A 203,172-nucleotide genomic window follows, 5' to 3' on the forward strand; every position below is an offset into this window, starting at 1 on the left:
GACTTTCTTCAAATTATAAATTTCACATGCACAAGAGAAAAAGCCCTAGAGAATCCCACCTTTTTTTTTTTTTTTTTTTTTTTTTTTACTAAGGCTTACTTGTGAAACCCAAATTTTAGATAATGACAAGCATGATAGCATTAAAACTACTTTGAACTTTCATATAATAGTCTTATCAAACTTTATAACTTGAAAGAGGCTTGGTTATAGTGAAAAATATTATCAGATAACAAGCAATATCTTTATATGTGTGTCTCACTGGCCATGGAAATAGCATCCATAAGGAAACATGGCATCCATATTCAGTGTTTAACCTGTAAAAGAATGAACAAGAAATCATAAATTTAAAAACAAAATATAAGTTTTTTTTTGTGCAATCACCATTCATTAGAATGGAATGATGGTTTAGAGGACTGTTAACTTAGAACCAAAATTCTCACGATATTATCAGGTGCAAAATCTGCTGTAATAGTCTATCCCAGTTTAGTGTGCAGGGTTTATACAGCGCCCCCTGGTGGCTGTAACTAACCGGAACAAACATCCAAGAGCATACCTTTTTCTTCCTTTTACGGGTAACATTAGATTTATTGCTGCTTTTCCAAATAGATCTGAAGGTGTCCGAAGAGATCTGAGGGGTGACTGTAACTTTTAAGACTGGGAGTTTACCTGAGAGGGGGAAGAACATAATAGTAAATGGACAGGATATCTCACAACTCTCCATTTGATGGACTGAGTCGTAGGCTTCTGAAAGGGCCATTCTCCCACATTATTTTTTAATAATATGTTTTTATTGATTTTAGAGAGAAAGAATGGAGAGAGAGAGAGATAGAGAGAGAGGGAGAGAGAGAGAGAGAGACATCGATCAGCTGCCTCCTGCATACCCCTACTGGGGATCGAGCAACTGGGGAATGTGCCCCGATTGGGAATCAAACCAGTGATCTTTCAATGCATGCGATAACACTCAACCAACTGAGCCACACCAGCCAGGGCTCCCACATTCTTATTAACTGGGAAACTTTCATCACACTTAATACCCTTTCCCTAGATCTTCTTGATGTGAGTGACCCGTGACAATTTATTTCTGTAATAACTCCCACTAGTCCTCTCTTTTCTTTTCCCACTGTCTATATATTTTATCTGATGAGGTAAAATATATAGACAGTGGGAAGCCTTCTAACTGGACTTCCTAACCCCAGATTTCCCAATGTCAAATCCATCCTGGACTCTACTTCCAGTTTAATCATCTGAAGCAAAATTCTGATCCTGGTATTCATCAGCTCTTTATTTTTAGTGGATTTCTCTTGTTTTTGCTTGTCCAGCTTCCACTTTAGCTTCTTTCTTGAGTTTTCTTTGGGGTTCCACTCCCCTGCCCTCCAGGGGTGAGCACATAACTCAGAGCTGGCCACTTCCTGTATTTCTTCTCCCTGCACAGTGATTGGTAACAGGTGTGCATGTGACTCATTATGGCCTAATGAAATCAGGAGAAAGGCTCTTCCTTGAGTTTAAACTAGCAGAATGTAAACTTCTGGCTAATGCTACCCAACTTGTCACTGTGTGGGAAGAATTTATCTGGGAATAAAGTCAACACAGATGCAAGTCTTCTAGGAGATAGAGGTAGGTAGCATTATTTGAAGCCCTGAAACCAGCTGGACCTATAGCTAGAAACACCCCTGGACTTTTAGTTATAAGAGTCAACAGATTTCCTGTTTGTTTGTTTTTTAATGTTTTTAAATTGATTTTAGAGAGGAAGGGAGAGGGAGAGAGATAGAAACATCAATGATGTGAGAGAAGTATTGATCAGCTGCCTCCTGCATGCCCCCCACTGGGGATCAAGCCTGCAACCCAGGCATGTGCCCGGACCAGGAATTGAACCAAGGCCTCCTGGTTCATAAGTCAACGCTCAACCACTGAGCCACACTGGCCAGGCTCAACAAATTTCCTTTTGTACTTAAATCACTTTGAGTTGGTTTTGTATCACTTGAAACCAGGAGTTCTCACTGATTTCATATAAAGGCCTGTGATATCATGATTTCTAAGATGACCAAAATATATTTCTCATATATATTTGGCCTTAGTTCATGGTTGGGAGCTCACAGCTCCCCAAACCCTTGGAATTTCCCGAGTAATAAGAGAAATGAGGACAGCTTTTGTTATGATACTTGGTCCCTTGTCCCAGTTCCTAAAACCTGCTTTCAGAGCCATAAAGGTGAGATGGTGTCTTGTTATACATAACAAGCCCCTTTCAGCCACAACTGAGTTTATATTAATGAGGTGACTTTTGGAAAGCCCCTTTAAGAATGGCTGTTGGGTGCCAAAGGAACCAACCATGAACAGAGGGTTGGAACTTTCAGTCCCACCCCCTGATAGAGGATGAGCCAATCACCAGTGGCCAGTGATTTAATCACTCATATCTCTGTAATAAAGCCTCCATAAGGACCCTAAAGGATAGCGTTCAGAGAGCTTCTAGGATGGGAACCGGGATGCTTCCACATGCCAGCACCCAGGCCCAACTCCACGAGGACAGAGCTCCTGTTTGGAATCTCACCGAGGTATCGTTGTTTGTTGATTTGTATCCTTTAATATCTTTTGTAACAAACTGGAAATCTAGTGAGTAAACTGGTTTCCTGAGTCCTGTGAGGGGCTCTAGCAAATGAACTAAACCCAATGAGGGGTCATGGGAACCCCTGATTCATAACCAGTCCATCAGAAGCACAGGTGACAACCTGCTCTTGCAATTGGCTTCTGAAGTGGAGGGCAGTCTTGGGGGACAGAGCCCTTACCACGTGGAATCTGATGCTGTCTCCAGGTCGATAGTGTCAGAAGTGAGTTGAACTGTAGGACACCCAGCTGGTGTGAATAGCACAGCAGTTCGGAATGAGTGGATGTGGACAGGTGGAAGGGACACAGACTGAAAATGCTCTACCTGTCTTTCTGGCTCTCAGTGCTTCAAGTATGTCAGCAGCAGCCATTTCTCCCAGGACATTGTTTCCAAGGTCAAGTTCCTTTAAGTGGGCAGAGTACCGGATCAGGCTGACCAAAGAAAATGACAAAACAAAATGGCGCTGTTCCAAGCATGGTTATTCAGAGAAACTCACTCTGGTTATTTTGGAGTATGAGCTTTCTTTTTAGGTCCTCTTCACCCTCCCCTACCTCCCAGCCCCCGCCCGCTTCCAAAGATGATACACTGACCCAGTTTGAAACTAGAGACATCCTGAATCCAGTTTTTTCCAAATTAACCTCTAGTTAGTCTATTCTAAGTAAGTTGGTAGGATAAGGGTTCTTGGTTGCCTTAAATCTCCCATTTATTTATTTATTTATTTATTTATTTATTTATTTATTTATTTAAAAGGTATGGTATAGTATTGTCAGGGCTTCCTAGTCTTATAGATTTTACACAACAGTAAAATATTAAGAAACAAACAAACAAACAAACAAAACAAAACAAAAAAATCTTGGGAGGACTGACAAAGATCAGTTTGGCAAATTTTAGTATGTCCAATAAATTACAACTCTTACCTAGCAACACTATAAAAGAACAAATATTTTTACATGAAATTATGAAGCCATAATCTTGAAATAAAGGATAGTTTTTTTTAAAAAAACAAAACAAAAACATGCTTTTATTGATTTTTAGAGAGAGGGAAAGGAAGAGATAGAAACAGATCAGTTGCCTCTTGCACGCCCCCTACTGGGGATGGAGCCTGCAACCTGGGTATGTGCTCTGACTGGGAATCGAACCAGTGATCTCTTGGTGCATGGGTCGACACTCAGTCCACTGAGCCACACCGGCTGGGCTAAAGGATAGCTTTTTAATTTTTTAAAAAATATATTTTATTGATATTTCACAGAGAGGAAGGGAGAGGGATAGAGAGCCAGAAACATCGATGAGAGAGAAACATCGATCAGCTGCCTCCTGCACACCTCCCACTGAGGATGTGCCCACAACCAAGGTACATGCCCTTGACCGGAATTGAACCCGGGACCCTTCAGTCCGCAGGCCGACGCTCTATCCACTGAGCCAAACCGGTTTCGGCAAGGATAGCTTTTTAAAATCAAGTAAGTTTAGCTTCATGAAAAATGAACATTCTACCTGTCTTTATTTTTCGAATTTCATTGAGGATTATTGAGCCAACTTGTCTTTGGGAATTTCTGGCATCATGAGCGGACGTGGAATCTGGGTGAAGGCCTGGGTTCCTAGGCAGCTTCTATCGTTTGTCAATCATGTGATCATGAGCAGGCCATGTGCCTCTTGGGCCTCACTTTGCTCATCTCTAAAACTGGCCGGAAAAGGGCTATTCTGCCTATGTCATAAGGTTGTGGTGAAAACAGAATGCAGCAGTTCCTAAGAAGGCATCTTGCAAAATGCAACAGCAAGAATGCTATTATAACGAGTGCATACTTACTACATGCATATTCTTATGTGCCTAACACTGCAGGGATGAAAAGGAATTTCACACATGGCCCCTACTCTTGAAAGAAACTGGGACTAAAACAGTTTTGAGTTCTTACCGTGTGTAGGGATAGAAAATTTCGGTTAGGGTCAGTAAGTGAGTACAAGGCCATCCTTTTGCTCCCTGTACACACTTTCTGCTGATTCCGCAGGCAGAATTCAAGGTCAGGGCTGAGTGATCCCGCCAGACTCTCCCTCCTGAAGGCCTTGCTCCCAAGGATACAGTCCGTCTAATCAGGACTTGACCAACTTTGGGTTTCTGAATGGCCTGATTGTGTCCAAGTGCTTCCTACAAGCTGGGGGAGAACAGGCTTGCTTCAAGGAGGAAGCACGGATGCACAGAAGGAGGGTGGAGAGTGTTGAAGACAAACTTGCCAACTCCACAGTTCTGCACCTAGGTCTGATATCAGAGGCCCCGGGTTTAGCCACTACTCTACACAGCCTCACGTCAGCTATGGTTTCACAGAGCATTCACTATGCATCAGATGTGATCATGGCCACCCACACGCCTAAGCCTGTGCCTGGCACAAAGGGCCTTCCAAGGGTGTGAGTGCGGCTGAAATCCAGGTCCTGGGCCCCGGAACACAGATCTGGGAGGGGCAGCTTCCTCGGACTCACTGGCCAGAGGTGGTGCCTTTTTCAATTCCTCTGCCCAGAGCGGCCCTTTTTTTCCAATTTGTATTAAGGTGCTAGCTGGCACTGTATTTAGCACCCTACATGCACAATCTCATTTAACCCTAAAACAACCTCTTGAGTTAGGCACTATTATTATCCCCATTTTTACAAATGAGGAAACCGATACAGAGAAGCTACTGAACGTGCCTAAGATTATACTGCTGGGAAAGCGTGGAGCCAGAGCGTGAACCAGGCAGTCTGCTCGAGAAGAACCATGAAGTATGATTCAAATATACCAAGAAAGTGTTTTAATCCCCAGTGTTCCTCAATGATGATGCTTTCAAAATGAGAACAAAAGGATTTAAGTGTTCAGTGTCAGAATTAAAAGGACCTGGGAAAGGGATTGCCAGCGCTGGTGCCCATTAGTCGTGTTACATTCCCCGGCACACAGAGCCGGCGGTCAGCTGCACAGGGCCCCATGCTCAGACGGGCTCCTCACGCGGTTCAGTGCTCCGCGATTTTCAACCTAAAATTCTTAATATTGAACGAGGGCTCATGAGTTTGCCTTTGCACCGGGTCCCCACAAATTCTTTTTTTTTTTTAAGTATATTTTTATTGATTTCAGAGAGGAAGGGAGAGGGAGAGAGAGCTAGAAACATCAATGATGAGAGAGAATCATGGATCGGCTGTCTCCTGCACACCCACACTGGGGACTGAGCCCACAACCCAGGCACATGCCCTGACTGGGAATCGAACCGTGATCTCCTGGTTCGTAGGATAAAGCTCAACCACTGAGCCATGCCGGCCAGGCTGGGTCCCCACAAATTCTGTAGCCAGTTCTGCTGTCATCTGTAGTGTGGCAGAGCAGAAAGCAAAATGACGGTCCGCCATGCCATTTCTGTGAATGTCGGCCTTCCCTTAGGATCTCATCCCAAGACCAAGATGGGTTACTGCTTCTCTCCCAGAGAGGAAAAACCTCACTTAGCACTGTTAACAAGGTGCAGTTAAATAACTGTCCCCGTGGTTTATCCCAAGCACCTAGTTTTGGAAGATAAACAAATAAAATCTCTCAATTTTCTACTCACCATGTTAAGATTTGAGTGAATTCCAACAAACTGTTTTCTCCTTCTTTTCCTTTTCCATCTATGCCATTATCTGCCAAATACAATTTCACTAACCAAGGACCAGCTTCAGTCAAACCTTTAATTTTTTTCTCGATTCCTATGAGAAAATTTGTGTTGTATTATTTTTAGACAACAGTTCCCCCGTTTACCACTGGTTTTTAAAAACCATACAGACTTATTTCACTTGTGTGGGTAGATGCATTTTGTCATACAGTTAAGGAAATACAAGTAATTTAAAAAACACTCAGTACATCCTTTGTTCTTTACGACAGCAAGCTCCAAATTGTCTGAATGAAAGGAAATTTCATTGAAGACTGAGATTGCTTCCTTTACTTTTGCTAAAGAAGAAAATCAAGGTCTCTGGATTTTCTTGACAGAAGAATGAGTTGTCCACTGATCCTGGGGAAGTGATAGCCCATACACGGGGTTCAGTCTTTTAAAAGAGCCTATAAAGTTGTCACTTTTTTTTTTGCTCTCTAGAAAGACACATTCGAAGGCAAAAGAACCATTCTGCCTTCACAGACTGCATGACTGAGGCCAGTGGTCCTAGAGTCTGGTCCACCTTTGTCAGTCTGTCCAGCTGGCATCACATTCAGTATCAGTGCTGTGGAGTGCATCATGTACACGTTTAATTAACACCAGGTCAAGTTTAGGAGTTTAGCAGAGAAAAAATACAGGACGGGGATGGAGAAAGAGGAACGGCTCATCCACTCAGTAAGTGTGAGATGGCAGAGCTGAGTCTCCAGTCCCAAAGGCAGGTTGCTTTGGGGGGCCCGGCGGGGGCTCCAAGTGCTTGCAGTTATATGCTTTGTGTGCAACAGGACCCTCTAAACACTAGCCAGCTACTTCATCCTGGGGCTCATCTGGAAAACAATAATCTGTTCCAAAGCCAGGAAGACACCGGGTGGGACTTGGAGATCATATATCTACATGTGGTTTTGTGGGGGCAATTTAAGGGATTTTAAAGGCTCGCTTAGCTATGCACTAATTTTGCCTAACATGCAAAAATCTATTGATTTGAGAACATAACCCCAGGGCTAGACAGGAGTCTTGGACTTGAGTGCATTCAGCAGGCATATATATATATATGTGTGTGTGTGTGTGTGTGTGTGTGTGTGTGTGTGTGTATTATATTTTTATTGATTTCAGAGAGGAAGGGAGAGGGAGAGAGATAGAAACATCAATGATGAGAGAAAATCATTGGTTGGATGCCTCCTACATATCCCCTACTGAGGATGGAGCCCACAACCCAGCCATGTGCCCCCAACCAGAATCAAACCCAGGACCCTTCAGTCCACAGGTTGATGCTCTATCCACTGAAGCCAACCAGCCAGGGCTCAGCAGGCAATATTTTTGAGCTCCTATTATGTGCTAGGCACTGTTCAAGGCAATGGGAATCCAACAGGAAACAGAACTCCTTGCCCTCATGAAGCTGACAGGAAGTGAATGCTAACTAGTGAGAAGAGAGAAGAGTTGGTGGTAATAAGTAAGTCTAAATTTTCAAGTTAGGAAAGAGAACTTTAATGTTAGGGAAAGGGACATTGGGCCACTCTAGTTTTGCCAGTTATTTTTTTTAAAGTATGTTTAAAAAAAAGATTCCATTGGTTTCTTTGGATATGCATCTAATCTGCTGGATTATTGAATAAGAGTGACAGGATTTCTTTGCTTCTAAAACACAGTCGGAGGGAAGAAAACTAGCCTGTCCTTTGGTTTTATTGGGGATACGCCTAATTTGTCCAAATTTCATTTGTCCTTACATCCAGGGCATGGGGATGATAGCGAATGACAAACATGAATCATACAACGGTGCTAACATACTAGAATAGTATCTGGCACCTTTTAGGTGTTCAATAACTGTTCGTTGAATAAATGAGTGAGTCCATGTGTAATAGGAACAGAATGCAATCATACTGTGGAAACTTCTATCTCACTGTTCATTGTTTTTCCAAGTCCAGTGTAGCTAATGATGCCTTGAGATTCATGAACATACATAGAATATGATATTTTTTTTATTTTTAAGATTTGTCTTTTTTCTTTCCTTGAAGACAAATCTTCACAGTGCTTAGAATGATCTTTTTATTAATTATTATTATTATTTTTTTGTTAATCTTCACCCAACGATAATTTTCCATTGACTTTTAGGGAGAGTGGAAGAGAGAGGGAAAGACAGAGAGAAACATCAATGTGAGAGAGACGCATTGATTGCCTCCTGCATGAACCCCGACCAGGGCCTGGACCAGGGAGGAGCCTGCATCCGAGGTACGTGCCCTTGACTGGAACTGAACCCAGGATCCTTTGGTCTGCAGGCTGACACTCTATCCACTGCGTCAAACCGGCTAGGGCAGAATATGATATTCCTATTTATCCAATCTCTTCACGAATATAAATGTCTTTGAAAAGTTAAGGTTACGATAAAACACGAGGCGAATGGGGCCACGGCCAAAGGCCACATTCCTGTGCAAGGAGAGAGGCAGCCTCAGCCAGTCTACGCCCCAATGCAGCCAGCCTGGCCCCAACGTGTGCCACTGGAGAGGGAGGGAGCTCCCTGGCCTGCCATTGGCCTGGTGCAACTCACATCCCCGCGGGAAGAACAATCCAGACCTCCTCCAACTGGGAAGGGAGGGAACGACGTCATCTTTGTCCATGGGAACTATCGGGTTGGAAAATGCTAGTTCAAACTACTCTCCGCCAGCGAGTCACGTGCCCTATGAGAGGGACCAAGGCTGGTGCTGCTCAGTACAGTGACTTCCTCTTCTGGGCCTTTCACCAAAGTCCAAGCAGAACCAAATCCTTTTTTTTTTTTTTTTTCTGGATGGAAAACAACTTCCTTGGAGTAAAGGTGAGTCCATGCTCAGCCCCTGGTAACACTTGATCCACTCCAGCTGTGCACCTCGACCTATTTTTACCCAACCTTACATTTCTTTACTTTAAAACGAAAACAAGCTCACCCACAGTGACCACTTTCATTTATTCCCCTGTCTCAGAGGACTTGGCAGTGGCATAGCAATGCCAATTGTGCCAAGAGGCACAGTAAAATGGGCAGAATCTCCGGGTTTAAAATCTCTCTGGAGAATGCTGTGTGACTCCCCAGAAAGTCACCGAACTTCTCTGAACCTAAATTGCCTCGTTGCCAACACAGAGATCGTAATACTCACCCTTAGGTGCACTGTGAAGATGGACTGGGAGGCGTGGTGAAATGACAGTGCAGAGGCCCTCAGAGTGCAGTAAATAATACTGCCCCACTCCCCAGTTTCCTTTCTGGACTTTGTAAGTCACTGAAACACTGGAATGGGGACAACCTGGTGAAGAATCTCTATGTGTAAGGTGTCCCCCCTTCTGCCATGGGCTTCCTGAGGATCAGACATATACTGCGGACAACGGCACGTCTTCCCTGGAAGCCACCCATAGATCCAATATGAACTCTCCCAACTCTGTGCTTCCCTCCACTTGCTCTTTGGTTAATTGCCAAGATCCCCCATTTGTTCCTGACTTCAGAATCTTTCTTACCATCCTCACTGAACCCAATACCAGCTGCTGTCAATTCTCCTCCTAAATACATTTGGACTTTGCAGCCTCAGCTCTGTACTCTATCCTCTCTTCCCTGAACTGATGTAAAATTCTCCAAACTCATCTCCCATTGTCCAGCTGTCCCTCTCTCTAAAATATATTCTGCAAAGCTGCCTGAGGTTCTTTTCAAGAGTCTAATTCTCATTATGTCACTGCCTTGCTTCAAAAGCACTGCGGCTCTTCCTTTGCACACAGGAGAAAGTCTAAGTTCTCAACGGCATTCATGGCTTTGGCCCTGTCGGTCCACCGGCCTTTTCAGTGACATCCCTCGTCATTCTCCTAATGACCCCTCTTCGACGGATGCCACACTTCCCACATGTCCAGCCCTCCACACTCCGGGCACTTGCACCTCGGACCTTTTGTCCTGTGGCTCCCTTTGCCTAGAATGCCTTCTCTTTTCCAGTTGATGAACCTTTTCTCATTCCTCCCAGAGAGAGCTCTTTTTCCTTCGTGGACCAGCATCCAAAGGTTAAGTATAAATTTTCATGGAACCGGAAGCTCCAAGAGAAGACTCCTCAGCTTGTCCTTCCTTCTCTGGCCTCTTCTGGGACTGCCAGGATAGGTGGGCATCACACCTTTTGGTGGGCATTGGATTGTTTTGCTTAATGAATCCTCAAATGTTCATCTGTGGATGCCAAGTCCCGGTAAGATCTTCTTCTTGAGGTAGATTTTTTTAAAAAAGCTTGTTAAAAATAGCTTCCCCTCCTCCCCACATCAACAAGAAGCATGTGTGACTGCTTGTGTAATGACCAGAGATTTATAAACCAGAACATAAATTTGCATTTGCTTGATTGCAGGTCTTAAGGAAGCAAAGCATAATTAGTGCTGGCTGATTCACACCTCAGACCTTGGAACCTGTCCACAAAGGTTTCCACCGTTTTGTATCACCCCAGGATAAAATCCCAAGTAAAATAATTTCAGGGTTATGACCAGTAACTTCCTGGTTTGGAACTAATAAAGTTCTTTTGAAGATTACATCTTGACTTTAGAACTTGACCTTTGAATTCCTTAATGCTGTTAGCATGCCTATGAACTGTGGCTATGATATAAGCAGTAATGCCTTATTTTGGGGGAAGTGAATTTGCCACTTGGGCGGCATTGGTACTCTAGTAAATGTCTAACAATCCCAGGCTGTGGACTGACCATTTTATGGTTGGATTTTGCTGCCCAGTCCTAAATCCTTAAGAATGAAGACAACCCTGAGAGCTATGGTGTGGGGCTTGGGCTGGGAAGCAGAGCAGGCATAGGTGATGGGGCACCCCCGGGTCTTCCAGGAACGTTTGGGGCCTGAGGTGACATGGCAGGACTGGCTGAATGGGGCTCAGGGAAGATAACTTATCTGCAGATGACTGTTCCTGATGACCTTGCAGTGACTTCCAGTCTTGAGCCATCTTCTGGCTCTTTATGGGCTGATGGGCCTGTGATTAGGCATAGGCCAAGCCAACGTCACTCACTTGAGTGCTGACACCCTCAGGCCCAGGGTCCCTAATTCTCATAGAGCCCCGGTACAGAGCCATGGGGCTCAGAGGTGGGCCAGATGGGGTCTAGAAGAGACAGAGAAGCCAGAACAGAAATGGGCCTGGGCCCTGTTTGTTCTGTGGCTGCCATGGCAGAGAAAAGGCATCTAGGCGCTTCCCTGTGCCTCTGATTTTCTTTACTGAGCAAAAGAAATAGAAAGGCAAGCTGATTTTCTTCCAAGGCTAAAGCCGTTGTGGTTCTCAAAGTCAGAGCCTGGACTAATAGCATCAGCATCACTTGGGAACTTGATAGAAAAGCAAATTCTCGAGCCTTATCTCTGACCTACTGGTTCAGACCTTGGTACGCGGGGAGCAATCTGTGTTCAGTGGTGCTTTGAGGCAGAACTGACTTGGACAAACGGACGTTTCACTTCTAGAAGCATAGAAATGGAATCCCTTGCCTCTTCTAATCTATAATAATAAAAGGGTAATATGCTAATTAGACCAGACATCTTCCAGACGTCATTCTGGACGTCCTGATGAAGCCGGGGCCAGAGGGAAGCAGCCCGGTCCTGGGTGTGGGAGGGAAGCAGGCGCCAGCAGCCAGGGGAAGGAAGGCCTACTCTTGCATGAATTTTCATGCATCGGGCCTCTAGTAACTTATAAATGGCTGCTAAATGTAATGCTGTCAAGTTCTTGTAACTATGCATTTGGAGGGGACTTTTAAAGGGTGTCAGGCTTCTGAGTGGGGTTTTGATTCGTACAGTGCTGTGAGTTCATCTGTCCAAGCAGCAGGCCCAAAGCCTGCTGCCCACAAGGAGCGAGCATAAAAATAGTTTGTCTGTTTCCAATTGGGGCCAAATGGAAACCATCTGGACTCCTTGAGCAGGAGGCTGATGTGTAATAGTTGAAGCTGACCCTTTATTTTGAAACAAGTAGAACTCTTCTACCAAAGGCCAAACTCACCCCCAACCAAAGACCTTCTGACTTCAAAAGCATCTATCCAATGTGAGGAACTGTGTTTACACTTGCTTTGCATGAAAATGGTCTGCTCTTGTGAGAAACTATAAAATAAATATATACTCAATACAAGTTGTTCCTCTTGATTTGAGGCACAGAGTCCCTTGGGTGACAAAAGACTTTAATGGCTCCCATTGTCTACTGGGTTAAGTCCAACTCTTCGCCTAACATGTGAGGTCCTCTTTCATGTGCCCCACACCTCCTGCCAGGTGCACCTCCCCATCCTCTTGTTCCAGCTGCACGGGGCTGGGGGCTGGCCTTGAAAAGGCCTTTCTTCCTCACTTAGGTCTTTCCTCATTAAGTCCTTTCTTTCTTTCCGCATCAGGTGGGTTCTTGGCTCGTTCACAGAAACTTCCCCCCGGTTCTGTACCTGGGGGAGAAGGCCCTTCTCTGAACCCAGGGTCCACGTTTGGCCCTTGGCAGATGCTGCTTTGTGTTGTTGTTGTTGTTGTTGTTCCCTAGGTGTGTATCCTGCTTCTAAACTACACGCTGAGTTGACTTTTGTCTCCTCCCAGATTCACATGTTGAAGTCCTAACCCCCCAGTTCACCGGCATGTGACCTTATTTGAAACAGGGTCATGGCAGATATAATTAAACTAGATGAAGTCATATCTAGATTAGAGTGGGCCCTAATCCAATGTGACTGGTGTCTTATAAAAGGGGGAAATCTGGGCACAGGCACACACAAAAGGAGAACGCCAAGGCCAAGGTTGGGGTCATTTCAAGCCAAGGATACCAAAGGTTGCCAGCAAAGCACCAGAAGCTATGAGAGGCATGGAACCCATTCTCCCTTCGACCCTCCGGGAGGAGCCAACCCTGCCAACATCTTGATCTTGACTTCCAGGCTCCAGCACTGTGAGGCAGTGTGTCGCTACTCTTTAAGCCACCTGGTCTGTGGTACTTTGTTATGGCAGCCCTAGGAAACTAACACTGGTATACCCCTGAAAGGCAGGAGCTCACGTGTGCCCCACCAGAGCTGGCACGTGATAACCATCTTCAGTTGAGGCAGCTCTAATGACCAGAAGGTAAGCTCCTTGGGACAGGAACCAGGGACATCCCTTACTGCATCCCTCACGCACCAGCTCAAAATGGCCTTGAGGACAGTGTCTTTCATCAATGTGACTGAAAGAGTGACCCTAGGCAGCCGGCAGTTCTTCAAGGCCTCTAACCGCTTGAGTTTTTCTGTTTGGGGTAATTACTGTAGCAGTGGACGTGCACAGCCCATGAAAAGAGAAAGTGACTTCATGATGAAGGAAGTGAGAGGAATAATGGAAACAACAACAAAAATACCTTTTTTTCTCCTCTTCTTCCCTGAAGTAGTTTTCACAGTTCCAGTTCCAGATGACTTTGTCATCTGGTTCAAAGTTGAACTTCCTCTCTGACTGGCTGTATGGAAAAAAATAAAGGATTAAAAAAAAAGCCTGTTCAAAGATGCATGGATGGGTTTTTGATACACTTAGATACCTATTGGCTTATTGCCTTCATTTTACGTACAATTTGGGCAGAGAGATTTCTCAGAAGAGAGAATTATCCCACCCATTGTCAAAATTGCATTCACTTCAGTTCAGTCCTGTTTTTTTCATGTTTATTTCCTCAAAGACTTGAGGGGAACAAGCAACCAAGTAGGGCCCCAAGAATCTTCCTGCAAGGCCTCCCATAGATGCTTCACATCCCACAGCTGCCCTCTGTAAAATGGCTCCAAATCTCTGGGATTTGTAAGAATATAGCAGAGAGGAACATATTTTTTGAAATATTTTATAAAAAAATATTAGTGCATTGTCACGTTGGAGTCATAACAGCCTTCTTCTGTCTCTTGCACCCCACACCCCATCCATCAGGAAATGGTACAGATGTAGAAGCTGACCTCTCTCTACTACCCTCATCTCACCTGGTAGGCACCCCTTACGTGGTTGAAAACAGCCTCCCAATAGGACGCCCTCCCCCCGCCCCCTTCCCCACCCAGACAGTTTGCCACACAGATGGAGGGTTTCTTCTCAAATCTAAATCCTAACGACTCTGCTCCCTCTTAGCTAACAAGGCCCTTGACCCCGGGTCCCTGTTATCACCCTGCTCGCTCCTTGCTATTCCTTGGGGCCTTGGTGCAGGCCATCCCCTCCACCTGGAATGCGCTCCCAATTTATCCTCAGGCTCACTCCCTCACCTCTAGTGTCTGTACACAAATGCTACCTTTTCTAGGAGACCTACACTCAACCATGTTTGAAATCACACCCCACCCATCCTCCTTCCCCAGACTCCCAAACTTGCCTATCTCGCTTGACGTTTTATTTTTCCATGGCAGTTATCACCTTCTAACGAACTGTAGCCTGTATATATTGGTTATGCCTTGTAGAAACTGTCTGGCTCCCACCCGCCCCCCGCACACAGACACCCATGCAGCACACACACGGGCAAATGCGCTCCTAGCCTCTCCTCTGGGGCAGGCTCTTTGCTTCAGGCACTAATGTCTCCCAAGAACCAGTACTTGGCACACACAAGGAGGGACACGCTTGAGCACAGACACGTTGGTGAAGGAAGGAAGAGGGGGAGGGAGGAAGGAGCATCATTACTAAGATTACATATTACACATGATAACAAGTAATTAAGAAAAACTGGTCTTTGGATCCTGAGGCTGTCATGCCTCTTTGTCAGCAACAGAAATCAACTGTGCCTGACTCTGGTGGGAAGGAGAAGTTCCTGGGAGGTCTGGGAGTAACTCACAGAAGAGGAGAGAAAACCAAACATTTGGGCCTTACAAAGCAGTGGCCTCAAAACATTACTGCTTTGCCCTAACCGGTTTGGCTCAGTGGATAGAGCGTCGGCCTGCGGACTGAAGGGTCCCAGGTTCGATTCCAGTCAGGGGCATGTACCTTGGTTGCGGGCACATCCCCAGTAGGGGGTGTGCAGGAGGCAGCTGATCGGTGTCTCTCTCTCATCGACGTTTCTAACTCTCTATCCCTCTCCCTTCCTCTCTGTAAAAAATCAATAAAATATATTTTAAAAAAAACAAAAACATTACTGCTTTCATAGCACCCAAGGGGAATATTGAAAAGCTACCTGGTACATTTTGAAGTTGGAATTTAAACTTGGTCATCATAAGTTTTAAAATTTCAAAGGATGAGATTTCTAGCAAAGATGGCACATGCTGACATTTAAAAATGAAATCTGTCCTACCTTTCTCTTTTTTTTTAAAAAAATATTTTATTGATTTCTTACAGAGAGGAAAGGGAGGGGATAGTTAGAAACATCGATGAGAGAGAAACATCGATCAGCTGCCTCCTGCACACCTCCCACTGGGGATGTGCCTGCAACCAAGGTACATGCCCTTAACCGGAATCGAACCCGGGACCCTTCAGTCCGCAGGCCGACGCTCTATCCACTGAGCCAAACTGGTCAGGGCCCTACCTTTCTCTTAAGTGTATCAAATGGAATCTAAATTTCCAAGCGATCTGATAGCCACCATCCTCTATTGAAAAATTCCAAACAGCCCTAGCTGGTTTGGCTCAGTGGATAGAGTGCCGGCCTGCAGACTGAAAGGTCCTGGGTTTGATTCCGGTCAAGGCACATGCCCAGGTTGCAGGCTCGATCCCCGGTAGGGGGCATGCAGGAGGCAGCTGATCAATGATTCTCTGTCTTCATTGATGTTTCTGTCTCTCTCTCCCTCTCCCTTCCCCTCCGAAATCAATAAAAAATATTTTTTAAAAAATCCCAAACAACCGCCCTGGCTGGGTAGCTCAGTTGGTTGGAGCGTCCTCCCGATGTGTCAAGGCTTTGGGTTTGATTCCCGATCAGGGGTCATACCTAGGTTGTGGTTCAGTCCTGGTCAGAGTGCGTATGGGAGGCAACTGATGGATGTTTCTCTTCCTCTATCCCTTCCCCTCTCTCAAATCAATCAATCAACCCCAAACAACTCAAAACATGAGCAAATTCTTCTTTAGTGATTTAAAATTTTACATTAGTCCCCTTTCTTCTTGTGCTTTCATTTGTATTCACGTTCTGCTTATTTCACAGAATTTTATATTTGAAAGTCTTCTATAGCTCATCCTGTAACACTTCTCTGTAATAAAAGTGCTACATTTACAAAAATTGAAATTTTAAAAATGTCTGGGATCATAAGGCTCTAAAGTATTAAAAATGTTTTCTGCAATTATGAATCAATTTTTAGGAACATATGATTAATACAACATATGTATTTTATACATTTTGACAAATCCTAATTAAATACAAACATAAAATTTTATTGAATGCCTATCAATGAGGTAGATGGTGCTGTTTTATATATTTGTCTTTATAATTAACTAGAGGCCCGGTGCACGAAATTGTGCACAGGTAGGGTCCCTAGGCCTGGCTAGTGATCAGGGCTGATCGGGGCCTTCCTTTCCCAGCTGCCGATTGGGGCTTCCTTCATTCCGTGTTGCCCCCTGGTGGTCAGTGCACATCATAGTGAGCAATTGAACTTCTGGTGTCCCTGTTGAACTCGTGAGGGGACACTTTGCATATTAGCCTTTTATATATATAGGAAAATATTCATGTATTCATTAAAGAATATTACTGCTAAAATGAGGCAGACACCACATCAATGCTATTTCTATTCTTCATTGTGATAATTGTAAATGCTGGAAAATCTTGTTCATACAGATGGAAGTGGAATAGGGTTGCCAGATGTAATCTTCCTTACCCACCCCCTCCCTGCCCCAAATACAGGATACCCAGTTCAATTTAAATGTCAGAGAAATAAAGAATAATTATTTTAGTTACTATATCCCAAACATTGCATGGGACATGCTTATAATAAATTATTTGTTTTTTTAAAATCTGTAATTCAAACTTAGCTGGGAAATTCTAGAATGATTTTTATCATAGCAATATAATTCAATTCTGTGAACACCTGAGTTATAGGCTAAAAATCACATATGGTCAATTGAAAAAAAGGTTTTTAATAACTTGTCAGTTAATGGTGATTATGCCCTCCTTAAATTACATTAAAAGCAAAAATTGGAAGCCAACCGATGTGTAAAAAGTGGTTTGTCACTGATTTATTAGAGTCACTCACTTTCTTAACACTTACATTAATAGTTTGAATTGTCTCTTTGTTTTTGCTCCCTAGGGAAGACGCTCCGCTCAGATACTGGATGGGAAAGAAATGTGCCTTTCTTTGGCAAAGTAAAACGATGATGGTGACCAAGGAAATTAATCATAGGTATCAGGTCCTGGAAGTTGAGAATCTGGACATTAAAAAACAAATCATCCACACCCTCTCAAACTCACCCCACTGGAAGTTTCCAGGTATTCCGTGTCCTAGTGCTTTGGGGGTGCTATGACAAGATCCCATAGACTGGTGGCTTAGAAACAACAAACATTTCCTCCTTACGGTCTCCCAGCACCGGCAGACTCAGTGTCAGGTGAGAGCTTGCTTCCTGGTTCACAGACAGCTGTCTTCTCGCTGTAACCTCACATGGCAGAGGGGGAGGGAGCTCTCTGGGGCCTCTTTTATAAGGGCACGAATCCCATTCAGGAGGGGTCTGCTCTCATGACCTCAGTACCTCCCCAAAGCTCCACCTCCTAAAACCATCATCTTGAGAATTAGGATTTCAACATATGAATTTTGGGTGGACACAACAGTATGTAACACCCTGTTTCAAGACAAGGGTTGTAAGGCACCAGAACTGGGGCGGCTCCAGGGGTCTGGCAGGATGAGCTAAAGCACAGGTTGTTGGGGTTGGGGTACCAGGTTCCTTGGCTCAAGAATCACATTTTAGGGTGGCAAAGTCCAGCTGGTGGGGCTTACCCACTGTGGTCAGGAGAGAGGGCTGGTAATAGACCACAATCATTTTCTTGCCTCATGTGCCCCCCCCCACCCCCTTTTTCCATTTATGGCTAATCCTGTTGGCAAAGAAGTAAAATCAAGATAGGCAAACTAATTTGCCTGAGCAGAGGTGTATTAGTCCAGCTCTGAAGTGGCAGGCACTTTTACTCAGTGCTGCTGTGTACGTTTCTACTATAGACAGAAAGTTCGAGTCCTCTCAGAATTCGTATGTTTAATGCCCAGATGGCTGTATTTGAAGATGGGGCTAAGGGGGAGCAAAAAACTTTTTTCTACTCTCAATGTCCTTTTGGCTGGTCTAATAATCAAATAGACATGAGACAAATTAGCAAGAGAAAATAACCAAATTTAATCACATACATATGTATAGGAAGCCCACACACATGAGGGGTTCAAAGACAGATAGCAATAATGAGATCTTTTTATTTATTATTATTATTTTTAAAAATCTTTATTATTCAGATTATTACAATTGTTCCTCTTTCCCCCCCACCATAGCTCCCCTCCACCTGGTTCCCACCCCACCCCAACCCACCCCGTGCCCTTACCCCCGCCCCCACTGTCCTCATCCATTGGTGTATAATTTTTGTCCAGTCTCTTTCCGCACCCCCCACACCTCTTTCCCCCCGAGGATTGTCAGTCCACTCCCTTTCTATGCCCATGATTCTATTATATTCACAAGATTATTCTGTTCATCAGATTTTTTTATTCACTTGATTTTTAGATTTACTTGTTGATAGATATGTATTTGTTGTTCATAATTTTTATCTTTACCTTTTTCTTCTTCTTCTTCTTCTTAAAGAATACCTTTCAGCATTTCATATAATACTGGTTTGGTGGTGATGAACTCCTTTAGCTTTTTCTTATCTGTGAAGCTCTTTATTTGCCCTTCAATTCTGAATGATGGCTTTGCTGGGTAGAATAATCTTGGTTGTAGGTTCTTGCTATTCATCACTTTGAATATTTCTTGCCACTCCCGTCTGGCCTGCATAGTTTCTGTTGAGAAATCAGCTGACAATCGTATGGGTGCTCCCTTGTAGGTAACTAACTGTTTTTCTCTTGCTGCTTTTAATATTCTCTCTTTGTCTTTTGCTCTTGGTATTTTAATTATGATGTGTCTTGGTGTGGTCCTCTTTGGGTTCCTTTTGTTTGGGGTTCTGTGTGCTTCCTGGACTTGTAAATCTATTTCTTTCACCAGGTGGGGGAAGTTTTCTGTCATTATTTCTTCAAATAGGTTTTCAGTATCTTGCTCTCTCTCTTCTTCTGGCACCCCCATAATTCGGTTGTTGGTACGCTTGAAGTTGTCCCAGAGGCTCCTTACACTATCTTCATATTTTTGGATTCTTTTTTCTTTTTGCTTTTCCGGTTGGGTGTTTTTGCTTCTTTGTATTTCAAATCTTTGACTTGATTCTTGCGATCCTCTAGTCTGCTGTTAGATCTCTGTATATTTTTTTTTTTTCAGTCAGTGTATGCTTAATTTCTAGTTGGTCCTTTTTCATATCCTCCAGGGTCTCACTAAATTTATTGGCCTTTTCTAGAAAATTCTTGAAAAACCTTATAACTGTGGTTTTGAACGCTGTATCCAGTCATTTGCTTTCCTCCATTTCTTTCATTTGTGATCTGTTTCTTTGTCTCCACATTTTGGCTGCTTCCATGAGTTGATAGAGTGGCTTTGTGTGCTAGGTGTCCTATAGGGCCCAGAGGCTCAGCCTCCCCCGTTACCTGAGGTGGACACTCTTGGTGCACCCCTTTGTGGGCTGTGTGCATAGTCTTGTTGTAGTTAAGCCTTGATTGTCGTTGGTATCACTGGGAGGAATTGACCTCCAGGCCAATTGGCTGTGAGGATCAGCTGTGTCTACGCTGGGAGAACTTCTGTGCTGGAGACACCCTTATGAGGCAAGACTTGCTTCAGTGGGGCTTTGGTGATCACTGATTCTACCCCAGAGTGTGTCCCTTATGGATCTGAGGAGTTGTAATCTGGATGGTCCTACTCGGACCCCTGGGTACACTGGCTCTTGGATCTCCAAGGAGGTGCTAATTTAGCCTCTGCCTGAGGCCACCCAGCAGGAGCTACAGAGAGTTCTGCAGATTCCTCTTCTTTGTTTGTGTTTTGGAGGTGCCCAGATGAGGCCTAGGTGTGAAGCAATGCAAGCTGCTGTGGGGCCTTGGGCCTTCTTTTGGATGTTCTGGGTCTCTCTGACTCAGCTGCAGTTTGATAGTTAAATTTAGATTTCAAAGGACCAGGCCATTCCTATGCAAAAGCCTCTGCGCACAGCTTGAATGGGATGGAGTCTCAGGGCGGAGCAAACAGCAATTGCTTCCCGTCAGCCCTGCCTTAAGAGGCCCCCGTGTCTTAGTGTCCCTTGGTAATCGCTGCAAGCACCTCTGAGAGAAAGCTGCCCTTGAGTTCCGCCCACTGCCAGACAATCTAGTTTCTCCCCGTATGAGTCTGAGTCCCCCGAGTCTCGCCCAGAACTGGAGTTCAGAGCAGTCGGGAGCTTGTGTCTCCCTCCAGCTTGAGAAAGCCAGCAGCGTACTCAGTTGCCAGCCCTCTCCACGCGCATGCCTCTGTATCTCTGCCTCCTGTAGCTCCTCTGAGTCTCAGTGTGCTTTTCTCTTTCCTTCTAGTTGTAGAATTTCCACTTAGCCAGTCTTCCTGTGGTTCTGGATGATGTCTGTTTTGTCTTTTAGTTGTATTTTTGAAGTTGTTGCACGAGGTGGCAAGTTCAGATGTTTACCTATGCCGCTATCTTGGTTTCTCTGAATAATGAGATCTATATGACACTCTGAGCTAAGGATCACCTTGAGGCTTCAGAGGGAAGGAAGGTCATTGCAGGACAAGAAGAAGAGCAGATGTTCAGTAATTAGTCATTTGTCCTGCCCTACAGATAGGTCAAACAAAGGTTATCTCTAAAAATCTCTTATTTTGGTCAAGGCCCCTAATTCAAATTCTCCTAGATAGTTAAGATGGGGTAGAAGTTTCTTCTGAGCTCACAAGGTCTTGGTGGCCTTTGGTTAAAAGCAATTCACATACCAGGTACATCTTGGGGCAACTCATTCTGAACCCCTACTGTCCTCTTAGGACAGGGGTGGGGAACCTTGTTTCTACCAATGGCCATTTAGGTATTTATAACATCATTTGCAGGCCATACTAAATTATCAACTTAAAAATTAGCCTGCTATATTTGGTCAAACATTTACTTAACTCACCCCTAATGCCTCAGCAGGGCCAGACCAAATGATTTTGTGGGCCTTGTATGGCCTGCTGGTCGGAGGTTCCCCACCCCTGTCTTAGGAAGTAATTAAGGTTTAAATGAGGTCATAAAGGTGGGTCCCTGATCAGATAGAATTAGTGTCCTTATTGGAGAGAGACCAGAGAATGCTGCACGTGTGTGTGTGTGCGTGTGTGTGTGTGTGTGTGAGCGTATGTGCGCGTGTGTATGTACCCAGAAAGGCCACGTGAGGACACAGCAAGAGGGCGGCCATCTGTAAGCCAGAAAGAGAGCTCTTAATAGGAACTGAATCAGCTGGCACTTTGAGCTGGGATTTCCAGCCTCCAGAGCTGTGAGAAAATAACTGTGTTCTTTAAACCATCCAGCCTGTGGTATTTTGTTATGGCAGCCCGAGCAGACTGATACATTACCCAGAAGAATGCAGAAGAGCTAAAATGCACTGGATGCACTCAACAAAAATTAAGGTTCTAGTGAATGTAAATGTTAGAGCCTGTCACAGTCAGCCTTAGAGGAAGAGAAGAGCCTAGACATGTACTTGGTGTGGGTTTTGTTGTTGCGATTGCTAAGATCCTGAGTAATGAGATGAACTTACAAGAGGTTCTGTGTGCCAACCACTGACCTCAGGGCATGGCTCAGCGGGAGCAGTTTGCACCCTGTCCAGGTTGCTGTGAAGAATGACAGGGCAGGCGCTCTCTGTGGTCAGCTCTGACCCTGGCTTTTGTGGCTCTCAAGGAAAACAAATCCAGAACCCTAAGACTAAGCCTTAATGCCCCTTTCAGCAGAAAACTAGTTGGAACAACCAGAATAGATCTTCACATTTCTTCCCTGCATCCTTGTCACTTTTTAAAAAAATCTTTACCAAAGGATGTTTTCATTTATATATATATATGTGTGTGTATACTCACACACACACACACACACATATATATATGCATATATATATATATGCATATATATATATACACATATATATATATGCATATATATATATATATACATATATATATATATATGTATATATATATATATATATATATGAGAGAGAGGGAGGGAGGGGAGAGAGAGAGAGAGAAAGATCAATGTGAGAGAGAAACATTGATCAGTTGCCTCCCACACGTGCCCTGACTCGGGATCAAACCCACATCCTAGGTATGTGCCTTGACCAGGAATTGAACCCACAACCACTTGGTGCACAGGATGATGCTCAACCAACTGTGCCACCTGGCCAGGGCTCCTGGTCTTCACTTTTCCAGTCCCACACTTCTCAGATCTGTCCCTGCCTGCCACACAGCAATCCCTTAAAAGGGTGCTTTTACATTTCCAATGATTTCTTTAAAAGAAAATCACAGATTCACTTAGTTATTTAGAAACCAAAGTTACAATACAGGACTTCATAAATCGGACCATGGCTTCTTAAGAATCTTGGTAGAAAATAGCAGAGGGAAAGTAATATTTGATAGCAAACATTGTTTTTCAGCTTCCTTTTGTGTATTTGTTGGGGTGACTGAATTATCAAATTCAACTAATAACCTGTATAATTTTGATACCATGAAAATACCTAAATGGGGGATTACCATTGTATTTGTGAATCTGTGTTCATTACAAGTTCTTTGAGCTCATTTCCACAAAGTAACCTTGACTTCAGCTCTTTTTTTAAATAGGGCACGTCAGTGAATAATTTTTTTTTTTAAATTGAGATACAGACCTAGCCAGTTTGGCTCAGTGGACAGAGCATTGGACTGTGGACCAAAGGGTCCCGGGTTTGAGTCTGTTCAAGGGCACGTACCTCGGTTGTAGGCTCCTCCCCAACCCGGGTCCTGGTCAGGGCGTGTGCAGGAGGCAACCAATTAATGTGTTTCTCTCAAAGCGATGTTTCTCTGTGTCTTTCCCTCTCTCTTCCACTCTCCCTAAAAATCAATGGAAAAATATCCTCGGGTGAGGATTAAAAATAAATAAATAAATAAAAGAAATTGAGATACAATTGACATATAACATTATGTTAGTTTCAGGTGTCGAACATAATGATTTCATATACGTATATATTGTGACATGATCACCACAGCAAGTCTAGTGCACTGGGAGAGGAGACCAACCCTCAGAAGGGAAGCAGAGTGATGAGCAGCAAACTCGGGTTCTCCTGATGACGTGGTCTGCACCCCTGACTGCAGCCATCTCTGAAGACCACACCACCTGCTGACACGCCAGTTATGTGAGCCAATAAAACCCTAGTTAACTTTAATTTTGTTTGGGTTGCTTTCTGATTTGCATGCTGCACTAGTTTCCTATTGCTGCTGTAACCAATGACCACCAACTTAGTGGCTTCAAACAACACAACTGTATTATCTTCCACTGTTGGAGGTCAGAAGTCTGAAAGGTCTAAGAGGCCAAAGTGAAGGCATCGGCAGAGCTGCGTCCTTCTGGAGGCTCTGGGAAGAATCTGCTTCCTAGCCCTATCCAGCATCTGCATTCCTGGCTCATGGCCCCTTCCTCACGTCACTGCCACCTCTCCTCCTACTGTCACCTTTTCTCTCTGACTATGACCCTCCTGCCTCCCTCTCATAAAGACCCTGGCAATTACACTGGACCCGCTCAGCTAACCCGGGATAATCCCCTAAGCAAGAGCCTTAATTCGCTCACATCTGCAAAGTCCCTTTTGCCATGAAGGTCACATAGTCACAGATTCTGAAGATCCAGACAAGAATATCTTTGGGGTCTCTTGTTCTGGTCTCACGCAGCCTCAGGAAGCAGACTCGCGATGGACCACTGGGAAGGTCACTCAGTGGCAAAGCAGTGTCCTTCTAGTTCTCCAGCGCTTACCTGGGAGTGCGTGAGGGGGACCGCTGGCGTCTGGCGAGGCTGTGGCTGGCGGGCCTCTGCCCCTCATCTCGGCATACTCTGCTATGGGCCTGAGGAGGGCCAGCGCTCCGGAACACTGCAAGTAATTGCCATCAAGGTGCAGCTCGCTGGGGAAGGGGCCAAATACACGGCTCGTTAGATGTTATTTCCACTCTCTCAGATCAGGATTTGAGGTCTCCACCTCATAAAATAAAATGCTAATATTTAGACCTCGTTATAAAATAATAAATAACCACAATAAATAATAGACCATGGCATAAAACATAGACCTGGTGGCCACGTTATGGCCAGAGACATGCATTGAACACGACATCCCTGAATCTCAAATGTAAGTAGAGGGTCTTTTTTTTTTTTTTTTTTATACATTTTATTGATTTTTTACAGAGATGAAGATAGAGGGATAGAGAGTTAGAAACATTGATCAGCTGCCTCCTGCACACCCCCTCCTGGGGATGTGCCCACAACCAAGGTACATGCCCTTGACCAGAATTGAACCTGGGACCCTTCAGTCCACAGGCCGACACTCTATCCACTGAGCCAAACCGGTTAGGGCGTAAGTAGAGGATCTTGCTCTTATCATTAAGAAGAAGAAAACACAACATAACGAGAGGAGAGAAAAAGATGATTAGAAACATAATGAAAAGTCAGGGGAACTAGTGGGCTCTGTCAATAAGCTGGTTATATAATTCCAGACAGAACAGCGCCAGGAGGCAGGCTGGGCGACAGGGGACGCCTCTCACCAAACGGCACTCCGGCAGATGACAGAGCCCAGGCGTGGCCCGCTCTGTGGCCCCAGACCACAGTAGCGCAGGCTGAGGCCTTGAAGGCTGTGGTTGTTCTCCAGGCCTGAGAAAATGCTCTCAATTTCTTCACTTTCAAATCTGAAAGGAAATGACAGAAACAAATTAGTGACTTTTAAGACCTATGTACCCACTGGATTAGTAATTTTCAAGCACCTCTAGGGCAGTTAGAGGCACTTTTGCTGATCCTTGATTTGGGCTTCCTGAGCCAGGGCTGGCTCTGGGTGGGCTGGGTTAACAGAGGGGGCTGCCTGTGTGTGGAGGAAGGGGGCCTGGAGTCTGCCTTCTGAGCAAAGAGCAGTGGATGGTTTGAGTAGCCATTCAAGGGAGCAGATGGAGAGCGAGCTCTGAACCCTGCGGTCAGGAGAGATAGCCCAGCTGGCAGGGCCGAAGGAGTCTGGGAAGGCTCAATGGTAACAGGACTCTGTAAGGAGGGGCCTTAATTTTTTTTTTTTAATTGATTTCAGAAAGAGCAAGGAAGAGATAGGGAGGGAGAAAAACATTGATGAGAGAGAAGGAATCATTGATCGGCTGCCTCCTGCACCCCCTCCTGGGGATCAAGCCTGCAACCCAGGCATGTGCCTTGACCCAGAATTGAACAGCGAACTCCTGGCTCATGGATCGATGCTCCACAACTCAGCCACACGGGCCAGGCAGGAGTGGCCTTTTAAAATTTGTCCAGAGCAGGTTCAGGGAAGTCCAACCTCCCAGTCCTCCTTCCATGACCCTGGGTTGTGCCTCCCCTCCCATTGCACCGTCCCTAGAGGCTGTGGTTTCCCTTAGCCACACGACCGCTAAGCTTTATATGGACATCTTTTGTGCTATTCAGCGTCCACCTTACATTTTGCATCATCAAGAAGAGCACGTCTCCTCTCCGCTGCTAGCCTGAGGGCTCCCTCGGACAGCAGCCTCACCCTGTGTATATTTGCATCTTTCTTAGCAATGAGCACAGGGTCTTGCACAGACAGGCCTTGGACAAATATTTGTTGAAAGAATAAATGAATGAAAAGGCTCTTTTGTGAGAACCCTAACATTCACTCAGGAACATTAACTCCAAGGCGGTTTTACAGTGTCCTCTTTCAATGATGACTTGATAAGACGCAAGGAAATGGGACATTGCCCTCCCCTGCCTTCGCCTCCCCCAGCTGACAGCAGTCAGAGCCTTACTTGCAGTAATCGAGGACAAGAGAATGCAAACTGCTGAACTGCAGAGCCTGCCCAAGCCTCCCCAGAGACCACAGATCCATCTTGCAATCAATGAGTTCTAGGGTGGTCAGTGGGCAGGGGGTGTGCCCCTTCAATTCCAGAAGCAAAGCCTGAGAATGCAAAGTAAAGGGTTCCTATGTAATAAAGATTAATATGTTCTGTGTTCATGTTACTTAAAAGTCAATTATCTTAAATACCTCAACATTTTTGCTTCTAAAATAACTTTCTACTTACCCAAGGAGAAAGTGGCATGCAAACAGAATAATTTCCCTTAAAAATGAAGACTCATCAAAGAATTATATAGGAGCCCTAGTCGGTTTGGCTCAGTGGATAGAGCGTTGGCCTGCAAACTGAAAGGTCCCAGGTTTGATTCTGGTCAAGGGCACATGCCTGGGTTGTGGGTTCCATCCCCAGTGGGGGACCTGCAGAAGGCAGCCAATCTATGATTCCCTCTCATCATGGATGTTTCCATTGATCTCTCTCTCTCCCTTCGTTCCTCTCTGAAATCAATAAAAATATATTAAAAAAAACACACACGTATTATTTTTTTAAAAAAAGGAATTATATGGGAAACACCAAGCTTTATGATGAGATAAGATATGTTGTAGCATATCTTTTAGATGTCATTAAGGGCTAAATGGTGCCCCTTCCCACTTTCATATGTTGAAGTTCTAATTGCCAGCACCTCAGCATGTAATTATATTTGCTGAGGCAGTTCCTTTAAAGAGGTAATTAAGTTAAAATGAGGTCATTAGGATGACCCTAATGCAGTGGTCAGCAAACTCATTAGTCAACAGAGCCAAATATCAACAGTACAACGATTGAAATTTCTTTTGAAGAGACAAATTTTTATACTTAAACTTCTTCTAACACCACTTCTTCAAAATAGACTCGCCCAGGCCGTGGTATTTTGTGGAAGAGCCACACTCAAGGGGCCAAAGAGCCACATGTGGCTCGCAAGCCGCAGTTTGCTGACCACTGCCCTAATGGAATCTGACTGGTGTCCTTATGGGAAAAGGAAATTCGGGCACAGACTTGTGCAGAGGGAAGACCATGGGAAGACACAGGGAAAAGATCACCATTTACAAGCCAAGGAGAGAGGCCTCAGAAGAAACCGACCCTGCTGGCACCTTGGGCTCAGACTTCTAGCCTCTAGAACTGTGGGAAAACACATTTCTATTGTTTGAGCCACGCAATCTGTGGCACTTTGTCATGGCAGCCCTAGCAAACCAGCACAGGTGTTCATAGTCTGACCAACACGTGTTTATCCTCCTGTGGTGGTGTTCTTTAAAGTAGAGAAGTATTGCTGTGCCAATCTTACACTCAGATAACGTTATAATAGTTAAATGCTCTCACCAATGATTCATTTTCATACTTATAGATATTACCAGGATTTGGGGGTCTGCTCAGAACTAGGCTGTGCAAATGCAGGAACTAGGTGCTGCTCACATTGACACAGCTGGACTGGGGGCGACACGTGAGCGTTTGGAGCCATCTCCTGTTCCCTGGGTTCCTGAATGGAGGGGTCAACGGCAAGGTCGTTTCTTGTGGTAACAAATGATCCCAGTCAGTTAAATCCCTACCTTCCTGACAGGAAAGGGCCATTAAAGCTACAAATCATGAAGGCCCCCTTTTAGCAATAAGAATCACCACCACCTGAGGATTCCTTCCGTTCTGAATTTAGGCCTAAGAGAGGCCGTGGTGAGGTCTGGAGGATTTAGGGTTTTTTGAGCTAATGACACGTTGGTCAGAGATAGGATTCCAAATTATACCTCGGCTGAGAATAAAAAAGCACTCGCAACCTCGACCTTAGCGCTGTGCCCCCGGCCTCTTTAATGAGGGAAGGCCTGGGCTGAGTGCTGATTGGATTTCTCACGCTGCTTCCGACAGAGGATCCCTTGCGGCACGCACGTCACTGCCTCTGGTCATGTTGGTCTGTGCAAAACAGGCTCTACCAGGTCCCAGAGATCTGAACCAGTGGTTTGCCGTGTCCCTCCCGGGGCTCAAGCCCTGCTGCGGGCAAGACCACAGCCATCTACAGAGGACTTTCTCAGCAGCCGCCATATCGCCACGAGGGCCACGCTTTCCGGAACTGTGAAGCGTCACTTTTAACATCAGGGACAGCGCTGTATTTCCGACTTGAATGGACTGGGTACCCTGACTGGCCCTCTGAATGAAAACAACTAAAAATTCTGGTTATATATTTCAAATCGTCGTAAATTGTGGTCAAATACTAGTACACATAACATAAAATGTACCATCTTCACCATTTTTAAGTGTGCAGTTCAGTGGCGTTAAGTACATTCACACTGTTGTGCAACTGTCAGCACCTTCCGTCTCCAGAACTTTTTCGTTTTACAAAACGGAAACTCTGTGCCCAATAAATCACACTCATTCTCCGCTCCCCCGGCCCCTGGCAACTAACTGCCACTCCTTCTGTCTCTGAATCTGACCACTCCGGGGACCTCATGTAAGTGGAATGATTTAGTATTTGTCCTTTTGTGACTGACTTATTTAACTTACGATAAGTTCTTCAAGGTCCATGCTGTAGCATGTGTCAGCATTTTTAAGCTGAATAATATTCTATTGTATGTATATACCACATTTTTTTTTTCCATTTGCCTGTCCATTTGGATTGTTTCCACCTTTGACAATGTGAATGTTGCTATGAATATGAGAGTACAAATATCTCTTTGAGACCCTGTTTTCAATTCTTTTGGCCATATACCCAGAAATGGAATTGCTGGATTGTATGATAATCCTATTTTAATTTTTTGAGGAACCTCTGTACTGTTTTCCATAGTGGCTGCATCGTTTTACATTCCTACCAACAGCGCACAAGGGTTCCAATTTCTCCACATCCTCATCAACATGTTATTTCCGCTCTTTTTTTATAGTAACCACCCTAGTTTACATGAGGTGGTATCTCATTGTGGTTTTGACATGCATTTCTACAGTGATTAGTGGTGATGTGGAGCATCTAGTGTGTATTGGTCATTTGTATATCTCCTTGGAGAATGCCTACTCAGGTCTTTTGCCCATTTTTAATTCAGGTTGCTTGTTTTGTTGTTGGTGAGGTGTAGGAGTTCTCTGTATACCCTGGCTATTAACCCTTTATCAGATATGTGATTTGCCATCATTTTCTGCCATTCCACGGGTTGCCTTTTCATTCTGTTGTCTGTGCCTTTCGATGCATAGAAGTGTTGAGTTTGGGTGAAGTCAATTCACCTAGCTTTTCTTTTGTTGCCTGCGCTGTTAGTGTCATATCCAAGAAATCACTGCTAAATCACTGCTAATCCCAACACCATAAAGCTTTTCTTCTAAGAGTGTTAAAAAATACTTTTTAAAAAAATGTGCAGACTGACTGGCAGGTTAGTGAGGAATAGCCCAAGGTCCATGAATGAGACAGGTGGGAGCCTGGAGGAGGACGTGGGCATGAAGCCAGCTTTCCCTCTGAGAGCATCATTAAAGCAGAGGATTGTGCCTCTGGGCAGTGGATGGGGGAAGAAGCGAGATGAAGCTTAGCTATTGTATTTGTAAAACTCACAATGTTTATGCCTTAATAAAGTATATTTCACAAAATATACAAGGATGTCAGTTCTATTATTTTCTGTACTTTTATCTGTTTGAAATGTTTCATTAAAATACATTGTTTCTTATTTCTTTTTTAAAGAAAACCTTGGAGTGTATCAGTCAACAACCAAATAAATGATAGCTGGAACACATGATGTAATATGCTTACTGTCAATTTTAAGATTAATCAAATAAAGTTTTTAAAATGCATGACTCACGAGTCTGGCAATCTCCGGGTTGCTCAGTTGAAGTCCCCAGATGCAGATCTGCTTCCCCAGCATGTAACACTCATCTCGAATTGTCATGAGCAAAGGTTCCAAAGAAATTGGTAGGGTGCTTGGCTGGGAGTCATCGGGTTTTACAAGTACAAACTGGTGTAAGAGAAAAACCACAGGTGGGTATCATAAAGAGACATCCAGCCCTAGCCGGTTTGGCTCAGTGGATAGAGTGTTGGCCCTAGGACTGAGGGTCTGGTTCGTTTCCAGTCAAGGGCATGTACCTTGGTTGCAGGCTTGGTCCCTGGCCCTGCTGGGGATGCATGCGGGAGGCAACCAATCGATGTGTCTCTCTCACATCGATGTTTCTCTCTCTCTGTCTCCCCCGCTCCCTTCCACTCTCTCCAAAAAATCAATGGAAAAATATCCTTGGGTGAGGATAAACAAAACAAACCAAAACCAGAAACAATAAAGAGACATCATGCATCTGAATATGTGGAGGAAGAACACTGTCATTAGACAACATTAGAAGAACATTTAAATAGTTACTAATTGTGGGACAGGAGTGCATTGGTGTGCATGGTGTGCACTCAACACAACGTATGAAGTTACTGCCATACCCAGACGTCCATGAAAAGACCTACAGGGCAGAGATGTTTCCAGCAGGTTACTACCCATTATTGGGCCAGGACAGTGGTCGGCAAACTCATTAGTCAGCAGAGCCAAATATCAGCAGAACAATGATTGAAATTTCTTTTGAGAGCCAAATTTTTTAAACTTAAACTTCTTCTAACGCCACTTCTTCAAAATAGACTCGCCCAGGCCGTGGTATTTTGTGGAAGAGCCACACTCAAGGGGCCAAAGAGCCGCATGTGGCTCACAAGCCACAGTTTGCTGACCACTGGGCCAGGAAATCAATTTCATTTTTTTTCTTTAATGAAGCAGGAAAGAAGAAATTATCTGAATGTATTATAAGCAGTAAGAAATAACTGTCTTATGAGACTTTTCATGATATTCAAAATCAAAATGGAACCCAACCAAAGCAATCCAGCAGTTCTTATATACTGGGTCAGAATGTTAATTGTATTTCTAATGGTGATTGTAATTTATTTTATTTACTTATTAGAGGCCCGGTGCACAAAATTCGTGCATGGGGTCAGGGGGTCCCCTCAGCCCAGCCTGCACCCTCTTCAATCTGGGACCCCCTTGGGTGATGTCCGCTGCCGGTTTAGGCCCGATCCTGGGGATCGGGCCTAAACCACAGTCAGACATCCCTCTCACAATCCTGGACCACTGGCTCCTAATTGCTCACCTGCCTGCCTGCCTGGTCGCCCCTAACTGCCTCCCCTGACGGCCTGATCACTTCTCACTGCCTCTGCGTGCTGGCCTGATTGCCCCTAACTGCCTCCCCTCCATTGGCCTGGTTGCCCACAACTTCCCCCCTCTGTTGGCCTGGTTGCCCCTAACTGCCCCCTCCCCTGCTGGCCTGGTCACCTCTTACTGCCCCCCCACTGCTGGCCTGGTTGCCCCCAACTGTCCCCCTCTGCTGGCCTAGTCACCCCTAACTGCCCCCCGCCCCAGCCAGCCTGGTCACCCCCAACTGCCCCCTGCCCCCGCTGGCCTGGTCGCCCCACACAGCCTGCTTGTTCAGTTGTTTGGTTGTCCCTCACTAACCCCCCTGCTGGCCTGGTCATAGGCAGCCATCTTGTGAGGGTGTGGTGGCCAATTTGCATATTACCTATTTATTATATAGGACTTTTGTTAATCCTTACCCGAGGATATATTTTCCATTGACTTGTAGAAAGAGTGGGAGAGATGGAGGGAGGGAGGGAGGGAGAAAGAGAGAGAGAGAGAGAGAGAGGGAGAGAGGGAGAGAGGGAGAGGGGGAGAGAGAGAGAGAGAGAGAGGGAGAGAGGGAGAGGGGGAGAGAGAGAGAGAGAGAGAGAGAGAGGGAGAGAGAGCGCGCGAGAGAGAGAGAGATTTATGTGAGAGAGACACATTGATTGGTTTATGCCTCCTGCACCTGTCCTGACCTGGGCCTGGAATCGAACCCACAATCCTTCAGTGCGTGGGCCAATGAGCCACAGGGCGGTGATTATAATTTAAAATGTTTGGAAAACATTGCTGAAGGGACTATAAATCTGAACAAAATTTATAATTAACCCCTATGGTTTAGTAGTGGAGGCTAATTATAAAAACTCCTCCCTGGGGATGAGCAGGAAGTAGAAAGACCTGGGAGGGGAGAGGGGGAAGAGAAGAGTAGGGGAGGAGAGAGGGGGAGGTGAAGGGAGAGGCAAGGGGCAGCTGCCTGGGAAATGGAAGTTCAGGTGAAAGAGCGAGATGGCTGGAGAGGAACTTTAGGAGGTTCTTTTTGTGTGGAGTGCAATGTGGTCATCCTCCCATTCCCCTAAAAAACAACCAGGAAACATATGGGTGGGATGGATTTGGGTCAAAGTCACCTAAATAAGGAACTTTTAATTTTTTCTTAAGTACCTAATTTTGTTTAATGTGTTGTCTTGTTAGCACTCAACATTTTAGGAAATCAGTAGGTATTTGATTATTGAAACATGGACTGTCTTTCTGCGCTGGTGACCATTTAGTTTCAGTGTCTCTTTCCCCTCACACCCAATCCCTAGGTGTAATCTCAGAAAAAAATATGGCATTAGATTTTTTTTGAAAACCCAGTGCTTTTTGAATCAGAATTATGTGTTTGCTGACCTCACTCCAAGTGAGATGAGAGGCATGGGCGATGCAGGTCTGGCCTGATGATGTGGACCCGTCGGCGGTCAAGGGAAGGAGACACTGGAGGAATCGAGTGGGGTAGCTGGAGTGCTGGGGAGGGAGGTCCTGCAATGAGGACAAAAATGATGCTCTGGGGCGGGGCTTTCCAGATGTAGAGTGGGGGAGGGGCAGGTTGGTCACTCCTATGTGAAGGGGTGTGAGAAAAGGCAGGCCTGAAGGGAGGACTGCGATGGCAGCTTTGGCAGTAGGAGTGGCAAGGTAGGAGACGTGCTGAGCAGGCCCTTGGTACCTGAGCCAGGCTCTGGTCTTCAGGCAGGAACACAGAGGGGGTGGCGCCACCAGTTTGGGGCTTCGGGGGCCGAGGACCCATGTTCCTTGGGAGTAAACTCTAGTCCGTTCATGTCAGATAAGAATGAGGAGAGGAGACCATCCGCTCACCTTCCTGAGAATCTGTTCATTGTTGATGCTGGTTTTCAAGTCCTTTCTGATGGCTGGGCACACGGACGTCTGCGCCTGTGCACAATGCTTCTCGTAGGTTTTCAGGAACTTTTGAAGAATTGGAACGACGGGCAGGGGTGCTCCTTCACTGCTGTATTTTGCCGTCTTTTCTCTTGGCATTGTTTTATAGTGTTAGATTCCACTTGGATTCTGAAAACAGTAACTTGCCCTGAAACCCAACACACAGATATCTAATTTTTAAGGAGCAGCTTACACGTCCCCCACCCCCCAAAACTGGCAAATATTGCTGCACACCCTTCTCTGACAATTTTAAGGTGCTTCATTTGTCTTAAAATGGGAGTGGGAATTAAGATAGAGATAGCCAAGTGGAATTTTTCCATTTCCAATTTCTATATTCATGGATCCATGTTCTCTCTTTTAAAATGAGGGCAGTATCCATGGAACTCACTTCTAAAGGAACGCAGTTAATCTGAATAGTGGGTACTAAATGTTACCAAGGACGTATTTACTTAAAGTTGGCATAGTTCTCTTTAGGGACATAACTCTTGCCAGGCAGTGTCACAGTGGTTAAGAACACAGGCTTTGGAGGGAGCAGGCCTGGATTTTAGTCTTCTCTTCACCACTTGACTTACCGGGCGGCCTCAGAGGCGTGATGAAGTCTCTTCCAGCCTGTAGAACAGCTTTTGGTTGTCAGAAGGATTAAGTGAGATTATAAAGCACAACATCTGGCACATCGTGGAGTGCTCGGTAAACTTTATTGTTATTAATGATTTATTATTATTCTGCTGGCCCAGGACGTTACCCAAGCAGCCCTGCTTTGGCCTCTGAATTACCCAGTCCCAAAGGGTCCCTGCATGTGATAACTTAATGGTTGAGTCTCTGAACTGGGTTCACAGAGACAAAGTTTATGGCAATTATTAGAGTTTCACCAAATGGGAAAGTTTCCAGCTACAGATTGTCCAAAAATGTATTTGTTCTTTTCCATCAAAGGGGACTCCCCTTGTTGAAGCGAGACCTGGTGAACCACCCCAAAGAAACTGGAAGGAGGCAGGGGCTGTTCAGAAAAGCAGACATCGAAAAGAATACCACTTCTTTGCTACCTCTACCATCACTTTCCACCTGCACCTCAGGTCTGTTCTCCAGTTGCCAGAATTATGATTTTCAAATGTAAGCCAGATCATGTGCTTCTTCTGCTTAAATCTCTACAATGGTCTCCTATTACATTTATCTTTACAGAATTTTATGTACACTTATTCTATCACTTATTGAGAGAGGTATATAAATGTGAATGTCTACTTCTGCTATTAATTCTATAAATTTTTGTTTTACATATTTTAAAGCTGTTATTAGATGCCCACAATTTTAAAATATGTTTTTATTGATTTCAGAGAGGAAGGGAGAGGGAGAGGGGGATAGAAAAATCAATGCTGAGAGAGAATCATTGACCGACCGCCTCCTGCACTCTCCCTACTGGGAATCAAGCCCGCAACCCGGACATGTACTGCCACCAGGAATCGAACCATTACCTCCTGGTTCATAGGTCAACGCTCAACCACGAAGCCACACTGGCGTGGCAGGTGCCTACAAATTTAGAACTGATAAATCTTCTTGGGGGAATCTACCCTTTTCTCATTCTTTAACATTCCTCTTTATCTCTAGAAATGCTTCGTGTCTTAGAGCCACAGCTCCAGACTGTACTGAGGTGCTTGGAGGTGTTGCAAACTTACAGGGTGCTTTAATTATTTGACATTTTTTCTTTCTTTCTTTCTTTCTTTCTTTCTTTCTTTCTTTCTTTCTTTCTTTCTTTCTTTCTTCCTCTCTTTTTACTGGATTTATTGGGGTGACATTGGTTAATAAAATTATATAAGTTTCAGGCGCACAATTCTATAATAAACCGTCTGTATATTGTATAGCGTGTTCATCACCCCAAGTCAAGTCTCCTTCCATCACCAAGGATATTTGAAATTTTCAAGAAAAAATAGCAACATCTGTTAGATGCCATGTGAGCTACATGGGGTAGTTCACAGTTGCAACTTGGATCACACTTGTATTACTATCCTATTGCTGCATAACAAAATTACCCCATCATAAGTGAAAAATATTTTAAAAAGAGAGAATGAACCCAGCAGAATGCAGACACTCAGGGACCTGGGGCAAAGGAAAAAAATCACAAAATCATAGCTCTGGTTGGGACTTTACAGATTGTCTAATCCAGGGAAGCCATCGTTAGGATAACCAGCTGTCCCAGGACTGTGAGTGCTAACACTAGGAAAGTATTGGACAACCAGGATGGTTATTCACCCTACCACCCCCTCTCCACGGCCATCACCCAGCTGTGGCCTCAGAACTCTGCTCACTGCTATGCTCCAGGAAGCTGCTGCAGAGCAACCAAACTTGGCAGCTACCTAAAACCTATTTGCCATCTCAGGGGCACTTGTCTAGCTTTTTGTTTGACACATAACAAAAATGAGCCCCCGGAAGCAAAGAAGGGACTTACTCTGGCTGAGAACAGAACCAGGCCTGCGGACTCCTGACTGCTTTTAGTAAGCATCCCAGGTGATGTTATCATCAGGCAATTGGCAAACACTGACAAGGCAAACAGGTGGGGAGCAGGTGGACAGGCTTTGGGTCAAAAGGAACCTGTTTGAATCCTATATTTGTTCTGTCAATTATTGGTGGGGTGATTATGGGTAATCAATTCACTTCCTCGAGTCATTTTCTTCATCTGTAAAAAGGGTGGAAATATTACCTCTTTGGCATTTGTGAGGATTAAATGAGATAACATATGTAAAGCTTTTTCATCAGTAACATGGGGATGACGATGGTAAAGAATCATTATGAAGACGAATGAGTTAGAATGACAGACGCTCAGAATAGAGCTTGGCACGTGTTAAATAGGAAATGCTTGGGTGGGAAACCTGAGGCACAGCAAGGTTAAGGGATTTGCCTAAGGACAGACACTGGTAGGTGGTGCAGCCAGTCTGGTTCCAGAACCCAAATTCTTAAACATTCTGAGGTACCACCTGTAAGGTAGTTATGGACTGAATGTTTGCATCCACCCAAACTTGTATGTTGGAGCCCTGACCCCCATTGTGGTGGTGGCTGGAGATGGGACCTGTGGGAGGCAATTAGAATTGGGTGAGGTCATGAGGGTGGGACCCTCATGTTAGGATTAGTGCCCTTATAAGAAGAGACATCAGAGAGCCTATTCCTTCCCTCTTCTCCATCCTCCACCTCCTCCTCTCTTAGCCTCCTCCTCCCTCTTCCTCTTCCCATCCCCAAGCTGTTGAGATGACCACCAAGAGAAAAGGCTCCAAAATGAAACCCAACGTACTGGCATCTTGATCTTGGATTTCTAGTCTCCATAACTGTGAGAAATAGATTTCTGTTGGTTAGGCCACCCAGTCTACGGTATTTTGTTATGGGGGCTGAAATGGACTAAGACAGGTACTGTCCACAATATTACTGTCCATGATACAAAGTATTTCTCTCTAGCCTTTTCTGGGCATTTACAGAAGCACAGAGTATACACACATACCTTCTATAAAAACTCTATGACCCTCTTAAATATTGAGTTTTCACTTAATATTTTCTCAGGAGCATTTCTTGATGTCATTTCCCTATACTGTAATGTGTGGCCCAGGTTGGAAACTACCTAGGTGCTCAAGGCCAGCACTGATTGGCTGATTCATTAATGAATACTTATGGAGGTTTAGGGAGTAGATGCCCCAACCTATGCTAGGGTTTCTTTTCTCATCTGACTCTCCCTCCTGGAGATGGAACGGTGGTGGGGGCATAGGGTAAGGAGAGGAAGAAGGCGGGGAGGGGGGGGGAAAGGAGGGGGGAAAGAAGAGGGAGGGGGAGGGGGAAGGGGAGGGAGGAAGGAAAGCCCACCTGGGTGCCCTGCTTGTCCACCTTCCACAGCTGCTGGCTCGGCTCACCTCGCAGTCGCAGGGGACAAGGAGGGGGAGGGCAAGAGGGGGCTGCATGCCGCTCCCTTCTCTAGGGCTCTTGACGCACCCCCAATTTCAATACATTCCGGAGAGAATCCTGACTACCTACCCGAGGCCAGGACACGCCTAGCTGCGGGGCGCGGGGCGCTTTGCCCCGGGCAAGTTCGGGTGGGACCTTGTTGGGTACCTGGGGTGGGGATGGGAGGTGCGGGTGTTACCGTACCCGTGGAGCTCAGGTCCAGCCCTGTCCCGAGCAGCTGACCAGGGGCCGCACAGTTCAGGGGCACTCACCCAGGGCACTGTCTGCGTCCTCGCCCAGCCGCCTTCCCGCGCGGGTCCAGTGCCTGGAGACGGCAGCCGGGGCGGTCACGGCGGGGAGGCGGGGCGGGCGGAGGCTGCAGGGGGCAGTGGCCCGGCAGGGGCTGGAGGAGGAGGAGGGGCGGCCGCAGGAAATACCGGTCCAGGGTTTGTGGGGCTCTGGCTTTGAGACCTCCTGGTGAGCTCGCTGCAGGTCAAAGACAATGACCATATGATTTCACTTGCACGCGGAATCTACAGACCAAAAGAAACGAACAAACAAAACTGAAACAGACTCACCGAGACCTAAAACAAACTGAGGGTTGCCAGAGAGGAGGGGGGTTGGAGGACTGGGTGCAAACGGTGAAGGGATTAAGGAATACAAGTTGGTGGATAATAAATACTCAGGGATGTAAAGTACAGCATATGGAATAGAGTGTGTAATATTGTAATAACTAAGGATGGTGTGAGGTGGGGACTTTAAACATCAGGGGATCACTTTATAGGACTGTCTAATCACCAAGCTGCACACCTGAAACTAATATAAAATAATCTTGAATGTCAACTGTAATAAAAAAAATTAGAGTCGTTATAATAATTTTAACGTAATAAAAGTACTTCCGGTTAATAATAGTACATGTTCATTGTAGAAAGCTTAGAATATATAAAAATTTAAAAAGATATAAACCAAAATCAGTTGCAATCATTCCAGCCAGAGATGGCCAGTTTAAAATCTTAGTTTAGTGCTCAGACCATTTCCAGTCCTGGATCTGCCTGCCACTCCTTGGGAATTTACTTCATTTCCCTGACTTAGCTTCCTATTCTGTAAAATGGGTCCAGTAAGGCTGTGTGCACATTAAGTAAGAGAATGTGGATAAGAAATACTCAACTTGTTGACTAGTAGTATCACTGTCACTATGAAAGCTGTATTTCTTCATTCCTTGCTCCGAAACTCACAATCTCATGCATTGTTTGCCCTGAAATACCCTTTATCTCTTTCTGGGTGTCAACAGTTCTCCACACAAAACAGTTCCCCAGGAAAAGTAGGGGCTCTAGAAGAAATGTGACTTGTTTCTCCAAGAAGCAGTGAGAATTGCCAACCCATGTTTCCCCAGCCCATATTTTTAAAAACTTCCCTGACGTATTACCGATGTTATAATAATAAACATCTTTACGTGTATAACCTGGTACGTTTTGACCTGTGTAACCACTCATGAAACCACTGCCACAATCAAGAGTGAGCGTAGTCAGAACCCTCATTTCCTTGTGCCCCGTTGGCCCCCTTCCCGCCACAGATGACCTCTGACCTCCTTTCTGGCACTAGGGATTAGTTTGCACTTTCTAGAATTTTACACAAACGAACCACACAGCAGGCAGGTCTTTCTTGCCCAGCTTCTTTCACTCAGAATAGTGACTCCCAGAGCTGCCTGCTGTTGGACACGTGGGCAGTTAGCTCCTCTGATTGCTCAGCAGTGAGCCTTCATTGTTGGGACAGACGGACGGCCCAGGGTCGATGATGATCCATTCACCTGCTAGTGGACATTTGGGTTGTTTCCATTTCTTGGCTTTTACGAGAGTAAAGCTGCTATAACCCTTCTGTATACGTCTTTGTGTGGATACATGGTTCTGTTTCTCCCCATCCAGTGTTAAAAACCAGTATCTGCTCCAAATGCTGGTCGTGGTCCAGCCTTATTCTCAAGAACGTAGCGTCGGGATGCACCCTGCCTTTGGTCAGACTCTGGCCAGTTCGGTTTGGAACAGGGCTGTTCTCTGTACTCTGTCATCACAGGGCACAGGGTGCCCCTCGTTCTCTCTCTTGAAGTCACTTAGGTCAGTAGGATTTTGAGGCAGGAGAGTTACAGCAGCCACTGAAGGGATCTGCTGGTAAGGATCCCTCCCAAGGGCCTGGCTCCAACCCAGATCCAGGGCCTGAGCCTGCAGCTCCCCTACAAGGCAGAGAAACCAGGGGAAACTGAGGCACAGAAAAAGCTGTATTATTTGAGGTTGCTGGGCCAGGCACCCCCTGCCAGGACTGCCTTCCCTTTCCCACTGGCCTGACCTTGCCTTTTATTGAGAAGCAAGATGCCTGGAGTGATGTCACCTAAAAACAAGGACTGACACATTGGGGTCTTCTTAACTGGAAGGGCATGTCCACATGATTTACCGATTAACTCCTCCCTCCTCCTTAGGGGCAGTGCTTTCGCCCCAGGGTTCTATAATCACGTACAAAATATTTCCACTATCATGATGCTCACCCCAAAATAAATAAATATCAGCACCCCCCACAGATGTTTCCTTATTTGCTGAAGGGAAAAGAAGGCAAACACAGTTATTGTGACTCATAATATTTGTGGAAAAGGCACCACACTAGAGCCTTCCCAAGTACTCCCAACAATAATATTTTGGGAACTTTAATTTTTTTTAATCTCTGATGGCTCAATGCCACTTTGATTCAGCTTCGGGCTTCTCCCTCCCCCGTGTTAACATCGAGGGGAAGTCAGAGAGGTTCGGGGCTTCCAGGAATCACCTTCTCCCCCGGAACCTGGTGGCTGGTTTCTGCTTTTCAGCAGTGTCGGGGGGCACCCAGAATCCACAGCCCCCGGAGACCTTTGCAGACCTGCTCACAGAGGGCTAACGCAGGGCTCTCCAACTTGAGTGACTGGCACAATCCCCTGCAGGCACATGGACCTGCAGGCTGGGCCCCGCCCCCAGAGCTGTCACTCAGGAGGTCTGGGCTGGGCCTGAGCATTTGCTTTTCATCAGGTTCCCAGGTGATGTTGCCCCTGCTGGTCCTTGGACCTCACTTTGAGAACCACTAACCGAATGCTCCTCTTTCTTTCCAAAGCTGCCTAACATGTTAGCTCACAGCTGGGGGACTGCCCTGCAGAGGCCTGAGACTCTCCTCCTGGGAGTTTGCGCTGAATATGGGGTTAGTCGGAGGAGTAGGAAAGGCCATTTTGCTGGTTATCTAGGCCTGGGTTAAGTCTCAAGGGCTCAGGAGTCTGCCTAGTATCTGACAACTTTCTAGAAGGTGTTAGGTCAGAGGAATTCCAGAAGCCGATGCATGCAACCAATGGTGACAATAACAGACTAGTGCACCAGACAGATGGACACAAATGCTAGTCCCTTCCTGGAACCCGTGATGGACCAGTGCTCCAGGCAAATGGTGGTGCAGATATTGGCTCCGTTCCTGGAACCCCTGCCCGCGGCAGAAATTCCACCCGCCCTCAGCTCATGGTCCTCCGCCCTCACTGAACACCTGTATAAAAAAAAGTTCCTCAGCTTCCGCCCAGCGCGACTTCTTTGGCCCTACCCTCAGGACCAGTGAACCTCGCCCGGGAGTGCAAGATTAAAAGTTCTTCCTTTTGACTGGCCTGGACTCTCTGTCTTTGTTCCCTGCCCCGCGAACCTCACAGAAGGTACCTGGGTTTGTTCCCTCCCTGAGAAGGACTCTGCCAGTCCATGGGCTGCCTGCGAAGTGTCTGCAGGCTGGGTGCAAAGCTGTCGGAGAACCAGGCATTGGGAGCAAGTGACGCGTTGGTGAGTCCAGTGAGACAGACCTGCGCCTGGAGGACCGGGGACAAGTGCACTTGTCAGGAGTCACCCTGAGGAGCTGAGCAGGGTGTGGGGAAATGAAGGTGGAGAGGGCTTGAGGGCTGGGGTGACTCAGGTCCCGTCCCCACAGGGCCCCGCAAATGAGGCCCTGTGCAGCTCTCAGGCCTCATGGGGCTCACCCACGGGCTCCGGGTGCTGCCCTCCTGGCTCCCTGGCTTCTGTCCTGGGCCCCTGGCTGTGACGTCTGATGCTCCTTTCTGTGGTTATCTTCCATGCACCCCCTCACCCCCCACCCTCGCCCCCAGCTCCCTGGGCTCATACAGACCCCATCTGAACACATTCCTGGATTGTTTGGTGTCAGACCTCCCAGGGGCCTTGTCTACTGCTTCCCATTTCCTCATCCAGTTTCCCCATCCCTGGTCCTTGATGCCCCCTCTGGGCCCCTCCCATTTGGAGGCTGCACCCTGTGTCTGGGGCTCCCTGGTCTGCTTTCAAGTCTTTCCAAGCTGCACACTCTGGCCCCCACCCACTGGCCTGCCAAGTGGGGCAGGTCTGGGGCTACAGTCTCCTCCTTGGGAAGGTCACTGCGCCTCTGTGGGCCGCAGTCTCCCTTTGTGTCGGGACTGTTGTGAGGGTCACGTTAGGAAAATGCTCATAAAATGAATATAACTGTGCCCCTTCAGCCCCCATACCCTCTTCCAGAACTGTGGTCCACCTTGACCCAGGGTCTAGCACCAGATCCTGCCCTCCAGCTGGAGAGCTGCAGCTTGGACTGAATGTGGGGCTAGGGAGGCGGGGGTAGGGGGGTGGAGGTGTACATCGTGGCAGAGCCGGGTGAGGCCGGAAGGGTGGTCTGGGCTCCCCCACTCCTCCCTCCAGTCATGAAAGCTCAGGTGACGGGGGGATTGAAAAAGGGTAGATGTTCTGAAAAGGTGATTCTTGGGATGTGAAAAGATTGAACAGGGAGGGCCCTGGGACTGGAAGGAACTGAGGGGCATTTTCCTACGCTGAGTTGAGCCGATTCTGGTGAACCCCAGGCAGGTCATCTTTTCTGTTAGAAGAATGTAAAAGGGCCTTGGAGCCTCTCTCCTCAGCAAATCTACACACCACCATTCTTTGTTGTTAATTCTCACCCGAGGATATTTTTTTCATTAATTTTTTTTTTTTTTTAGAGAGAGTAGAAGGCATGAGGGCGAGGAGAGAGAGAAATATCAATGAGACATCAATTGGTTGCTTCCCACACACGCCCTGACTAGGGTGGGGGATTGAATCTGCAACCCAGGTACATGCCCTTGACCGAGAATTGAACTCATGACCCTTCCGTGCACGGGCTGACACTCTAACCATTGAGCACACTGGCCAGGGTGACACCGTTCTTTATCCATTATCTTTCAAATGGGGAAGAGTAGATAACAAGAGTGGGTGTCCCCTTGCACAAACTGAGATTTAAGGACCCAGGGAACAGTAACCAAACCTAACACAGGCATCATTTTTTTCCTGTTGACCACATACTGTTGACCCCATATATCCAAGTGGGACTGGCTTAAAGAGGCAGGTCCAGGGGCAGAGGGTTGAGGGAGGAAGAGGAAGAAGCTGAGGCAGGAACGCTTGCAAAGAAATTTCCTCCTGGCCTGGAGCCACTGTCACACATGCCTCCCCCTCCAAGGGGTTCTGCCCATCAGGGCTCACCTGGGGTCAGATCCCTCTTCTCCAGGGAACCCTTAGGCATTGTTCCCCAGGTCCAGGGCTGCCTGCAGTTCTTCCCAGGGATGGTGTGGAGGTCTTGGGCTGGGCCTCAGCCCTCCTGCTGGGTGACCAGCACAGCTCTTGGTATTTCAGTCAAGGCCAGTTCACCCAGCACAAAGCCACCTTTGCTGTGCTGAGGAAGTGACACAGAGAGTAAGACGCTAGGAAAATTCATTTGCACGAGGAATGGGGAAACCGAGACAGATAGCTGAACAAACCGGCTGAGCAATTTCCAGCCAGATACAGAAGGTCCCCAGGGCGGAAAGCCCCAGGTGCCTAGCAACAGCCAAAGCTGGTGCCAGACCTCGCCCCCAGGTGGCCTTCCCTCCCCTGACACATTGCTGCTCATGCAGTTTAGACCCCCTGACCTTTTCTCCATAAAGATAACATCCAGGCCTGGCTGCATTTCAGCTCCAGGCCCAGGAGAGCAGCAAACCAGGAGGACCAGCTGTGCTGACTCATGACACTGCACCTGGCACCGGCCAATCAGTAGAGACCTCGATCCTGAAAGGACACACCTGAAAAAGCTGATGAATATTGTATTGAGATCTCCCCTAAGACGGCCCCTAAACTCCCAGCATTTTAAAACCATCTAAATGAAAGTCCCAGGGCACACTCTCCCTGCCGGGAGCACGCCCTCACCTCCTGCCCCTTCTCTCCCCACAGGTGTGCATCTCCTAAACTCTAAGGGTCCCCACAGACTTGCCACCCGGAGAGCAATGAGCAGCAGCAGCTGGTCCCGGCCTAACTCCCTGAACGTGTGTCCAAGGCCCCCTTTTCTCTGACTTCTCAGTGAGCCAAACAGTCCCGCCTCGTCTCTCCTGTTGCTTCTTCTATCTTCCTTGTTTCACTGTCCCCAGCTTTAATAAACGTCCTCTCATAATCACCTGGACTCACTGTGAAATCTTCCCTGCACCAAGTCAAGAACCCGAGGCAGATCCGCTTCTGCCCAGCCCCTTTCTGGTGACAGCCGCAGCTCCCAGGAAAGGAGGGGTTTCTCTGTGGCTTTTGGATGATGCCAGCGTGGTTCTCTCAGCACAGTGGAGATTCCTGCATGGACTTCTCACCCCCAAGGGTCTCCTTCTCATGTCTGTGCATGACTATCCCTACCATTGACCAAGGCCCTAGAGAAGAGAGGTTGTGGCCAGAGCCAAGGCGAGGACCTGGCGTCCCGAGGCCCTGATCTTTTAAAACGAGGTCCCTACCTCTGGCTGAGCAAAGCAGGGTCCCCGTTGGAGAAAACCCCCAGATTGAGTTGTTGTCGCAGGGCTGAAGGAGGTACCCCAGTGTTTTGAGCTCATCTCCTGAGACTGGGTGGCTTTAGAGTAATGATCATGTAGACTCCATCTCTGAACCGCTCATGTATGTGGGGTCTCTGACCCTCCCATGTATGCAGGGTTCCCATACATACACATAATTACATTCTCTCCTGCTAATCTGCCTCATGCCTATTTGATTAAACCAGCTCAAAGGACGAGGACAGAGAAATGTTTCTTCCCTCCCCACAACGGCACTTACTTTAGAACATCTGTGTGCATGAGTGTAGCACAGGGCACGATAGCACGGACCGCAGGAGCCTACCTGTGTGGCCCTCCAAGGCGCTCAGCCATGAAGGAGTAGCTGAGTCTGAGGCTGGGATAGGCCAACTGTCATCTTAAGATGACAAGCGAAGGGCTCCAGTGGAGAGGCTGCTACAGGAAAAGCGCTTCCTCACCCCCATCGGGTGCGGCTGAACTGGAACTGCAGGAAACTACTGGAAAACGGGGCCTGGTTTTGAGAAAACACCCTTCAACTGCAGTTGGACACTTGAATCCCACCGCGCTCCCCACCCCCTTTGGCTAGGATGGCGGAACAAGTTAACTGAATTTGGGCACTTTTACAAATACTGCTGTATAGGATTTAAGATATGCAGGTTATATGGCTTACTTCCCTACCACATTGTAGTGGTCAGTTTGTAAAGGTTTTCACGTATTTTGCGATATGTGGATAAAATACTTTCAAACAGTGACTGGGTTCAAGCATTTCAAGCTCTTAACTGAACAAGTCTCTTTATTTCCTTAAGCATTTGAATAAAAGGCATCAACAATTTCCAAGATATAAGTAAATAGGGAATTTAATTGTGAAAGTTAGAGACTGAATGATTTGCTTCATTTTCTTGCTACAAATGTTTTTGAAATCTAGCATTTTTAGCTGTTTTAAACACACACACACACACACACACACACACACGCATGCACACATGCACACACAACGCTGCCAACTGAATCCCAAAATGATCATTACACTATTATCGGTTATAGGTTTTTGTTAGGTCTGATCAAATAATTGAATTGATACCCCTTCCTCCGCTGGGAACTGACCTTTAGACCACTTCACAAGCAACATTCCATTTTGCTTAGACCACATTCCATTTGCTAAGACCATTATCCTTCCCCTCCGAACCTTCCCAGGATCTGGACCCGCCCAGAGGATTCCCCACAGAAAATGCCCACCTAGAGTCCTTTAAAACCCCCGACTCCTGTCCCTGGGTGCTGGCACCATTTTGGGGCTCAGCCCATCTGGTTTTCCAGGTGACCTAATAAAGTTAGAATTCTTTACCACTTTTTGCTTCATGTGTTCCTCCTTCGGCCACGCTAACAGTTTTACTTTCCTGCATGTTCCCCATAAATAACGAGGGGCTTCCTGTAAGAAACAAAGCCAGCCAGAGGAGTGGGAAGTGCCTGGATCTGTGCCTCATCTTCTTTGATCACTGAAAGGGCCAATGATCACCCCAAACGTCCTCTGTGACATTAGAATGCGCTGTCAGTCCCTTCAACTCCTTATTAGAGTCCAAATAAAAACCACCTTCACAGGTCGGTGCCAGCTTTGCTGTTTTAAGGCAGCTTTTTGTCTATGAATTGTTAGAAGATAAACTGAGGCATATTAAAAACATTTGAGAGGTGATTTAAGCAAAAATCAGTCAGGCAGTGTCAAGCCAGAGTGAGTAGGAACTCTTCGCCCAAACAAGCCAGGGAGACGTATAGAGATGGCGCAGAAGAAAGGAAATTGGTTGGCTATAGCTTACAGCCTAGTTGGCTGGCTGTGATTGGTGGTCCTTAGCGTTTGATTTCATATCCTTGAGACATTTACAGGCTCAGATTGTGTTTTTTTTGCAGATCTTCACAGCATCCGAGTCACCTCCTTGTTCAATTAACTTAACACCTTGGCACAACGGGTGCTGGGCTCTTTCCCACACCAGGCTGTTTCATTATTTCATTAATGACCAGGACTCTATTGATTTCCCTATGGATTATGGGAGGAGGATGAGAATACGATTGTACAGGGCCTGACAGGGTCAATGCTTCTAAATTGGTCCAGAGTTGTGGCACTTCAGAGGAGAGCTGGGAACATGCTGCCAGGAAGGGCCCCCTGAAGGAACTGAATTATCTACACACAGAAACTGGGAGGGACCCTAGGAGTGGCCTGGGTATTGAAGTCGTAGAACCCTCAGGTCACTCTGTCCAGTCTCTAGCTTGACCATGAGCAAGTGGAGGGCAGCAGCTCAGGGCTCCTGGGTTCAGCAGAGTGCTTAGTGAAGAGCAAGGGCCAAATATCTTGTTCTTGAAGACAGGGAAACCAAAACCCAAAGGGGTTACCTGACCAAGATCATAAAGGTAATTTCTAGTGGAGTCGGGACTCTCAGCCAAGGCCTTGCTGCTCCTCCATTGGCCACAGTATGTCATTAATTCATGGAGCAGGATTGTCTTCCTCGTCTAAGGGCCAGGGGCTCTGCCCTTGGAGCCATTTACAATCTAGTAAAGGAGAGCTGAGAAATGTGTAAAACTAGATGAAGTATGTGCGGGTACTTAGGGATTTAGATGGGCCTGGTCTCCGGGAGTTACCAACATGGACACACGCCTCCCTTGTCGCCATGTGCCCTCCTTTCTTCCAGTTGCTTGGGCCACTGGATCTTCTTCGACTTTCCTTCTTCCACATTCCATTTGTCAACAAGTCCTGTTGGTTCTGCCATCAAATATAACCAGAGTCTAACCGGCCTCATTCCCCGCTGTACAATCACCCGGGACCAGCCACCGCTCTCACCCCGTTAGATGCCAGCCCACCCGGTCTCACACGTCCTCCTATGCCCTCTGAGACTTCTCCCATAGCAGTCAGAGCAACCCAGAAGGTAAATGGATCATGTCACTCTACTACTCAAAACCTTCACCTCAATCTCCTATCTGGCCACACACATCTTGTTTTGAGCACACCATACATTTTTTTTTTCTGCTTAAAAAGAGTTTTCTCGCCCTGGCTGGTTTGGCTCAGTGGATAGAGCATCAGCCTGCGGACTCTGGGGTCCCAGGTTCGATTCCGGTCAAGGGCATGTACCTTGGTTGCGGGCACATCCCCCGTGGGGGGTGTGCAGGAGGCAGCTGATTGATGTTTCTCTCTCATCAATGTTTCTGGCTCTCTCTCTCCCTTCCTCTCTGTAAAAAACCAATAAAATATATTAAAAAAAAAAAAAAAGAGTTTTCTCTACATATCCTTATGACTCCCTTTCCTCACTTCTTCAGATCTTGGTTCAAATATCTCCTTACTAGTGAGGTCTTCCCTAACCACCTAGTTTAAAATTCCATCCCCACCTCTTCTAGTCCCATACATAGCACTTCCGCGCTCCTTTCCCTGCTTAGCTTTGCTCCACTGCACTTATTACCATCTGACACAATACTTGTTCATTTAGTTTTTCTTCTCACCCCAGAATATAACCAGCCTCAGTGATTTGGGCTGTATGCTTATGACTGACACATAATTTAGTTTCGAGTTTAGGACTGAGAGTTGGGGTCGGTATTTCCCAAACTTTAAAAACAACTGTCCCACAGTAACACAAATATCTCAGGCTCCTTGTTGGAAAAGGCCTCCAGGTAAAAATTAAGGTTTCACCTATACATTTGCATGAGTCAAGATTGTGTTGAGCTTTTTTGTTGTTTGAATTACAAAATTAGGTGTTGGATTGAATTTTTAAGTGTAAAATTGTAATAATGACTATGACTTTTTAAACTGTATACCTTCCCACCCCTGAGCCCACTATCTTCTTAGGAGATGCTGATATGCCTCTCCAGGGGTCACTTACCCATCCTGTACTGAGAATCTGTCTAAAATGGTGGGTCTTTTTTTTCTTTTTTTAAAAAATCTTCACCCAAGGATATGTGTATTTTTTAAAGACTGATTTCAGAAAGAGAGGAAGGGAGAGAGTGTGTGAAAGAAACATTGATGTGAGAGAGAAGCATCGATCAGTTGCTCCTGTACATGACCCCACCGGGGACGGAACCTCCAAGTGCGCTGACGGGACAATGCTCCAACCAATCAAGCCACCCGACGAGGCTTTTTTCTTTTTTTTTAAAGACAGTGCAGGCAGTGTGGCCTTCTCAGTTCTGGGAGGAACTGAGGAATGTGTTAAATTTGGAAAACATTCAATATTGTTCACTCCAGACAAAAGAATTCTTTCTTGATGATCAAAAATTTTGTGTCTAAGACTGAATTCCATGTCAAAAGTAGATCAATACAAAGAAAGTACAAAGGTTTTGATAATATGGAACAAAGAGGACCTGAAACACAAGGCAAAAAACTAAATAATAGGACTTTAGTAATTAAACAGGTTACAGCAAAAGCATGTCAAACTCAAAGGCTAACATGGGCCAAATAAACAAGGTTTAAGTTTATGAGGGCCGCAAAAAAACAAAAGCTTAAATTTTCATAGAAACGTAAGTTTATTTCGATAGAGACAGGCTGAATACAAAGGGCTGAACTGAGTCATCGTTAACTAACATAATACATTTTAATAAAAATTAGTATTTTTTCTTGAACATTACCAGACACTAACTGCACAAATTAATAAGCGTAACGCAAATAAACCTATTTTTCTTGTTCTCCAAAAGCGAAATATTTCCTGTTGAGCACACCAAACAAGTCAGTCCAAGACCAATGACATGGCAATCGGCTGCTAATATTCGCTGCTAGTATTAGTGGAGAGAAATGGTGCGCCTGCGCATAAGGCAAGTAAGGGAAATGAATGCAACACAATTACAGTAATCAGTCATTAGCGAATGTTGCAGTTCGTTATTAATAATTATGTGTAACAGGATATTGTAAAAATTAAGTTATGAAATTTTTATTAAAACGTTTCTTACATACCGTTACATTGGCTGGGCCGCAAAAATATTCGTTGTGGGCCGTAAGTTTGACACGCTTGGGTTACACCTTCTCTGCTGTTAATATAAAATATAGGCATAAGCTTAAAAAATGGTAGCAAGTGGTGTCACCAAACTAAGAAGTCAAATGCAAAATGACATGCCAAAGAATGAACCTTTTGGCCAGAAAAGACCGAACCTCAGGTGAGGATGTGTATGAGAAATCAACTCTCTAAAGACTGGTCAGTTTATTTTGAAGCATGTCATGTCTACCCAAGACAGGTTCTTCTCTAAAAGGTCAGCACTGGCCATTGGCCTAGAGTAGAAGAGAAACAGCAGAGACCAGAACACAGCAGTGCCAGGCTCTGTGTACACATAAAGGGACCCTGCTTAGCCTCAGTTCTCTCTCATTTTGGAATCACGCAATTTGGAAAGGAAACCCAACTAAAGTATGACCCCCTTTTTCTTCAAAGATATAGCTTGTTTACATCGTGGAGTGGAACTCTAATTCTTTAATATTTCTGACAAGTTCTATTCTAATAACATGGGCCAGTCTGAGCTGGGATCTGGTATTTCAATACAAATAAGATCCTTAGAGATTCAGAACCTTATTCTTTCCTCCTTATTAACCTTAACCTCTTCTGGAGTCATGTGGGCTGTTTTATGAAGGTTGATTTAGAGATGCTCAGAGTGATATTGAGGTTCTACTGGGAAGGATTCTTGTCCCTCACCTTGGGGGTACAAGAAATTGACTGACCGGCATTTGGGGCTGTCACTCTATGTTCTCTAGACAAATCAGCAAAGTGGCACGACATGATCGAATCCCAACACCCAGAAGGATGCACTGAAAGTTGAGCTCCGTTGCAGGCTCACCTGCAGAGTCGGTGTGGCACCTGAGTCACCAGAGACTATGGTGTCGACCTTTTTCTGAAGAGTAGAACATGAGATTCTTCAAAAAGGCTAACATAGGCTGAACACTCAGCTCTAAATTATTTACCCAGACAGGAGTAAAATATATTCCTGAACACCAGGCGTGCATGGCTCCAAGGAATGACAGGGCCCTGCACGGCACACGATAGGCCCTCAAAACAAGTCTGTTGAATGAATAACAAAAAATGACCACAGTCCATCAAACATCAGCCTGGTTAAATGCAAGAATACTGAGCCCTTTCCAAACTGCTTCGTTTTCTTAGTAACTGAGGGTTCCTCACTTCCGATATTCCCTTACTAGTAAGTGAGGTACAATATTTTAAACAAGAATTCCTAAATCAGTAAGAAAGTAAGGTCTCACAAAGAACGGACGGGCTTCTTGTAATTTATTTGAGTTATTTCCAAGCAACAGTTACAAAAGTTTTTAATTTTTATAATACTCTTGATAAGAAAATAAAATTTAAATAAAAATACATTCTCAATAATACAATATGGTTACACAAATGCACTACATTAAGTTTTGATAACTTACATTTTAAAACTGGACACTTTAAAAACCGATATTTACTAGCAACGTATTAATTTCCAAGTTATAAAAATGGAAGCAAATAATATCAATCAAGGCTGGTAATTTAACTTGAGAATAAGTCCTGTATTTTTCACATCAGCAAGCACACCTGAAAAGCTCTGTTGCATTCTGTCTTTACAGTATGTACCGTTAGAACAAATTAAAGGTGCTTTTACTTTTAAAACAATCTGTTTTCTAAAACCTGGTATGAATGAGACTTTCTGATAAATGCATGAAATTAGGCTTCAAAATCAGAGACAAAAGCCACAGCATTTGTCATTTTTTTGAATAATAAGGAAAGCCTCGTTTGACACTTAACCGTTACCTGTTATATTATAAACAGATTTCTTTGGCAAATAAAATCATTCAGTTTGATAAATTATATTCCTGGGAGTGAAAACTTTGCTATTGCCCATCATCTTATTAAATGAATATTAAAACACAAGGTTGAACCAAAAACAAAACAAACAATAACAACAAAACAAGTAAGAGATCACCTCAATTTCAACTGATGGAAGTGGCTAATCTAAGAACCAGAACTGGCATTTATGGCAAGAGTAGTCTATATCGTTCTTTTCTCTCCTTCTTGGGGTTTCCAGGTTTTTAGGGTGAAGTGAGCTGCCATATATTTTTTCAAGTGTGGAAAAGGCAGAGAAAGCAGATCAGGTAGTAAAAATCAAAGTACTCATAGGTAACAGCAGAGGAATGAGGCCCTTGGGAGCCAAACAAAAAAAGCACTACTAGCCAGACTTACATTACTAAGTCACAGTTTTAAACCGAAACGTGTAAATACTCCAAGGTTCAAAGTACCACATTTAGAAAATGTTTCAATTTAAAAAGACAAAATAAAAGTACCGTGGTTTTTAATACTGATGAAGCAAAGTATATCCCTCTTGACTTCAAGTTGGCAACTTGCTTCGATTGCTTATTTACAGTTACGGTTTTTAGGATAAAGGTAAATTAATAGGATAAAAGAGGATTCAAACAGTTGCTTGCCCAAATTCCATTTGGCTAGCAGGCAATAAAGAAATAGCAATGAAATATAAACATTTTCAGGAAAGCACTATTTCTAGACTTAAACACCGATCATTGAACTGATCATAAGGATTAGATACCACAGAGTATCTAAAGCATAATCTGGGGCTGGGAGCCCAGATTATTAAAGTGCGCTGGGCGACTGTTCTGGAGTTGGCTCTCAACTTGGTAACAGTCACACTTGGAGAGGGCGTCCTGATGATGGCCCTTATATAACACAACATGGAACAGCAGGTGAAGTCGAGTGATTTTCCCACCACCTTCGTTCACTGTTTACTCTCTCCTTTTTCAGAAGAAATGTCCTTAGAAGTCATGTTAACCTGAACTTTCAAATCAAGAAAATGAGTACCTGATATTTAAAACAATGAAAAAAAATTTAGTGGTCTCATTTTATTTCATTTGCCACCATTCATCCCAAATGTAAACAAGATGCACCCAACAGTGCATGTTCCCTGGTTCCTCCTATCTGAGTTCTGTTTGCATCTTTAAACAGGCAGTTTTCTAAAGTTTCTGTTGCTGCTCTTAATGTAATCTGTAAGACTAATGGACCAAAGGAAAATCTTGTATTTTTTTTTTTTTTTTTTTTTGAGGCAGAGGGTCTGAACTAAATAATGGAAAGCTCTGAGTTATTGGCTGGGATTTTCTAGAAAAACAACACAATGTTGGCAGTATAGAGCAGGCACTAATGGTAGTGAAAAGTTCACAGAACACGGAGTGTGTTACAAAAAGAGATGGTACGGAGGAGTTCTCCTTTTGTTACAAAGCTTCTTTAGGAAGATTCTTTCTATTTAAAAAAGTTGCAGAAACATGGCTTTCAATACACAGATATGAAGGGAATCTTGGATTTCAAATTCTATAGCAATACATCAATACGGGATCCCCAAACAGTTAATTCCAATTATTAAATATTAAATACAAAATGAATGCAGGTGACACTGAAGCCAATGTTCATTCTTAAATACTATAAACAAAACATATGTTGAATTGAAAAACTCCAACAAAAATAGTATTTTCCAGTTCTGAATCAATTGGTCAAACTCTAAGATGCTTTCCCACCAATTGGATTTTCCCTAGAAAAAAATAAGAGAAAATCATTTTTCAAAAGTTAAAAAACATACCATTTTAAAAAGTGACAAATATCGCGAAGTATCTATTATTTATAATTTTCCCTTGGTAATCTCTTATGCCAAGTCTTATTTCATAAACTCAGCAAGTATTTGCTGACCACCTAACCACCTATTAAATGTCAGGCACTATTTCAGAAGCTACAGCTACAACAGTGAACAGAATCGACAAAACCTTTTGTCCTCCTGGAGCTTACATTATGGGATAAGGAAAATAAAATGAACAAGTAAAATATTTAGTACAAGAGGGACTGGTATTTCTTGATAGAGAAAAATAAAGCTGGAGAGGGGCATAGTGTGCGTGTACAAGGGGGGCCTACTAATTAAAGATGGCCGACACCGGTTAGGGCTCATATGGAAACTTCCTGGGGCTCCAAAACCACATGATACTGTTGGAAGAGAACCGACTACACTAATGTAGAAGAGACAGGATTAGGATGTTTACAATATACTGAGCCTTCGATCCAGGGAGAACATAAACATTTATATCTGTCAAACTGATTTTCACTGTTCAAAAAAGCACAAATATAATAATCTGCATAATTTAAAAAACACACACACCTAAAGTGATGGGGCCAGGATTCAAAGTCCCCTCACCAGTCAGCTGTGTGACCTTGGGCAAGGCACTTCTCTTGCCCGAGCCTCAGTTCCTTTAGCTGAAAATGGGATTATAACAACGTTAGGCTGATGTGAGGATCAATGAGAGAGTGTACCTTGTGGCACACACTTATTTGCTGGTCTAAGGACTGTCCCCTCCCTATTTACTTCTGTGTAAACAGAAAAAAGATTCCAGTGCTAGTCCGGACAGTCCTGCAACCTAGGGGAAACTGGGGTTAACGTTAGATAAGGTTCTTTTCTCTCAGTGAGGATAAAACAGCTCCTTTTACCTCTGGACACTATTATATAAAAATGTGAGGCTCTGAACTATTGTAGCCCATCTGTGAGCACGAGGGGACAGCTGGGGACAGAAATCACCTGTTGAGGAGGTTGAGTGGCTGGATGCACTTTGATGAGAGCGCTGAGCTGGTGAGCTAAACAACTGTAGAAGTTAGGACTCAATTTGTGAGATTAAAAGATTTCTTATTGGTTAGGACTTCAACTGGGATTTTGTGTTACTTGCTGCTAAAAACAATCTAAGTGATCTGATGTAAAGTACTGGGCACAGTACCTGGTGCTAGAATAAGCTCCTAATAAATGTTAGCTGTGTTGTTATCCACTGTAGTATCCATCTACAGCTGAGATGGATCTGAAAATCCACTATAAAGTACTCTGGCACTTTGACATCACATTTTTTTTTTTTTTTTTTGGTACATAGTATGTATAAGGCACTGTGGGAGATACTAAGGAGGATGAGGATCGGTAAAAACAAAACAAATAACAGGCTACTGAGTATTCAATTTAATGGATAACGTTAGGATATAACATTAAAAGTAGAGATGAAGTACAGCACCAACATGAGGAAATGATACCAGAACTGAAAAGACAAAGATCACTGGCCAGGGAGATTCTTACACAAGAGGAAGGTTCTGAGCTGGGTCTTGAATGATGAAGGTAGGAGGCCTGCATTTCAGGTGTGAGCACAGAGCAATCTCAAACTATGTTTAAAAAGAACCTTAAAAATACTTACTTGCTCCCATATTTTGCACTACTTGATCTTTTCTTCCTATACTTTTCATGAGGTTCATCTAGCTTCTCTATGATGCTTTTTATTTGCTGAATTGTCTTAAAGGTTGTTACAGAATCCTCGATAACAAAGTTAGAATAATCATCAGGCTCTTTCTGTGGTCCTTGATATACCGCTATAGTTCCACAAGCCTCTACAAGGAGCAGCAAAATCTCTGATCAGACAACTATGTTCCATAAATGTAATTAGTAGTAGAAATAAGAACTTTTTAAGTGTCTCAACCTGGGGAGATTTCCCCTGGAAATGCACAGATAACCAAAATACATTCATTTTATTAATTATGATACTTACATTTATGCAAAAATAGCACTTTTACTTCATGAGTATCTATGAGAAATTCTCCCCCCTTTGACAGTTTGTCAACTGCCATATAAGTAACATTTTGGTAAATATGATTATTTTCAACTTTAAGATAATGCCAAAGCAATACTTCAGGAATTGGTAATTAAGGAACATGGTTAAATAAAAATATTTTAATCATACATTACCTTCCATTTTCTGTAGCTTAAGTAAACTGAGGGTAAAAAGGGAATAAATTCTTTCTGTTTCTCTGTCTTCATCAATATCTATCTGGATGTCTGCAGGGACACCTCTACGGTAAAAATGAAATTAAAGACATTGGAAAAATTTCACTTTGTTAACATGCCAAACACTTTTGACAGTTTGAGACTAAAAAACAAAACCACAGAATTTTGCAGAAGGAACCTAAGAAATCTAGTCACATTTGGTAATTAAATTAAACAGCGCCAACAGAGGTTTGGTTATTATGCAACTCGAATCAAAAGGAGAGGAATTTAAAAGTGAAATCATTTTCATAACCTATGCTTCATCTCAATAGTAACACATTACTTCTTAATTCAATAGCTGTTCTATACAATCAAAAAAGGGAGTGCTTAGCCCAGCCAGTATGGCTCAGTGACTGAGCACCGACCTATAAATCACGGGGTCATGGTTCAATTCCCAGTCAGGGCACATGCCTGGTTTGCAGTCTTGACCTCTGGTGGGGGGCATGCAGGAGGCAGCTGATCAATGATTCTCTCTCATCATTGATGTTTCTATCCCTCTCTCCCTCTCCCTTCCTCTCTGAAATCAATAAAAACATCATAAAAACATTTTTTAAAAAGAGAATGCTTAGCCCTTCTTCCTTGATATCTTGGCTCAAGTTTACGTGACCCTTTTTTTCTGACTTGTGCCAGCCACTATTAATTTGAGAGCATTTTTATCACTCTAAAAAGAAACTCTTTATCCATTAGCACTCTCCATCCCTCCTGCCCTCCCACCCCATGCTACTGCTAATCTACTTTCTGTCTCTATGAATTAATCTATTCTGGATACTATATAAATATTATCATAAGGTATATGGTCTTTTTGTCTGGCTTCTTTCATTTAGCATGTTTCCAAGGTTCATGTGTATTTGTAGCATATAAAAGTATGTCATTTCACTTTATGGCTGAGTAATATTCCATTGTATAGATAGACCACATTTGAAACATTACTTTTTAATCAGGAAGAAACTTACGCAGTACATGGCTTGCAGCCGAGAGCATTTTCACTGGTCTCCTGACAGCAGAGCCAGCTGCCATTTAGATATGCAGAGGGATGATAAGAGCTGAGCCTGTTCTGATTGCACCGGCTCACCCTGCAGAGTACGTCTATCCATTCATTAGCTTCTACACAATTATTTGCCTGGACATAGAGTGGTTTCTCCGTATGAATTACTTGGAACATCTTTATAGGCAATTAAGACAAAAAGTTAGTGACAGTCTAAAAGCTAACACATAGTACAAAACAGAAAAAGGTATATCACAGAAATATAGTTTGCTTGGCTAGATAACTGTTGCTGAAGTAGCTTATGAACTGTTACTTTTCAAGCAAGGACAATCTGAGTCACATGATACTAAACTGTATATAACTGTATAATTTTTAGAAGCCACATATGGCCAAAGGAACGGACTATCATATAAATAGGAATAAAGGGAGGGAATTTCAGATGGAGGAAAAAGTATAAATAATGGCAAAGCAGTGGGAAATAGAGCAAAACAAGGAAATCACCTTGGTTGGCTGGAGTATAATGGTATGTACTAAATGGCAGCAGAAGATAGGATTGCACAGATTGGTTGAGAATATATTACTAAAGACTTAAGTGTCAAGCTGAGAAGTTTAATAGGGTAATATTGAGAAAAGTGCCGTTAACTTAATAGGCTAGGCAGACTCTACCAAGGCATCAACAATAACGGACAATTTTAAGACAGTTCTAAACACCAATTATAAAATATTAATGATTAATGGCAAACACTAAAATGACCAACCTCTGGAAAATTTTCAACTAAGTAATTATAAGCAGTTTAAAAAGCTTTAATTATTTCTGTACTTACATTTTTCTTGTTGAAAGAGCTATCTTCCAGTTTTTCCACAGCAAGAATGTTTTTCACTGGAATTGTGTAAATTGCATCTTTGCCTAAAAAGAAAAGTACAACAAAATTAAAATAATTTCCTCAGAATTATAAAGCTAAGAGGCTAATTCTGTAAGGTTTAAGTTCATCTTCTTGATGGTAGGAGTATAAGTAACTACAGATTTCCAAACTGAACACACATATAAATATTCTTTGTTTTATGGAACAGATAACTTTTGATTGTTTTCTATAAAGTGACTTCCTCTTTACTTTTTTTCAGTATAAAATTAAAACATTTTCAAGGAAAAATGTGGAAATAAATTTGATCTCTATGTAGAAAATAAAAATGTTATAATTATTTTTTATATATCTAGCATTATTTTTATTTTACTGTGAGGTCATACTAAAAAAGCATTCTTAGTTGATTAGAACAAATTCTCATAAATCTTTTCTTAACATTCAATATAATTTGGTAAAATGTTATAATAGTTTGTAATATTAAATGGAGACTGAAAAAAAATACTTGGCGGGGAGAAACCAAGATGGCGGCATAGATAAACACCTAAACTGTTGCCTCGCAGAACAATTTCAAAACTACAACTAAAACACAAAATGGACATCATCCAGAACCACAGGAAGGCTGGCTGAGAGGAAATTCTACAACTAGAAGGAAAGAAAAAGCACACTGAGACTCAGAGGATCTGCAGGAGGCAGAGGTACTCAGACGCGCGCATGGAGAGGACTGGCAACTGAGTACGCGGCTGGCTTTCTCAAGGGGAGGGAGACAAAAGCTCCCGACTGCGCTGAATTCCAGTTCCGGGCGAGACTCTGGGGACCCAAACTCATACGGGGAGAAACTGGACTGTCAGGAAAGAGAAAAGCACACTGAGACTCAGAGGAGCTGCAGAAGGCAGAGGTACCGAGGCGCGTGCGCCGAGAGGGCGGGCAACTGAGTACACAGCTGGCTTTCTCAAGCAAAAAAAGCTCCCGACTGCACTGAACTCCAGTTCCGGGCGAGACTCTGGGGACCCAGACTCATTCGGGGAGAAAATGGACTGTCTGGCAGTCAGCGCAACTCGAGGGTGGCTTTCTCTCAGAGGTGCTTGCAGCGATTACCACGGGACACTGAGACACAGGGGCCTATTAGGGCAGGGCTGACGGGAAGCCAAGGCTGTCTGCTCCACCCTGAGACTCCGCCCCATCCAAGCTGAGCACAGAGGCTTTTGCAAGTCTTGTCTTATAAGTGTGTCTCCAGCACAGAAGTTCTCCCAGCATAGACACAGCTGATCTTCACAGCCAATTGGCCTGGAGGTCAATTCCTCCCAGTGATTCCAACAACAATCAAGACTTAACTACAACAAGATGGTGCACACAGCCCACAAAGGGGTGCACCAAGAGTGTCCACCTCATGTAACTGGGGAGGCTGAGCCACTGGGCCCTATAGGACACCTCGCACACAAAGCCACTCTATCAACTCAGGGAAGCAGCCAAAATGCAGAGACAAAGAAGCTGGTCACAAATGAAAGAAATGGAGGAAAGCAAATGACTGGATACAGCGTTCAAAACCACAGTTATAAGGTTTTTCAAGAATTTCCTAGAAAAGGCCGATAAATTTAGTGAGACCCTGGAGGATATGAAAAAGGACCAACTAGAAATTAAGCATACACTGACTGAAATAAAAAAATATACAGAGATCTAACAGCAGACTAGAGGATCGCAAGAATCAAGTCAAAGATTTGAAATACAAAGAAGCAAAAAACACTCAACCGGAAAAGCAAAAAGAAAAAAGAATCCAAAAATATGAAGATAGTGTAAAGAGCCTCTGGGACAACTTCAAGCATACCAACATCAGAATTATGGGGGTGCCAGAAGAAGAGAGAGAGCAAGATACTGAAAACCTATTTGAAGAAATAATGACCGAAAACTTCCCCTACCTAGTGAAAGAAATAGACTTACAAGTCCAGGAAGCGCACAGAACCCCAAACAAAAGGAATCCAAAGAGGACCACACCAAGACACATCATAATTAAAATGCCAAGAGCAAAAGACAAAGAGAGAATATTAAAAGCAGCAAGAGAAAAACAGTTAGTTACCTACCAGGGAGCACTCATACGACTGTCAGCTGATTACTCAACAGAAACTATGCAGGCCAGACAGGAGTGGCAAGAAATATTCAAAGTGATGAATAGCAAGAACCTAGATTACTCTACCCAGCAAAGCTATCATTCAGAATTGAAGGGCAGATAAAGAGCATCACAGATAAGAAAAAGCTAAAGTTCACCACCAAACCAGTATTATATGAAATACTGAAAGGTATTCTTTAAGAAGAGGAAGAAGAAGAAAAAGGTAAAGATAAAAATTATGAACAACAAATACATATCTATCAACAAGTGAATCTAAAAATCAAGTGAATAAAAAAATCTGATGAAGAGAATAAACTGGTGAATATAACAGAATCAGGGGCATAGAAAGGGAGTGGACTGACAATTCTTGGGGGGAAAGTGGTGTGGGGAGTGCGGGAAGAGACTGGACAAAAATCGTACACCTATGGATGAGGACAGTGCGGGGGGAGGTAGGGGCAGAGGGTGGGATGGGAATTGGGTGGAGGGGAGCTATGGGGAAAAAAAGAAGAACAATTGTAATAATCTGAACAACAAAGATTTATTAAAATTAAAAAAAAATAAACATTTGAAAAGCCAGTCAACCACAACCTATACCAATAAAAAACAAACAAAAAAACCCCAAAAACTTAGCGACAGAGGCCTATTCGAAACTTAATTTTCATTCATGGAGTTATTACCTGAGCAGTGAATCTGTCTGTATCTAGGTAAATTTTTCTGGTTTTCCAATATAATTAAGGGGTAACCCTCAAAATAATGACTTTTCATTAAAAAATTGTTCATTACTATCACATGTTGGCTGGTCAGGTGACTAGAGCTACCAAATTTACTCTAAGAGATACAGGGAACAAAAGTAAAAATTTTATTTGGTATAGTGAATCTTTAACCCAATTTAAAAATTTGGAAATTTGAGTTTGCTAAAGAAGCTCCAGTCCTGGCTGGGGTAGCTCAGTTGGTTCGGCATCATCCTGTGTACCAAAAGGTTATGGGTTTGATTCCCAGTCAGGGCACAAGCCTGGGTTGTAGGCTCGATCCTGGGGGGTGAGGGGGGGGGTGGGCACGCTTAGGAGCCAGCCAATAGATGTTTTGGTCTCACATCGATGTTTCTCTCTCCCTCTCCCTCTAAAAAAAGAAGCTCCATAATAATATGGCATGAAGAATATGATGCACTTCAACTTACAATTTACGGGAGAACAGACTTGATCTCATATAATCATAGGAACTATAAACAAGTAGGATTATGACTTTTTCTGGTCATTTTGTAATGTTGTTCTTAGAAAGTCAAAGCTTTGTTTTCTTTCCCCAAACTTTGTTTTAATGACATGTAGATTAAAGTGCTAGAGGTTAAGACCTTTACATTTTACATTAGTCCATATAATATACAGCTTTTTGGTCAAAGGCAGTTATTTGTTTAATAAAGGCTTTCTGTCTTAAACAGAGAGGTTAATATAGACTATTTGCTAAGCCTGGTTCCTATTATAAAATCTAAAATTTGTGTAATTCAAGCAGATGTGATATATATCACTTAATTCAACTATTGTATTGAATGTGTACTATATACCAGACACTGTATCTCACTTGGGACTAAGCAGTAAGCAGAACATAATAGGCCCCTAATGAAGTTGACATTAGGTCTGGAAAGACTGAGATAGAAAAATACGTATTAGGTGGAGATGAATGCTATAATGAAAATTACCTGAAGTGATGTTATAGAAATTGGGAAGTTATTTTGAATTGGGTGGTTAGGGGAAACTTTTCTAAGGAAATGACATTTAACTTAAACAAATACAAACTGTAAGTGCACAGGATGATAAGAAAAGATTAACAGTAGTGTCCTGAAAGCAGACAAGGTCAAATTTATGGCAGGGGAAATGGGGAGGGAAGAAACTCAAGAAAGCCGCAGGCGGAGCTACATATAGCGTAGAAGACATCTGCAAAAGTAGGACTGGTTAGAAGACAGCTTTAAGCCAGAGTCAACAGACACACTCAGACATACATCAGGATGATTAGTCGGTGAGCTGCATCTGGAACAGCTGGGCCAATTAGGTCCTCATCTCTCCTTCTCCCACCCCCCACAGCTTATGCTAAGCATCAGTCAACAGAGGCATATATCCTGGGCTAAAGCAGCAAGGATGCATACTGGGCTGTAGAGCGGTGCCATGCCACAGGTAGTTGCTGGCCCTCAGGAGGGAAGAAGAGCACCCACACCAGGAAACAAGCACTAGCACCCTTGCCCCTCCCTCACAATCAAGGGCCGTAAGCCACTGAACACTCGAGCAGTGATCAAACTGTAAAACACAAATATGAGCAAATTACAAAAAAATCACCAAAAAGATGAACAAATATGAGCAAATCACACACACAACACAAAATCACCAAAGAGATGAGGAAATCACCAAACTCTAAAGGAGAGACACACGTAGCACAACAAAGAGAGGAAATCGGAGGAAACTGTGTGACAAATTATGGGGCAGAAGACATGTCTGTGGGTGCCGATCTACACTACAATGGGCACCACAGAGGTTACAGAGAATTTAAAAATTTTGCAGGAAATTTCTATTTTTAGATTTGTTGAATATACAAAGCATGCACATACCCTAGGATTGCTATATTTGTTAATTTCTGGACAAATTATAGTATGGCATACACAGAGAAAGCACACTGCTCCCAGGCTCATATATTGTCATGTCATCAGAGTTAATTCACAGTAAATAGAATTTCAAATAAATTATTAAAACAGAAGACTTTACTGAGGACTCTCTAAAAAATACGTACAAATAAGACAAAGAAACTGTAAGTAAAAAAGTTAAGAGCCGCAGTGGATGGATTTAGAAGTTTCAATAGCTGTCTAATAAGAATTCCAGATACAGAAGAGAAATAGTGTTCAGGAGAAAATTACCAATGAAAATGTCCAAGAGATAAAGGGAGAAACCTTCAGACAAAAAAGATCCATCAAATACTGAGCAAATAGAAGCAAAAAGGCAATACCTATACAATTGACTGTAAAATATCAAAACTTGAAAGCTAAAGGAAGTCTTAAGTTTTTAGGAAGAAGAATCAAGATTGAGAATTAGAGGACTGACATAAAAATTCTCACCAGCAACAATGGAAACTAGCAAACCATGGAGTATTACCTTTTTAAAAATATATACATATTTTTATTGATTTCAGAGAGAAAGTGAGATAGAAACATCAATGATTAGAGAGAATCATTGATCGGCTGCCTCCTGCACGCCCCCTACTGGGGATCAAGGCCGCAACCTGGGCGTGTGCCCTTGACTGGAACCGAACAGCCCTTTAGTCCCCAGGCTGACACTCTATCCACTGAGCCACCAGCTAGGACTCCATGGAGTAATTTCTTAGAAGTTCTGAGGAAACATAATGTTAAATTCAGTCTAACTATCATTTAAGAGCAAGGGTAAAATAAACACTTTTTAAAAAATATGCAAGGACTCAGACAATTTATCAGCCATAAAGCTTATCTGAAATAATTCCTGCAAAATAAATAATAAATCCAGAAAAGAGAAGTATGTTATGTAAGAAATATATAACATTTCTGGGCAGGGTGGGTTAGGAGGATCCTGCCTTTTTCTCTCACTCTTGATATCTGATCCTCTAGCAAATCCTGTGAGTACTATCTTCAAAACAGACCTGGAATGTGATCCATTTTTACCACCTCCATTGTTACCAACTGGCCCCCTTTCCCCACTGTATTACTGCAACAGCCCCTTAACTGGTCTCCTTGACCCCTGCATTCTACTCTTCTCACAGCACTCCACATGACGTGAGTGATTAATCCCATTAAAATGTTATTCCTCTACTTATAACTCTCCAATGTCTTTCCATCTTAAGAGTAAAAGACTTCCAATGGTCTACAAAGCCCTATAAAGTCTAACTTCCCCATGATCTTTTGACATCCGTTTCTATGATTACCCCTTGCTCGTTTCCTTTTCCTTAGCCGCAAGAGCTTTCTCATGTTTCTTGAATACTCCAGGCAAGCTTCTGTTTCAGGGCGTTTGTGCTGGCTGCCATTAGTTATGTCTGCATTATTACTACCCCAAATATCCACATGGCACATTCCCTCATCATCTTTAGGTCTTTGCTGAAATGTCACTCTTAGGACATTTAAAAATTTTTTAGTATCGCAGCTCTACTCAATAAGCCCATCATTCTATGTTCCCCTTCTTTTTTTGTCCATCTCATTTATAATCACCCAATATACGACATACTTTCTTTTTAAATCCTCCCCCAAGGACATGCTGAGAGAAAGAGAGAGAGAGAGAGATCGGCTGCCTTCCATACTGCCCTGACTGGGAATTGAACTGGCAACCCTTTTGGTGCACAGGTACATACTTTTTTTAAAAATATATTTTATTGATTTTTTACAGAGAGGAAGGGAGAGGGATAGAGAGCTAGAAACATCGATGAGAGAGAAACATCGATCAGCTGCCTCCTGCACACCCCCCACTGGGGATGTGCCCGCAACCAAGTTACATGCCCTTGACCGGAATCGAACCCGGGACCCCTCAGTCCGCAGGCCGACGCTCTATCCACTGAGCCAAAACCGGGTTCGGCAGTACATACTTTTTTGTATGTATTGTCTATTACTACTAAATAGTAAGATCCAGAAGGGCAAGGATTTTGGTATGTTTTATTCACTACTGTGTTCTCCAAGTCTAGAACAGTGTGAAGATTAAAAAAAAAAAAAAGCAGGTGAAAATCAAGTCAACCCAAATGTATTGAGATTTCTGTTTAAAGCTTCATGGAAATTTCTTTTACACTGTCCACAAGCTATATGAGCTAGAACATTTACTATCACATGGAAGTTGTGTAGGCTGTATGTATGTACCTGAATATGTCAGGTCTCCCAAAAGTAGATAAGATCTAATCAAATTTGGAGAACACAGGATAAAATTTCAGAGGTTAATTTGTTAATCTATTATTACTATGCTTGGTGAACAGTTCAGAAGCCTAGAGCAGTGGTTCTTAAAATAATTAAGATGACAACATATCTAGAAGATATGGCCTTCTTTGAAAAATACCATTTATTTAAAACATTTACTAATGCATTAATGAAGGTAGTAAAACATGGCCCTAACCACTAAGGATTTTAAAGACTAGAGGAAGAGAGAAAAGTAAGGACCACCTATGTAACAGAAGTGATCACTAAAGCCTTAAAGAAACATAGTAAAGGAATAGCTCAACTGGGGTGGCTGGAGGCTTATAAATGACTTCTGTAAAGACGAACACTGGATTTGATGCTAAAGGACAGCAAATTACACAGGTGAAGAAAAGGGGATTTCTATGTAGAGCATATGCAAAAGCACAAATATAAAAGAGTACAAGTTAATGAACTGCAAGAGTAGTCCGGTGAAGCAACATAGGGAGAATGCAAAAGGAGAGGCTGGGTGAGACAGGAAGAGGCTGGAACACCAATAACTCCCCAGGTCCCGCACACAACGAGGAAAACTTCCACGTGTAGATGACTGCATCACAATACAGCAATATAAAATCATAATCCAAGCACACAGGCCCATAAAAAATTGTCAATGTAAGCATGACTGATAACTGATCGAGTGACCGCACACAACGAGGAAAACTTCCACGTGTAGATGACTGCATCACAATACAGCAATATAAAATCATAATCCAAGCACACAGGCCCATAAAAAATTGTCAATGTAAGCATGACTGATAACTGATCGAGTGACCCATAATATTCATTTGCCACACATTAATTTAGTTGTATTAAAGGTTTGTTGCTTACTATTGCTTGTTAGTAATTCTCTAAGCAGGCACCAAATTTTTAATAACTTATTTGAGAAATACCCTTAAAAATGAGAAAATTTCTATTAATTCCGTTCCCAGTAATTTGGGAAAAGACTATATTGTTTGATTCTAAGTGGCAGAAAAATTCAGAATACTAGTTTCCAGTAAGAGGATAGAGTGAGACTCAATGATTCAGAGCTATGTTATAGGAAATTTGGGAGGCACTCTTTCAGACACCAAAGTCACGTAGTAAGTGCAGCAAGAGATTTAACTAGCAGCTGTGGCTATCCAGAAAGCAGAAAGGAAACAGGAAGTAAACAAAACATTTGCTTAACAACCAAACAAAGAATCCAAAGCCCATGTATTTTATTTATAGAGGAAATTCCTGAAGTCTTTCATCAAAGACTTTTAATCTTATGCATAATTTTAACAAACACAGAACCTGTATCCTCACTCCTAGTATATTAGCCTTATAAAATGGAGGTGGGTGATGGAGGTGGAAGTGAGATGTTACGTTATGGTTCACTGACAGCACAAGAAATTAAGTGACAGCCTAAACATAAAGAGAATAGAGAAAAATTATATAAAGCAAACACAGGAACACAAAAAGCGACAGCAGTCCAAGGCATTTAGCTGGGGAGTAAACAGCTGCACACACTCATAGCAGCCCTGAAAACATCACTAAATCAGAGCATTATATAATAATTAATATTATCACTGACAGACCCAAGTCATCCAGAAAACGTTAACTTACGTTCAATGAACTCTTTTTTAGAAGGCAGGAAAGCATGTAATACATTTTGAAAAAATCCATCAAAATAGTTAAGGCAACAAACATGGATGCTTAAAATTGTAGCCTTTGGTAAACTTCATATAATAGAGCTCACTCCTCCACTGTCATTCCAACATGTTAAGGCCTGAAAACAATGTAACTTCTAATATGTCTATTTTATACCTAGAGCAGCCTAATCATTCTACACAATTTTATGCTCATAAGATCACTGGATAGAACAGAGGTTCTTGAGAACTGTGAATAGACTTTGGGTCTATGAACTCCCTGAAATTACATGCAAAGTTTTGTGTCTAGTTTGTATGTGCATTTTTCTGGAGGGAAGGGTCCAAAGCTATCATCTGATTCTCAAAGTCTAAAACCAAAAAAGACTTTACAATACTGGCTTGGATTAGAAAATACTTTGAATGAAAAAAAAAAAAAATAGCTAATTTCCTCATGGAGAATGACTCACCTTAAATTTTATTTCAATGTACTGTTACTGTAAACATAATTGGCACATTGTGACAACTATTTTAAGAATGCTGCTATGTATGTGAGAACATATATATAGTATTCAACATAAACTATAACTTCTAAATCCCTTGAAGTATGCTTAGCATAAAAAAATGCTGTCTGGAAGGGCAAGTATGTAGCCTATTGATCTTCAGTCATATTTATCTGCCATAAAAATTATCTGGGTGCCTAAAAATAAAATGCACTTGGTTTCTTATGTCTTACTAATATATTTGGACATATATAGTCTTCTGGCTAGGCCATTCAAAAATTATGAAACAAAACATTTTTCTTATCACTCTATTCTTCAAAAAAACCCACTCTACTTGGCACTCTACATTCCCTTAAAAGTAACCTATGTTTGGTATTTGTTTTATCACTTCAGAATTTATAGCAGAAGCTCTCTTACTTTACCTAAAAGATTTGATGGATTGACTGAGACTCCCCATTTCCTCTGTAAAACATACTAAATGATGCTCATGGGATGCTAAATGCTGGTGGTTGCTAGGCAACTATCTATTAAGCCTGTATCCTTCTGTTCCATTGGTTCAGCTTCTTTGTTTACGAAGTCTGTTGGGTTTGTTCCCAAACCTATTTATGCCATTTTCCATGTTGTAATTATAATTTACTGAAATATACTTAAAGTGTCTGTCCCCTACGAACAGATTTACTATTTCTTTGAAAATTAGGCAAGTGCTTTGAAAAGCTTCAAAAAAGGAAACCATACATACACAAATAAGGTTGATTTATATGGGGTTGAGATAGCTGTAAAAGATTAGGGTGACTATCCTGAAAATCTAAAAGAACTTATATACATATATGCATAACCCATGGACACAGACAGTAGTGTGGTGAAGGCTTGAGGGGGAAGTGTGATGGGAGGGGGGAGGTCAATGGGGAAAAAAGAGGGGACATATGTAATACTTTCAACAATAAAGATAATTTTTTAAAAAAGTGTTCTGTACTTGGATTATTTTTCAAGTATTTAAGTTCTAGCTCCAGTTTGGAGAAATCAACCTGAAAACTGATGCATTAGAGGTATATTTGCACAAGAAAGACAAAGGGGAAATTCAATCTATAGAACCATATTCAAAGAAAAGATCTTTGAATCAGTCTAGAATGAATCCGGTAAGTTTACAGGAATCCCGACCTATGGTATAACTGTGAGAATTTTTGAGTGATATTAATCATCATACCACTGAAATAGTCTCATTTATTAGATACTGACTCTTACCAATTTGGCTCTGAGAGTTAAAGAAACTTCCAAGTTCTAAGAGGTCTTAATGTTGTTTCTTATTGATTATAACAGCAGGGATTTTTAAAAAATAGAGCATGTGAGAGAAAAATATAATTTACATGGTGTTACTTGCCAAATATTTATTTCATTCTTAGTGTGTGTGCATCACTTGAGAAACTATACACTATAGTATTAGTGAAAATGTTCATAGAGTTACATTAAGCAGCAAAAAGAAACCTTTACTGAGAACCAGGAAAAGACCCCACAATAAAGCATAAACACAACTACCTGGCTGTTTGTGGTAGGTGAGCTCTCTGCTTGTTAAGCAGAACCACCGTTTCTTGAAATTCTTTTTTCCAATCCGAGTTCTTCCCTGAGCTCTTTTATACATCTCACTGCCAAAACAGATGTAAACATTTAGTTACAAATATTGAAAGTTAATCCAAAACAAAAAACTGTCCTTTCATTTTAAATAATATTTATAACTGTGCCATCCAGAACTAAAAGGGCCAAATGAGTGATTTTCCCCCCTTAACTTTCTTTTTTTATTTTGTTAATAAATCTTTATTCAGATTATTACAACTGTTTCTCCTTTTTCCCCCCATAGCTCCCCTCCACCAGGTTCTCACCCCACCTTCTGCCCTTACCTCCCCCGCACTGTCCTCATCCATAGGTGTATGATTTTTGTTCAGTCTCTTCCTGAACCCTCCCATACCCCTTTCCACCTGAGAATTATCAGTCCACTCCCTTTCTATGCCCCTGATTCTATTATATTCACCAGATTATTCTGTTCCTCAGGTTTTTAATTCACTTGATTTTTAGGTTCACTTGTTGATAGATATGTATTTGTTGTTCATAATTTTTATCTTTACTTTTTTCTTCTTCCTCTTCTTTAAGAATACCTTTCAGCATTTCATATAATACTGGTTTGGTGGTGATGAACTCTTTTAGCTTTTTCTTATCTGTGAAGCTCTTTATCTGCCCTTCAATTCTGAATGATAGCTTTGCTGGGTAGAGTAATCTTGGTTGTAGGTTCTTGCTATTCATCACTTTGAAAATTTCTTGCCACTCCCGTCTGGCCTGCATAGTTTCTGTTGAGAAATCAGCTGACAGTCGTATGGGTGCTCCCTTGTAGGTAACTAACTGTTTTTCTCTTGCTGCTTTTAATATTCTCTCTTTGTCTTTTGCTCTTGGCATTTTAATTATGATGTGTCTTGGTGTGGTCCTCTTTGGGTTCCTTTTGTTTGGGGTTCTGTGCGCTTCCTGGACTTGTAAGTCTATTTCTTTCACCAGGTGGGGGAAGTTTTCAGTCATTATTTCTCCAAATAGGTTTTCAGTATCTTGCTCTCTCTCTTCTTCTGGCACCCCCATAATTCTGATGTTGGTACGTTTGAAGTTGTCCCAGAGGCTTCTTACACTATCTTCAACTTTTTGGATTTTTTTTTCTTTTTGCTTTTTCGGTTGAGTGTTTTTTGCTTCTTTGTATTTCAATTCTTTGACTTGATTCTTGTGTTCCTCTAGTCTGTTTTTGGGTCTCTGTATAATATTTTTTATTTTAGTCAGTGTATCTTTAATTTCTAGTTGGTCCTTTTTCATATCTTCGAGGGTCTCGTTATATTTATCGGCCTTTTCTAGGATATTCTTGAAAAGCCTTATAACCGTGGTTTTGAATTCTATATCCAGTCGTTTGTTTTCCTCCGTTTCTTTCATTTGTGATCTGTTTCTTTGACGTCACATTTTCACTGCTTCCCTGAGTTGGTAGGGTAGATTTGTGTGCTAGGTTTCCTATATGGCCCAGTGGGTCGGCCTCCCCAGTTAACCTGAGGTGGACACTCTTGATGCACCCCTTTGTGGACTGTGTGTACAGCCTTGTTGTAATTAAGTCTTGATTGTTGTTGGTATCACTGATCCTTACACTGTTGGCTGTAAGGATCAGCTGTGTCTACGCTGGGAGAAGTTCGGTGCTGAAGACAGCCTTATAGGATTAGACTTGCCAAATTGCAATAGCCTCTGTGCTCAGCTTGGATGGGGTGGAGTCTCAGGGCGGAGCAGACAGTCTTGGCTTCCTGTCAGCCTTGCCCTTGTGCGCATGCGCGCGCGCCTTCAGACCTCTGCCTTCCCCGGCTCCCGAGTCTCCGCCCGAGAGTCCAGATTCCCCCCACAAGAGCGTGGGTCCCCAGGGGCTCACCTGGAACTGGGGTTCAGTGCAGTCAGAACTGGGGCTCAGTGCAGTCAGGACCTTCTGACTCCCTTCTGCTAGGGAAAGCCTGTGGCAACCTCCGCAGCCTTTGTGCGCATTGGCATGTGCGCGCCTTCAGACCTCTGCCTTCCCCGGCTCCCGAGTCTCCGCCCGAGAGTCCAGATTCCCCCCACAAGAGCGTGGGTCCCCAGGGGCTCGCCTGGAACTGGGGTTCAGTGCAGTCAGAACTGGGGTTCAGTGCAGTCGGGGGCTTCCTTCTCCCTTCCGCCAGAGAAAGTCAGCCAGGCTCTCAGCTGCCCTTCCTCTCTGCGCGCACAAAGACCCTTTGCCGTACCTCCAATTCTCTGTGAGCTTTTCTCTTTCCTTCTAGTTGTAGAATTTTCACTCAGCCAGCTTTCCTGTGGTTCTGGATGGTGTCCGTTCTGTCTTTTAGTTGTAGTTTTGAAATTGTTGTGCGAGGCAGCAGTTTAGGTGCTTACCTATGCCGCCATCTTGGTTTCTCCAGTCCCCCCTTAACTTTCAATGATAATACTACTTTAAGACTGAATAGTACTGTTACTTTTCCAAAATAGTAACTCTAATTTGCTTAATACCCATAGTCTTATTATATTTGCAAAACAATTCTAGGACTTTATAGACAAGGAGTCATGCCCATCTGACAAAGTTTATAGGACAGTGGATGACTTACCTGATGGATGTTACTTAGGCAGTTGTAGCTCAGAAACCACCCCCTTTCCCCCGATTTCCTCACTCCCAGACCCATGCCTTTTGTACTTAATTAACGTCTATACTAAAATGTGACTTTAATGTCTAATTTAATTGAATTACCCTTCTTTCAGGTGCACAGGCTCACTCGTACCACTGGACTCTTTAGTTTCAGTAGATGAAATTTCATCCAAGAACTAAATGGGCAAATAGGCAAATATTACACTTTGTGATATGATACATCATAAATTCAGCTTATTTTAAATGTCACTCATAATACTGTAAAGTTCTTCAATATTAAGAAATACACATAATTGTAATTTATAAAGCAAAACACAATTAATTGTAGAGTAATTAATAAATGGTAGATATTCTAAAAAGGTTATTCTTTAAGTTATTTAAAAACCAGAATAAGCCCTAGCTAGTTTGGCTCAGTGGATAGAGCGCTGGCCTGTGGACTGAAGGGTCCCAGGTTCACCTCTGGTCAAGGGCTGTACCTCAGTGGCAGGCTCCTCCCCAGCCTGGGCCCTGGTCAGGGCATGTGCAGGAGGCAACCAATCGATGTGTCTCTCTCACATCGATGTTTCTGTCTTTCCCTCTCTCTTCTACTCTCCCTAAAAATCAATGGAAAAATATCCTCACGTGAGAATTAAAAAAAATAAAAAATAAAATAAAAACTGGAATTTATTTCCCTGTAGAAAGAATTCAATCTATAATCTCTTAACTGTAATTTTGATATCTCTAAAGCTCTGAATACAGAGAGTTTTTTTGTTTTACTTCTGATTTACAAACTCATTTGGGGGTATAACAACCTGAACTGGGGTAAGGCTACTTATAATCTGTATTTATTTATTTAGTGTGAATATTCATACTTTGTGCTATATAAATATTGATGTGTTTGATATCAATAGTGCAACCCCAGACCCCACTGGGGGTGGGGGTACTATATAAAATATAGCATATCCCATACACAAAAATAAACTCAAAATGGATAAGGACTTAAATATAAGACAGGAAACCATAAAAATATGAGAGGAATCCACAGGCAGTAAAATCTCAGACATATGCCAAAGCAATATCTTCACCGATACAGCGCCTTGGGCAATGGAAACTAAAAAGAAAATAAACAAATGGGACTACACCAAAATAAAAAGCTTCTGTACAGCAAAAGAAACCTTCAACAAAACAACAAGAAAGCCCACTGCATGGGAGAACATATTTGCCAATGTTATCACCGATAAGGGTTTAATCTCCAACATTTATAGGGAACTCAAACAACTTAACAAAAGAAAGATAAACAACCCAATAAAAAAATGGGCAATGGACCTACCAGTAAATAGATAGTTTGAAAGAGGACATAAGGAAAGATAAGAGACATATGAAAACATGCTCAAAGTCACTAATCATCTGAGACATGCAAATAAAAACAACAATGCGGTACCATCTCACACCTGTCAGAATGGCTATCATCAACAAATCAATAAACAAGTGCCGGCAAGGATGCGGAGAAAAAGGAACCCTCGTGCACTGCTGGTGGGAATGCAGACTGGTGCAGCCACTGTGGAGAACAGTATGGAGTTCCCTCAAAAAACTAAAAATGGAACTCCCATTTGACCCAGTGATTCTACTTCTAGGAATATATCCCAAGAAACTAGAAACACGAATCAGAAAGGATATATGCACCCCTATGTTCATAGCAGCACAATTCACCATAGCTAAGATTTGGAAACAGCCTAAGTGCCTATCAGCAGATGAGTGGATTAAAAAACTGTGGTACAGCCCTAACCGGTTTGGCTCAGTGGATAAAGCGTCGGCCTGCAGACTGAAGGGTCCCAGGTTCGATTCTGGTCAAGGGCATGTACTTTGGTTGCAGGCACATCCCCAGTAGGAGGTGTGCAGGAGGCAGCTGATCAATGTTTCTCTCTCATCGATGTTTCTAACTCTCTATCCCTCTCTCTTCCTATCTGTAAAAAATCAATAAAATATATTAAAAAAAAAATAAAAAACTGTGGTACATCTACACAATGGAATACTACGCTGCTATAAAAAAGAAGGAATTCTTACCATTTGCAGCAGCATGGATGGAAGTGGAGAGCATTATGCTAAGTGAAATAAGCCAGTCAGAGAAAGATAAATACCACATGATCTCACTCATTTGTGGGATATAATGAACAACATAAACTGATGAACAAAAACAGATCCAGAGACAGAGAAGCATTGATCAGACTGTCAAACCTCAGAGGGAAAGTAGGGGAGATTGGGGGTAAGGGGGAGAGATCAACCAAAGGACTTGTATGCATGCATATAAGCCTAACCAATGGACACAGACACCGGGGGTGTGTGTGTGTGTGAGGGCATGAATGGGGATGTGGGGGGGGCAATGAGGGATAAGTATACATATGTAATACCTTAATTAATAAAGAAAAAATGAAATAAAATACAGCATATAACTTTTAAAACTATGAAAACTGAATTCTGAAATACTTCTGGTCCCAATGATTTTAGATATAGGTTTGTAAACCTATATTATAGGTAAGGGATCTTCAAACTATGGTTCTTCGGGCCAGATTTAACCTACAGCCTGTATTTGTAAGGCCTGTGAGTTAAGAAATTTTTAAAATATTTTTAGAGAGTTGTAAAAACAAAGACAAAAATGAAGAATATGTGGCAGAGCCCTTTTGTGTCCAGCAAAGCCTAAAATACTCCTCTCTAGCCCTTTTCAGAGAAGAGTTTGCTGACTTCTACTATATACTAGAGGTCCGGTGCATGAAAATTCATGCACTGGAGGGGGAGTCCCTCAGCCCGGCCTGCCCCCTCTCACAGTCTGGGAGCCCTCAGGGGCGGGAGGTGAACCAGCAATCAGGGGAAGGTGATGCCCCCATCACACCTCTGCTGCTGTCACTGCTGGCAGCGCAAGCCTCGGCCGGCCCTGGTTACCTGAGCCTCGGGCGGCCCTGGGCAGCTGGGCAACCAACAGCTGAGGCTTGCCTGCTCCTCAGGCCAGCCCTTGTCAGCTGGGGGGCTGAGGGGACTGGGGGACTCTGGAGGCAGGCGCCTGGCTGCCCTGGTGGGGCTGAGGGGACTGGGTGCCGCCATCTTTGAGGGCGTGGTAGTCAATTAGCATATTCCCTCCTTATTGGCTGTGGGCGCCACCATCTTTGTGATGGCGTGAGGGTCAATTAGCATATTCCCTCGTTATTAGATAGGATAATTGACTTTAGCCCTGACAGTACTTCACAGGAATGACTGAAGTACAACTGAGTTCTCTGGAATAAGCTGAATCTAATCATAATTGATAAACTCCCTGTGAAAAATGTGGGAATGTGGTGGCTCAGGAAAATTTAAAGTACCCATCTCTAGCAATGGCAAGCCACCCAGTGAAGAGCATTTAGCTTTGTAAATATGCTCTCGCCTTGTCAAGAGTTTCTTGGCATGTGGCTTTCATGGGAAAGGCAAATTAGTAGTTCAAGAAATAATTCTTGTTTTTAGAGAGGAATCCTATTGTGTCCCATAAATGAACTATATGTTTAGTCCTTGCCTTTTAACTTTTTAAAAAAAGATTTTTTATTAATTTTTAGAGAGACTGAAAGGGAGAGAAGGATGGAGGGAAGGAGGGAGGGAGGGAGGGGAGGGGAGGGGAGGGGAGGGGGGGGGAGAGAGAGAGAGAGAGAGAGAGAGAGAGAGAGAGAGAGAGAGAGAGAAACAGCGATTGGTTGCCTCCCACATGGTGCTCCACCTGAGCTGGGGATTGAACCTGCAAGCCAGGTACATGTCCTTGGCTGGGAATCGTACCTGAGACCCTTAGGGGCCAATGTTCTAACCACTGAACTACACCAACCAGGGCAGTCCTTACTTTTTCCTTTGTACTTTTCTATGTTGTCCCATTTAGAACTTAAAAAAAAATAAACCAAAACAAAGTACATTCCAATAAGGATGATATTGAGGCACCAGTGCCTAATGTAAAGTAGAATTTGTGGGAACAGCCATTTTCTCCTAAAACTGGCTGTGAATTACCCACCAGAACTCACATTCTTCAGTGGAATGTTTATTTCTAGTTTGCTGGAAGGAAATCTTGGCAAGTGAAAGAATGAGGTCAGAGTTTCTCCTGCATTACAAGTGTCCTATCACATCTTTAGTTCTCACCGTAGACCACCCGCTAATGGAGTGTAACAGACTTATCTGAAGGTTTCATTTCTTAATTTTGCCTGAAGGCACTGACTTATTTGACAAATATTTATGATAATTACATTTACTTGTTATATACATAAGGAACTATGGGGTAAATACAGTTAGACAAAGTGAAAGGAAACAATAATTAAGATGGACTATAGGTTCCAGTGTGCTCAGGGCTATCCTTGTCTATAATTGTGGTCCCAACATAGTCAAATAGGATTCCTTTTTACTCTTGAAAGTATCCAGGTTTGGACATGAAATTATATGGTCATTTGTTTATAGACCTATCCAGGTTCACTTCCTAAACTCTGTGGGCCTAGCATAGGATTCAGAGTTATAACCTATTCTTTTCTGGAGCAGTGGCCAAGGTCACTAGTGAGAATAATACAAGTGAGAAATTTGGGTTTATAAACTTTTGCACCTTATAGCACTGCACATATCCAGACTTAGCTAGTGAATAATAAAGAAAACTCCTATATCAGGGCAAAATGGCCTATGCTAGCTTAGGAACCTAGAACCAAATCTGTGGCAGGAGATAGGCTATGGTGATAGCCCATGAGAATGTGAGTGGGTGACTCAGGGCAGACGGGGAACAGACTAGACACCTGGCACCCTTACATACTTTCTCCACTGACCTTATAAACTCAACACATTCTGATTATACCAGGGAAAATAAAATCAGATGCTGCTATGGCCTAGGTCATAAAAAAAAAAAAGGAAAAACAACTGTAAAACAAACAAACAAAAAAACGCAGATCATAATCTTGCCAACCAAAGTCTGCCTACACTGTCCCACAAATGTTTAAACCATGTCCCATAAATAAAAGGGCAGCTTTTCTCTGCCTATTCTTTTGAAATACTTTCTCCTCAAAAGCCTTCAATGGTTGCTTAAAATAATTTTGGTTGAGCTCGCACTATTCTAGATGAAAAGATTCCAACAGGCTTTAATTTTTTAAATTATCATTTTCATTTACTGAGTCCCTGTATGAATTTTAAAAGTACAAAAAAAGTACCAACAAACTTCTATAAAATATACTCTTGGCAATCAGCTGTGAATTATGTTGCAGAAACTGAATGAAATCTTTAAAATTTGGCTTTGCTAATTTGAATTCACTAAGTTAGAACTGTGAGAAATAAGATATAGTACTTCCTTCAAGGCAAGTTTAGATATATACTTCAAAGCAACTTTTCTTAACCACTTTTTAGGATATTATAGTAATGCTACATTTTGTTTAGAATGATTCAAAACTAAATACTTGAGAAACTGTAGATCCTTTCAAAACATTTTCCGTTTCTAAGTATAACTATTTTTGTATATTGCTATCATAAGCCTATATTGTTTATAAAATGTCGAGTAATTCATAAATTTTTTACTACTATATATCAGACACATACTAAGTCTTTACCCCTAGACCAGAGGTTCTCAATCAGAGGCAATTTTTGTCCTTCAGGGGTCATTTGGCTGTTTAAAGACATTTTTGGTTGTCAAATTAGAGGCATGTTACTGGTGTCTAATTGGGCCACGGGTGCTGCTAAACATCCTAAAATGTACAAGATAGCCCTTCACAATCTAGAATTACCTGTACTAAATTGCCAATAGTGCTACTGTTGAAAAGCCCTAACTCTGGACACTTATAATTTGTGTTATTAAGACACTGGCAATAGTAGCTATTGCCAAAACTCATTTAGGTGTTTTCATAGCTAAAAAACCCATAGTTTTGAATGGGAGGAGAAAGGGGGGCAAAGACAGCCTTGTTATAGTTGATGGATAGTTTTACATTATTTTTTTAAACTAAAGATTAACTCTTAGGAATATTATGAAATGTTATTTCCCAATGCTCTATGATAAGAAATGTTAATATTTCCAGAGTAAAACAATCATACCTTTTTAACTGCTAGGATGTATCCTTCTTCTTGAAACATTTTGAAAAATTCACACATGAATGTCTCCTTGAAACTTGACTAAAGAAAAAAACCCACAGGATTTATATATATTAAGTAGAGAACTAAGAATACAGTGGACTATATTTTTAATAAAGCTGAGGATTAAGCCCTAAAAGCAGTCAATCATATATCTTAAGAGAGTTATAGGGCTTGGAGCTGAAGATTGCCTCAATAGCTGTTAGATGATTATGGTGCAGATGAATAAACAGGAGGCACTAGCATCTATTTACCAGACCCGCTCCCCTTCGTAGAGATATTAGTTAAAATGAATCTGTCTTTAACAGGTGACTAAGACACAGAATCTACCCAAAAGCTATTGCATCTGTGCATACTATGCATTTTTGGTTTTGCTCTGCTTTTAATTTAGAAGGGAATGAGTTGAGAGAGAAGGAATCAGAGGGTAGAACTACATTTAGAAGTGTGAATACAAAGCAAGAGATGGAAAGACTCACCTTGCTTTTGGACAAACTCCCCCAGCTTCCCAAAGTCTGAATGGTTTTTGAGATGAGAGTTAATGTTCTAATTGTCGGTGCATCCTAGAGAATGTAAAAAAGATACAAAACTCCCGTTAAGTTTAAAAAAAAAAAACCCACCAGAATTTGTATAAAAAGTAGAACAGAGTGAATGGGCTACATTGCTCTACAAACAATGACTCAAAAATGTTCATTCAAAGCAATGTAGTTAGAATCTAGCTAAGGATGGGCACAATTCATTGGACTAAGGAATAAAGAGACTAAAGAAGCCACATGTAATAGACAATTCCTCCAAAAGTAATTATATTTATGATGTGTCAGTTTTGAAAGCTATAATTTAATCAATATTATATATATGTTATTTTGTATAGTATGGCAGCTTGAATTACCTAACAAATTGTATTCACTTTTGAAATGTCAATAGCATCTACTTTTTTCTACCTTATAACTTAAAATGGTAGTTCCCAATCCACTTCTAAACATATTCAATAATTTATATGGTTTATGCAATCAAGACTTTCCACCTGGAAGCAAAGACCTAAATTCAAATTAGGCAATGAGAAGTCACCTACTTCATATCGGATCTAAGCAGAGGGTAACTATTTGGGTTTATTATCCAAGGTGGAAAGAGTGGCCTATTGTGTCAATGTTAATATAACCCATGCTTTAAAATTAGTGTTTTTTTAGAAATTATTCATTCATGTGTAACACATGAATACAACACACATGTGTACATGCCTGAGTGCCCGTGTTTTAGAAGCAGTCCTAGCTCACTTTTGATACATTTCTTAGTAAAACTACACTCACCTATTTATTCTTTAATCTTCTGCAATCTGATTTTCTTCTTCTCTTTTACTATACTAAAACTGGCTTCTCAAAATTCACAGAACTTCTAAATGTAAAATCCAATGAACTTTCATTAGTTTTCCTCCCCAACTACTCTATATATTTCAGTACTGGTCTTGACAAGGTCATCACCCCAGGTTCCTGGGGTCATCACTTGCTCTCTATATGTATAGTATGAATTGTCTATACTGCTTACCTGGTGCTAATAAGGTGTTAGTTTTAGATTTATATATGTAGCTTTAGATTACATACCTTATGTATTTGCCCCATTTCCCCAATTAGAATGAAAGCTTCTTAAAAAGAAGGGATAAGGTTATACTTAAAAGTAAACAATATATGCCAGTATGAAGCAGACCTTCTGGCATATGAAAAGTGATCTAAAATAACAAGAATTTATGCTTAGAAGGACTTTATTGCAACATCTGTTACAGGAATATGCAAACTAAAGTCTGAATATAAGGCAGGGTCATAAGCTCAGAGGTAGGAGTTCCATTTATGTCCAGAGCACTGTTGCAAAGCTTTTGCTTCCTGAGTTCAGTACAGCTTCAGTGACAGAGTCATAGACAGAATAGCATGTGAACAAAAGGACATTGGCCCTCTCACTGCTGCAGCTACTCACAGACCGTTTGTTCTTTGACAAGAACGGAATGTTGCTGCCAAGGCAGCATGGTCCATTCAGTTCTCAAAGTTAAATGAGTAGCCAATGTCAAGAGGAGGAGCTGCCCTCAGAGCCCAGTTTAACCCCCAAAACCACGGGTCCCCTATACACCGCATCAGTCAGTGAGTTTCTTAAGGGCAGGGAGGTCTTTCTCATCATGGCCTGATGGCCAGTGCTGAGCAGTGTTTGATACAGTATAGGTGCTCCAACATCTGACTGCCTAAGAGGGGTAAGCTCACACACTGGGAAGACTGACTGAGTCAGAATTTGGTTTAATTCCATTCAAACTGAGTGAGATCAAATAATAATTTATTAATTGTTCGACCTTGGAGATGTTACTAAATTGTGATTTGCTTATCTGCAAATGGGGATGATAATAGAATTTACCTCACAGGGTTATTGGGAGGACTAAGTTAAACATATAAAGTACCCAGAACAAAGCCTAGTACAAAATAAGAACTAAATAAAATTTGGCTATTATTATTTGTTATACATATCAACAACAAAAGCAATCAGATAAGATTATAAAATATTTGGGACATAAAAGGTTAAAGAATTAGCAGAAATACACTGTATGAGAATGAAACACAAACAGGAAAAATAAGGAGTTTTAAAGCGTTAAGAGATGTACATCTATGTGGTGCAGACTCCTATTTAAGTAATTAAATAGGACTTCCCAACAAAAAGATTATATGCTTTAAAAAAGTTTTAAATTACATAGTTACAATAGCATCTCAGGTGAATAAAAAGCAAAAATATGGAGATATGAAAAAAATTATGTTCCAATAAAAGTTTCTAAACCTTTTAGAAATGAGCCTCTTTAAATTTCTGTAAGATTTAAAAATATCTGCAAGGTTAAACTAAACATATAACTAATTTAAAAAACTACCCTTGTATTATGGAAATTTACAAACATACACAATAGCAGATGGAAAATGTAATGAATCTTCTTTGTATCCATCACCAAGCTTCAGTAATTATCAATATTTTATTACTCTGTGTAATATGTTTTAACAGCAATAACAAAAATAGAATTTTCAGCCTTCTCTACAAGATTAAAATGGCCAAGAAAAATGCCCAGTGAATTTAAGTATAAGAAAACATAGCTAAGTGAAAGTGGCCTATTTTACCTTTTCTTCATTTTAATAAAAATAAATAAAAATGGAATAAAGCTTTGAGAAGAACAACACTTACTGGATGGTGAGGTCGCAAATGAAAAGTATGAGGTGATACTACGGCTACAGCAAAGAAACGAAGAAATACAAAGCTGCTCACTGCAGAATATTGAACATGAGGGTCATCTGCAGGAAAAAAATGGTGAAATGTCATGCACAAAAACACTGAATTAAAAAACAAAGATGACAAAGTAAAAAATATTGAGAAAACATGTAAACTAAATAGGAAATCAATATAATTTGCCTAGTCAGGACTGAATTGATGAAATGATAGTGATGATTATGACTAAATTAAAGGAAAAATCCTATGACTAAAAAAAGAAATCTAAAAGCACTAATAAAATGAAAGGCAAAGCTGCTAGGTTTTCAGAAATATTTTAATTTGGAAACACTTCTTTCCTCAATCTGCAAGAAGAGACTCCTGAAATTACAACAAAAATAAAAGTAGTATCTAGCACTACCTAGTGGCAATACTGAATCCCTGAAGACTTGGATAGGAGATTTTCAGTTTTAGGTTATTGTTTTAATTTTCCCCTCAAAAATCTAGATAATATCAAAGACTATGCCATTAAAACAATTAAGCTAAAATCTTTACTTTTAAAAAACTATCCATATTCCATACAAAACCGCAAATGAAATGGAGACAACTTGGGTTTGATCATTAACCTACAGTTTTCGTTTCAGACTGGACTCTATACTTAACCCAACAATCAGATGGGAAAGAAGCAGGTGGGGAGAGCAAGAATGTCTGGATTTGGTTTGAGTTTTAATTCTTCTAAGTCACTCAAAAGGCAGTCACGGACAAGTCATTTATTTGTAATTCTTCAATACTACCTGCTCCCCACTCATTGCTTCTCCCCTTCCCAACCCATCTTCTTCCCAGAGTGATGAGGACAAATGAGAAACTAAAAGTACTTGGTAATAAAAATATCACTACTGTAATCAACTGAGGATATGAAGACATTAATATTTAAGCCAACAACAAATCAGTCAAGGAGATACTTTTGCTCTTATGAAAAATAAAAAATGTGTTTTAGATTATTTACATAAATAAGAATTAAACAGATAAAGCATGTTTTAGGCTAAGATCACTGGGTAGAGTACTGTGACTAGTGCACACTTTGGAATAGACTAGACCCAGGTTTGAGAACCTGCTTGCCCACTGGCCATGTCATGGATCTTGTGCAATTTACTTAAACTTCTCTAAACCTGTTTCATTGTCCACCTAAGGGGACCAATACCTGCCTCATGTGGTACTGTGTAAATGAGAGTAGGAGATAATATAGGCTAGCATGTGTCTGTTCAGTCATTAAGCATTCAATGTGGTTACCATGATCTAACTCACCAAAATGTAATTTCAGTCAGTATTTCATCTTTCCATATGTTAATGTCTCTGCTCCTCTTATTTTTGTTTCCAAGTACTTAGGAGAGGTTAAGTGTTTACATCTTCACTATAATTAGTAAAGTCATCTAGGTCTTAATTTATCTACATGCTAGTTGGACAATTCAGCCCCACCACTTTAGCACTGGGTAAATTTAGTGGAAGGTCAGGTAATTGCACACACATGTGTACACATTCATACACTTAAAAGAACACGATAGGCCCTAGCTGGTATGGCTCAGTTGGTTGGCGCGTCGTCCGGTACACCAAAAGGTTTCAGGTTCAATCCCCAGTCAGGGCACACACAGGAGGCAACTGATCAATGTTACACTCTTAAATTGATGTCTCTCTCTGTCTCCCTCTCCCTCTCCCTCTCCCTCTCCCTTCCTCTTTCTAAAATCAATAAAAATAACATCTCTTCAGATGGTTATAGAAATAAACTTAAGGTTTCACACAGCTGGGTAAGACTGATAATTTAAGTAGCTGCCTTATCTCCTCCCCCTTTGCCCTATTCCAGGTAGATGGGGAAAGACAGTTATAGCAAGTTTACTTACTTATTAGATATGCATATAATTAGAATACTTCCAAGTATTGACAACCAGAGATAGCAACTCTTAATTTTATAAAATGTTTCTACTAAGCAAAGCCTTGACACTGCTGCTGTGCAAAATTAAAATGCCAGTTACTGACATATGTACCTCAAAATTCTATGTATATTACAACAGAGATGTTTTTAATGTCTAAAACCATTTCTATAAAAATCTATCTCCCCCAAAACCTATAATTCTCAAACTGTCAGATCTAGTCAGTTATATGGAACTAAAAATTCTCACTATCTGAATGTATGCAAGTAGAAAAGGGAGTTGGTACAAATAACAATGGTGTTTTTGTTTTTTATACTTAACAATCTTATAAGCACCTGGTATAAAGGTTTATTTATATAATGTTATAGTTCTAAATTTTGCCTTTCTTAAAAAGAATGCTGATTTCGATTTTTATAAAGTTGTCATTATATTAAAATAAAACATAATATATGTTGTGAGATTATAAGAAAATTAAATCAGATGTTTCATTAAAAAACAAGAACTATTTTGAAAAACTAAATAAGACTGTACCTATAAACCATAAACCATTTCACATAAACCAAACACACAATAAATCTACAAAAAATCAAACACTGAAAAAGAAAGGACATGTTTTAGTAATACTAGGCACTTACTAGGAAATCTTTGAGCAGCCATTTGCCGTAGAGAGTAAAAGATATCACACATTACAGTGGGGCAGCTCATACTTGATTTTATAATTGTACTGAATAACTTGTCTACATAGTATCGCAGATTTTCCTGTAGGATTTAAAAAGGTAAACATTAAGATTTCGACTTTTACACATCTTCAACAGCCTTCATGGAAAAAAATGCAATGAAAACAAGCTCAATTAGGCAGTCATTATCTAGTATTCTAGAGCTCTGCTTCCCTTCTCTAAACTCATTCAGTTAAAGGACAATTTACATCTTGACCCCATTTAATATATTAGATTTGGACTAGGTAGACATAAGTGATGTATGGACTAAACTGCACAAGAAGCAACAGAAAGTATAACGATCCCAGGGGAAATTAGGAAAACTCAGATATGCAGGCACATAGACATTGTGGCACTGTTATCTGCTGCAATGAAAACTTGTGACTCTTCCCAGAGGCAACTTTAAGTGCTGGCTGACCAAGACATCGTGCTACTTAGTTTGATCAGTTTGAACCTAAAGGACCAACCAGAATGAGGCTGCAACTAGATGTAGCCTTATTCCACTACTATTACTAGAGCCAAAAAGAGACAATCAAGAACAAAAATAAAGTGAAACTTGATGAAGAGATAACATTCTAAAAACTAGACATAGGAAATGCTGCTAATGGCATAGGCATTATGTAAAGAATAAAAAGCCCTATTCCCTCCACATAATATTACTACAACATTAAGTGGGAGATAGGTATACTTTTAAATCCAATTTTAACGAAATTATAAAGATAACAAGGGCTTACCTTATTATTTTCTACATTATCTCCCTCTTTCAATCTAATAGGATCAATTTCACAAGATTTTGAGGATTCGCATATCTGAAGAATAGATTAATTTTTCATTTAATGCTTTTTAAAATATTTGGCAAAATGAAAATATTTTTCTGATAATACAAATTAACTGTAAAAATTAAAACCATAAACAAAGTTTAAAACCCCCATCCAGAGATAATATGTACAATATTCCTGAAGAATTATATAGAAAAAAATTTTCATATATTTGAAAACTCTAGCTAAACAGAAATCCAATAACAAAAAAACTAATTATGTAGATTATACTGTAATGTGTCCTTTGAGTAAAATTCCACTGATGAAACAGTAGATAACTTATTTTACTTCTAAAGTGCTCAGCCTTATTCTTTCAGTAATACATGAATGGGTATATCATTCCCATCAATAGATCACTAAATGAAACAGATGCTATAAGGCCATGCAAACTGTTGTTCTCCGAGTATGTATATTCATTCCGTACCTCATCTAGAATAGGTTTTAACGTTACTTTCAGGTAGTGCCCTCCCACTATTTTCATCATCTCATCTAGACATCGAGTAGCCAAGGAATTTCCTCTAAAAATTGTGTTTGCATCTCTGAAATACAAGTAGAAATAAGGTGAAAACAAGTATACTAAACAATGGCTGTCAAATCAATAATATGAGATATCTGACTTGGTCATATACACAATCTGTATATATGTAAATTAGTAATTTTTACCATCCATTTAAAAGCTTGCTGCCATTAGGATTTTTAAACCTATAAAAACTATTTAATGAAAATATAAGAAAATAATTTAAAAAAAAGCATCGGACGGAGTAGCTCAGTTGGTTAAGTGTTGTTCTGTGCACTGAAAGGTTGCTGGTTTGATCCCCAGTCCAGGTGGGGTACGGAGGTTAACAGGTCAATGTTTCTCACATTGATAGTTCTCTCTCTCTCTCCCCCCAACCCCCCCCCCCCCCTCTCTCCCTTTTTAAGGATATCCTCAGATGAGAATTAAAAAAAAAAAAAAGCAAACGTATTTTTGTGTATAACCACAGTGTAAGACTGTGACGGGAACAGGAAGCCACCAGATTTTTTTTTTTTTATAATGTCACACCTGTGCACATAAGGGTACTACATAATGGACAAGGAAAAAGAAACTTCTGACCTGGTATATTGTAGCATGTGAATCATTATAATAAGAAGCAAAAACTAGAAACAGGAAATTTTGACACTGAGTTAAAAAAACACACACACCTGTTATTAATTGTTAATTTTACTGTTGGTGGATACTGTTTGCTAATTTAAAGAACTCCCTTTTATTACATGCTAAGCAGTTCTTTATACTATGATACAGTAAAGCTGGTCAATACAAAAGAAGATTATAGAAGCAGTTTGAAAACTAAGGTTTAAATTCAATAACACATGATTAACATTTAATATAACTCTTACTGTGTATCCTTCAAGTCTAATTCAGCCACTGCAGTAGCAAAAGGAACAAGTTTATTATGGTGCAGCAACAGTCGTACAAGGGGCAAAACAGCATCATTTTTATCTCGACATATTTCACCCAAAATGTAAGCAGCTGAGGCAGATATTGGCTGGAATATAGAAAGGTAGAAAACAGCACAAAATCAAGAAAATGTAACTAAATGTTCAATCACTAGTCAGTAAAAATAATTCAAATATGTTCATCCTATCTAATAAGGAGGTAATATGCAAAATGACCATCACTCCAACACACAAGATGGCCACCCCCATGTGGACACAAGATGGCCACCACAAGATGGCCTGCAGGGGAGGGCAGTTGGGGGGGACCCAGGCCTGCAGGGGAGGGCAGTTGGGGGGGGGCAGGTCTGCAGGGGAGGGCAGTTGGGGGGGGACCAGGCCTGCAGGGGAAGGCAGTTGGGGGCAACCAGGCCTGCAGGGGAGGGCAGTTGGGGAGACCGGGCCAGCAGGGGAGGGCAGTTGGGGGCGACCAGGCCTGCAGGTGAGGGCAGTTAGGGGCGACCAGGCCTGCAGGGGAGAGCAGTTGGGGGGGACCGGCCTGCAGGGGAGGACAGTTAAGGGCAACCAGGCTGGCAGGGGAGGGCAGTTAAGGGCAATCAGGCTGGCAGGGGAGCAGTTAGGCATCAATCAGGCTGGCAGGGAAGTGGTTAGGGGGTGATCAGGCTGGCAGGCAGAAGCAGTTAGGGGCAATCAGGCAGGCAGGCAGGCAAGCGGTTGGGAGCCAGCAGTCCTGGATTGTGAGAGGGATGTCTGACTGCCTGTTTAGGCCCAATCCCACCAGGATCCCTCCAGGGGTCCCAGATTGGAGGGGTCGGACATCCCTCAAGGGGTCCCAGATTGGAGAGGGTGCAGGCTGGGCTGACACACACACACACACACACACACACACACACACACACACACACCCCTGTGCACGAATTTCGTGCACCGGGCCTCTAGTCTATATATATAAAAGCCTAAGCAACCGTTACGACGGAATGACTGGTTGCTATGATGCGCCCTGACCACCAGGGGGCAGATGCTTAACGCAGGAGCTGTCCCCTGGTCAGCACCTCCTACAGCGGGAGTGCCGCTCGGCCAGAAGCCGGGCTCATGGCTGGCGAGCGCAATGGTGGTGGCGGGAGCCTCACCCTCCTCCGCAGCAGCATTAAGGAGTGGTGAACCAAGTGGTAAGGAGTGAGCAGGCGGGCGGTAAGGAACGAGCAGGCAGGCATTAAGGAGTGAGCAGGCAGGCATTAAGGAGTGAGCAGGCAGGTGGTTAGGAGCAAGCAGGCGGACAGTAAGAAGTGAGCAGGCAGGCGGTTAGGAGTGAGCAGATGGGCGGTTAGGAGCAAGAAGGCGGGTGGTTAGGAGTGAGGGGGTCCCGGATTGTGAGAAGGATGTCTGACTGCAGGGATTGGGCCTAAACTGGCAATCGAACATCCCCCGAGGGGTCCCGGATTGCCAGAGGGCGCAGGCCAGGCTGAAGAGCCCTTCCCCCTCCCCGTGCAGCAATTTCGTGCACCGGGCCTCTAGTTAACTATAAGAGATAAATTTAGAACACGTATAGGAATCACAGTACTGTCGTTCAGATGAACTAAATATACATATGTGTATACAGGGATGGGCAAAAGTAGGTTGAGAGTAATTAATAAAGTGGGTTTACAATAATTAATAAATTAATAATACAAGAATAAACTCTGTTTCTTGTACTCACACCTGTAAACCACTTTTCCCCACCCCTGTATATGTATTTTTTATTGTCTTAATAAAACTTGACACTCTGAAATCTTTTCCTCCTCATTTACATAACTATTTTAGCTTTTTAATATTAAATCATATACTTCAACTTTTTAAAGTACCTGAACATCTGGTGATTTTAGCAGCAAAGTTTTCAAAGGACCATAGTACTCTGAAGGAAGCACATAATCTTCTGTATAACATATATTTAATCGAAGAGACCCCAGGTCATCAGTTTTAGATGACTTGTTTCCATTGTCTCTTGGTTGTAGCAAGTACCTAAAATAAAAATACAGTCAATTCCATGTGATGGTAATGAGCTGAGCATCCAAGTTGGTGAGGTACATAAACAGCTAAGCTATAAAAAACTAAACCAAAAGTCATCTTAATATTTAAGGTGAGGACAATTCATAAGTAGCAGACTATTAATTTTCAGAGGCTTAATATTGGCTAAATATTGAACTAGAAAGCTATCAATAGATTTTTATACAAAAACAAAAAATATAGATAATACAAAAATTAAGATCTCAAAGGGTTGAATTAGAGTTTGATAAGCTTGTGGGTTTAGAAAAAAAATTTTTAATTCAATTACTATCAAAATTATTTTTTTTACCAACTAAATTTAAGAAATATGCATTTAGTTGAAATAGACAAACTACACAAAAAGGCATAAGTGATCTTGTTGTAAATTCTTTTTTCAAAATTTATCTTTATTGTTGAAAGTATTGCAGATGTCCCTTTGTTAGTTTATTTTCCTATTGACCCTCTTCACCCTGCTCCTGCCCCTGTCCCTCACAGGCTTGTTGTAAATTCTTTATGCAAAAATTTGAACTTATTTTTTAAAGAAAATTAGTGATTAAAAGTTTATAAATAGATTTTTATATTATTAGAATAACTGTGTAACTACTGAAAATGTTTATTTGTAAAAATCAGATTTACATTTTTTTTTGTTAAAAGGCAAAAAAAAAAAAAAAAGTAAAAAGAGAGACAGCTTAAGTATCCATGGAAAGAAAAATGTTTAGAAATTAAGGTGCTTATAGGACCAAAACCTGAAATCTAATAGGTACTTGCAAAATATTTCATTGTCCTACCTATTCCTTGAAAAAAAAAAAAATCATTTTTTTCAATGAGTAGAGAGCACTTCAATTTTCTTTTAAATAATATTTTATAGGCAAAGACCACTCAAATCTTTGCTGATAGCTTAAAACAAAGTATTTTTTAGTTCTAAACATATTCAAAAATATGTATGCCAAAGTACAAATTTATTATAGTACACTAGAGGCCTGGTGCACAAATTTGTGCACAGGTGAGGGACCATCGGCCTGGCCAGCGATCAAGGTCTATGGGGGGCCGGCCGGCCAGGGGGTGGGGCTGCGGGAGGTTGGCTGTGGGAGTGCACTGACCACCAGGGGGCAGCTCCTGCGCTGAGGGTCTGCCCCCTGGTGGTCAGTGTGCATCATAGCGACTGGTCGACTGGTCATTTCCATTGTTAGGTTGTTCGGTTGTTAACAGTCACTTAGGCTTTTATATATATAGGTTAGTTAAGAGCACAAACTTTGGGGTCAGAGAGTTTGGTTCAAATCCCAAATTGTGTGACCTAGAGCAAACTGCTCAATCTTTCTGTGCTTTTTTTCTTATCTGTTGTTAAATAAATGGATAATAATAGTGTCTAAATGATTTAATCCTTAGAACAACTCTAAAGAGGTTACATAAGTAAAGCACTTAGAATAATGCCTGATACACAGTAAACACTATGTAAATGTTATTTGTATATATATAACTGTTACCACTTAAATATATAAATAACTATAGATAAATGTAGTTATATTATCTATATAAATGTGATTTATTATTTTAAAACTTTGTTACCAAAGCCTCAATTTAAATTACCTGAAGGATACCTTGTAAATTAAGGAATTTCGTATAAACTAGAGCTAAAGGGAAAAACCTCAAGATTTATTAAACAGAGGCTATCTGGCATGCCTAAGGACTAGGGATAAAAAAAAGAAAGATCTTAAATATATTTTTCCTAGTTTTTGAATAAAGTTTTTCAGTTTAAAAGAATAAGAAACATGAAATAAAGATAAGTTATTACATGAAAATGTCAGTGAGTTGCTCTGCACATACTTTTTTTTTTCATTCACAATTAGAGAGGCATAAAAGTAATCCTTATGCTCTCAGGAGTCAGTAGTTTTGACAGTCCCTTAATAGACTTAAATATCAGCATTTGGAAATTTTAACCATAAGGTCTGTATAATTGAAATTGAGGTAGGCAGGCAAAACTATAATTATTTATTCATAATGCTATATAAGCTAGAAAATAACTGCTCAAAGGCAGCTCTATAATACTTGAATATTATTTCTGATTCCATAAAGATAACCATTATCAATGGATTTTTACTAAAATAGAAGATTAAAAATTAGGTGCTCAAACTGGCAAAGCAGGAAACCAACTCATTTCAAATTAAATATTAATCTACTTTTAAATATGTATAAATACATATTTATTTTCTGGGGGGAAAAAAACCCCAATCATTTGTTTCACTTACTATTTGAATCATACTTTCAAAATTAAAAGTTATAACATGAAAATATATTTATATCTGTTTTCCTTTCTTAATGTACACTTTTACAGTTTTAAATCATTTGGGTGCAAATTGTTGTACCAATCCGTATAACTTTACAATGGTTTTACACACATTAAGTTCTCTGACATTGAGGTAACTGGTGAAATATGATTAAACTAAATTCTTTTTATTTATAACATTCCAAACAAAGGAATACTGGTACCAAAAAAAAAAAAAAAAAAAAAGGATACAGAAATTCTTTATGTACTGATGCAGAATAATGGTAATGACAGCAGCAATAACTATAATGATGAGAACATGAGTTATGCCCATGGTCATAACACTTGTGGCTCACTTTAATGAACTCATTTCACTCTTTAACAACTTTGGGGTGAAGGTATTAATTGTATTACCCCTATTTTATAGCCAAAGAAAGCAAGGCAAACAGGCGAAGTAATTTGTCCAAGGTCACACCGGTAGTTAATGGCAGAGATGGATTTGGACCAAGGCATTTGGTTCCAGAGTCTATATTCTTCTTTTTGTTTTTGTTTTTTAAAGAAACACCTTTTAAAATATATATATTTTTATTGATTTCAGAGAGGGAGGGAGGGGGAGATAGAAACATCAATGATGAGAGAGAATCATTGATCGACTGTCCCCTGCACACCCCTACTAGGGATTGAGCCCACAACCTGGGCATGTGGCCTTGACCAGAATCGAACCCAGGACTCTTCAGTCCACAGGCCAACGTTCTATCCACTGAGCCAAAACGGCTAGGGCCAGAGTCTTAACCACAGTCAGAGAGACAACAAATACTTACTGAGATTCTACTAAATTGATAAGTGAAAAAAGCAAGGTACAGAATATGTCCCTTTGTGTAAAGAAAAGGAGAGAAGAATATATGTCTATTTGTCTGTATATACATAAAATATTTTCAAAACTCAAAACAGCCCTAACTGGTTTGGCTCAGTGGATAGAGCGTCGGCCTGCAGACTCAAGGGTCCCAGGTTCGCTTCTGGTCAAGGGCATGTACCTTGGTTGCGGGCACATCCCTAGTAAGGGGTGTGCAGGAGGCAGCTGATTGATGTTTCTCTCCCATCGATGTTTCTACCTCTCTGTCCCTCTCCCTTCCTCTCTGTAAAAAAATCAATAAAATATATATTTTTTAAAAAACTAAAAAACTCAAAAACAGTGGCTGCCTCAGAAGAAGGAAACTGTTTAGCTGAAGGACAGAAGCAGGTGACATATTCTGCTTTTTGAACTGTGAACCATATAAGTATATTACTTATTCAAAAAGTCAAATAAAATTCTAGTATCTATATAGGTTCAAGTTCAAGGTAACTAATATCAACACTAACAAGCTAATCTTAACATTTCATAGAAGTTTCAGAACGAAGAACACACATCATTACTATGGAATTGAAGAGCCAAGAAAGGAATGGGAAATGACTGAATCATGTTTAATTTGAGGATAAAATAAAATTGGAACCATCAAAAATCAGTTTTCAGGCAAAGATTATAATAGATAAATACTAAGTAGAAATTCTATGAAAAATCAAATTGATGCTTTTAAAGCATTACTGATCATTATTCTATATCTTTCTTAATATCAAGATTAGAAAGAACATGCCTGAAATCTTGTAAGGTAAATAAAGCTTTTCTTGAGTGTTCCTGCAGTTGCCATCAATCCCACAAGGGGATGCTATAGCTCTGCAACTGACAAAGGAGGCTAAGAGTTTAGTAATTTCTACTTAAAAGGAATTTAATTTCTATTTTATATCTATGGGAGTACAAATAAGTCAGCAGATGTCCCTATTTCATACTAGATAAATTTTAGCACATATACTTTGGCAAGTTACTTTAAAATACTATTGGCAAAAAAAAAAATCTATAGGAATAAATTTTATTTCTGTTTGTTAGTGTTCTTCCATCCTGCCAAGGTAGTTGGACAAAGTTTTGCCACATTTGGAGGGTCTGCCTGGGGATAGTCTTACTTAATATACAGGCTAAGTGGCACATTTCAATTTCACTTTGAGTGGCTCTAGGAGGCACAACTTACTTTTTATTTTATAATGAGTAGTTTGGCATATTATTTTAAAGACTTAAAAAAATTGAGTTCTAAATTTTCATTTTAAAATGTACAGTACTTTATGGAAGGTGAAAGAAGACATGTGGGGATGAGGGTGGGTGGGAAGGTAACAAATGTTTATTAATTTTTCACAGTGACTAAGTTTAATTTTTCCCTCTTCTGTGAATGCAGTTTAGAAATTATAACATACAAAACGCCACCATAAAGGCCAATAAATCTTAGATCTGTATTAGCAAGAGCTAAAAATAAAAATTTTAAGAGTATAAAAATCAGTCTTCAAGGGATAACTGCTTGAGGACAACAGAGTCCAAAGCGAAGAATGTCTGATGGCCAATCAGGAGAGGCAGGCTCTTCTAAGGACAAACGAGATTGGTGCCCATGGTAAGAAACATATAAACACTCATTTTTCAACTCCTCTTCCAGGCAACTGAAACCAAGTTCTAAAAAGTGGGCCTTAAAAGTTTATGAGAAAATCATGTTCTTTCACACTCAGCTGAAACCCAAGTCTAGCATGAGGACTGTGGGGCACCCTATTGGAAAGGACAGGCTATAGAGCTTCTAAGTACCATAAACAGAACAAACAATAGCGGCACACCAATTCTGCTAAGGAAGTGAACATCAATTTAAGGCCTAAGCATTAAGTTTAATTTAACACCAGTTTAATGTCACTATTAGAGTCATAAAAGGTAAAATAATGTTGTGACCACTGCCAACCCACCGGAGTCCTGAAAAGTGTATTAACTGAATCAGCTCAACAATACCCAGACCCTACCAGGGGTGGGCAAACTTTTTGACTCAAGGGCCACAATGGGTTCTTAAACTGGACCGGAGGGCTGGAACAAAAGCATGGATGGAGTGTTTGTGTGAACTAATATAAATTCAAAGTAAAGGAGCGGAGGGGAGAGCAAGAGAACCGGATAGAACAGCCGGATCCGGCCCGCGGGCCGTAGTTTGCCCACGGCTGCCCTAGACATTTAGAAAATAACATCAGGGCCACCTATAGTGCATTTCAATGGGGTGTGGTGAAGAACCACTGGTTAGATCCCATAAACAGCTGATTCCCTACAATAAACCCTTTGCCTTCAAACATCCATAGTTTTCATGACCATTAATGAAACTTCTCAACTGCAGATGTTAATTTGTGACCAAGCATCATCTTCCATGGGCAACTCTTATGTGATGTTTAAAATGTTTTCCATTTCCCCTTAGAGATAGGATTTAGTTTTTGAACAGAGTCTTACTCTATCTTTTTAAGCTTAGTTCCCATTATCCCCTTACATAAACCTTCTAGTCAAATTACTACGTGCTATCTTTGGACACAACTTTCTATTCTACCTCAAAATGCTCCTTCTCTGTAATACTCTCTTTTCTCTGACTTTACTAACTTAGCTGGAGCAGAGCTCATCTGGTCCACAATATCCACTTTAGTTTTTGAATTTAGACAATTCAGTACTTTTGTCTCAGTATCAGAGGTCAAGTCACAAAACTATCAATGTACTTATACACTGAGTGGCCAGATTATTATGATCTCTGAACGCATAATAATCTGGCCATTCAGTGTATATCCCATATAATAAAAGGCTAATATGCAAATTGTCCCCTCGACCAGGAGTTCGACCAGCAGGCAGGCCGGCCAACCTCCCATGTCCCCTCCCCCTGGCCAGGCTGGCCGGACCCCACCCATGCACGAATTCATGCACCGGGCCTCTAATATCTATATATCTATATCTATCTATCTATCTATCTATCTATCTATATATATCTATCTATAGATAGATATATATAGATATATATATATATATAATCACACATACACACACACATTGAGTGGCCAGATTATTATGCATTCAGAGATCATAATAATCTGGCCACTCAGTGTATTTCTGCAACAAGAAATTAATGGCCAGATCAATTACTGTTAATGATTTTGGCTTATTTCATTATGATTATTGTAAGCATTTATTTGCATGTACAGTATAATACAGAGAGTTCACTAGAATGTTTGTCTTCTTACCAGGCTTGATGAGAGGTATCATTTCTTAACACGTTCACAGGAACCTTAATCTCCCCTAGGAAGATATCTTGGACCAGGTTTCCATTGTTCCACAAGTCAATCCTGAAAATTTAAACTGGCTTTATTTGTTTGCAAACAATGCTTAAGAGAACTCACACCACCAAATAGCTTCAAATTACTTTGATTTGGATTATAGCATTAATTTTACATGCTTAAAAGAGATGTTAGCATCTTCATATACCTCACTATCTAAACTAAGAAAGCAAAATATTGCAGTAGCTTTTATTTATAAGCACAGAAAGTAACCATTTTAAATAGTCTAAAAGAAAGCACTTAAGTTTCTTAGTTTCAAAGTCTAGCTTTTATTTTAATATTTTAACCTGTAACAATAAGGACTACAGAGTTACTTTGTTGAATTGGAGAAAAGAAACTACAGTTTCTCAATTAGAATCAGTTAATGTGTAAAGATAGACAATTTAGGAAAATATACTACCTGATCATTCCAAACATGTGATTAACACATCCTTTAGATAAACACACTGTTAACACCACACCTATACATGCATTTACAAAAACTTTCCCCTTCCAAACAGCACAGGTATTTAAGATCTAAGAAATGGCACAAACTTCAAACACATGCACCTGTTGAGTTATCTTACAAGACTTCTTACCTCACTGAAATTTCTGTTAGACAGCAGATATGTTAAGAAGAATAAAAACATTATTTCTAATGTGTAAGGCTAATAATATGTAATTACTTTCCTATATATTTTTTTGCATCCATTATGCTATGATTCAGAAATTTAAGAAGCAATTAAATTTGGGAAAATTTTTAAAATATAATAAAATAGGTGAAAATTAGTTCATCTTTGTTTATAAAGACTATTTCTGTTATAAAGACTGTTCTGTCAAGAATCATATATTGGAAAGATAATTTGGATTTAAGTTAGATGCATGTTCCTCTAAGTTTCATCAACCAACTTGCTACAAAAGAGAATCTTATTAAGATTGGTTCATCTTTTCCAGTTAAATTTAGGATAATTTTTTGGCACAGAAAAAAGAAATTGTGTAAAACTCCAAGACACATACCTAATTTCTAGTTTTTCAATGTCCTCCTCTTCTACCTGGAACTGGGATTTTCTGGTGTAACTACTAGATCTGGTTACCTGTAAACAGAATATTCTAGTAAAAAATTTTTTTTGAAATATCTTTTTCCTTCATGAACTTAAAGTCATCACCTTTAAAATCTTTAATTTTGTTTATTATAAACAGAGGAAAATGCTTAGTAATATGTTACCCAAAAGCTAAATATAAAAAAGCCATGGAAGAATAAGGTGGTGTAAAAATATCAAAAGCAGCTCTGGCAGGGTGGCTCAATTGGTTGGAGCATCATCCCATACACCAAAAGGCTGCGGGTTTGATCCCCTGTTGGGCACATACAGGAGGCAACTGATGGATGTTCCCTCCCACCTTTCCCTCCCTCCCATCTTCTCTCTGAAATCAGGAAGTGTATGAGGATTTAAAAAAATTACCAAAAGCAACCTTGCCTCCATAACCTTCCTTATCAACTCAATATAAAGCAACATTAGGTTCTCTGGCTCATCTGTAATCTGTTGGTGACTCAATGAGTGTTGTATTTCAGTGAAGCTACATTGTCCCATATTTCTCAAGATCCCTATGCCACCCTTATACTTCCTTCTCACATTTTTACTGAAAATATCAAGGCCATTGGCAGGAACTTCCTCAACTACAATCCACCTGAACATGTCCATTCCCATGAAGTCCTTTCTACTTGATGAGTTTTCTCCATCCTCTTCTCAACAAGAAAATATGATCCTCCTCTTTTCTTAAACTACTCCACCCACATTCATGTAATACACAGTAAGCATTCACTTTTTTTTAAAGAGAATATTTATTTGGTGAATCACAGAGGTAGAAAAAGTAATTCCTAGAAGAAATGGGCTTCGGAAACAAATTATAGAGCAGGGGTGGGGAACCTTTTTTCTGCCAAGGGCCATTTGATTACTTATAACATAACTAGAGGCCCGATGCACGAAATCTGTGCAAGGGGCTTGGCCCTCGCAGCCCCGCCTGCCTCAGCCCTAACAGCCCCGGCTTTGTACAGAAGGTCATTCTGTTGTTCAGTCTAATTAGCATATTAGCTCTTTATTATATAGGATTGTTAATATAATTTACTTAATATAAATTTATGTTGCTATGAAAAAGCTCCTAGATTTATTGAATTTCAAGTCCAGCCTGCGGTTGCCTTGGCAGGGCCAGGCCAAATCCCACAGCAGGACGTTCCCCATCCCTGTTATAGAGTAAAGGAAGGGCCCAGGGAGTCTGGAAGTCAGGAAGCGAAAGATAAGACCCCTGGGAGGGTGGGGAGGAAGGGGAAGGAGAAGGGAAAGGGAAGGGCTCTGGCATGCTCCCAGGAAGGAGCGTGCACTGGGTCCTCTTTCCTAAGGGTTTTAAGGGTTGAGATTTTAGGGGAGATTCCAGGGGAAGATCCTAATAGAATATTCAGCAGCTTTCCAGGTATGTCCTTTCAGGGTTGTGGTCTCCACTAGTTGATTTAATTACAGCTTTCTTTACCAGTTTGTTCATGTCACTCAAGGCTAAGAAAAATTCTCCCCTTAAACTATGGTCCCTTTATCGCCTTCCTTTCTCAGACAAATATCTGAAAACTATAAACCATCTTCACAGCCTCCACTTCCTCACCACCCACTCACTACAGTAACTCTTCATATCTGACTTCCTCCCAGGTCACCCGCCTAAAACCCTGCTCTTAATCACCAAGTCGGATGATGGATTCTTAGTTCTCACCTCCACTGACCCCTCTATCTGAAGGAGCAATCACACAACTGTATCTCCTTTTCCAGAAACATTCTTTGCTTTGCGGTGCCCAGGCACTATCCTGGCAACCTTCTGTTCTCTTTGCTTCTTCCTCTGGTACCTCTTTTTCCACAGAACCTACAAGTATGGGCTTTCTCTAAGGTTTTATTTCTTATTTTGTCCTAAGAGCTGCAAGTGCGGCATAGTCAACAAAGTGCTTTCAGATCCATTATCTCCTTTGTTCTTCAGATCACCGCTCTGAAGCAGGCAGCTAGATTTATTATCCTCATCTCAAAAATGAGGAAGCTGAAGTACAGAAATGAAGAGACGTGCTCCAAGTTGAATACCGACTGAGTGCCAGAACTGCCTGTCTTCACTTTCCTCCTTTACTGTGTACCTACCTCTACCCTCTGCCTTTCCTGCCTCTCTGTAAGCAAGTCTGGAGTCTTTATTTGCACCTATCCCCCATCTTAAGTTTCAGTCATAAACTGCTTATTGAATTTTACATCCCAGACCTCAAGCCAATTTTATGCCCCAAAATGAACCACGTCTTTTTTCCTTCTCTTAATTTTCCTCTTTCTCCAGATATGACATCATGAAGACAACAGTTGACTCCTCACTTTGTCTTTTGTTCTATAACTAATCCACTATCTTGCCTTTGTCATTCCTTTCTCATCTGTCCCTTCTTCTCTATTTCCATATTACTCTCTTGGATCAGATCCACTTCCTCCCCTCCCCGCTACCTTTTTTAATCACAGTCTCTTGATCTCTGTTCTCTCTCCCTCAGCCATTTGGTCCACAGATCATGTTTAATTCTTCCCCAAACACTGCATTACTCTTACAGTTTCCAGGCTCAAAAACATTTAATGGCTAGCATTTAAGAACCTCAGGTAGGCACCCAGGCCTTTGATTAGGTCAGTGGTTCTCAACCTTTTTAATGCTGCGACCCTTTAATACAGTTCCTCATGTTGTGGTGACCCCCAACCATAAAATTATTTTCGCTGCTACTTCATAACTGTAATTTTGCTACTGTTATGAATTGTAATGTAAATATCTGTGTTTTCCGATGGTCTTAGGCGACCCTGCTAGCGGTTCTCACAGATAGGTGGTCTTACTTTTTTTTTTTTTTTTTTTTGGGTAATCAACACCCGAGGATATTTTTCCATTGTTTTTTAGAGAGAGTGAAATGGAAGGGGGAAGACAGAGAGAGAGAAACCTCGATATGAAAGAGACACACCGATTAGTTGCCTCCCACACGTGCCCCGACCAAGGCCAGGGATCGAGCTTGCACCAAGGCACATGCCCTTGACCGGAATCAAACCAAGGACCCTCCAGTCTGTAGGTTGACGCCCTATCCACTGAACCAAACCGGGTAGGGTCTTACTCTATCTTTTTAAGCTTAGTTCCCATTATTCTCTTACATAAACCTTCCAGTCAAATTACTACTTGCTATCTTTGGACACAACTTTCTGTTTACCTCAAAATGCTCCTTCTCTGTAATACTCTTTTTCCTTTGACTTCACTAACTCAGCTGCAGCAGAGCTCATCTGGTCCCCAATATCTACTTCATTTTACTGCTGCAGGTACACTTGCATGTGTGTTTTGTGTCTCTTGCTCCACTAGCAGACATTGAATCTTATCTTTATAATCAGCTCAACAAAGTGCCCTTTGAATGAATGTTTCAGGTCTAATAGGTATGCTTGGATATAACAAGCAGGTCAGGTCTTGACTTTCAGAGGGCCATCTGCTTGCTCCAAGTTGCCCCTTCCTTTTCTCCAGGCTGGATGTAACAACCATTAATGAATGTAGAGCAACAGAACTAAGTTGTTCTGACTTCACTGTGGTATTCAAACAGTACTCTGCAGAAGAGTCCTGTGGTCACTGTCTGTCAGGGGTGTGTGGGAGGGTTGGGTGAGCTGGGGGGATGTACAGAGAAGGGTATGACATTGAGGATGACTGGGAAGTGGGTGTGCCCCTAGAACTCCCCATCCCCAAATCAATCAGGGCTCTGCCTTCATTTGTTTTACACATTGAGCCTCAACTGCATTGCACCATGGCTCTCCTGCTTTCAGAAGAGAACTGTTTAGTTGCATTAGTTGGTGAAATGATTACTATGGCAGTAATTTGAAAAAAGAAGTAAATCAACATTCAGTATTAAATGTTAAAATTTATATAAAACAGAAAGTTACCTCAAAATAAAAGATTTCATTAAACTGTGGATTGCTTGTTTTCTTCTTTACTTTAGTCTTCTTTTGGTCATTCCTGTTCCAATGTGGTAGAGTTTTACCTTGTAGAACTTAACAGTACACAATTATAAAACATGCTATTTCCAACCAGGGAGCCTGACCTCTGTTTAGCTGTTAAGATGCCTCAGAGAAGACTGCAGTTTTAAATATTACTTGAAGGAGGGGGGGATGGTGGTGGCAAATGAGGTGTCTAAAAATTCAAATCAAAGAATACACAAGTTTTGTGTATCTGATATATAGCAAAATTGTATGATTTTCTCTGTGGCTATACCAGATTGACTGCCAAGCTTATGTCAGAGGATTTAATAACACATTCAAATATATAAGCAACTTAGAATAAATGGCAGAAGGAAGACAATGAGATTCAGAGTGCCTTTACCTATGTTTAAAAATACCCGAGAAACATGAAAAGCATTCTCAACTCAATTTAGTTCCTGGGCTTCAGCTACAATGTGGCTTTATAAAAAAAAACTTTTTATTTTGAAGTAATTATAGATTCAGAGGAGGTTACAAAAAAATAAGAAAGTCCCACACAGCCTTTCCCCAGCCTCCTCCAAAGTTAACGTCATATACAATTATATTACAATATCAAAACCAATATTGATTTTTTTATAAAAAAAATCATATGCCAAATAGTTTCTACCTGTATGTCACTAAACAATTACACTTAAGAATTTGCTGGTCAGGTATAGATTACAAAGACAAAAAACAAAAACAGCTCAACCAGGTTAAATATTTTTAACATACAAAATTAAATTTCTCTGACAGCATGAATGTTATAGGATTGGGTATCTATCTCCTTTTAAATTTAAAACCATATATGTTAATAGCATACCACTGTTTGAGTACCCAATAAATACCAGGCATGATGCTAGGTATTTTACACACACACACACACACACACACACACACACACACACACATTTTTTCAAGTGACTCACTGTTGATTTTCTAAAAAATAAGAATACCTAGAGAGCTTGGGACTGGGAAGAAGGAATGTGTGTCTGTGTGTGAATGTTGTGTTTGTGTAGAGGGAATATTGTGCTGTTTCCTGATTCTAAACCTTCCAGTTGTAGATAAATTTCAGACTAGCCAGGCTCTGAAAAAAAACATAATGAAGTAATAAACTACAAAACAGTACAAAGTGCTACAGGCTTCCCTTCGACTAGCCTGATTAAGTTAAACCCATGATTTGGTGGGTGCGCTCCATGTCCTGGTACTTGAGCACTTTGTCTACTACTTGGATTCTCTCAGCACAGATGCCGTGAGTAGATAAGGCAGTTTCGGTCTTGAGCTGCTTTCCAGGTAACAATATGGAAACTGCCTTATTCTGAGCTGGTCTTTACCTGCATAAAACCTAAGACATTTGCCAGCAGGAAGGCTCATGATGAATAAAGAAAGTGAAGTTTATGTTTTCGAGTACATTTTAACTACTATAAAACTGATGTTCCTTCCCCACAGCCTAAGAGTCTGGCAGATTTGAAATGATACCCATTTACTTTCTATAAAAATAGGACTTGGTTGTTTACAAGTGTATAATAGAACTCACTAAAGATTTTTCTTTCAACGCATTACTTTGTGTCATAAATAGCTACTTAGCATTTGCTTTTAGAACCTTAATTTTATAATTCTTACATCAAACTTTAAAACTTAAAAAGCTCATAATTTAATAAATATTACCTAGAAGGGCCCACTAGAGAAACTGTTGCATAAGGGTCACAGCTTTGTCCATTTATGAGAGGCAACCCATGGCATGCCTTGATGCTAAGGAAGAATAAAAGAAAATTAATATATAATATTCAGGTTAGGCAATATAAGACATTATTTTTAAATACAAATTAACATATTCAAAGAGTGATAATTGTTTTCCACATGCTTGGTGTTGTATGCCTACAACACCACCTACCCCAAATATATGTATGTATGCATGCATTTGTTTATGCTAGAATTCCAAAACAGGATTATACAATCAGTACTGAGACTACCAAATAATATTTAGCACACATATCCCCACTAAATATCTAACAAGGTACATTTTGTGGTTTGACAATATATTAAAACTGCTGTGGCTTCTAAAAAGGAAAAGAAAGCGGTGTGAACCTTATAGGTGAAACTACAAAACTTAGCCAGATCTATGGCGGCACATCCTCTGCTAAAGCATGAATGAGAAACAAGGAAACAACTGTGGTTTCCACTTGAAATCTGATTCATATAGGAACGATGAACCATGCCAAGTACCCGCCAGGAGGGGAAAAACCCGGCTTTGTGGGCCCTTGGACCTCCTGGGTGGTCCAGGGTATCCTGGCCTTTCTCTGGAAACTTCTGTCTTGCCCTAATGCTGGTTGTACCTTGAGGACCTACATTTGAACCTGATGGAAAGGCCTATGCATCACATGGAGCTGTGATTCACTGATTTCACAACCCTATTTCTGACAAGTACACTAGACCTGTGATAGGAATAACTTCCACTGGTTTCAGTGAAAATGTTTCTTAATCATGTAAAATTTCAAATTTCATATTTGTTAGATATCTTTAGGAATTAGAGGGACCAATTCAATACTTGAAAAATGGGAATTGTAACTTGGCCTCTTTTCCTTTAAACTTATCCTGAGCTACCCTGTTAAATAAATTTGTGCTGCCAATTTTTAATGTTCTATTCTCATAGCAACAGGCTGTGATGTCAGAGGGTTATTTTACCACAAAATTGATTTTAAAAAATGCTAGGCTGTGAAGCAGAAAGCTCTGATTTAATTGCATGTTATTCAACAATCATGTTATATAAATAAAAATGGAACTAGATATAGAAAATAAAAAACTCAAAATAACAACAACAAAAAAATCTGATTCATATATGGAGGGCAAGCCTCAGATGATGCTGTATGTAGCCTTTTATTCTGATTCTCAGCAACAGCTCCTGCATCATTCTGTTGAAAATGTTTTAAACCATAAAAACCGAAGGCATCTAATCCATTCCATGGGTAACAGCAATTGGTATTTACAGAGATCACAGAATCTGACTCAATGACCTGCTCCTCAAATTTCCTCATGAATTATTATTGAATTCATGAATTTAGTTTAGTATCTATCTGCATTTCCTAATGCCTCAGAGAAACTCGTCAGTGCTGCTGAAAAGTATTCTTCATTGAAAGATGTGGGCTACTGAGCAACATCCTTATTTCTCTCCACAACCCACAGATCATATATGTAGTGAAGTACAAATGGTGTACTGCCGAGTAAAGAAAGAAATGATAATATGACTCATTTCTATTAAATTGGGTATCAGAAACAAAATTTAAAAATTTCTGAAACTAACCAAAGAAAGCACAGGCCAAGATAATGATTCTGGTTATTAATGTTAGGCTTAGGTACAGTCACACTTTCCCACTGTACATACTGTGTGAAACTTACATTTCTCAGGCTAAACCTCAGAATAACTGATTTTTATATAGCATTTGCAGTTCACTATGCATTTTCACAAAACGCATCCAATTCTCACAACTGCCTTTGAGAAGAGCATCAAAGAGTACCATCATGCTATTTTAAAGAAGAAGGCCCAAAAAGTTATGTGAGAAAGTAACAAAATAAGGCTAACAAGGTAATACAAAATTTGTAAGAAGTGGGCCAAGATTCAACTTCTGCTTTCTTAATTGTGTCTAAAGTCTAGCATACTTCTACCTTTTCCCGGTGCCTGAATATATTATATTATTCTCCTTGTGATACAAAATGTGTCTCATGTAAACACTAATTATGAGAAATCTTAATTATAGAAATTTACTATAATTTTATGAAGTATAAAAAACTGAGAAAAATACAGTATACAAAGACTTCTATAATAATACCCCAAAACAATGATACTTACAAGTCTATAAAAATCATCAGACTACTCAATTTTTAAATGTAAGAGTTTTGTGAAAAACAATATTATAAATATAGGTTATTTTATTTGCTACATACATTATGCAATACTATGTTTCTAATACACAGGATACAACTATTCTTCTAATTGGTAAACCAAGCAGTTTCATATCATAAACCATAGATGAGCAGAAAATGTTGAAAATAACCACCGTAGTATACTACATAGTATATTATCTTATATCTTGTTTACACATCACATATAAAGATTGGCTATTGCCGAAACCGGTTTGGCTCAGTGGATAGAGCGTCGGCCTGCGGACTGAAAGGTCCCGGGTTCGATTCCGGTCAAGGGCATGTACCTTGGTTGCGGGCACATCCTCAGTGGGGGGTGTGCAGGAGGCAGCTGATCGATGTTTCTCTCTCATCGATGTTTCTAGCTTTCTATCCCTCTCCCTTCCTTTCTGTGAAATATCAATAAAATATATTTAAAAAAAAAAACAAAAAAAAACAACAACAGCAGAAACCTTTATTTAAAAAAATAAATAAAAAAAATAAAGATTGGCTATTAATACATTTATTTTTAGAAATTACAAAGAAAAAGACATTTAGTCCAAACTAGTTTATAACATAGAGTGATTTGAATCTTTTCCTTGGAGATATATATATATCATGTATATACATATTTTAATATATTTTATTGATTTTTTACAGAGAGGAAGGGAGAGGAATAGAAAGCTAGAAACATCGATCAGCTGCCTCCTGCACACCCCCCACTGGGGATGCACCCACAACCAAGGTACATGGCCCTGACTGGGATCGAACCTGGGACCCCTCAGTCCGCAGGCTGACACTCTATCCACTGAGCCAAACCGGCTAGGGCCCTTGGATTTTTTTTTTTTTTTTAACTAAAAGACAAATGTTATCTTCTACATATAGCCAAGATGAAAGAACAGGGAATAGATTTGCCCTCCCACCAGAAAAAAACTTTATTAAAAAAAGGACAAAATCAGTAGCACAGGATAGTCCAGCCTTGGGCAAACTACGGTCCGCGGGCCGGATCCGGCTGTTCTATCCGGTTCTCTTGCTCTCCCCTCCGCTCCTTTATTTTGAATTTATATTAGTTCACACAAACACTCCATCCATGCTTTTGTTCCGGCCCTCCAGTCCAGTTTAAGAACCCATTGTGGCCCTCGAGTCAAAAAGTTTGCCCACCCCTGGGATAGTCATTTTTGAGGAAGGAATAAACAAGGTAAGCCCTCCAAATGTCCCAGCTTACAGTTATATAGTTTTCCTGGGAAGAAGAGGGAGAATTGTCAGTTGGGGAAGGCCAAAGTGGCTTGAGTTTCCAGGGCAGAGTGCTGAAGGAAAGAAAACTGCACAGAGAGAAAAAAAACCTCCAGAAAGATACAAGAATCCTGAGTGCTGATAAGCATACACCTATGAGGAAACTACCTGAGGCTTGGGAAAGAACTATTTGAAAAGAGCAAAGGGAAAAATTCCTGAAGCCCACAAATGGCTAGAAAGAGGTCTAACCAGCCACAGAAAACCTGGTAATTCATGGGTTCTGCCTCAATAGTGGGAGAATATAAGCCCTAGACAAAAGGCCAACTCTTGTTCCATCTAATGAAGCTTAAAAGCAAAACACAAAAGAATCAAACTATTTCCAGGTAACTTAATGGAGTCCTTAAGTATATTCATGGGAATATATACAATAATAACCAGCAAATTCACAATGTATAGTTCCAATAGAAAATAAGCAGAAACACAAAGAATCAAAAAAATACGACCCACAATGAAAAAGAAAAACAAATCAATAGTAACAGGACCAAAAATGACATGGATGATAGAACTAGTAGATAAGGATATTAAAAACCAGTTATTATAATTGTGTTTCATATGTTTGGTATAGACACAGATGACAGTAAAAATTTAATTAAAAATGTTAAGTCTAGAGATGAAAAACACAGGCCTCACAAGAAAAACACACTAAATGGGAATAACAGAAGATTCGATACGGCAGAAGATTAGTAGACACAAAGACAGAGCAATAAACACATATTAAAAAGATGTGTAAATGGTCTAAACATGCCGATTAAAAAGCAGAGATTTTCAGATTGAACAAAAAGAGAAAATTATATGCTACTTATAAGAAACTCACTTTAAATATAAAAATTAGGTTAAAAGTAAAAGAATGGAAAAATACATACTATGCTAATACTTAATCAAAAGAACGCTCAGTATGTATATGGGTAACAACAACCCAAATGTCCATCAGTAGGGCTCTGATCGAATGAGCTATAGTAAATCTTTATATTGGAATCTATGCAGTTGTCAAAAAAAGTAAGGTAAATATTCTCTAATTACTCTGACATGGAGTGATTTTCAGGTTATCCTATATAATAAAAGACTAATATGCAAATTGTCCCCTCGACCAGGAGTTCGACCAGCAGGCTGGCCAGACCCCACCCATGCACGAATTCATGCACAGGGTCTCTAAAATATCCTATCTAATAAAAGAGCAATATGCAAATTAACCATCACTCCGATACACCACAAGCCATGCCCACCAGCCAATCAGGAGCAAGTATGCAAATTAACCCAACCAAGATGGCTGCAGCCAGAGAGAGAGCAGGAGGGAGGCTTGGGTTTCCCCGGCGATGGAGGAAGCCAAGCTTTCCGCACACCCTGGCCGGCCCAGGCCTCTGCTTAAGGCTACAAAGTTTCAATTATAGAAGGTAAATAAATCCCAACAGAAATGGCTGCCGACACAGAGCGAGCAGGAGGCTTGGCTCTGCTCCAGGCTACAAAGTTTCAATTGTAGAAGATAAATAAATCCCAGATACCAGGGCCTCTTCTTGGGTCGCCGGGGGGCGTGGCCGGCCTGCAAACCACCACAGGCTCCTCCCCCAGGCCACCCCATGCCCCAAGGGAACCCCCACCCTGATCCGGGACACCCTTCAGGGCAAACCAGTTGGCCCCCACCCGTGCACCAGGCCTCTAGCCTATCTAATAGAAGAGTAATATGCAGATTGACCATCACTCCAACACACAAGATGGCTGTCCCCATGTGGTCAAAGATCCTGCTCCCATGTGGACACAAGATGGCCACCACAAGATGGCCAGCAGGGGAGGGCAGTTGGGAGGGACCAGGCCTGCAAGGGAGGGCAGTTGTGGGCAATCAGGCCAGCAGGGGAGGGCAGTTGGGAGGGACCAGGCCTGCAAGGGAGGGCAGTTGGGGGCGATCAAGCCTGCAGGGGAGGGCAGTTAGGGGTGACCAGACCGGCAGAGGAGGGAAGTTGGGGGCAAACAGGCTAGCAGGGGAGCAGTTAGATATCAATCAGGCTGGCAGGGGAGTGGTTAGGGGGTGATCAGCCTGGCAGACAGAAGCAGTTAGGAGCAATCAGGAAGGCAGGCAGGTGAGCAGTTGGGAGCCAGCAGTCCTGGATTGTGAGAGGGATCCCAGATTGGAGAGGGTGCAGGCTGGGCTGAGGGACACCCCTCTGCCCCGTGCACGAATTTCCTGCACTCGGCCTGTACCCTAGTGTTATTAAATAAAAAAGAGGAAGTTACAGAACACCACACTTTGTGTAAGAACTGAGTGGGAAATGTAAATATATTTTTATTTATGTATGTATGTATGTATATTTGCTTATATTTTCAAAAATAATGGAAAGAAAATCCAAACCTTTTAAATATAGGAGTAAGGAGGCTACAGAGTAGGGAATGGATGTGATACCTCCCCAAATATACCTTATATAAGTTCTGACTTTGGAAACATAAATCTTTTACATTTCAAAAGTAAAATTAAACTTACGAAGCAATCCTTAAAAATAAAAACCTGACAAACCACTAACAAAGAAAAGAATTAATTTTAAGGGACTAGAACACAGTATTTGACTACATCCTTAGTGACATATATTCTTAGAACAAATAACAGGAAGATGTCTTAAACTTCATTCAGTAACTAACCTACCTGTCAGTGGTAACTGGCAATATTACTTTAAATTTATTTTTTATGTCTCACAAGATAAGATATAGAAGATAAGTAATTATGTTAATGTTGTTAGAAATTAAGATTTTTATTAAGAGGAAAGAGATACAAATATAAATTAAAGTTATATTTAGAATTTGAATTAGAAACATTAAAAAAGGAAGAAAGATAGCCAGTCAAAATGGCTATATTAACATCAGACTAAGTAGATTTCACAACGAAGAGTTAGAGCGTCATTTTATAATGATGAAGAGTTAAACTTATCAAGGGGACATAACAATCATAAATGTTAATCTCCTAACATCAGAGCTACAAAACAAATGAAGTAAAAACTGATAGAACTTCAGGGAGAAACAGACCTGATATAATTAACATTTATAAAAAATAGTCTTTAGGGGCAAAAAATAAATCTTGGTAAATTTAAAAGTATTCACATAATATAAAATATGTTGACAACAGCAGAATTAAATTAGAATTCAACAACAAAAAGATATCTGAAAAGTCCTCAAATATTTGGAAACGAAGTAACTCCCCTCTTAATAATCCATAGGTTGAAAAATAAAATAAAGTATTTTTAAAAGAATAAAAATGAAAATTCATATTAAAATTTGTGAGAGGTAGCTAAAGTAGTACTTAGAAGAAAATGAATACAGGCAGTCCTTGGGTTACGTTGGATTCGACGTACATCATTTCGTGGTTATGTCGCCATCTCCCATTTATTTATAAAAAAAAAGTTCCATCATTTCAACGTATGTACATATGTGCTTTATGTTTTTTATTATTTATTTACCACAAATAAAGGTCAGAAATTGTTATCTTTCTTTTAATTTTTTTTTACTGTTTCACTTCATTGCTGCTGTGTATGTGGCTCCATGTGAGGGATGTAGGTGCTTATATAGGTGGGTTCCGACTTACGGCGAAAATCGTGTTAAGTTGCGCTGTGGGAACGGATCTTCAACGTAACCCAAGGACCTACTGTAGCCCTAAATACTTACATTAGGAAAGCAGAAAGGTTTCCAATCACTGGCCTCAGCCTCCATCATAAGTTCATATGGTATATAAGAGCCTCAAGATTTAGCTCTAGCCTACTTCACCAACTTCAGACCAATCTTTGACTCAAGCTACATATACTAAGTAATATCAAACTGCTTTTAATTATATACACACCAACATTCATCATGCTGATTCTTGCCTCCACACCTTTGCCTCTATTGTTCTTTCCTTCTGGGGCAAAAAAAATCTCACTTTTTCTAGGCTAGCTATTTTCTATTCATCCTTCAAGACAAATGTTACCTTCTTTCTTCATCTAGTTGTTTCAAAGATTTATTTAGTGCCTATTAATTGTCAGGCAATGGGGTGATGAGGTGAACAAGACAAGCATGTTTCCTGACCTCATGGAGCTTAGAGTCCACTTGAAGGAGTAAATGATAAGAAAGAAAAAAATAGTAATGACAAATAGTGGTAAGTGTTATGAAGGAAAAAGAATAGAATGCCCTATTTTAGAGTAAGTGGTATTTAAGCTTACTTAGCAAGTAAGGGTGAGAAGGAAGCAGCTAAAAAAAAAGAATGGTCAAAGAATATTCTAGGTAAAAAGAACAGATTTCTGTAGAACTCTAAACTGGAAGACTATGTCACATTTGAGGAACTGAGAGAAGGCCAGCAAGCATAGGGACTAGACGAAGCATGCCGCAAGATGAAATCAAAGAGGCAGGCAGGGTCAGAACGTGCTGGATCTTGCGGGCCAAGATAAGGGACTTGCACTTTATTCTAAATGCGATGGGAAATCACTACCTGTTTGAGCAGGGGAATGACATAATCTAATTTATGTTTTAAAAAGATTACTCTGGGTTGCTATAAAGAGAATGCATTGCAGAGTGGAAGACTAACTAAGAAACTACTGAAATATTCAAGGTAAGAAATGATTGGTAGTTTCAAATAAGGACATGTCAGTAGATATTATTAAAAATTAGAAAATTCATGAAATACTGTATAGAATCAATAAAAAATGGATCCAATGTGTGAGGAGATTTTAAATGCCTCCCAGAATTATGCCTTGAGCAATTAGGTGGATGGTGATACCATCTGCTAAGACTGTGGGGAGGAGCTGGATAGATATGAGAATCAGTACTTCAGTTTTAAATGTGTTAAATTGCGATGTTGTGAGATATCAAAATGAAGGTGCCAAAAAGGCAGGTGGACATACAAGGAGGTACTGGGTGTCTCATTACAGATAATATTAACTTTGATCACTCAGTTAAGGTGGCATCTTGTGTGGATATTCTTTGAGACTATGCAGATATGCTATTTGTCATCATACTTATGCCCACTTTTTTAGCAACTAGATTTGTCCCTGCACTAATTATTATAGTGTTTGCCAATGATGATACCTATTTCTATCATTTGCCCAACATTCAGTAATTAGAATTCCATTATAAGGAAAAGCAGTCCTTTCTCCTCCAGGTATTTATTTATTTATGGCAGCACTGACTCATAGATATTTATTTTATTCTACAGGTTTTATAGAATAAACCATCATCATAGTTTTTCATGTTGATGCTCAAATCATCTCAGATTTGGTTATCTGGAGCTCCTTCAGGTTGGCTTCAATGTCCTTTCTACATGCCCTCATTATTTTTTAAGCTCTTTCATACTTGGACTCCACAGATGCTCTGGGCTCATCTTATATTTTCTCTGCCCACGTCTTGAAATTAGCCACTGCTAAAAAGAAGTCCAAGTTCTTTTTATTGGTGCAGCTCTGGCTAATACTGTAACCATTAGCCACTTGTAGTTACTTAAATTTAATTAAAGTTAGACAAAATTAAAAAATTAGTTTTTTAGTAGCACTACCTATATTTCAAGTTTTAATAGCCACACACATAGCTAGTGGCTACTGTACTGGCAGTTAAGATACAAAACATTTTCATCACCACAGAAAGATCTACCAGACAGTATTGATTGGAGAATGCTATTTAGAAACCAAAATATGGGTGCTAAGTATGCTCATTGCTAACTGTGGTGACACTGTTTCTAAGCCTTCTCAGTAAAATGAGCTAGTGCAGGGGTGGGCAAACTTTTTGACTCGAGGGCCACAATGGGTTCTTAAACTGGACCGGAGGGCCGGAACAAAAGCATGGATGGAGTGTTTGTGTGAACTAATATAAATTCAAAATAAAGGAGCGGAGGGGAGAGCAAGAGAACCAGATAGAACAGCCGGATCCGGCCCGCGGGCCTAGTGTGTACACACACTTACATTTATTAGACAGCTAGAGGCCCAGTGCATAAAATTCGTGCACGGGTAGGGTCCCTAGGCCTGGCCGGCAATCAGGGCCCATCTGTGGGGCGACTGGTAGGGCGATAGGGGGGTCCCTGATGGCACCTGCCTTGGCTGGCCTGGGGCCTGCAGGCTGGGGGCAGCTCCTGAATTGAGCGTCTGTACCCTGGTGGTCAGTGCACATTAGAGCAACCAGTCGTTCCACCATTCAGTCGATTTGCATATTAGGCTTTTATTATATAGGACTATACTTTGAGAAATCTGTCTTTGAAGGAGAACAGAGAAATAGGAATGAGAGTGGTGGAGATGAGGTCTTGAAAGGTAAGTCTTTTAGGATGGGAGACCCTAGAACATGTTTACATGATGACAAGAACAATCTAAAAGAGAGGGAAAGTGGATGAAACAGAAGAAGGGACATCTGAAGGAGCAAAGAAAGTCTCTGAGTGGGAGAAATAGAAGGAATCCAGAACTCGGATGGAAAAATTCACTCCCAATAAGAAAAGGGGCACCTCCTTCTACTATTACACATAAGGACAAAAATATGGGTGCCAATACAGGTTTGAAGATTTATATTCAGGAAGATGTGACCAATATAGAGTCTGTAGGATGGAAAATCTCATTGGTGCATTAGAGGAGCACAATAAAAGTCCAGGGCAGTTATAAGTACCCACGTAAGGTTTGTGGTCATGAATTTAAAGTACAATCAATCTAACTGTGTGCCTTTTCTCCAGCAATATTCAGGTGCAGATTGAACGCAGAGCAAGAGTTTAATTAATATTACAATTTTTCTAGATAAATAACAGTGATGAAGAGAAGAGCAGAGGATTTAGGGAACCTGCAAGGAAATAATTATAGTGGCAGATTTAAAAAAAAAAAAGACATAAAGGGAAGTGAAATAAGATCAGGTAAGAAGAATGTGGTAAAGACCAGTGACAATGGAGGCTTAAGTGAAAAAGAGGAGAAAAAAGAGAAAAGAATACAGACAGGTGTATGTCCACATAAGAACCAGTTTGTGAACATTTACATCAGCTTTCTTTATAATAGTCTCAAACTGAAAACAATGCAAATATCCATAAACTGGTGAGTGAATAAACAAATTTCATATAATGGAGTACTACTCATAAACATACAAAAAAACAAAACTGGGCCCTGGCTGGTGTTGCTCAGTGGTGAAAGCATAGGCCCGCACACCAAAGGGTTGCAGGTTCACTTTGGGTCATAGCATGTACCTGGGGGTTCATTTCCAGGCACCATCATCATCATCATCTCTCTCCCTCTCTCTCTATCTATCTATCTATCTATATATATATATCTCCCTTCCTGCCTCCTCTTTCCTACCCTTCCACTCTTTCTAAAAATTAATGGAAAAAAATATCCTCGAGTAAAAATTAACAAAAGAACCCCCAAACACAAAAACAAACGAAAAGAAAAAAAACCCTAACAGTCCCCGCAGGTGTTGCTCAGTGGTTAGAGCAGGGGTGGGCAAACTTTTTGACTCGAGGGCCACAATGGGTTCTTAAACTGGACCGGAGGGCCGGAACAAAAGCATGGATGGAGTGTTTGTGTGAACTAATATAAATTCAAAGTAAAGGAGCGGAGGGGAGAGCAAGAGAACCCTCCGCTCTTTCGGCTCCGCGGGCCGGATAGAACAGCCGAACGGGCCGGATCCGGCCCGCGGGCCGTAGTTTGCCCACAGCTGGGTTAGAGCATCAGCCCTTGCACAGAAGGGTGGCAGGTTCGATTCCTGATCAAGGGCAGGTACCTGGGTTGCAGGTTCCATCCCGACCCTCCTGTTGAGGGGCATGTATGGGAGGCAATCAATTGATGTCTCTCTTTCACATCCATCTTTTTCTTTCTCTCTTCTCCCTCCCCTACTGTCCCCTTTCCTTCCTCCTCTCCAATCTCTCTAAAAAGCAATAAAAAAATATCCTCAGGTGAGGATTAACAAAAAAAACAAAACAAAAACAACAACTCATTTCCAGTTCCATGAATAGATGCATGCCTCTCTATTCCTTCTAATAATATAACTAAGAACCATGGACATTATATATAAAACATAAGAAAAATCTTAAAGGTGAAGAGAAGACAAACCAAGTAGAAATCTTGGGACCCAAGGAAAGATACAGAAATGAGTTCCCTGGGCTTTCTTTAAACAGTAGTCACCCTGATCCATGGGGGATACATTCCAAGACCCCCAGTGGATGCCTGAAGTCATGGATAATACTGAACCCTATATATACTGTTTTCCGTTATACATACATACCTACGATAAGTTTAATTTATAAATTAGGCATAGTAAGAGATTAGCAATAATAACTAATAAAATAAAATAATTATAACCAAATACTCTAATAAAAGTTATATAAATGTGGTCTCTCTCTTGTTAAACTAGCATGAATTTCTTTTTCCTTCCTTATAATTTCACATAAGATTCATTCTTACTGTGGATCTTAGCAACCTCAGCATATAATTTTTTTCTTTTTTATTAAGTTGAGAACTTTCACCTTTTCACTTAAAGGAGGTGCTTTACAGCTTCTCTCCGGCATATCCGGATTCCCAGCAGCCAGCATCACTGCTCTTGTGCTTTGGGGGTCATTAAGTCAAATAAGGGTTACTTGAACATAAACACTGCGATATATTGTGACAGTCAATCTGATAACCGAGACAGCTACAAAGTGACTAACGGTAGGTAGTACAGTGTGGCTACATCGGACAAAGGTATGTTTCATATCCTGAGCTGGATGGGGCAGGGCGGTGTGAAATTTCACCATGCTACTCAGATCTGTGTGCAATTTAAAATTATAATTGTTTATTTCTGAAATTTTCTTTTTAATATTTTTGGACTGTGATTGGTTGTGGGTAAGTGAAACCACAGAAAGTGAAACCACTGATAAGGGGCACTACTGTCACTCCAATCTGCAATAACAAGGAACATTTCTCAAGGGGTATCAACAGATGTTAAGTCAGAAACCTGGACTTCTACCTCTACCTGACAGTACTCCTCTTCCTCCACCAGAAGAATGTCAGAGGAATTTGGCTAAAATAGAAGATTTAAATGAGATCCAGAGTCTCATAACATAATACCCAAAATGTCCAGGATAGAACCGAAAACCACTCATCATACCAAAAAAACCGGACTATCTTCAACTTCAATGAGAAAAGACAGTCAGCAGATGTCAACACTGAGATAACATATAGATGTTGAAATTATTTGGCAAGAATGTGAAAGCAGCCATCATAAAAATGATTCATTGAGAAATTCTGAACATGTTTGAAATAAATGAAAAAATTAAAAGTTTTAGCAAAAAAGAGAAATTCTCACCAAAGAAATAAAAGCTATAGAGAACAAAATGGAAATTTTAGAACTTAAAAATATAATAACTAAAATTAAAAATTCAATAAATGGGCTCAACATCAGAATGAAGAGGACAGAGGAAGGAATAAGTGAGCTTAAAGACAGAACAATAGAAATGACCCAAAATGAAAAACAGAGGGAAAATAGAGTTGGGGGCTAGGGAGAAGAGCAGAGCCTCAGGAAGCTGTGTAAGATATCCTTAGATGAAGAAAAATTAAGAGACTGGATCACCAATAGATAGACTTACCCTAAAGAAAAAGAAGAAATTCTCTAAACATAAAGATAGTGACAAAAGGAGGAATCTTGAAACAACAGGAAGGAAAAAGAATACAGAAAGAGCAAAAATATGGGTAAATATAATTTTCTAACTTTTAAAAATTTTGTTAACTTTAAATGGTTGAAACAAAAATTGTAACAGTTTGATGTGGTTCTGAAGGTACCTAGAGGAAACATTTAAGACAATTATATTACAAATGGTGGGTGTTAAAGGGATTTTAAAAAAGGTACAATGTAATACATAAGCAACCACTAAAAAAACTATATAAAGAAATACACTATAGATTGAAAAACAATATAGATAAATCAAAATGAAATTCTAAAAAATGTTCAAGTAACCCACAGGAAAAAGAAGACAAAGAGGGAACAGAAAACAAAACAAAAATAAGATGACAGCTTTAAGCCTAATATATCAATAATTCCATTAAAAGTAAATGGTAAACTCATAAATAAAAGAGCTTAGGAGAGTAGATATAAAAAGTGACCCAATTACATTCTATTCACAAGAAACTCTGTAATCAAAGGTCAGGGATGGTGATGGGGAAAGGAATAGATCTATATACATAAAAGCCCAGAGACCGAATGACCAGAATGATCGGTCAACCAGTTGCACTGACCACCAGGGGGCAGACACTCAATGCATCAGCTGCCCGCTAATGGTCAGTGAGCTCCAATAGTGGGAACACCGCTTGGCTGACCAGGATGAGTGGCTCTCCCACAGTGGGCTGATCCCTGCAGGCTACGCCCCACACCAGTGCACAAATCCATGCACCAGGCCTCTAGTTTGACTATAAAGGAATCATATGACGGAGATCTTTATGGTGATAAGTTCTATATCTCAACTGTGGTGGTGGTTACACAGATCTACATATGTGATGAAATGATATATAATACACCACACAGTGTACAATGCCCATTTCCTGGTTTCTATATTGTATTATAATTATGTAAGATGTAACCACTGAGGGAAACTGAATGCAGAGTACACAGGACCTCTCTGTAATTTACAATTTCCTGTAAATCTATGATTATCTAAAAAGAAAAATGTGTTATTTTTTTTAAACCAAACTGCCAGAGTTCAAATCCAGACTCTACCACTCCCTGTATAAAGTTGGGCATATTTAACCAATCTGTGCATCATTTATCATCTGTAAAATGAGGAAAACAGTATCTATCAAGTAATGACAAGAAAATAAAACCTAAGAGAGGATAACTATTGATATATGCAACCATGTAGATGAATCTCAAAAGCAGTATGCTAACTAAGTAAAAGAAGCCCGACACATAAGACTATTAAGTATATTAATCTATAAATACTAGAGGCCCGGTGCACGAAATTTGTGCATGGTGGGGAGGGAGAGGAGGTGTCCCGCAGCGCGGCCTGCACCCTCTCCAATCTGGAACCCCTCAGCGATGTCTGACTGCATACCGGGATCGGGCCTAAATGGGCAGTCGGACATCCCTCTCACAATCCAGGACTGCTGGCTCCCAACTGCTCGCATGCCTGCCTTCCTGATTGCCCCTAACCGCTTCTGCCTGCCAGCCTGATCACCCTCTATCCACTCCCCTGCCAGCCTGATTGACGCCTAACTGCTCCCCCACCAGCCTGATTGCCTCTAACTGCCCTCCCCTGATGGCCTGGTCACTCCTAACTGCCCTCCCCTGCAGACCTGGTCACCCCTAACTGCCCTCCCCTGCAGGCCTGGTTCCCACAACTGCTCTCCCCTGCAGGCCTGGGTCCCCCCCAGCTGCCCTCCCTGCAGGCCCGGTCGCCCCCAACTTTCCTCCTCTGCCGGCCTGGTCACCCCGAACTGCCCTCCCCTGCAAGCTTGATCGCCCCCAACTGCCCTCCCTTGTAGGCCTGGTCCCTCCCAACTGCCCTCCCGTGCTGGCCATCTGTGGTGGCCATCTTGTGTCCACATGGGGGCAGGATCTTTGACCACATGGGGGCAGCCATCTTGTGTGTTGGAGTGATGGTCAATTTGCATATTACTCATAGGATGACATTTTGGAAAAGGCAAAACTATAGGGACAGAGCACTAGCCAGATGGCTCAGTTGGTTAGAGCAGTGGTCGGCAAACCGTGGCTCGCGAGCCACATGCGGCTCTTTGGCCCCTTAAGTGTGGCTCTTCCACAAAATACCACGGCCTGGGCGAGTCTATTTTGAAGAAGTGGCGTTAGAAAAAGTTTAAGTTTAAAAAATTTGGCTCTCAAAAGAAATTTCAATTGTTGTACTGTTGATATTTGGCTCTGTTGACTAATGAATTTGTCGACCACTGGGTTAGAGAGTTGTCCCGTACACCAATTGTTGCAGGTTTAATCTCCAGTCAGGGCTCATGCAAGAGGCAGCTGATCAATGTTTCTCTCACATCAATGATCAATGTTTCTCTCTCTCTCTCCCTCTCTCTCTCTCTCTCCCTCTCTTTCCCCCCTTCCTTTCTCTCTAAAAATTAATAAAAATTAATCCTTATCCTTGGGAAAAGATTAAAAACCAACACTATAGCAGTAGAAATCAGGGTATAGAGAGCAGGGACTGAATACACTTCTGAATAATGCTTTTTGGTATAGTTCTGACTTTTGAAGTCATGCTAATAATATTCTACATATTCAAAAAATAAAAGTAAACCAACAAGGATGGGGGGGAAACAACATTAAACTGAATATAAACAAACCAAACCAAACCAACTAATTGTGTTTCAAATGTATAACATAATCAAACTGAGCCTAGGAGTATGCTTCACTATATGCTATCAGTCTAGGTGGAACAATCTGCAAATAAATCTTCAACTGTTTTTAGTAGATAAATCTAAATTGAAAAGTAAGTGGTCTGTATGCTTCAAAAATCTTAATAGCATGACAAAGAAAAGCTAAAGCCAGTATAGGTTAAGGAGATTAAGGAGACATAACAACTAAGTGCAATACATGCTCTTGGACTAAATTCTTTCATGGAGAGAAACAGAATATCCTAAAGGACATTATTGGAACAGTTAATGAAAGTGAAATTTAATAACTGTAGATTAAGGTATTAAGTATAATAACTACAGATTATACTTTTAATTGAACAATGTTAAATTTCCTGAGTTGATAACTAGTTATTTTAAGAGAATATCTTTATTCTTAGGAAATAAACACTAATATACTTAAAGGTCATAAAATATGTAACCTTCTTTTGAAAGAGTTCAGAAAAAATTAACTAAAAAATTAAATAAAAGATATACAGTAATTAATGTACTTGTAAAAATACATTAACATCCTATATAATCCTATATAATAAAAGCCTAATATGCAAATTGTCGCCTCGACTGGGAATTCAACTGAGAGTTGGATCGCTTGCTATGACGTGCGCTGAACACCAGGGGGCGGCGTGGAACATGGTGGGCATCAGCGACACAGCGCTGGCAGTGGGCTGTAGTGGAGGCGCTGCCGGCCCTGATGGGCTCTGATGAGAGCGGGACTGGGGCAGAATGGTGGAGCAGGTGAGCGGGCAGCGCCAGGTCAAGGCAGGTGCAAGCAGGGGCCCGATCGCCCCGCAGACAGCGACCAGTGGTGGTGGCAGGGGGCAGGGCCGCCACTCGGCTCCCAGGTGCTGAGGGAGCAGGGTGGGGGCCTGATGACTCAGGCAGAGGGGGGTATGTGGGGGCCCGGGGAACCTAGGTGCTGCCCAGGGCCCAGAGGTCAGCTGGGACCTGCCCTTCCATGCCAGATGCTTGCGCTTTGATCACCGGCCAGGTCTAGGGACAACACCCGTGCACAAATTTTGTGCACCAGGCCTCTAGTTAAAATATATATATTTATATGGAAAGAGGATGCTTCAAAGGAGTTGGGGTATTGACAATAAACAGAATAAATTATAGTCTGGAGCAGCAATAGGAGAGTAACATTTATCCTACTTCCTGGCTCCAAAGTATATGGGTATGGTAAAAACAAAAAAACAGCCTCTGATTAAGAAAGCAGTAGAGGAAACAGTATCTCAGGGGATAGCCAGATACCAGTTAAGACACAGATAGAGAAAACATTCAGAGGAAGTCAGGAATGTTGTGTAGTTTGTTAATAACATTAAGAATCTGAGTGGGAGGGAAAAGGTTAGGGAGGGGTTGGGCTAGAACAGATTTCCAGAACAATTAGAAGGTTAGAGTCTGGGTGATAAAAAAAATGACTCAAAGGCAAAAAAGGAGGAAAGGAATTCAAAGTAGGTAAAAATTAATACTGGTAATCTCAAGATAGGCACTTAGTTTTAGTACCAAGGTCCCTAATGCTCTGCTCTGTGGTATCAGAGTTACTAGAGGCCCTCCACTAGGAAGCCTTTCCACTTCCCTCCTGCCAGGTAGTTAGACACACTTACCTGTGATACTCTAACACCCTGTTGCCTATATCTATCATTTAACTCACGTGCAATAATAAATATTGATAAATTAATTGATGGCTTATCATAACCTGAGTAGATTAGATATAAGAAAATAAATTGGAAATCAACTTAATAAAAAAAAGGCATAGTTTCATTTCTGAAGTATTTAAAACTAGAGGCCCGGTGCATGAAAATTAGTGCACTTGGGGGGGTCCCTCAGCCCGGCCTGCATCCTCTTGCAGTCCAGGACCCCTTGGGGGATGTCCACCTGCTGGCTTAGGCCGCTTTCCAGGGGATCAGGCCTAAGCTGGCAGTCAGATATTCCTCTGGCAGCCCAGGAGCCCTTGGGGGATGTCTGACTAAAGGCTTAGGCCCAATCCCCCTGCCCGCCCCCCATCATTCCCGGTCGTTCTGCCATTAGGGTCAATTTGCATATTACCCTTTTATTACATAGAATAGCGAGTTGGCTTAAGATTCAAAGAATACAAAATGGAGAATTATTTCTAGTTGATTTTAAGTAAAAGAAATATGCTTACTGTACAACAAGCTGCTGGCACACAGTTCCATTCTCTGTTATCAGCTCATTCAGCTTTAATTCAAGGTGAACTTTACCCTATAATGACAAAAAAATATTATAAATTGAGTAATCTATTTTGTTGACAAAATATTAAAGGTACATATTTTGTCAAATGAAACTCATTATATTTAGTTATGCACTAAGTAAATATTAGTGATCACTAGCACATGGTTTTGCCCTGTTAAATGACTAATATCCAACAATGTAGATCAAAATCTGAAAGATAAGAAGCAAATGCTTATATCCAATATTTGAATGCTTAGGTTTTCAAATCTAAGAACTTTTTCCCCAGTTCAACAAATATTTATGTATATCAAATATCATGGATTACAAAGACAGGTAACCCTTATGTTTTAGGGAATTTTGAAATAAAAGCTAATTATAAAATGTAGAATGCTTTTCCCAGAAAAGACAAACTATCAATAAGGGCAGAGGAAGTATCATTTAAAGACAGAGAAATAATACAATTCTAAAAGAATAAAACTAAGTTAAAACTAGTGATGTAATTTTGTCAATATTTAAATAATAGATTTATAGGATATCTACTATATTTTAAGAGGCACTGTGAGAGTGGGTAGGTATGTATAGATGTATATAACACATAGTTACTACTTATAAGAGGCTCACAATCTAGTTGGGGAAACAACAAACAAAAGATAGCAATATATGGCCAAGAGCACTGATGGAAAAATGGGATACTAAAAACAATGGAGCACTTTCATAAACAGCCATTAATAAATGGATTTTTAAAAATTCAGTAGTATAAATTTAAAGCAAACTATCAACTTCTAAAGAAACTAAGGCTTAGGAACAATATAATCTAAACTTAATATTTCTACTCTGCAACTGTGATGAGCAATTCTAAACTGGTTTATGAGCAATTCTGCACTGGTTAAGAATCTGGTGCTGGATTATCTCCACCCAGCTGACAAGACAGATTCCCATGGTGCCACGTGGAGATTTCAGGGGTGTGATGTTCAGGGGCTGATGACATAAGTAATTTCATTAGAGGTAATAAAGTTCACTATCTACTCACTGTTCCTTTTTGAAACAAACCCTTTCAGATATTCTTTCACAGAAATCTAACCTGAATCAGCTTCACTACTTTATGAGGATTTGTTATACAAGAGTGGATCTGAGGTTCACTAAATACAAAGCTCAGGGTTAGATTGATAGTGATGAGCAATAAATATTGATGGGTCTCAACACAAAAACTGCATGAGAAAGCCAAGCTCTAAAGAAAGGCACCAGTGGTAGTAAAATTAGCAGTTAGGTGGATTTAGAATTAAATTAAGCAAATCTCCCACTAAAAATCTAGGCACAAATATTTATAAAGTCATATGTAATTAATAAAATACATCTTTTGTTAGTCCTGCATTTAATATTCACAACCCCTGCTATTCAAGCATGACCTTGAAGAGGCTCATGATCTGTAGTATTACTCAAGTAGAATTTTAAATCATGCCTGCTGTCCTGTCAGCATGTGTGTGTCACTTAGTGAGCCTAGCCAACTATACCAACATTTGCATCTCAAAGCAGTTTTACTATTATAACATGTGTGCATTTTATGGTAGAAACTGTATGCTGACAAGGCACTCCCTACCGTCTCCAAGGAACCTCTAGAATCTCTATTTCTAAGCCAATAAAAAGCCTTTAAAGTGGAGTGGAGAAAAAGTATAATTATTTCATTCATAACTAAAAATCATTGCACTGTATCAAGTTGAGCCTAGAAATAAGATATTTAAAAGGGATTCTACCAGGAATCATTGTCATTGAGTCAGAGCCTACTTAACATGTTCATTACTCCCATTGGCTGTTAAACATAACATTCCTTTGGTATTAGCCAACAATAACATAATTGTGTGTTAACCTGGTCAAGAAAAGAGTTGGTACAGAATAGGAGACACAAGACACACTGTTAGTGTGGAACACTAAAATTAAAAAACATTATGAATTAAATTAAGGAAATTATAATTTCTAAACTGTAAAATACTACCTCAATGTATACTTTAATATGGAAATATGTACATGATACTTAATAAAAGAAACAAGTTACAAAATAGGGTGCATAATATAATGTTTATTTGTAAAAATAAAATACACTTGTGCATATATCACTATAAAATTACTACAACTCCATCTACTAAAACATTGATAGAAGTTAACTTTTGTTGGTAGGATTTCAGATTTTTTCCTTTTTGCTCATTTAGATTTTTTAAGTTTCTACTACCAGTGTGTATTGCTTTTGTTTGTTTAGTAAAGAAAAATGGGAAAAAAAGTTTTAAAAAATATGTGAAGCTACTTTTCAGTGTCAGAAACCTAAATCTCTGAACATTTTAGAAAATGTGGTATTCTTTAATAGTCACACAAAAGTTCACTTTTACTTACATCTGTCATCATTTTGTATATCTGGATTGTAGCAAAACAAGTTGTTTTTTGAGAGGGCAGTTATGAGTTCAGCAAAATATTTTCTAATCTCTCTTGAAGCCAGGGATAATGGCTAATGATAGCCATTATGATACAGTTCTGGCCAATGAGATGTAAAACAGAAGCTGCTACCCTGGCCAGTGCTATTAAGTGGTTAAAGCATCGGCCTGCCCACTGAAGGGTTGAGGGTTCAATTCCCAGTCAAGGTCATGTACCTGGGTTGCAGGTTTGATCCCCTGCCCCAGTCGGAACATGTATGGGAGTCAACCAATCTGTCAATCTCACATCAATGTCTCTCTCTCTCCATCTCTCTCTCTCCCTCTCCTTCCACTTTCTCTAAAAATCAATGGACAAAAAATATCCTCTGGTGAGAATTAACCAAACCCTCCTCTCCCCCTCCCCAAACACACACACGAAAATCAGAAGCTGCTGGTGGGGTATCTGAAGAAGCTTGTTGAATGGGACTTCCTAACTTTCCAGTGGCCAGAGATGCCAAGCTTAATCAAAGCATTCCACAGCCTCATGGTGCTGGGCAGATAAAAATTGGAGATAGTGCTCTGGCTGGTTTAGCTCACTGGATAGAGCGTTGGCCTGCAGACTGAAGGGTTCCAGGTTCGATTCCAGTTAGGGGCATATGCCTAGGTTGTGGGATCAGTCCCCGGTGTGGGGCATGCAGAAGGCAGCCGATCGATGGTTCTCTCTCATTATTGATGTTTCTCGCTCTCCCTCTTCCTTCCTCTCTGAAATCAATAAAAATTATTTTTAAAAAATTGGAGATAGTAAACACCTAAGCTTTCTATTAGAATCTCTGAGGGACTATGCCTGAGGATTAAGAATGAACATAGACCAGCCCTTATAGACTGAAACCTAGCATAGAATCAGCCAAAGCCCTAACTGGATTAAGATAAACTACCTCTAATCTACCCACATGCCAAAAGCAAAAGTAAATCTTTAGAGAAAGAAAAAAAACCCCAGAGCTTCAAATTATCTCTAAAGTATTTCATATTTCAATGTCTAGCATTCCATCAAAAATTACTGAGCATGCCAGAATACAAGACAAACACCAAAAACAAAAACAAAAAACTGACAAAAGGGAGATTTACAGAAGATGCAGATGTTGGAGTAACTGACAGAGGTTAAAATAGCTGTTTAATTTATAATAATCCAATGTCACCAAAAAAAATTCAATTTTAAAAAATGACAGGAAGAAAATGTTTAAGATTTATAAAAAAAAGATCTAGCAAATAAGTGGAAACTATTAAATGCATCAAATGAAAAATTTAGAATTAAGCAATAAAATAATCAAAATGAGAATGTATTTAACAGCAAATTATCCACAGCTAAAAAAAGGATTAGTAAAATAGGAGACAGATTAGTCAGTAGTCATCCACAAATGAAGCAGAGAGAGAGAGAGAGAGATAGAGAGCGCAAATGGTCTATTATTCATGTAATTGTAGTCCCAGAAGAGAGGAGAAAGAATAGGAAAGAAAAAAAACCAAACGGATGAAGAGATAATTGCCTGGAATTTTCCAAAACTGAAGAATGACATTAAGGCAAAGATTCAAGTGCCCCCAGGAACACCCAAGTAAGATAAATATAAAGAAAACCACAAGTAGACAGAGCACAGTAAAAACTGATGAAACCGTAAGATAAAGAGAAAATCTTAAAAGCAACTAGAAAAACAGAGCCATTGCCTACAAAGAGGAAACTATAAGACTGACAAGGATTATGTTTGATCAGAAACATGCAATGTGATTTGCTCCACAACTACCTTTTTTATCCAATATTTAAGGGAGATTCAAGAACACAATAATATACCTTTTATATATGTCAGAAGACACTGGAATGATCAGATATCTGGCACTATATTCTCTATTTTTAATTAAAAATTGGAAGGTATTATTCTTTATTCCATAGCATTGAGTGTATTAGGTTGATATATGCAACTGTATCACTTTTATCTGTATTAGCATATTTAGGAACTTGTTTTATTCTGGTACTGTCTGAAAGTTTAATATTTTATATGCTAACTTTATTTCAATTAGTTTTACAAAAATTTCACACAGAAAAATCTGTTATGTTAATTTTATATTGTTATTTTTGGTACACTATAGAAGATATGTGAATTTCTGCATACCGTTTGGGAAACTCAGATGAATATAGATATTTGAGCAAAATATAATGCATGCTCTTAAAATCTCGAGTCTTAACACTAGTTTTTATAACAAAATATTAAATTTTAACAATATTCTACATAAAAGAACTCAGTATATTTCAACTGGTAAAGTTTTTTTAACATATGAGGGGAAAATATCTCAACTTCTAGAATTCTGACAGATGTTTTCATATACAGTAATTAAATCTGTAAACCATTTTGGATACAACTACCTGTCAGATGCAAAATAAAGGTTTTATTTACTACCTCTTATTTATGTATGGATAGATTTATTTTTCTTCTTAAGGAAGTATTTATTATGATCTAGAAGGTTAATTCCTTTGCTATTTCATGTTTACAAATTTAAATTTCTTAGTTTTTAAATTAATTAATCCTTACCCAAGAATATGTTTTAATTATTATTATTATTTTGTTTTGTTCTGTTTTGTTAATCCTCACCTGAAGATTCATTTTCCATTACTTTTTCAGAATGAGTGGAAGGAAGGGATGGACAAAGGGAGAGAGAAACATCCACGTGAGAGACACATCAGTTGGTTGCCTCCCCCACACACCCTGACCAGGGGCAGGGAACAAACCCATAACCCAGGTATGTGCCCTTGACTGGGAATCGAACTTGAGACGCTTTGTTGCCCAGGCCAACGCTCTAACCACTGAACACAATGGCCAGGGCAATATGCTTTTATTGATTTTAGAGAGGAAGGAAGACAGGGGGAGAGAGAGAAACATCGATTGGCTACTTTCTGTACGCTTCCAGACTGAGGATCGAACCCGCAACCTAGATATGTGCCCTGGCTGGGAATGGAAGCCAGAACAGTTTAGTACATGGGACAACACTCCAATCAACTGAGCCATCTGGCCAGGGCTAAATTTTTTTAGATCAACCTGCAACATTCAATTTGTCTTACTGGGCATATAAAAAAATCCCAATTTATTTTATTAGTTATAATCAATGCATTTCTTTTTTAAATGCTTGTTTAAAGAGGGAGGACAGAAGCCAAAAGAAAAACTACAAAAACAATAACTTATGGCATGACCCAGAAATTCAAGATCAGCTTGTTGGTAAAGACTTATTAACTAAGCAATTACATCAAAAGGATGTGAATGACAGTATATCTGGATTTACTGCTTGTACAAGTTGTGTGAGACAACCACCCTTAATTAATGAGAGTACCAACTTCTACATAAGAGAGAGTTGCTTTAATCAGTCTTATGTAAAGGCATGCTCTTTATCATAGCACCTAAGAAATAAAGAAAGAAAAAAATAATTAGTTTGTTATGAGTTCCAGGACCAAATAGCTAACAGCATGGCTGTAGATCACTGAAGTCAAAAGAGGATTTATAGGAAGAGGCACCAACTCAATGCAATTTAACTTCACCTATGCAGCAAAGAAAAAAATATATATGTGTGTGTGTGTGTGTGTGTGTGTGTGTGTGTGTGTGTGTGTGTGTGTGTGTCTAAGCGAACGGCCGACTGGCTGACTGGTAGCTATGATGCGCACTGACCACTAGGGGACAGATGCTCAACACAGAAGCTGCCAAGCTGCAGTGACTTGGCAGCTGCAGTTCTCGGGTGACGCACCAGGAACCAGAGAGGAGGAAGCCTGATCTCTGGGTGCATCACTCGAGAACTGCCCTCTTGCAATCCGGGACCCCTCAGGGGATGTCGCAGAGCCATTTCAGCCCGATCCCCACAGGCCAGGCTAAGGGACCCCACCGGTGCACAAATCCGTGCATTGGGCCTCTAGTGGACAAATAATTCCAAGAGAAGTAGGAGGATGACAGGAAACTAAAGAAGAGAATGCTTCAAAAAGGAGAGAGTGGCCAAAAATATCAAAAAGCTGCTGAAAAGTCATGTACGAGAAGGACCAAGTCCATTAGACTCAGTGACACAATGTCATGGGCAATACTAGTGAGAGCTGTTGTGCTCTGTCTCTGACCTACTGTGGGGTCTGAAGGCAGATTAGAGTGATTTTAGAGTTAAAATAATTAACATTATTAAAAGCAATAACAAAGCATCTGGGAAACAAGTCCATGTAAGAGGTTAGAGTTCTTAGCAATTTTTCAACTGTTTTGGTATAAAACCCATCTTACTACTACTGGGATCTTTTCATTTCAGGGCTAAATTACATTTTCTCTTATTACTGAAACTGAAGGGAATCCTGGGGAATTCTATATACTGAAGTTCTCATTTCACAGATGAAGATCATCAGACAACTAATTGTAGGTTAGCAACTATTTTGGGTACAAATGACTATTAGTGGTAGAACTAGGAAATCAAACATCTTAACCTCTGAAGTAGAGATGCCAATCACTTCCTCTACCCAAAACCCTTTCTTGGGGAACATGCCTACCCAAAGCCCCAAACAGACTTTCCTATAGTAACTTTACCTATAGTCATATCAAATCAGACTGCAGTGGGTATCTGACCCAAGTTTGGCCAGATTCTCTCTCTAAATTGTGGCAGAGAAATGAGTCAGATCTTAGAGAGTGAGGGGGCTTTATGGTCATGCAGACTCAAAGGTGGTTGTGGCCTTCTTTTTTTTTTTTTTTTTTTTTAATAAAGCTGTTAACAAGAAATTAAGAATGTATTTATGAAGAGAAGCCTAGGGAGAGACATGTAGTCTCATTAGACATACAAAAAGAATATAGCCTTGGCCAAGTAACTCAGTTGGTTAAAGTGTCATTCGATATGTCAAGGCTGCGGGCTCAAACCCGGTTCAGGGCACATATAAGATTCAACCAATAAATACATAAATAAGTGGAACAACAAATCAATGTTTCTCTCTCTCTCTCTCCCTTCCTCTCTCTCTAAAGTCAATCAATAAATAAAAATTTTGAAAGAATACAACAGAATCTCATCACATAGTTTTTCCTTTCCCTTTCATTTTGCAAGTGAGTAGTTAATAAAATGAGAGAAAAAAAATTAACTACTCACTTTACAAAATGAAAAGGAAAAGAAAACAAACACTATTTAAACAGTGAGCACTTACACTCAATGAGCACAGTCAGCATAAGAGTAGGGAGCAATGAATCAGTGAGAATCAGTTCCCATGTGCCTCCTGCAATATCTGCTGCTCACTGAGGGGAAGTTTACAGATACAATATGTATTTTACCTATACCATGGCGCCAAATGCAAGCCAGTTGTCTTATGTAGTGGTCAACCAAAAACAAACCAACTATCCAATATTTTATGAGAAATTAAAGTATTTAAAAAATGACTATTTGAACTGTATCTAGTCTATTATTTTAAGAACCTAACCTCCACTTAAGATACAGCTCCTCTGTAAATGCCTAACAATTTTGTAGCTCTTACTGGCCAAACTGAAGTTCCTGTAATTATACTCTAAGAAGTTCCCTACGAACTTTCTAATGTCCCTTTCTTTTTCTTTGATCTTTTTGAGTAGGCTTGTGTTCCTTATACTCAGATGTTCCCTAAGGGATCCTCCTACTGTTTACAGAACAGTAAAAGGCAGTAAAGCACTGTGGTTAGAGTTTTAGAATCACACAAGATCTCCATTGTAATCATGGCTCCATCACTTAATAGTGCTGAGACTTTGGAGACATCATTCTACCTTTAAGAATCCATTTCTTTATTTGTAAAATGGAGGTAATGCTACCTATACCTCATAATCCCATTCTGAAGATAAAATGAGATAATGTAAATTAAGTACTTGGTTGGTATAAACTGACATAATTACCAATAATAATTATTAGATGGAATTCTTGCTGAATTCAATCTATCTTATCACTTTTTCCTATGGCTCCATCAATAGTTCTCATTTCCATACTTTTATAAAATTTATGCAAATTAACAAATTTACTAACAAGTAGGGTCTGTATGAATCACAGACTGCTTTTCTATGTTTTCTAGACTCTCAAAGTTAATTAACTATTCCTAGATCAGTTTTGGGGCCAAATAACAATATTCCCAATGGTGCCATATTAACTTTAAAAGTGTTATACATTCTTCCCACCCCCTAAAGTCTTCTTTTTTCCAAATTTATTTTAAATAGTGAGCTCCTACTAAGTAAGTTTCATTTAAGAATAAAGAGCTGTAAAGACTATAACTCATGTTCATGAAAATAACTCAGAGCAAATAAAAATTGCTGACATTTCTACTTTTTGAGAGCTAGAGCTCTTAAATCTTTAGCAAATTTACATTAGTCATAAAAATGGATTTTTAAAAACTGCATCTTAAAATAACTCAAAGTTCATTTTAGATCAAATTCTCAAAGCCTATTATCTTGCTTTTTGTTAAAACTATTTTTAAAAACTGGTACTTTAATTTAAAACTTTCATATCTGCCTTTTCATAGAGGTGTATATAGGGAAATGGCCACTGGATCAACTGCTGGTAAACAGATACTTTATATTTGGATAGTATGTAATAGCTTTCAAAATATTCTTAAAGGTATTTCACTTAATTCTTACATCAGATGAGTCAACATGTTAGCTTTTATTTCCATTTTATAAAAATAAAATTCAAGGTCAGTAAAGTAACCACATATGACAATTAGGACCTAAATTTTCTGACTTCTAGTTTAAAAACCTTTCCACTTCATCACTTTACCTCTCACTTGGATCATTTACCATACTGTATAACTGGGATCTGAATAACAGTTATTGTCAAGAGCAAAAAAAAGAACATTAAAGTGGGGTACAGTGGATAAAACAGGAAAAGTTTTAATTACATTTTGTACTTGAGAAGGGGTTTTAGTATACCAATACTTAATTTTTTGAGAATTTAACCAAAGAGAATGCTTGAGAGGTTATGAGGAAATAGAGACACAGACACTTTATTTGCAAGTGTCTGTGGATGTGTGCGCAGCACTTTTTTCTTGTCTTAAACTTCTGTTTGAGTCATAGTAGCAAATAATAGCTTCTTCTTGAGAGGAAGAATTCTGCTTGCAATTATGCCTTCGGGAAATGGTTTCACAATCCTTACCATATTTTACAAATAAGTAAGGTTATAAAAAAAGGATTCCTTTTAGCTAGAAATAACAATTTCTAAGAGAAACTCAGATTTTTCAGAACCAAATAGAAAGTTAAGATACTTGGCCTACCCTGGCCAGAATGGTTCAGTTGGTTGGAGCGCTATCCCATACACTGAAAGGTTGAGGGTTCGATCCCCGGTTGGGGTGTGTACAGGAGACAACTGATCGATGTTTCTCTCTCACATTGATGTTTCTCTCTCTCGCTCCCTCTCCCTTTCTCTCTCTCTCAAATCAATAGAAACATATCCTTGTGTGAGGATTTTTTTTAAAAAAGAAAAGATACATGGCTAAATATCCATCTTTACTCACATATAGAATCTGTAAGACCTATTATTTTGGAAAGAGGAAAGAAGAGCTTTAAAAAGAGTAATGATGCCATTTCAAATTAAAAAATAAAAGGTGAAAAATAGGAAGGATGGGTGTGAGAATAAAGGTACTGTATGGTGAGCTCAAGAATCATTTGAATTAATAGCATTTTCCTAAGCCTAGTTAACTAGAGAATAAAGTAAAGCATCCAGGTCAGAACAGATGAAATCAGACATCTAGGGATTCTCCTCAAAGTCAGAGTCAATAAAACATGTTCTTCCTTTAAAACTTTTCCCCATCTGAAAAAGCTTTAATAATTTGTTACTGTGACTGAAACAAAAGAACTAAGGAAGGGGGAAAATGTCCCCCTAATATAACCTTCCCAAACTCATATATGCACATGCATATGTATTATTCTTGAATTCATGTGGTAAAAAGTTTCCTTCTAACTATATATTACCCAAAGGTCTATAATATTTGGTGCCAGAATTTAAAATAAGGTATAATAAGCTCTATGCATATGAACTAGTATAATTTGTTTTTCATTCATTTTCTTTGTGTGATAATCTCTTATACCACTTAAGTCTTAATATTTACCTGAACCTCTGAATTGGAGTCAATAGGCTGCAGTGAAAACCAAGTTTCTTTACCACTGTGGTTACACAAGTCTTCTTTTTTGATGGCTACTTTTCCTACAAGAAATAAGTAAAACAAGGAGGAAACATTTTGTGTAATTCTTAGCACTGTTTTATATAATATTTTTCAGGAAAAAAATTAAAATAATTCATACCTATTAATATTAAAAATACATTTTTATAAAGTATTTTTCTATATTTTAAAGATTGAAAAGTGCTAATTTTTCCTTGCCCCTTGGCAGGCCCTTCTCTGGGTCATTTTGAATATGGGGATTAGAATAAACTCAATTGTATTTACTAGTACATGCAATTGCATTCTTTAGTACTTATTACACTCATGTTTTCACCCAAAATACAATCATTGCAAAAAGTGATATACAATGATAGTACAAACTAATCCTTCCAATTCTTTAATGCTATGAATAAACCATGTTTTATATTTACATTTAATAAGAGTTTATAAGCCCAAACTAAGGGAAAAAGAAAAACAACATGCATCACTGACAATATTGAAAATTAACTTGAAAATTATGGGAGATTAAAGTCATGATATTAAAAATTTGCTTTTAGAAAAAGAGAAACCAAGATGGCAGCATAGGTAAACACCTAAACTGCTGTCTCGCACAACAATTTCAAAACTACAACTAAAAGACGAAATGGACATCATCCAGAACCACAGGAAGGCTGGCTGAGTGGAAATTCTACAACTAGAAGGGAAGAGAAAAGCACACTGAGACTCAGAGGAGCTGCAGGAGGCAGAGGTACTGAGACATGCGCGCGGAGAGGAGTGGCAACTGAGTGCGCAGCTGGTTTTCTCAAAGGGGAGGTAGATAAAAGCTCCTGATTGCAATAAACTCCAGTTCTGGGCGAGCCTCTGGGGACCCAGACTCATACAGGGTGAAACTGAACTGTCAGGAAAGAGAAAAGCACACTGAGACTCAGAGGAACTGCAGAAGGCAGAGGTACCGAGGCGCACGTGCGGAGAGGGTGGGCAACTGAGTACGTGGCTGGCTTTCTCAAGCGGGAGGGAGACAAAAGTTCCAACTGCACTGAACTCCAGTTCCAGGCGAGACTATGGGGACCCAGACTCATTCGGGGAGAAAGTAGAATGTCTGGCAGCGGGTGGAACTTAAGGGCGGCTTTCTCTCAGAGGTGCTTGCAGCGATTACCATGGGACACTGAGACATAGGGGCCTATTAGGGCAGGGCTGAAGGGAAACCAAGGCTGTCTGCTCTGCCCTGAGACTCCGCCCCATCCAAGCTGAGCACAGAGGCTTTTGCAAGTTTTGTCTCATAAGGGTGTCTCCAACACAGAAGTTCTCCCAGCGTATACACAGCTGATCCTCACAGCCACTTGGCCTGGAGGTCAATTCCTCCCAGTGATACCAACAACAATCAAGGCTTAACTACAACAAGACTGTGCACACAGCCCACAAAGGGGTTCACCAAGTGTGTCCACCTCAGGTAACTGGGGAGGCTGAGCCACTGGGCCCTATAGGACACCTAGCACACAAAGCCACTCTATCAACTCAGGGAAGCAGCCAAAATGTGGAGACAAAGAAACATCACAAATGAAAGAAATGGAGGAAAGCAAACAACTGGATATAGAGTTCAAAACCATGGTTATAAGGTTTTTCAAGAATTTTCTAGAAAAGGCTGATAAATTTAGCAAGACCCTCGAGGATATGAAAAAGGAACAACTAGAAATTAAGCATACACTGACTGAAATAAAAAATATTATACAGAGATCTAACATCAGACTAGAGGATCGCAAGAATCAAGTCAAAGATTTGAAATACAAAGAAGCAAAAAACACTCAACCGGAAAAAAGAAAAAAGAAAAAAGAATCCAAAAATATGAAGGTAGTGTAAGGAGCCTCTGGGACAACTTCAAGTGAACCAACATCCGAATTAGGGGGTGCCAGAGGAAATGAGAGAGCAAGATACTGAAAACCTATTTGAAGAAATAATGACCGAAAACTTCCCCCACCTGGTGAAAGAAATAGACTTACAAGTCCAGGAAGCGCACAGAACACCAAACAAAAGGAATCCAAAGAGGACCACACCAAGACACATCATAATTAAAATGCCAAAAGCAAAAGACAAAGAAAGAATATTAAAAGCAGCAAGAGAAAAACAGTTTGTTGCCTACAAGGGAGTACCCATACGACTGTCAGCTGATTTCTCAACAGAAACTATGCAGGCCAGATGGGAGTGGCAAGAAATATTCAAAGTGATGAATAGCAAGAACCTACAACCAAGATTACTCTACCCAGCAAAGCTATCATTCAGAATTGAAGGGCAGATAAAGAGCTTCACAGATAAGAAAAAGCTAAAGGAGTTCATCACCGCCAAACCAGTATTATATGAAATGCTGAAAGGTATTCTTTAACAAGAGGAAGAAGAAGAAAAAGGTAAAGATAAAAATTATGAACAACAAATACATATCTATCAACAAGTGAATCTAAAAATCAAGTGAATAAAAAAATCTGATGAACAGAATAAACTGGTGAATATAATAATAGAATCAGGGGCATAGAAAGGGAGTGGACTGACAATTCTCGGGGGGAAAGGGGTGTGGGGGGTGCGGGAAGAGACTGGACAAAAATCGTACACCTATGGATGAGGACAGTGAGGGGGGGGGTAAGGGCAGAGGGTGGGGTGGGAATCGGGTGGAGGGGAGCTATGGGGGGGAAAAAGAGGAACAACTGTAATAATCTGAACAATGAAGATTTATTAAATTAAAAAAAATTGCTTTTATCAAAATATTGCTAACACTGCTTATGCTGCTTAAATGCATAAAAAAAAAATCAAGGCAGCTCCTTAAAGAGTTTCTACCTCTCAGAGAAAGATACAGTACAATGAATAAAGTATTATGAAGAGGAAGAAACAGAAATGTTCTTATTATTATAATGAAGTATTTGCCATGTTGGTGCAAAGCATTTCCTTCCTCAATTCAATTTTTATGAAGCAGACATGTTTTGCATATTACTGACAACTTATTCGAAGATTCTACACAAAACTTCAACAAAGTATATGCACTAAAAGTCAAAAACAGTTCACTTTCTCTTATATACTAAATATATATACTAAATATATATATATATACTGTTAATATACTAAAAACCAATGAATTATGGTATGTGAATTACACCTCAATAAAGATGTTATTAAAAAATTTAACAGTATTGAAAACTTTGATAAGCTTAGCTTCCTAGTCATGACTGGAACTCAAACCACAAAGACTACCTGTATATGTATGTATAATTTTAGAAAAATATTAAAATACACAGCCACATATACTTCCACGAGAGTGGCAACCGTATTATTATACAACCCAAAAGAGAGCTATTGAAAATTCGGTAGCTATATTTATTAACACTTTAAAAATTTAAAAATTAATAAATTAGCCCTCACAACAAGTATAAATCTTTCCAACTTTCTTTTAAATATGTTGGATGAAATCTAATGTGAAGGCCAAAATCTTCATGTAAATATATAGCATTTATAACTCATTCAAATCTTGTAGGAATTGATACTAGGAAAATAATATATTTCAGCCTTTTGGGGGGGTTGTATTTAAGATACAAATTAATGGGAAAAAAGAAAATTCTTCCAGTACTAAATATACAGATTACAAGCCAGGTATAGAATTCAAGCACTAACTGGAACACCCAAATATTCTTCATGCTGCTGAAGAAGTTTAGGTTAAGAGCCAAATCATATAAATCTCTTGATATGTTTTACCTATAGATTCTATCAAATTCCTGGTAAATCAATATAATACCAAGAATGGCTTAGGATGCAGAATTATGACAAAGTATTCAATATTGTTTCATCACATATGACTAAAATGATCACAGTTCTATCAAGTGGATCACTTACCATTGTTCACACCAGATATAAACATTTAAACATTAAGGCAATATATAACAGCTGAATACATATATATGTAAATATACACACATATACAGACATAGATCTTATATGTCCTAGAGCTGAAGTTCATATATTTTGAGGACCACTCACCTCCATCTTTAAGAATCTTAGTAACTATGAATATTTTGTGTCCTCTCCCCAGAAAAATGCACAGATATTATCTAGCATAGAATTTTAAGAGGGTTTGCCCACCATCCAGAAACTCGCTGGTCCAGTCCTGGTTAAGATCCCTATTCTTGCCCTGGCCAGTGTGGATCAGTTGGTTGAGTGTTGTCCTGTGCTCTGAAAGGTCACGGGTTCGATTCCAGGTTGTGGGTTTAATCCCCAGTCAGGGTATGTGCAGCAGGCAACTGATTGATGTTTCTCTCTCACATGGATATTTCTCTCTCTCCCTTCCTCTCTCTAAAATAAATAAAAATATTTTTAAAAATTCCTATTCTACGCCCTAACTGGTTTGGCTCAGTGGCTAGAGCGTCGGCCTGCAGACTGAAGGGTCCTGGGTTCGATTCTGGTCAAGGGCATGTACCTTGGTTGCAGGCATATCCCCATTGGGGGGTGTGCAGGAGGCAGCTGATCGATGTTTCTTTCTCATCGATATTTCTAACTCTCTATCCCTCTCCTTTCCTCTCTGTAAAAAAAACAATAAAATATATATATTTAAAAAAAAGAAAAAAATTCCTATTCTATAGTTTCCAGGATTTTTAATTTCATAGATAATTTATGAATATGTATGTAGGTGTACCATGTGTACATATGTAATATATGCAAACATCACTAAAGCAAGCCCCAAACTTAAAAAGAGGGTTTTTAAAAATGATTATTTAGAAATTTACTGGTTTGATTCATTTATACATTCAACAAATAATCACAGTGGCACTGTGTTTTAAATGGTGATTTGATTTCCAGACTCTCCTAACCAAAGTCTTAGTGTAATTCTTAGCACTGTTATAGTTAATTCTTTTAATACTATCCAAATATAATACTGTTAAATTATTAACCAATTATTACTAACCAATGTATAATTACTAACCAATAATGCATATAAAAACTATAGTAGGAATCTACCTGTTCTATTTATGACTCACAATTCCAGATCACTGGAAATACATCTTTACTTACAGGTGCCTTCCCAAAAGAGAATCTTCTTAGTTCACAAGTAAAAAAAAAAAAAAAAAAAAAAAAAAATCCCAGAAGCAAGTGTCCTCTTTCTCCTATTTAATATCTTAGGTATCCAAGTTACTCACTGTCATGAAAGAGTTGAATGGTTCTTGTGTTCTGAGAGAGAAACCCTTCTCTAACTAGCTGCATAAATAAGCCATTCAAAAATTGAGAAAAAACCTGCAATTTTATTGCCAGCTTTTTTTTTTTTTAATTTATTTTATTGAGTTTTTACAGAGAGGAAGGGAGAGGGACAGAGAGCCAGAAACATCGATGAGAGAGAAACATCGATCCGCTGCCTTCTGCACACCTCCCACTGGGGATGTGCCCGAAACCAAGGTACATGCCCTTGATCGGAATCGAACCTGGGACCCTTCATTCCGCAGGCCGACGCTCTATCCACTGAGCCAAACTCGTTAGGGCACCAGCTCTTATTCTATGTATTAAATTCCTTTCTAAAGAGATGTCAGTTTCTGAAATGCAAAGATTTAGTTGCACAACACTAGCAGTGACAAGTACATGATCACAAGTACATGACAGAGGGAAATAAAGGAAATACCTAAAGTCATTAGGTATTAGGATATATGAATATATTCAGCACTTTCTTAGGCAATATAACAAGAAAAAGTCATTAGTTCTAGGGAATCAAACAGGGTACAGAGAGGAAAGGGAAGGGAGGAGGAAGAGAAAGAGAGAGAGAGATGGAGAGAGGGCGGGAATGTGGAAGAGGGAGAGATATGGGAAGGAGAAGTTGAAATACAAATAAGGCCCAAAAACCCCTCATCTTTCTTACTTGTTGTTTGGAGCTACCCTTAAACTGGTTAGATGGCAAGTAGTGATTGTAAAAGATAGCCTGATACAGTTGAAAGAGCACTGAGAAAAAAGCCAGCATTTACTGAACATTGACCAGACAGTAGATATTCTTTCCTATTTTCTGGTTATTCTTCTTAACAATCCTGTGCAGGGGGGTCCTCAAACTACGGCCCGGGGGCCACATGCGGCCTGCCGAGGACATTTATCCGGCCCGCCGGGTGCCGCTGCCTGTCCTGCTTAGCAGCTGACTCGTCCCGGGCCCGCAGTGCGCATAGGAATTTGTTCATAGTTTTTTTTTAAACTATAGTCCGGCCCTCCAACAGTCTAAGGGACAGTAAACTGGCCCCCTGTTTAAAAAGTTTGAGGACCCCTGGTGTAGAGGGTATAATCATCATCTTACAGATGAGGAAAGCTTAATGATATTAAAAAACTTGCCTTCTAACAAGTGCTAAGCCGGATTTCAAAACCAAGGTACCCCTGTCCATGTTTCTTCCAACACAGACATTCATTCAGTAGCATAGTGTTAGTTCTGTTACTTGTTAGCTATGCGCTCTTGAGTTATTTATTTAAATGTTACCCCTCATATACCTCCTCTGTATTAGAAACAACTTTTAGCTCTAATGATGTTAAAAACCTGTTCTGTGTCTCTAATGGTCCCAAAGATTGTTTTAGTTTACTGTTCACTGTTTTAAACAAAGTTAACTCGTTACTTCACTGGCCATGAAATCACCAACCTCAAAAATAGTAATAATGATCACCCAGGAGCAACTACCCAACAAATTATTTATAGGTAATAATGCATTTCCTCACTGTCCTAACAAATTCATAGACAGAAAGAGCTTAGACCACACAACCCGACACACACCCACACATACACCCACACACTAGATACTGTATTAGTTCCTTAAAATAAGACAAGGAGAGGAAACACAAAAAGAAATGAAGAGCCCTGACCGGTTTGGCTCAGTGGATAGAGCGTCGGCCTGCGGACTGAAGGGTCCCAGGTTCGATTCTGGTCAAGGGCATGTACCTTGGTTGTGGGCACATCCCCAGTAGGGGATGTGCAGGAGGCAGCTGCTCAGTGTTTCTCTCTCCTCGATGTTTCTGACTCTCTATCCCTCTCCCTTCCTCTCTGTGAAAAATCAATAAAATATATTTAAAAAAAAAAAAAAAAGAAATGAAGAAACTGGGGGCAAAGAAACCATTTTTTTTTGGTCTCTAAGTAAAAAAAATAAAAAAAATAAAAATATTCTTAGCTTTCCAGCACCACTTCTCTGCAGCACTTTCTTGCTGTCTGTAAATACTGTGTTATATTTGGGCCCCATTTTTAGACAAAGCATATTTTTAGAAATTTCATCCTGATACAGATCACCAACTGGCAAAATCTCGACAGTCCCATTCTTATTTGGATACCAAGAGAAATGGCTAAAGTCCTATCTAATAAAGAGGGAATATGCAGCCAAAACCGGTTTGGCTCAGTGGATAGAGCGTCAGCCTGCGGACTGAAAGGTCCCAGGTTCGATTCCGGTCAAGGGCATGTAACTTGGTTGCGGGCACATCCCCAGTAGGAGGTGTGCAAGAGGCAGCTGATTGATGTTTCTCTCTCATCGATGTTTCTGACTATCTATCCCTCTTCCTTCCTCTCTGTAAAAAATCAATAAAATATATTTAAAAAAAAAAAAGAGGGAATATGCAAATTGACCATCACACCATCACAAAGATGGCAGCACCCATAGCCACAGGATGGCGGTGCCCAGTCCCCTCAGCCCCACTGGAGTCCCCCAGTACTTTCAGCCTCAGCGGGTGGAGGGGGGGCAGGCACGCGGTACGCCCAGACCTGCCCTCAGCCCCCCAGCCGCCCAGGGCCGCCTGAGGCTCAGGTAACCAGGGCTGGCCGAGGCTTGCGCTGCTGGCAGTGGCAGCAGCAGAGGTGTGATCGCCGGGTCACCTCCCACCCCTGAGGGCTCCCGGACTGTGAGAAGGGGCAGGCTGGGCTGAGGGACGCCCCCCTCCAGTGCATGAATTTTCATGCACCGGGCCTCTAGTAGTAGATAAAAATAATGACAAGTGTGACTGCCTATACAAGATGAAATAGGACCAGAAGACTGAATAAATTCTGGCAGATAGTCAATAGCAGCAATTCATTCAATGGCAATATAACAATGCCTCAGTGTATAGGGTTTAGGTGGGTACACTTTGGTCTCCATGGTAGACTTGTATGTTAATGGTCCTCCTTGGTTTATGCCATTGTGTAGTCCTCTCCAGCACAAACTCTGGGTTTGACCATGTCACTTGCTTTTGCCAAAGGGACATCAACAAATGTGATACAAACAGAGGCTTATTAAGTACCTGTGCTTTTGGGCTTATTACCCTCTTGGAACCCACACGATGTGGAGAGGAAGGCCCAGATAATAGCCAGTACTAGCCTTGAGACATATGAGTCAAATGGTTCAGCCCAGTCAATCTGCACATTATGACCCCCGGTTAGACCAGCAGAAGAATCACCCAGTTCGGCTCCACCCTAGTTGACAAACTACAAGATCATAAGCAAATACATGGTTGCTGTATCAAACCACTAAGTATTGGAGTGGGTTATTACTTAGCAATAGATAACTGATACAGTACCTATGCAAACAGACACCAAAGTGTAATCTTAGGCAAATTTTAAACAGTAGGTTTAACTTAAGAGCTAAATGCCAGCAGAAATTACAATTTAAAGAGCTGGAAAAGAACTATCTTAATCTCAGCCTTATTTTATGAACAAGGCCTAAGAAGCTAAAGTGGCTTAAGGTCATACAACTAATTAGTTGATAGTCATGCCTGGAATTCACATCTCCAATATCCTAGTAAAATTCTCTTATCAAATATCATCCCAAATCCAGGGGAAAGAAAAAAAGTCACCAGTCTACTAAGATAACTGCAGTTTACTTGTTTAAGCCTAGAATCCTCTGAAAATGAAAATAACTCAAAAATTCACATTAGGAAGTAAAATATGTTTTAATTTAAATGTTATTAGGATCTTCATTGGAACTGGAAATACATTCTTGCTTTCTTTCTTTTTAAATTTATCTATTTTGTTCATCATTTTATTTTATTAGATTCCACATATAAGTGAGATCATGTGATACTTGTCTTTCTCTGGCTGACTTATTTCACTTAGCATATTACTCTTCAGGTCCATCCATGCTGTTGCAAATGGTAAGAGTTCCTTCTTTTTTACAGCTGCATAATATTCTTGCATAAAGTTTTTCTTTTGTCTTTTTCTCAGTTTTTAAGAGAAGACACTATATTTCCTTTCTTTGTGTAAAATGGTTCCTAAGTCTCAAGTTTTTAATTAATCCCTAATCAATCTTTTACACTAACTGTTCCTGGCATATAAAATGCCTAATATGAAAATTTATGCCCCATATTTATAACAGTTATTACTTCTGGCAAAGGGATTAGAAGGGGGGGGGGTCAGTGGTCAAAATTAATAAGGATTAGCTCTAATACTATAATTAAATTTTTTTTTACAAAAAAGAAAAATATCCATTACTTATACAATTAAAAACAAAAAACAAGCTCTTAATTATATGTGACAGTACACATTCTCTGATCTCTAGTTCAAATTTCATTTCCAGAAAACACTATAGCACTGTTTAATCTATAATTAGACAACTCAGAGTTATAAAATAATTGAAGGAACTCAATTTCCAGTAACTCAAAATAAAAATAAAAGAAATCACCCAATTTTATGAGCTAATGACAAAAGAAAGTATGTTGAACTACAAAAATGTAAATATTTATAAAGGAAAATAGCAAGACCATTTTCCAACTTTAACAGTGTACATATGGCCCTGGCCAGGTGGCTCATCTGTTTGGAGCACTGTCCCTATACACTAAAGAATTGAGAGTTCAATTCCAGGTCAGGGCACATACATATCTAGGCTTCAGGTTCAATCCTATGTCAGGGCGCATACAGGAGGCAACTGATCAATGTTTCTCTCTCTCTCTCTCTAAAAATTGATAAACATATCCTCAGGTGAGGATTTAAAACAGTATACATATGTACTGTGTTTAATAACAATTCCTATGTGTAAAAGGGAAAAAAATCCCATTAAACATATAAATGTTATCTATTAATAAGAATAAACTTACTTGAAAAAAGTTCTCATACCAAGTTTATGGTTTTCTGATACCAACCCACAAAGAATTGATTTTTACTTAAAATAAAATTAATTTTTACTTTGAAACACACACAAAGGCAACTTTTGAAAATCATAAACTTCAACTAAAGGCCTTTTCAAGAAACACTATATGATAACTATAATGTTATGTATAAACAGACAATGAAAATTACAAATTATTTTAAGACATAGTCTCTAATAATCACCAACAGCCTCATCCTATTCCACCTCTCTCTAGTTGCTGATATTAAATCTCCTTGCTTCCACTGATATTAGTCTCTCTTATCTCTTTCTACCTTCCTAATACACCTTATCAATCTTTACTGAAGCCTCATTTTTCCTGAAACACACTCCTTATCTTCTCCTGGGGAAATTTCATTCATTCCAGCAGAGGCTTCAAGTATCACTTAATACTAATGACTCTCAAATCCACATCACCAGCTCTTTTCTCTAAGCTTCAGATCTGCATTCCAGTCAACCAAAGATGTTTCACCAAGATGTTCCCCAGGTAATACAAATTTAACTTGCTTTAAACCAAAAGCACCTCTCCCCTTCCCATCCCCACTCAAAACAGAGTGCTCCTGCCCTGGCCAGTGTGGTCAGTGGTTAGAGCAGTGGCCTACACATCAAAGAATCATGGGTTCAATTCCCTGTCAAGGGTACATACCTGTGTTGCAGGTTCAAACCCTAATCTTTGTTGGGGTGCATGAGGGAGGCAACCAAATCGATGTGTCTCACATTAATGCTTCTCTCTCTTTCTCCTCCCTCTCTTTTTCTTTTTCTCCCTTTTTCCCTCCCTTCCACTCTCTAAAAAAAAAAAAAATCAATGGAAAAAATATTCTCAGGTGAGGATTAACAAACAAAAAAACAAAAACTGAATGCTCTTACTGGGTTCCTTGTATCAGTTAACTGCAGCTACACTAACAAGACATTTTCAACTCTTTCTCTTCTCACATCCTCCTTGTCCCCTTAGTCCCTAAATTCTATTTGAAGCTACTCCCATGAAGTACATTTCCTCATTTGCATTTCCACTGCCATCACCCTATTCATCTCATTTGGTAACAGCCTTCTGGTTGGTCTCTCTGCCTCTAATCTCTCTCTACTCTAAACTATATAGTATATGTATATGTGTGTGTATATATATATGTATATATATTATATATATTTAAAACATGTGTGTATATATAGCTATATGTAATTACATATAATACTTTATGTAATCAATAGACACTGAGTTTATAGTTTGAAAGTTACTATTGTAGGAAGTTGTGAAACTACAAAAGTATATATGTATATATAGCTATACTAGTATGTAATTTTTAAAAGGTTCCTTATTCTTAAGAGGCTCAACACTACTGTCTATAGAATAAAGTCCAAATTCCTTAGCACAGCTTTTAGGGTCCATCACAACTTTACCCCAATTATTATTCCCAACTTCACCTTCTACCATCCTCCTCTTAGTAATTTATACACTCCAGCAGATACACCACAAACATGATTCAACTTTTCTCCTCTGCTTCTGTCAATCCCTACTACCTTGAAACATCTTCCTACCTAAGTAGTCTGTTAATCTTCCGCCAAACAAAATGAACTGTTCTTCCCTCTATGCCCCCAAATACTTTGTTCATACCTCTAGCACCTATCATAATATATTAGTATTAGAGTACAAGTCTGCCTCTGATAGCCTGAGTCTTATTCATCTTAACATTCCCATCCATTGTATGCCACATGTAAGTGTGTATCAATGTTTATTTAATTGAATTGAGGATGAAGCCTTAGGGGTGATCTATAATTAAGGGTTTGCTAGAGAGAAGAGATTATGCATACAGGAAAAAGAAGTCAGAAGAAAGACAACTAGGAAAACACAATGTCATTAAACTGTTTTTTTCCTTGGCAATCTAAAGAGTCAAATGTGACGGAGGCAGATGAGGATTAAAAAACTGCCTTTTGTGACAGAAAAGTATTGCTATGAATATAGCTGACAAGAGTTAACATATTTAACAAATAAAGATACATAACAATAACTAAAAGATATAACTCGAGCAAAAAAAATGGGTAAAAAATGAGCAACTAATTCATAAAAGAAAAATGGAAGACATAAAAAATTCCTCAAATTCACTAATAATCAGAAAAATACAAGTTAAAAAATTAAATATTATTTTTTTCACCTATCAAATTGTAAAATTTTTTCAATGACAACATCCAGAAGGATGAGGATATGAAATGGTTATGCCCATGCATGTCTGGGAGTAATGTAAATTAATACAACATTTCTGGGACCAATATAAAAACATATATAGAAGAAATCCTAAAAATATTCATACCCTTTGCCTCAGTATTTTCACTTCTAAAAATTTATACTAAAAAAATGGACATGCAAAATGTATGCACAAGGATGTTCACAGCAGCACCATTTAGAGCACCAAAAATCTGGAATCATAGATGTCTACCAACAAAGAAGCTATACATTTCTACACAAAAGATATTACATAACAAATATTTTTAAAACATATTTACTAACACAGGAAAAAGATCATAGCTTGATATTAAATGAAAAAGGAAAAAACTGAACTTAGGATGGAATACAGAATGGGAGGAAATATACAAATTCTTAACTATAGTTATTCCTGTGCAGAGTCATTATTAGTCACTAAGATTATGTAATAGTTTTAAAATTAAGAAAAACTATGTTGTTTTTAAGGTTACTTGATTTTCCCTAAAATGATTTTTGCAAACTTTAAGGAAAAATATAGACCATTTGTTAAAAAGAGTTCAATAGCAAAGCAGAAACAAATGGTGGTTAAGAGGATTAAGTCAAATAAAGTGTAATCATTTAAACTGTAGAAGACTTGAAGATATTTCAAATCAGAAAGGAGAGATGCTGATGATGAAATTCAGGATACTAAAAGGGGAGAGAATAATACATGTAAATTATAGACCTCTACCTGTTACTAAAATACAAAGATACTGGGTACAAAGAGCATGAATGTAACACATATGTACTCCACTGAGGCTCAGACAATTATTTAAGAAATAGAGTTACTGGTCACCAATATAAACAGACAGAAAACATATTATCATATTAGAGTGAATTAATTAGTCTATTAGAAAAACTTCAAAAACAGAAGTTCTTTGGGGGTATCAAATACTGTGATCTTTGTATAAAATATTCTTGAACCATTTAACATAATACGTACTGAACATTTATTAAATGTAAGACACTCTGTGAGCGATAGCCTCTGCTCCATAAATATCCTATTCAACTAGAGAATCTAGATATTAAACAACAAACTGATGAACAAGAGTAATGAGTACTCTGGAAAGGGACCCATCAGGTATAAGGAAATATATGACACAGTGACAAGGAGGGATCAAATTAAAAATCAGATTAACAAATGAACATGAAGACTAGAGAAAAGGATTAGAAATGCTAAGCATATATTATTCTGTTGTTTACAAAACTTTATACTTAGAGAAAGAATGAACATAAAAACCATTGCTGTGATTAAAGATAATTATGAATAGTACTTACCTATACGAAGGTCTCTTTGTAAAACATTCTTATCATAAACATAGAAAGACAAATACTGGAAAGTTCTTGGAATATCAAAGTAAAATTCTTCACTGAAAAATGGGCTAGAGAGAAAAAGGGGAAAGTTCATCATTATAAATTTAAGTGTCCTCAAATAATATTTTCAATAAAATTAAATTACACATTAAAAAAACATAAGAAAAACTTCAAAAGCTCCAAAGTAATTCTCTATGCTAAATTTCAACCAAATACTGTACAAACCAAGTTGAACTCTGAAAGGACCTCAATAGCAAGGTTGAGCTCTGAACACACAGCTTTTCAGGAGTCATGTGAACAGAAGACTCAGTAACTGCCTAGGGTCATGCTCACCTAAAGTGGACACAAATGAGAGCGGAGGACAGTGTCATCATCATCTCAGAAAGAGTAAAGCTACATTAATTACAATAATACGTAACACCTAAAATGGGTGTTATGTAACATGCTACTTCAAAATATATTTTAAAATAGAAAACAAGTTATTTTTTAATCAACTTTACTGAGGTATAAATTACATATAATAAAATTCAAAGTATAAATATTAATGATTTTTGATAAGTTTATAAACTGTGTAGCCTCCATCTCAATTAAGATATGGTAACTATATCCCCGTAGTTTCCTTATGCTCTTCTGCAGTTACCTTACCATACCTGCCACAGGCAACAAGTGATCTGATTTCTATCACTACAGTCTGGTGTAGTTTCATACAAATGAAATCAAATAGTATGTACTCTTGCATCCAGCTTCTTTCACTCAGCTAACGTCTGCAAGATTTTTTCCCATTTTCTGTGTATATCAGCAGTTCATTTGCTGAGTAATATTTCACTTATGAATACCCCACAATCCACTCTCCTTGTGATATCATTTATTTCCAGTTTGGGCTATTAAAAATTAAGCTGCTATTAATATTTTTATACAAGGCTTTTCTTGGATATATGCTTTTCAATTCTTTTGGGTAGGTAACTAAGAATGGAATTGCTGGGTTAAAAGGTAGGTGAAATTTTAATTTATAAAAAATGGTCAAACTGTTTTCCAACATGATTCCCAACCTTTTTACATTCCTACCAGAAATGTGTGCCAGCTTCTGGTTGCTCCATATCATTGTCAACTTTTGCTACTGAAAGTCTTTTTAAAATTAGCTATTCTAGTGAATGTGACATGATAAATTTATACACCTGTATTATCTCTACCCAAATCAAGATATAGAACATTTCTATCTCCCCCAAAAGTTCCCCTCCACACTGTCACAGGAACCAGTGATCTGATTTTTATATTGACACATTATGTTCAAGAATCTATAGTGACAGAAATGGTTTAAAAATAGCATTTCCCTGATAACTAATGATGCTGAATATTTTTTCATGTGCTTGTTGGCCATTTGTCTATCTTTTGGGAAAATCTTTTGGATTTTCTTTCTTTTTTAAATGGGTTGTCCTTTATTTAAAAAATAAATTCTGGATACAAGTCTTTTGTCAGAATATTTTGTCCCAGTTGGGGCTTGCAATTTCATTTTCTTGATAGTGTCTGTTGTAGAGCAAAAGGCTGAGTTTTTTTTATGAAATCCAGTTTATCAATTTTTCTTTTATGATGAGTATTTTTTGCACCCTAAGTAATTATCTTTGCCTGCCCCCAAGTTTCTAAGAGTTTCTCCTATGAAATAGTTTAGTTCTACAAGTGCATTTGAAGAATGCTATTTTGATATTTAAATTATTCTGTGAAGACAGAAATCAGTGTGTCAAGCATTCCTCTTTCTGGAGAGTGTTTGAAGATATTTTGAAAATGTCACCATTAAATGCAATTTCTTTAGGATGTCACAACTTAAAGAGAAGCTGAAATGCAAAGTAAAATGCTCTTTGAGAAGTCATTTCCAAATGTGTCCAGAAAACAGTTGACTGAGCTTTTCAGTTGTTATAATGCCTCATCAACTTTTGTCAATACTTGTTTCACATCAACTGTAACCAAACTAAACTCTTAAAAGTTGGTCTGTCAAAATAATTAGTCTTCTAGTTAGTCTCAACATAGAAATTGATATAAAAACAACTATTAGGCAAAGGCATGGCATGTTCAGGTATTTTTCTCCTTTGTATCATTTTATAAACAATTATAAAATGGAGAATTTCTATTATATATCATACATCCACACTTGAATATTATTTTTAAAACACATTCTAAAACCAAATAAGAACAACGTGAGACTTATTTACCAAGTAATCTGTGTCACTGTATCATCCCAATCTCAACAATACCTATATTTGGTTGGCCACATCTTTATTTTATAAATAAATTAATTAATCAATCAACCCATTTGAAGAAAACTTTTCAACAAGGTTCATAAGAGCAATGACTAGATCATGCATATGACTCTCCTAAGGAAATTCCTGGCGTGGAGAAGAGGAGCCCCAGGCACAAGCGGTACTGCCGGTCCTCAGCTTGTTTATATATCACCTACTTTTAAAAAGGATTTGGCCCTGGCTGGTTTGGCTCAGTGGACAGAGCTTTCAATAAACGCGATTTTTCGCTTTTAACCTGCTTGTCTTGGTCAACTTACTGGTTTCGGTCGGGTTAAGTCTTACATCTCTGATTAAACCTTACATTCCGGACAAAGCCACAGCAGCTGCAAGGGCCGAGAGGTGCAGGAGAGGCCGAGGGGTGTGGGAGAGGCGGGACGGCGGGGCCCCTTTTGCAGAGGTCACGGAGAGGCGCCCACAGCCACCACCACCCCTTTTGCAGAGGCAGCACGGAAGAGACCTTGGCTCAGGCTGGTCCAGCACTGCAGCCCCTTTCGCAGAGGCGGCGTGGGAGAGGCAGTGGCGTGTTCCAGGTCCCAGTGCTGCCTCTTCCGCAGAGGCAGCCACAGAGTCAGCGGCGCTGGCCGGTCCCGGTGCCACGCCTCCGCAGAGGCTGAATGGGTGCGACCTGCTGTGCCTCAACCTCCCACAGCCCCTTCCCCAGCCAGCCTGGCCCCAGATCGCCCCCCTTCCAGTGGGCGGGGCCAGCACCAAGAAGTGAGGGCCGTGGAGGCCGGCAGTGGCAGCAGCAGCAGGGTGATGGGGGCAGTGCCTTCCCATGACTGCCCAGTTGCCTGCCTCAGAGGGAGGCCAGACTGCGGCTTACGGGCCTAAGCCGCAGTAGGACATCCCCTGAGGGCTCCCAGACTGTGAGAGGGGGCAGGCAGGGCTGAGGGACCTCCCCCCAACCCAGTGCACGAATTTGCTGAGGGACCCCCCCAGTGCACTAATTTTCGTGCACCAGGCCTCTAGTATATATCATACCTAATAGACAAACATGTAAATTGACCGTACCTCTGCTACGCCCACAGCCAATCAGAGTGAGTATGCAAATTAACCCAACAAAGATGGAGGTTAATTTGCATACATAGGCGCCCAGCAGCCTGGGTCCCAGGAACTTTCTCAGCACCCAGGTCACTCCGAGGTAGGCCCCCGTGGGTCCTGAGCAACCTGGGAAGGGCCTGAGCCAGGCAATTGGAGGGAGCTGGGGGTCCTCTGTCTAGGCCCCAAGCCCCGGCTAGAGGCTCGGGGCCTGGGAAGGGGTGGAGCTGGGGGTCCCCTGTTCAGGCCAGAGGCTTGGGACCTGGGCAGGGGCGAAGCCCGGTGATCAGCGGAAGCTGTGGGTTCCCAGTCCAGGCCCTAAGACCGGGCCAGAGGCTTGGGCCCTGGGCAGGGGTGGAGCCCGGTGATCGGAGGGAGCTGGGGGTCCCCTGTCCAGGCCCCAAGCCCTGGCCAGAGGCTTGGGGCCTGGGCATGGGCGGAGCCAGACAATCGGGCGATCGGAGGGAGCTGGGGGGCCCCTGCCCAGGCCCCGAGGCTTTCGGCCTTGGCAGGGGTAGAGCTGGCGATGGGAGGGAGTTGGGAGGCCCCTGCCCAGGCCGGGAGGCTTTAGGCCAGTAGTTCTCAACCTTTCTAATGCCGTGACCCTTTAATACAGTTCCTCGTGTTGTGGTGACCCCCAACCATAAAATTATTTTCGTTGCTACTTCTTAACTGTAATTTTGCTACTGTTATGAATCGTAACGTAAATATCTGTGTTTTCCGATGGTCTTAGGCGACCCTGCTAGCAGTTCTCAACCTGTGGGTCGCAACCCACAAGTTGAGAACCACTGTTGTAGAGACTAAGATCATTGGAAAACACAGATATTTACATTACGATTCATTAACGGTAGCAAAATTACAGTTATGAAGTAGCAACAAAAATAATTTTATGGTTGGGGGTCACCACAACATGAGGAACTGTATTAAAGGATCACGGCATTAGAAAGGTTGAGAACCACTGCTTTAGGCCTTGGCAGGGGAGGAGCCAGAGATCAGAGGCGATTGGTGTGAGCTACAGAGGAAATACCTTTTCTGACCGCTCATTGGCTAAGCTCCCTGTTTGCCACTGGTAATATTCTTAGTAACTTGGGTATAAGAATTCAAAAAGGTGATCTAGGGTTTTTCCACCACACTCCTGGAGAAATAAAGGAAGGTCCACTGCTGGAGGGCTAAGAAATATCATATCCTGCCCTAGCCAGTTTGGCTCAGTGGATAATGTCTAGGCTTGCCGACCGCAGGGTCCGGTTCGATTCTGATCAAGGGCAGGCTCCTCCCTGGCTGGGGCCCAGGTCAGGGTTCATGCAGGAGGCAACCAATCAAAGTATTCCGCTCACTTTGATGTTTCTCTCTGTCTTTCCCTTTCTCTTCCACATTCTCTAAAAATCAATGGAAACATATCCTCAGGTGAGGATAAAAAAAAATAAAGAAATGTCATATCCTATGAAAGACACATCTTGAAAATGCCTAAAGAAAGTTGTAATTTTTTCATGGTGAAGGGACTGGAGTCCATGTTGATGAAAACACCTTTGTGGCTGCGGTGACTGGCAGTGGCTGCAGCAGCAGGGTGATGGGGCTGGTGCCTTCCCCTGATCAGCCCGGTGGCCTCAGTAGGACATCCCGAGGGCTCCCAGTATGTGAGAGGGGGCAGGTTGGGCTGAGGTACCCCCCCCCCCCCAGTGCACGAATTTTGTGCACCAGGCCCCTAGTATATAAATAAAAGGATTTGAGTGAGGTAAAGATTTAGGAGCTATAGATTCCATATGTAATTCCCACTTACCTGTCATGAAAACTCTATACACAGACTACCTATAAAAACTCTAATATCCAGAACCCACAAAAGATATAAGTGGTATCTACTGAGTTTTGACTTAACAGCTTATCATAATATGCAAAAGGATAAAAGACACTGAAATGAACACAAGGTGAGCAAGTGTTTAGATTCTTTCACACTATTTCACAAGCAAAAATGCCAGGGGACACCTAGAATTGAAGAATTACTTAGTTTAACTAGTACATAATCTGTACTGAATGACCTAAGATAACCACTGCTAACTTTAAAATATCTTCCAAGTTGCTATGTATCTAGAAAAATAATTTAAGATGGACAAAAATTATTGTTTTACCATTTCATTTTCCTTTACGCAAATATCTGGAAAGGCCAGGGTTAAAAAAAAGTAAGCTAATTTTAGTTGCTCATTTACAATGTTACATATTAGAAATTACCATAAATATTCAAATTATGAACAATTACTAGTTTTATCACTGATTTTTTGTGTGATACAGAATCAGTATACATTAAGTAACAAATTGAGATTTTAATAGTTTCAGGTCCCAATCTTAGTTTTGCTTCTAACTTCCTTTATTATATGCACAAATTATTCAGCCTTTTGGTGACTCAGTTTCATCATTTATAACATACAAATAACAGTAATTCTAATATAACAGAGACAGGTGTTTTATAACTAAAGATGTGTAGTGTATTATTTCAAATCTTTTTGAGTTACTAAAAAGTATCTTCAGCTTTATACAATGTCTTTCTTATGAAGAATTTAATAGACATTCAAAATTATAAATATTGACAATAAAGACATAATGGGGAAAACTTCAGAGAAAAAAAAGGGCAAGTATAAAGGAAAAATATATAAAAATATATATGTGACATACAATTTACCTGACATGATACTCAATATTTCATCCACCACATGTTCATTCCAACAACTCTCACAGGTGCCCTTGTTTTGACTCTTCTGTCTGAACAAGACTGCACCCTTCCAGCTCTGCTCTGCACTGCACTGTCCACAAACACTGTCACAGGGCAGACGTGGCCCACTTCAATTTTATGAGTTAGAATTTACTATGATACTCTCAAAGTGCTATTGCACCTTCAAAGATGAGAAATCTACCTAAGAGTTCATTCCTTTACAATGCCCTACTTAGTTAAGTGACTTGTATAAACTGTAAGAGGTTATTTATTTTTAAGAGAAATAAAATAATGATGTAGTTTGAGAAAAGTTCAAATGAATGGGCAAAATTCAGCCTGGAGAAAGACTGAGGTATATGACAGTTGTTTTAAAAAACTTGAGAGTGTCATGTGAAACTTGTTCTCCTGAAATCCAAGGGACATAATTAAGAACAATTAAGAGAAAGATATACTTTGAGGCAATGAAAAGCCACACGAAAGCAAGCAAGCACTGTGTCTATCTTGTTGTCATGGATAAATTAACGCACAGCTCCCAGCACTTCCTTAGCATATAGTAAATTCTTTTATTAGACATTAATAGACTAAAAATAATAGCTTTCTAAGAGTCTGAATATTTCCAAGACCAGACAGGCTGATTAGGAGGCAGTGAACTCCTTGGTCACTGGTACATGATCAAGCAAATGCCAGGGACCACCTGTCAAAGATATCTGTCAGAAGAAAACAAGCATAAGGCAGTTAGTCTAGCTCAGTGGTCGGCAAACTGCGGCTCGCGAGCCACATGCGGCTGGCGAGCCGCGGTTTGCCGCTCTGTTGACTAATGAGTTTGCCGACCACTGGGATAGGGGGCTTAATCACAAGGAACAACAACAGCCTGTAATTATTGGAATCGAGAGTCTAGGTCAGTGGTCGGCAAACTCATTAGTCAACAGAGCGGCAAACCGCGGCTCACGAGCCGCAGTTTGCCGACCACTGGTAGCTCAATGACTATTAAGGCTCCTTCAAACTCTGAGATTCTGTAATTCCAAAATTAAATTCAGAATGTAAAAGAAAAATAAAAGCTTCATATGAAGAAAGTCTTTTTGATGAAGTGTGAAAAGTGTATACAATTTATTAGTAAATATATCATATGAATTATAATTTACTGATTTTATACAAACCTTAAAGATTTTTCAACAACTTGAGTACGATAAACTTCTTCCTGATCCAAATTTATGGTGCAGAAACAATCTCTCATTTTGTTGGGTCCAAGATAAGGCAGTAAATTTTTTGCTTCACCTGTTGGCATAAAAATTGAAAATGGTGTTAAATATCACTAGCTGCTTCATGCTAAACCTTATATAGTATTAATTCATCCAAAAGAACATATAAGATGTGGCATAGGAAAAAAAATTAATGGTTAGAAAATGATCAACTTGTCAAGGAGTCTGGTGATACTGAGGGAGGAGCTGTGTTTAAAGGGGCGTGTGAGGTCATATTACATCACTGTATCCCTGTTCTGAGAAAGGGGCAATCCCCCAACGTGTGCTGTCCATCCCATCCCACCAGCACCAACTCAAGACCTTGACTCTACAATTAATTCTTCTTTCTTATATCATCAGTAATTTTCGTTTCTAGTAAATTGTTCCCATCAGCACATAAACAAGCTTTGGTATTTCCCAATTTTAAAAAAGCACAAAAAGAAAATCTCCTTTGACTCCATCTCCTCCTTTGTGGTATCATGCCATCTTTAGAGTTCCTTTCACAGCAAAACTTCTTGAAAGCAATTATCTCCAGTCATTCTCTAATTTCTCATCTTCCATTCATTCTTCAACTCTTTCCAATCAGCTTCTAACTTCATGATGACACTGAAACTGCCTCCCATATTGCCAAGACCAACAGTCATTTCTCTGTCCTCCTACCTGATCTGGCAGCACTATCCTATGTAATAAAAGGTTAACATGCAAATAGACTGAACGGCTGAAATGACCAGCAGAAATGACCAGTCGCTATAATGTGCACTGACCACCAGGGGCAGACGTTCAATGCAGGAGCTGCCTCCTGGTGGTCAGTGCGCTCCCACAGGGGAAGCACCACTCAGCCAGAAGCCAGGCTTACAGCTTCCACCTGGCTAGCACAGCGGCAGTGGGGGAACCTCTCCCGCCTCCGGAGCAGCACTAAGGGCTCCCGGAATGAGAGGGCACAGGCCAGGCTGAGGGACCCCTCCTCCTCCCGCCCTGAGTGTATGAATCTCGTGCACCAGGCCTCTAGTTTAAAATAAGTTAAAAAAAATAAGTTAATACTAACATCCATCCTTAAACTGTCCTCTTTTCTTGGCTTCCACAACTCTGGCTTTCCTCCTACATCACGGGCCCTCTCTCCTGACATCTCTCCCTCCTCACCTCTAAATCTTACAATGCTTCAGGGCTCTGTTGTGGACCACCTTCTCTCCTTTCCCAAGCAAACTCCTTTAGCATATGGTATTAATGCTGATGCTTCCCAAATCTACATTTCCAGGTCTGCTACCTTCTTGTCAACACTAGCTATGAATACCCAAGTGCCTCCTTGGATTCTGTAGGTATCTCAAATTTAACAATTCCCAGACCAATCATCTGACTTCCTCCCTTAAAACAGACTCTTCCCCCAGTCTACTATCACCTTCCTCTTTTTCTCACCATCCTCCCCAAACCTCCCACCCACACATCGAGTCCATCAACAAATCCAACAGACCCTCCAAAATAAATCCTAAATCCAACCACTCCTCAATCACCTTCACTGGTTGCACCCTATAATCTACTCTCCTTCAAGCAGCGTGTGTGATCTTTTAAACACATCATTCAGGTCCACCACTCCCCTGCTCCAATACCATTCCATTTCACTTAGAATATAATCCCATTTCTAAATCCCCACTGTCATGGTCTAGACAGCCCTACTGAACTGTCTTCTCCTCTCTGACCTCTTCTCCTCCCACTTTCCCGTGTTCACCTTCTTTCCATTCCTCAGCCATGCCAAGCTTGCTCAAGCTTCGGGCCTCTGCTGGAGTGCTCTAACCCATAGCTGGCTCTTATCCCTCAGGTCTCAGCTCAAATGTCACTTCCTCAGAGAAACCTTCTCTGACTATTGTTACCACATTTTATTTCTCTGTTTCTTTTCATGATAGCATTTATAACTATCTGAAACTCTGTTAATATTACTTAAGTGTCTATTTTCTGGTTCCCTCATTCTTGAGGCCTGAGAATTTGTTGATCCCCAAGGTCTAAAATAGTGACTGCCACCCAGTAAGGAAGACACTTGAGAGAATTTGTTGAATACATATTAAGGAAACCAATACATCTAGTCTGAAGTTCTTGTAAGATGTGCTTGGGCCACAAGGACACACAAAAGTGTGGGTGCTGAAATCAGACACCAAAGTACTAAATTAGAAAAGCATGACAGTTGGCATAAGCCAGTGGTCGGCAAACTCATTAGTCAACGGAGCGGCAAACCGCGGCTCTCGAGCCGCATGTGGCTCGCGAGCCGCAGTTTGCAGACCACTGGCAAAAGGAAAAGAGCTTTGCCCTAACAATCATGAAACCAATGTTCTGTCTTACCTCTGCTACTAAGTGGCTAAATGACTTCAGACAAATCACTGAAGCACAGCTTTCCTGGTGAAAGTTTGGAATAGATAAACTTAAGTCTCTTATTGTTTATCAACTTTAAAATTAAAGGCCATTTAAACCAATATATTTTAAAGAAGTTTATCAGAAAGTTAAGGAGCACCTATGAAAAAAACCTCAATAAACAAATACTTTTAAAAAATTAAAATGAGAAAATCAATGAAAAGGTACCAGTTAGATACTCATTGTTACTAAACTTGTCATTGGGAAATTAGAAAAAAATCAATTTACCACTTAAACGGAATATGTAAAAATACTTATGTTCATCTCAAGTAAGAATCAAGGAATCTAATCTTTTAAGTGACCCTAAAATTGCGTCATATGGGTTGGGCTGTTTCTTAACAGGAAAAAGGATATATATTTTATTTGTATCCATCCATTCTCTTCCTCTAGATGTCCCTCCTCTCAAACAAGGCCCATCTGGAGTTCATCTATCTACTTGTGCTCTCTCTACCCCAGTGGTTGGCAAACTGCGGCTCGCGAGCCGCGGTTTGCCGCTCTGTTGGCTAATGAGTTTGCCGGCCACTGCTCTACCCCACCTCTTCCCTTTCACTCCAGAGCACTTAGCAATTCTGTTTTCATTATTTTCAACCTTCTGTTCCTTTAAGTCTCTGCTTCTTTGATAACTCCCCTCTGTATAATCTGTGTTTTATTTTAAACCAAAATCCAAGTAGGTCACTCTATAGGGCCTGGAATGTAAACAAATTTGGAATTAAATCATAATAGGCATGCTCCATATCTAATGAGAAAACTTGGAACACTAAATCATAGGCCTTGAATATGTTCCTGTTTCATTCACATAAAAGTAAAGTTTAAGAAAACTACACTATTTAATGTACACATTTCCAATGCCCACCTTTTAAAGAGAGAAAATGTAGATTATGTTGTCTGTAGCATCCAATGAACTTGACACTAACAGGTATTTACTTAGAATAAAAACTTAAGTTCTATATAATATATAAAATGCACTCATATCACTTCCTATAAAAGCAGTTATTATACTCTTTGTTCACTAATGTTCAAATAAATTACATTGAAAGTGAATTCATCTAATCAGTGCCTAACTCACCAATCAATCATCCTATATCAGTGGTTGTCAAACTCATTAGTCAACAGAGCGGCAAACCAGTTTGCTGACCACTGTCCTATATAATAAAGAAGTAATATGAAAATTGACTGTCACGCCTTCACAAGATGGCTGCCTACGACCAGGCCAGCAGGGGGGTTAGTGAGGGACAACCAAAGGACTGAACAAGCAGGCTGCATGGGGCGACCAGGTCGGCAGGGGGGTTAGTGAGGGACGACCAAACGACTGAACAAGCAGACTGCGTGGGGCAACAAGGCCGGCAGGGGCGTGGTGAGGGGTGACCAGGCCGGCAGGGAGGTCAGTTGGGGGTGACCAGGCCGGCGGGGGGGGGGGGGGCGGGGGGCAGTTAGGGGTGACCAGGCCAGCAGGGGGAGGTGGTGGAGTCAGGGGCAACCAGGCCAGCAGGGTGCGCAGTTGGGGGCAATTACGTTGGCGGTGGGGGGGGGGGGGGCAATGAGGGGTGACTAGGCCGGCAGGGGAGGGCAACTGGGGGTGACCAGGCCGGCGGGGGGGGGAGGGACAGTTAGGAGCGACCAGGCCAGCAGGGAGGGGGTGACCTGGCTGGCAGGGGGGGCAGTTAGAGGCGATCAGGCCAGCACACAGAGGCAGTGAGGGGCAATTCGGCCGGCAGAGGGGGGCTGTTAGAGGTGACCAGGCGGGCAGGCAGGCGAGCAATTAGGAGCTAGCGGTCCAGGATTGTGAGAGGGATGTCCGACTGCTGGTTTAGGCCCAATCCCTGGGGGATCCCGGATTGGAGAGAGTGCAGGCTGGGCTGAGGGGACCCTCCTGGGCACGAATTTCGTGCACCGGGCCTCTAGTCCTATATAATAAAAGCCTAATATGCAAATTTTCCCCTTGGGCGGTTGTTCGACCACTCGCCATGGTGTGCGCTGACCACCAGGGGGCACTGCAGAACATGGAGGGCATTGGCGACGCGGCGCTGGCAGCAGTGGAGGCACTACTGGCCCCGATGGGCCCCGATGAGAGCGGGACCGCAGTGGAATGGTGGAGCAGTTGAGTGGGCAGCACCAGGCCAAGGTGGGTGCAAGCGAGGGCCTGATCACCCTGCCCATCACCCTGCAGACAGCAACCAGCAGCAGCAGCGGGGCGGCTCCCAGGCACTGAGGGAGCCGGGCAGGGGGCCCGGCCCTGACTGATCGCTCGCAGACAGCGACAGCTGCAGTGGTGGGGGCCGGGGCCGCTGCCCAGCTCCCAGGCACTGAGAGAGCTGGGCATGGGGCCCGACCCCAATAGATCGCCCTGCAGGCGGGATGGTAGAGCAGGTGAGGGGGTGGCGCCAGGCCAAGGCGGGGTGCCAGGTGGGGCTGTGGGGTTGTGAGGCTGGGGGCGCAAGCTGGGGCTGTGAGGCTGGGGGCACTAGCTGAGGCCTGATCTCCGCAGGCCACCCCGAGTGACCCCACCCATGCATGAATTCGTGCACTGGGCCTCTAGTACAAATATGTTGATTAAGCCAGCTATCAAGACTTTAAACTGCAACTCCAAAATATAGTGGTATTTAATTGGCATTTTATAAAAGACATAAATTGAAATAATTAACTGCCACTTTGTAAAAAAAATCATCAAAAGGTTAGAAAATGAAAATAATATTGTACCCATTATATCTCTAAGCAAAAAGAGATTATCTTAATAACACACACTTTACATCAAGCGACACAAAAAGAAAACTGAGGAAAGATTGTACTTGTCTTGCATGTGTATTTGCTTTGGGCCTCACTAGTTCTAGTTAATTATGGTATATAAATAAGCAAGTTCATTAAACCAAAAAACAAAACAAAACAACTACTGCTCCTTAAAAGGCAAGCTTCTTGAAAACTTATTCTATAAACTCTGCTCCTACTCACAGCCTGAACCTGCAATTTGTGGTGTTTCTTAACTAGATCCTTCAAGAACACTAATAATACTAAGTGCTACCAAATCAAATGATTGCTTTTCAGTTCTTACCTTATTTAACCATGCTTCAGTATTTGATAGCACAGATAGCCTCAGTTTAGGGAACCCACTCCTGATTTTCTTTTACTCCCTTGTTCAGGCTTTTCATCTATTACCCATACCTTAAAAGTGAGGCAACTGCCCTGACCGGTTTGGCTCAGTGGATAGAGCATCGGCCTGCAAACTGAAGGGTCCTGGGTTCGATTCCAGTCAAGGGCATGTACCTTGGTTGTGGGCACATCCCCGGTGGCAGGTGTGCAGGAGGCAGCTGATCGATGTTTCTCTCTCATCGATGTTTCTAACTCTCTATCCCTCTCCCTTCCTCTCTGTAAAAATCAATAAAATATATTTTAAAAAAAAAAGTGAGGCAACTTTTGTCATCCATATGCCACTAAATATAGGTGGAACATCAATTTTAGGTATATTAAAAAATGTCACTATAAAAAAATAAAAATATACTAAAAAACAGCTAAAAATTACAGCTTCCCAAGTCTGCAGGCACGTTTTTAATCCTAAAAGAGATAGTAACGCTCTTGGTGGTCCAGCTGCAATGCGACTTTAGAATGCCATTCCTGAAAGTTCAACATAGAATCTGTTTCCACAGTCTTTCCAACAATTCTATAAGCAACTTAAAATATTTTACTAAATCTCTTTCTGCTTAAACTAGCTAGAGTTGATTCTGTAAACTTAATCATAGACTGGTTTCTTTTCTTGCCCTTTATTTCTAAACAAATTAGAAAACTCCATCCTACATTACTAGTCATCAGAGTTTGGGAAATCTTTCAGCTAGATGTGGTTATCTGGACCAAACATGGACTCAGAAATGACAAAGCAATATCTCACTAAAAACTATTTTTATTGTTCTGGTAGATAGTGAGTTGAATAGCACAGCATGATCGAATGGTAAATGTTTCAACCTGGGAAACGGAGACAGATGGATCTTAATTCTCTGTATTGTTGTATCTGTCTCTGGCAAACATTTCTTCATTTCCTACTGTGCCATTTGGATGTGGTTTTTAAAATAGGCTCAATAATACAGTGTCATGTTTCCATGAATCTGGGAGTCTCAACTTTTCAACATTCAAACCATGGGCAACATTTTGGTACCTCCATCTTTTTAAAAAATATTCTTTTTTCTAACTTAAAAGTTTTTATGTATTGATTGATTTGAGAGAGAGGAAAGGACAGAGAGACAGAGATTTGTTGTTCTACTTATTTATGAATTCATTAGTTGATTCCTGTATGTGCCCTGATTGGCGATTGAACCCGCAACCTTGGCATATCAGACCAAATGAGCTATCTGGCCTGGGTAACTCTATCTTATCCTTAAATTTATACACATCATGTTTTAAAGTAATAAGATTAAAGTATTCCAGACATTCAATGTATTGCTGAGATAGGACACTTAAGCAAGACAAATGAAATAATGCATTTGAATGAAAGAAATGTTTTTAGCTTATCCCTCATTTAAAAAATTATGTGCATGCCAGAGTACTGCAATATGCAAAGGCAGATATATGTCTACAAAAGCAGATGTTCTGACCCTACAGCAAATAGTATAGACCTGATTATATTTTCAAATGTCACTATTCCCTTCAACAGTGAATCAAGATCAGGAGGTATATTATTGACAAAACAACTGTTCCTTTATGAAGAAAGGAAGCTGGCTTTCAAGCTCAACATCTTTTATTGTGTAACAACATCCTTTCTTGTTGGATTCATAAATGGTTCTCCTTAAGCTCTTTTCTAGTCTACATTATGACTTACGATATAATTAACTAAATTTAAAAAAAAATTTCCTAAAGCATGGATTTTTAGAGATGAGCAAACTAATCTCCACAGGGCATTTCTTCTCCCTCATAGAGGTACTGCAAGTATGCCAAAAACACCTTCACACTACACATCAGTGGTTTTTTGTCCAACCATGAAATGAAACAGCCTCTTGCCTACTCATGTGATAGTAACTGTTTCTCCGCATCATACATAACTTGCAACATCATATATAGTTTCAATAAAATGCCCTGTTTAGCTTGGCTCCCCATCTGTCAAACTGTTGCCAGTTACCATTTTAATATGTAAACATATATATCACCCCTTGCTCAAAAATCTTTAATGGTGCCACACTACCCACTTTGCAGAATGAAATCTAAAATTCCTTAGTCTGGCATAAAAACCCTTCATAATATGACACCATCTACTACACATTTGGCCTCTTCTACTTACTTAATCTTTACATACACAAGTTATGCTCTAACAGTATTCAACTATATTCTCCCATGCCTCCGTACATCTGCAATGTTATTCTCATGGCATGGAATGCTCTTACCCGTTTCCCCCCAAAAAAAGATGTTTAAGGGCATCCTCATAAAGTCTTCCTTCAATTCCTAGGTAGTCATGTCACTCTTTTATTTCCTCATATGTACTTCTATAATAATCATATTGTATTGCACTTGTTATATTTCATTCAGCAAATATTTATTAAGTGCCTACAACATGCCAGGAACTTTTCTAAATGCTGGGGATATAACAATGAATAAAAATAGATCTCTGCTCACGGAACTGTTGTATAATCTAGACAGGGGAAACAAACATCATAAACTCTTAAACACGTAAATAAATAGTATTTATTGCCATGGAAGAAATAAAGTAGGGTTAAGAGGGTTAGAGAGTACCCAGCCCAGAGGGTAGAGAATGGGAGGAGAGCACTGTTATTTTATACAGGGAATCAGGGAAGGCCTTCCTATTAAGACATTTGAGCATATACCTGAAGGAAGTCAATGAAGAACTGAGCCACATGGATATCTGGGGAAAGGGAAGAACAGGCAAAAAGAATAAAATATGTAAAGGCTCTGAGACAGGATAATTTGGCACATTGAAGGAATAGCCAGTATAACTATAAAATAAGCCAAATGGAGAGAGGGAGGAAATGGTTAGAGATGAGGCAGGGGTGGGGAAAGAAGTTAAATAGAACTTACAGGCCAATAGAAAGCCTTTGAGTGAGATGGAAAGCTATTGAAGGATTTTGAACAGAAGAATGGCACCATCTAACTTTTGTTTTAGAAGACTCACTGCAGAAGGGAAAAGGTGGAGGCAGAAGACTACATAGGCTATTGTAATAATCATGATTAGAGATAAGCTGGGTGGGAGGGGCAGTCTTGACATGGAGAGAGGTGGTCAATTGAGTATACATACTGAAGATAGAGCCAACAGGATTTTTGATATTTTGGATGTGGGTGTGAGAGAAAGAGGGGTCAAGGATGACTTCCTGGAGTTTCAGCCTGAGCAGCTGGATGAACAGAGATGCCATTTCCAGAGGGAGGAGCCTCTTGTTGGAGGAGAGGGACAAGAGTTTGTACTGGGGCCCGGCTGGTGTAGCTCAATGGTTGAGCGTCAACCTATGAACCAGGAGGTCCAGGTCAGGGCACATGCCTGGGTTGTAGGCTTGATTTCCAGTAGAGGGCAGCCAATCAATGATTCTCTCTCATCATTGATATTTCTATGTCTCTCTCTTCCTCTCCCTCTCTGAAATTAATAAAAACATATTTTTAAAAAAGAAAGAGTTGCCCTAACTGGTTTGGCTCAGTGGATAGAGCATCGGCCTGCAGACTGAAAGGTCCCAGGTTCGATTCCAGTCAAGGGCAAGTACCTTGGTTGCGGGCACATCTCCAGTAGGGGGTGTGTAGGAGACAGCTGATTGATGTTTCTCTCTCATCGATGTTTCTAACTCTCTATCCTTCTCTCTTCCTCTCTGTAAAAAAATCAATAAAATATATTTTTTTTAAAAAAGAAAGAGTTTGCACATTAAATCTGAGATGTCTATTGGCTATCCAAGTGCAGATGTCAAGAGGGCAAAGTTGGTTGGAGCATTATCCCAATGTGCCAAGGTTGTGGTCACATCAAAGAATCAACCAATGAATACATAAATAAGTGAACCAACAAATCAATGTTTTTTTCTTCTCTCTCTCTCCCCATCCCTCCCCCAATCTGCTCTCTCTCTCTCAAATCAAGCAATTAAAAAAAAAATAGGGCAAAGAAGTCCTGGATGGAGATAAAATTTGAAAATCATCAGGAAGTACATAATATTTATAAAACCATAAGACCAGACAAGATCACAAGGAGATTAAATATGGATAGAAAAGTAAAGAGATTTGAAGATGGAGCCTCAGAGGTTTCCATCATTTTGAGTTAGTAGAGATGAGAAGGAACTGCTATGTGTCTCTTCATTGAATAGTAAACTTCTTAAGGGAAAGGATCAATTCTTAGAACCATGCTTAGCTAGTAATAGATATTGAAATACCTACTAAATAAGTATAAGAGAGTGTGTGTTTAGAACTTTAACATGGGCAAAAAAAGAGTTTATCATATCACAAATTACAAAATTGCATATAAGCTTCCTTTTTTCAGTTGATGTAAGTTGATCTATGTCACTGCTCCAAAGGTTAAAAAAATGTTTTCTGTATACAGTTACCTAAAGCACTATAATAATCTTTAAAATGTTAACAGTTATTATATTGAAAATAAACAAGCAAATCCAGAAATCCACACATCCAAATATTTACTGAGTGTCTACTAATACGCTAGGGATACAACAGTGAGAAAAAAAGACAAAACTGTATCTTTATTGAGCAAACATAAGTGGACAGACAGACAGCAAATAAGATAAACAAGTAAGAACGGTATGTTACTAATAAGGGTTAAGCAGGAATGGACACCACATGAAAGGCAAAGGAAGGGGGAACCAAGGAAACCTCCACTGAAAAGGTAAAATACCTGAAGAAAGAGAGGGGAGACAAGTAAATATTTTCTAGAAAATAGTAGCTTTTAATCATTGTCAAAAAGTAAACAATTTAAACTAAGAAGATAAACACCACTGGGAATCAAAACTGATAACAGATGAACAGAAACGGAAAAATGGCCAACATTCTGTGTACAAGACCAATGATTCTTTGTAAAGGTCGCCAGATAGTAAATACAGATCTACCATATAAATTTTACCTAGGACTAGAGTTTCAAGTATCAGGCTACTGGGTACAGATTCTGGTATATATGCTTCTGGACATGTGTGCTAGTATGCACATATGTGCTTTTGTGTATGTTTGGGGGGAAATATATGCATTCATTTATATCTATAGGTTTGTATGTATGTTTCTGTGTATCCTAGAGAAAGACACTACTGGAATTAGTAAGAAAGGAAGATATTTATCAAGTAGCTGGATACTCCAAGATTAGTGCTACACATTTTCGCAAATATTTCATTAGATCTATACAACAACCTTGTGAGGTATTACCATTCCTTTTTATAAATTTTTAAAAATTATTTTACATATCTGGTAAGGTGATTTGACAAAAATCGAACTCCAAAGCTTAGTCTTTCTATTACTCTTAATGTCTTTCTGAATAGAGAAGTGCTGAGAGGCATAGACAGCTATTCCTTTCTGAAATTACCCTAAGAGATCCTGTACGCCCATGTCTATTCAAAGGATAACTTAAGAACAGGGATAAGAGCCAAGACAGAGCTCAGTAGGATTAAATTAAACCCCAAGAGAAATTGCAAAGGGCCAGAATCCTGGACAAAATAACCGTAAAGACAAAGATTGACATGGGAGGAAAGCTAAATCGTAAAAATAGCTACCCTTTACTGAATAAGTCAATACATATACTACACATAGATTTTTTTTTTAGGGACTTCATATATGTTACTTCACTTAATCTTCTCTATAACTTCTTCCAACTGGTTCCACCCCCCCTCCCCCCGCCCCCTGCCAAAGTAGACACTGAGGATGGAGGGATAATATTACAGAAGTAAGAGGTCTGGAGTTGGAAACAGCAGGAGCACCTTCAAGGAGGCAGTGAATAGTACAAATTGGTTAAAGCATAAAGGGAGCTAAAAGGGGAATGAGAAGGAATAAGATTGTAAAGGAAGGGTGAAATCAAACAGGTCCTGAAATGCCAATCTAAAGAGTTTTAACTGTATTCAGTAAGCAACAAAGGTTACTGAAAGTTTGTGTGGTCAGGACTATGCTTCAGGGAAATCTCTCTGACAGTTTAACTAAAGTAATGTACAGGCAATGGGAGGAAAAGAAAAATGGAAGAGATACTACAGAGATAGAATAACTTGGCTTAAGTGACTCAGGAAATGATGTTCTAATAACAGGAATATCAACTTAAACAGAGGAATGGAACTTTAGATGGGGAAAAGATACAAAAACATGCAAACTTTATTATTTAAATTCACACAACACACACAAAAGAAGTATGAAGCAAATGTATACTTAAAATATAATAGTCTTGGTGTTGACAAGTTTAGAGTACAATTAAAATTTTACTCTAAATTAAATTAGGTAACTGTTTATGCTCTCTAATGCTATATAAAACAAATGTAATATGCAAATGGTTATTACGCCATGAAGCGTGACGACCTACCACATAACGACCAGATCATGGATCAGCAGGAGGGTGGGGCAGCAAGCTACAAGAGGGGGCAGGGCAGCAAGCTATGAGGGAGGGTGGGGGCAGCTACAGGAGGGTGGGGCAGCAGGCAGAGAGCTACTGGAGGGCAGCCGTGAGCTACTGGAGGGCAGCCGTGAGCTACTGGCGCACGAATTCGTGTGCAGGGCTACTAGTTATACATAATCAACACAATCCTAAGTAATGTTAACACATCATAAGGTCTTTCAAATTTTCTTATAAAGTTTAATTGAAATTTTTGCAATAAAAGGGGCACATAATTCTGAAAACATTCAGTATTGGTAAAGCATAGCAAGTTACATGAATTCATTTTGGAGACAGAGATTTGAGTTTCAATATAAGCTTTGTTCTTCATCTTATGTCTTTAATCTCAAACTCTTCTATAAAAAGGGGTAACTATAATGTTATAGGGTTGCTGTGAGCATTAACTGAGGTAAAGCACTTACCACAATGCCTAAACAGAGTGAGCACTCAGTAAATAGTAAGCAGTAGTACCCTTCCTTGGTTAGAGATTCCTAAAAATTAGCATCTGCACACAATTCCCTTTACCCAAGCCATTTAGTCCTAACCAAAGATAATCTATTATTTAATAACTGGATACACCAGAGGAGCTCATTTATTTTTTTAAAATATTAGATTCTTATTTCAGAAGTAATACATTTCTATTTTATGAAATATGTGGAAAAACACCTGGCCTTCCTATAACTCAGGCTCCACATCTCTAAAATGAGGGACTTGAACTATTTTAGAGGACACAAATTGGGGGTTAGGTAGCCAGAGATTTGCTTGGCCTGCATAGTATTAAAAAAAAATGCAGCCAACATCTAGAAATTGGGAGAGTTAATAATACACACACACACACACACACACACACTCTCTCTCTCTCTCTCTCTCTCTCTCTCTCTCTCTCTCTCTTTCTGGTTTCTATCTAATAATAAAAGACCCAGCAACATGGTTTTGAGTAGAAACTGCAAATATGCACCCCTTACTACATCATAACAATACCTATTTCATCATGGAAATAGGTACCATGCAATCATCAAGGTGCCTAAAATCAAGGTAATACCTCAGAGCAAGAACCTGAGTGGGAAAGGACTCTAGGAATCCAACATAATTTAGGTGGTTGGCCTAAACTCAGCGAACAAAGAACTGTTTTATGGCTATAAAACCTGAACAATAAGTACAATTCTTGACAATACATAAAGTTAAAGTTAGAGCATAAGTTATAGCAACTTCTTAAAAATGTCCTACTAGGTAAGATGCAACTCCTCAGTGGGAAAGTCTACAGAACATAGTTAGGGGCCAGTTCTTTCATATATGTCATGTGCACAATAATTACACACTTATCTATATTGCTATTGTATTAATCACCTTTGACTGAAGCTTAGTACAGAACAAGAAGTTAGGGAACCACTGTACATGAAAAGGCAAGTTTCACAAGGTACTGCCAGGAAGCGTCCATGGGTTATACAGATACGTCACCAAGATGCAGGCAGGATCTTCCTGTGGTTTGCCTTGCCCACTTCCTATTTCAGTTTTGAACGTGTGCTGATCCCTAAGCTTCCTACAGCCCCCTTCTCAAATAGCAAACCAAACTCTGAAGCACATATGGTAAGAATCTTTCCTAGGATAGGCCAAAGGTTCCTGTAGCTACATGAAGTTTAGCAAGGCTCCTAAACTGACCAAGAGGGCCTCATAGGGCAAGCAACAAAAGCCAGGTGGTGGCAGAACTAAGGGCTCCATGGACAGGCCATATATGGAATACGGCCGCTATTTCTGGTAACAGCATACAGGGAGCCAAATGGGGACTCATTATGACCTAGTGCTTTTCAAAAAAAAAAAAAAAGTGGTACTTAGATATAAAAAAGGTGTATAAGTGTATGCGTGTCTCTGTGTGTATGTGTGTTCTAGCAAGATAAATCCACATGAAAATAGGCAGAAAGAAGAGTAACATTTTTGTGTGCATGTCAATCCCCAAAACAGTACTAAAGATATAGCATTCCAACATTCTAATTTTATTGACTATCCATTACATTAGACCACAACCAATTTAGGGATAATTGTCAACTTCTTGACAAGAGAAATGTACTCATCAATTCTTTCCAATATACCATCTGATAGGCAACTTGGTAGAGAAAATAATATGGACTTTTGATAACTTAAAGACCTTCTGAAAACCTGGCTCTGTAGCTATAAATCCTGAACAAACAACCTTTCTATCTGCTTCTTCTTCACTAAAAGAGGAATAACAACACTCTTCTTCACAAAATTGGATTAAATGAAACAATTTGCAAAAGTAGCCTAACAGAGTGCCTAGAAAAGAGTAAATACCCAATAAATGTTAGTTCATTTCCTCATCCTAAGAAAATGTTATCTAAAATAAGATTGTCCAAATTAAAGCATTCACACAAATGTTTTAATATTTTAAAGGATCAAGATTATTCTTTTTACTCCATTTCTCTGAAACAAAACATTGGCTTTTTAGTCAACTTTTTGAACACAAATGGTGAAAATAGGCAAAATATCCTATCTAATAAAAGAGTAATATGCAGATTGACCATCACTCCAACACACAAGATGGCTGTCCCATGTGGTCAAAGATCCTGCCCCATGTGGACCCAAGATGGCCACTACAAGATGGCCAGCAGGGGAGGGCAGTTGGGAGAGACCAGGCCTGCAAGGGAGGGCAGTTGGGGGCGATCAAGCCTGCAGGGGAGGGCAGTTAGGGGTGAGCAGGCCGGCAGAGGAGGGAAGTTGGGGGTGACCAGGCCTGCAGGGGAGGGCAGTTGGGGGGGACCAGGCCTGCAGGGGAGGGCAGTTAGGGGTGAGCAGGCCGGCAGAGGAGGGAAGTTGGGGGTGACCAGGCCTGCAGGGGAGGGCAGTTGGGGGGGACCAGGCCTGCAGGGGAGGGCAGTTAGGGGTGATCAGGCCTGCAGGGGAGGGCAGTTAGGGGTGACCAGGCTGGCAGGGGAGCAGTTAGGCATCAATCAGGCTGGCAGGGGAGTGGTTAGGGGGTGATCGGCTGGCAGGCAGAAGTGGTTAGGGGCAATCAGGAAGGCAGGCAGGCGAGCAGTTGGGAGCCAGCAGTCCTGGATTGTGAGAGGGATGTCCGACTGCCCGTTTAGGCCCGATCCCACCAGGATCGGGCCTAAACGGGCAGTCGGACATACCTCAAGGGGTCCCAGATTGGAGAGGGTGCAGGCTGGGCTGAGGGACACCCCCCACCGTGCACAAATTTCATGCACCGGGCCTCTAGTAGAAAATAAAGTTACCCTAAATCTTGACAGAAAAGTTGACTCTATTTCTATGTGCACTCAAAATGTTAGGAAGCTTAACACTTGGTTACCCTTATTTTTACAGATAGTATATTCTTCAACAGTAGAGCAAGAGAGGCTCTCACAGCTTAATATTGTATCAAATTCATTTATACAAATGGTCATTTTTTATAACACAGCTAATACACAAATACACACTATAGAAAATTAAACCATTATAAGTAAGGCTAATTTCCCTTTGTCTACCACTGAGGTAATCAATGTTGTACATCTTTTAAAACCTCTTTCTTGCAGTTCTCATATACATATAGAAAAAACAAAACACATGATACTATACATATGATTCTGACAAATTGCTTTTTTTAACTCAACAATATGTCCAAGTTGTTTCCTTTCATACTATGGATACACCTCATTTTTTTTTTAGCTACTATAGAAGATATTTATGAATATATTATTTAGCTATTTTCTACTGATGGACACTTAAGTTGTCTCTAATTGCTTTATCAACAAGGCAACATTAAACATCTCTGTGTATGCCTCTTCTGCAAATGTACAAGTGTTTCTGTAAGGTAGATATGTAGACATAGAAATGCATAGAGTATATATATTCAAATTTTTAACAGATACTGTCAAAATGCTCTCCAACACTGCTTTACCATTTAAATTGACACAACAGTGAGGAAAGTACCTTGTCCCTAAATCTTCACCAAAAACTGAAATTAACAAAGTTTTGTTTTCACAAACGAGTGACTTTTTAAAATTTGTATTTCCTTGGTTAAATTCTGTTAAATCTTACCAGTATTTTCCTTTGTTTCCTAACCTTTTGTATCTCCTTTTCTGTGAAATGCCTAGTCATATCCTTTATTTTTCTAATGGCCTTTTCCTTTTTAAAGTTTGCATGAACTTTTTATATATCATGGACACTAACAAAGACAGATGCAGTATAGCATAATAGGTTCAGAGTAATAGGATGGACTGTAAAGCCAGCCTGCCCAGTTTGAATAACAGTTACAACACTCACTAACTGTCTGATCGTGGTCAAGTTACTTAGTTTAGCTATTCTGAGCCTCAGTTTCTTCATCTGCAAAATGTGGACAATTACTGTACTTGTAATTACTGTGAGGATTAAATACGTTAATATGCTTAAAGTGTGTTAAAAGTGGCTGGCACAGAATACGTTTTATATGTTTTCTTTTTGTCTGTAGGATTTGCTGCAAATATTTTCTCCCAAGCTATTGTTTATCTTTTAACTCCAGTTTATAAGTCTTCACTTACCTTTCCTTAAACAGTTCTTTCTCCATCTCTATTCTAATATCAGAAATTACATAAGTAGATGAAATCAACAACTGATTGCCCTCATTGAGCTCACAATCAAGTTCTTAAGAATCAAGTTCTCTTTGATTGCAGGCATCAAAGTTTTCCATTAAAAAAAAAGATAACTTTCTTATTGCATAAAGCTTTCCCACAACCAGTAACAATAATAATAAGCCAGTAGAAAAAAGGACAAAAGAAATAAACAGACAAGTTCACAAAAAAATGGAATGGTTCTTAAAAATATGAAGCAAAAAAAATGAAGCGATCCTTGACCTCATTTAGAACAAGTGCAAATTAAAACTACAAACTAGACATTTCTTTTATCTTACAGACTAGTAAAGATCAATTAGTTTTAAAATACACATTATGTGGGTGTAAAGAAATAGGCATTCATACATTGCTGATAGGAGCATAAATTGCTATAGTTTCCAAGAAAAGCAGCTTGGTATTGTCTTTACAAATAAAAATGTACATACCATTCAATTCATCAATTGAATTCATAAAATCTAGGAATTTATCCTACTGACAGGCACATGCACTCATATTAAAAACTAGAGGCCCAGTGCACAAAATTTGTGCATAGTCCAATCATGGGGGGGGGGGGGGGTGTGGTGTGTCCCTCAGCCCAGCCTGCACTCTCTCCAATCTGGGATCCCTCTCACAATCCAGGACTGCTGGCTCCCAACTGCTCACCTGCCTGCCTGCCTGCTTGCCCCTAACTGCTTCTGCCTGCCAGCCCGATCACCCCCTAACCACTCCCCTGCCAGCCTGGTTGACGCCTAACTGCTCCCTTGCTGGCCTGATTGCCCCTAACTACCCTCCCCTGCTGGCCTGGTATCCCTAACTGCCCTCCCCTGCAGGCCTGGTTGCCCCCAACTGCCCTCCCCTGCTGGCCATCTTGTGTCCACATGGGGGCAGCCATCTTGTGTGTTGGAGTAATGGTCAATTTGCATATTACCTCTTTATTATATAGGATGACATACATACAAGGTTCTTTATTTTAGTAATGTTTGTAATAGCAAAGAATAGAGACAACCTAAATGAGTATCATAGGGGACTGGTTAAATCAACTGTGGTATATCCAGGTGATGGAATATTATGCAGCTGTTAAAAATGAGGCAGCTCCGTAGATAGAGAGATGAAACATCTTGAAACTACTATTGTTAAGTATAAAAAAGCAAGCCCTTGCCAGTATGCTCAGTGGTTACAGCACTGGCCCACACACCAAAGGGTCACGAGTTCGATTCCTGGTCAAGAGCACATGCCTGGGTTGCCAGTTCGTTCCCTGCCCCATCGGGGCACATGTGGGAGGCAGCCAGTCAATGTGTCTCTCTCATGCCACACTCTCTGAAAAGCAATGGAGAAAATATCCTCAGACGAGGATTAACCAAAGTGGCGGGGGGGAGAGGAGAAAGATAAAGAAAAGAAGATGCAAACAATGTGTATATTTTGCTATTACTTAAATGGTGTGATACTCATGCATTTAAGCGTGTAAATATTAAATAATCTCTGTAAGGATCACACAAAAAACTGGTAATGCTTGTTTCTGAAAAGGGAATGGTTAGGGGGACAACAGAAATAAGAAAGCTTACTTATCAGTGTATACCCTTTTGTATCTTACAACAAGTATTTGTATTACCTAATCAAATAAGTAAATAAATCTTTTAAAAAATAAATTAAAACCTCCTTGTGATCGCACCAAACTTTCTATTGGTCCCCTTTAAATGGTCATGCACACAGCAGGTTGCTGCCACTCAGGTAATTAGTGGCTAGTCTGTTCAACTGGCAAAAGCAGAGGTTTGCCATCCTAGCTGCCCATTAGCACCGTCTGTGGAAGGTTTTAAACCTACAGATGTCCAGGTACCACCCCAGAAATTCTGATTCAGTAGGTCTGGAGTAGAGCATGGGCATCAGAATTTAAATTCATAGGTGATGCTGATGGGCAGTCAGGACTTAAAACAGCTAAGTTAGAGCATGACACAAACAGGGAAGCATCCAGGCTCAATCTCCACTCAAGTTACAATCATAGTCTGTCTCATCACTAATCCTAACCACTTCACAAAATTCTTAAAAAGGAACAGATGAGAGTGTGTTGATAACACGAAAATCTATTACCACTGGATATATCACTAGATAGGCAGTGCAATCTTCATATATTAAATGCAGTACATCTGCAACATTAGTACTAATGAATTCATCCTATGTAGCATTTTAGAAAGAACTTTGGTAATACTAGTGAACTAGTGTCCACAGGTCATAAACTGTGTGAACTCTCTGATTGTCAACTTTATTTATAAAATGAGGGGACAAAACAAGAGACGTTCTCTATCTTCCAGCCCTAAACTTCTATAATTCTCTAATACAGGGGTCTAAAAAGCACCTATTGCTTAGTTACACTTTAGGATAAACTAGTAAGGAACTTTTTCATTCCATTCACAGCCTAGGTCCAATTCACAGTCCAATGAGCTAGTGCCCTACAACTCAGATATGTATTATGTACTGCTGAATAAAGTAATTAACACTCACAGAAAAAAATATTTTAGGATTCAAACAATCTGATCTAATAAACTTAGATATTTTTTAAATAGTGTATCTTATGCCAAAAAGGCATACTAAATAAATTTAAGCATTAAAGTAAAAGCATCTGACGCACTGTCTTAAAGTAAATGGGTCAAGTTTAAAAGAAATAATCAAAGACTAGGTGCTAAAAGGGATCTTAAAGACCATATCCAAACCTCTCATTTTACAAGAAAATAGGGACTCAGCGAAGTTAAAGAATTTTTCCAAAGTCATTCTGTCATTAATGATATTCTTAGAAACATGCTCTTAATAAAAATTTATCAATTATTATTCACTGATGTGTACTGGTATAACCTTATAAGGTATATTACTTTAGAGATTTTTGATATCTAAAACTAAAAATATATGATAGGAATTTCTTACTATACATAAAAAGTTTCTTAATTTACCTTAATCAATGGCTATACAATAAAACTGTTAGAGCATAAAACTTCATTAATTCATAAAACATGTAATTTAATATTATTATCAAATAATTTCATAGAGAACATTAACTAGGAAATAGGATTAGCATCTATGATTAAAGGATAAAATGATAGTTTTATTTCAGCTAGGTTAGTTCCATAGTCTCTTAGAGTCTATTCAAAGAGTTCTAAGTTAAAAAAAAAACACACAAAACACAAAGAAAATCTATGAACTCATTGAGGTTTACCTCCTGTCTTCCGCAGAGCAAATGATTAGCAGACTGCTCTGTGAACTTTTACAAAGAACCCTTTTCTCTCATTTCTATCCCTCTGAAAGATGGATTCTTCTTTCATTCTAAATAACTCATCTCATTTCAAATTTCTGACAATAATGAATTCTTAGCATGAACCAACTCTTTTTAAATCTTTTCCTCTATTAATTTATTCAGTAACTTATCTCATTTCAAATATCTGATAATAATGAATTCTTAGAATGAATAAACTCTTTTTAATCTCTCCCTCTCAATTGTATTGTATGGTCAATAAAATGTTTTGATTTATATTTTATTACCAAAACACTCTCAAACCTGCCATGACAAATAAAAATATTTAATGGGTAAAGTGTGATTATGAGATTTTTCTTTACTAGACTCAGGACCAATTAGTAACAATAATCATGGATTTGAATATTGTCAGGTAACAATATTCAAATCCACTAATAATGAGCAATCAAAGCATTCAGAAAAATTTAATCCTTTTCCTAATGAGGCAACTTTGGCAACAGTTCAAACCTAAGCTCAGCTGGCACTGTGATTTTGAAAGGGATGAACTTTCTGCCACAGATCATGCAGTTTTCTCTTAATAATACCATCTCTTCTTTTTTGTTTAGTTGTAAAATTTACAAAACACTTTCCTATCTTGTGTCTCAAATCCTCCTCAGGAAAACATAGTGAGAGGCAGGGCATTTTCTAAAGGCCTATTCTGTTCTAGGCACCATGCTGACACTGGGATAGTTTTTTTTTAAAAAATGAGTAAGAATAAATTCTACCTTGGAAGAGCTCACAGTCTAACAAAAATAATTTTTATGAAATGTGCTAAATAATAAGGAAATGGACAAGGAATTTTTATTCCTCTGCAATACAGTCTTAATACCTTCTCTCCAGGGACAGGGGTCTGACAGTACCCCAAAGAAGAGACATGACATGGAGGAGGCTTTTGAAGGATGAGCAGTTCTCAGACATAAATATATGGGGTGGAAAAAAGGAGGAAAACACTCCCAGGCAGAGGGAACAACATGTACATGAAGCATTATTCCCATTTTAAAGATGAGGAAGATAAGCTCAAACGTGAGCTGCCTAAAGTCGTCACATGAATAATAATTAACAATGTAGAAATAGAATACAGGTCTCTTCTGATTTTAATCAGCTTTGCACACCAGTAATGCCAGGGCATGTTGGATAAGAACATCAAATAAATATTAATTTTTATCTCCTACTTTACTCCTTCTCGAGAATCTGTCCCAGATTCTGGGGGAATAGGATTTAATTCTCAAATCAATCCTGTGAGATAGAGATGTTTTTACTATCCCCATTTTACACATGAGAATACAGAGGTACACAGAGATTAACAATAGTTGGGAATTAAGTGACTAACCTGACCAAATATCCGTCTATATACTCCAGCATACGCTACAGATCCTTCTTGGCCAAATAGCCTAGGACTAAGTCACTCTTCATCTGAAGATGATGTCCGGGAAACCAAATAAATTCTGGGACACAGCATGTTCCCAAATTTGATACCATACAACACGTTTCAATGTTCACACAAATCCTCAAATTTGGCTCCCTGATAAATCTGGTCTCTCTTGAGCAGGTAAACCCATGAATGAGGTGACATGGGCTCTTTCAGGCAAGTTTTACAATCCAATTTAATTAGACAAGAACAAACTTAACAAAAAGCAGTAAACAAAAAGAAGGACAACGTAAAATAACAGCACAAAGCCTGAAAGTATAAAGGAGAAAGCCTCAATTCCCTTCTTTTGCTTGTGTGTGGATTTGTGTTCTTTTTGGGAGCAATGAAAATTGCTTCCTCTGCACTAGCATACCTGCCACTCACTGCACAGGAGTTCAGACCAAAGGATGGAGTCTGAAGTAACCCTTAATTTCTTTCAAGGGTTCACATGACAACTGTAGGACATCCAACAACCAAACCTGCCTCTTGAATATTAACCAAGCAGACCATTTGGAACGGCCATGGTTTCCTAGGGCACTAAAAGGACCTCAGGGAATTTGGGATCAGCCTGTAAGACAAAATATTGTCAGCAACACTGGATTTGCTAATGTTGATCATTTGAAACTGACACCACAAAATGGTTTTTCCATCCGTCAACCGAGTATTTCACCTTGTAAAGTATATGGGAAAATTAATTAATAAATACTGGAATGAAACCCCTAGAAAAGGCTATGGACTGTTAGCTCTAGAACTACACACACACACACACACACACACACATACACACACACACACACACACACACACACACCCAACTCACTTTTTGGCTGATATAATTTGGAGTTGAAGGGTCCTACCCCAGTTTAGGAAAAAGGACATTTCCTCTCAGGCTCCCCTTTCAGCCTTATGGGCCTCTAATTCTCCAGATCAGACTCTCAATCAGCAGTCTGGAATCTGCCAGCACATCTCCAGGCTAGTGGACACTATCAGGCTTTCCTCCAAGCCCCCAGTATGATGAAAAGGGAAGCTGACATGATTCCCCAAGCTGCTTAATATCTTCAGGGTCACAAGCACCCTCATCCCATTTCTGTGACTTTAGCACTTGCTAGTGACTCTTCCATCTCCCAACCCCCACCATGCAAAACCCACATGTTAGTTTCAGGGAAACAGAAAACAGCATCTCTTTCACAGTGTTCTGAAGGTCAACCAACTCTGAATTACACCAGCTAAAAGGAGGGCCAAGAAATGGCGAGGGAGGTGGGGGGGAAACTTCATATATGTGTCCTGATACATTTTTTTTTTTCTATGAAGCAGACACTCTGTGATCTGAGCTATAAACTCAGCAATTAAGAAAAGCAAGAAACTGACTAACAGAATACTTTGACTACGTGCGGTTAAAGCAGTAATATTTCTAGCAATTGGATGATCAATCTTCACGTCTGGGTAGTGGGGTTGCTCTATAGAAACAAATTTGTGGTTTTTTATTTGTTGGCCCAAGTACACTTACAGTGGTATCTCTTACTGTGATATCTTTGCCATGGAGCGGAGCAGGTGAAAGTACGGGGCAGGTAAGTTCTGGAAAGAGCCCAACCCTCAATTCCATGATATAACCTGCAGCCATGTAAATCAGGGAGGCTCCAATGAAGAATGCCTAGCACCAAGTGACAATAAAATGTAAAGGAGTGAAAAAACTGGGAAAATTAGATAGAGGGGGAAACTCTGGCCCACTTATGGTTTCCCCAAATATTAAATTATAAGAGTTTATACTCTAGAAGGTAACTTCAATTTGGAGAAGTTAGATATAGACAAGATCTACTTTTCTGGTGTAATTTTCCAGGTTTTAAAAACTGTACTTCTGAGAATAAAAAGGTAGAAAAGTTTAACATATCTGCCTCTGAGGTTTAATAAAATCAGAAATACTTGCAACGGTAGAGCAACTTGAAAAGAGGAAAGTGGGAGAATCCAAGCTCAATTAATACTACCACTTATTCAGAAAGAGGAAAAATTTGCATCCTGTATAGGAAAGAGCATTGTTTGCCATTTTAATGTAATTTGATTTCCTTCATACAAAGTAACTAGTACTCCTCATAACTCAGGGTTATTTCCATGAAGCACGTTGCATTTGAGAATACGGAATAAAGAAAATGTGACATGTGACAAAGGCAAAAATAAGTTTTATTGATATAAATTACAAATAGAAAAAAAAGTGTTTCCTCTGCATACAATACTGTGAAAAAAAAAAAAAAGGCAATCTGACGCCAAAGGGTTGTTTTATTTCCAAAATCAACGTCCAAATGACTGGACTCAATAGTCTGTGCATGGTAATGCTCAGAGCCTCTAAGCAAAAATTTTGTATTAAGTCAACTCGCATGGCTCGTTCACAGAAGTAATTAAATGCATGAGAAGGAAATGAATTAAGTGGGTTAAGTGCTGGCTGGATGAGTGTGTTTTGAGACCTGCTCACAGGAAGCCACTACATCCTGCCCGAATTCACTGTCAGTCACGCTGTCTCTCGATTCAAGTCCCCGCCGCAGCGAGTCGGGGCGAGTACAGGTGTCCGGCCGAGCCCCTCCCCGGTGCGGCGGCCCCCGGAGCCCCGCGGCGGCCTGTTTCCTCCAGGTCAGGGCGCCTTTTTCAACCTCGCCCAGGCTCGGGAGCCCAGGAAACAGGCAGCCCCCTCCCCTCGGGCCAACCCCACTTCCCCGCCCTCCTCCCCCCGCCTCCGGCCGCGCCTCCCGGTAATTACCGCTCGGCTCCCACCTCCGGGCAGCTCCCAGGCGCCCGCACCGCCCGCAGGCCTGCGTCTCAGGGAGGCCGGAAGCGCCTCACGCCCCCGGCCCGCGCCCCCGGCCGCGCCCCGAGCTGGGGCGTCCCCACGCCCAGGCCGCGCCCCCAGGCCGAGCCCCTCACGCGGGCGCTGCCCAGGCACCCCCTCCCGGACGAATTCCCGGCTCCACTCCCTCCGGACAGGGCAGCCTAGCCCACGCTGCCCCGTCCGGGCGCCGCCTCCCCCAACACACCCCGCTTCCAGCCTCCCCCGCGCCCGCCCTCCCCGCGCGTCTCGCCCGGGCCCCCTCCCGGTCCCGCGACCCCGGCGCGGCGCGGCGCCAGCACCTCTGCGCGCCCGCCGCCCCCTCAGCCCCGCGGCCGCCGCCGCCGCTGGGCGGGTCCCGTCAGCCCAGCCCCCGCTTACAGATCTTGCCCCGCAGACTCTGCAGCACTCGGACCTCGCGATTGTCCTCGTCCCCAGCCTCGGGCTCTGCCGTCGCAGTCGCCGCCGGCGCCTCAGAAGCCGCCGCCGCAGCATCAGGCGCCGCCGCCGCCATGGTGCTGCCCGGCCCGTGCCGCAGCCCCGCCGCCTGCGTAGCCGGCGAGGCGGAGCCCAGCGGCCGAGTGAGGGCGCCGCGCGCCTGGCCCCGCCCCCCGGCCTCGGCCTCGGCCGCTCGCCCCGCCCCCGCCCCGCCCCGTGCGGCCCCGCCCCGCCCCACCCGGTCAGCACAGTCCTACCCCGAGCCCGGCCGCCGCCCCCGCGGGAACTGCACTCCTGGCTTTCCTGCTCTTTGCCCCATAAAAGCCGAGGCGCTAGCCAAGTGTGGCTCCCAAGTCCTGGCTGTGAGCAGCCTTGAAACCCACTTAGAGAGAACGCCGGCCCTCCCGAAACCCCCAAGTCCTCCTGGGAAGTACGCTCTGCACCGGCGGACTTCCCTCTCCTAACTGCCTGTGGAATAGGATGGAATTAGTTCGGTGGACCTCAAAACCCCCATATTCAAAAGGAGCAAGAGGTGCATTAGAGATTCCCTCAATAATATCCGTAGGTCCCCCCACCCCCTAGCCACACACTACACACGCATCCTTATTTTTAAGTAAAACTACTGCTTTGCAAAAGCTGGTGCAAAAAAGGACCATAGTCCCCAGTTACCACATGAGTACAGTGCCTGACACCCACCCGCAGAGAAATTCTGAAGCCTTTATCACCACTCGTATTTTGGAAACAGAACGAAGAAGGGTTGGGTTTCTCCGCCCCCCTCCAAAACCTCCCCCACAAGTGGGTGGGCTTGTTAAAAAGTTGATTGACACTAGGAAATTTGTCAATCTTTGACTAGTTGTTAGCTTTATTTCAAGGGAACTCTATACAGTGAGTAAATTGCATGAATAATACCCTGGTATGTGATGAGGAAGATGATTTCCTGGTCTTGAGGTTGTGCCCTGCATTGCCCTAAGAAGGAAGAAACTGTGACTTAACCGGGCAAGGTATTTGTTTTCCCGGGCAACAATAGGAAGCAGTCAGTCTGTCAACAAATATTTTTTGAGAGGCAGACAGTGATAGCCTTGGAGACTGCACAACGGTCAAGGTGAAGAGAGTCCCCGCCTTCCAGCAGCTCAGTCTATGGGGAGACAGAAAGGGACAGAGGCACTGGGAGAGATGAGGAAACTGGGGGGCCTTCCTGGGAAATGCCCTGCAGAGTGAACTGAAAACAAACCAGGAGAGGCAGAAACGTGACAAGGAGGAGAAGAAGCCACTGTGCAGAGGCTAGACAGCCTGAGAGACTCGCCTCTCCTATGTGTCTGTCGCTGAGGAGTGACACTTCCACGTTTGGGTGTGTTGCTGGTGATCTCTATATGGGTTTTACACATTTTGGAGAAAGTCAACTTACCTCCTCTTATGTGGGTGTTTTGCTGTCATTTCAAACAAGAAGTCCAAAACTTGATTTCTTATTTTTCTTTCCAAGGCTGAGCTCACAGCCATATTCTGTTATCTGGGCTAAAAACTTGGACTGTTTTTTTAATCCCTTGTCACCATATGTTTTCAGTTGCCACATCCTTCTGACTCTGCCAAAATCTCTTCTCTCCCTTCCCTTCCTTCCCATTCCGTCATTGTCCTTGTTAAAATTCTCACCATTTGTATAGTACCGACATGTTACAGTGTTTGTTTTTGTTGTTTTTAAAAAGACATGAGCTTATGAGACAGGCCGACTTGGGTTGGAGCCTAATTCTACCACTTTTATATGTCCAACATTTGGGCAAGTTACTCCGCCTTTCTGAACCTGATTTTTAACAGTAAAATGGGAATGCTATTCTTACTCTCCCTTCTCCAAAGCGTTGTTCTGAGCATTAAATAACGATGGATTGTATGTGTGTGGAGCATCTGATGGAATGCTGGGCATGTAGTAGGATTAACTCAGTCAACACCGCCTCATGCTCCTTTCTAAGAGGTCTCCCATCCTCCTACACACCACTTAAGTTAATCTTCCTAAAACAAAAATTGGAGCTTGACATTTGTCAGCTCAAGAAAACGTCAATGGCTTGATTCATCCCTGCAGCCAGCCAGTCAGCTCCACTGCAGGTCATGAAGAGTGCTAGAAATGACAGCGGAGGAAAGTTAAAGTCCCTCAGGCATGTGTCCTGTGTCGGAAATGGACTCAGCCTACCTAACTCCTCTTACCACCAGCCACACTGAGTCACTTTTCTCTCGGGCCTGATTGTTAGTGTCCACCACCTTCTTCCTGCCTGGCCAAATGCTGCCTCAGCCATCTGTCTCCTTCTCTCCTAGACAGAGGTTCTTCTCTGTACCTTTCTGTGGCCCTGAGCACTTTCCACGTGGTATTATGTACCTGTGTACTTGTTTATCTCTTCTCCTAGCTTCGTGTTTTTAACTCCCTCAAAAAATATCTGTTGAATAAGTGGATCCAATCATAGTCGCTCATCTATTTCCTCCACTCGGCAGACTTGAAGTTTTCCTGCTTTGAAAATTCTGATTTGTATTTATTATTCATTATCATACCTGTCCAAATGGTTAAAATGGGAAACTTTAACAATATTCTGTAATTTGAAATTAAAAGCTAGTTTTTAAAGTTTTGTTCCCTTCTTTAAAATACCGATATCTATACCAGATTCTCTTAATTTCTCTTCCTTTTCACTATTTTAACCCTAAGTCCATAGCTCTATTAAGAAATTGTCGCCCTAACCGGTTTGGCTCAGTGGATAGAGCCTCGACCTGCAGACTGAAGGGTCTCAGGTTCGATTCCAGTCAAGGGCATGTACCTTGGTTGCGGGCACATCCCCAGTAGGGGGTGTGCAGGAGGCAGCTGATTGATGTTTCTAACTCTCTATCCCTCTCCCTTCCTCTCTGTAAAAAATCAATAAAATATGTATTTTAAAAAAAGAAATTGTCACTAGAGATATGAAAACAATTTTACATGAAGTGCATCCTCCACTTTTTTTTCTCTCAAGCAGCCTTCCTATTGCACATTTCAGAATTATCATACTGTTTCACTAAAACCCATTTTTCTTCATCTAAAATGATTTGTAATTACTCTGACTTTGAATAGACATTTAAGGACATTATCATTCTTCTACTGAAACTGGGCTGATTGCAGAGGTCTTTAGCAGAGTCAGTGTTTCCTTCATGTAAAATATTTGGGAAATAAAATTTTATAGAGACTAATGATACTCACAGTACAATCACAAGAAGGCTGTTACACCTCCCTCCCTTTATTGCCCTTGCATTGTGTTTTAAACTCATCTAGAGTTCCTCTCATTTCTTCACAATGTTTAGCAACTGGAACAATATTGCATCATGCACAAACTTGCACTTCACTTCCTTCCTCAAATTATTAATGAATGTATTTAAAGGCCATCTCTCCTAACTCTACCCCCGCTGCTCTGATGAGCAACCATTCACTACTTGTGTCCTTTCCTCTTTCTTCACCAGTGTTTAACCCATTCAGTCATTTTCACCCATTGCTTGCTTCATGGTGCCTGAGGTGGGAAAACTGCTTCCCTCCCGTAGTAAGACGATGTCCTACAGCTAGAAACTAATCCCAGAACTTGGCGTTGCACGGCATTGTTTTGAATCAGCACCCTTCAACTCTAACACGGCAATAAAAGGGGCATCGCTTGGTCCTGAGTTATTTATTACCTTCCTTCTGGCGAGTCAGGAGAAGAAAAATGTGCTTGCTTTCTGGTATTTGAATGCAGATCATTCTCCTAGGGCTGTCCACTCATGAGGCAGAACTACTTCCAGGGGCCTGTGGGAAGGCAAGTTTTCTTGGTCATTGATGGCACAATTTCCCCAATCACCTCATCAGAGTACCATTGGCATATTAAGCATTATTCATTCAATTACATTGTACAAACAACCTCTAAACCAATCAGCATTTTTTGTTTTGATCATGTTGCAGTGGTGGAAGGTGAGGTCCGAACTTAAAAACTCAGAATATTTTTGCAGAATATTCAAAATGTACTTTTAACATTTTACCTTAAGAGCAAACCTGGCCATAACAAGGATGTGGGCCCCCCCCCCCCCCAAAAAAAATATATGGGCAAGTTTTTATCCTAAAGCTCCTAGTTCCTCCATTAAAAACATTTTAAGATTTGCTCGTTGCCTGAGGAAGACACTGAAGGCCTGAGTGTTAGAACTGGGACAGTCGATGATGGAAGGCCAGTCTGACTCCAGCTGTTTCTCAGCCTCCCTGTTTTTGAACTGGATGGCGTACCCACTCCACCTCCACTGCACTCCTCTAGTCATTTTAAACTGGTAAAACCATGGCTCTGAAGAGAAAACGGGAAAGTTGGGCAAAGATGCCCTTGTTTCACCTGCTGCTCTGTACTCAAGGAATTTCTCTGTTTGGGCAGGTTTGTCCATCACCATGAAACCTAGGGAAATGTTCCATCCAGTTGGTGAGAACCAGACCATGGCCCAGCTGATTTTCATAATGTAAAGACATAGCTAAGGTCTCCTGAGTTGGAGAACCCTATCACTCACCTGGTGGACACACATTTGAATCTGCACCTCCAGCCAAGGAGGGTGGGGCTGGAGACCAGCGGGCTACACTCACGGTAGGTTAGAAACCAACGTGTCACCTCTCAGTCCTCTTCTCAGCACCATGGGAGGACAGTGGAAGGGTGGTTGGGTAGACAATGCCCTTGTGTTTTTCCAAACCCAAAGGATGGAGAAAGGAGACTTGAGTGGAACTAGAAAGAAACTGGCTACAGAGCTGGCCCAAAGCCCCCTTTCACAGTAAAACCCAGGGTGGGGAAAACATCAGTAAGGAGAGATTCAACAGTGCAAGCCCAAGGGGAACTTCTCTGAGAGTATCTCCGTGCTCTGGCAAAGCACGGGGACGAATAATGCCATGAACGAATAGTGCCATGTACTCTGTGTCGGACTCTTTATGTGGACCTGTGTGTGGTTGATATCATGACTGTTTATTGTTGTTTCTGCTGTTGTTGCAATTCCTATTTTAGAGATGATGTCTCTGAGCGCAGAAGGGTGAGGAGACTTGCGCGGGTCAGGCAGCTAGGAAGTAGGACATCTGGGATTGGACCTGATGTGGTCCCGCTTCAGGGCACACACCCAGTCACGCTACTCCAGCACCATCCTAGGAAGAGCCATCTCCCACTTGGCAGTTTTTCCAGTGTTGAGGGTTTGGGTGAGTCCAATTCTTAGAGGAAGTCATTCCTGAGGGTGAGAGAAACTTCTGAGCAGCTTCCATGGCATTTTGAAGGTGAAAAGGCTGGTTGTGGGGTTAGTCCCAAAGGGGAAAAGCTGGCTCCAGAAGAGAATCATAGGGGAATCTTATTTGAGCCAAGAAGGGCACAGGTTGCTCCTAGAGACACAAAGGAGCCCATGAGGAAGGGACTGGATCAGCAGGGCCGTTTGGAGGAGGAGGAGGAGAAGCCAGCAATTCCTGTACTAGTCATTTTATGGCATAAGCAGAATTCTGTGGGTACAAACCATTTTATTTCCCCCTCCATTTCCTTTTCCCCTGCTCTGGGACTCAACTTCTCTCCTGCCCTCGGTGAAGGGTATACAGGACTCTCATGTCAGTAAAGTGTCCACTGCAGAATAATAATCAAAACTTCTTATTTCAAAGTAAAAGTGTCTCCTCTTCTCTGATTCAGATGTGACCCAGGCACAAAAGAGAAACATGTATGATTCTACTAATATGAGGTTCCTAGAGTAGTCACAATCCTAGAGACAGAAATAGAATGGTAGTTGTCAGGGGCTGAGCAAGGAGAGGACTGAAGAGTTACAGTTTGATCGGTACAGAGTTTCAGTTTTGCAAGATGAAAGGCGTTCTGGAAATGGATGGTGGTAATGGTTGCACAACAGTATGAATGTAGTTAATGCCTCTGAATGGTACACTTAAAAATGGCTCAGAAGGTCACTTTTATGTTATGTATATTTTACCACAATAAAACTTGAGGGGAAAAATGTCCTTAGATACACAGTCCAAGGGATGATTAATTCATCAACTCAATGATGGCAAGGGTCTGGGTTATCTTCTATGCAATTCTTTTGGCTTTGGCCTCATGGTCACAAGATGACTGCTGAAGCTCTAAACATCTTCACATCCAATGGCAGGAAGGAGCATTTCCTCTCTCTCTCTCTTTTTTTTAAATCTTGGAGGAGAACCCTTCCCAGATAGTTTTTTTCTGGAAGTCACCTCCCTCTCCCCACCATGCTCCTTCCCACCCTGTCCAGGTATATTTTCCTTAAATCTCACTCATAATCATCACGAATGTATAATTTGTCTTAGCCTGACCAATAGTCCCTGGATCTGCCCCTAGCTGGTTTGGCTCAGTGGATAGAGCGTCAGGCCTGTGGATGGAAGGGTCCTGGGCTCGATTCTGGTCAAGGTCACCTGCTTGGGTTGCGGGCTTGATCCCCAGTAGGGGGCATGCAGGAGAACATAGTCCCTGGACCTGGAGATGGACTCTCGTTCCAAAAGTGCAATGCTGTCTGAGACCTGAGAGCTAAACCAAACCAATGTTCTCCTGGGAACGAAAGGAAACCCATAGCCATAGAGGAGGCAGCCAACTCTGACCACCATACAACTTACATTTCAATAATAAGTTCAACTGAAAATATTTCAATATGTGTAATACCCAAGATTTACCTCCTGGTTTGCCCCATAGAATTGGCCTCTTCTTCCTTTGTGCCACTATAGTACACTGTGCATACAGTCACTGGAATCCTCATAACACACTTACCATTCCTATTTGTTTGCCGGTATGTAAGATTCTCAAAGACTGGACAATATTTTATTTGTCTTTGCCTTTCTGAGGCATATCCTATCTAATAAAAGAGTAATATGCAAATTGACCATCACTCCAACACACAAGATGGCTGCCCCCATGTGGTCAAAGATGGCTGCCCCCATGTGGACACAAGATAGCCACCACAAGATGGCCAGCAGGGGAGGGCAGTTGGGAGGGACCAGGCCTGCAAGGGAGGGCAGTTGGGGGTGATCAAGCCTGCAGGGGAGGGCAGTTAGGGGCAATCAGGCTGGCAGTGGAGTGGCTAGGGGGTGATCAGGCTGGCAGACAGAAGCGGTTAGGGGCAATCAGGAAGGCAGGCAGGTGAGCAGTTGGGAGCCAGCAGTCTTGGATTGTGAGAGGGATGTCTGACTGCGCGTTTAGGCCCAGTTCTACCGGGATCGGGCCTAAACGGGCAGTCAGACATCCCTTGAGGGGTCCCAGATTGGAGAGGGTGCAGGCTGGGCTGAAGGAAACCTCCCCCCTCACCCCCCATGCATGAATTTCATGCACTGGGCCTCTAGTAAAACATAAAAAAACACAGAAGGCACTTATAAATGTTTGATGAGTGATGAATGAATGAATGAATGAGCAAATGAATGGAATGGCCTGTTTCAGGGAAGCTGCTAATAAATGAACTCAGCATTCTGAATTTAAAACCCACAAGGGAAACCAGAGCAGACCACATAACCATGTTGGGCTGAGCCTGGGCTTTGCAGGAAGCTTAGGTGCAGAGAAAAGGCATCACCTCAGAAGTCAGATGAGGAAGGAGAAAGGGAAGGAGGCAGGGTTTGGGGTTTGCAATCCTTCCTTTGGGCTGGGCTGTGTATGTCATAAGAAGCTCATTTTTGGCAGAGACACCAAGGAGAGAGAAGCTCACAGGTCATGAACTATTGTCTAGTGGTGGGCTAGATCTAAACATCTTCCATGTTGTGTGGGTTGTTGTGGAAGTTGGAAAAACATATTTCAAAGTAGGAAGTTGTTTTCATACTTGTTATTATGATTGAATCTCCAGGCAACCATATCAGCCGGTGGCTACACGTGAAACCTTGCTAACATCATTCACCCAAAGTTCCTGATCTTGCCTCTGATGTCCACTTGCCTGAATAATTCAATCTCTCCCCAGCGATTTATTTCCAGGAGCGCCCAAGTGGTCAGACTCACCATTGGCAGAGAGGGGCTGCTGGGTTTGTTATGTTCTTCCTTTCCTGCTCTGGCTTCCCTCTGCCACTGTGAGGACTCAGGAAGTAGCTTGAGGGACTCTCACCACCTTGTGGTGCCTGCTGTGAGAATATCCAGGCCCAAACCGAGAACACTGTCTTTTAGAGCCTATTCAGCTTCCAGGTGTCAGCGAAGCTGATAAGAAAGGCCATCTTCCCAATTCTAGGCCCCCAAACAGCACAGCTTGGGCTCAGAATCTCTCTTAAAATCAACGCTCAGCTCCGATCCTCATCTCTTTTCCCATCTAACCTCCAACTAGTTAAAAATGCCAGGCTGGAAGCAGGAGACTTTTATATTGTAGTTAACTCTAGATAAAACTAGATAAAAAAACAAAACAGAAATGCTTATACTTATTCCTGTTATAAAGGGTCAGGGCTTCATTTTCTAATTACACTCCAGATCTCATCCCCTTTCGGTTGAAGGCAGAAAGAAGACACCTAGGAGAAGACTAACAACAGCCCTGGCCTGGGGAAGTCAGTTTGCGGAGATCCGCTGCAGCCGTTGGGTTTACAGCCACGAGGGCTGCTCTGCTTTGCTGCCTTCAGTGTAGGGGTCGTAAAGGCAAATGTTGCTGTTTTCGCCTCTCTGACGGCTAGAGTTGGTTCTGCGAACTAATGAGACACGAGAGGAGCCTTTCTGGGGCTTCCAGAAGGCTTTTGCTTTTCCTGGCAGAAGGGACAGGTGAGGCTGCCACCACACCTCCTCTCTGTGGCCCCCTTACCTTCTTCCTTCATTGAACATGAGACAGTGTTTGGAAATGCAGCCGCTTTCTTGTGACCATGACAAAAAGGCCGAGATAAGCCAGTCACAGAAAGACAAATGCCATATCTCACTTATATGTGGAATCTAATGAACAAAATAAACTGACGAACAAAATAGAACCAGAGGCGTGGAGACATGGAACAGTCTGACAGCTGTCAGAGGGGAGGCGGGTGGGTGGGACTGGATAAAAGAAGGTGAAGAGATTAGCCGAAGAATATACACGGAGTGGCCAGATTAGGCCACTCAGTATATGTATGCATAGCCCGTGGACACAGACAATAGTGTGGCGAAGGCTGGCGGCGGTGGGGGGTGGGGGCAGCAGGAGGGGGGAGAGGGAGGAAGGGGGATATTTGTAATAGTGTCAACAATAAATACATTTTTAAAAAGGCCAATTCCTGTCCAGAAATCTCCCAGCCTCTACGCCAGCTTTGAACTGCTTTCCTCCAGGCGTGTTATGAGAGAGGAAAAATAGATGCCCATTAGTTTAAGCTACCGTTTGTCAGTTATTAAAGCCCAAAGCATGATCCCAGTTGTTGCAAGCTGGACTTTTGCAGATTTTATGTGCTGATACTATGAAACCATCTCTTAGAGTCCAAGCTGTTCATTCATGAGTCACCTGATGGGCAATGCTCTTGATTCATCACTTGGTGGCCCTGCCTGCCATTTGCTGCTACTGGAGGAAGGAGCCAGGTCTCCAACAAAGTGATGGAGGCAACGGAAGGCAGTCCTGATAGAAATTCTACTCTTAATCTCAAGGAATATAAATGAGGTCCAAGTATGTAATCTTTCCTCTCCTTGAATGTCCAACCATTCCATTCCTCACTCTGTTGCCTGAGTAACGTGCTCTCCGCTGCATCTCTCTCTGTCCCTCTCCCACTTCCACCCGATGCAGCTGCACGCATTCATGCCCCTGCTCTCCATGGCTTCTTGCAAGAGGAGCTTGCTTTTTATTCTTTTCTCCTTAGAATCTACCCATGTGGCTAACACCACTTCCCTCCCTCTCTCATGTCTCCAATTCTGCATCGAAAATCCCAGAAATCTGGTCTGGACCCTCCACGCTCTTCTCCACAGTTGGGTGTGGGTGGATGGGAGGAACCCAGCAGCCCAAGCGGCGCCAAATTTAGCAGCAGGAGGAGGACGGGAAAAGCTGGCAATGCCCAAATGTGTGAAGGGTGGCAGGTTTTTTCACCCTGCTCACAAATGTGCAGAGAAAATGTACCATCTTTATTTCTCTAGAAATTATTCTTATCTTCCTTAGGAGCCTCCGACTACTGAATAGCTGGGAAATACTCTGGCACAACAATTTAAATTGTTAGGGCCTGGCCAGTGTGTTCAGTGGTTGAGTGTCAACCTATAAACCAGGATGTCAACGTTCGATTCCCAGTCAGGGCACATGCCCAGGTTGCAAGCTCGATCCCCAGTGTGGGGTATGCAGGAGGCAGCGGATCAAGGATTATCTCTTATCATTGATGTTTCTCTATCTATCTATCTATCTATCTATCTATCTATCATCTTTCTATCTCCCTCACCCCTCCTCTCTAAAATCAATAAAAAATATATTAAAAAATAAATAAATAGGCATGTAAGGTAAATGGTCCATCTCTTTAAATATATAGATATAGATTGATTTTTTTACAGAAAGAAAGGGAGAGGGATAGAGAGTTAAAAACATTGATGAGAAACACTGATCAGCTGTCTCCTACATGCCCCCTACTGGGGATCGAGCCTGCAAGCAAGGTACATGCCCTTGACTGGAATCGAACCCAGGACCCTTCAGTCTGCGGGCCGACGCTCTATCCACCAAGCCAAACCAGTTAGGGCTGGTCCATCTCTTCATGTAAAACATGCTTAGTGTCTAGATATCTGTATCCTCCCTCTCTGTCTTTGCGAGATGGTGTCTGGGTTTTGGGTGGCGTTGTGGCACACGCACTCTCTAAGCACTGAGAGAAGATGGGATTCTCAGGTCATTAGCATCTTCTGCATCTTGCTGCTGTGGTGGGTGGCCTGGACACTCCCTGGGTTGTATCCAACTCATCCCTCGGAGTTCTGTGAGTACCCACTGCTGGGCTCTATCTACTTGTGGTTCCTCCTGGGTTGGAAGGGCCTGCTAGTGCTTCTTCATGACTCAGCCTCTGCTCTGACTGCGCTACAGTCCCCACAACCCCCATCTGACTCTTGCCCAGAATGTCCACCAGGAGTTTTGTTGCTGACTCACCTTTCCCTCTGCTGACTCACCTTTCCCTCATGATTACTGATGCCTGGAGGCCTGTTGGCTGTCAAATCAGCTACTTCCCTGGCCTCTAATCAGGAGCAGGTGAGAACTTCTTGGTGCAATTTATTCCCTACTGGTCCTGGGGGCAGCCTAGGAAATGATATTCCCTCTCTCTCTCCCTCACTGCAGAATCACGCTGTGCTGTTGAGTTAAACCTAGATACAGCCACTCCTAGGGTGATGCCAGCCAACCTGCCTGAGGAGCCCCTCCCAGGGGCCCGGAGCAGTCTGCAGGAGTCCTCGCCTTTCCTCAGCCTGCTTAGCACACCTCCCACTGTGGGCGGAATCCGGAGCCTCCCTTTTTCCTGTGTATTCCACCAGGACGGACAGGGTAGATGTTCCTCTTTCTTTTCCTGCCTACTCCAGGACTTCCCTGTGTAAAATGGTGATCAAGTTAGTTTTTGATATGCCAACAAGAGAAAGAAAGAAATCTAGAACATCTTTTCTCTCTCTTACACAGCCTAACCTTTAAGATAAGTTGGCTGAAAAATCCTAAAATCCTATTTGGAAGCTGATACTTAACTTTTTCTCCCCCTTTCTCCTTTTGTTTGTATTCCTTCTGTAACAGTCCCAAACCTCCTCAAGGCAAATGGAAAGCTCTGGAAAGTGGGGCAAGGGGAAGTAGAGGTCAGTATAAGGAAATATGGGGGTGGGCAAAAGTAAGTTTACAGTTGTAAGTACAGGAAACAGAGTTTATTCTTGTATTATTATTTATTAATTATATTTTTTATTATTATTAACTTACTTTTGCCTACCCTTGTATAAAGGAAAGCAGCATATGTGAGTATTTCAAAACTGTTATCACCATTATATTAATTGATAATTTTCCCTCCCACATGTCATGTTTTAGGGTGGATGTTTCATAGAGGCCTGCAGGGCGGGACCACAGTCCTGTGGGTAGACCGCATCTGTCCAGTGAATGGCCAGAAGAAGATGTAGGTCTGCAGACAGGAAACCAGAACTCTGAGGACAAATCTCAACAAATAGGCGAAAGGGCTCTTTCCCATCCTCCAGGTCCCTTGACTCACAGGGGCCTCCGGACTAGTAAGGACTTCCCAGGTGTGGGCTCGTTTTCTCCGCAATGGAGTTAGGCCCTGGGCCTGCAAAGGGAGACTTCGCTGTAGGATTGTGCTTCCCCAACCCTACCATTTGAAAGATGGGTGTAATGAAATGTTGTCAGTGGGAGGACTGGCATTGTCAAGCAAGTATCTTTAAAAGAAACCACTATTTTTACCATCAAGGTTTGTTACTATTTTTTAATAAGGAAAGGACTTTTAACACCTAAAAAGTTGGTGGTTTTATTTTAAGGAAGACATCATTTATTGATTAGACAGAAAGCCATTTCAGATGCCTGAATAGCATGGATCAAAGGCATAGGAGAGAGGCAGGGAAGGGAGGGAGGCATATCTTTTCCAGGGGTGTAGCTATACTTCTTTGCCTCCAGGATTTATGCAGGGGCCAATGGGAGGCGGGACTAAAAGGAACTTAGAGCATGTCTCAGAGGTCCTTGAGTAATCAGGTGAGAAACTAAAATGTCAGCTCTGACAGAGTCAGAGGATCTGACTGGTCCATGAGAAGGAACGGACATGAAGAAAACCATGCCTGGGAAATTTAGGTTGTAGATTATTGCAACCTCCAGTGGAGTTACTGCATTTTGAGGGCAAGAGGCTAGAGGAGGAAAGCCATTTAGGAGGGAAGAGTTGGAAGCCATGCTAGACTTTGGTTGAAGTGTAAGGTTTGGTGAGAAATGAATGGGACACTTTTCCTGTATCTGTTTGTTATTGTGCCTATAGGTTATCATGGTGGGGTTGGGAGTTGAATTTATTTTATTTTTTATTGTTGGCACTGTTACAGGTGTCCCCCATTTCTCCCCCTTACCTCCCTCCATCTTTACCACACTATTGTCTGTGTCCATGGCTATGAATATATACATATGCTCTTTTTAATCTCTTCCTGTGCCCCCCCCCACACCCCTCACTTCTGAGATCTATCAGTCTGTTCCATGCTTCCATGACTCTGGTCCTATTTTGTTCGTCAGGTTCTTTTGTTTATTAGATTCCACATATAAATGAGATCATGTGATATTTGTCTTTCTCTGACTGGCTTATTTCACTTAGCATAATAATTTCCAGGTCCATCCATGCTGTCTCAAAGGATAAGAGTTCCTTCTTTTTTACAGTCACGTAGTATTCCATTGTGTATATGTACCACGTCTTTTTTATCCACTCATCTACTGATGGGCACTTGGGCTGTTTCCAGATCTCGACTGTCCTATATAGTAAAAGGCTAATATGCAAATTTTCCCCTTGGGAGTTCGACCGACCAGGAGTTCAACCGCTCACTATGACGTGTGCTGACCACAAGGGGGCAGCGTGGAACGAAGGAAGGCCCCGGCTGATCCCTGGCCAGGCCTAGGGACCCTACCCGTGTACGAATTTCATGCATTGGGCCTCTAGTCTATCTATATACATAAAAGCCAAAGCAACCATTTGACTGTTCGACCAGTAGCTATGATGCGTACTGACCACCAGAGGCAGATGCTCTGACTGGTAGGTTAGGTTGCTGGCTGTGGGTTAGCTTGCTGCTGGGGCCCTGTCAGCCCTGAATCTGGTTCACCCGAACCCTGGAACCAGAGAGGAGAGAGGAGGGAGCCCAATTCCTCGCAGAATTGGCCATGGGTTAGCTTGCTGTGATATTAAAATATTTCTTCTAATTAATTTGCTTTCAATGTCCATGAATCCGTGCACTGGGCTACTAGTCCTATCTAATAAAGAGGGAATATGCTAATTGACCATCATGCCCTCACAAAGATGGCGGTGCCCACAGCCAATAAGAAGGGAATATGCTAACTGACTGACCCACCCTCAAAGATGGAGGCGCCCACAGCCACAAGATGGTGGCACCCAGTCCCCTCAGCCCCGTTGGGGCAGCAGGCGCGCGGCACAGCCGGGCCCACTCCCAGGTGAGTCTGGCTGCTTCGCGCGCCTGCCTCTGGAGTCCCCCAGTCCCCTCAGTCCCCCAGACTCCCCGGGCCAGCCTGAGGCACAGGCAAGCCTCGGATGTGGCAGCAGTGGCAGCAGCAGAGGTGTGATGGAGACGTTGCCTTCCCCTGATCGCTGGGTTGCCTCCTGCTTCTGAGGGCTCCCAGACTGTGAGAGGGGGCAGGCCAGGCTGAGGGACACCCCCTCCAGTGCATGAATTTTCATGCAACAGGCCTCTAGTCCTATCTAATAAAGAGGGAATATGTTAATTGACCCTCACGCCATTGCAAAGATGGTGGCGCCCACAGCCAATAAGGAGGGAATATGCTAATTGACTGCCACGCCCTCAAAGATGGCGGTGCTCACAGCCACAAGATGGCAGTGCCCAGTCCCCTCAGCCCCGCCGGGGCGGCTCCCTGAGCCTGCCTCTGGATTCCCCTAGTCCCCTCAGCCCCCAGCCACCCAGGGCCAGCCTGAGGCACAGACAAGCCTCGGATGGCAGCTGCCCAGCTGCCCAGGGCCACCTGAGGCTCAGGTAACCAGGACCGGCGGAGGCTTGGGCTGCCGGCAGTGGCAGCAGCAGAGGTGTGATGGGGCATTGCCTTCCCATGATCACCGGGTTGCCTCCCACCCCTGAGGGCTCCCAGACTGTGAGAGGGGGCAGGCTGGGCTGAGGGACCCCCCCTCCAGTGCATGAATTTTCATGCAACAGGGCTATAATATATATATATAAAAGGCTAATATGCAAAGTGTCCCCTCAAGTTTGACCAGGAGACTGGGAGTTCAATCACTTGCTATGACGTGCGCTGACCACTAGGGTGCGGCATGGAATGAAGGAAGGCCCAGCCAGCAGCCGAAAGGCCCTGATCGGCCCTAATCGCCAGCCAGGCCTAGGGACCCTACTTGTGCCAGAATTTTGTGCACCACGGTCTCTAGTTGTAAATAATGCTGTTATGAACATAGTGGTGCATATATTCTTTCAGACCGGTGTTTCAGAATTCTTAGGATATATTCCCAGAAATGGGATTGCTGGGTCAAACAAAAGTTCCATTTTTAATTTTTTGAGGAAACTCCAATGCTGTTTTCCACAGTGGCTGCACCAGTCGGCATTCCCACCAGCAGTGCACTAGGATTGGGAGGTGATTTTAAATAGTACCACAGATACTCCTAATAACATAATAGATATGTACAGGGTAGATTTTCACATTTTAGACAATTCCTATTTCATTCTGTACAGAATTTAGTCCATATTTATATAGGCTTTCTACCTGGATTCTGATGTCTGTATTGGTATATGGCTTCTACTTTTCCTTTGAATTACCACAGTCCATGATTATTTCATTAACATGAGCATTTCAGTGATCTCTCTTCCTTCCACTAAACCATAAGGACCATAAAAACAGGGCCCATGTATTTTTTTAACTATTAAATCCCTAGTACCAAGCACGGGCCTGACATATGATAGATAACCCCACAATACTTAGTGACGAAGTAAATGAGTGAATGAATAAATGAATTTACCTCTAGGAAGAATGGTTTGAATCAGCATCAACAAATACACTTTACGAAGTGCCTTCCTGTGTGTGGTCCTGTGTTGCTATGGTTTGTGAGAGAGTGAGGCTCTCGAAGGCCACAGACAAAAAATGGGTCCCATGATCGCTGCTACAGGAAGTGGTCTTGGTGGTTCCTGGGTCTCTTTCCCCGGCTGGCGTTCACAGGCAGGGTGCTGGTGTAGTGCCACCTGTGGGATAAAATGGAAAACCCAGCTCTTTGCACAATCTCTGCAAATAAACACGGTCCTGCGGTCCCTTCTAACTTGTGCTCATTGAGGACCTTCTCTGGCATTTAGAGGCTTTGTACATTTTTTAACTTGGCTTCATGTCCTCAGCGAAACTGGCTGTTTTCTTACTCTTTCTCTAGGAAACAGTTGCTTTGTTTAATTCTGTTCTCTACATTTCAGATAAAGGAATCTTCTATATTAAATTGTAGCAAAACTAGTCAGGGAAGGGGAAAAAAGGTAGAATTACCTGTGTGCCATGCAGGTGTCACTTGGAGACACCAGTATTTGTGATAGAAATACATTCTATAGTGACAGGGTGGCAAGACTTTCATTGATACAAGATTATTGAAAAGAAAAACAGGCAGCTCCTCAGCCATTTATTGTAAACATCTGTTATTATGCTGGAAACGCATAAAAATAATGGTTACTAGAATCCTGGCCAACGATGTTACTAATTGTGCTTTACAAGGACACGTATGTTCTAAACATTTTATGTCAAATACTTACACACGCCTTGGCCTATTTGTCCGTGTCAGCAGGAAAGCTTATCGACTCCAATGATTTGAGCTCCCACTGTCTCCTGTCTGTGGTTTTATCCTGCCAGTGTTGGTAAGTGGAATCATTGGCTCGCTTGTCTCTACTTCTGGACAGATTTCCAAACTCTTCTTTAAAATCTTATGTCTTTGGCATTTGATGCTTTATCTTTCCTTTCCTGGTTCCTGGCTCCATATCAGCCGTAGATGTTTTTTATGATCCTTTTAGTTGGGGTGGTGAAAGGGGGGAGAATGTAGGAAATATTTACTCACAATGGATATGAACTATATATATTTATATATATATATATATATATATATATATATATATATATATATATGATATGCTGACATTTTCTCTGTCTCTCTGTCTCTCTGTAGCCTTGTTTGTCATATTTTCATCATATAGAAATTATCAATTTTTATAAATCCATACTCAGTCTTTTTCTTTGTGATAATTTCTGTCATCATTTTTGTGGTCAAAATACCTTTTCTTTCCAGAGATCAGATATATGTGCACTTAGTTTTTTATTTTACTTTTTAACTTATTTGAAATTTACTTTAGTGAATTGTGTGAACCAAACTTCACATATTTCCCCCAAATAGGCAATAATCTCAACATCATTTGTTTAACAGACCATTTGCTTTTTCACTGATTTGTGTCCTTTCCTTGATTATAAATGACACAATTTTTCATGTCAATATCAATTTCATTACTTGCATTTCTGTTCCCTTAAGCAGCCCGTCAGTCATGCGCCAACACCACGTATTTTCACCACAGTAACCATTTACTAACTTTCAAGATCTAAGTCTTTCTCATCACTATTCCCTTGGGCACATTTGTTACCATTCATGTTTGCTTTCTCTTCCAGATGAACTATTTCCCAAAATACAACTATTAACATTGTGATTCACTCTTTTACATCCATTTCAACAAGTGTTCATTGAGAACTGACATGAAGGAGCTAATAAATATTGACCAAATAATAATGGGAGCAACATTTGTAAGTGTATATTTCCTTATATTGGCAAGGCGTTTTAAATGTTTAAAGGGGCATCATCAAGGAGTTTCAGAATACTTGAACACAACATTTCAGGCAGGTGTAAAGAAGGGAAAAGCCCTTCAATGTAAACCAGGAGGGGACTAGGTTGGTGGAGCACACATAGGATTCAGAATCTCGTTAGTTCGAATCAGAAAATTAATGCTATAGAAGAGGTTAAGGCTGAAATTCAGAATGGGGACCCATGGGCTTAGAGAGTCCCACACTCTAAAATGAGACACAGCACATTAACAGGCCCCAGGTTGGCATCAGCGCCGTGCATCCTGGGTCCTGGGTTCACAGACCACAGACCTGAGCTCACACCTCTGCACCTGGCGTGGATGACAAACAGCCTTTGCAGTTTTGGGAAGAGAGAGGAAAAAGGTTGGGTCCAGTAAAGTAAACTGACCAATACTATTTAAAAATAGGGTTCACTATATGTTTTATAGTCATCATTATAATCTGTGTTTTTATTTGTGTTATTGGAAAAATGAAGACTTTAATTAGAAAGTATTTTGATAATGTTAAGTCTGTAAACAGTTTGAATGTTTAAGTGAATTTGATTTAGTACTATAATTTTTATTTAGTATATTTATTACTTTTTGATGAATTTACTATGATTTTGTTTTTTAAATTTATAACTTTATTCTGTGAGGCAACTGAAATGCCTGAGGGGACCTAACATTTCCTTTGGAAAATGTCTCTTTGGATCCTTTGCCCATTCTTAAATTGGATTGTTATATTTGTCTTTTTATTATTGAGTTGTAATTGTACTTTATACATTCTAGATAAAAGACTGTTACCAAAAATATGACTTTCAAGTATTTTCTACCATTCTGAGGGCTGTCTTTTCATTTTCTTGATGATGCCCTTGGGAACACAAAAGTTTTTAACTTTGATGATGTACAATTTATCTATTTTTTTCTTTTGTTGATTTTGATATTGATGTCAGTTTTAAGATATAATTCACTTTACAAATTTATATGAAAATATTATATGTTATGTGATAGAAGTGAATATGTATTACTTGTGCATATATATTTTATATAACATATTATAAAATATTTTATATTTATATAATATGTAGTTTATGTATTTAGAAAATACTTTACATAATTTAAGTTTATCTGTACATCCTTCTTGAGAAAATTCTTAGTAACTTGAAATCCAGAAACAAGGTCTGAACTGGACTCAAATGCCACTGAAAAATAGACGTGTTCTATCTGGGACAATTGCTTTAAAAAGTTGGAGGAGAACGAGGTGGGACTGAGGGGGTATATTTTATTCACGTGAATGGCAACACTGTTATAATAAGAACACTAGATGTGGGAAACATTTCTTGAGCTTCTGAAATATCAACATATTTTTCACCTGGGAAATACCTTGGGTTTCCAAGTTGGGGGTGGGGGAAAATTCAAGTTTTACTTTCAAGTACCATAAAACAGATTTGGTGAATTATTTAAACCTAGAATCCATGGATATTTGTTTTTCTTAGAACTGGACACTAGATGTCTCAGTTGCATTGAGTCTGCAATGAAAAAAGAGGAATTTACAAAAAAAACCCGCCACACCACGTGGGCTGTGTAGTCTTCTATAGGATGTAGCTTATTATGTGGGGCATTGAAATGTAATTTCAATGAAACTTCCTTTTAAACCAGGCTCTAGAGAATTATTTCCTTTTAAATTCTTAACTAAAAACTCATCAATATGTCAGTAACGTCCTGTAATTTCTTGGAGGAGGGAATAAAAAGAAAAACATAGTTAGAAATGTGTTAAAAGACTTAAATGAAAGTGGAACTAGAAATCAGGGTAGAATCCAGGAATTTACAGCCCTCTGTGCTGTCCCCTAGAAAGCAGCTATTTCCATTAACTTGTAGAATTCTGTTAATGTAAAAACAGAAAGTGCGTAAGACGAGACAGATGTATTTAACACAAGTATGGTGTAGGGAGAGAGCATTCTGTTAGGAGCCCAAAGATGCGCTTTTCAAATACTGAAGCCACTGGTTTTATGCTCCAGGATGCCATTCAGATTCCCTCCATCTGGGTGTTGTTTTTCTCCAGCCTCTAGGGGACATTCAACATTCTTCTGCAGGAAGAGCTCAAGAACCAGTGGATTCTCATGGCCTCCTTACAAACTGTGATTCTCATTACATTTTTTTTTTTTGGTAATAAAAAGTAAAATTAATGCATAATCTATTAAACTATAAAACGATGTGTCCCCCTGAGATTATCCCGGGTGCCCCTAGTGGTACACAGACTCTGTTCTTGGGGGCAGTGGGTTCCTAACTGCAGCCATATATAGAGACAAAGAGAAAGGACCCGAGCAGAACATGGACCACGGTAGTAAAGAAGCCAAGAGAGCACATGACAACGATCATGATCCAGCACCCACCTGTTCTTTCACCCAGTAGGTCCCATGGGCTTCTCCCAACCCTGGGAGGGGGGAAACAGGGGCATCCTGTTCACTGTAACACACACACACACACACACACACACACACACACACACACGCACGCACGCACACACAGTCTCTACCTGCAGCTAGGATAGCCTTCGTTCTGCCGCTATCACTCTGGGCAAAGAATGGAAATAAAAGGCCAATTGTTAGTACATGAGCCTCTTAGGTGACATTTTTGTTACTTCCTTGGGAAATCACCCCTTGCCCTCAACCTCGTGCCCTCCCAGGGTCATTGCCAACCCCCACATGCCTCCCTCACAGGGCCATTTATCCAGGCTCATGTGGGTGTGCTCTTGAGGTGGAGCTAGCAAGGAGAGTTAAAGGGTTTTCAGTTCTGTTCCCAGACTGCTGAGTTTCACTGAGAAGAAACAAATGATGACTGTTCTGCAAGGCCACACAATGAGCCGCTTTCTCCCGGAGGGGTGACCTTTACCCAGGAAGAGGCTGAGCACACTTACCAAGTCTCTGCCTTTGCTGGAGAGGATCTGTGGTAAACAGAGCAAGAAGGCTCTTATTGTCGCCAAGGGCCTCCAGAAGCCATCAGAGCTATTTGCACAGAACCCTTGGTTGCCGGTCAATGGCTGTCATCCAGTTTTACTATGGCGATGGATCATTTAAAGTTAAAAAATAATTTGTTTAGTTGAATTGGGATTGGCCTGGATGGTCGCCAATGTGGCCATCCCATGACAAAGATATTGGTTGCTCACTCATAATTCATGTTTCCTCCTTCCATGCTCAGAGGTCCCCAACTTTGTACAGTTATTTGGTGATGATGAACTCAACCCCAGGTGATAATCCATATTATGGCCATCTCTTTCCTCTCTGCCAAGAAGTGGTCTAAATGATGGATTGCTGAAGGCCTTTGAGGAAGAGGATAAGTGTGCTATGCTGCTCTTCTTCTTGCCCTTGGACTTGTGTGAGGGCCTGCTGCTTGGGCTGGCTTTGTCCATCTTCTGATTGTGAGGGTAGATATTATAGACAGAGTTGACAGAAGTGGATAAAGGTATCAGACATCAGGAGTGACTTGGAGGACATCTACCTTATCTCTTCCACCCCAGCAGGCATAGGAGTGAGGTTCTAATTGGCACAAGGGGAGATCACAGGCTCACTGAAAACCCAGGAGTAGCATTAACTTCAGGTGTGGCTGGATTCAGGGCTCAACCAATGCTATCAGGACTCAATGTCCCCTATCTGGAGGTTCTCCCATTGTGTTAGCCACAGTCTCAGGAACCCCCAGGTAGTCCCACTGGGCTCCAGGTGTTCCTCATGCTGACAAGAAGGAGGCAGGGTCTCCAAACTCGGTACCTCCTCAGCTTCAAGTCCAGTCAGAGGAGAAACTTACTTTCTCGCTTATAGCATTCCCAGGGGCCATTAAGTCTCATTGGCTCTAGGTGGGTTGCATGCACATTGCTGAGCCAATCACTGTGACCGTGGACATGCAATGTTTTGACTGGCTTAGGCCTAGGTCACATGCTTCTTTCTCGGAGCTCCTCCCAGATAAATGGACAGCTTCCTTCTCTTCCAATGGACCTCCTGCTGCCACTGTGCCTCTTCCTGGTTTCATAAGACCATCACACATCTATTGACCAGTGTCTGTGAGGTGCAGTTACCTGGCTGCCTGGGTGAGGAACAGGCTACACATCCAATGGCTCATGAAGTTGCTATTCTCATCTGGCTTCTGTGGATGGCAGCCTCTTAGCCCTGAGAGATGGGCGCTGTCATGTGGCAATCCAATGGTTTTTAGGTGCCCGAGTACGTCCTCCCTCATCCTAAAAATGCAGTTTCTTCCCCTCCACTCTTCGTGGCATCTCTTTGCTCTATTGCTGGCCACTTGAGAACCCTGGCAAGTTGGTCCATTGTGCGCAGCTGTTGTCCACAGCTAGCTCTGGGCCCACAGGTGGCTCACCGATGTTTCTCATTCTTTGCAGTCATTCCACAGGTACCTTCTCTTTTCACTCCCATCACTGGGTTATACTACTCCATGCTATACCACAGCGCCCATCCTTACTCCGTGGGGGTCTTTGCATGTTACCTCTGGCCTGTGTGTGTGTGTGTGTGTGTGTGTGTGTGTGTTAAATTTGCAGTAACCCTAGCAAGAAGCAAGTGTAACTAGTTTATGGAATGGATTCCACCTGGTCAGGCAACAATCCAAGGTTGAAGCAGAACCTATTCTGTGTCTCATGTTAGTACCTGTCGTATTGAGCATTAACTTAATGTTAAACAAAAATCCCTCAGGTTTGGAATATCAAAGGGTAAAGTACTACTGAGAAAAACTGGGTATGATAGCATGCACACACTTGGTTACGGCAACACTGACATATCCTGCCAAAAGCTAGGCAGGGAGCAAGCTAATGAAGAGGCGGGAGACGGGGAAGGCGCGTGATTGTGATGGCTCAGTGCGCCGAGTCCCAGCTGGAGCGTCAGTGACCTCTGCTGGCAAGATTGTCCTCTGGTCCACACAAAGGCCGGCGTCCCCTCCAGGTCTGTTTGTCTGATTCATGGTTTTTCAGACACTGCGAGACCCATGCCCAGCGAGGGGAGGGCCGCCTGGCTTCCACAGTGAAAGTGAACCAGGGGTTTGGAGGTTGCAGCGGTTGGGAATTTAGCCCAGGTCCGATCCCTGCCTCCACCAGCTTTCTCTCAAACGCAGGCAGCTGGCTTACATTACCCGTTTCCCAGATACAAACACGTTTTCTTTTAAAAAAAAACGCTTTCCCCAAAAAGAACATATTCAAAAACAAGTCCCACATATTCCAGTTGATGACATTTCTTAGGAATAACACGTTTGCAACTCGACAAAGTGAGGTGAAAACACTCTGTCAAAATAAGCTCACGATTTTATGTCCGTAGGTCAGGGATGAGGCATCCTTTACAAATACCTACTCAAAGCCCGCGCTTCACGTTGCCACGTGACATCCCACCCACGAACACGTGAATGCTGCTGCTGTTGGACAGGCCCCCGCCCAGCCGGGCAGCCCTTCCTATAACGATGGCACAGTGGAAGCCACCGTGACAGGCCCCCAGGATCGCACCGATGCAGTCACTGACTGCGCAGCTCTTGTCCCCGGGGGACCACCTGGAGGGCACTTGAGGGCCTCTCCCAGCCCACTCTGCTCTCTTTGATTATTGACGTTTGCCCTCGGGGTCTGGGCTCTGCAGCCATCTTCTAATAGGCTCTGTCCTTTAACCAGGAGTTGAACTAACTGAACCAGGAGTAAACTGACCAAGGGCACCCATCCAAGGGGGACAGCGGGGAGGCGGGGGGAGGGAAGGGTGTCAGATACCCTTTTCCAGAAACTGGCAAATAAGACCCAGGGGTGACAGTCAATTTCTGACGGACACTTCGCTGTAAGGTCCTGTGGGGCTGCAGCATCTCCCACCGGAGTCAGGGAGAGGCCGGGAAGGCTGGTCACACAGGGGGGAGGAGGAAAGGTGACCACAGAGGAACCGGGAGCCCAGTGACTGGCAGCTCCTCACCCTCAGGTACCAACTTGCTGGTGCTCAGACCACGCCCTTTCTCCGTTCACCTGTCCCCCTACCTGTGCTGCTCAAGGAACACCAGGCCTTCTCTTCTCAGCGCCTTTATCTGGTCATTCGAGGCCTTTACAGGTGACCGCAGCAATGTGGACATTTATGAAGATGTGTCTACTCCAATTTCCAGGAACTGTCACGGTTAAGGGAAATAACTGCTCTGTACTTAATAGGAGAGGAAAGCAGGCTAATGCATTTGTATGTGCTTATGTCTTATGTATTAGTAAAGAGCTACTACATAAATACAGCAAAACCCCCACTTTTTTAATAGCATGTTAAAAAACGTTTTCCTCTCGTTCTGTCCCCAGGTTTCTCCCTAGCGGCATGCACTGTGGCTGAAGTCCTCGACCTGGGCCTTTCTGCATCTATTAAATGCGGACAGCAATACCTTCTTTCTGGGTTCTACGAGGAATAAAGGTGAGAGCACCTGGCGGATGGAGTGCCGGCTCAGTCAGTCTTAGCTGCATGCAGTGTGCTCTGTGGTCATTTTGATGGACTTTTCTTCTTTGTGTCCTAGAAGGAGGTGCGTCATCTCTCTGAGGGTGTCACTGTGGTGTTGGATGTCATGGGTTTAAATTCAGGCTCTGATGTTTAGGGGAGATTGTTACCAGAGTGTCCTTCACTCTCTCTGGAGGCTATTTTGTGTGTGTGTGTGTGTGGGGGGGGGGGCGTTATTTCCTTAAGCATGACTATCTTTGCCATCAACTGGAGAGAACCAGCCTGAGACTGAAACCAAAATGGAGGAAAGTAGGGCAGAGAGAGAAGAGAGAGATACAAAGAGGTAGGGGAGGGGGGAGAGAGAGAGAGAGAGAGAGAGGGAGAGAGAGAGAGAGAGAGAGGGAGAGAGAGAGAGAGTCAGTTTGCTTGAGCCTTTGGACCCAGCTTTGCTTAAATCCAATTCTTCTGTCTATGGCATTTGAGAAGACTCTGACTCAGTTTCCTGTTCTTGTGTTGAGATGTAGAGACACAGTGCACTAGAAACCGGGTCGTGTGTTCCTCACTCACCCAGCTACCCGCAACATGATCCACACGGTCTGAAAGTAGGGCTGAGGAATAAGGGAGTGAGGGGTGGTTTCTAAAGGAATCAGGTGCTTTCGTCATAAAAATAGAAAAGGACCCAGCAGGAAGACCCATAGCTATCCACCACACTTAGCAGGACAGACTGGGGTTGGGGTGGAGGGGCGGGGAGAGGAACGGAAAGAGTCGAACCATCACTTATACTGAGAGTGGACTCTGCAATGCTTTGTGTGAGCAGCTGGAAGTTGAATGATGAGCTGGGTTCCCCAGGAGGTCATCAGAGTAACGAGAATACAGGGAGTCTATGCAAAATAACGAAAGGATTTTAGAAGTCTGGAGGTGGGGCCCCATGCTTGTCCCAGGCTTGGGGGTGGGAAGGAACATTTAAATATGGCCAGGAGCTTGCACACAGACTTAGTGTGGTGAGAACCAGCCACTTGGGGGACTAGTGACAGCCCCCCTACCACTCACCAAACATTTGCAGGGTCAAGGGCAAGCCCATCGATAGAAGCCTATATATCACGTGTCTAAATATTTACGAAGTATACGTCAGGCTAACATGCTCTTAAATAGAAATGCTCTATATTCTCTTCCCTTGACAAACATACCTTCATAAGCCCCTGGGAGGCCAGGTGAAAGTTTGGGATTCCCAGGCCCCCTGGTATTCTGGCTGGAAGGAGACCACACAGAAGGGCGGAGCCTAGGCCTTGTCCCATAGCTTCTTCCTACCCCAAACCCTGCTGGGGGCCTCATGCACACACATGTGGACCCTGACACTACATCACAAACTCTGTCCACGTCCCCTGCAAACAGCTTGCTCAGTAGGGAAGAAGCCTGAGCTGGCCCTGGAAGTGAGTGGGGATTTCTCAGGTCCTGGGTAGAGTGCGGTCTGGGGTGGGCACACACTCTGGGTGGGCGCACCCCTGCGGGCCCTGCAGCCTCTCTGCCCCGTGGAGTGGGGACCTTTGGATGAGGCCAGGGCGGGGCCTTCCTGCCTGGTGTAAGAACGATACTGAGTGGTAAGGAGGTCCCCGGCTGGGACGTTGACACTCAGCATAAGCAATAGCGGCAGAGGCTGGTTCCTGTTACTAGGAGGGATGACACAAACAGTGACCCTGCATTTTGGTTTTTAGGAAGAGAATCATCAGAAATGACCTGGAAAATGGCCTGCCGTTCCTCTCACTCACCACATTTACACAGAAGTGGGGCATGTATGTCCAAGTCGATGTGTGGAACCTGGCCTTTTGGTCCAGTGGAACCGAGACGCTAGAAAGGAACAGGCCCTGAGCTATGCTCCATCCCGGGGTGTCAGAGTCTGGGAGGGAAACTGGCCGCTGGGACGTGTGTCCGCTTCTCTCTGGCAACGCCCCCTGGCTCATGTGAAGGGAGTAACCTTTCCGAAGCAGAGATGTCATGTCCTTGTTCTCTCATTAGAGGAGCCAGGATGTGTATAAAGTAAGCGACGGCCCAGACTCTCAGGGCTATGACATTATACAGCAGGGGGCACTCGAGGAGCTTGATCCTTCCTGAGGCTGCTGGACACCTCCGATCCTAACGCCCTGTCCCAGCCATAAGCTCCCCCATATCCCTTGTAATAGCCGACTAAAGGTTTCAGATTTAGTTACTTATCAAGGAAAAACAACACACACACACACACACACACACACACACACACACACACACACACACACACATTTCCATTCTTTCCTAATTGGATAGAGACACAGAACCTTATTTAGCTAGCCCTTAAAATCTGTACCCGCATCATCTCTTTCCATTCCTAGTATTTTTAGAATGTCTCCCTCTCTCTCAAATCCCTGGAAGATAACCCCGGGAGCTCCCCGTTCTGCTGTGAATAATGCTGTGCTCTGAGAGGCTGTGCTGTGCTACTGGGCTCAGGAACTCAACCGTCTGGGATTAACTCTGTTTCTCCACAGACCGGCTGTGTGACCTCGAGGAGGTGATGTAACTTCTCTGCGCCTTGGTTTTCTCCCTGGGAATCATCCTTTGTAGCAGCGTGGCATCCCTCCCTCCCCTCCCTGAATGTGCCGGCCACCCCCACACCACGGAGAAGTATAGTGCATCCCTCCACCCTCCTACATGTGGGCTGGGTGGTGACTGCAGGGATGCCCAGGGCTGTGGAGCCTTAGAGGACTCTGGCCTCACTGCTTGCTCATTGCAACTACATGGGAGACCCACTCAGCTGATCCCAGTCAAACCACCGAACCCTGTGAAATAATAATAAATGGTTCCGTTAAGCCACTAAGTGTTGTGGCACCGTGCAGCAAGAGATAACCACAGGAAACATGGATGGGGGTGATAATAATGTCCACCTCAAAGGGTTGGTAGGAGGATTAAATGAGCTAATATTCATTAGATGCTTAGAACAGTGCCTGGTAATTCCAATGGCCATAAAAGAACATTTTGAACAACAGCAGCAGAATGACCTAGTACTCTGAAGGTATGAGAGTCTCAAGCTAACAGATACTCATTTTGAGGAAAGAACAGTAGTTGTCACTGTCCCAGCTCCTGATCTTAAATATATATATATATACTTCAGTCAATATGGAGTCAGTTGGTGGTGGTGAAAACACTGTCCTGAAAAGCAAAAGGTACTGGCCTGTCTCTGAGCCCAGCAAGCCCCTAACTCCCTGTGGCTCTGCCACCACAAGACTGATGTGAGGGAGAAACAGGAAAACAGTTGTGAATGGGCTTTGAAGAACACAGATTCTTTAGCCTTTACTGAGACACCTCATTTCTGACACACACACCCCATACTGAGGTCTGCACTTCCTTAAACCCGGGCCCCTTAAACTGCTACAACCAGTCTCTGGCCAATACCTCAACTCCCTTGCCTCTTCATCCTTTGTTCTGTCCTCACCAAAAATGGTAAATCCTTTCTTTTTCTTCTCCCCATACATAGCTAAGCTTCTTTATCTAAAAATATGTTTTTATTGATTTCAGAGAGGAAGGGAGAGGCAGAGAGAGATAGAAACATCAATGATGAAAGAGAATCATTGATCAGCTGCCTCCTGAATGCCCCACTCTGGGGATCGAGCCCCAGTGTGTTTCAACAATTCTGAAACCGAAAGGTTATCCTCGACCCCTCCCTTTCCATATCAATCCAACATCAAGTCCTGATGATTTTATCTCCTAAATAGCTCTCAATTCCACCCCCCTTCTCCCCATCTTTACTGACAATGCATAATCCCAGCCACGCTCACCTCCAGCCTGGACCACTGCAATAGCTTCCTAACTGCTCTACCGCTGGCTACTACCATCCTCCAAGTCATTCTCTATATTTCAGCCACAGTGACCTTTTTCACGATACAAATCTGATTAAAATACATCATTGTGTCCCAATCTACTTTAAACAATTCAATGGCTTGTTATTGCTCTTAATAGAAGATCCACACCCTTAGCATGGCCTGGGAGGCCTTGCATGGTATGGCTCCTGTCCTCCGGTCATTTCAGATCCATCTCTCTTGCACTCTGGCCACCTTTGGCTTCTGATGCACCATGCTCCTTCTAGAAGCAGACTTCTCTACACGCTGTTCCCTCTACCTGGATGGACACCCTCTTCTTGTTCACTCTTACTCATCTTTCAGACCTCAGCTCAAGTTACTTCCTCAGGATGACTTCCCTTGAAATTCCAGACTAGGGTAGGTCTCCCCATCAGATGTCCTCATAGCACCACATGGCTGTTCTGCACAGCACTCACTGCAGTTGTAATTATATAGCTCTTGTGATCGCCAGAGGTCCTAAGCTCCAGGGACTGTTTGTTTTGCCCACTCTTGTATCCCCAATATCTAGCTCAAAAGTTTTGAATGACCCCACCGATTTGATTCCCAGTTAGGGCACATGCCGCATTGCAGGCTTGATCTCCAGTAGGGGGCGTGCAGGAGGCAGCTGGTCAATGATTCTCATCATTGATGTTTCTGTCTCTCTCTCTCCCTTCCTCTCTAAAAAAAAATCAATAAAAACATATTTAAAAAATAGCTATGAATTGTTGATTGTCGAAATTGGATAATAGGTACACTGGGTTTCACCATAGTATTCTACTTTTGCATGTTTTAAATTTTTCCTATTAAAATATTATATAGAACAGCCATTTTCAACTGGAGTGCCATAAGAAATTAAAAAAAAAAAGAATTAAAAAAAAAGAAATACCTATTTAGTCAGGGGCACTGACCAACACAACAGCCAACACAACAATAGCCGTCCAGTATGAATGAATCAAAATTACACCTACTTGTCAGATTGGCAAAAAATATAGTTTTTGGTGTGTCAAAAGTTTTAGTTATCAGTTTATGTGTGCCACGAGATGAAAAAGGCTGAAACCGCTGACACAGAATAATTACATAGAAGTTATAATTTTCAAAATTACTTTAGAAAAGGGTTGCTGTTGAGTTCTCAGCCAAACATTCTAAAAAAGTAGAATTATTTGATGTCTTAGATATCAAGAATTAAATAATAAAAATGTAGTCACATTTCTGTTGTAACCAGTTCTTTCACTAGTTGTCTAAATTTGGAGTGTTTCATTTTAAAAATTGCGCATCTGCTCACTGACCATCTTGCTTGACGAATCATGACCGAGGGTTGCAGACTGGAGGGGAGGGAGGAACCTGCTCTCTTCCAATGGGAGATTAATAGATGGCCAGGATCTGGGGAGGGGAAAGCTGAAGAGTCCTCAGATATGGAGGAAGTTGAAATGGAGGGAAAAAAATCACTTGAGGTCTGCAAAGAGGAACTGATGGAGACAGAGGGAGTGGGACCAAATCAATCAACAGGTAATGAGAAAAAGGGAGAGTAGCAACAGGAATAAAAAGATCCAGAAGAACTAAAAGAATATGTACAGACAGGATTGATTTGTATGATTCACTATTACCCTTTTAATCCAGTTACCTTCACAACTGTTACAAATTCTTTTAATATTAAATCTGTTTTGCTAGATAGTGAAGTTAGTTTTAGCAGACAGCAATTATGAAATTTGGGGGGAATTAGTTTAGAATTGCCCTTCAAATACAAAATTGATGCTACCAGTCAGGACTGGAAATTTGGGTTATTTTCCACAGCTCATTTGGTGATGAACTGTGATGCTTGAGCCACCGACACTCCCTTTCACATTGCCCACTGTGACTAACTGCAAGCTTTTGAAGATAATTAGCTCAAGTTCAGAGTACTGGATGTGATGATGGAACAGCTTTTAATGTGAAAAATGTTAGCGTATAATAGCATTAAATTATCATTTCAGTCCATATTCTTTAAAAAAGTGTACCAACTCTTAAAAACGGAATTTATTGGGGCAATATCCCAGGATATAAAAAAAGCCAAACGCCTAAATAGTGAGGCCTCAGGAAGTAGATTAGTGATGAGTCTGGGGAAGCTGAGCCTAACGGCCTCTTCAAAGCTGTCATTGTAACAGCTACCCTCCTAAAGCTGAATTACTTTGTCTTTTCTCTCCACTCTCTGTTCAGTTTACATTAAGCACTTCTCTCTAAGGTGTTGAGAAGGGACAAAATATGGGCTGTGGTGTTGGGCAGCCCTGGGCTGGGATCTGGCTTCTGCCTGTCTCTGGGATCTTCTCAAAGTCACTATGAAATGTGAATAATGACATCTACTTCCCAGGGCTG

At 41.4% G+C, this 203,172-nt stretch overlaps 2 protein-coding genes across 4 annotated transcripts; both read right to left on the minus strand.

Annotated features, from left to right (window-relative positions):
- Nucleotides 1-302: 302 nt before the first annotated feature.
- LOC308251846 (uncharacterized protein) lies at nt 303-35,735 on the minus strand (the record flags this gene model as incomplete). Its single annotated transcript, XM_080675522.1, has 10 exons — nt 35,636-35,735; nt 33,118-33,346; nt 29,941-30,093; nt 26,111-26,259; nt 24,884-25,024; nt 24,105-24,250; nt 6,151-6,286; nt 2,924-3,030; nt 554-666; nt 303-314 (listed from the first exon to the last, which is right to left on the minus strand). Exons 2-10 carry the CDS (start codon nt 33,295-33,297, stop codon nt 303-305), a joined length of 1,137 nt encoding a protein of 378 aa, XP_080531648.1. The 5' UTR covers nt 33,298-33,346; nt 35,636-35,735.
- A 14,420-nt stretch (nt 35,736-50,155) lies between these two features.
- RASA2 (RAS p21 protein activator 2) lies at nt 50,156-173,293 on the minus strand. Of its 3 annotated transcripts, XM_080676318.1 has the most exons (25): nt 173,098-173,293; nt 148,618-148,735; nt 141,395-141,498; nt 127,751-127,845; nt 117,210-117,286; nt 99,258-99,341; nt 97,521-97,593; nt 93,586-93,662; nt 92,497-92,598; nt 85,949-86,105; nt 84,051-84,199; nt 83,098-83,212; nt 82,590-82,664; nt 81,775-81,898; nt 79,194-79,300; nt 76,475-76,558; nt 75,963-76,040; nt 70,029-70,102; nt 67,286-67,395; nt 65,233-65,244; nt 56,573-56,655; nt 55,717-55,925; nt 54,686-54,789; nt 54,141-54,330; nt 50,156-52,459 (listed from the first exon to the last, which is right to left on the minus strand). In XM_080676318.1, exons 1-25 carry the CDS (start codon nt 173,228-173,230, stop codon nt 52,429-52,431), a joined length of 2,565 nt encoding a protein of 854 aa, XP_080532444.1. In that variant the 5' UTR covers nt 173,231-173,293; the 3' UTR covers nt 50,156-52,428. The 3 variants fall into 3 exon arrangements, with proteins under 3 accessions (XP_080532444.1, XP_080532446.1, XP_080532445.1); XM_080676320.1 differs by lacking the exon at nt 65,233-65,244 and having other exon boundaries at nt 67,289-67,395; XM_080676319.1 differs by lacking the exon at nt 65,233-65,244.
- Between the last annotated feature and the right edge of the window lie 29,879 nt (nt 173,294-203,172).

The sequence above is a fragment of the Plecotus auritus genome (assembly GCF_963455305.1).
Source record: "Plecotus auritus genome assembly, chromosome: 6".
Classification (NCBI taxonomy): Eukaryota; Metazoa; Chordata; class Mammalia; order Chiroptera; family Vespertilionidae; genus Plecotus; species Plecotus auritus.

Excerpts from the sequence above, each read along its gene's own strand:
- RASA2 (XM_080676318.1), bottom strand. The coding sequence starts at position 173,230 with ATGGCGGCGGCGGCGCCTGATGCTGCGGCGGCGGCTTCTGAGGCGCCG. Across the intron at positions 127,846-141,394 it reads ACAAAGAGACCTTCGTATAG|GAAAAGTAGCCATCAAAAAA; the intron begins GTAAGTACTATT and ends TATTTCTTGTAG. Across the intron at positions 76,041-76,474 it reads GGAGTTTGTCCAAAAGCAAG|TCAAGTTTCAAGGAGACATT; the intron begins GTGAGTCTTTCC and ends TTTTTTCTTTAG.